The 288358-nt window shown below is 46.5% G+C and overlaps 3 protein-coding genes and 1 pseudogene across 8 annotated transcripts; 2 read left to right on the forward strand and 2 right to left on the reverse strand.

Annotated features, from left to right (window-relative positions):
* Positions 1 to 26554: 26554 nt before the first annotated feature.
* On the forward strand, positions 26555 to 47528 carry LOC139275915 (palmitoyl-protein thioesterase ABHD10, mitochondrial-like). 3 transcript variants are annotated; one of them, XM_070893133.1, is made up of 5 exons: positions 26555 to 26583; positions 28092 to 28268; positions 39865 to 39976; positions 45312 to 45449; positions 46956 to 47528. In XM_070893133.1, the coding sequence occupies exons 2-5, from the start codon at positions 28096 to 28098 to the stop codon at positions 47301 to 47303; spliced, it is 771 nt and encodes a 256-aa protein (XP_070749234.1). In that variant the 5' UTR covers positions 26555 to 26583; positions 28092 to 28095; the 3' UTR covers positions 47304 to 47528. The 3 variants fall into 3 exon arrangements, with proteins under 3 accessions (XP_070749234.1, XP_070749232.1, XP_070749233.1); XM_070893131.1 differs by lacking the exon at positions 26555 to 26583 and adding an exon at positions 26726 to 26782; XM_070893132.1 differs by lacking the exon at positions 26555 to 26583 and adding an exon at positions 26802 to 26972.
* Positions 47529 to 63485: 15957 nt separating this feature from the next.
* sidt2 (SID1 transmembrane family, member 2) lies at positions 63486 to 158334 on the reverse strand. 3 transcript variants are annotated; one of them, XM_070894466.1, is made up of 26 exons: positions 157703 to 158334; positions 148784 to 148905; positions 139256 to 139387; positions 137530 to 137575; positions 136789 to 136890; positions 135308 to 135391; positions 131954 to 132053; positions 129591 to 129656; positions 127647 to 127740; positions 118976 to 119031; positions 107803 to 107874; positions 104949 to 105020; positions 97551 to 97666; positions 95211 to 95284; positions 92249 to 92315; positions 90373 to 90446; positions 86970 to 87093; positions 85307 to 85424; positions 83809 to 83945; positions 81198 to 81306; positions 76769 to 76845; positions 75781 to 75827; positions 71686 to 71791; positions 67507 to 67617; positions 66372 to 66485; positions 63486 to 64058 (listed from the first exon to the last, which is right to left on the reverse strand). In XM_070894466.1, exons 1-26 carry the CDS (start codon positions 157922 to 157924, stop codon positions 63996 to 63998), a joined length of 2505 nt encoding a protein of 834 aa, XP_070750567.1. In that variant the 5' UTR covers positions 157925 to 158334; the 3' UTR covers positions 63486 to 63995. The 3 variants fall into 3 exon arrangements, with proteins under 3 accessions (XP_070750567.1, XP_070750566.1, XP_070750568.1); XM_070894465.1 differs by having other exon boundaries at positions 139223 to 139387; XM_070894467.1 differs by lacking the exons at positions 104949 to 105020; positions 107803 to 107874 and having other exon boundaries at positions 139223 to 139387.
* Positions 158335 to 185963: 27629 nt separating this feature from the next.
* Positions 185964 to 209678, reverse strand: pafah1b2 (platelet-activating factor acetylhydrolase 1b, catalytic subunit 2). 2 transcript variants are annotated; one of them, XM_070893134.1, is made up of 7 exons: positions 209544 to 209678; positions 207602 to 207685; positions 196258 to 196457; positions 192701 to 192790; positions 189620 to 189736; positions 189237 to 189359; positions 185964 to 187699 (listed from the first exon to the last, which is right to left on the reverse strand). In XM_070893134.1, the coding sequence occupies exons 3-7, from the start codon at positions 196336 to 196338 to the stop codon at positions 187421 to 187423; spliced, it is 690 nt and encodes a 229-aa protein (XP_070749235.1). In that variant the 5' UTR covers positions 196339 to 196457; positions 207602 to 207685; positions 209544 to 209678; the 3' UTR covers positions 185964 to 187420. The 2 variants fall into 2 exon arrangements, with proteins under 2 accessions (XP_070749235.1, XP_070749236.1); XM_070893135.1 differs by lacking the exon at positions 209544 to 209678 and adding an exon at positions 209166 to 209484.
* Positions 209679 to 268894: 59216 nt separating this feature from the next.
* LOC139276654 (5S ribosomal RNA) lies at positions 268895 to 269013 on the forward strand (annotated as a pseudogene).
* Positions 269014 to 288358: the final 19345 nt, after the last annotated feature.

The raw sequence follows: 288358 nt of genomic DNA on the forward strand, positions 1-288358 counted from the left end.
TTATTGAAGAAAAACAAACCTGGAGGAGCCGCCCGTTATGAACACATTGCTTGGCCATCCTAATCTTGCTGCAGTCAAAGGCTTTGTACTGGTAATTTATTGCTTAGGGTATCAGCTGTGGTTCAGTGGGCAGCACCCTCGCCTCTGAGTCAGCAGGATGTGCATTAAAGTCCCACTCCAGGGACTTGAGCACAAAATTCTAGGCTGACACTCCAGTGCAGTGCTGAGGGAGTGCCGCACTGTCGGAGGTGCCGTCTTTCGGATGAGACGTTAAACCGAGGCCCCGTCTACTCTCTTAGGTGGACATAAAAGATCCCGTGACACTATTTTGAAGAAGAGCAGGGGAGTTATCCCTGGTGTCCTGGCCAATGTTTATTCCTCAATCAACATAACAAAAAAACAGATTATCTGCTCATTATCACATTGCTGTTTGTGGGAGCTTGCTGTGCACAAACTGGCTACTACGTTTCCCACATTCCAAAAGTGACTACATTCCAAAAAGTACTTCAGTGGCTGTAAAGTGCTTTGGGACGCCCTGAGGTTGTGAAAGGCGCTATATAAATGTAAGTCTTTCTTTCTTTCTAAAGATAAACCCGAGTCTCACTTACTTTTTCTAATTATTAGATTATAAATCTGCTGGAGTTTGCTGTTTATATGTAGAGCCAGGGTCCAAATGCATGGGACCAGTTCCCCACATTAACTTAAATTAAACTGCAGCCAGTAACCCGGTGGCATTTTGGGAGGCCCACAGTTGCATTGGTTTAAAGTAGGATGGATGGTTAATACTCTGGAGTGCAGTTAACTGAGGAAGAGCTGTGTGTCTCTGGCTTTTAGTGCATGCTCCACTTCCTTCGCCCCACCATTGGTGGCCGTGCCTTCAGCTGCCAAGATCCTAATCTCTGGAATTCCCTCCTTAAACTTCTCTGCCCTTCTCCTCTTTTACGACACTCCTTAAACTTCCCCCCACCCTCTTTCCATGATGTCTCCTTTTATGGCTCGGTGTTAATTATTGTCTGATTACACTCCTGTGGCCTTGGGACATTTTACTACTTTATATATCATCATCATAGGCTGTCCCTCAAAGCGAGGATGACTTGCTTCCACGCCAAAAAGGGATGAGTTCTCAGGTGTTTCAATGAAGGACCTAATAATATTCCAGGTCCCGAACTACATGTCGAAGGGTGGAAGATGCTGGTGAATTTTTTTTAACATGTGGTGGCCGTTGCACACCAGCCACCACACAGGCTTGACAGAGCTAGGTCTTGGTCCAGTGGCAAGGATTACCCAAGACTAACTGGAGACCAGCCCTGCTGCACGGACCTAGTGCGCGCACACATCGCAGTGTGGGCTGGCCCGTGCTGCCCATGGGCCCCAGATTCACGCCTCCCCTGGGCCCCGGTCACTTCCCTCTACGGACTCTTGCCGCTCCTTCGCCCCTCCTACTGTGCCTGACCGCACTGCAAACAGCGACCTGGCTTCGTAGCCGTCACCCTCCTGCAGCAACACGGGCTGCTCCCTGCAGTGGTATGCCAAAGCACGGCTTTATATAAAAACAACAACAGCTGCAGTGTGATAATGACCAGATAATCTGTTTTTAGTGATGGTAATTGAGGGATAAATATTGGCCAGGACACCGGGGATAATTCCCCTGCTCTTCTTCAAAATAGTGCCATGGGATCTTTTACGCCCACCCGAGAGAGCAGACGGGGCCTCGGTTTAATGTCTCATCCAAAAGACAGCACCTCAGACAATGCGGCACTCCCTCAGTACAGTGTCAGCCTAGATTTTTGTGCTCACGTCCCTGGAGCACTTGTGCTGATTAAATTCGCATTAGTACCAAAATAAGCATAGAAAACAATATTACAATATTTTTAAATTCTTGAGAGTATGTCCTAAGTTATAGCAGGTTTTTTTTTTCAGATTCCAGACTGCAGAAAATGTTTAAGCCTCATGAAGTATAAGATATGGACCCTTGAAGTGTGTTACAGCTTATGCTATGCTTCGTCATTTTCTGCAGTATTGGAATGTAAATGACTGCAGACAACAACAGCGACTCCCTGCCTAAACCTCTCCGCCTCTCTACCTCTCTTTCCTCTTCATTACGCCCCTTAAAACCTACCTCTTTGACCAAGCTTTTGTTCACCTGCGCTAATTTCTACTTATGAGGCTCGGTGGGGTGTCGCATTTTTAGCCCATAATACTCCTGTGAAGCACCTTGGGTCATTTCAGTACATAAACTGGCTGATGCATTTCGTACATTACAATAGTGACTACACTTCAAAAAATATTTCATTGGCTGTAAAGCGCTTTAGGATGTACGGCGGTCAGAAAGGCGCTATACAAATGCAAGTCTTTTTTTTTCTTTACAACAGCATGTGAGAGAGATAACAGCAGTGGTATAGATATCTTTCACTACTGGATTCAGAGTTCAAATCCAGTCCATACTGACGGTATGAAAATCTCCTCGATCTGTTAGCTGTAAGGGTCCTACATGAAATGAAAAAAAAACATATCTACGCCGAATGTTTGTGGCGGAGGTGCGGCGAATGAGGGTACGGGGTCCAGAAGAGGCAAGGGCCCAGGGGCAGCACGGGCCAGCCCACACTGCGATATATGCACGCACTAGGTCCGTGAAGCAGAGCAAGTCTCCAGTCATCCTAGTTAACCCTTGCCATTGGATAAAGGCCTAGCTCTGTCAAGCCCGTGTGGTGGCTGGTGTGCAACGGTCACCACACGTTAAAAAAATCCACGCACAGGCATCTTCCAACCCCTCAACTGGAGTTCAGGACTGGAACATCGGGTCCTTCATTGAAATATCTGTGAACTCTTGTGGAAGCAAGTTATCCTCGTTCGAGGGACCACCTATGATTGTAATGACTCAAGAGTGTGGTTACTGTAAACTCACTCAGGTGCAACCTGATCCATCTTTATTCCAGCCCAAGAGTGCCAGCTTGATAAAGACACACAGCTTATATACAGGTGACCAAGCACACATGCCACATGCATACATCCCAATGACCTCCGACCGCGGCGCCCTCTGGTGTCTGGTGACTCCCAAGCATTAATACATAACAATGATGATGACATGAAATTAGTTTGGCTGTCTAAATCCAGATTCCGGGTGGGCAATTTCTATTTCACCATTCAGTGAAGTGTAATGGAGCTGTAACCTACATTCCTCTACTCCAACATCACTGTGTTAGAGCCTTGAACACAGTCCCAGCCATCATTTATATGAAACTGGATTTCCTGTAGAATCCACCATAATAATCCTTTAAAGACAGTGGATTTTTGGTCACATTTTTTGGAAGAGAGGTTACAACAGTAGGTACGATATTATGTGGCTAAAAGGGACAGGTACAATCCAGCCATGATCTCATTGAATGGAGGAGAAGGCTAGAGGGGCCGAATAGCCTGTTTCTGTTCCCATGTGCTTCTGACAGTGATACAGGAATAGCTTTCAAATAAAATTACAGAAAATGGCAGGTGTTATATAAATTGCAGAAAGAGAAATGGTTACATGGGAGTGTGTTAAGCCACGATTTCGACCAAGAGGTTCAGATGAAGTCATTACCGACAAGAGCCAAGCTTTTACTGGTTTATGACTGACATCTGAACTCTGAGATTAAAGACTCGAAATCATTGTCTGGTATCTGTTCTTGCCTGTGATGTACAGCTTCAACGTTATGCATGGGTTTTATTCCAGCTTGGGTCTGTTGTTGTGCCAACAACTGTCAGTATAGAAGCCAGCTTCACATTTCAGTGCTCAATGGTGACCCTGAAGAGCATTTACTCTTGTGACATCATTGGCATAGGTTTATTGAGAGCGGTCTTCCAGCAGATTAGGTCCAGAGTACATTCGAGCAAGATAATCTTTTTATTTCTATGGAATGTAATATCTTTACAGAACTAAATGTGGGATTGAAATGTTTCCAATATTTTGCATGCCAGACAGAGTAGGTTAAAATTGCAGAGAGTGTCAAACACTGAGCTCCTGAAGTGAAAAAGAAAGAAACGGGAAAGATTTATATCGCGCCTTTCATGATCACCGGATGTCCCAAAGAGCTTTACAACCAATGAAGTACTTTTGGAGTGTAGTGACTGTTGTAATGTAGGAAACGCGGCAGCCAATTTGCGCACAGCAAGCTCCCACAAACAGCAATGTGATAATGACCAGATAATCTGTTTTAGTGATGTTGATTGAGGGATAAATATTGTCCAGGACACCGGGGATAACTCCCCTGCTCTTCTTCGAAATAGTGCCTCGAGATCTTTTACCTCCACCTGAGAGGGCAGACGGGGCCTCAGTTTAACGTCTCAACCAAAAGACGGCAGCTCCAACAGTGCGGCACTCCCTCAGACTGCACTGCAGTGTCAGCTTAGGTTTTTGTGCTTAAGTCTCTGGAGTGGGACTTGAACCCCCAACCTTCTGACTCATAGGCGAGAGTGCTGCCCACTGAGCCACGACACAGAGGAAGAGAATTGGTGAGATGAGGCAACAGAAAGAGATTACAGCCAAATAAACTGCCTCAAAGTTACTTGTCTGTATTATAAGTCTTCAGATTGTTTGTCTGAGAGGTTTTCTGAGAATAAGCAGAAGTGTACTTAGTGACCAGACCAAATGAAGGACAGAGCAAGAGGGCAGCCCTGGATTTAAACAGCCCCCTTTCAAGTTCAGTATTGGAAGGACGCAGGTCTGCTTAAGCAAGGCATCAAGAGACTGGGAGCACTTTATATGTTCTGTCAGGAGCGACTGCTGGGAATTAGGTGGTCTTTGTCCGCAACACCGAGGTAACAATGACAGATAGACGTGAGAAGATTGAAGTCGTTAATCGTTGCTGATGGGCGCTCATTGGTCACGACGACCAACTTGGAGACAAAGTTCCCATAAACTGGGCACTGACAATCGGAATAGAGGTCAGGAAGGAACACCGCCCAACATGGAGGCAACCACAGGGTCATACTGGCTACATCAGATCAGCAACGATTCAGTGGAACTCTCTGCTGGAATAGCAGCATACAGCTCTGTCACGGACAGTCCAACTATAGGCCAAATTGTCTCATAATTCTCCTGTGAAGTGCTTGGGACATTTCAGTACGTTAAAGGCGCTATATAAACACACGCTGTTGTTGTTGTTGTTGAATGATATGAACTTGCTAATGAAAGAGTAATTCTTGGAGGAGATTGCGTTGTCACATGACTGGAATTCAAATCAAAACTGAGTCTGGATCACCTATCCCCAAGATTGATATTATAGATCAACATTCTAAATGAATACAAAAGCAAAATACAGCGGCTGCTGGAATCTGAAAAACCCCCAGAAAATGCTGGAAATCTCAGCAGATCAGGCAGCATCTGTGGAGAGAAACAGAGTTAACGTTTCAGGCCGATGACCCTTCATCAGAACTGGAAAAAGTTAGAGATGTAGTAGTTTTTTAAGCAAGTGTAGGGGCAGGGAAAGGGGGAGGGGAGGAAAGATCAAAAGGGAAGGTCTGTGATAGGGTGGAAGGCAGGAGAGATTAGAGAGACAAAAGGGATGATGGTGCACGGCAAAAGGAGATGGTAATGGGACAAGTTAAGAAACAAAAGATGAGTCTAGATAGGGTGTAAATGGAGATGGCAGAATCATCAACAGCAGCCTTTCAAAATGATTTTAGATTCATTCTCCTGCAGTACTTCGTTACCAAATGATCAGTATACAGGCCACAATATGTTATTACAGTTGTAATGAACATTACACTTTTTTATTTTGGTTTCTAGCTTGATAGCAGTTGGCGAATTTCCAACCCAACTTCAAATGTTAGAGGCAGCATAGTAGATCTCCTGGTTTTGGACTGACCCGGGACTATTCATTCTATCCAGAGTTGAGCGACATTAATAGTGGCGAGATGTGCTTGATTAGTGTGGCATTCATCATGGATTATTTGTAATACTAGCAACCTTCAATCAGCATCTTTAATTGCCTCTAAAACAAATGGAAACCATATCCCTTCAAGCTGTTCCCAAGCCCTATCAGCAATTGAACCAATCCCCTGGGATTCCTACTCCTATAGTAAACACACGACACCTTCACAAATAGGAATATCTGCCTCCAGGTATCTAGTAGCATTGTTGCATTAGGAACATCAATAGGCCATTCAGCCTGCTCCAATTCAATTAGAACAAGGTCGATCTACACCTCCGTTCCATTTTCCTGCCGTTGCTCCATTTCTCTTGTCTCTCACAAGTGACATGGATTCTTCCTCTGTCGTGAGCTATAATGAAAGATTTCAGTTAAGTTATCCAAAAACTTTACTGTCAATTCTCCATGTCTGCCGTAGACTGCACTCTCACCTCAGAAGGTCGTGGGTTCAAGTCTCACTCCCAACCTCGGTGGATCCGGTGCGGCCAGGGGTCGGTGGTGGGTCACGACCCCGCTCCTGGCTCCATCCGGCTTCTGACATGACTTTCCCCTGATTGGGCACGTTAAGCCCGCCCAGCGAGTCTCCTGGCCAATTAAAGGAAGCGGGTCTGATGATATCATTTGATGACACGTCAGCAGCCAGTTTCCTTAAAGGGAGCATGCGCAAATTTAGTTTGACAGTTGTGCTGTCAGTGTTCTACAGCATTGAGGTGCACGGCTGCACCCAGACTCTCCCATTACTCCCTCCATATGCTTATGGAAGGAGTCACAGCATACAGGGAGGTCCTCTTCCTTCCCAATGGGCAGAAGAGACCTCCCCAGGAGATCAACACAGCCTGGATGCACATTGCATAGGAGGACACAAGCAGGGATGTGGTCAGGAGGACCTGGGTGCAGTGTTGCAAATGTTCACTGATCTCAGTAGATCACGAAATGTTAGTACAAAGCCACACTCCACCTCATCCTGCTGTGCCACTCATCACATCCCCATCACTCTGCCTTCCCTACCCTACTTCTGTACACTATCTTACTTACACCAACTTTACCTTGCATCTCCACCCATACCTCTCTTATCTACATTATCACATCCCCATTTCATTAGCCATCCCTCACACTCACCCTCACCCGGGTCCAATCATATCAACTAATGACTCACAAGGGTAGGCACTTGTGTGTTTTAGCCAATATTCATGTGAAGTTTCTGTTAATGTGCTGTCAAACGTTGACATCTTTATTTCGAACACTTTCTTGGACACATTTGAGTGCACCTTTGGAAGTGGCTTAGTGCGTTGCAGTGAATGGTGAGACATAACGGTACCTCCCGCAATGGTGGTGAGTGTGAAAGGAATGGCTTGGGCATTATAGGGATGCTTTATGGTGTTGGTGTGGGGTGGTGCCAATCTGGCGCATCATGCGGCAGCCAAGGTGTGCAGCGTCAAGTGAAATAAATCTGGTCATGGTGAGGCCATCCCCTGGCATCCTGGGCAGCAATCTGGTTGGGTGCTGATGCCCTCTTTCCTGTGCAGCATCAGGTGATTGCGGAGAAGGTTGGTGTGGTTGTTGGTGCTGCTGGTGTGCCTAGTGATGCTGGTGTTGGGGATGATCATGGTCAGTTTCTGAAGACCAAGGTGACAGAGTGTAAATGGTTCCTATGCTGATGGAGTACATAGCAGTTGAAGTTGAGATGACAGAAGCGATCTGTCACAGGTGAGAGGGGTTGCTGCAATGAGGTGACCCTGGCTGGAGAGTTTGCTCCAAAGACTTGCAGCCTGCAGAAAGCGCATTCTGTCTTCCAAAGGGAGAAACCAAGAGTCTCTGGATCTTGGAAAGTGAAGCAGCTGTAAAGCAGGAGCTTTTATACTAGTTTTCAAGCTGTCAGCAAACAGCTGCTTCAATGGCCACTCAACCTCCAGCTCAGATGAACAAACAGGGTCTAGAAGCATTGAATTTAATGGGCGACCTGTTAAAAGAACATAAGAAATAGGAGCAGAAGTAGGCCATTCGGACCCTCGAGCCTGCTCCGCCATTCAATAAGATCATGGCTGATCTTCTACCTCAACTCCACTTTCCTGCACTATCCCCATTTCCCTTGATTCCCTTAATATCTAAAAATCTATCGATCTCTGTTTTGAATAGACTCAATGACTCAGTATGCACAGCTCTCAGGGGTAGAGAATTCCAAAGATTCACCACCCTCTGAGTGAAGAAGTTTCTCCTCACCTCAGTCCTAAATGGCTGACCCCTTATTCTGAGACTGTGACCCTTGGTTCTAGATTCCCCCATGAGGGGAAACATCCTCTCTGCATAGAAACATAGAAACATAGAAAATAGGTGCAGGAGTAGGCCATTCGGCCCTTCTAGCCTGCACCGCCATTCAATGAGTTCATGGCTGAACATGCAACTTCAGTACCCCATTCCTGCTTTCTCGCCATAACCCTTGATCCCCCTAGTAGTAAGGACTTCATCTAACTCCTTCTTGAGTATATTTAGTGAATTGGCCTCAACAACTTTCTGTGGTAGAGAATTCCACAGGTTCACCACTCTCTGGGTGAAGAAGTTTCTCCTCATCTCGGTCCTAAATGGCTTACCCCTTATCCTTAGACTGTGTCCCCTGGTTCTGGACTTCCCCAACATTGGGAACATTCTTCCTGTATCTAACCTGTCTAAACCCATCAGAATTTTAAACGTTTCTATGAGGTCCCCTCTCACTCTTCTGAAGTCCAGTGAATACAAGCCCAGTTGATCCAGTTTTTCTTGATAGGTCAGTCCCGCCATCCCGGGAATCAGTCTGGTGAACCTTCGCTGCACTCCCTCAATAGCAAGAATGTCCTTCCTCATGTTAGGAGACCAAAACTGTACACAATACTCCAGGTGTGGCCTCACCAAGGCCCTGTACAACTGTAGCAACACCTCCCTGCCCCTGTACTCAAATCAACCCCATCGACCCTGATATTTAGCCCCTCGAGCCTGTTTTTCCATTCAATGAGATCATGGCTGATCTGCGACTTAACTCCATAAACCCGTCTTTGCCCCATAATCCCTTAATATATTAACAATTGATCTCGCATCAATTGCCGCTTGCAGAAGAGAGTTCCAAACTTCTACCACCCTTTGTGTGTAGAAGTGTTTCCTAACTTCACTCCTGAAAGGTCTGGCTTTAATTTTTACACTATGTCCCCTCGTCCTTGACTCCCCAACCAGCGGGAATACTTTCTCCCTTTCTACCCAATCAGTGCCCCTTAATATTGTGAAAACTTTGATCTAAATTCCAGAGAATACAACCCTAGTTTGTTTCTTCTCATAATTTAACCCTTGGTGAAACGGATGAGATGTTAAGCTGAGGCATCATCTGCCTGTTAAGGTGGACATAAGAGATCCTGTGGCACTATTTGAAGAAGCACAGAAGACATTTCCTGGTGTCCTGGCCAATATTTATTCGTCATCCAACACTGGCAAAAAAGACTAACTGCTAGCCATTTATCACTGCTGTTTGTGGAACCTTGCCGTGCATAAATTTTCTACCATGTGACTACACTTCAAAAGCAATCCATTGGCTGTAAAGTGCTTTGGGACATCTTGAGAATTTGAATGGCACTATATAAATGCAAGTTATTTCTTTGCTTAATACAAATTTTCTTCTCGGACCCTTGTGGTGCGCATTCTTTCCTCACAAACAAGTGGTGAGAATGAACCCCAACGAGAGTCTTAATTCAGGTTGTTATACCTCTTATATAGTTTGTACTGACTCTACTTTATCAACAAAGCGATATGACTCCTCCTACATGCCATGTTTCATTACACAGAGTATTCAGTATTAATTAATCCCAAAATCGAACATTACATAAGAAATAGGAGCAGGAGTAGGCCATTGGCTCATCGAGCCTGCTCCGCCATTTAATAAGATCATGGCTGATCTGATCTTGGGCCCACTTCCATTTCCCTGCCCGCTCCCCACAACCCTTCGCTCACTTATCGTTCAAAATTTGGAACCAAACTACACTATTCACAATGATGCCTTCTCCATAATAATTTGGGATATTTCATGGAGATGACATTATTATATCACATTTTCATTGTTAGATGAATCTTTTCCTTTGAAACATATTTGGTTTGCTTTGGAATTGCCTCAGAATGGACAGCATTCGGGGAAAAATGCTGTTGTATAGAGACTTAGTCAGACCCCATCTGGAGGACTGCATTCAGCTTTGGGCACCGTACCTCGGGAAAGATATCTTGGCCTTGACGGTGATGCAGTGCAGATGCACCAGAATTATACTGAGATTTAGAGGGTCAAATTAAGAGAACAGGTTGCATAAACCTGGTTTGTATTTCCTCAGATATAGAAGATTAAGGGGTGAAATGATTGAGGTGTTTAAGATGTTAAAAGGATGATAGTGTAGATACAGAGACATGATTTCCTCTCCCTCAGAAGACTGTGGATGCTGAGACAATGGGCGCTTTCAAGATTGCGATTGATACATTTTTGTTGGGTAACGGTAACAAGGGATATGGAGCAAATACAGGAACATGGAGTTGAGGTGCAGATCAGCACGGATCTCATTGAATGGCGGAGCAGGTCCGAGGAGCTGAACGGCCTCCTCCTGCTCCTAATGTTACTGTTACTGAAAAACACAAGTCACTGTGACATCACTAGAACCTATTCACAAAGCACAATGTGTAATAATTAATCTATGCGTCTCTCAACATGGTTTTATGTTTATAATGAATTTATTTTGACAGTATAATCAAACACATTATGAAGAAGTCATGGAATATGATTTATATCTCATTTTTCTAACAATAGTTCACTCATGATTAGATCACTTGTGAGTTTCGGGCCAGTACACTCATGTGATGCATGTCAATTCCTTTTACTCCTCAATCAGTGTAAGATGCTAGCCTGGGATATCTAGAATGGAAACAATTTTTGGAATCAGGAAATGCCCAGCAAATGCGTTCCTTTTTCATCCATCAGCCCTCACCTTCTAACCATCAATCCCTCCTCTCTCTGCCAATTTATCGAATTGCCTTTTGAACCCATTTATACTGTCTGCTTCACTGGGCTCTTCTGGTAAATTACTCCAATATTCTGTTACCCTTTGGGTGAAAACATTCAACTGTTTCACTTCTAACTTTGCCATAGTGAACTGTTTATTGCGTGAACTCATGAATCCTGAGAGGTTATTCCGATATGGAGGGCTGATGATTGGGAAGCTATGTTTTTCATTGTTATAACAGCTGTGGTAAACATTTGATGATGTTAATTAGATTTTGTTGTTGTTGATTTATTCACAGTGCCATAGATTGCAGCTCCCATTAGTCCCTGATGTTGTTGAATGAACTGGAACTCTGTAGATGGGTGGCAGCAACACAGACTGGCTCTTTTCTCAACTTTGACCCCAACGCACACTCTTAGGCATGGCATGCTTTGGGGCCGAAATTGTCCCTTTTCATAGCGTCTGTGGTGTACACTAACTATGGCCTGCGAGGGGGCGCTAACTATGGCCTGCGGGGGGCGCTAACTATGGCCTGTGGTGTACACTAACTATGGCCTGCGAGGGGGCGCTAACTATGGCCTGCGGGAGGGGGCTAACTATGGCCTGTGGTGTACGCTAACTATGGCCTGCGAGGGGGCGCTAGCTATAGCCTGCGGGGGGCGCTAACTATGGCCTGCGGGGGAGGGGGGCTAACTATGGCCTGCGAGGGGGCGCTAACTATGGCCTGCGGGGGGCGCTAACTATGGCCTGTGGTGTACACTAACTATGGCCTGCGAGGGGGCGCTAACTATGGTCTGCGGAGGGGGGGCTAACTATGGCCTGCGGGGGGGCGCTAACTATGGCCTGTGGTGTACGCTAACTATGGCCTGCGGGGGGGGCGCTAACTATGGCCTGCGGGGGGCGCTAACTATGGCCTGCAGGTGGCGCTAACTATGGCATGCGAGGAGGCGCTAACTATGGCCTGCGGGGGGCGCTAACTATGGCCTGCGGGGGGCACTAACTATGGCCTATGGGGGGGGGGCACTAACTATGGCCTGCGGGGGGCACTAACCATGACCTGCGGGGGTGGCTAACTATGGCCCGCGGGGGCACTAACTATGACCTGCGGGGAGCACTAACTATGACCTGCAGGGGGTGCTATGATCTCCGGGGGGGCACTAACTATGACCTGTGGGGGGCACTAACTATGACCTGCGGGGGGGGCACTAACTATGACCTGCGGGGGGGGCTAACTATGGCCTGCGGGGGGCACTAACTATGGCCTGCGGGGGGGGGCACCTTGACCTGCGGGGGGGCTAACTATGGCCTGTGGGGGGCACTAACTATGACCTGCGGGGGGGGCTAACTATGGCCCGCGGGGGCACTAACTATGACCTGCGGGGGGCACTAACTATGACCTGCAGGTGGCGCTATCATCTCCGGGGGGGCACTAACTATGACCTGTGGGGGGCACTAACTATGACCTGCGGGGGGGCTAACTATGGCCTGCGGGGGGGGGCACTAACTATGGCCTGCGGGGGGCACTATGGCCTGCGGGGGGGGCACTATGACCTGCGGGGGGGCTAACTATGGCCTGCGGGGGGCACTAACTATGACCTGCGGGGGGGCGCACTAACTATGACCTGTGGGGGGCACTAACTATGACCTGCGGGGGGGGGCTAACTATAGCCTGCAGGGGGGCACTAACTATGGCCTGCGGGGGGCACTAACTATGACCTGCCGGGGGGCGCTATGATCAGCGGGGGGGCACTAACTATGACCTGTGGGGGGGCACTAACTATGACCTGCGAGGCGGGCTAACTATGGCCAGCAGGGGGGCACTAACTATGGCCTGCGGGGGGCACTAACTATGACCTGCGGGGGGCACTAACTATGGCCTGCGGGGGGGCTAACTATGACCTGCGGGGGGGCGCTAACTATAGCCTGCTGGGGGCTAACTATGGCCTGCGGGGGGCTAACTATGATCTGCGGAGGGCACTAACTATGGCCTGCGGGGGGCACTAACTATGGCCTGCGGGGGGCGCTAACTATGGCCTGCAGGGGGCACTAACTATGACCTGCGGGGGGGCTAACTATGATCTGCGGGGGGTGCTAACTATGATCTGCGGGGGACGCTAACTATGGCCTGCGGGGGGCACTAACTATGACCTGTGGGGTGCACTAACTATGACCTGCGGGGGGGCACTAACTATGGCCTGCGGGGGACGCTAACTATGATCTGCAGGGGGGCACTAACTATGGCCTGTGGGGGGCACTAACTATGACCTGCGGGGGGGACTAACTATGGCCTGCAGGGGGGCACTAACTATGGCCTGCGGGGGGCACTAACTATGGCCTGCGGGGGGCACTAACTATGGCCTGCGGGGGGTGCTAACTATGATCTACGGGGGGATGCTAATGGGGAACAATGGCGTTTTTTCCCCGGGAGAGGGGGGTGCTACGGGAAAATTGCTCCGGAGGTTTGGGGGGTGGGTCGCAGTGCCAGTAGCACCGCATCCCGCGATTAGTGCCCCGGGCCGGCGCACAACCAACAATAATGTCAATGCCGTGTGCGCCGATCCCTCACCGCCCCCACGCCGACCCCTTTGCGCCCTGTGGGGGAAATTGCCCACTGGCCGCGAGGTTGGCACAGGCGGGCCCCCCTTAAAGGGGAGGCCTTTAGCGCCTCAGGCCACCATTTTAATTTGTCAGCCGACAATGGTGGTCCTCCCTATCTCTGTAATCTCCTCCAGCCCCATAAGCCCTCCCCACCCCCCACCCCCCCCCCCCCCGAGATGTCTGCGCTCCTCTAATTCTTCCCTCTTGAGCATCCCTGATTATAATTGCTCAACCATTGGTGGCCGTGCCTTCTGTTGCCTAAGCCTTAAGCTCTGGAATTCCCTGCCTAAACCTCTCTTTCCTCCTTCAGAGTCAGCTGTGGCTCAGTGGGTAGCACACTTGCCTTGGAGTCAGAAGGTTGTGGGACTTGAGCATAAAAATAAATCTAGGCTGACGCTGCAGTGCTGAGGGAGTGTTGCATTGTCGGATGTGCCATTTTTCTGATGAGACGTTAAACTGAGGCCCTGTCTACTCTCTCGAGTGGATGTAAAAGATCCCATGGAAGTGTTTTGAAGAAGAGCAGGTGAGTTATCCCTGGTGTCCTGCCCAATCAACATTTATCCCTCAATCAACATAACAAAAAACCCCCCAGATTATCTGGTCATTATCACATTGCTGTTTGTGGGAGTTTGCTGTGGGAAAATTGGCTGCCGCTTTTCCTACAATACAACAGTAACTACACCCCAAAAGTACTTAATTGCAAAGTGCTTTGAAACATCCTGTGTTCTCGAAAGGCGTTATATAAATCCAAGTCTTTGTTTTTTTCAAGACACCTACCTCTTTGGCCAAGCTTTTGGTCACCTGCCATAACTTCTCCTGATACGGCTCGGTGTCAATTTTTAAAATCTCCTAATACTCCTGTGAAGTGCCATGGGATGGTTCACTACGTTAAAGGCGCTATATAAATACAAGTTGTTGTTGTTGTTGTTGTTGTTGCTGCAGTCCGTGTGGTGAAGGTGCTCCCACAGTGCTGTTAGGGAGGGAGTTCCAGGATTTTGACCCAGCGACGATGAAGGAATGGCGATATATTTCCAAGTCAGGATGGTGTGTGACTTGGAGGGGAACGTGGAGGTGGTGGTGTTCCCACGCGCCTGCTGTCCTTGTCCTTCTGGGCGGTAGAGATGGCGTGTTTGGGAGGTGCTGTCGAAGAAGCCTTGGCGAGTTGCTGCAGTTCATCTTGTAGACAGTGCACAGTAACTGTAATGCCAGTCATTTTATTGTACCCATCTCTAACTTCAAACATGGTGAAGTGTCTTCAGAGGCGCCTTATAAGTTGGCACTGTACCTTTAAACAGCCACAATGGTAGCAATATCAAAATAATCTAGGCTGCCGCCCTTTGGTGGTCAGTTTACTGCGTCCTAACCACAGTTAAGCGCTGTCAAAAAGATTACGATTTTCACACATACATGCTTTTTATATATGAACACAAGCTGTGAAAACAGATAGATTTGTAAATGGAACTGTTTCCGTCCTATTTCCTCCCCTCACCTCCTGAAGGCAGCTACACTTACCGGGGTTTGACAGCCCTTGTTGGTGCCAACCTTTCTCAAGAGCCTGGATGGTGAATGTTACACAGGATTACATAGGATGTATGACACAGAAACAGACCATTCGGCCCATCCAGTCTATGCCGGCGTTTATGCTCCACTCGAGCCCCCTGCTGTCGCTCCTCATCTAAATCTATCAGCATAACCCTCCTATTCCTTTCTCCCCTTAAATGCATCGATACTATTCACTTCCTGCACTCCTGGTGATAGCGAGTTCCACATTCTCACCACTCTCTGGGTAAAGAAGTTTCTTCTGAATTCCCTATTGGATTTCTTGGTGACTATCTTATATTGATGGCCTCTAGTTATGCTCTTCCCCACAAATGGAAACATTCTCTCTGTATCCTCTCTATTAAAACATTTCATAATTTTAAAGACCTCTATTAGGTCACCCCTCAGCCTTCTTTTTTCAAGAGAAAAGAGACCCAGCCTGTTCATCCTTTCCTGATATGTATACCCTCACATTTCTGGTATCATCCTTGTAAATCTTCTCTGCACCCTCTCCAGTGCCTCTATAACCTTTGGATAACATGGTGACCAGAACTGTACGCAGTACTCCAAGTGTGGTCTAACCGAGGTTCGATACTGGTTTAGCATAACTTCCCTATTTTCCCATTCTATAGCTCTAGAAATAAACCCGAGTGTTTGGTTTTCTTTTTTTAATGACCTTGCTAACCTGTGTCGCAACCTTTAGTAATTGGTGTATGTGTACTCCGAGATCCCGTTGTTCCTCTACCCCACCTAGACTCACACCCTCCAAGTAATGTGACCTCCCTATTCTTTCTACCAAAATATAATACCGCACATTTATCTGTGTTGATCATCATCATCATCATCATAGGCAGTCCCTCGAAATCGAGGAAGATTTGCTTTCACTCTTAAAATGAGTCCTTCAGTGGCTGAACAGTCCCTGTCACAGGTGGGACAGATAGTTGTTGAGGGAAGGGGTGGGTGGGACTGGTTTGCCACACGTTCTTTCCGCTGCCTGCGCTTGATTTCTGCATGCTCTCGGCGACAATACTCAAGGTGCTCAGAGCCCTCCCGGATGCACTTCCTCCACTTAGGGCGGTCTTTGGCCAGGGACTTCCAGGTGTCAGTGGGGATGTTGCACTTTATCAGGGAAGCTGTGTTGAACTTAATTTGCAAATGGCAGACTATTTTACCATGGAGCCCAATGCTGTCCCGATCTGATATCCACACATAGACACTTTCCAGCATGAGTCACTGGATAGCAATGAACGGACTGGATACTTTTTTCTCCCAGGGGAGTAATTGCAGTATCCAAATGCTACCCCAACTGAAGTCAGCTAACCCCCCGCACAGCCTGTGGTTAGAACCTGCCACTTTTCTGCTCCTCATAGCTCAATACCACACCAGATGGTAATGATTTATCCACTAAACTAGATAATAAGTAAGTACATAAGAAATAGGAACAGAAGTAGGCCATCTAGCCCCTCGAGCCTGCTCCGCCATTCAACAAGATCATGGCTGATCTGGCCGTGGACTCAGCTCCACTTACCCGCCCTCTCCCCGTAACCCTTAATTCCCTTATTGGTTAAAAATCTATCTATCTGTGACTTGAATACATTCAATGAGCTAGCCTCAACTGTTTTTTTAACACCAGATAGAGTGGATAAGAAGAGCCTTAGCAACAACCTGCATTTATATAGCATCTTTAGCATAGTAAAACATCCCAAGATGCTTCCAGGAGTTTTCTAAGACAAAAAATTTGACACCGAGCCATATAAGGAGAAATTAGGGCAGATGACCAAAAGCTTGGTCAAAGAGCTAGGTTTTAAGAGCATATTAAAGGAGGAGAGAGAGGCAGAGAGGTTTAAGGAGGGAATTCCAGAGCTTAGGGCCTAGCAACAGAAGGCAGAGAGGTCAATAACCAGGGCTTATAGATTTAAAGTAACTGGCGGAAGGATTAGAGGGGAGTTGAGGAGAACTTTTATCACCCAGAGGGTGGTGTGGGTCTGGAACTCACTGCCTGAAAGGGTGGTAGAGGCAGAAACCCTCATCAAATTTTAAAAGTACTTGGATATGCACTTGAAGTGCCATAACCTACAGGGCTACGGACCAAGAGCTGGAAAGTGGGATTAGGCTGGATAGCTTTTTTTCGGCCAGCATGGACACGATGGGCCGAATGGCCTCCTTCAGTACCGTGAATTTCTATGATTCTAAACCACTGGGGAGCATGGAGGTTGAGAGCTTGTCAGCATAAACCCAGCTCTGTGCTGGAAGATAAATAAACCACATGATTATTATTAACTGTAATGTTATCAGAGCATATTCCAGAATCACGTCTTAACAGCAGCCTATATATCTAGTGAAAGAAAAACTCTGAACAATTTAGAATTCACAAAGCTAAGTTTAAACTACAAACGCCTGCGATCGCTTTTGTTTAACAGAACTATTGCAACTGAGTCCTTTCTCCTTTCTCTCAAAATTCCTGGCATTTTTCCCCCCTGAAGTACATTTTCATCAGCCTGTGAATAAAGCCGCTGCTGAGAATGTTTTCATGACCATGGTCAGAAGAATGTGAAAAAGTGCATATTTCTGGCAGGCTAATTGCATTTCTGTCAAGGGTGAGCAGCCCTCAACTTATCCAATATCCATAATGTCAAACTTGCTCTGCATTTTATTACTGTGCGGTTCACTGCCTCATCCTTGCTGGAATGTTTCCCAACGAAAGATCCCTGGGCCGTACCTGCATTCCTATAGAAACATAGAAAATAGGTGCAGGAGCAGGCCATTCAGCCCTTCTAGCCTGCACCGCCATTCAATGAGTTCATGGCTGAACTCACTGACGGAACTGAAGGGCGACACCTGAAAAATATCCCACTCCCAGGCAACCACATTTATTCTGACATCCTTTGTGACTGTGACAAAGGTAAACTATCCCTTCTTGTCCTTCTGGACCTGTCTGCAGCCTTTGACACGGTTGACCACTCCATCCTCCTTCAACGCCTCTCCAGCATCGTCCAGCTGGGTGGGAGTGCACTCGCCTGGTTCCATTCTTATCTATCGAATCGTAGCCAGAAAATCTCCAGCAATGGCTTCTCTTCCCACTCCCACATCGTTACCTCTGGTGTTCCCCCAAGGATCTATCCGTGACCCCCCCTCCTATTTCTCATCTACATGTTGCCCCTTGGCGACGTCATCCGAAAAAAGTGTCCGTTTCCAAATGTACGCTGATGACAACCAGCCCTACCTCACCATCACTTCTCTTGACCCCTCCACGGTCTCTAAATTGTCAGACTGCTTGTCCGACATCCAGTACTGCCTCAGCTCATCTGCTGCTGAAACCCCCATCCATACCTTTGTTAGCTCTAGACTTGACTATTCCAACGCACTCCTGGCTGGCCTCCCACATTCTACCCTATGTGAACTTGAGGTCATCCAAAACTTGGCAGTCCATGTCCTAACTCGCACCAAGTCCTGCTCACCCATCACACCTATGCTCGCCTACCTTCATTGGCTTCCAGTTAAACAGTGCCTTGATTTTAAAACTTTCATCCTTGTTTACAATTCTCTTCATGGCCTCGCCCCTCCCTAGCTCTGTAATCTCCTCCAGCCCCACAACCCCCCGAGATGTCTGCGCTCACATTCTGTCCCCTTGAGCATCCCTGATTATAATCACTCAATCATCGGTGGCCGTGCCTTCAGCTGCCTCAGCCCCAAACTCTGGAACTCCCTCTCTAAACCTCTCCACCTCTTTCCTCTTTTAAAACGCTCCTTAAAACTTACCTCTTTGACCAAGCTTTTGGTCATCTGCCGTAATTTCTTTTTATGTGGCTCAGTGTCAAATTTATTTGTTTTGTCTTAAAACACTCCTGTGAAGTGCCTTTGGACGTTTTACTACGTTAAAGGCACTATATAAACACAAGTTGTTGTTGTTGTTATTTTCAATATTTTTTAGGATTAGGCTTTAGCTACAAGAAACCTGCCCCCCCCCCTTTATGCCTCGACCCCCATCTATCTGCATTCTCTTCATAGTCTCCAATCTCTACTTTCTCCAGTAACTGACTTTGAATCCATTTATACTCTCCACTACTATAGACTTCACTGGTCACTTATTCCGGACACTAGTGTTAGCTGTGGTTCAGTGGGTCGCACACTCGCCTCTGAGTCAGTTGTGGGTTCGTAGTCCCACTCCAGGGAATTGAGCAAAAAAATCTAGGCTGACACTCCAGTGCAGTGCTGAGGGCGTGCTGCACTGTCGGAGGTGCTGTCTTTTGGATGAAACGTTAAACCGAGGCCCAGTCTGCTCTCTCAGGTGAGACATAAGAGATCCCACAGCACTATTTCGAGAGAATTATCCCTGGTGTCCTGGTCAATATTTCTTCTCTTCTTCTTAGGCAGTCCCCTGGAGTCAAGGAATACTTGCTTCCACACTAAAATGTTCGAAGGTGACTGATGAGACCAATGCGGGATCTACAGTCTCTGTCACAGGTGGGGCAAATGGTGGTTGGAGGGACGGGTGGGTGGGGTACTTGATTTGTCATGAGCTGCTTCTGCTGTTGGTACTTGGTTTCCACCTGCTCCCGATGAAGAGACTCGAGGTGTTCGCTGCCTTCTCAGATGCTGCTCCTCCACTTTGAGCGGTCTTGGGCCAGGAATTTCCAAGAGTCGGCGGGGATGTCACATTTTTTCAAGGGGCCTTTGAGGGTGTCCTTGAAGCATTTTCTCTGCCCTCCTGGGACTCGATAGCCGTGGCATAGCTCGGAGAAGAGTGCTTGTTTCGGGAGTCTTGTATCGGGCATGTGGACAATGTGGCCTGTCCAGCGGAGCTGATCGAGCGCGGTCAGTGCTTCAATGCTGGGGATGTTGGCCTGAGCGAGAACGCTGACATTGGTGCATCTGTCCTGCCAATGGATTTGCAGGATTTTGAGGAGGCAGCGATGGTGGTATTTCTCCAGTGCTTTGAGGTGCCTGCTGTACATTGTCCATGTCTCTGAAGCATATAGGAGGGCGGGTATCATTGCTGCTCTGTAGACCATGAGCTTGGTGCTGGGTTTGAGATCCTGGTCTTCAAACACTCTTTTCCTCAAGCGGCCGAAGGATGCACTGGCGCACTGAATGCGGTGTTGGACTTCATGATCGACATCTGTCCTTGCTGACAGTATGCTCCCAAGGTATGGGACGTGGTCCACATTGTTCAAGGTCTCGTCATGGATCTTGATAATCAGGGAGCAGTACTGTGTGGCGGGGGCAGGTTGGTAGAGAATCTTTGTCTTAAGGATGTTTGTTGTAAGACCCAGACTCTCATACGCTTCAGTGCAGATGTCAACGATGGTTTGGAGTTCGGACTCCGAGTAAGCACAAAAGCAAGCGTCGTCTGAATACTGTAATTCAATAACAGAGGTTGGAGCAACTTTGGATCTGGACTGGAGGCAACAGAGGATGAACAATTTCCCGCTTGACCTGTAGATTAACTCCACTCCAGCAGGGAGCTTATTGAGGGTGAAATGAAGCATTGCAGCGAGGAAGATTGAGAAGAGCGTTGGTGTGATGACACAGCCTTGCGTGACCCCGGTCTTTCCTTGTATTGGGTCCGTGGTAGATCTATTGATAAGAATCACGGCTTGCATGTCATCATGAAGCAGGCAGTGGATGGTGACAAATTTTTGAGGCCAGTCAAATTTGAGAAGGACACTCCAGAGTGTCCCTCAAAAATATTTATCCCTCAATCAACATAAGAAAAAAAACATTACCAAGAAATTATTTTCACATTGCTGTTTGTGGCAACTTGCTGTGTGCAAATTGGCTGCCGTGTTTCCCACATTACAACAGTGACTACACTTCAAAAAGTACTTAATAAGAACGTAAGAACAAGGAGCAGGAGCAGGTCATTTGGCCCCTCAAGCCTGCTCTGCCATTTAATATCATGGCTGATCTGATCATGGACTCAGCTCCACCTCCCTGCCCGCTCCCCATAACACTTTATTCCCTTCTCGCTTAAAAATCTGTCTATCTCCACCTTAAATATATTCAATGACCCAGCCTCCACAGCTCTCTGGGGCAGAGAATTCCAAAGATTTACGACCCTCTGAGAGAAGAAATTCCTCCTCAATTCAGTTTTAAATGGGCGGCCCCTTATTCTGAGACTATGCCCCCTAGTTCTAGTTTCCCCTATGTGAAATGATCTATCTTCATAAGACAACCCCCTCATCTCCGGAATCAACCGAATGAACCTTCTTTGAACTGCCTCCAATGCAAGTATATCCTTTCTTAAGTACGGAGGCCAAAACTGTACGCAGTACGCAGTACTCTAGGTGTGGCCTCACCAATACCCTGTAGAGTTGTAGCAGGACTTCTCTGCTTTTATACTCCATCCCCCTTGCAATAAAGGCCAACACTCTATTTGCCTTCTTGATTACTTGCTGTACCTGCATACTAACTTTTTGTGTTTCACGCACAAGGATCCCCAGGTCCCTCTGTACTGAAGCACTTTTCAATTTTTCTCCATTTAAAAAAATAATTTGCTTTTCTATTCTTTCTGCCAAAGTGGATAACTTCACATTTTCCCACATTATATTCCATCTGCCAATTTTTGCCCACTCACTCAACCTGTCTATATCCCATTGCAAATGTTTTGTGTCCTCCTCACAGTTTGCTTTCCCACCCATCTTTGTCTCATCAGCAAACTTGGCTACATTACACTCGATCCTTCATCCAAGTCATTAATGTAGATTGTAAATAGTTGGGATCCCAGCACTGATCCCTGTGGCACCCTACTAGTTACTGGTTGCCAACCAGAGAATGAACCATTTATCCCGACTCTCTGTTTTCTGTTAGTTAGCCAATCCTCTATCCATGCTAATATATTACCCCCAACCCCGTGAACTTTTATCTTGTGCAGTAACCTTTTATGTGGCACTTTTTCAAATGCCTTCTAGAAGTCCAAATACACCACATCCACTGGTTCCCCTTTATCCACCCTGTTACATCCTCAAAGATGTGTAATTTTCCGGTTGGCAAACAGTAACTAGTGGAGTGCTGCAGGGATCGGTGCTGGGGCCTCAACTATTTACAATCTATATTAATGACTTGGAAGAAGGGACTGAGTGTAACGTAGCCAAATTTGCTGACGATAAAAAGATGGGAGGGAAAGCAAGGTGTGAGGAGGACACAAAAAATCTGCAAAAGGACATAGACAGGTTAAGTGAGTGGGCAAAAATTTAGCAGATGGAGTATAGTGTTGGAAAGTGTGAGGTCATGCACTTCGGCAGAAAAAAATCAAAGAGCAAGTTATTATTTAAATGGAGAAAGATTGCAAAGTGCTTCAGTACAGCGGGATCTGGGGGTACTTGTGCATGAAACACAAAAGGATAGTATGCAGGTACAGCAAGTGATCAGGAAGGCCAATGGTATCTTGGCCTTTATTGCAAAGGGGATGGAATATAAAAGCAGGGAAGTCTTGCTACAGCTCTACAGGGTATTGGTGAGGCCACACCTGGAATACTGCGTGCAGTTTACTTTCCATATTTACGAAAGGATATACTTGCCTTGGAGGCAGTTCAGAGAAGGCTCACTCGGTTGATTCCGGGGATGAGGGGGTTGACTTATGAGGAAAGCTTGAGTAGGTTGGGCCTCTACTCATTAGAATTCAGGTAATCTTATTGAAACGTATAAGATTATGAGGGGACTTGACAAGGTGGATGCAGCGAGGATGTTTCCACTGATGAGGGAGACTAGAACTAGGGCATGATCTTAGAATAAGGGATCGCCCATTTAAAACTGAGATGAGGAGAAATTTCTTCTCTCAGAGGGTTGTAAATCTGTGGAATTCGCTGCCTGAGAGAGCTGTGGAAGCTGGGACATTGAATAAATATAGACAGAAATAGACAGTTTCTTAAACGATAAGGGGTTAAGGGATTATGGGGAGCGGGCAGCGAAGTGGAGCTGAGTCCATGATCAGATCAGCCATGATCTTATTGAATGATGGAGCAGGCTCGAGGGGCCGTATGGCCTACTCCTGTTCCTATTTCTTATGTTGTTATGTACATCCACTGGTTCTCCTTTATCCACCCTGCTCGTTACGTCCTCAAAGAATTTCAGCAAATTTGTCAAACATGATTTCCCTTTCATAAAACGCTGTAAAGCACCTTGCGACGTCCAGTGGTCGTGAAAGGCGCTATATAAATGCAAGTCTTTCTTTCTATTGCCCTTTGGGTGAGAAAGTTACTTTCGTATTACAACTTGTTCAGTTATGATGAAATTGTCTTTCTAATTAGGACTGAACTCAACATTGTGCTTCAACAAATGGACCTTGAAACTTACATAAGTAACGATGGAAATTCGTGAGGAGGCAGCTGCACCATGTTTAAAGAGATGTATTGCTGTTTCCTTTTAAAGAAAGGAAGAACTTGCGTTTATATAGCACCTTTCGCAACCTAAGCTCATGATGTCCCAAAGCGCTTTACAGCCAATGAAGTACTTTTGAAGCGTAGTCAATGTTGTAGTGTGGCAGCCAAATTGTGCACAGCAAGCTCCCACAAACAGCAGTGAAATAAATGACCAGATCGTTCCCTTTTCCTTCAACCGCCCATGGTGTCAACTTCAGTCAGTCACTAAGTTTAATAGTGCATTTCACAGCCTCACTATCCTGTGTGTAAAATGTTCTCCTGCTCTGTCCTAAATCTCTTACAGTTAACCTTATATTTATGGGTGCGTTTATTTGTACTAACTGAATGGCAGCCGTTTCTCTGATTGGCTCTCCATTATCACATGACCTGATTGTTCCCCTTGGAGGATAAGCCACACCCTGAAGTTTCTCTGGAATGTGTAAACGGAATCACTCAGCCTAGCTTTGCACGTTGTCACATGATCTATTTTGACTTCACAAGTCAGAAAGGACACATCCCTCCCCCAGCCGAAGTCACTTACCCAAGCGCAAGTGCATGTCCTTAGTCCCCCCGCTGCCAATAGAAGGGGCATTGTGTGCAGATTGTTAACAGGTTTATTGGGTATATGAAGTGAATAGTGAGTGTCATGATTTCTGAACATGATTCATCTTCCCTGAGTTCCAGCTCTCCTCCCATCCCCACCATCTGTGTCTCTTTCCCCCCCTCCCCAAAGGCTCTCTTTCTCTCTCCCCCCTCCGCCGAGGCCAGGGGCCTGGTCGGACAAGGTGGTGTTTGGGGCCACACTTCCGGTTTTGGGAGGGGGAGGGGGTTGGAGGGAGGGCGCATGCGCAGAAGCATGCAGTCACACTGTATATTTATACCCCTTTGTTCTGGACCACTCAATTATCTACTCTGTCCCATCCTTCCATAATTATAAACACCTCTATCAAGTCACACCTTAACCTTCTTTGTTCTAACAAAAACAGCCCCAACTTTTTTAATTATTTAATTCAAAGATTTAAACAATCCTGGAATTACATTAAAGAATCAGTGTACAGCATGCAGTTTTTGCCATCTAGTTTGTGCTGTACAAATGACTTTTGCTGTGGGATGTTTTGTTAAAATTTAGCACTAACGGAATGGGAGGCAGTGACTAGTGGAGTGCCGCAGGGCTCAGTGCTGGGACCCCAGCTCTTTGCAATATATATTAATGATTTGGATGAAGGAATTGAGTGTAATATCTCCAAGTTTGCAGATGACACTAAACTGGGTGGCGGTGTGAGCTGTGAGGAGGATGCCAAGAGGCTGTAGGGTGATTTGGACAGGTTAGGTGAATGAGCAAATGCATGGCAGATGCAGTATAATGTGGATAAATGTGAGGTTATCCACTTTGGGGGCAAAAACACGAAGACAGAATATTATCTGAATGGCGGCAGATTAGGAAAAGGTGCAACGAGACCTGGGTGTCATGGTACATCAGTCATTGAAGTTTGGCATGCAGGTACAGCAGGCAGTGAAGAAGGCAAATGGCACGTTGGCCTTCATAGCTAGGGGATTTGAGTATCGGAGTAGAGAGGTCTTACTGCAATTGTACAGGGCCTTGGTGAGGCCTCACCTGGAATATTGTGTTCAGTTTTGGTCTCCTAGTCTGAGAAAGGACGTTCTTGCTATAGAGGGAGTGCAGCGAAGGTTCACCAGACTGATTCCAGGGATGGCTGGACTGACATATGAGGAGAGACTGGATCAACTGGGCCTTTATACACTGGAGTTTAGAAGGATGAGAGGGGATCTCATAGAAACGTATAATATTCTGACGGGAAGGGACAGGTTAGATGCGGGAAGAATGTTCCCGATGTTGGGGAAGTCCAGAACCAGGGGACATAGTCTTAGGATAAGAGGTAGGCCATTTAGGACCGAGATGAGAAGAAACTTCTTCACGCAGAGTTATTAACCTGTGGAATTCCTTGCCGCAGAGAGTTGTTGATGCCAGTTCATTGGATATTCAAGAGGGAGTTAGATATGGCCCTTACGGCTAAAGGGATCAAGGGGTATGGAGAGAAAGCAGAAAAGGGGTACTGAGGTGAATGATCAGCCATGATCTTATTGAATGGCGGTGCAGGCTCGAAAGGCCGAATGGCCTACTCCTGCACCTATTTTCTATGTTTCTAACTAACTAACTTTCAGGATTGAGAAATGGAACAATATTTCCTTGCATCCCACAGTGCAAATGTTCCCCAGCTCAAAAGCTTTGAAAAAAATATTTTCTATTCAAAAACAATTCCATGCATCCTTTACACAGCGTATTTTAATCTAGTACATGTCAGCCTGACCCAGAAGTTTAAGGCAGGCACTAGTGCTGTGATGAGGGATTGCTATATTGTTGATAGTGCTGTCTTTCAGTTATATATGAAACTGAGGCAGTTTGAGTGGAGCTTAAATATCCTGTAACATGATGTCGCTGGTGGAAAATGGCAGCTGCAGTTGCCTACACAACAATGAATTGTATGAAATGTTTGCACTTGATAAAACACTATACAAATACAAGTATTATTTTTCTTACAGTATTGTATGTCACTGCCATAACCACGTTGCTGTTGCAATATCATTTGATCTTGTTTTATTTATCTTCAGCTTAACTAGAAGCAAATCTCTGTTGAACTTTAAAAAAATACTTTGAAGAGTTAATTAAACAACACAGAATAAATCAATTACATGCTAAAATAAAATACCAATTGTTTCAGAACCAATAAAGGATAAAATGTACATCAAATTAACTGAAAGGCTAAACCTCAGCAAGACATTATTAAATACCATTCAATGGTGTTATATAAATACTTGCATTTTCTTTATATTCATTAACTGACTGGGAGCAATTTACTCATAGTCATTAAATATGCTAATATTGGACGAAAGGCTGAATGAATTAACATACTAGCGAGTGAATAGCTTAATCCAATACTTTATCTAAGCCGACTTTAAAAGGCTCAATAAACAAATGTTTGTCTTAATACATCACCAACAACAAATGAGAAATAGAATTAATGAGTGAGCGATAGAGAAAGTTTAGAATACAGGATAGCTACATCCAAAATAAAATAAATGAGACGCCCGATTGAGAGTGACTGAAATGAACGCATGAAACTTGTTAATGAGGAAATGGGTGAGCAACGGAAGGTGAAGCGAAAGGTAGGGAAGGAGCGAACGAGGAAAGGAAGAATAAAAAAAAATTAAGAGAAAGGGAACCAGAGGAAATAAGGGAAATGACGTCGCTGTTGAGTGTCCGTAGCTGTTGCTGGGCTCCAATCAGGGTTAGTGAAGGGCTGGGTTTCCCTTGTGGTCCCAGTCCAGTCCGGGCTCTGCCTCTGTCCCTGTCTCGCTGCCGCAGGTAGTCCCCGGAGCGTGGGAGCGCTGAGCTGCCAGGGTTAGGGACTCCAGAGCCAGGGGCAGCAGATCAGAAAGATAGGGAAGGGCAGAAGGAGGAGAGCTGATCGATCACCAAGAAAGAGATAGAGTGAAGACTCCCCCCTTTAAAAAGACTCGCCTTGCACGACCCAAAGTGTTTTACAGCCAATTAAGTACTTTTTGTTTTGAAGTGCAGTCATTGTTAAAGAAAGAAAAGACTTGGATTTATATAGCGCCTTTCACGACCACCGGACGTCTCAAAGCGCTTTACAGCCTTAACTTAACCAATAACGGGTATAATGGGGAGTGGATCTGATTAAATGGCAGAGCAGGCTCGAGGGTCCGTATGGCTGACCTGCTCCTATTTCTTATGAAGGACTTTTTTTTAAAGTGTAGTCACTGTTGTAATGTGGGAACTGCAGCAGTCAATTTGTGCACAGCAAGCTCCCACAAACAGCAGTGGGGGAATGACTAGACAATCTGTTTGTTTTAGTCATGTTGGTTGAGGGATAATTATTAGCCCCAGGACACCAGGGATAACTCCCCTGCTCTTCTTTGAAATCATGCCACAGGATCTTTTGTGTCCACCCAAGAGGGCAGACATCTCCCCTGAGAGGCAGCACCTCCGACAGTGCGGCACTCCCTCAACACTGCACTGGACTGTGAGCCTGGATTTCTGTGCTCAAGTCCCTGTAGTGGGACTTGAACCCACAACCTTCTGACTCCAAAGCAAATGTGCTACCCACTGAGCCACAGCTGACACTGCATGTGAATGAGGCAGATTGTGCTGCTATTGGAGGAACCTCCACGAGAAGGTGGGTTTACCCGAGACTCCTTCAGAGGCAGCACTGAGTGAGAACATCTGCCAGCTGCACCACTGGAAGGCCCATGTCTGGCCAGGTGCCAATAGGCCTATGCACACCCAGTTGGAATCTTGCACATGTGCAGTTGTTTCACTGGTGACTTGAAATTCTCTTTATGTAAATACCAGTAGTGCACATTCCAGGACATATTAAAGAAAGAGAGAACTTGCATTTATACAGCGCCTTTCACGGCCTCTGGATGCCTCGGAGCCCTTTACAGCCAATGAAGTACTTTTTGTTTTGAAGATATTAGAACAGCTGTTTTGGATCATAAACGGGCATCAACTACTTTAGGCTATAGTGGAAATAGTACAAAAAAAACCCCTCCAAATTACTTCCGACTGTTGTCTTGTGCGTTGAGTTTGTCAGTAATATGTCCCGAGTTCCAGCAGCAAATGACACCCACTGTTTTCTATCGTTGTGTTACAGACAAATGTCTTCGCTTGAGTTCCTCACAAGGCTGCCCTTGCCTCGTTTGGCCTACCACAGGATTTCTGCGCAGAACCCTGGAGTGGTCTTCCTGTCAGGATTCCAGTCCAGCATGAATGGAGAGAAAGCATTGGCTTTGGAGGAGTACTGCCGCTCGGCCGGGCGCTCCTTTGTCAGGTACTGTCTCAAAGTTCTAAACACGCAAAGATCTCTTTAAACAAAGACCGCGACTTGGAATGGGCTTCTGGGTAGGGTCGTGAAGGCAAACCTGTAACCATTCAAGTGGTAGTTCGATAAAACTAAAGACTTGCATTTATATAGCGCCTTTCTCAACCTCCGGACGTCCCAAATCGCTTTACAGCCAATGAAGTATTGTTGCAATGTAGGAAACGCGGCAGCCAATTTGCGCACAGCAAGCACCCACAAACAACACTGTGATGATGACCAGATAAACTTGTTATTGTGATGTTGATTGAGGGATAACTTCCGGGGATAACTTCCCTGCTCTGCTTCAAAATAGTGTCATGGGATCTTTTGCGTCCACCTGAGAGAGCAAACAGGGCCTCAGTTTAACGTCTCATCTGAAAGACGGCACCTCCGAGAGTGCAGCACTTCCTCGGCACTGCACTGGGTGTATCAGACTAGATTTTTGTGCTGAAGTCCCTGAAGTGGGACTTGAACCCACAACCTTCTGACTCCGAGGTGAGAGTGCTACCCACTGAGGCACAGTATATATTTTAAAAAATTCATTCATGGACTGTGGGCATCGCAGGCAAGGCTGGCATTTATTGCCCATCCCTAATTAACCTTGGGAAGGTGGTGGGATTGTTGGCCAACTAGAGCAGCTCCCAACTTCATCCCATTCATTGAGCATGCAAGCTGCCATAATTGCTGTTTACATTGCTTAATGCAGCATTAAGTATACTGCAAAATTATTGAAACCTTAGATCATTTATTTACATTTTGATAATTTATTAACATGTACGAGTTTAACTTCCAAACTCGCGGATACAGCTGGTCACACCCTTCTGGTCCCAGCTTCTCCTCTCGGGTGCTGGATCACGCCCACACACACACCACACACACACGCCGACACGCGTGCGCGCGCACATACACATGCACACCACACACACACACACACCACACACGCCGACACACACACCACACACGCCGACACACGCACCACACACACGCTCACACACACACACACACACACACACACACACACACAGGAATGTGCAGCTCTGCATGATCACCAGCACTGTGAGATGGGCCGAATAGTCCCCTTTGGTGCTGCAACTTTATATCTGGGGTTGTGAGTCAGGAAAATAGGCCTCGGTGATGAAGGAATAACGAGATAGGATAGCCAAAATATTTAATTGTTAGAAGCATGCAGCGAGGAAGATAATAAATGGCTTGATTATAGTCTTGGATGATAAAACCATTGGTACAGTTAGAAACATAGAAACATAGAAAATAGGTGCAGGAGTAGGCCATTCGGCCCTTCGAGCCTGCACCGCCATTCAATGAGTTCATGGCTGAACATGCAACTTCAGTACCCCATTCCTGCTTTCTCGCCATACCCCTTGATTCCCCTAGTAGTAAGGACCTCATCTAACTCCTTTTTGAATATATTTAGTGAATTGGCCTCAACAACTTTCTGTGGTAGAGAATTCCACAGGTTCACCATTCTCTGGGTGAAGAACTTCCTCCGCATCTCGGTCCTAAATGGCTTACCTCTTATCCTTAGACTGTGACCCCTGGTTCTGGACTTCCCCAACATTGGGAACATTCTTCCTGCATCTAACCTGTCTAACCCCGTCAGAATTTTAAATGTTTCTATGAGGTCCCCTCTCATTCTTCTGAACTGCAGTGAATACAAGCCCAGTTGATCCAGTCTTTCTTGATAGGTCAGTCCCGCCATCCCGGGAATCAGTCTGGTGAACCTTCGCTGCACTCCCTCAATAGCAAGAATGTCCTTCCTCAGGTTAGGAGACCAAAACTGTACACAATACTCCAGGTGTGGCCTCACCAATGCCCTGTACAACTGTAGCAACACCTCCCTGCCCCTGTACTCAAATCCCCTTGCTATGAAGGCCAACATGCCATTTGCTTTCTTAACCGCCTGCTGCACCTGCATGCCAACCTTCAATGACTGATGTACCATAACACACAGGTCTCTTTGCACCTCCCCTTTTCCTAATCTGTCACCATTCAGATAATAGTCTGTCTCTCTGTTTTTACCACCAAAGTGGATAACCTCACATTTATCCACATTATACTTCATCTGCCATGCATTTGCCCACTCACCTAACCTATCCAAGTCGCTCTGCAGCCTCACAGCATCCTCCTCGCAGCTCACACTGCCATCCAACTTAGTGTCATCCGCAAATTTGGAGATACTACATTTCATCCCCTCATCTAAATCATTAATGTACAGTGTAAACAGCTGGGGCCCCAGCACAGAACCTTGCGGTACCCCACTAGTCACTGCCTGCCATTCTGAAAAGTACCCACTCTTTGCTTCCTGTCTGACAACCAGTTCTCAATCCATGTCAGTACACTACCCCCAATCCCATGTGCTCTAACTTTACACATCAATCTCTTGTGTGGGACGTTGTCGAACGCCTTCTGAAAGTCCAAATATACCACATCAACTGGTTCTCCCTTGTCCACTCTACTGGAAACATCCTCAAAAAATTCCAGAAGATTTGTCAAGCATGATTTCCCTTTCACAAATCCATGCTGACTTGGACCTATCATGTCACCTCTTTCCAAATGCACTGCTATGACATCCTTAATAATTGATTCCATCATTTTACCCACTACCGATGTCAGGCTGACCGGTCTATAATTCCCTGTTTTCTCTCTCCCTCCTTTTTTAAAAAGTGGGGGGTTACATTGGCTACCCTCCACTCTATAGGAACTAATCTAGAGTCAATGGAATGTTGGAAAATGACTGTCAATGCATCCGCTATTTCCAAGGCCACCTCCTTAAGTACTCTGGGATGCAGTCCATCAGGCCCTGGGGATTTATCGGCCTTCAATCCCATCAATTTCCCCAACACAATTTCCCGGCTAATAAGGATTTCCCTCAGTTCCTCCTCCTTACTAGACCCCCCGACCCCTTTTATAACCGGAAGGTTGTTTGTGTCCTCCTTCGTGAATACCGAACAAAAGTACTTGTTCAATTGGTCCGCCATTTCTTTGTTCCCCGTTATGACTTCCCCTGATTCTGACTGCAGGGGACCTACGTTTGTCTTTACTAACCTTTTTCTCTTTACATATCTATAGAAACTTTTGCAATCCGCCTTAATGTTCCCTGCAAGCTTCTTCTCATACTCCATTTTCCCTGCCCTAATCAAACCCTTTGTCCTCCTCTGCTGAGTTCTAAATTTCTCCCAGTCCCCAGGTTCGCTGCTATTTCTGGCCAATTTGTATGCCACTTCCTTGGCTTTAATACTATCCCTGATTTCCCTTGATAGCCACGGTTGAGCCACCTTCCCTTTTTTATTTTTATGCCAGACAGGAATGTACAATTGATGTAGTTCATCCATGCGGTCTCTAAATGTCTGCCATTGCCCATCCATAGTCAACCCCTTAAGTATCATTCGCCAATCCATCCCAGCCAATTTACGCCTCATACCTTCAAAGTTAGCCTTCTTTAAGTTCTGGACCATGGTCTCTGAATTAACTGTTTCATTCTCCATCCCAATGCAGAATTCCACCATATTATGGTCACTCTTCCCCAAGGGGCCTCGCACAACGAGATTGCTAATTAATCCTCTCTCATTACATAACATCCAGTCTAAGATGGCCTCCCCCCTAGTTGGTTCCTCGACGTATTGGTCTAAAAAACCATCCCTTATGCACTCCAGGAAATCCTCCTCCACCGTATTGCTTCCAGTTTGGTTAGCCCAATCTATGTGCATATTAAAGTCACCCATTATAACTGCTGCACCTTTATTGCACGCACCCTTAATTTCCTGTTTGATGCCCTCCCCAACATCACTACTACTGTTTGGAGGTCTGTACACAACTCCCACTAATGTTTTTTGCCCTTTGGTGTTCTGCAGCTCTACCTATATAGATTCCACATCATCCAAGCTAATGACCTTCCTAACTATTGCCTTAATCTCCTCCTTAACCAGCAATGCTACCCCACCTCCTTTTCCTTTTATTCTATCCTTCCTGAATGTTGAATACCCCTGGATGTTGAGTTCCCAGCCCTGATCATCCTGGAGCCACGTCTCCGTAATCCCAATCACATCATATTTGTTAACATCTATTTGGTGGTTGGTGGTGTTCCCCTCCGTTAGCCATGTTGTTCAGCGCGCACATTGACATTTGGATGTTCCTGCAGCCCACTAACTCAGTGAATCAAAGTGACCAATGATGTAAATAAAATAGCAAGGAGAGAAGCAGATAGTCACCTAATGTCCTGCTGACTTAATCAACAAAATGTTCCGTGTTTAAATTTATATTTGCTATTTGATAGAAATTGTTGGAGATCTTTTCAACTGTTTTACACTCTTGCTGCTCGCCGTTTGACCATTGACTCGGTCTGCTCAGTTGAATGTGTGACTAAGCACTGGCAGAAAATATATTTGCTCTTTAAATAATCCAAACATGTGAACTTTCAAAAGTGAAATGAACTCTTGCGTATCAGATTTAATAATCGGATAATTTCTTAACATTTAAATTGGCACCCCTATTAAGCACTCTATGACATGTTTATGATTTCATCTCACTTAGTGCACAAACTTACTGCCCCCCGCCCAAAACATTCAAAAATTCGAGATCCCGAACCTCCCCCTGGCATCTATTGAGCTTGACAGTCTGTTCCGCTGATGATGTTAGAAAGAACTTGCATTTATATAGAACCTATCAAGGGCTCGGAATGCTTCACAGCCAATGTGAGCCCACAGCATTTTGAAATATAATTGCTGTAGTAGTGTAGACAAACGCCAACTTGCGCACAGCAAGATTCCGCAAATGGCAGTGAGAAAATGATGTTTTTGATGGTATTAGTCAAGGGGTAAATGTTGGCCAAGGAGAGCAAGATAACCCCCTCCTACCCTTTGTTGGAGAATGCCAGGGTATCAGTTACACCCACCTAAGGCGGCATGGTCAGGGCCTCGATTTTAACGTCTCATCCAGAAGACAGCACCTCCAACAGAATAGCATTAAAGTGCCAGCCGCGATTAGAAAGACTTGCATTTATATAGCGCCTTTCACGACCACCGGATGTCTCAAAGCGCTTTACAGCCAATGAAGTAATTTTGGAGTGTAGTCACTGTTGTAATGTGGGAAACGCAGCAGCCAATTTGCGCACAAGCAAGTTCCCACAAACAGCACTGTGATAATGACCAGATAATCTGTTTTTGTTTAGTGATGTTGATTTGAGGGATAAATATCGGCCAGGAATAACTCCCCTGCTCTTCTTCGAAATAGTGCCATGGGATCTTTTACGTCCAACTGAGAGAGCAGACGGGGCCTCGGTTTAATGTCTCATCCGAAAGACAGCACCTCCGACAGTGCAGTGCTCCCTCAGCACTGCACTGGGAGTGTCGGCCTAGATTTTTTTTTTGTGCTCAAACCCCTGGAGTGGGACTTGAATCCACAACTTTCTGATTCGGAGGTGAGAGTGCTGTCCACTGAGCCACAGCTGATTAGGTGCGCAAGTCTCTGGGATGTGGCTTGAACCTACAATCTTCTGTCCCAGAAACAAGAGCGTGGCACCGAGCCAAGGCTGACATTTTGTTACACAGAGGATGATCAATGGGTGGCAAGGAAGTGTAGTTAAGACGGCAACATTTAACTCTGATAAAGGGTTATAAAATTGATACCATGCCCAATGCCTAGACTTGTGGGATTATTGCCAAAGGGAGTATTTTTCACAGACGGAATGATTTTTTGAATTTCACTTACAAGTCTGGCCAAAGAAATTTATGAGGCTTGAAACATCTGTGAGAGGGTACAGCTTCATGAAGACCCGAAGGACTAACTAGCACTGGTGATGGGTAGGACAGGCTGCCCTTCAACTGCTCCACCAGCTAATCTGTAGCCTTCATCATGTCACGGCTTCTGAAAGATAGTAGAGACCCTGAAGGGAATGAAATTCCTCCTCAAGAAAAATGTGAGGTTGCCTCTGGTTTTTCACCCTAATTGGTGAACTGCTAACGTTCTTGTATATGGAAAAAGAACAGAAAAAGGCAGGCTAGCCAATCTCCCCGGGTCCCAGGTTATAAGAACATAAGAAATAGGAGCAGGAGTCGGCCATTTGGCCCCTCGAGCCTGCTCCGCCATTTAATAAGATCACGGCTGATCTCATCATGGCCTCAACTCCACTTCCCCGCCCGCTCCCCATAACCACTTCACTCCCTTATCGTTCAAATATATGTCCCACCAGCACCTTTTAAATTTATTCAATGACTCAGCCTCCACAGCTCTCTGGGGTAGAGAATTCCAAAGATTCACGACCCTCTGAGAGAAGAAGGTTGGCACGGTCTCTGTCTCTCCCCACCACCCCCCCCCCCCCCTCAACCATGGAAATATCCGGCTAGGTAAAGTGCAGTGTGCTGGGAATGCAAATGTGTTCATTATGGGACGAAACCTGCACCATGGTTTTTTTTTTGTTACGACAGAAATGTCATCCCCTTGCACTCGATCTGCAGACAAAGCTGATGCTTTCAATACATGTAACGTCCGCGTGCTTAAAAAAAAACTTCAAATAGCAAAAACATCTGCTAGCTTTATTGTAACCAGACTCATCTAGGGCATGTTTGTTTCCGATTGTGAATTGTACGCAATGCTACAGTTTCCATGGGAACAAATAAATCTATGCTTAATAATCGTGTAACCCCTTACCACCCCACCCCCACCCATGCACTTGACTCGTATGTCTTGTTAATTGATAAACCCTGATAGTCTGAGGGTTCGTCACATGTAAAGCGATAGTTTGACAGCCTTCCGGGCTGCATGATGGTGCAAAGTGGTAGCGCTTCACAGAGTGGTCGGACACATGTTCCTGCTCGTGATTCTTTACATAAAGAAAGACTTGCATTTATATAGCGCCTTTCACGTCCACCGGATGCCCCAAAGCACTTTACAGCCAATGAAGTACGTTTTGGAGTGTAGTCACAGATGTAATGTGGGAAACGCGACAGCCAATTTGCGCACAGCATGCTCCCACATACAACAATGTGATAATGAGCAGATAATCTGTTTTAGTGATGTTGATTGAGGGATAAATATTGGCCAGGACACCGGGGATAACTCCCCTGCTCTTCTTCGAAAGAGTGCCATGGGATCTTTTACATCCACCCGAGAGAGCAGATGGGGCCTCGGTTTAACGTCTCATCCAAAAGACAGCACCTCCGACAGTGCAGCACTCCCTCAGCACCACACTGGAGTGTTAGCCTAGATTTATGTGCTCGAGTCCCTGGAGTGGGACTTGAACCCACAACCTTCATGAAGCGTATCCAAACTTAACCAAGAAAGGGTAGCTGGTGGAGATCAAGCACTCTACCACACAAGGAGGCAAGATCAGGCAGCGAGTCTCCCTGGGCCACCTTTTTATTCCTCTTAATGGCCAATTTCAGAGAGTGTTGCACTTCAATTATTTTTTACAAGGACTGCCTTGGGGCTCACATGACTTGTCACAAAGGCCTGGATCTATCAAAGACTGAAATCTTGGACTTTTGCTTTCTACCTAGCAGCATTAACATAGTGCCGGTTGAACAGTTAATCCTGATTGCTAAGATTCCCACTACTATTTCAGTCTTTCAAAGGACTAATCAAATTTATTTGCAACTAAATAATTGACAATTACAAAAATATGAAGCAAATGTTATACAGCGCAATAAACGTATACAAGCAATAATCAGGGTGCGGTCCACAATAGGTTGATTTACACTTTTCACATTTTCTCCAGTTAAAACAGTTTAGCAGATATTTTTCCAGTGGATTCTTTCAGATCGTCCTTCATGGCATACATAATGCTACAGTTTCCTTTTGAACTATCAGGATGTCTTGCAATAAAATATTTATGGAGTTCTTGGGATAAAATTAAACATCGAGGGTGCAAACAGGTAGTAGTGAATTAGTTGCCCATCGTACACCCGGTTGGATAGTGAGGAAAATCAGGTGGAGTATATTACAGGGTATATCAAATACTGCCCATTTTGTGCCCTACCAAAGTTTAATTTGGAAAAACAGCAGTAATCCAAGCAGAATTGCTGAATTGCCAGAACGATCCTCTTTTTTTTTGATAGTCCATTCTTCAAAGGAACCAAGTGTATTAATTGAACATGATCAAAGTAACAATACTGTTTTCATATGCGACAATGGTGCTGTTTTTTTGTAATTTATTTTATTAAGCTTGTACCACATATATCATTAAGAAGATCATAATGAACAGGTAAACACACCTTGTCTCGAACTTTAGCTCGTTCAACACTTCAGTGTCTCCAGATCCTGGGAATCATAACATTAATTGCTCACAACAATGCAAAGCACGTAATCTAATTCAGACATACAGGTGAAAGAGTTCTGTGCCTGTACGACAGAGTGTCTCCGAGCAACCATTTTAGATTGTAGTAAAATGAGTGGTGCCCATTTTAGATCTGGAATTCCATAGTTCTTTAGCACCTTCACAACCCCAGCAGTGCGTTATTTAAAAATACAGTGGTGTGGCTGAACATTTTAAGCAGATAAAGATGCACCGTGGGTGATTTATCTATCTAGCTAGCTCAGGGTAAAAAGAAACCAGCATTAGGTTCATAAGTTGTGACAACAGGCTTTGCTGAGAGGCCTGGTAAACAGGCTCTTTGTCTGTCCAAAGATTTTCCCTGATAAAGATAAAAGGAGTGGATTAAGCTAGAGTCCAGCGCCTCCCTCCTGCATTGGAAGTCCAGTATTTTACTGCTACAGAAGTGTCAGGCCACCCACTGGCTCTAACCTTAATATCATTCCACCTCTGATGAAATAGATGAACTTAACACAATTGCACTGCAGTAACTTAGCATATTTTAACGATGGAACGTTAATACTTCTTAATTTAAAAATGCAGAGGTACCAAGGATCATGTTACGTGTAAGGTATGCACCTGTGAGTATGCTCACGGGTTTGTAGAGGAGTCTAGTGTCCCGCTCCCCTTTTATAGGGGGCACTTGTAAATTATATGATTTTAATGCCCCAAAAAAATCACAAAAGGGAAAAAAAAACCACAAAAAAAACAAAAAGAGGGCAGTTATAAGTCTCTGGAGTGTCCCCCAGATTGGGGGGGCACTCGATCTAATGTTTATTTTGTACCCTCCCCCCCCCCCCCCCCAAAAGAGTTGTAGAGGAGTCAGTGTTCCATGTATATGTGGAATGTGTGAGGTTGCAGCCCCTCTTCCAATATTTAAAGGGGCTGCTCCTCAAATTCTGGTTGAACTTCAGTCCCACACTCCTGATCCTTGGGCACCCTGTGCGGAGCGGAGCAGGCAGGTTGGAAGGCCTCCTCGATGACTGCTCCTGGGCATGGCCAAGGTGGCCATTAACCGGTCGAGGGGGTCGTTCAGCCCGACCGCCTGCCTCTCTTCCGCGGTTACATTCGAGCCAGGGTGTCCCTGGAGATGGAGCACGTGATGTCCACCGGTACGCTCACGGCCTTCCGCAAGAGGTGGGTGACTGAGGGACTGAAGTGCATTATTTCAACCGGGAACAGAATTTTGATTTGATTTGATTTGACAAAGGTTCCCTTTTATGTTTCATTGTTAATTTGTGGTTTTTGGTGCCCTCAAAAAAAAAAAAGGGACACTTGAATGAAAGTTTCTACCAAAATAGTTGTAAGCTGTTGAGTTGGTAATGGCTTAGCCAGTCATGTGACATTCACAAGGCTCAATAAAACCCCAGCCATTGGGTTCAGGGGATCCACGATGAGGCACTATCACTAAAGAAGTAGTACTAGGTTAAAATCATGGGAATAAAGGTGGACAAGTCCCCTGGACCTAATGGCTTGCATCCTAAGGTCTTAAAAGAAGTGGCTGCAGAGATAGTGGATGCATTGGTTGTAATCTACCAAAATTCCCTGGATTATGGGGGAGGGTACTAGCAGATTGGAAAACCGCAAATGTAACGGCCCTATTTTTTAAAAAAAAGGAAGCATACAGAAAGCAGGAAACTGTAGACCAGTTAGGATAAGATCTGTCGTTGGGAAAATGCTGGAGTCCATTATTAAGGAAGCAGTAGCAGGACATTGAATTATGCTTTTCCAAATCAAGCAGAGTTAGCATGGTTTTATGAAAGGGAAATTATGTTTGACAAATCGGCTGGAGTTCTTTTAGGATGAAATGAGCAGGATGGATAAGAGGGAACCAGTGGATGTGGTGTATTTGGATTTCCAGAAGACATTCGATAAGGTGCCACATAAAAGGTTACTGCACAAGATAAAAGTTCACAGGGTTGGGGGTAATATATTAGCATGGATAGAGGATTGGCTAACTAACAGAACAGAGAGTCAGGATATATGGGTAATTTTCCGGTTGGCAAATAGTAACTAGTGGAGTGCCGCAGGGATCGGTGCTGGGGCCTCAACTATTTACAATCTATATTAATGACTTGGATGAAGGGACCGAGTGTAATGTAGCCAAGTTTGCTGATGATACAAAGATGGGTGGGAAAGCAAATTGTGAGGACACAAGAAATCTGCAAAGAGATATAGACAGTGAGTGGGCAAAGAATTAGCAGATGGAGTATAATGTGGGAAAATGTGAGGTTATCCACTTGGCAGAAAAAATAGAAAAGTAAATTATAATTTAAATGGAGAAAAATTGCAAAGTGCTGCAGTACAGAGGGACCTGAAGCACAAAAGGTACAGCAAGTAATCAGGATGACAAATGGAATGTTGGCCTTTATTGCAAGGGGGATGGAGTATAAAAGCAGAGAAGACCTGCTACAACTGTACAAGGTATTGGTAAGGCCACACCTAGAGTAATGCATACAGTTTTGGTCTCCGTATTTAAGGAAAGATATACTCGTATTGGGAGGCTGTTCAGAGAAGGTTCACTAGGTTGATTCCGGAGATGAGGGGATTGACTTATGAAGATAGTTTGGGCCTATACTTCTTGGAGTTCAGAGAATGAGAGGTGATCTTATCGAAACATATAAGATAATGAGGGGGCTCAGCAAGGTGGATGCAGAGAGGATATTTTCACTCTTATGGGAAACTAAAACTATGGAACATAGTCTTAGAGTGAGGGGCCGCCCATTTAAAACTCAGATGAGGAGGAATTTCCTCTGAGGGTTGTAAATCTGTGGAATTCTCTGCCCCAGAGAGCTGTGGAGGCTGGGTCTTTGAATATATTTAAGGCAGAGATAGACAGATTTTTGAGCGATAAGGGAGTAAAGGGTTATGGGGAGCAGGCAGGGAAGTGGAGCTGAGTCCATGATCAGATCAGCCATGATCCTATTAAATGGCGGAGCAGGCTCGAGGGGCCAGGTGGCCTACTCCTGCTCCTATTTCTTAATGTTCTTGTGTTCCACGGTGGTTGTGAGCTTGGTGAATGAACTGGTAATGTGTAGTGCAATTGTTAAACCTTTTGCTAATAAACCAACTGGTTCTTAATAGCAATGTGTTGCTATGAATTCTTAAGCGAGGAACCCTTAAAGCAAATGCATGACAAAACGGATCATGTCCGTGTGGAATTTTGTCCGAGTTTAATTTGACAGAATTTTTTTTTTTATCAGGCAATCATTTATTTGGACTGGTCTGTGCTTCTATGTCTAGGTTTGATTACACAGGCAGTGGCAGCTCAGATGGGAATTCCAAGAATTGCTTGTTGGGAGATTGGAAGAATGATGTGCTAATGGTTTTGGACAACCTTACCACAGGACCTCAGGTCAGCACTGAAAGCCCGTGTGTTACAGCTGCATCATTATCTTGGTTCATTTACCACGTTGTAATTAACGTCTTTTTCATTAATTGTGAAATATCAATCATTTGTTAATTTCCCCCCTGCCCCCTGCCCTCCCCTGAAGATGGTCACTAATGGTGGGGTACAGTTACACGACACTGACAGCTCGACAATGCCTTGCTAAAGCCTAAATAGTGAGCGTTAACATTCAGCTGTAGAGTGTTAAAATTCACATCCTTGTGTTCAAATCCCTCCGTGGCCTCGCCCCTCCCTTTTTCTGTAACCTCTTCCAGTCCCCTGACCCTCAACAGTAACAACAACTTAGATTTATATAGCGCCTTTAACGTAGTTAAATGTCCTAAGGCGCTCCACAGGAGTATTATATGATAATTTGACACTGAGCCACATAAGGAGAAATTAGGGCAGGTGATCAAAAGCTTGGTCAAAGAGGTAGGTTTTAAGCAGCGTCTTAAAGGAGGAAAGAGAGGTGGGAGAGGTTTAGGGAGGGAGTTCCAGAGCTTGGGGCCTAGGCAACAGAAGACACGACCACCGATGGTTGAGCGATTTTATAATCCGGGATGCTCAAGAGGGCAGAATTAGAGGAACGTAGACATCTCGGGGGGTGGGGTTGTGCGGCTGAAGAAGATTACAGAGAGAGGGAGGGGTGAAGCACGGAGGGATTTGAAAACAAGGATGAGAATTTAGAAATCGAAGCGTTGCTTAACCGGGAACCAATGTAGGTCAGCGAGCACAAGGGAGATGGGTGAATGGGACTTGGTGTAAGTTAGGACACGGGCATATATTCAATGACCCAGGCTCCACAGCTCTCTGGGTAGAAAATTCCAAAGATTAATGACCTTCTGAAAGAAGAAATTCCTCCTCATCTCTGTCCTAAATGGGCGGCCCCTTATTCTGAAACTATGCCCCCTAGTTCTAGATTCCCCCACAAGGGGACACATCCTCTCCGCATCTACCTTGTTGAGCCCCCAAAGAATCTTGTATATTTCAATAAGATCACCTCTCATTTTCTTCTAAACTCCAATGAGTAGAGGCCCAATCTCCTCAACCTATCCTCATAAGACAAAACCCTTCATTCGGGAATCAACCTCGTGAACTTTCTCTGAGCTGCCTCCAATGCAAGTATATCCTTCCTTAAATAAGGAGACTAAAACTGTACACAGTACTGCTGTATATTTACAGGGCAGGCATGCTACCTATTGTTCTTTAAAGGGAGATTGCGGCCTCTGTGAATTGTTAGCCAGAACCTGGGATGCTAAAGTTTCACTGCATTGTTGTTCTTTAATTTGCATGGTTGACAAATTCTTGTTTTCACGAAATATGCAACCACTATGCTGAAATGTCATTGTGTTACTCGAATGTGATAGTCCGGAGACAAAAGTAACACTGAACCAGCCAATTTAATATCCTGCTCAAAACAGCTATTGCTGCTGTTTTGAAGAAATACTCCAGGGAAAGGCTATGAATATCACCCTTGTAACGCTTAGCTGAGGATTTGCCAGCTTGTTTCGAGGGGGGGAAAATAAAACACCAGCTTATTTGCTCGAGCTCGCCAATGGTTACTGTAGCAGAAGTTTCGCCCAGTGTGGTATATACAGAGCAGAAGATCCCTGGTTGTATCCAGCTCATGCTGAGTTAACAGCTGGGCTTCTTGGTATTCTTGGGCGGAGAAATATCCAAGGGCTCCTACTCCCCATTGCTATTTGGTGATCTCTTCCGCAGCGTGCGCTTGTGTGGAAGTCGGATCAAGCACGGTCGCGATGCTCTCCGCTGTCGAATAGCCGGACAACACTTAACTGTTTGGGCTCTCGCGTGTAGAGTGGCCACTTGGCTGTGGTGCCGGAGAGCAGCCAGCACCTGTGGAACTATACTGCATGCACTGCAGCAACTCGCCAAGGCCTCTTCGACAGTACCTCCCAAACCCGCGACCTCTACTGCCTAAAAGGCACACGGGAGCACTGTCACCTAAAGGTTCCCCTCCAAGTCACACACACCATCCTGCTTTGGAAATATACCGGCCATTCCTTCATCGTCGCTGGGCCAAAATCCTGGAACTCCCTCACAGCACTGTGGGAATACCTTCACCACATGGACTGCAACGGTTCAAGAAGGCGGCTCACCACCACCTTCTCAAGGCAGCACATCCAGATTACAGGCTCACGCGTTTAACATCGGTAAACTTTTTTTGTAATGCAGAGAACTGGCTAATACTTGGGTAAAGCTGAAAGTGCAATTTTATTTTCTGAGGCTTCCCTGGAGTATAATAAATGCAAACCTTTGTGAGCATTAATGTTAGCGCTTCCTTTATTGTACACTAGTACTGTACCGAGGTAGTGGCAGAACACTGGTACATGTACAGAGATAGCTGTGGTCTTCTAGTTCAGTACATGATAAAGAAAGAAAGACTTGCATTTATATAGCGACTTTCAAGATCACCAGATGTCCCAAAGTGCTTTGCAGCCAATGAAAAACTTTTTTTTTGAAGTGTAGTCACTGTTACAATGAAGAAAACTCAGCAAGCTCCCACAAACAGCAATGTGATAATGACCAGATAATCTGTTTTAGTGATGTTGGTTGAGGGATAAGTATTGGCAAGGACAAAATAATGCCATTGGGATCTTTTAAGTCGACCTGAGAGAGCAGACGGGGCCTCGATTTAACGTCTCATCCGAAAGACAGCTCCTCCGACAGTGCAGCACTCCCTCAGCACAACATTGGAGTGCCGGCTTGGATTTATGTGCTCAAGTCTCTGGAGTGGGCCTTGAAACCACAACCTTCTGACTCAAGAGGCAAGAGAGCTACCCACTGAGCTATCGGTATGCTAGTACAGATTGAACCTCCCTTATCCAGAACTCCCTTATCCGGAACCACCCCTCGTCCAGAAGCATTCCTGGCCACCGGGTGGCACATGCGCAGAACTCTGACATGAACAATCGCTGGCCTGATCCCGCGATCCACCGCCACCCCACCCCCCCCCCCCAATGATCTCTCTGCCGCACTCCCAGCCCCAAGCCAGCCTGCCTCGATATCCCCTTGCTCAGTACCCGTACCATCCAATTTAACGTGACCAACCCTCGTCCGTAAAAATCCCTTATCCAGAACAGGCCAGGGATCGAGGGTTCGGGATAAGGGAGGTTCAACCTGCACTGTACATATATAGAGAGGGCTATGGTAAATAGTTGCCAACTCTCATTAGACCTATTCCTGGAGGTTTCATCAGATGACCTCCCACCTCCAACCACCCCACCCAGTCAAACAGTCTTTATTCCCATCTCCAATATTTCATAAGTCTAATGTATGCATCTGTGAGTATGCTCAAAGGTTTGTAGAGCTCCTAGAGATGGAGCACGCGGTGTCCACCGGTACGCTCGCGGCCTTCCGCGAGAGATGGGCGCCGGAAGGACTGGAGTGCATCACCACCCCCAGCAGCCAAATTTTAATTTGAACCACGTCAAAAGTTTAAGTTTGTCGGTTTTAGTGCCCCCCCCGCCGCCCCTTTTAACCAGGGGGCACTTGTATAATTTGCATTTTGGTGCTCTCAGGAAAAGGAAACTGGGGCACCTGAAAAGGTTTTGGAGTGTGACACCCACCCGCCTTTAATCAGGGGCACTTGATTGTTTTCTACAAAATAAAGCTGTTGAGTTGTGAGTGGCTCACGTGATGTTCACAAGACTCCATAAAACCCCAGCCAGTTGGGTTCAGGGGATCCATGATGAGGCAGGCGGATGAACTGGTAATGTGTAGTGTGATTGTTAAACCTTTGCTAATAAACCAACTAGTTCTTAATGCGTTGTTATGAATTCTTAAGAACATAAGAATTAGGAACAGGAGTAGGCCATCTAGCCCCTCGAGCCTGCTCCGCCATTCAACAAGATCATGACTGATCTGGCCGTGGACTCAGCTCCACTTACCCACCCGCTCCCTGTAACCCTTAATTCCCTTATTGGTTAAAAATCTATCTATCTGTGACTTGAATACATTCAATGAGCTCGCCTCATCTGCTTCCTTGGGCAGAGAATTCCACAGATTCACAACCCTCTGGAAGAAGAATTTCCTTCTCAACTCGGTTTTAAATTGGCTCCCCCGTATTTTGAGGCTATGCCCCCTAGTTCTAGTCTTCCTGTCCAGTGGAAACAACCTCTCTGCCTCTATCTTGTCTATCCCTTTCATTATTTTAAATGTTTCTATAAGATCACCCCTCATCCTTCTGAACTCCAATGAGTAAAGACCCAGTCTACTCAATCTATCATCAATCTATAAGCAAAGAACACATGAAGCAAATACATTACAATAACAAAAGTATTCAAAGAAAATGAGAGAAACCCCCATGATTTTCCTCCCTGGGTTACTTACAGCAGTGTCCATGAGCTACATCTTTAATTCCAGGAGACTCCAGGGAAATTCTGGAGGGTTGGCAACTCTATGTGGTAGATGTATAGAGATGTCTGTAATGCTCCAGTACGTATATAGAGATTAGGTTGCCAACTCTGGTTGAATATATATTCCATCAGGTTTCATCAGATGATCTCCCACTGCCCCGCCCAGTCAAACAGCTCCTGCGCCCCCCCGCCCCCCCCCCCACCAATCACCATCTCCAATATCGTTATACCTGATAAACAAAAGTGTTCAAGGAACAGAAGAAACACTCAATGCCCTTATGATTTTTCTTCTAGGTTGCGCAAAGGAGAGTAATCTTTAATTCCTGGAGACTCCGGGAGAGTTGGCAACCCGAGTAGAGATAGCAATAGTAAGCTACTACATCTATAGAGATGATTTTTATTTTTTTTATCTGTTCCGGGATGTGGGCGTCGCTGGCAAGGCCGGCATTTATTGCCCATCCCTAATTGCCCTCGAGAAGGTGGTGGTGAGCCGCCTTCTTGAACCGCTGCAGTCCGTGTGGTGAAGGTACTCCCACAGCTTTGTTAGGGAGGGAGTTCCAGGATGATGAAGGAACGGTGATATATTTCCAAGTCAGGATGGTGTGTGTAACTTGGAGGCCATCTTGGAGTTGATGGCGTTCCATGCGCCTGCTGCCCTTGCCCTTCTAGGTGGTAAGAGGTCGCGGGTTTGGGTGGTGCTGTATGCTAGTACATGTAGAGATGGTAATAGTGGCGTTGTCTCTTAAACCGCACCCCTCCCTCCACAATTGACGATGTATAATAGAACGTATAAAGATTGTATTTGCGGAAAAAAAAATGTCTAATAATTTTTTCACTGGTTCTTTAACATCTTGGGGGTGGGGAGGGTGTAATGTATTTTATAATAAATTCGTGCCTTTAGCTGACCTCCCTCAATATTTCAGATACTCGTTGGCTCCAGTATGGGAGGATGGCTCATGTTATTGGCTTCCCTTGCTCGGCCGGGGAAGGTGGCTGGACTGGTTGGCATAGCAACAGCGGCTGATCACTTTGCAAATGCTTTCGAAAAGCTCCCCCCGGAGGTAAGAGAACGCAAATGCAACAGCATTTAAAGACTTGAATAAAAGATTTTTTAAAACTGCAAATGAAGATAGAAAATGCTGAAATTACACAGGTAAAGAGACGAGATGGGTGAACCTTTTGAATGTGTGATGACTGGTACATGCCCAAAACATTTTATATCTTTTCTCTTTAAAGACTCTGTATTTGCAGCAATTTCTGTTTATCTGTTGGATAATTACATACCCGCTCTAAGTATAGATTGTCAGTGTACCGTTCCCATTCACTCCCTTGACACCTCTAAACATACAATTTCAGCATATTGAAAATTCACATTCTACACATTCAAAGTATAACATTTAATGGCCACCTACTTATTTATCGGGGCTGAACTGTGCAGAGACATTCCAGCTTTGGTCTCGGTATTACAGGGTTCATGTTCCGCATTGTGGAGCCTTGAACATTTCCAATCGTTATATATTAAAACATTGCACTTTTGGTGTAACTGTAATTTGGGGGTTTTTCAGGACAATAAAGCCGTCCTAGTCATCGGGGACTTGAGACAAGCCCACATCACATTTCCTCTCCGTTCCCTGCATGGTTGTGATTTCCATTTTATACTGGGGATTAAAAATATTAATTTGAACATGTCAAATGTCTCCCGTCCTGTCAGTCAGGCTGCCCCAGAGTTGCTGTACTGAGAGAAATGGATGTCGGGGCCTGAGTTGATCAAAGTATGTTAACGGCTGGATATTTTAAACAGAGTTGACAGCTGCCAATGAACTGGAAGCTGCACAGAATGTTGCATAAATGTTAACTTTCATAAGCTGATAGAAACACCAATTCAACTTTTAATTTTTCTTTCCTTTTCGGCCCAGCGCATAAATGTTAATTCAACTTTTAACTTTTATTTTCTTCTCCTCCTTTTGGCAGCAGCAATCTCTTATCCCGACCCCCATCCCCTCCTTTCTCTCCAATCTATGGGAGATCCGGCAAGTACATCCCAAAAACCTACTGGAACTGCGCATGCACAAGTGCTTTACTTCGTCGGCAGCAGTCATGTCCAGTTTGTCATTAAAGGTATCCCTCACCCCAGGCTTCACTTCCCCTTTAAGTCATGTTTAAGTGCCCGCACCTTTGCACGGTGCTGGTGCAGGTAAAGTGATGAAGGAGGATGTAATGTGTCACCAAGCCCTTAAAATTTGGGTTTGTGGGGTGATGTAAAAGGGGTTGCCGTAAAAGATCCCATGGCAATATTTCGAAGAGCAGCAGGGCAATTATCCCCAGTGTCCTGGCCAATATTTATCCTTCAATAACATAACAAAAACAGATTATCTGGTCATTATCACATTGCTGTTTGTGGGAGCTTGCTGTGCGTAAATTGGCTGCCGCGTTTCCCACATTTACAACAGCGACTGCACTTCAAAAGCTACTTCATTGGCTGTAAAGCGCTTTGAGACGTCCGGTGGTCGTGAAAGGCGCTATATAAACGCAATTCGTTCGTTCTTTTTCTTCTTTCATTTTCTCAGCTGAGAAGCGAGGCCAAGAGGATGGGGCAGTATCGGGTGCCATCCAAGTACAGTGCCAGCGGCTTCTATACCATCGCATATGACTTTGTAAAGGAGTCGGAGAAGCACCATGTGCTACAAAGCACCCTTGCGATCTCGTGCCCGGTACGGCTCATCCACGGCATGGCGGATGACATGGTCCCGTGGCAGATTTCTGTCAAGGTGGCGGAGCAACTCGCGAGTGACGACGTGGACATCATCCTCCACAAGAACGGCGACCACCGCATGTCGCAGGGCGATGACCTCAAGCTGCTGGTTGCCACTGTTGGTGACCTGATGCTCCGGCTAACCGAAAAAGATCTGAAATGACCAACTTGGTGTTGGAACAATTGCCGGTTAACTCCTTGGCCACAATGGGGCTTCACCTGCGTTCTTTATTTGTTGATGTAGTATAAATAATGGCGGATAAATTAAAACTACAGCAGCCAACAAACTCTAAATAATGTCCTTGGATTAAGGGGAACGCGGTTAGACAAAAATCCCTGCAGCAACTGAGCTTTGAACAACTACCAATAAATCCTCGCATTAAAACAATTTTACTATTGAATTAATTCACCAGTGAAAAGGCTACTTCAAGCAAATTAGAAATATTAGAACTGAGATGAGGAGGAATTTCTTCTCAGAGGGTTGTAAATCTGTGGAATTTGCTGCCTCGAAGAGCTGTGGAAGCTGGGACATTGAAAAAATTTAAGACAGAAATAGACAGTTTCTTAACTGATGAGGGAATAAGGGGTTCTGGGGAGTGGACAGGGAAGTGGAGCTGAGTCCATGATCGGATCAGCCATGATCGTATTAAATGGCGGGGCGGGCTCGAGGGGCCGTATGGCTTATTCCTGCTCCTATTTCTTATGTTCTTATGTACAAGGCTCTTAAAATTCCCTTATCGATGTGCTTTAGAACTTGCCTGAGGAAGGAGGCAGTTCTCCGGTGTAGTACATTACAACAGTGACTACATTTCAAAAGTACTTACTTGGCTACTTTGGGACGATCTGAGGTTCTAAAAGGCATTATGTAAATGCATGTACTCCCTTTCTTAGTGCTAAACCACAGTCTCGGGGTCAATCCCTGGATGATGCTGTTCGCAGATCTCAGCATGGGGAGAAGTTGGGGTGCTGGTGGAACCATCTCCCATGCAGACTTGGCACCTTGCAAGGGTTAAGGGGGAAAATTGGTGTGTGGGGGAACAAGCCAAAATGTTAAATAATTTCCTTATTGCCGCTTGATGTAAATCATGGTGTTAATCTGCGGTGCTCAAGCAAAAGCTGGATGTGTTTCTGACTGTGGCGGAGATTAACTCTTACAGAAGATTAGACGATAAGGGAATAAGGGGTTATGGGGAGCGGGTGGGGAAGTGGACCTGAGTCCATGATCGGATCAGCCATGATCGTGTTAAATGGTGGAGCAGGCTCGAGGGACCATATAGTCTACTCCTGCTCCTATTTCTTATGTTCTTAAGGTAGATACTGCATGGAATTTAATGGCCAGAGTGATCTCCTGGACTAGTTTCGATCAAAATTAGATTGGTCGGAGAGGAATTTCCCAGATTTTTTTTTTCCAAAATTGGCCTGGGTTTTTTTTTTAAACCTGTTTTTTTTTTTGCCTCTCCCGGAGATCACCTGGTTTGGGGTGGGGTGGAGTGTGTATGTTATGATACACAGGGTATCGCAATTGTGTGGGACAGGCTCGATGGACCAGGTGGTCTTTACCTATCCGTCATTGTTCGTATGATTTCCTCTCTCCCGCTTCACCTTTACTTCACCTCGCTTTACAGTAACCATTAATTGTCCATTTTGTTTACTTTGATGGGGAATGAGTCTAAGTCTTCCCATGAGGAAATGCAAACCTTTCCGCACATTTCCACTTGGAAAAGCTAGGCATCCTGAAAAATCTTACTGCACTGTTTAGACTCCTGTGAGCTTGTGATGTCAGTCACATTAACCCATGCGATTGGAATTTTGTCTCCCCCCCCCCCCCACCCCCTGATCGATAATCTTGCGGAGAACGCATGGAAAACCCTTTATAGAGAGGGGCGCTAACGGGCCGCGATGCACTTACCGCCCAAGCGCCGCGCTGTTAGTGCCTGCCACGAACTTCGTTGTTGATTTAGTGGCGCTGCTATCGGTTTAGCACAGCGCACTTTAGCGCCCGCCCACTTGGTGTCGTCATCAGTGTGCAACGCCACGTTAGTGCTGCAATCCCAAACTTCACTCCTGCCCTAATGCCCGGCGCAGTCACCGACGGGGAGAACGGGCGTGCCGTGGAAGCACCCGGGGCGATATATAGCCGGAGCCGGTGGGTGCTCAGTGTAAAATCTGTGAACATAAGAACATAAGAATTAGGAACAGGAGTTGCGAGAGGGATGGTGTACATAAACAGGGAGGTCCTGCTGCAACTGTACAGGGTATTGGTGAGGCCGCACCTGGAGTAACCCTTAATTCCCTTATTGGTTAAAAATCTATCTATCTGTGACTTGAATACATTCAATGAGCTAGCCTCAACTGCTTCCTTGGGCAGAGAATTCCACAGATTCACAACCCTCTGGGAGAAGAAATTCCTTCGCAACTCGGTTTTAAATTGGCTCCCCCGTATTTTGAGGCTGTGCCCCCTAGTTCTAGTCTCCCCGACCAGTGGAAACAACCGCTCTGCCTCTACCTTGTCTATCCCTTTCATTATTTTAAATGTTTCTATAAGATCACCCCTCATCCTTCTGAACTCCAACGAGTAAAGACCCAGTCTACTCAATCTATCATCATAAGGTAACCCCCTCATCTCCGGAATCAGCCTAATGAATCATCTCTGTACCCCCTCCAAAGCTAGTATATTCTTCCTTAAGCAAGGTGACCAAAACTGCACGCAGTACTCCAGGTGCGGCCTCACCAATACCCTGTACAGTTGCAGCAGGACCTCCCTGTTTATGTACACCATCCCTCTCGCAATGAAGGCCAACATTCCATTCACCTTCCTGATTACCTGCAAACTAACTTTTTGGTTTCATGCACAAGGACCCCCAGGTTCCTCTGCACCGCAGCATGTTGTAATTTCTCCCCATTCAAATAATATTCCCTTTTACTGTTTTTTTTTTCCCAAGGTGGATGACCTCACATTTTCCGACATTGTATTCCATCTGCCAAACCTTAGCCCATTCGCTTAACCTATCCAAATCTCTTTGCAGCCTCTCTGTGTCCTCTACACAACCTGCTTTCCCACTAATCTTTGTGTCATCTGCAAATTTTGTTGCACTACACTCTGTCCCCTCTTTCAGGTCATCTATGTATATTGTAAACAGTTGTGGTCCCAGCACCGATCCCTGTGGCACACCACTAACCACCGATTTCCAACCCGAAAAGGACCCATTTATCCCAACTCTCTGCTTTCTGTTAGCCAGCCAATTCTCTATCCATGCTAATACATTTCCGCTGACTCTGCGTACCTTTATCTTCTGCAGTAACCTTTTGTGTGGCACCTTATCGAATGCCTTTTGGAAATCTAAATACATCACATCCATCGGTGCACCTCTATCCACCATGCTCGTTATATCTTCAAAGAATTCCAGTAAATTAGTTAAACATGATTTCCCCTTCATGAATCCATGTTGCGTCTGCTTGATTGCACTATTCCTATCTAGATGTCCTGCTATTTCTTCCTTAATGATAGCTTCAAGCATTTTCCCCACTACAGATGTTAAACTAACTGGCCTATAGTTACCTGCCTTTTGTCTGCCCCCTTTTTTAAACAGGCGTTACATTAGCTGTTTTCCAATCCACTGGTACCTCCCCAGAGTCCAGAGAATTTTGGTAGATTATAACCAATGCATCTGCTATAACTTCTGCCATCTCTTTTGCACCCTGGGATGCATTTCATCAGGACCAGAGGACTTGTCTACCTTGAGTCCCATTAGCCTGTCCAGCACTACCTCCCTAGTGATAGTGATTGTCTCAAGGTCCACATTCCCGTAACCAGCAATTTTTGGCATGGTTTTTGTGCCTTCCACTGTGAAGACTGAAGCAAAATAATTGTTTAAGGTCTCAGCCATTTCCACATTTCCCATTATTAAATCCCCCTTCTCATCTTCTAAAGGACCAACATTTACTTTAGTCACTCTTTTTCTTTTTATATATCGGTAAAAGCTTTTACTATCTGTTTTTATGTTTTGTGCAAGTTTACTTTCGTAATCTATCTTTCCTTTCTTTATTGCTTTCTTAGTCATACTTTGCTGTCGTTTAAAATTTTCCCAATCTTCTAGTTTCCCACTAACCTTGGCCACCTTCTACGCATTGGTTTTTAATTTGATACTCTCCTTTATTTGCTTGGTTATCCACGGCTGGTTATCCCTTCTCTTACCGCCCTTCTTTTTCACTGGAATATATTTTTGTTGCGCACTATGAAAGAGCTCCTTAAAAGTCCTCCACTGTTCCTCAATTGTGCCACCGTTTAGTCTATGTTCCCAGTCTACTTTAGTTAACTCTGCCCTCATCCCACTGTAGTCCCCTTTGTTTAAGCATAGTATGCTCGTTTGAGACACTACTTCCTCACCCTCAATCTGTGTTACAAATTCAACCATACTGTGATCACTCATTCCGAGAGGATCTTTTACTGGGAGATCGTTTATTATTCCTGTCTCATTACACAGGACCAGATCTAAGATAGCTTGCTCCCTTGTAGGTTCTGTAACATACTGTTCTAAGGAACAATCCCGTATGCATTCTATGAATTCCTCCTCCAGGCTACCCCGTGCGATTTGATTTGACCAATCGATATGTAGGTTAAAATCCCCCATGATTACTGCCATTCCTTTTTCACATGCCTCTATTATTCCCTTGATTATTGTCCACCCTACCGTGAAGTTATTATTTGGGGACCTATAAACTACGGCCACCAGTGACTTTTTCCCCTTACTATCTCTAATCTCCACCCACAATGATTCAACATTTTGTTCATTAGAGCCAATATCGTCTCTCACAACTGCCCTGATATCATCCTTTATTAACAGAGCTACCCCACCTCCTTTCCCTTCTTGGCTATCTTTCCGAATTGTCAGATACCCTTGTATGTTTAATTCCCAGTCTTGGCCACCTTGCAACCACGTTTCTGTAATGGCCACCAAATCATATCCATTTGTAATGATTTGTGCCGTCAATTCATTTACTTTATTTCGAATGCTGCGTGCGTTTAGGTAGAGTGTTTTAATACTAGCTTTTAAACCATGATTTTTAGTTTTGACCCCTCCTGCAGCCCCTTTATCTTCATACATATTGTCCCTTCCTATCACCTTGTGGTTTACACTTACCCCAGTGCTACTCTGCTCTGTTGCCTCTGCCTTTTGCATTCTTTCTTGGGGTCCTGTTCATCTGCGCTCTCACCCACTCTAACTAGCTCAGAGCCCTCTCCTGGGTTCTGAATACTCCTCGCATTGAGGCACCGAGCTTTCATGCTTGCCTTTTTATTACACTTTGACCCTTTAGAATTTTGCTGTACATTTGCCCTTTTTGTTTTTTGCCATGGGTTTCTCTGCCCTCCACTTTTACTCATCTCCTTTCTGTCCTTTGCTTCTGTCTCCCATTTTGTTTCCCTCTGTCTCCCTGCATTGGTTCCCATCCCCCTGCCATATTAGTTTAACTCCTCCCCAACAGCCCTAGCAAACATTCCTCCCTAGGACTTGCTTCTGGTCCTGCCCAGGTGCAGACCATCCGGTTTGTACTGGTCCCACCTCCCCCAGAACCGGTTCCAATGCCCCAGGAATTTGAATCCCTCCCTGCTGCACCACTGCTCAAGCCACGTATTCATCTGCGCTATCCTGCGATTCCTACTCTGATTATCACGTGGCACTGGTAGCAATCGCTGTGATTCAGTGAGCTCTGACAGACTGCTGCTGCTGTTTCCAATGCTCCCTTTCTGTCAGTTTTTGGATGGTCCAGCTGACCCCGTTGGATGCTGGGATACCGGTTTCCGAGCGGCAGACCTTCATTATCCCCGCAGCGTTACCGCCCCGTAGCGCCCTGAGAGTAGCGTGGGTTGCTTCTCTTAGTGCCTCACTCTGCCCTTGGGCCGCTAACAGTGAATATACCAGTTGGAAGCGGTAAACATCGCCCGGCGCTAAAAATTAGCGCCCAGACAGGGTCACCGCCTCAAACCAGGCCATAACGAATTTTTAGTCCAATTCGATTGATCTCAGTGAGGTCTATAAAGGGAATGCGATCCTCTCCACCAGATTATCGGCCAACTGGCGAAGGTGAAGATGAACCCCATAAAATCAGGAAGTAGACTGTCTTAAAAAATCAATGTAAAAGTCTCGTGGTGGGCTTAAAGAAATGCTGTGGGGGTGAAATTCTTCCGGTCGATCGTTTGCAGGAGTACAGTATGAGATGGTCACTGCATCGCCATTAGGAACAGGGACCCTGGCCGATGTTTCTCCTTTCTTAATCAGAGACGCTTCTGCCGATTATATTGCCAGAGATCATCTTGCTCCCCATTAAACGTCTGGGATGGAAGCTGGAAAATCTGATCCGTGTTGCCTGTCACCACATAGCCTGGTGTAATCACAGTGGAGGAAGAATCCGGTTTATTAATGGTATCTATAGCATCAGCTCTCCTGCGGAGTTGCTGTTGATCTGTCGGCGAGGGAGTGATAGGAACTTGGCTGCTGAAAAAAAAAATTGCGAAGACGTTTGTAAGGGATCTGCACAGAGACAGCGAAGCAAATGTTTATTGATTGGTTCCTGGAATACCGCATGTGATGGGCACTTTGTGCAATGGATGGGCACAAAACACAACCCATGACATTACTAAAGGAAATCTCAATTTGTGTTAATATCACTGCAAAGATTGCAGCTATTTCATCTGCAACGGGCATTTAAAGGGGAGGTGGCGAGTTCCAAAACAAAATGGCCGACTTATCGGTTGCGGCCTTCTTCCTGTTTGACCGCGGGGTCCGTGTGTAATTTGCGCATGAATATCTGGAGGATCATACGCCAGTACTTTCTATGGGGGGTTTCTTCCAATCTCCCATCATAACTTCAGCGGCCTCCCTGGAGAAATGGCCCAAAGGGAATTTCTACCGAAGTTATGGAGATACCCCATGGAATTTTACAGGCCCATTGTGCCTGTGCTAGCTCACTGAAAGAACTTAGTCCCATTGCCCATGCCAATTCAGATTTTTCACTCTTAAATATTGATCACTTCCCTTTTTTAAAAGCTATAAACAGATAATTAGGGAGCACTTGCTCGTCCAGCTCCCTAAGTGCTCCAGCATGATTCTCCAGGTGCCACGCTCCCAATCGTGACACGATCCATTCTTACACTTCGCTCCTTCCCAGCGTCAGAGCCTCTAGGTTAAGGAAGACAGGAAAATAAATCAGTCTGGAGTCCCTGCTCCTGATCGCTGTCCAGGAATCAGGAAGGTTGAATCTGTCGATATTGGGGGAGGATGGGTTGTGATTTCCCCTGCCCGGATTTGCTGTATAGATTCACTCACGAAGAATGACTACCTGGGAGAGGAACCAGAAAGTAACCACTACTCGCGGACCTTTAACACCAACAATTAGGGGCCGAAATTGCGTAGCGCCCGGTTTGGGGGCGGTGACGGCCGCGAGATGGGAGTTCCTGCGTCAGGTGCGGAGGTCCCGCCCTGTGACCTATATTCGGGTTACTGCCCCCGAGGGCAAGTGTAACTCAATATATCGCGCTCCACTGTGTGGGGCGAGTGCAGGGCGGATGGGTTAGTGAGGGAAGCGCCGGTTCGCATAGTGCTGCCGCGTAGACAGGGCCTTCCCCTTCATTAAAGGGGAAGGCCATGCTGCCGACTCGGGGGGGGGATGGGAAAAACGTGGCATCACTGGACCACCAGGGAGCGAGGTGCCCGTGGCAGCAGCCTGGCACACGATGCGGAGTGCTGGGCTGCAAGATCGCGGCCATGTAAAAAAAAAAATGTTAACTCGCTACCTCCCCTTTAAATTCCGCCCCCTCAGCTGGCAATGGCCCGGCACAGCTTCCGTGGTTGCTCCAGAATTGTCGTTGCGGGTGGGAAACGGGTCGCTGCACACGGTGACGAAGTCGTCATCACCGGCGCAACGGCGCAAAACCGGTTGGAGCGGGTTGCTACCGATTACCGCCGCCGCTAAACTGCCGAATTTCGCAGGAGATGTTCTTGGTGCCGCATGTCGTCACTTGCAACCCCTGGGGGCGCTAACGGGAAGTGCAAACACCCTGAATTTCTCCCCCAAAGTGTTTCCAGAAGAGAGGTGAGAATTTGGAAAGGTAAAAATACTGAGTCTCACAGACGCAAAGTAGGTTTGGGAATTTATTGTATCGGGACGATTTTCTGTTACAACAATATATGTTTTACAGAAACAAAGCAGCACAGTAAGTAGTAAAATTAAATAACAGTAAACAAAACAAGACAATTTTTAACAAAGGCCCCGAAACTGTGAACCGCTGCGACACAAACAAAGGCAGGGTCTTCATTCTTTGCGTCTTGTAAACATAAGGTGAACCTCTCGCCCCTTCGCCTTCACAAGGCTTTCTTTGCTTTGTGTTTTAAAAAGCCCCAAAAGAATGTTGAGGACAAAGGTTAAAAGGCAGTCCTGGTCTTTGGGTGATGAGTGCACAGCAGATTACTGGCACAGTCAACACACTCGAAGCCTAAAACCAATGTGTGGACGGCTCCTTGGAAGAGTTGGACCCAACGTTCCCTTGAAGCTACGCGGCCGCGCAGCGCTCCAGGGGGTCCCGCGCAGCGCTCCAGGGGGTCCCGCGCAGCCGATAAGCCGGCTTTTAAATAGACAAAAAAAACATGCATGCGCAGAATTCTGAATGGCCCGTGCAGCTTGTTAAAGGGGCCGAGCGGGCCGAAAGAAATTATAGCGGGAACACCGGTTAGACCTACATTTTTGACCGTTCTGATTCAGAGCGTAGCAACACACTATAAAACACCTCGTTAAGAAAAGATTTCAAATGTCTCCATAATTGAGCGATCCATGTGGAAAGCACCCAGTAATCATATAATAGGTCAGCACGAACTTTTGCCTTGCTCACCCAGCCCCAATAATGCCGTTCTCCAGCCCCACCACAGATGAGCTAGGCGCGTACTCTCTGCTACAACAGACATTAGCAATAATCCACAAATTCACCCGAGGGCTCCCTACACTACTGTCGTCTGGTCGGACAACTGAATCCTACGGAAACATGCAGAATGCAAAGTACCCATACGCAGCATTGGACTTACAATTCTTCGTCTTTGCTGAGGAATACTGTGGTCTTCAAGACTGGATTCAAACTCCAATCTTCGCCAAGTGTTTTATATACAAATTCAGGGGTGGTCCTTCCTGTTGGAGAGCGACACCACAGAACAGCGTTTTCTTACTCCCAATTTTAATCAGGTTAACCCCATTGGTAAAAGCTGAACTACACTTTATCTTCAACCCAACAGAGGACCTGTAGGTCAGTAAGGTATAAAAGAAATAGAATAATAAGATACAAAAAGGTCTTCATCTTCTGGTGTCCCTTTTGGTGATCTCAAGTTATTTCTTTTTAAATGAGGCTGAGCAATGGCCATTTGGTTTAACTTTTTGCGACAAAACTCAATGAGATTGAGGGCTAAAAATCACGGGTACAATTGGCTGTGGCTTGAAGATGTTACCTCAGGACTAAAAAGCTACAGGACTTGGGGGAGGGGGTAGTTACACTGCCACTCTCGCTTTGCCGCGGAGAGGTTGTGGGCCCATGCCAAGGCGGCAGTATACAACTCGTCGTGTCCCAGCCTACACACCCGAGCCCGCTAAAGACTCACCTAGGTCTGAGTTGGCACAGGCTGCAGTGAAATTTTAAACCTGCCTGACCGCTTGGTATCTCCAAAACATTGCACCGAGTCTTTTTAATGTGAGGACAACGTAAGCACGCCCGCCCGCACGCTCCCTCAGCTCCTCACGTGAGAAGGGTATCTGACAGACTGAAGTTCGGTTGATGAGCCTACGCTACACTGCAGACTGAACGCAGTTTGATTGGCACCAAGGTGCAGCCAGTATACCCTTCAACACAGACCCTTTCCACGTCTTACGTCAGGACTCAATAATGCAGAAGGCTTCAGGTGGAATTTGACAAGTGGACTTTTAATTGGCTCGCATATTTTGTTCACAAGTAACTGGCAAAAAAAACCCAAATTTTGCTTAAAGGCTCAAAAATGAATCGATTCCTGTTAGTGCCTTTCAAAATACTCGTCCAAAATAGGAATCACTCAGTGCCCTTTGCTGGTCATCTGGGCCAAGTCATAAATGTTGAAGTAACTGAAAATGAATGCTAAGTGTAGAGGTTATGTGTACGCACGCCTGGCGTGGTACCATGTCCTCTGGGAGCGCACACTGAGAAATCTGGGGCCCATGGCCCACCATTTTCTCTCCATCAGGAAAGCGGCCCCTTCTCCCATGTACTCCCTGCAGATTAAGCTTCGTGTCAATAGAATGCATCATAAGAGTTAGCCGCTAGTCTAATTTTCGCTTGAAAGGCTGCGTTCGTCAACCACCAAACTCATTTGAAGGGATGCGCCAATAACTATAACATGCAAAACGGGTTAAAGAGCACGCTAAGTACAGTGAGGGAGCTAAAGGGCCAGAACACACATTAGTCCAACGGGATGACATGTTAATGCCACTTAAGGTTAGATTGGTTGTGTATCTTTGGTTCTAAAATTGAGCGGACGTCTCCATAAGCGAACACATCCTGCCGTGACCGTGAGCATTTGATGAGATTTTACTTCTTATTAATTTCTAGAATGCCCAACCCTTCAAAAAGTACTTTTATTTTTACATTGAATAAACAGCACAGAAACAGGCCATTCGGCCCAACCAGTCCATGCCGGTGTTTATGCTCCACTCGAGCCTCCTCCTGTCTTTCCTCATCTAAATCTATCAGCATAACCCTCTATTCCCTTCTCCCCCATATACTTGTCGAGCCTCCCTTTAAATGCATCGATACTATTCGCTTCAACCACTCCCTGTGGCAACAAGTTCCACATTCTCACCACTCTTTGGGTAAAGACGTTTCTTCTGAATTCCCTGTTGGATTTCTTGGAGACTATCTTATATTGATGGCCTCTAGTTTTGCTCTTCTCCACAAGTGGAAACATTCTCTCAGTGTCTACTCGTATCAAAATCTTTCATCATTTTAAAGACCTCTATCAGGTCACTCCACAGCCTTTTCTTTTCAAGAGAAAAGAGACCCAGCCTCTTCATCCTTTCCTGATGGGTATAACCTCGCAGTTCTGGTATCATCCTTGTAAATCTTTTTTGCACCCTCTCCAGTGCCTCTATATCCTTTTTATAACATGGCGACCAGAACTGTCCACTCTACTCCAAGTATATTCGTGAATGAGATTTGACTGCACCATGGAATCTAAATCTGTAAACAGTGGTCTCCAAAATTGGAATCTGTAATGTATTTGCTTCATGGGTTCTTTGCTTAAGAATTCATAGCAACACATTGCTATTAAGAACTAGTTGGTTTATTAACAACGGTTTAACAATCACGCTACACATTACCAGTTCATCCACTAGGCTTATAACTGCAAACCGCATCGTGGATGACCTAGACCCAACTGGCTGGGGTTTTATGGAGTCTTGTGAACATCATGTGACTGGCTAAGCCACTCACCATGCAATAGCTCTACAACTATTTTAGTTGATAATCATAAATCAGGTGCCCCCTTATTAACGGGGGGGGGGGCACTAAAACAGACAATTAAACCAATTAACGTTTTACAATTTGGTTGCCGGGGTGATGATGCATTCCAGTCCCTCCAGTGCCCACGCAACAGCTCTACAACTATTTTTGTAGAAAACAATCAAGTGCCCCCTGATTAAAGGGGGGTCACACTCCAAAATCTTTTCAGGTGCCCCTGTTTTTTTTTCCTGAGGGCACCAAAACACAAATTATACAAGTGCCCCCTGGCTAAAACTGGCAAATTAAACAAATTAAACTTTAGACATTTAAAATCAAATTAAAATTTGGTTGCCAGGGGTGATGATGCACTCCAGTCCCTCCGGTGCCCACGGAGCAGCTCTACAAACCTGTGAGCATACTCACTGGTGCATACATTGCAGAGTCCAAGGGGTGAGAGACGGTGCAGCAATTACCACTGGTTCCAAGGTCACAAGTAGTTAAAAGCAGGGAACAATCCACAAGGGCTCACGTACAGTTTGTACTCGAGTTTTACTGATGGATGGCAGTATTTGGCCTTCGATAAAACGCATGAAGGCAGGGATGATCTTCACCTACCAGCTAAATATTAAACCATGGAGTCTGCTGGGAGTGTTCAGAGGTCCCCAGCACTGAAAGGGACTGGAACACGCACAATCTTAGGAAAGTGACCATTTCCAATGCTAACAAATCAATACATTTTTGCAGGTTCGAAGTTGCTCAGAGCAGGTTCCTCAGCTGACCAACAAAGAAAAAGAAAGACGTGTATTTATATAGCGCCTTTCACGGCCAAAGCGCTTTACAACCAATGGAGTACTTTTGGAGTGTAGTCATTGTTGTAAAGAGGGAAAGAAGTTCCGTAGTCAACCTTGCTGCAGTTAAATGCTTCAAAGGGCTGAAGAGTTTTAGAGAGAATCACTTGGAAAATATTGCAATTCTGTGATTACCAGAAGAATATTGGGTGAGAGTTAGTACTTCACTGGGTCAGCTCATGGGAATTGGCGGGAAAGGGTTTGCCAAATGTAGCCTAAAGCCAAGCGGGTGCTGTATCAGCACTGTTATTCGGTTACTATTACTGCAGCACAACAAATAAGGTGATCAGGTGGCAAAGTCCAGCATATCAAACTAATACTCCAACATTCGCTGTACAACCCCAACTGCATTCCATGGATGGCAGTCCCACAGTCTTGGGTCAAATCCCAGTTGGCTTCACTCCACCTTTCCTCCCTTGAGTTGGATAAAGTCAGCCCCCACACTTTAGGATGTGGGGAGTGAGCAGGAGATGGGGTCCCGTACTTGTCTCATTGGCACAGCATCTGGCCTCGGATAGATCTGGATGTTCCAACCAGCAGTGGAGATCGGGACCACACAGCCCCAATGACAACCTTAGAAGGGAAAATCTTTCATTACCACGAATGTTGCTCTGGGCAAATTCGATTGCTGCTTGCCGCAGGTGATTAGGACAGCAATGTGCTGTTCTGATATACAGAGACTCGAGGAAGCACAAACTCGCATTCGAGTCACCATCACCAATGTTGCTCAGCAACTCATCATCATCATCAATCCTTCGAAATCGAGGAAGACTTGCTTCCACTCTAAAAGTGAGTTCTCAGGTGGCTGAACAGTCCAATGCAGGAATTACAGTCTCTGTCACAGGTGGGGCAGACAGTGGTTGAAGGAGAGGGTGGCTGGGGAGTCTGGTTTGCCGCACGCTCCTTCCGTTGCCTGCGCTCGGTTTCTGCATGCTCTCGGCGACGAGACTCGAGGTGCACAGCACCCTCCCGGATGCTCTTCCTCCACTTTGGGCGGTCTTGGGCCGGGGACTCCCAGGTGGCGGTGGGGATGTTGCACTTTATCAAGGAGGCTTTGAGGGTGTCCTTGAAACGTTTCCTCTGCCCACCTGGGGCTCGCTTGCCATGTGGGAGTTCCGAGTCGAGCTCTGGTGGAGCGGAGTTTTGAGTAGAACCGTTCAATCTGGTCAATGTGACTGCTCTAATCATGGAAAGGTCACTTTTCTCAACTGCATTTTGTAAATCACATTTCAACCGTTTTAAAAGCAAACTCCAGGTTAATAACCGTTTTCCCACCCACAATTGTACAGCTCCAATGTACTCCTAGCACTGAGCTTGTTTCGTTGTAAACATCAGAAATATTATGTCTCACACTCTGGCTTTCCCTCCATGCTGGGACTATCAGGTGACTGGAGCTGCCATACCTGCACCTCAAGAGACATTGCCTTAATCCAACCCGTACCCTGTAAGCCGTAGACACGCCCTCCCCCGCACCGACCCTCCCCTCCCCCGCCCCAACGAGGTAAGACCCTTATACATAAGCAAAACACTGCGGATGCTGGGAATCTGAAATAAAAACAGAAAATGCTGGAAATACTCAGCAGGTCAGGCAGCATCTGTGGAGAGAGAAACAGAGTTAACGTTTCAGGTCGCTGACCCTTGGTCAGAACTGGAAAAGTTCGAGATGCAACAGATTCTTAAGGAGGTGCAAAGGGGCGGGGAAAGGGGGAGGGGAGGAAAGAACAAAAGGGAAGGTCTGCGATAGGGTGGAAGGCAGGAGAGATTAGAGAGACAAAAGAGATGATGGGCAAAATGATAATGGCACATTTTGAGGAACAAAAGGTGAGTTTAGATGGGGTGTGAATGGTAGAATCATCATCAGCTGCCATGGGAAAGAGAGAGAAAGGGGGCAGGGGAGGGGTTTATAAGACCCTTGCCCTGTAAACTGTCTGCATGCAATGCTAATGAAACAAAGAACTCTCTCAGATCCTCAATATGTTTCTCTGCGCGTATCATGGAATATAATCTATACAGTACCAGAATCCAAGGAAGTGTTTACATTTTACCGAACTCAAAAAGAAAACTTAAAAACAAACTTACAAAAACCTTTTCTTAAGCCAGCCGAGAGTAGAATTTCCATTGCCGAGCATTTAGGCACTTTGCAACCTATAACCACAGCAGGCCGGGGCATTAACTGCAGCACCATTCCATTTACAGCATCATTTACTATTCATTTTGTTAAAAAGGCAAAATCTGGCTTTCCGATCAACGATGGGTTTAACCTTATTCTTCCTGTTCTGATAAACAAGGCAGTAACTTTGTAAGGATCATTCACTAGCACCCTGTACCTATATATTCCGCGTATTATGAGTGTAATGCATGACGAGGCGTTGTAACTAGAGCAAGTAAGTTGTTGTGGCAAGAGATCCGAAGAAGACACACTGGCGTTTGCACTCGATCGGGGGCACTTGATGCAAACCTGCATCCTCGGGCAGTAAATTATACAGCACTCGTTAAGTGTAGAAATTTGTGAGATCTTGTGTCAAGCCAGATCACTTGCCCTACTTAGAACCAAAGAACAGTTGCAATATTAAAAGGAAAAAGTACGCCAAAAACATCACTGGAGCCCTTAGTCACATTTCCTTAAAGGGGCGGCACTCACATTTTCTTAAAGGGGCGTCAGTCACATTTCCTTAAAGGGGTATTGTCATTACCGCCAGTGCCTCTATTTCAAGTAGGTATCATCACCAAGCTGATTTTAAGCTCCTTGGTGCGGACGCGTTTTATGTCATTCTAGAAGCTGGACCCTGTGAGTTATCAATGTGCCCATGCATATAGCATACGGCACATTCTGACGCTATACCTGCCATTACGGAGCTTTGTGGGCAAAAGGCAGCTTGCAGAGAGCAGCCAATATATATGGATGCCCAGATATTAGGTGTTGTAGGTCTAACGTGTGGTGTGCATTTGACATATCCACAGTGTTTAATCATCGGAGACCGCCAGCATCGCCCGGGCAGGGTTCGGGCAGCTCTACCTCTCCGCGACAATCAATCTGAGGACATTAAAGAGTTTCCCAGTGACAAATTATGGCTGACCGACACGCTTGCTACAATGCAGACTGCGCCCCAGCACCAATCATGATGGAGCTTACAGTGCAGAACATACTGACCCTCTGAGGGAAATTCCCCAACTAGACTACAGAATAAAATTAAGATGAGTGAGGGGAATATTTTCACATGTTACATCCAGCGGAAGCCCCAAGTATTCTCGCATCGCACACACATCAAATATAATGTAAGGGTGTCCTTACAGCGCCTGCCGACTGTACATGGGGTTCCCACTGCAGTGTACCCCAATTTCAGACTTAACCGTCACAGCAAAACAGCACCAACAAAAGGTTTTATTTATTACAGATCAGAGTTTCATTATTCCTATTGGCAAGATTCAGGATTTAGTACCGGATTTGTGCTGGGAGCTGGACTGAGATGATTCATTTGATTTCTAACCCTTCAACAATCAACAGAGAAGTTTCTCATCACCTCTGCCCCATCTCGTGAAATGGCAGGGTTAATTTTTTTCCAATTTACTTTTTCTGACCTATAGATTCCACCGCCCCACCCCACCCCACCCCACCCTCCCCTTCCCACCCCACATCTGTACCTAAGCTAAACCTCCGGGCCAACCCACTGGACACAGATTCCTCCACGGTTTCTAAAGCCAAAGCTTCCCCACAGATGGGTCAGCTGGAGTTCAATGGCGACCGAGTTACGCTGAGCAAGGCCGTCAATCTACCACCCGATGGATCCACCCGACACAACGAGCAGAGCGTAGGGGCAATCCACCATCAACGCCGACACCTCCTCCCCACACACAGCAACAACAATTCACTTTTACTTTGCAACTTCCTGTTACCGATGGTGTGACAAAGCACAAAAAAACCCAAGTTTGCTTTTGAAGCCAGGGATGTCTTCTTTTCTCAGTGCCGTACTCTTTCCCCGCTCCCCCACCCTCCCTTAATACAGTTTTAGTCAGAACTGGCAAAATGAAACAAATGCAGATAAACGTTTTGCCACTGAAGAATATTCGTTTCCACTTCTGCCGCCAAGACGAGATTTGATTCCAAAACTTGTGCGTAAAGTGGATGTCTTCAAACGCCAAGAGCCGCCTCTTAAAAGTAAAGCTGGCAAAGGAGATAGTGACGATGTGATGTCTTGTAGGGTAAGGGACTGGTCCAATGCAGGAGAAGCCGACAGCCTCTCATCATTTCAGCGGCAAGGTGTCTTATGCTGAAGGCCAATGCTGTGGCACAAAGACCTCCAACAAAAAAACATCGCTTTAAATGCAAGAGCTGGCAACTCGAGGGCTGGCGCAATGTGACTGGCTTTCGAGGCCCCCGTCGCCTCCGAAACCCGCTCGCCGCTGCTCTGCCAGTCCCCTTCCTCGTCTTGTTGCTCCAGAGGGGCAGGGCCACAGGAAAGTTTGCTGCACAGTCGACGTGTCTGACCGTTTGTTGCGTCAGGGATTAGAAGACGTAGATTTTGTCTCTTTGCACGTTGTCGAGGTCTTCATCCAGGGTCAGCAAGATCTGAAGGAGGAAGTGAGAGCCACGCGTTAAGATTTACAAGGATCATACCACACCTGGGCCGTTATAACTATCATTGGAGTCTGAACAGGCTGGGCCGCTTTAGTCTAGAAAAGAGAAGGCTGAGGATTGAACTGATGGAGGTGTTTAAGATTATGAAAGGGTTTGATAGGGTAGACGCAGGGAAGATATTTCCAGTTACGTGTGAGACCAGAACTAGGGGCCATCAATATACGATAGTCACTAATAAATCCAATTGGGAATTCAGGAGAAACTTCTTTACCCAGTGAGTGGTGAGAATGTGGAACTCGCTGCCACAGGGAGTGGGTTGAGGCAAATAGCAGAGATACATTTAAGAGGAAGCTGATAAACACATGAGAGAGAAAGGCATAGGAGGTTATTCTGATTAGTAGACGGCTACACTAATGGGGTGAGATGAAGTGGGGTTGGAGGAGACAGTGTGGAGCGTAAACATCGGCACAAAGGCCTGTTTCTGTGCTGTAAATACTGTGCTATGTAATACTGTGTAATTAAAAGAGGAATTAAAGGCTAACTGATGAAAGTGCAGGTCTAAATTCACCGATCCCAACACTCTCACACGAGAACCTGTGCGAGTGTTATAGCCCTACCTCTGATCTGCACTGCCTGTGAACACAGCTCCCCACTGGGAACGGGTGAGTAATCAATTTATTCTACAATTCCAAACACGTCACACAACAGAGCGAGCAGGTTACAAAGGGTCAGAGCCGGGCAGTCTCAGTCAAATACCGCCTCTGCTCCAGCTCTAATTGGCAATCTCACTCAGACAGAAGGCAGGGCGGCTGATGTGGAAAATGGAAAATAGCACACTTGGTGCAGCAGAGGGCGCTCTTCTGGATGAAGGAAGAATAGAAGGACGTTGCAGTGAAACCAACCCGTGCTGGGAGTAGTTGATACTGACACTGGTGCGGGAGGTGAGAGGAGTTCCACGTACCGGCACTATCACCTGTTACCTTGACAGCCACGAAATTAGCAGCAATTAAACCCAGTGTCAGCCGTGGCCCAGTGGGTAGCACTCTTGCCTCTGAGGCAGAAGATTGTGGGTTCAAGTCCCACTCCAGAGACTTGAGCACAAAATCTAGGCTGACACTCCAGTACTGTGCTGAGGGAGTGCTGCACTGTCAGAGGTGCTGTCTTTTAGATGAAACGTTAAACCAAGGCCCCCTCGGGTGGATGTAAAAGATCCCGTGGCACTATCTCGAAGAAGAGCAAGGGAGTTTATCCCTGGTGTCCTGGCCAATATTTATCTCTCAACCAATAAAACAGATGATCTGGGTTCACTATCTCATTGCTGCCTGTGGGAGCTTGCTGTGCGCAAACTGGCGACCACGTTTCCTACATTACAACAGTGAGTACACTTCAAAAGTACTTCATTGGCTGTAAACGGGTAAGACGTCCCGCGATCGTGAAAGGCGCTATATAAATGCAAGTCATTCTTTTATCGAGATAGAGAACTCAGGGTGTGGGAAATCAGAAACCCATGACGAAGTCCTGTCACTGAGTGGCAGAGTATTGGTGATACAGTACTGAGGATTGCTGGTGAAACCAGGCACTCTCAATATCTGGGTCACCGTCACTGCATTGCTTCAATGCGGCTGTTTCCCGACTATTCCCTCCTCTGTAATCGAGGTCGAGAATCAGCTTTGCTGCATTACAGAAGCTGCTTGGCTTGGCACTGCTACCCAAACTCAACAGTGACTGCAAAAGCAAGGCACTGGTTGGGAAACACTCAATCCTGAGGCATGCTGCAAAGAGGGAAAAAAATGAATCTTTTAAAAAGGGTAAGAAACGGCTGTGGAACAGGTTATAGCAAATGGGCGTAGAACTCTGTGCAGTCCCAGGAAGTCCACTTTTGGCTATTTTGGGGGAATTTCTCTGTTTGGGTAGTTAGGCACATTGCAACAACAACTTGCAATTATATAGCACCTTTGACGAAGTAAAACGTCCCGCAGGAGTGTTATCAAACACCATTTGACACTGTGCTACATAAGGAGGTGTTACAAAAGCAAAACACTGCGGATGCTGGAAATCTCAGCGGGTCAGGCAGCGTCTGTGGAGAAAGAAACAGAGTTCATGTTTCAGGTTCAGACCAGTTCTGACTAAAGGTCATGGACCTGAAACGTTAACTCGGTTTCTCTCTCCACAGATGCTGTTGAGTATTTTCAGTGTTTTCTGTTTCTGTTTAAGGAGATATTAGCTCAGGTGACCAAAAGTTTGGTCAAAGAGGTAGACCTTAAAGGAAGAGAGAGAGGTGGAGAGGCGGAGGAGCTTACTCACCAGGAAAGAGCCAAACAGTGCGATGGAGGACAAAAAATGCCAAATGTCATGATCATCAAAGAAGTCGAGCAGGATGCATTCTCTGTTGTGCTCCCTGGACTCGGCTGGAGTTTTCTGTAAAATGGTGAAGCAAACAGATATTTGTTTCAGAATGTTAAATAATTTGCTATTGCACGTAGTCCGAGCTGCTAAAAATGGGTCATGTTATATTATTGTTCAGATAAAATGGGCCATTATCATCATCACAGGCAGTCCCACGGAATCGAGGAAGACTTGCTTCCGCTCTTAAAAATGAGTCCTTAGGTGGCTGAACAGTCCAATACGAGAGCCACAGACTCTGTCACAGGTGGGACAGACAGTCATCGAGGGAAGGGGTGGGTGGGACTGGTTTGCCGCACGCTCCTTCCGCTGCCTGCGCTTGCTTTCTGCATGCTCTCGGCAATGAGACTCGAGGTGCTCAGCGCCCTCCCAGATGCACTTCCTCCACTTAGGGTGGTCTTTGGCCAGGGACTCCCAGGTGTCGGTGGGGATGTTGCACTTTTTCAGGGAGGCTTTCAGGGTGTCCTTGTAACGTTTCCTCTGCCCACCTTTGGCTCATTTGCCGTGAAGGAGTTCCGAGTAGAGCGCTTGCTTTGGGAGTCTCGGGTCTGGCATTCGAACTATGTGGCCTGCGGAGCTGATCAAGTGTGGTCAGCACTTTGATGCTGGGGATGTTGGCCTGGTCGAGGACGCTAATGTTGGTGCGTCTGTCCTCCCAGGGGATTTGTAGGATCTTGCGGAGGCATCGCTGGTGATATTTCTCCAGCGACTTGAGGCGTCTACTGTACGTGGTCCATGTCTCTGATGGGCCATATTATGCAGCTAGATGGGCTGTTAAATAGTGAGCCATATGGTGCAGATTGATAACCTGCTAAATAATGAGCAATTCAAACAGAAATTGCTGGAGATGCACAGCAGGTCCAGTAGCTTTTGTGGGGAGAGGAAGGCAAGGATAATGAGTCGGGTCGATGAACTTTCGTTAGAATCGGGTTCTGACAACGAATGTAAGAAAGAAGGATTCCAGAGCAGTGTTGAAAAAAAACAAGTCACAGGTTGAGTCTGGACCTGCTGGGCCAATAATGAAGGCTGCACTTACCTGCCACGTGCTGAGGCCCTGAAAGAAGAAAAAGAGCGCAAAGCCCCAGACTACAGCTGTACAGACGATGCAGATCAGAGGGATGGGTCTGATTCTCTCACCGCTCCGTAACTGGGGACAGAGAAAACAGCAGGCAGCTATAAAATGGCCACTAGCTCGGAAATAGAACAGTCAATGAAATTTATTCTCACGCAACTCCACTTCAATAAAATAAACGCGCCGCAGTATTGTTTTCCGATGTGCCTCAAACGCCACCAAACACATTTGATACTCAATTAATGGAAGGCATAAATAAAACACTGGGGGCTGAAGCCCCCGCTGAGATTGAAAATCACCACCATTTTGTTTTAAATATATATACCTTCCCCCCAATCTTTAGGTTTTCCTGGCTCATGGACCATTCCAATTGGCTCCTTGGCCCATGTCAAAGCCTGCTCTTTGCATCCCACTGGTGCACAAAGGCAGCCGAGGGTGTCGCATGCGCTGAGTGTCAGCCGTGGCTCAGTGGGCAGCACCCTCGCCTCTGAGTCAGAAGGTTGTGGGTTCAAGCCCCACTCCAGGGACTTGAGCACAAACATCTAGGCTGACACTCCAGTGCAGTGCTGAGGTGCCGTCTTTCGGATGAGACGTTAAACCGAGGCCCCGTCTGCTCTCTCAGGTGCACATAACAGATCCCCCATGGCACTATTTTGAAGAAGAGCGGGAGAGTTATCCTCGGTGTCCTGGCCAATATTTATCCCTCAATCAACATCAGCAAAACAGATTATCTGGTCACATTATCACATTGCTGTTTGGGAGCTTGCTGTTGGCAAATTGGCTGCCGCGTTTCCTACATTACAACAGTGACTACACGCCGAAAGTACTTCATTGGTTGTAAATCACTTTTGAGATGTTCGTGAAAGGTGCTATAAAGATCACATGGATGAAATTCAAAAATTTTACATCACTGTCTGGAGTAAAAATAAAATGGGGAAGCTGGCTCAACCGTGGCTAACAAGGGAAATTAAGCATAGTGTTAAATCCAAGGAAGAGGCATATTAATTGGCCAGAAAAAGCAGCAAACCTGAGGACTGGGAGAAATTTAGAATTCAGCCGAGGAGGACAAAGGGTTTAATTAGGAGGGGGAAAATAGAGTATGAGAGGAAGCTTGCCGGGAACATAAAAACTGACTGCAAAAGCTTCTATAGATATGTGAAGAGAAAAAGATTAGTGAAGACAAACGTAGGTCCCTTGCAGTCAGATTCAGGTGAATTTATAATGGGGAACAATGAAATGGCAGACCAGTTGAACAAATACTTTGGTTCTGTCTTCACGAAGGAAGACACAAATAACCTTCCGGAAGTACCAGGGGACCGAGGGTCGAGTGAGAAGGAGGAACTGAAGGATATCCTTATTAGGTGGGAAATTGTGTTAGGGAAATTGATGGGATTGAAGGCCGATAAATCCCCGGGGCCTGATAGTCTGCATCCCAGAGTATTTAAGGAAGTAGCCCTAGAAATAGTGGATGCATTGGTGATCATTTTCCAACAGTCTATCAACTCTGGATCAGTTCCTATGGACTGGAGGGTTGCTAATCTAACAGCACTTTTTAAAAAAGGAGGGAGAGAGAAAACGGGGAATTATAGGTCGGTTAGACTGACATCAGTCGTGGGGAAAATGTTGGAATCAATTATTAAAGATGAAATAACTGCGCATTTGGAAAGCAGTGACAGGATCGGTCCAAGTCAACATGGATTTATGAAAGGGAAATTGTGCTTGACAAATCTTCTGGAATTTTTTGAGGGGATGTAACTAGTAGAGTGGACAAGTGAGAACCAGTGGGTGTGGTGTATTTGGACTTTCAAAAGGCTTTTGACAAGGTCCCACACAAGAGATTGGTGTACAAAATCAAAGCACATGGTATTGGGGGTAATGTATTGATGTGGATAGAGAACTGGTTGACAGACAGGAAGCAGAGAGTCGGGATAAATGGGTCCTTTTCAGAATGGCAGGCAGTGACTAGTGGAATGCCGCAGGGCTCAGTGCTGGGACCCCAGCTCTTTACAATATACATTAATGATTTGGATGAAGAAATTGAGTGTAATATCTCTAAGTTTGCAGATGACACTAAACTAGGTGGCGGTGTGAGCTGTGAGGAGGACGCTAACAGGCTGCAGGGTGACTTGGACAGGTTAGGTGAGTAGGCAAATGCATGGCAGATGCAGTATAATGTGGATAAATGTGAGGTTACCCACTTTGGGGACAAAAACATGAAGGCAGAATATTATCTGAATGGCGGCAGGTTAAGAAAAGGGGTGCAACGAGACCTGGGTGTCATGGTACATCAGTCATTGAATGTTGGCATGCAGGTACAGCAGGCGGTGAAGAAGGCAAATGGTATGTTGGCCTTCGTGGCTAGGGGATTTGAGTATAGGAGCAGGGAAGTCTTACTGCAGTTGTACAGGGCCTTGGTGAGGCCTCACCTGGAATATTGTGTTCAGTTCTGGTCTCCTAATCTGAGGAAGGACGTTCTTGCTATTGAGCGAATGCAGCGAAGGTTCATCGGACTGATTGCCGGGATGGCTGGACTGACATATGAGGAGAGACTGGATCGACTGGGCCTGTATTCACTGGAGTTTAGAAAGATGAGAGGGGATCTCATAGAAACATATAAAATTCGGATGGGATTGGACAGGTTAGATGCAGGAAGAATGTTCCCGATGTTGGGGAAGTCCAGAACAGGGGACACAGTCTAAGGATAAGGGGTAAGCCAGTTAGGACCGAGATGAGGAGAAACTTCTTCACTCAGAGAATTGTGAACCTGTGGAATTCTCTACCACAGAAAGTTATTGAGGCCAGTTCCTTAGATATATTCAAAAGTGAGTTAGATATGGCCCTTACGGCTAAAGGGATCAAGGGGTATAGAGAGAAAGCAGGAATGGGGTACTAAGGTTGCAAAAATGATCAGCCATGATCTTATTGAATGGTGGTACAGGCTCAAAGGGTCGAATGGCCTACTCCTGCACCTATTTTCTATGTTTCTGTGTTTCTATACATTCAGTACAGGTGCTGGACACATAATGGGACAACGCACCATCCCCCAACAGTGCTCAAGGTGAACAACCAATAAGCCAACTGGCTTTATAACCCAAGAGGTTATACCTATCGGGAAAGATGGAGCAGGATGGGGCTCTTTTCTCTAGAAAATAGAAGGCTGAGGGGTGACCTGATAGAGGTCTTTAAGATTATGAGGGATTTTGATAGAGTAGATGTAGAGAGATAATCAGATTATCACTAATAAATCCAATCGGGAATTCAGGAGCAATTTCTTTACCCAGAGCGTGGTGAGAATGTGGAACTCACTACTGTCATGTATTCAACCAGCATTGTAACCCATGTATAATCTGACCTAAGTTGTACACTGTGAGAACACTGACCACTAGGTGGTGAACTTGTGGGAGACACTCCTAACCTAGACCTTCAGATATAAAAGGGGAAGCTCCACCCACTTCCTGCACTTGAGTGCTAAGGAATAAAGGACAGGTCACAGACTGACCACCTCTCAAGCATGGGTCTCGTGTGCATTTATACTGTGTAGTAAGGACGTATCAACTACCACAGGTGCCTTTAAGGGGAAGCTAGATAAACATATGAGGGAGAAAGGAATAGAGGGTTGTGGTGATGGAATGAGATGAAGAAGGGTGAAACATAAACATGCTGGGATAAATGGCCTGTTTCTGTGCTGTAAATACGTTGTAAGACTGGGTAAGATTATGGGAACGATAATATTGTGGCTATGTTACTGGACTAGTAATGCAAAGGCCTGGACTGATAATCCAGCACCGTGAGTTCAAATCCCAGCATGGCAGCTGGGGAATTTATAATTCTGTTAATTAAATGAACCTGGAATTTAAAAAGCTAGTATCAGTAATGGTGACCATGTAACTACTGGATTGTCGGAAAAATCCAACTGCTTCACTAATATCCTTTCGGGAAGGAAATCTGCCGCCCTTACCCGGTCTGGCCGATATGTGACTCCAGATCCACAGCAATGTGGTTGACCCTTAACTGCCCTCCGAAATGGCCCAGGGAGACACTCAGTTAAGGGAAATTAGGAGTGGGCAATTAAAGCTGGCCTTACCAGCGGTGCGCACATCCCGTGAATGTGAATAAAGGAAAACAAATCGAGCATTCTCTTACCTTCATGATGATGTAAAAAGCAAAGTACAGCAGCAAGTTGCAGATTCCTATTGCCAACAGGTAGGATGCAAAATCTTTGGGTCTCAGAATAAGTCCGTAAGCAGCTCTGAAAAATAATACACAACTCAATCCAACTCGTACAACAGCAAAATAGTGTAGATGCAGAGGTCATTAACGTTTCAGGTCATTTTTGTCCATCATCCCTTTTGTCTCTTAATCTCTTCTGCATTTCCACCCAATCAAGGGTACTTCCCTTGCGTTCTTTCCTCCCCTCTCCCTGTCCTCTGCCCCTGCACTTCCTGGAGAATCTGTTATATCTCAAACTTATCCTGTTCTGACGAAGGGTCACCTTTACCTGAAACATGAACTCTGAGTATTTCCAGCATTTTCTGTTTCAATTCAACTCAGTCCGGTTTCAGCTGATGAGACCAGGCGCCACCACACTCAAGTATCAGCACCACAGAGTTTGCGTAGTTTACCCACACGGTCACTTTCCCGGGCTCAGCATGAAGACAGGAGCACTGTCTGGAGGCCACAAGTCAACCATGAGACACTGTCCGCTATTGCCTCCCAGCAGGTGGCCACAGCTCCGGACTGGCACAGGTCTGCAGAGCAGCACTTTATTTTCATGCTTCCATTTTAGGCACCAACCACGCCTCTCTCGCCTCTGAGTGAGTAGCTCATTGGTTGAGGCCGCATGCCAGAGACGTGAGCACTAAATCTAGGCGGCAGTACTGAAGGAGTGCCGCACTTTTGGACGTTGGACTGAGGTCCCGTCGGGCGGATGTAAAAGATCCCATGGCACTATTTCGAGAAAGAGCAGGAGAGTTCTCCCTGGTATCCGGGTCAGTTTTTATTCCCTCAACCAACATCACTAAAATAGATTATCTGATTTTCTCAATACTGTTTGTGGGATCTTGCTGTGCGAAAAACTGCCCGCCGCGTTTCCTACAGTTACTACACTTCAAGAGAACTTAATTGGCTGTGAAGTGCAATGGGACATCCTGAGGTTGTGAAAGGCGCTATATAAATGCAATTCTTTATTTTCTTAAAGTAATATCCACCCCTACTACAGATAACCTGTCCCGCGCTCACAAATCGCCTTCAAGCCAACAGCTATAGGGGAGGCGAGCTGCCCAAGAGGCTACTGTCAATCATGCTTTCTAACCAGTTCCAGGATAGCAACTCATTAGCATCCTCGACCAGGCCAACATCCCCAGCATCGAAGCACTGACCACACTTGATCAGCTCCGCTGGGCAGGGCCACATTGTTCGCATGCCAGACACAAGACTCCCAAAGCAAGCGCTCTACTTGGAACTCCTTCACGGCAAACGAGCCAAAGATGGGCAGAGGAAACGTTACAAGGACACCCTCAAAGCCCCCCTGATAAAGTGCGACATCCCCACTGACACCTGGGAGTCCCTGGCCAAAGACCGCCCTAAGTGGAGGAAGTGCATCCGGGAGGGCGCTGAGCACCTCGAGTCTCGTCGCCGAGAGCATGCAGAAATCAAGCACAGGCAGCGGAAAGAGCGTGCGGCAAACCAGTCCCACCCTCCCCTTCCCTTAACGATTATCTGTCCCACCTGTGACAGGGACTGTGGTTCTCGTATTGGACTGTTCAGCCACCTAAGGACTCATTTTAAGAGTGGAAGCAAGTCTTCCTCGATTCCAAGGGACTGCCTATGATGATGATGGTGATGATGATGGATAGCAACTCATTTGCCCTCTGTATCTCCCTGACCTCGATCACCTTGAGATTATAAACAGGACGTGTAGTAAACCCCGTGTGCAAGACTCCCTCCTACCAGCAAGAGCTCAAAAAGATTCCTGATTTAAGCGAAACATCACAGCGTTTGCATGTAAACTCTCCCAGCTTATGAATACCACATTAATCGCTGCAATTAAGATCACAGGAAGGATATAGCATCTGCAAATTTAACAGCTGGGCAATTAGATTAGACTAAAGATGATTAATGTGGTATTCGTAAGCTGGGAGATTTTACATGCAAATGCTGTGTTGTTTCGCTTAAACTGGGAATCTTTTTGAGTTATTGTTGGTAGGAGGGAGTCTTGCACATGAGGTTTTTCTACACGTTCAGTTTATAATCTCAAGGTGATCAAGGTCGGGGAGATGCAGAGGGCAAATGAGTTGCTATTCTGGAGCTGGTAAGGTGAGCAGCTCACCTCCCTTATAGCTGTTGGCTTGAAGGCGATTTGCGAACTCGGGACTGGTGTACCGTAGTTGGGGTGGATATTACTTTAAGAAAAGAAAGAATTGCATTTATATAGCGTCTTTCACAACCTCAGGACGTCCCGTTGCGCTTCACAGCCAATTGAAGTGTAGTAACTGTAGGAAACGCGGCGAGCAGTATTGTGCACAACAAGGTCCCACAAACAGCTTTGAGAAAATCAGATAATATATTTTAGTGATGTTGGTTGAGGGAATAAATACTGGCCCGGACACCAGGGAGAACTCTCCTGCTCTTTCTCGATGCAGTATTGATTTTCTGCCAGTGGTTGTCACGTGTACATTGAGAAAACAGGACAGACTAAATTTTAGAATTTAGTGCTCCCAGCACAGATCCTTGTGCGATTTCGGACACAGGTGGCAGGGAGCACGATACATCGCCTGCAAGATTTTATTAATTTATTTCATTGCTGTTTGTGGGAGCTTGCTGTGCGCAAATTGGCTGCCATGTTTCCTACATTACACCAGTAATTACACTTCAAACGTGCTTAATTGGCTGTTTGCAGTGACTACACTCCAAAAGTACTTCATTGGCTGTAAAGTGCTTTGGGGCATCCGGTGGTTGTGAATATAAATGCAAGTCTTTCTTTTATTGCCTGCTCAAGATAGAGAACTCAAGGTGTAGGAAATCAGAAACCCATGAAGATGTCCTGTCACTCAGTAGCAGAGTGTTGGTAAAACCAGGCACTCTCTGGGTCACCATCACTGCACTGCTTCAGTACGCCTATTTCCTGACTATTCCATCCTCGGTAATCGATGAGCTACCTCACTCACTCACACTTGGCTTTCAACGTCTTTCTAGTTCTAGAATCAGCTTTATAAATGCAATTTCCTTCCTTCTTTTACCACTGAATACCAATAGCTTAATGCTTCCCACTTCCTCCCCAGCACCATCAGCCGAATTAGCACAATGCATTTATTTAAATGTCAAACTAACGTAATTCCTACAAAAACTGATAATGATTCCACTGAAATAAAATGCCAGAAGGCAAATTAATAATAGCCCCATCCCCAAAACACTCTGACTCAATCTGATGCCCACAGTCTCAATTAAATGTTAAACTAAATCTTAATGTTTACAGCCTAGAAACAGGCCATTCGGTTTAACTGCCCCATGTCGGGGTTTATGCTCCACACGAGCCTCCTCCCACCCCTCTTCATCTAACCCCATCAACATATCCCTCTATTCCTTTCTACCTCATGTGTTTATCTAGCTTCTTCTTAAATGCATCTATGCTTTTCGCCTTAAATACTCCCTGTGGTAACGAGTTCCATATTCTAGCCACTCTGTGGTTTCCCCTGAATTCCCGATTGGATTCATTAGCGACTATCTTATATTTATGGCCCCTAATTCTGTCTCGTCCGTCAGCAGAAACATCTTCTCTACATCGACCCTATCAAAACCTTTCATAATTTTAAAGACCTCCATCAGCTCACCCCTGAGCCTTCGCTTTGTTAGAGAAAAGCGTTCAGCCTGCTCATTCTTTCCTGATAGGTATTGTTATGTATGAATAAAGAGTCTGACCAGATACTGTGAGCTCAAAGTAAAGTGTGACCGTAGTCTTTTATTACAGGTCTCCAGAGTGCCTCTCCAGCCTGTGAGGCCTCCTTAAGTACAGGTGCTCCCAAGGGATTGTGGGATCCCTTGGGACTCCAGAGGATGAGCCCTCTGGTGGTTACACAAGTATTTACAGGTTTACATATATAACAGGTATAACCTCTCAGTTCTGGTATAATTCTAGTAAATCTTTTTAGCTGTACATCTTCAACTCCAAAAGAACATATTAGCGGCTCCGTGATTTCTGTGATAATGCGCAAGATGGACAATCGGCAGTCTAATACTCACAGCGACCAGTTCACGATATTCCCCATAATTAGCAATACCATCCGATCCTGAGAACAGAAGATGAAAGATTTTAACAGAACATACATGAGATGGAGACTGAGAATCCAAGCCTTTATGGCTGAAGTGGCTCAGTGATACAGACACATAAAATCCACCTCCTGCCATCCATTGCGATCAGCAATGGCGACTGTACTTCATCGTTTCCTTTTTCCATTTGCTTCTGTTTCACAGAAGTGACCTCCTAATGGAATAGCACAGCACAGAAGGACTCTCCCCTTTCACTTTGTCCCTGGCCAAAGGCCGCCCTAAGTGGAGGAAGAGCATCCGGGAGGGCGCTGAGCACCTCGAGTCTCATCGCCGAGAGCGTGCAGAAAACAAGCGCAGGCAGCGGAAGGAGTGTGCGGCAAACCAGACTCCCCACCCACCCTTTCCTTCGACCACTGTCTGTCCCACCTGTGACAGAGACTGTAATTCCCGTACTGGACTGTTCAGTGGCCTGGGAACTCACTTTTAGAGTGGAAGCAAGTCTTCCTCGATTTCGAGGGATCGCCTATGATGATGAGTGATGTTGAGGGGTGCAGGGCAGCAAAAGTGGGGGCGGGGAATTTTGGTTTTGGAGTAGACCAGTGGAAATGAGAGGGGAACTGGTTCTGGAGTAAAGCTGACTCATGCTGAGGTCCAGCTCCAAGGGCGTCTCACCCAAGTGGCTGTGTGTTTCCCCACAGTTGCCATCACAGCCGAGCCTAGTCACGCTCTCACCCTGACTGCTGCTTGAGAGGCCTTACTGAACACAGAACTCTGCCTCATTGGCTGAAAGAGGGAACTGGAGGTTGGGTGGCAGATACGAAAACAGAAGGAACACGCCCGTGAATAAAAAGGCGTGGGTGAGTACATTAAAACCTGAAAGTTGTTTCCAGCTGCCGGTGAAAAGAAAAAGAGATATCTCCTTGTCTGCCACTGTGAGTATAGAACACGTAAGGGCACTTACTATATAGGCAGGTCCACTGCACTGTCTGATGTGGTCCGTGTAAATTACATGAATTATCCTTCTGCACATCCCAGTGTCTGAAAAAGCAAATATTCAACATTTAATATGTTCTTTGATAGATAAATAGAGAATGCACATCGGGACATGGTCAATCATTGTGGGCCACGATAGCGACATCCTTTGGGGGGAGTTACACCCATCCCATTGCATCTGGTTAACTTTTGCAACTCAACAATTTGCGTCTATAGGAGTAAATGTCCCCAAGGAGTCTGACAGAGGTGGAATAGACACTGAGCAATTGAAGAATGCGGAGAGGCGACTGACTGGACGAGGTTGTTTTTGAGAGGGTTTGGAAGAGGGATTTAGGGAGGAGAGATTCGGAATCTCAGTGTATCCAGGGGGTGAATTTGCTCTGGCACTGCAAGTTCGGCAGCAATCCCGCTTACGTGAGTAAATGGGGTTTTCACCGCTTTACGTCAGCAGAATGGGGAAAACCACACGGAAATTCACCCCTGTGGTGTGTTCAAAATTCTCATCCTGGTTTTCAATTCACTCCAGGGCCCCGCCCCTCCCTATCTCTGTAATCTCCTCCAGCCCCACAACCCTCCCGAGATATCTACACTCCTAATTCTGCCCTCTTGAGCATCCCTGATTATACTCGCTCAACCATCGGGGGCCCGTGGCTTCTGTTGTCTAGGCCCCAAGCTCTGGAACTCCCTGCCTAAACCTCTCCGCCGCTCTACCTCTTTCTTCCTTTAAGACGGTCCTTAAAACCAACCTCTTTAACCGAGATTTTGGTTCTCCTTATTCGGCTCGGTGTGGTATTTTTTGTCTCATAATACTCCTGTGAAGCGCCTTGGGATGTTTCACTACGTTAAAGGCGCTATATAAATACACGTTGTTGTTCTGTTTATATACCACGTGTTATCCTTTCTGAGTGCTAGTTAGATCATTTCAAGAGGTACTTTCTGGCCCATTACTGAGCAGTGATCTACGAATTGTCACGCCCTTAAGCATGGCCCACATCTATGAACCAGACATATCTCATCCAAAGTCCATTTAATGCTGCACCTGTACCTGTCAGGGTGGTCAGCCTGCACATGATCCAATCGCTGCCATGATCTTGGAATCAGAGATTACCAAAAGTCCACAGTTCACAGCCGCCTAGATTTAGCGGTACTCATGTCAGCTTGGCTCAGTTGGTAGTACTCTCGCCTCTGGCAATACTGTACAGGGTATTGGTGAGGGCACACCTGGAGTACTGCGTACAGTTCTGGTCTCCATATTTAAGGAGGGATATACTTGCATTGGAAGCTGCTCAGAGAAGGTTCACTAGGTTGATTCCGGAGATGAGAGGGTTGATAATGAAGATAGGTTAAACAGGTTGGGCCTATACCCACTGGAGTTCAGAAAAATGAGAGGTGATCTTATCGAAACATATAAGATAATGGCGGGGAAGTGGAGCTGAGTCCATGATCAGATCAGCCATGATTTTATTAATTGGCGGAGCAGGCTCGAGGGGCTAGGTGGCCTATTCCTGCTCCTATTCCTTATGTTCTTACGTTCTTATGGCTCAGAGGGGCAGGGAGTTTGAGCCCCAACAACAAGACACCAATCCAGGCTGGCATTCTAGTGCAATACTGAGGAGGTACCATGCTCAGGATGGGATGTTAAAATGAGGTCCATGTTTTCCTGATCAGGCGGCTCAAGTGAACGCTAAAGATTTGAGAGAATTATTTGCAGGGAAGTTCTTCCGATGTCCTGGCCAATATTCCTCCCTCAACCAACACCATCTGGGCAGTTCATTCTGTGGCACGCTAGAAGACATTTCAGGTTAAGAATTTGGAAGGTTAAGGGGTGATCTGATTGAAGTTTTCAGGATATTAAGGGAAACAGATAGGGTAGATAGAGAGAAACTATTTCTGCTGGTTGGGGAGTCTAGGACTAGGGGGCATAGTCTAAAAATTATCTTTCAGGAGTGAAATTAGGAAACACTTCTACACACAAAGGGTGGTAGAAGTTTGGAACTCTCTTCCGCAAACGGCAATGGATGCTGGATCTAGCATCGGAGATTGATGGCTTTGTGTTAACCAAAGATATTAAGGGAAATGGGCCAGAGGTGGGTATACGGAGTTAGGTTACAGATCAGCCGTGATCTCATGAATGGTGGAACAGGCTCAAGGGGTTCAATGGCCTCCTCCTGTTCCTAGGTGACAACAGCTTTTGCATTTGTTTACGTAACAAAAATTACTGCACTTCAAAAGTGATTCCTTGCATGTTGGAAGAGTTTTGACAATGTGATAAGGTGTTAAATAAATAGCATTATTTATTTCTGTCTCAAATAATCTTGTGTGCGTAAACGGCGGTGTCCAAGTAAAGTGCTCTGCCCGGGCACACTCGGACTCAGCTGGAGCCTGTGATTCCCAATCCCGAGCCGTGCCAATCATGGTAACTAAGGGGTATAAATTTGTCTTGGGCTGTAGCGCTGAATGGGTTAATAGCAACCTGGCACTTCGTTTTACACTTTGCCCGATAATCTTTTCCGTCGGAGTCCATAGAGCAAAATATCGGGTAGCGTGTAAATAAGAACATGAGAACGTAAGAAATAGGAGCAGGATTAGGCTACCAGGCCCCTCGAGCCTGCTCCACCATTCAATAAGATCTGATCATGGACTCAGCTCCACTTTCCTGCCCGCTCCCCATAACCCTTTACTCCCTTATTGCTCAAAAATCTGTCTATCTCCGCCTTAAATATATTCAATGACCCAGCCTCCACATCTATCTAGGGCAGAAAATTCCATAGATTTACAACCCTCTGAGAGAAGAAATTCATCCTCATCTCATTTTTAAATTTGTGGCCCCTTATTCTGAGACTATGTCCCGTAGTTTTAGTTTCCCCGATGAGTGGAAATATCCTCTCTGCATCCACCTTGTCGAGCCCCCACATTATCTCATATGTTTCGATAAGATCATCTCTCATTCTTCTGAATTCCAATGAGTAGAGGCCCAACCTCCTCAACCTATCTTCATAAGTCAACCCCCTCATCTCCGGAATCAGCCTAGTGAACCTTCTCTGGACAGCCTCCAATGCGAGTATACCCTTCCTTAAATAGGGAGACCAAAACTGCACGCAGTACTCCAGGTGTGGCCTCACCAATACCCTGTACAGTTGTAGCAGGACCTCTCTGCTTCACTATCGCCTGCTTTGCGCCACCACCAATGTTCCCGCGAAGGTTCCTGGCTGTGCTGCCACCCGCTGGTCGCGCTGTCCGGGGAAGAGATGGGGCACAAGCGGGCCACTACACGTGCCGCATCAGCGGGAACATTGGCTACCAGCCTAAGTAAAAGATGCTTGCTCAGGTTGCACCAGCCTGTCCTCTGGGTTGGAGAAACGACACGTGGCCCAGGGGACCAATTAAGAGGCAGCGAGAACGGACAGGGAGCGAAAAGCTGCTTTTTTTTCCCCCCCAGTACATTCCGAGCAAATCCCCAGTGCTGAGGAGCTGATAAGGATGGACTGGTGGAGGACACTTGTCTTACAGACGTTTAGCATAAGGCCATGCTTTCGTACGCCTCAGTAAGTACGATGACTATGACTTGGAGTTTGAGCCTGTGTATGTGCGCATACGCAGGCTTCATCCGCGTACTGTAGCTCAATGACAGAGGTTGGGGTGGTCTTGGACCTGGCCCAGAGATGAAGAAGGTTGAACAGGTTGCCACTGGTTCTGTAGTTTAGTTCCATTCCAGCAGGGAGCTTGTTTACTGTGAGGTGGAGCATGGCAGCGAGGAAGTTTGAGAAGAGGGTTGGAGCGATGACGCAGCCCTGCTTGACCTCAGTCCGGACGTGGATTGGGTCTGTAATGGATCCGTTGGTAAGGATCACGGGGAGCAGGCGGAGGATGTTGACGAACTTTTGGGGGCATCCGAAATGGAGGAGGACGCTCCATAGACCCTCACGGTGGACAGTGTCAAAGGCCTTTGTAAGGCCTTTATAGCCCCTTGACTATCCACTGTTGGGATATTGTTTGTGTCCTCTACCATCAAGACTGATACAAACGTATGGACCAAAATCTTCCAGCAACACTGAACAAGCGGAAGTGATAAGTTACAATTAAAATTCTTAACAGTCAGGATGGCCGAGCGGTGTAAGGGGAGGAGAATAAACCTAAAATAGTATATTAAATATTATCTAAAAGTTCATTATAAGGCTCTGTGAGTTTTTTTATTCAGAAAATAATTTAAAGGTAGTATTTCTTCAAACCACAACCCAGGTTCTCCTGAATTCCAAGGTTTCGAGGGGTATGGAGAGAAAGCAGGAAAGGGGTACTGAGGTGAATGATCAGCCATGATCTTATTGAATGGTGGTGCAGGCTCGAAGGGCCGAATGGCCTACTCCTGCACCTATTTTCTATGTTTCTATGATAATTACCAAGTTTCCAGCGGCCCATGTAGTAGAGCTGGATACTGAGCAGAAGTGTCGCGAGGATGTGAATGAAGGAGAAAACCGCCCAGAATACGATGTAATCCTTCCCAAAGACCTGCACGGAGAGAAGCAAAATAAAGAGAATATCTTAACATAAAAAAAACAAAACTCACGACTTTTCCTTCTTCAGCTAGGAGTGACCCCACTCCTCTGCCCCTCCTCCCCTCACCCAACCTGTCCCCACTCGGTTACTGTTAGCCCGGCCAAATCAAAGGTCCTTCCATACTCTGAAGCTGGGTGACCACATTGGTCATTGACACGCTTAGATTGGGAAACCTAGTGCAACATGGAGTTAGCCCTGGAGGAGAGGAACTGGCTTGTTTGATCCACTTTCAGTGCACCACCCCTGCGGCAATCAGTAACAGAAGCTGTCCCCTGTCGTGTCACCGGGCTCCAATGTACGATACAGAGATCCAGTGTGTAAATGCATGAGGTCATATGGCCGGACATACTTTATTGAAATCAGTGGCCATAATGTAACAGCACACTTGTGCTTTATCGAGGCAGTTGGTTCCTTGAACATCTGGGGATTTATAGTTTGGTGTGCAGCCCACAAGCCTGCTCCGCCATTCAATAAGATTATGGCTGATCTGATCTTGGCCTCAACTCCATTTCCCTGCCTGCTCCCCAAAACCCTTGACTCCCTTATCGTTCAAAAATCTGTCCCTCTCCACCTTAAATATATTCAATGCCCTCATGGAGCGCAAAGCAATTGTCTGCAGTGTAAAAAGCACCAAATACTGATTTACTCATGAAGAAAAAGTGCAGGAAAGGACATAAATGAGCACATCTGAAGGCTAATGATCAACTGGCAAGGTTAAGACTTTTAAATGGATCTACCCTATTACAGAAATGATTAATCATCTGGGATCTCTTCCAGCATTGCTGCTGATAAACAGAAAGCACATCTTCGACTTGGACATATTCCAGTTTTGTTTCCGAGACAGCACGAGTTAACCTCCAGCCCTAACACACTCTGAGAACTCTGCGTTCCTCCAACTCTAGCCTCTTGTGCGGCCGTGCCTTCAGCTGTCCAGGTCCTCCTCCTCCTTGTCCGATAAGATGCTCCTTAAAACCTACCTCTTTGACCAAGCTTTTGGTCACCTGTCCCAATATCTCGATGTGGCTGGGTGTCAAATTTGGTCTGATTACGCTCCTGTGAAGCACTTTTGGGACGTGTTACTATGTTAAATCTGCTATATAAATGCAAGTTGTTGTTGTTCAATAGTGGCAACACTTAAAGCTGTAGCGTCCCAGAACAGTGGTAGCTGCTGATATGACATTAAAAGCAAATACACAAGCCGTCCCATCTTCCTGAACTGATTACCCCCCCCGCTCCCAAAATACTGATAACCTTCACCATCCATGAGCTGCGTACCAAATAATTGTGTTATATGTAAGATTCTACAGCATGAAGCCTTCATAACTCTTTTTCCATTCACAGGATGTGGGCATCACTGGCAAGGCCAGCATTTATTGACCATCCCAAATTGCTGGTGAGCCACCTTCTTGAATGGCTTGCTAGGCCATTTCAGAGTCAACCACTGTGGGTCTGGAGTCATATATAGGCCAGACCAGGTAAGGACAGCAGATTTCCTTCCCTAAAGGACATTAGTGAACTAAATGGGTTTTACGACAATCCCGTGGTTTCATGGTCACCATAACTATGCTAGCTTTTTCATTCCAAAATTATTTAATTGACTGTGGTGGGATTTGAACTCATGTCTCCAGATCATTAGTCCAGGCCTCTGGATTACTAGTTCAGTAACATTACCACTATGTTACCATTCCCCCTGCACCACTGGTTGGCCAACATCGCCCAATGGCTACATGTGGTCCATGAGAATTCAAGGAATCACTGCCAGTGCCATCACATCAATCTCATTGTGTCCGAGTTGACGAAAGAATACTTGTATCTACTCTTCCAAGAGTACACCAGACATTCCAACAAAGAGACATACTTGCCCTGCTTGTCTTTATTAAGAACTTTGTGTTCAACTGAACCCAACAGATCTTAACTGCGTAATGCTGGATATATTATTCAGGATACTTTACCCAATTTTTTGGTTGATCCATCATTCCTCCTGATGTCTCTCCTCTCCTCTCCTCTCTCCAGTACCACACATCCACAACTTACTCACAAGCCTCTGCCAACGCTGCATTGTAACAGGCCCCCTGGGGTTATCTGGTGAGATTCCTCCCTCCAGTTTACTGCTCCAGTTTCCTACATTACAACAGTGACTACACTTCAAAAAAGTACTTAGTTGACTGTAAAACACTTTGGGTCGTCCCAAGGTTGGGAAACGTGCTATATAAATGCAAGTATTTCTTTCTATGAGGGAAATCCTTGCCCTTTGATTGGTGCCAATCCCGAGATGGGGATTAAAAACCTCGTTTTGATAAGGAATGGCAGCGATAACCCACATGCTACTCTGTCACCATGGAGCTTCATACAGTAAGACCTCTTGAACAAACGTAGATGGTTCCCCGCAGTGTTGTGCAGCGGATATTGTTAAGCAAATACCTGCGCAATAAGGAGGAACAACAATGTACTCACCACTCCCAACACGGAGAAGAATATGACCAAGGCAAGGCTGGCATAAGCAGAGTAGGCACTGGCGTTGATGTCCGGATGACGCTTCTGATACAGCTTCAGCATACAGAGGCCAGCTATCATGTACATGAAAGATGTGTCTGTGCAGTGAATGGAAACAGACATCAGGACACAACAGGTAACACATTCTGACCTCAATACTTACACACAGTAAAATGGGCTTGTAGTGGCCACGTAAAAGGATCTTCCAGGATAAGGTCCTTTCCTGAGTGGTCTCCATCTTGACAGTCTCTGAGGATTGGGATGTTGCAAAAATTCCTACAGTGGGATAGTGGGAGCGTTGGTTGAGGCAGGAGCCAAAATATTGGACGTGCTTACTCAACAGAGTGCCCTGCCTTGGAAATAGCACATAGATGGTGGCCTCAATGAGTAGGCCTGTCACTGTGGGGAAAGATCTTAAAATACTTTGACAGACCTTTCCCCAGTTATCCAGTTTTGTCCAAATATGTGCAGCCGGGATAGATCAGCTGTTGTGTGGAGGCAGTCTTGTTGCATTTTGTACATTATTGCTGTGTTTTAATATCTTCTCCCTCCTCTTGTCAGTGTCAGCTGTGGCTCAGTGGGTGGCAGTCTCACCTCCAAATCAGAAGGTTGTGGGTTTAAGTCCCACTCCAGGGACATGAGAACAAAAAAATCTAGGCTGACACTCCAGTGCAGTGCCGAGGGAGTGCTGCACTGTCGAAGGTGCCGTCTTTTGGAAAAGACATTAAACCGAGGCCCCGTCTGCTCTCTCAGGTGGACGTAAAGGATCCCATGGCAATATTTCGAAGAAGAGCAGGAGAGTTATCCCTGGTGTCCTGGCCAATATTTATCCCTCAATCAACATAACAAAAAAAAACCAGATTAACTGGTCATTACCACATTGCTGTTTGTGGGAGCTTGCTGTGCGCAAATTGGCTGCCACGTTTCCGACATTACAACAGTTCAAAAGTACTTCATTGGCTGTAAAGTGCTTTGAGACATCCGGTGATTGTGAAAGGTGCTATATAAATGCAAGTGTTTCTTTCTCACTTATTTCTCCCTGAGATCCCCTTAGGACCAAATTAGTGTTGTTAGATCTTACAGTCAGCACCAGAGAGAGAGAGATTAACATGATAGGTGGGGCCCTTCCCTTCATAAGCGTCACACCCGAGACATTAACCATCATCATCATCATCATAGGCAGTCCCTCGGAATCGAGGAAGACTTGCATCCACTCTTGAAATGAGTCCTTAGGTGGCTGAACAGTCCAATACGAGAGCCACAGTCCCTGTCACAGGTGGGGCAGATAGTCGTTGAGGGACAGGGTGGGTCGGACAGGTTTGCCGCACACTCTTTCCGTTGCCTGCACTTATCATCAGCAAAGCAATCGCCTAAACACAAGCTTGCATTCTGCCTCCCGCCCTCGGACTCGATATGACGTGGTGAACCTTGGCTACATTCGAGATATTGGCGTACTCACCAAACTGGAAGTTAGTGTAGTTTGGGCACACGTGGTAACAGGCACTGAGCAATCCTTCCATCATGAGAGCAGTCCCCATCGCATAAAATAACCCAAAATGTTTAGGGATTCCACACTCCTGCAAAGACAGACAGGTTGAGAGACAGACGGATCAAATCTTGCTCAGTGTCTAATAAAGTGCTGCCACTGGATGCTTTTCCTTTTACTGTTACACTGCTTGGACCAAGTGTTTCCTAGACTCTCAGCGATAAGTGCCCAGCCGCCCCAGAGATCAGCTCAATTTGCTTAGCTTCGATCCCCTCAGGCCCAAATTAGTGTTGTTAGATCTTACAGTCAGCACCAGAGACAGAGACAGAGAGAGAGAGAGATAGGTCAACATGATAGGTGGGGCCCTTCACTTCATAAGGGTCACACCAGAGACATTAACCTGTCTTTCCACAGTGTCAGCCGTGCCTCTCTGGTGACACTCTCGCCTCATAGTCAGCCGCTCTCTCAGATAGATGTGAAAGATCCCATTGTAGGTGTAATGTATGCACCTGTGAGTATGCTCACAGGGTGTCTTTGGAGATGGAGCACGCCATGTCCACCGGTACACTCGCGGCCTTCCGCGAGAAGTGGGCCTGGAGTGCATCATCACCCCCGGCAACCAAATTTTAGTTTAAGTTTCCCTAAAAGTTTATTTGGAAATTTGTGGGTTCTAGTGCCCTTGCCAAAAGGGGGCACTTGATTTAATGTTCTGCTTTAAAATAGTTGTAGAGCTGTTACATTGAGAGTGGCTTAGCCAGTCATGTGATGTTCACAAGACTCAATAAAACCTCAGTCAGTTGGATCTAGGTCATTCACGATGAGGTATGCAGTTGTGAGCCTAATGGTAATGTGTAGTGCGATTGTTAAACCCATGTTAATAAACCAACTAGTTCTTAATAACAATGTGTTGCTATGAATTCTTAAGCAAAGAATCCATGAAGCAAATAAATTCAAGGATGAGATAGATAGATTTTTGGAGGCTAGGGTAATCAAGGGATATGGGGATAGTGCAGGAAAGTGGAGTTGAGGTCGATGATCAGCCGTGATCTCATTGAAAGGCGGATCAGGCCTGAGGGGCCATATGGCCTACTCCTGCTCCTATTTCTTATGTTCTTATTACAGTAGGGAAGCTCCTCCAGTGTCCTGGTCAATAGCTATCACTAGAACAAACTATCTGGTCATACAAGTCAGTGCTGTTTGTGGAAGCTTACTGTGAGCCAGTTGGTTGCCGTGTTCCTCTATATTACAAGAGTGACTACAATTCGAAAGTAATTCACTGGCTGTGAAGCACTTTGGGACATCCCGAGGTGTAATAGGTGCTTCGTAAATGCAAGTTCTTTCAATCGTATTAAATCGTAACATCGCCATGCAAAATTCCTGTATCTGTTATTTTAACACATGTGCTAACCTGTCGATTTTAAGATGGCGGACAAAATAGTTTCATAGAAATACGTCAAGCCTTCGCATGGTAATATCACACGGCATCATTTCATTGATTAAAGGTGGATGAATGTCCATGTGATGGCCCTCCTCCTGCCCCATCCCAGCAGGTTACCAACACTGTTAGCCATCTCCAACATCATTAAAGCAAAACTGATAGTTACAGCAAACAGGAAGCAGTTGATTGGATTTGTACCAGTGCACAGATGTCGTTCCGCATCAGGGCCCGTTTGTGTAGAATCTCACGCTGCAAGACAATGAGCAGGAACAGCAGACCCAGCATCAGGTATCCAAGGTTACTCAGGATGTTGTTAAATGCACTGTCAGAGGAAGAGCACACAAGTTAACTCCGAACACACAAGTGGAAGAAAGTGATTAACAAACAGTACAGGGTTTTATAACAGCCAGCCACCAGATTGCATCAGATTAGAAACATAGACATAGAAACATAGAAAATAGGTGCAGGAGTAGGCCATTCGGCCCTTCGAGCCTGCACCGCCATTCAATGAGTTCATGGCTGAAAATGCAACCTCAGTACCCCCATTCCTGCTTTCTCGCCATACCCCTTGATCCCCCTCGTAGTAAGCACTACATCTAACTCCTTTTTGAATATATTTAGTGAATTGGCCTCAACAACTTTCTGTGGTAGAGAATTCCACAGGTTCACCACTCTCTGGGTGAAGAAGTTTCTTCCTCAATAGCAAGAATGTCCTTTCTCAAGTTAGGAGACCAAAACTGTACACAATACTCCAGGTGTGGCCTCACCAAGGCCCTGTACACCTGTAGCAACACCTCTCTGCCCCTGTACTCAAATCTCCTCGCTATGAAGGCCAACATGCCATTTGCTTTCTTAACCGCCTGCTGTACCTGCATGCCAACCTTCAATGACTGATGTACCATGACACCCAGGTCTCGTTGCACCTCCCCTTTTCCTAATCTGTCACCATTCAGATAATAGTCTGTCTCTCTGTTTTTACCAGATTATGTTGTGGATAGTAGTTTACATTTCTTCAGCAGCATCTCCCAAACCCGTGACCTCCACCACCGAGAAGGACGAGAGCAGCAGGCGCATGGGAACACCATCACCTCCATGTTCCCCTCCAAGTCACACATCATCCTGACTTGGAAATATATTCCTTCATCGTCGCTGGGTCAAAATCCTGAAACTCCCTCCCTAACAGCACTGTGGGAGCACCTTCACCACACGGACTGCAGCGGCTCAAGAAGACAGCTCACCACCACCTTCTCAAGGGTAATTGGGGATGGGCAATAAATGCTGGCCTTGTCTTGGCTAAGATCATGCGTAACTGACCTGACAGGGGAGTAACCATGACCCCAAAGTGGTTCTCCCTGGATCAGGAAGGTGGTTCTCCTATGCTTTTTGGAAATAGGAGGTGGGTGGGGTGGATTGACCCATCCACCTCCACGGAGGTGTGTGGGGGGCCTGACCCATCCACCTCCATGGCACGAACCTGGTATTGCAGTACTTCCAGGAACGGTGCAGTGGCTCTCGGCCTTTTGGCTAAGAGCATTGGCGCAGAGTGATCCTTGATGTGTACAAGGTGACCTCTGGCGTTTGTGATTTGACAAAGAATTGGAAAGATTGGCTACGAATTAAAAAAAAAATGCTGGCCTTGCCAGTGATGCCCATAGCACGAGAATGAACAAAAATATTTTAATCTATACAGGCTGTATTATTCCCCGTAACATTCACCCAGAACAAAGCCCAGGACAACAGATTCAATCAGGAGAGCTACCCCGACAAACGTCTCCCGTGCCTCGGTACCATTGTGTCAGCTCGTGTCCTGTCAGCCGTGGCTCAGTGGGCAGCACTCTTGCCCCTGAGTCAGAAGATTGTGGGTTCGAGCCCTACTCCAGAGGTTTGAGCACAAAATCCAGGCTGACACTCTAGTTGCAGTACGGCAGGGAGTGCTGCACTGTCAGAGGTGCTGTCTTTCGGATGAGACATTAAACCGAGGCCCCGTCTGCTCTCTCAGGTGGACATAAAAGATCCCGTGGTATTACGAAGAGCAGGGGAGTTATCACCGGTGCCCTGGCCAATATATATCCCTCAATCAGCATCACTAAAAACAGATTAATTCACTTTGCATCCAATTTCCACCTTTCCATCACCTTCACATGGTCCATCTCCGGTTCTTCCCTTCCTTTCCTCGACTTCTCCATCTCCGGGGATAGGCTTTCGGCCAGTATCCACTATAAGCCCACTGACTCCCACAGCTACCTGGACTACATGTCCTCCCACCCCACATCCTGTAAGGACTCCATTCCATTCTCCCAGTTCCTCCGTCTCCGTCGCATCTGCTCTGACGACGCCACCTTTCACACTAGTGCCTCTGACATGTCTTCCTTTTTCCTCAATAGAGGATTCCCCTCCGCCGTGGTTAACATGGCCCTCGACCGTGTCCGTTCTATTTCCCGCACCTCTGCTCTCACCTCTTCCCCTCCCTCTCAGAGTCACGACAGGGTTCCCCCTTGTCCTCACCTTTCACCCCACCAGCCTCCTCGTTAAACAGATCATCATCTGCCATTTCCGCCACCTCCAGAGTGATCCCACCACCAATCACATCTTCCCCTCCCCTCCCCTATCAGCATTCTGAAGGGGCCACTCCCTCCGCGACAACCTGCTCCATTCCACAGTCACCCCCAGCACCCCCTCCCCTTCCCACGGCACCTTCCCGTGCAAGCGCAGGAGATGCAACACCTGCCCTTTTACCCCCTCCCTTCCCACTATCCAGGGCCCCAAACACTCCTTCCAGGTGAAACAGCGATTTACTTGTACTTCTTTCAATTCAGTATAGTGTATTCGCTGCTCACGATGTGGTCTCCTCTACATTGGGGAGACCGAACGTAGATTGGGTGACCGCTTTGCGGAGCACCTCCGTTCAGTTCGCAAGCGTGACCCCGAGCTTCCGGTCGCCTGTCCCTTTAATTCCCCGCTCCATTCCCACTCTGACCTCTCCGTCCTCGGCCTCCTACACTGTTCCAATGAAGCTCAACACAAGCTCGAGGAACAGCACCTCATCTTTCGTTTAGGCACTTTACAGCCTTCTGGACTCAACATCGAGCTCAAAATTTTCAGAGCGTAACCTCTGTCAATCTTTGGCTCCTTTCACACCCGCCTCCGCACCCCCCCACCCCACCCGAGTCAGTTTCTTTCTTTTTTAAATTTTTTTCTCCGTGTCGCTAATGGCTCCAGTTCTGATGAAGGGTCATCGACCGAAACATTAACTCTGTTTCTCTCTCCACAGATGCTGCCTGACCCGCTGAGTATTTCCAGCATTTTCTGTTTTTATTCCAGATTCCAGCATCCGCAGTATTTTGCTTTGTACTAAAAACAGATTATCTGGTCATTGTCACAGTGCTGTTTGTGGGAGCATGCTGTGCACAAATTGGCTGCTGCATTTCCCACAATACAGCAGTGACCACACTCCAAAAGTGCTTCATTGGCTGTAAAGCGCTTTGGGACATCCTGAGATTGTGAAAGGCGCCATATAAATGCAAGTCTTTCATTCATTATTTCAGCATGGACACCACATCAAATTATCACTGCACAGCAGACAGGGCCGGTGATCACTGACCTTAGGACCCCCAGGGGGTGGGCACACAGGAAGTTGTAGTAACAGATATCCTGATTCCCTGTGATATTGAACACCTGTTGGAGGAGAATGATGAATGAATCTGTCAGCAAACTCCTGTTGTCTTGGACATCGGGCCAGCTGATCACGCGGGACATAGAAGACACCAACGCTTCGGCTTCCCGATAGGCACGACATTAATGTCGTAAAATAACTGGGATCGCAAAATTCCAGGCTCAAAACTAACAGATCGCGGGATAAATTTTGCATGGCTCCACTCCTGGCATGAAACCTTCTCAACGGGAGCCCGGATTGGACAGTCAGGGGCGGAGGATGATGCGTCTGCCTCACAGAGTTCCTGATTTTCCAGTCATTAAAATTATTCAGCGGAAAACCAGGCCTTAGCGAATGCCTTCTGGAAATCCAAATACACCACATCTACTGGTTCCCCCTTATCCACCCTGCTCGTTACATCTTCAAAGAACTCCAGCAAATTTGTCAAACATGATTTCCCTTTCATAAAACCATGCTGACTCTGCTTGATTGAATTATGCTTTTCCAAATGTCCTGCAACTGCTTCCTTAATAATGGACTCCGGCATTTTCCCAACGACAGATGTTAGGCTAACTGGTCTATAGTTTCCTGCTTTCTGTCTGCCACCTTTTTTAAATAGGGGCGTTACATTTGCGGTTTTCCAATCCGCTGGGACCTCCCCAGAATCCAGGGCATTTTGGTAGATTACAACCAATGCATCCACTATCTCTGCAGCCACTTCTCTTAAGACCCTAGGATGCAAGCCATCAGGTCCAGGGGACCTGTCCGCCTTTAGTCCCATTATTTTACCTAGTACTACTTCTTTAGTGATACTGATTGTATTAAGTTCATCCCGCCTTGTAGCCCCTTGATTATCCACTATTGGGTTGTTTTTGTGTCTTCAACCGTGAAGACCGATACAAAATATGTGTTCAAAGTGTCTACCATTTCCCTGTACCCTAGTCTTATCCTCGAGGGGATCAACATTTACTTTAGCCACTCTTTTCCTTTTTATGTACCTGTAGAAACTCTTACTGTTTTTATATTTCGTGCTAATTTACTTTCATAATCTATCTTCCCTCTCTTAATCAGTTTTTTAGTCGTTCTCTGCTGGCTTTTAAAAGTTTCCCAATCCTCTGGCCTCCCACTAGTCTTGGCCACATTGTATGCCCTTGTTTTCAATTTCATACCATCCCTTATTTCCTTCGTTAAACCACGGATGGTTATCCCTTCTCTTACAGTTTTTCCTTCTCATTGGGATATATTTTTGGTAAAATTTATGAAACATCTCCTTAAATGTCTGCCACTGCTCATCAACTGTCTCATACTTTAACCTATTTTCCCGGTCCGCTTTAGCCAACTCTGCCTTCAATACTTTGTAGTCTCCTTTATTTAAGCTGAGGACACTGGTTTGAGATCCAACTTTCTCACCCTCCAACTGAATTTGAAATTCAACCATGTTCTGGTAACTCATTCCTAGAGGATCCTTTACTGGGAGATCATTTATTAATCCTGTCTCCTAGCACTGGGGACTCGCAAATCCAGGGCCAAAAGGTCAAGAACTTTTTGTACTGCACTCCCAGTTTGATGACATCAGAGAGAGCACTTTCAGTGCTATCATGTCCATGGTGTCACCAGGACTTCCTCCGTCAGTTGAGTGCTGGACTTGGGATCAGAATACCTGACCTTTGCCAATTGGAAAATACATTACTGAACAGTCCTGGCACAGAGCTGTGTTCAGACCCTTCAATGGCCCACACCCCAACGATTCACACCCCCGGCCCCTTCCCCAAGTGTATGGGTGTCATGGGAGTGTGGAATGGTGTGAATTCATTCAGCTCCTTACCGTCTGATATGTGATAACCAGTTGAATCACCGGCAATGCGTAGAAAACTGCTATCGTCGCGATATTCCTGACAAGTGAAAGATGATAAAGTCAATTCTTAATGTACTGGCACATTGCTTCAGCCTCCTGAGATTCAACTGATAAAGAAGCTTAAGTCACACGGACTGATGATATTTGCTCTCAGATGTCGATATTTATCCCTAAAATACATCCAGGGCTTGCAATCTCCCTTGAAATATTCTGTGAAAGCAACCCCAACAGAATCACAGCGAGTCACATAGAATCATAGAACGATCATCGTCATAGGCAGTCCCTCGGAATCGAGGAAGACTTGCTTCCACTCTAAAAATGAGTCCTTACGTGGCTGAACAGTCCAATACGAGAACCACAGTCCCTGTCACAGGTGGGACAGATAGTCGTTGAGGGAAGGGGTGGGTGGGACTGGTTTGCCGCACGCTCTTTCCGCTGCCTGCGCTTGGTTTCTGCACGCTCTCGGCGATATAGCACAGAAGGAGGCCATTCGGCCCATGGAGCCTATGCCACCTCTTTGGAAGAGCGATCCAGTTAATCCCATTCCCCTGCTCTTTCCTCGTAGCACTGTCATTCGTTTTCCCTTCAAGGATTTATCCAACTCCCTTTTAAATGTTAGTATTTTATCTGCCTCCATTACCCTTTCAGGCAGTGCATTTCAGATCCCAACAACTCGCTGTGATTAAAAAAGGTTTTCTCATGTTGCCTCTTGTTTATTTGGCAATTATCTTAAATCTGTGCCCTCTGGTTATCGACCCTTGTGCCACAGTTTCTCCTTATTTACTCCATCAAACCCGTTCATGATTTTGAACACCTCTATTAAATCTTCTCTTAACCTTCTCTGCATTAAGGAGAACAATCCCAGCTTCTCTCCACAGAACTGAAATCCCTCATCCCTGGTCCCACTCCAGCAACATGGTCACTGGAGTGAATCACATGGTACAGGATCCCGCGAGTGAGTCACATGATAGAGAATCGCTACAGTGTGAGTCACAAGGTGCTGGCATAAGCCTCCTGCTACTCTGACATTGAGTTCCTAGAATCATAGAATGGTTGCAGCACGGAAGGCAGCCATTCGGCCCATCGAACCCATGCCGACTCTCAACAGGTCCCACTTCCCCGCCCTTTCCCCGTAGCCCTGCAAATTTTTTTCCTTCAGATACTTATCCAAAACCCTTTTGAAAGATAAGATTGAGTCTGCCTCCCCCACCCTTTCAGGCAGTGCATTCCAGATCCTAACCGCTCGCTGCGTAAAAAAGTATTTTCTTACATCACCTTTGGTTCATCTGTCAATCACCTTAAACCTGTGTCCTCTGTTCCTCGACCCTTCGGCCAATGGGAACAGTTTCTCTCTATCTACTCCGTCCAGACCCCTCATGATTTGGAACTTCTCTATCAAATGGCCTCCGAATCTTCTCTGCTCCAAGGAGAACAACCCCAGCTTCTCTAGTATATCAATGTAACCGAAGTCCCTCACTCCTGGAATTGAATGGTGATATCTCTCTCTACCATTTTGTAATATCAGAAACCCTTTTGTGTGACAACAGAAAAGAGCGCACAAGATGACAGAGCTCCCTCTCATGAAGAGATGGTTGGAACAACCCTTCCTCCCCACTCACACTGTTCATTTAAAGTTCCCGCTATCAGCTAATGAATGCTGCACCCATCTCAGAAGCAATTCTCCCGTGTCCCATTAGCTGTACGCCTTAAATAGCCAGCCTGCCTTTCCTCAACTACGATGAAGCCACGAGTAACACAAGTCCCACATCTGTGGTGCCCTTTCACCAGGTTACATACATGTCTGTCTCACGGGCTACTGGTTTTATTAACTCTCTGCTCAACGGCTGTCCCGGTGGCCTCGTTGGTAAATTCGCCACACGGTGAAAATCCTAGATCTGATCTGCAGTCTGTACTAAGTTTGCTGATCCCAGCCACAGCTGTACTGCAGCATAATTGGGGCTCTTGAGCAAGGAAGGCATGAAAAATCTGCCAGAGTTCTTAACCCTCATCACTGTACTGGAAATGACACATGTTGGATGCAAGAACATAAGAAGTAAGAGTTGGAGTAGGCCATTCGGCCCCTCGAGCCTGCTCCGCCATTCAATAAGATCATGGCTGATCATCTACATCAACTCCATCTTCCCGCACTATCCACATATCCCTTGAGTCCCTTAATATCCAAAATCTATCGATCTCTGTCTTGAATATACTCAACTATTGAGCATCCACAGCCCTCTGGGGTAGAGAATTCCAAAGATTCACCACCCTCTGAATGAAGAAATTTCTCCTCATCTCAGTCCTAAATGGCTGACCCGTTATTCTGAGACTGTGACCCCTGGTTCTAGACGGAGAAACATCCTCTCTGCATCTACCCTGTCAAGCCCTGTAAGAATGTTATATATGTTTCAATGAGATCCTACATTACAACAGTGTCTACACTCTAAAAGTACTTCATTGGCTGTAAAGTGCTTTGAAATGTCCGGTGGTCATGAAAGGCACTATATAAATCCAAGTCTTTTTTCTCATTCTTAAACTCTAGGGAACATAAGCCTAGTCTCCTCAATCTTTACCCGTAGGACAATTCACCATCCCAGGAATCAGTCTGATGAACCTAAGTTACTCTCTCTCTAAGGCAAGTATATCCATCATTAGGTAAGGAGACCAAATCTGTGCACACTACTCCAGGTGTGGTCTCACCAAGGCCCTGTACAATTACAGTAAGCCTTCCCAGTGAAGAAAGGCTGTGATGGCCCTCCGTGGTTAAATAGCCTGCCCAAGCTCATGAACAGCGGCTACTTGGGCAAACACTTCAGGGCGGACGGTGCTCCCGAAACAATATCCCAGCTGGAATTAGTCTTCAGGGGTGGGACAAGGAAAATGAACAACAACCAAAACAACTCAGCGAATTCCCGACGTTAGAAAAGGAACTAACCAGAAGTAGATTTTGTATTTTTTACTGAGGACTCGCTTGTCCTTCCGAGCAAGATCGGAGACGTACAGAAACTTCTGCAAAGACACAAAGAAAGAAACAATTTTTCAGAAAAAGGTTTGCTGCTCTTTTCCAGCGTGTGGTCTGGTCCTGGGAATGTCGAGCGACGTGCAGACTGCAAAACGTAACACAAGCATTGTGGGTCACAGTGCCCGCTTTCAGCAAATTAGAAGCAGATTCAACATCTCACCACCGACCTTTCTGGTTCACGCACAGTTAGGTTCTGAACGTGTGTTGTATCTCAGCAACAACCTGTAACTGAAATACATTTGGGGGGGGGGGCGGGGGAATGTGGGATATTACCGTGACAATCAGCAGGAACCCTGGAGAAGTGGCATAAATGGACGCTATGAATTATGGAACTATTCATTCCAGACAATAGAATTGAAGAACTTAAATTACACCAGCCCTGACTCACTGCGTAGCATTCTCACGCCTGAGTCGGAAGGTCATGGGTTCAATCCCTAATCCAGGGGTTTAAGCACATAATTTCAGCTGCCACTCCAGTGCAGTACTGAGGGAGTGCTGCACTGTTGGAAGAGCCGTCTTTCAGATGAGACGTTAAACCGAGGCCCTGTCTGCTCTCTCAGGTGGACATAAAAGACCCCACGGCACTTTTTGAAATAGAGTAAATGAGTTCTCCCGGTGTCCTAGCCAACATTTATCGCTCAACCAGCAAACAGATCATCCGGTCATTATCATATTGCTGTTTGTGGGAGCTTGCTGTGCGCAAATTGACTGCCGCGTTGCCTACATTACAACAGTGACTACACTTCAAAAAGTACTTCATTGGCTGTGAAGCACTTTAGGTCGCCCTGAGGTCGTGAAAGTCGCTATATGAATACAAATCTTTCTTTCACCAAGTTGCTCCAAGTTCTAAAGTGTTTTTAAAATCAGTTGTATAGCACTTTATTTTAAATGGGTTAGAGCCTCAATCAAAATAGTGAAGGAGTTTCGAAGGAACGCATTGTGCCCTGCTACACTGGTTTCTCTGCGTCTAATCTCACGGGACTGAGAGTACTAATAAACAAAGTTAATGTTTGGCAGTATTTTGCTACTGGCAGAACACAGCTGTTAGAGGATCTTGGCTCTAAAGCAAAGGAAGACAGATAAGGAAACCAATAGCACAATAACAGGGGATACATAACCGCATAAGAACATAAGAATTAGGAGCAGGAGTAGGCCATTCGTCCCCTGGAGCCTGCTCCGTCATTCAATGAGATCATGGCTGATCTTCTACCTCAACTCCACTTTCCTGCACTATATCCATATCCCTTGATTCCCTTAATATCCAAAAATCTAGCGATGTCTGTCTTGAATATACTCAACGACTGAGCCTCCACAGCCCTCTGGGGTAGAGAATTCCAAAGATTCCCAACCCTGAGTGAAGAAGTTTCTCCTCATCTCAGTCCGAAATGGCTGACCCCTTATTCTGAGACTGTGACCCCGTGTTCTAGACTCTCCGGCCAGAATGGTGGTAGTTATGTTACTGGACTAGTAATCCAGAAGTCTGGGCTGGTAATTCAGCAGAGAACGTGAGCTCAAATGCCACAATGGTAGTTGGAGAATGTAAAAGAAATCTCAAAACAAAAAGCCGGTGCCGGTAAAAGTGTCAGATTGTCATAAAAACACCAACTGGCTCACAAATGCCCTTAGGGAAGGATACTTGCTATCAGCCCCATACCAATGTGGTTGACTCTGAACTGCCCTCTGAAGTGGCCTGGCAAGCGAATCCATTGTATCCGTGTCAGCCGTGACTCAGTGAGTAGCACCCTCGTCTCGGAGTCAGAAGATTGTGGGTTCAAATTGCACTCCAGGGACTTGAGCACAAAAATCTAGGCAGATGCTCCAGCGGAGCGCTGCACTGTCAGAGGTGCCATCTTTTGGATGAGACATTAAACCGAGACCATGTCTGCTCTCTCAGGTGGATGTAAAAGATCCCATGTCACTATTTCAAAGAGGAGCAGGGGAGTTATCCCTAGTGTCCAGGGGCCAATATTTATCCCTCAATTGACATAACAAAAACAGATGATCTGGTCATTATCACATTGCTGTTTGTGGGAGCTTGCTGTGCGTAAATTGGCTGCTACATTTCCTACATTACAACAGTGACTACACTCCAAAAGTACTTCATTGGCTGTAAAGTGCTTTTGGACGTCCGGTGGTTGTTAAAGGCGCTATATAAATGTCTTTCTTTTTAAATGCCAGCCCTTCCAACGATGCCCACATCCCGTGAATGAACATTTTTTAAAGAAGCTGTACGGTGAATTTAAGCACACACACCTTGGTTCTGATGACATTTTTATCGGAGTCGATGTCTGCCAGCGTGTCGTACTCATCTTCCTCGATGGAGCTGAGGGAATCGAGGCGTGGTCGGATCACGTTCTCTAGTGGCCGTTCTGTGAAGGGGCAGGAAAGGTTAACGAAAGGTCCGCGTGCACAAAGCATTGGGGCCGCAAAGTACTCTGTTCACAGGAGGAGACAGAACAAATATCCTTGACAAAAGCATCACCACTGCTCACACTGTCCAGAGGCGCAATGGGCTGGACGCGGCAATGCCGTGGAAAAGTACCAACTCTTGTCTGGGGTACTGCTCCAGGGGGTGCTATCTAATCTCTAAACTCTCACCGTTACAGCCAATCTTCAGGTCTGATACTGGGCAGTGAACACTGGGGCAGGCTGTTTCACTGTGGTGGCATCTCAATCAAGCAGATTTAGTCCTCACCTCCCCCCCACATCATCATAGGCGATGCCTCGACCGAGGATGACTTGCTTCCACACCAAAAGGGATGAGTTTGCAGATGTTTCAATGAAGAACCCGATATTCCAGTCCTGAACTCCAAGGGTGGAAGATGTCTGTGCGTGGATCTTTTTTAACCTGGGGTGGCCGTTGCACACCAGCCACCACACGGGCTTGACAGAGCTGGGTCTTTGTCCAGTGGCAAGGGTTAACCAAGACGACTGGAGACCTGCTCTGCTGCACGGACCTAGTGCGTGCACATATCGCAGTGTGGGCTGGGCCCGTGCTGCCCCTGGGCCCTCGCCTCTTCTGGGTCCAATACGCACTTATCCAGCACAATCGGGAACAGACTGATTTCCACCGCTTTGTACGCCAGGGGTCAAAGGCCAAATGCAGCTCACTTACTGCCATAGATCAGCGAGCTCGGCACAGATCTAGGATTGAACCTTGGATCATCCTGGTCTGGCTGGATGTTACGCTTCTTTTTCCTGAAGGTAGCCCTAAATAACACATAGCTTGCACACTAATATTCAGGAGTGTGTAGAGCATGCATTAACATTCATGAACTCAATGCTGTGCACGTGTATGGATTAATATTCACGTGTTTGTCTTAATTTCTCATGTACATCTGAGACTCTCCCAACAGTTCAAATCCAATGCTGTTCAGGGTTTTAACTTGCTCTAATTGACTTGCGTTGATTAATGAGTCATTTCTTTATGTTCTATTTTTATACAGCTGTTAGCCCAGTTAATTAAATGGGATAACAGAATATTGCATTTAATCTGGTTTGATTTCCACTAATATGATGCTACCTTATGTCCTACACTGCACTGAGCTCCTCGTTCAGATTTATTGCCGAATTGTCTACAAACAGCTTGAATCAACATGTCAGTCAGTGGCTCAGTGGGTAACACCCTTGCCTCGGAGTCAGAAGGTTGTGGGTTCAAGTCCCACTCCAGAGACTCGAGCACAAAAATCTAGGCTAAAACTCCAGTGCAGTGCTGAGAGAGTGCTGCGCTGTCAGAGGTGCCATCTTTCTGATGAAATGTTAAACCGAGGCCCTGTCTGCTCTCTCAGGATGATGTAATAGATCCCATGGCACTACTTCGAAGAAGAGCAGGGTCCTGGCCAATATTTATCCCTCAATCAATATCAATAAAACAGATTATCTGGTCATTATCACATTGCTGTCTGTGGGAGCTTGCTGTGCGCATATTGGCTGTTGCGTTTCCTACATTACAGTAGTGATTATACTTCAAAAAGTACTTCACTGTTGTAAAGCACTTTAGGATGTCTAATGATTGTGAAAGGTGCTATATAAATGCAAGTCTTTCTTTTAAAATATTTGCTCTTAGCCAAATCATAAGAAGGTTATTTTGTGTTGTAGTCAAATGGTTCTTAAGTGTGAACTACAGGCAGTTTGTGTAACACATGTCACATGTGCCTCATGGGTTGGACTGAGGTTACCCCATTCCGTCACCTGACTCTACCAATGAAGGACCTCTGGAGACAAGTGTTGAGAAAGCTACATAACTAGTCCTTTGAAGAAATTTGTTTTCACGTTTGTATTTTGACTCCCAACATCCGCAGAGATTAGATCACCATGGATACAGGGCATGCAGGGAGTGGCCTCAACACTTGATTTGAGGTGAATTTAAGAACCCAATTGAACATATCCTTGGAAAGGCAGCAGACATTCACTCTGTAGTATTCTCGGGTAGACTGTGACCTCTAGTACAATGCACCTGATTTTACGACCTGTAACATAAGAGCCCATGGATGTTTAGGAACAGGAAAAGCCCATTAGTCCCAACAAGCCACTCCCTTTTTGGAAAGATCAGACCCAACGACCCAACTTCTTCACACAAAGGGTTCTCAGAATGTAGAACACCACAAGGCAATAGCTGCCGAATCAGTTGCTAGGTTTAAAAGAGAGATAGATGCTTACAAGAGTATTAAGGGAGAGGGAGAGAGAGTAGGAAACGATAGAGTTGCCATGGCCAACAAAATGAAGGTGCATCCTCAATGGTCGGACAGCCCTGCTCCTGTTCTTATATTCTCACCATCTTCTTCAACTCCTCCCCTCTCCAGGAATCCAGTTGTCTCTTGAAACCTGCTTACAGCATCCATTACAATGGTCGTCCCCAGTAACTTATCCCACACTATTACCCATTGGTGAAAAGGTTCCAACTGACTGTCCTTCTGACTGACTGCCTTGGATGGAATATAAGAACAGAAGAAATAGGAGCAGGAGTAGGCCATACGGCCCCTCGAGCCTGCTCCGCCATTTAATACGATCATGGCTGATCCGATCTTGGACTCAGGTCCACTTCCCTGCCTGCTCCCCATAACCTCTTATTCCCTTATCGGTTAATGTTGGAGAGAAATTTCTTAACCTATAACCTTTGTAACTTTTATAATGTGTAGCCAGCTCCTCTGTCTTTCTCTGATGAATTATGGGACAAGGAGAGTAGTCAAGTAAAAAAAATGTATACATAAGCAAAAAGCAAGTATAGTCTCAAGTCCGGTGACCCTGAGTCATGAAGATAGGGGAAGTAGGGAAACGGACGGTTGGAAAGGCAACAGATGTATCCTTGTTTTGCTGCTGATGCGAGGAAAATAACTCCACTTATGTGTGCGTATGCTAGTTAACCTTTGACTTACCACAATGTAAAGATAGATTGTCATAGCATTACCATATAGGGTAAGACGTTACAAAAATGTTAGATAATTGGACAATGGTGTAAGGGGGCGGGACCGCCCCCAAAGGTATAATTGTAACTTGGAAACTTCGCTCGGGGAGAAGGTGTGGTGAAGCTGCGGAGTTTCCCCACTTCTCCCAGAGCACTCTGTACGAATAAACTGTGACGTTTTCCTTCACTGTACTCGGACTTGGTGTGGAATTTATTTCCCTTACAGTTAAGAAACTGTCTATCTCTGTTTTAAATTTATTCAATGTCCCAGCTTCCACAGGGAGTACAGCGTAGGTTTACCAGAATGAAACCCGGACTTCAAGGGTTACGAAGAGAGATTACACAAATTAAGATTGTATTCCCTAGAATTTAGAAGTTTAAGGCCAATATTCCTCCCTCAACCAACACCATCAAATATACATCATCTGCTCAGTTCATACTGTGGCACGCTAGAAGACATTCCAGATTAAGAATTTAGAAAGTTAAAGGATGATCTGATTGAAGTTTCCAGGATATTAAGGGGAACAGATAGGGTAGATAGAGAGAGACTATTTTCACTGGTTGGGGAGTCTAGGACTCGGGGCCATAGTCTGCAAATTAGAGCCAGACCTTTCAGGAGTGAAATTAGGAAACACTTCTACACACAAAAGATGGCAGAAGTTTGGAACTCTCTTCCGCAAACGGCAATGGATGCTAGATCTATTGTTAATTTTAATTTGGAGATTGATAGAAAGGTATTAAGGGATATGGGCCAAAGGCGTGTATGTGGAGTTAGGTCACCAATCAGCCAGGATCTCATTGAATGGCGGAACAGGCTCGAAGGGCTGAATGGCCCCCTCCTGTTCCTATGTTCTTCTTACAACTAACTTCCTCATTTTTAACATGTGTATCCTGGGATTTGATCCCTTCAGCAACTTTGTGAATTCGCTTCATAACCTTGAAATTATTAAAAACATAACCTGTGAACGTACCCTCTGTCTAAACACACCCCTCACCAATTTAGAGTCAGTTCCCAACGAGAGTACTACACAGAGGGTCTGCTGCGTTTACACTGTGCCGTATTTCTGCGCTAGGATATTTTGAAATCACAGCGATCCATATTTAGCACACAGACTTAGCAGGTTCAATCTTGTACGCATCAGCAAAATCCCAACTCAGCGGGTACCCCACGGGCCGATGCACGCAGCAGGCTAAGTTCATATAGCATTTATTTTAGTTTCTTTACCCCCTCCCCCCCCCCACTTCCCCCCTCCCCCGCCCTAATTTCCTCCCCTCCTCCCTTCAAGACACTGAGTTTTACTGGGTAAGGTTCCAGTCGCAGGCAAAGCCAGCGTCCGTAAGCAGACAAGTAAGCGTCAGCAGGCTATTCCACCACAGGGACCATCATATTTTAGCCCTTGACTAATGTCCACGCATACTTGCTGGAGAGGTAGATGGGGGTGACAACCAAGAGTTGGAGCCCTGGCTGATTTTAGCCCTCCCTAGCCCAGAGGTTAGGAGCCCAACTGCGATCAGATAACTCGGCACAAACCTATTTCAGTTTTCAATCCAACCTTTAAAAACACAGAGCAAAAGGTGGCTGGAGACAAAAATGTATTTTGACATAAATCCCCAATCTCGTATTACTTTAAAATAATAGGTACTTAACCCTTGAAGTGCTGCTCAATGTTTCCACTAATGTTGTTTGGCTCCTTGTGGCCCCTTTAAGGTGCCGCGTGGCCCTTTTAAGGGGCTGCACGGTCCATTTAAAATATCGCGCATGCGCAGTTGATACATTGAAAGGCCGGCTGCGTGGGACCCCTGGAGCGCTGTGCAGCCGTGCAGCTTGAAGGGAATGTTGGGGCTGATAGCATGAACATTCCTCACATGAAACTGCTAAGTCTGTGCTTCAATAGGGAGCAGTGGCCAGGAGCGATTGGAGAATCTGGGGCATGCCGATCAGATAGTGTCCACATCATCTCACAGTGATTCTGTCGTGATTTTGCGGAAAATAAGTTTTTCAACTATTACAAAAGGCACTACCGATATCGAAACCCCTCAGACGAATAGAGAAGCTCTGTCGTGTGAACTGTTCTTGACCTATTGAGTAAAAAGCAATTTTATGGAACTTTAAATGAGTCACTTGGTGGAGGGGGAGAAAAAAAAGTGACTTTGGTTAGTTTGAAATGTTGTTGGCACATTCTTGGAACCGGGCAAATCAATCGCTTTAGCGCAGATCTCCGTATCATCACCGCATAGATCCTGAACAATAATGCTCGAATGGCCTTGGTGTGGTTGCCAAATCCGTTTCTTACTTTCTCTGCCGCTCTGCCTCGTTAGCTAACCTGTCTTTTGAAAACCCATGCTTGGAATATCCCCCCCTCTGTCCCCACCCGCCCCCTCATCACCTCTTCCTGGTTTAATTCATCTTGTCCCGCCCTTTGCCCCTCGAGTTTGGTTCCTCAATCATGAACAAGGGAAGTGAGTGAGGACACGCATCTCATTTACACAGAGACTAGTGCTGCAGTGAGGAAAGGAACGCATCACATGGCTGACCCAACAGTCACAGATCATCATCATCATAGGCAGTCCCTCGAAGCGAGGATGACTTGCTTCCATGCCGAAAAGTAATGAGTTCACAGGTGTTTCAATGAAGGACCCAATATTCCAGGTCCCGAACTACATGTTGAAGGGTGGAAGATGCCTGTGCGTGGATTGTTTTAACGTGTGGTGGCCGTTGCACACTAGCCACCACACGGGCTTGACAGAGCGAGGTCTTGGTCCAGTGGCAAGGGTTTAACCAAGCCGACTGGAGACCAGCTCTGCTGCACGGGCCTAGTGCGCAGACATATCGCAGTGTGGGCTGGCCCGTGCTGCCCCTGGGCCCTCGCCTCTTCTGGGCCCTGAACCCGCGCCTCTCCTGGGCCCCGATCACATCCCTCTACGAACTCTCGCTGCACCTGCCCGCGCTGCAGTCAGCTGTCGCCGGATACAGACCAGATAGCTCCCACACCCCACAATGTTTTCTCTTCAGTGAATAATCTGGTGGTGAAAAACCTTTGTTCAAAATAATAAAAAGAAATTCCTACAACAGACTGGGATCAAGCCTGGAACCCTCCTGGTCTCTGCGGTTGGTGTGAGGGGATCTTTATTGGTCAAAGTGGTCAGCCGTCTGTAACAACTTAACCTGCCAACAGGTGTATAATCTGGGGCTGCCACTCTGGTTGGACGTCTTCCCAGAGGATTCATCACATGACCTCCTGGCTCCAACAACCCTACACAATCACTATCATCATGGGCAGTCCCTCGGAATCGAGGAAGACTTGCTTCCACTCTAAAAGTGAGTTCTCAGGTGACTGTACAGTCCAATACGGGAATTACAGTCTCTGTCACAGGTGGGACAGACAGTGGTTGAAGGAGAGGGGTGGGTGGGGAGTCTGGTTTGCCGCACGCCTGTTTTCTGCACGCTCTCGGAGACGAGGCTCGAGTTGCTCAGCGCCCTCCCGGATGCTCTTCCTCCACTTTAGGCAGTCTTGGGCCCGACACAATCAAACAGTCCTTTTACCCCATTCCCAATATTTCCCTCAGCAGAGCGGTCAATAACCAGGGGGCATACATTTCAAGACATTGATAGAAGGATTAGAGGTGAGTTGAGGAGAATGTTTCTCACCCAGAGGGTGGTGGGGATTTGGAACTCACTGCCTGAAAGGGTGGTAGAGGCAGAAACCCTCACCACATTTAAAAAGTACTTGGATGTGCACCTGAAGTGCCGTAACCGATAGGGGTACTGACCAAGAGCTGGAAAGTGGGATTAGGCTGGATTGCTCTTGGTATGGACACGATGAGACAAATGGCCTCCTTCTGTGCCGTAAATTTCTATGATTTTATGATTTCTATAACTAATAAATAAGTGTTCAAAGAATAGGAACAAAAACATTTTTTTATGTCCCTGGGATTTTCCCACTGGTTTGCTCACAGACGTGCCCGGGAAATTAAGAGCATAAGAAATAGGAGCAGGTGTAGGCCACTCAGCCTCTCTAGCCTGCTCCGCCATTCAATACGAGATCATGGCTGATCTCCGACCTCAACTCCACTTTCCCGCCTAATCCCTTGATTCCCTAAGTGCCCCCAAAAAATGAATTAATCTTTCGTCCCTGGAGAGTTGGCAACCCTACTGATTTGACTGATTAGAATGCTCAATGAAATAATCTGAAGCAAACTCTGGATTGTGCATTGCGATGCTGTAATGATGTGAGTTGCCACCTTACCCATGTAACCGTAGGTTGAATCTGATTCCATGCTGTCTGTGATCGCCTCAGATCCAAGAATGGAGCCATTCTCTGCAACAACCAATGAAGATAAGTCTCTTAGATTTACAAAGTACTTACAGCACGGAAACAGGCCATTCAGCCCAACAGGTCCGTGCCGGTGTTTATGCTCCACTCGAGCCTCCTCGCCCCCCTTCTCCATCTAATCCCATCAACACGTTCTTTTCTCCCTCATGTAATTAACCTCAGTACTTGCCCCCACTCCTCCCGACCTTAGCCCCAGTGAGTGCCACAGTTTAAAAAAAATTATTTATTCCCGGGATGTGGGTGTCGCCGGCAAGACCAACATTTATTGCCCATCCCTAACTGCCCTCGAGAAGTTGCTGGTGAGCCGCCTTATATAACTGAGTGGCTTTCTAGGCCACTTCAAAAGGGCCATTCTCCATGAGTGAGCCTATACGGTGAATGGCATTTGGCTATTCAACCATACTGGCATCGCGGGCAAACCCTGTACTCATCGAATGTCCACACACACACACACACACACACACACACACACACACAAAGCTTCCACAAGGAGCTACCAGACATTGATCAGGAACGGGAACCTGAACTGATTTTCACCTCCCCCCCCCGCCCCCGCTAGCAATTGCAGAGCCAGTACTGATGCCCCAACTGAGATCACCAATGCGACACTATCTGGGAGAAGAACCTGGAACCTTCCTTGTCTGTGGATCGATCCGTACCAGCTCAGCTGGTGCAATTACCCCAAAATAACCATTTTTAAATTCATTCACAGGATGTGGGCGTTGCTGGCAAGACCAGAATTTATTGCCCATCCCTAGTTGCCCTGGAGAAAGTGCTGGTGAGCCGCCTTATACAACTGAGTGGCCATTTCCGAGGGCAGTTCAGAGTCAACTACATTGCTGTGGGTCTGGAGTCACAAAAATGCGCAGACTGGGTAAGGACATTAGTGAACAGATGGGTTTTATACGTAGTTCCATGGTCACCATTACTGACACTGGCGATTTATTCCAGATTTATTTAATTGACTGATTTAAATTCCTCAGCTGCCATCGTGGCATTTGAACTCAGGTTTCCGGAGTGTTAGTCCCGGTTAATTAGTCCATGGATTACTAGTCCAGTGCCTGATGGAGTGCTCGGTGAAAGTAAGCAGCTTCCTACCTCTCTGGGGAGGTAGTACAGGTGGGGCCTAACCAGGGAACAGGAATTCGGCTAAACCCAAAACTGATCCAAATAATCCCAATCCCAGGATTGGAATTCAAGGTGCCATTGATACTTTTATAGAAACCAGGAACAAATCAGATTTCTCGGGAAATCTATCGTGCGTTGATCCAGAGTAAGCCGTGTTCATGCCCAGAGCGTTAACCGTGCTTCCTCTTCAAGATTCGATAGAAAGGTGCTCACATAGGGGGAGAAAGTCGGAGCGTTTGCCCCTCCCGTTAGCGCCTTCCGGGGGGGGGGGGGGCGCTATCGGGGCGTAAACGACTTTTCACCCGGGTACAGCGTGCCGCAAACGACTCCCGCGAAGTTTAGCGGCGGCGGTAACCGGCAGCGCCCCGTTTCGTTGCGCCTGCGATGACGCCGAGACCCGTTTTCGCCCCGGTGGGAAAATTCGGTTGCGCCCCCTGAAGCTCGCAGGGTACCCAAAATTTAAAGGGGGAGGTGGCGAATTGAAAAATAATGGCCGACTTAACGGTCGCGGCCTGCTGGATCGCGGGGTGCGTGCTGCGATCTTCCAGCCCCGGTCCTCTGCTTGTGTATCAGGCTGAGGCCACGGCACCCCCACTCCCTGCTGGTCCAGGGATGGCTCCGTTTCTCCCCCGCGGAGTCGGCAGCTTGGTCCTCCCCTTGAATGAAGGGGAGGGCCCGGTTTGTGCGGTAGCGCTACGCGTCCCGCTGTACCCTTCGCGGAGTCCTTCCGTCCAGCTCACGCCCCACAGAGCGAGTGCAGCACGCTATTTTGCGCTCCACTTGCTCTGTGGGGGGGGGGGGGGGGGGTGGCGGGAACCCGAATTTAGATCGCGGGGCAGGACTTCTGCGCCCGACGACGGAAATCCCGCCTCGCGGCTGTTACCGCCCCCAATCGGGGCGCTACGCAATTTCGGCCCCAGAGACTTTTGCAGTTATTGTACAATATTACAGTAAAATACACTGGCAAACATGAAGGTGCTTTTGGATAACTCTTGGATTTTATAAACCTGCACTAGTAATCCAGAAGCCTCGGCTAATAAGAACCACGGCTGGTCGGGAATTTGAATTCAGTTTGAAAAATTTGGAAATAAAAAGCTAGCATCGGTAAAAGTGACCATGAAGCTGCCGGATTGTCATAAAAACCCACCCGGTTCACTAATGCCCTTTAGGGAAGGAAATCTGCCGTCCTTACCCGGTCTGGGCCTATATGTGACTCCAGTCCCACACATCAACTTGGCTGCCCCGTGAAGTTGTGTCACTCAGTTGTGTCCAACCACTACAAAGAATACGGGTCGAGCAGAAGGCCGACCGCCACCAACTTCTCACGACATGTAGGGCCGTGCAATAAAAGCCGGCCTTGCCAGCAGCGCCTTCATTCCCAGAATGAACTTTTAAAAATGGTCCATTATTGGAGACTCCACTCCAGTGTTGCTCGATGGGAGCGTGGGTTAGAAAATCGGGCACGGAAATCGCTGGTCTTAGTGATCGGAAAACTGGAAGCGTCTCAAATCAGGCATGCTGAGCGCCATACCCGATTCACTGCTCCGCACTGGCGTTAAGCGAGACACAGCGGTGAGAGCAGAGCTTGCCCCGATACACTTAGCATTAGCCTTAATACGTCATTAATAGTTGGTCTTACCAAAGGAACCGTAACTTTGACACGCTGAACTTCCGGTGTAGAGATCAGAGCTCTGCGGAGTGTAGCTACCAGCTGAAATGGAACAAACCACTGGGTTTTAAGTAATGCATGAAAGGAAACATATAATTCACCTCTGGGACCAGGGTTCTAATCCAGTCCAGACTGTTAACGTGAAGGGCTCTGCTGTCTACCAGCTGAAAACTTGACGGAGGTGAAATTGGTCCTCGCCAGTAACACCAACCAGCAATTACGAATCGACAGCCCGTTCTACCATCACTTCAAAGGAAAACAAAATCAGTAGCGGTGTGCATGAGCTGCCATTCCAGGGACTTGAGCAGATCAATCTAGGCTGTCACTCCCAGTGCAGTGCTGAGGGAGTGCTGCACTGTCAGAGGTACTGTCTTTCGGATAAGGTTTTAAACCGAGGCCCCATCTGCTCTCTCAGGGGGATGTAAAAGATCCCATGGCCCTATTTTGAAGAAGAGCAGGGGAGTTATCCCCGGTGTCCTGGCTAATATTTATCCCTCAATCAACCGAACAAAAAAAACAGATGATCTGGTCATTATCACATTGCCGTTTGTTGGGAGCTTGCTGTGCGCACATTGGCTGCCGCGTTTCCCACATTGCAACAGTGACTACATTCCAAAAGTGCTTCATTGGTTGTAAAGCGCTTTGAGATGTCTGGTGGTCGTGAAAGGTGCTATATAAATGCAAACCGTTCTTTCTTTCAATTTGCTATCGTCCATTTTGCGGAGACAAATTTTACTATGTGAAATGAGCTTGGGGCAGCCTTAGCCCAATTCCTAGCAGGCATGGACCTACAGCACAAAACTGCCCCTTAATGAGGTGCCAAATTGGCAACTGCATTTAGAGGCCACATTGTGGCTGGTGCAGAAACTGGAAACATCTCTCACTTGTGCAGTAGGAATGCGCTCCTAAGGTTGTGGCCAAGGCCCATCATTACGGCAGGGTATAAGGAGCTTTCCTCTGCATTTAACTTGACCTGGAAGTGCTTGATGCTGACATTGAGGGTCCAAAATGGAAAGTTCTCCATTCCCTGGTATTAACATTGCTCACCCTACTGTACGCAAAAAAACAGTTGGACCAAAAATGGCATAAATCTTGTGCATTTATTAAAAAAATTCCAATTACTAATTTCTAGATTAACCATTAGCGCATGATCTGCGTTGGCTATGCACTGAAACAATGAATGTCCTATCTTGTGGTCTAATTGGCCCGTGAATGGGCCAGGAACCATCAGATGAAGGGACATGTGCCAGGTCCACATGGAGTCAATCAGGGCCTTCACAAAAATGTAATTGACCCCCCCAATAAATTAATTACCAAGGCACAGCACCAACGTATACAGCTTCAGACTCAAGACATAGAAACATTTAAAATAATGAAAGGGATAGACAAGATAGAGGCAGAGAGGTTGTTTCCACTGGTCGGGGAGACTAGAACTAGGGGGCACAGCCTCAAAATACGGGGGAGCCAATTTAAAACCGAGTTGAGAAGGAATTTCTTCTCCCAGAGGGTTGTGAATCTGTGGAATTCTCTGCCCAAGGAAGCAGTTGAGGCTAGCTCATTGAATGTATTCAAATCACAGATAGATTTTTAACCAATAAGGGAATTAAGGGTTATGGGGAGCGGGCGGGTAAGTGGAGCTGAGTCCACGGCCAGATCAGCCATGATCTTGTTGAGTGGCGGAGCAGGATCGAGGGGCTGGACGGCCTACTCCTGTTCCTAATTCTTATGTTCTTATGACACGCAACAAAATTAACTGACCGTGCGTGACTGCAAGGTTGGGAAATCAAAATGGGCTTCTGACCAGAACAATCTGGATTGTCACTTAAAAAAAAACACGTTGCCAATTGTTCTCAACTGAGGTCTAGAAACATAAGGCGAGCATTTTTCCCCAAAATGTTTGGGGAAGGAGGAGCGCCATAAATGACCCAGTGACACCTCGTTCAAATTACCCATTAATACATTTTGACGTAAGCCAAGTCAAGGTAAATTGTTTCTCAGCAAGGAGACTGAGGGCTGACAAGAGGCCTTTGCGATTATGCAAGTGTTTGATAGGGTAGATGTAGAGAAGATGCTTCCACTTGTGGGGAGAATAGAACTAGGGGCCATAAATATAAGATAGTTACCAATAAATCCAAGGGAATCTCTCCCTTGCCTTTGCACCATGATTGGTGGTAGTGCCTTTGGCTGCCTGGGCCCCATACTCTGGAAGCCCTTCCCTAAATCACTCCACCTCAATCTCCTCCTTCAAAACTCTACATAAAACCAAGCTTTAACCAAGTTTTTGGACACCCTTCCGATTATTTCCTTCTCTGGCTCAGCATCCATTTTTGTCTGATTATTCTTCTGTGAAACGACATTTTTCAACGTTTCCACGGACAGAGTGTAGTGTAACAAAATTTGCAGATGACACAAAGATTAGTGGGAAAGCGGGTTGTGTAGAGGACACAGAGAGGCCGCAAAGAGATTTGGATAGGTTAAGCGAATGGGCTAAGGTTTGGCAGATGGAATACAATGTCGGAAAATGTGAGGTCATCCACCTTGGAAAAAAAAACAGTAAAAGGGAATATTATTTGAATGGGGAGAAATTACAACATGCTGCGGTGCAGAGGGACCTGGGGGTCCTTGTGCATGAATCCCAAAAAGTTAGTTTGCAGGTGCAGCAGGTAATCAGGAAGGCAAATGGAATGTTGGCCTTCATTGCGAGAGGGATGGAGTACAAAAGCAGGGAGGTCCTGCTGCAACTGTACAGGGTATTGGTGAGGCCGCACCTGGAGTACTGCGTGCAGTTTTGGTCACCTTACTTAAGGAAGGATATACTAGCTTTGGAGGGGGTACAGAGACGATTCACTAGGCTGATTCCGGAGATGAGAGGGTTACCTTATGATGATAGATTGAGTAGACTGGGTCTTTACTCATTGGAGTTCAGAAGAATGAGGGGTGATCTTATAGAAATATTTAAAATAATGAAAGGGATAGACAAGATAGAGGCAGAGAGGTTGTTTCCACTGGTCGGGGAGACTAGAACTAGGGGGCACAGCCTCAAAATACGGGGGAGCCAATTTAAAACCGAGTTAAGAAGGAATTTCTTCTCCCAGAGGGTTGTGAATCTGTGGAATTCTCTGCCCAAGGAAGCAGTTGAGGTTAGCTCACTGAATGTATTCAAGTCACAGATAGATAGATTTTTAACCAATAAGGGAATTAAGGGTTACGGGGAGCGGGCGGGTAAGTGGAGCTGAGTCCACGGCCAGATCAGCCATGATCTTGTTGAATGGCGGAGCAGGCTCGAGGGGCTAGATGGCCTACTCCTGTTCCAAATTTTTATGTTCTTATGTAAAGACTCTATATAAATACAAGTTGTTGATACAGGTTGAGTGTCTGAAATCCGGAGTTCCAAAATTCGGAATGTTCCGGAATCTGTACACCGGGCCGATCCGTGGCGGGGCCGTCCGAAATCCGGAAAATGTTCCGAAATCCGGACATTTTTTAAAAACTGAATACCGCCGCGAGTTGGGCCGAGGGAAGGGTAAACCACCCCACCCCCCTCCAAAAATACCAAAAAACAAAAAATAAAAATTCACAAAACATTCTCAAAACCCTCACCTACTAAATGGCTGAAAAAGAATAAAAAAATAAAATCTTTAACTTATCTTTTTTGCGGGTCTTCGACGCAAGTTTTTCCCGGCCGCTGACCCCTAATCTGGAACGGCCGACCCCCTAACCCGCAGCCGACCCCTGACCCGGAACCACCAACCCCGGAGCTACAGCCGATGCTGCCGAACCCGGACCCGCCGACCCTACCCCTCCGTGACCCCCACCCCTCCCCATCAGCCTCCGCCGGTCCCCCACTCCCGTCCACGCCACACCTCGGCCCAGGCGTTTCCGGATTCGGGATGTCGGAACAATATTCCGAATACCGGTAATCCTGAATGGCCTCGGTCCTGAGGTTTCCGGATTTCGGACGCTCTACCTGTACTGTCATTTAAGCAGATGTTAGAAAATAATGTGTTTCACTAATTTGCTGAACTTAGCAATGATCCTGTCCTCATTTGTTCCATGAAGCCTACTGAGGTTTAAAAGCTACATTGTACATTATATTTCCATCACCTTCGCAATGAAGACTAGAAATGAAACGCATGAATAGGAATTTAAATGTCTACCAGCAGATTTTATTAATGTTCCCAAACTCTGTTGACATAATTGGAGGCAGGCTGCAAGGTATACTGCACTCACTACACCTGCACCAGGCATTATGCCCCGATTTTAACCCCAGGTGGATTCCCCAGTCAGGCCTGAGTTAAAATGGCAGTTGGGCCACGACATGCCTATGTAAAGAAGGACCCTGTTGTCTCCTTGCGCGGATCCTGGCTGCCCGGACAGCAGGTTAAAATTGCAAATCATGGCGGCTTTCGGACAGGTAAGCGCCAGGGCAATTTTAACTGCCCACCCGGCAGGTTTCTGCTCAGCAAGTTGGGTTAAAATTGCCCCCTTGAGTTCATTAACAAACAGAACAGAGTACCTGCTTTTGCTTCTCCGTATATCCAACTTTGAAAAAAATAACAGCTGCTGAGCTTCTAAGTCCAACTTTCTGCAGCAGGAGGGGGGAAACAGAGCGAACACTACTGATCGATACCCGCATTTGATACCTGCAAGGTTCACAATCTCACTCGGCAGCAATGAATGAGAAGACAAGCTAAAGCCAGTTGGGTGCAGTCTGTCAATTGCCCTCTTGCCCTTCGTTTAAAGCCAGTTCTAGCTACCTTCGTAACATCTCAGCCCTTGCCTCAGCTCATCTGCTCAGCCCTCATCCGTGCCTTTGTTACCTCTAGTCTTGACTATTCCACTGGCTGACCTCCCACGTTCTACCCTACGTAAACTAGAGGTGAGCCAAACCTCAGCTTCCCGTATCCCAACTCGCACCAAGTCCCACTCATCCCTGTGGGACCTACAATGGCTCCTGGTTAAGCAACGTCTCAATTTCAAAATTCTCATCCTTGTTTTTAAAACCCTCCATGGCCTCGCCCCCTCCCTATCTCTGCAATCTCCTTCAGCCCCACAAACCCCCCCCCCCCCCCGCCTCAAGATGTCTGCATTCCTCTAATTCTGCCCTCTTGAGCATCCCTGATTATAATTGCTCAATCATTCTGAAGCATTGACCCTAAGCTCTGGAACTCCCTGCCTAAACCTCTCCGCCTCTCTACCTCTCTTTCCTCCTTCAAGGCGCTCCTTAAAACCTACCTCTTTGACCAAGCTTTTGGTCATCTGCCCTAATTTCTCCTTATGTATCAAAGTTTTTGTCTTATAATACTCCTGTGAAGGACCTTGGGACGTTTCACTACGTTAAAGGCGCTATATAAATACAAGTTGTTGTTGTTGTAGTAGTGAGTGGAACATTTTTTTTTCTCTTTTGCCATCAAAAGTGAGCATCAACTGTCCCAACTATAAGTCAAGCTCCTTCCGCATTATCTGAACAACACATCTTAACCCCAACCTCATGAGAGCACTTACAGTGCATCAGTGTGAATTGTTCCATTTCCTGCACTGGTCGTTCTGGCTTTCCTCTTCAGCAGTTTTGCTTCAATTAGCGATGAATTATGGGCAATTCGACTGAACTGGACTGAGACCGGCCTACGTCATTCCACTTAAACCCCTTACAGTCAACAGAGAAACAGAGAAGGAAAGCGTTCATTCTGCTCTTGGCTGTTCTAACGTGATCAGAATTACTTAATTTACTTATTTCTATTTGCTGGGACAACAGGGAATGCACAGAGAATGTCCTGAAATAGACTGCTGAATGTGAAATAACAGCTTGTGACCAAAACTCTGGAAATACTTGAGTAATTTCTCGTCCAGCAACGATTGCTTCCAGTATTGGCAAACATCTGCTTTACACATTCCCCTGATTTCCCTTTCTCACTTATCTTGGTGGTGTCGTAAAATAAATGGGTCAATGCCTGCGTTAAAGAAGGAAAGACTTGCATTTATGTAGCGCCTTTCACGACCACCGGACATCTTAAAGCACTTTACAGCCAATGAAGTACTTTTTGGAGTGTTGCCACTGTTGTAATGTGGGAAACGCGGCAGCTGATTTGCGCACAGCAAGCTCCCACAAACACATTTGCTATCTAAACGCAAGTCTTTCTTTCTTTAATGCAGACATCAACCCATTTATTTTGACCCTAAAATAGAAGGCAGAGAGAAGTCATTGGAACGCTTTCAGTGCTCATCCACTAATATCCTCGGTGGTCATTTCTAGGCTTTCATTTCACTTAACATTGGCGTGGTGGTTTGCTATCCAATAATATAACAACTTGCATTTACACAATACCTTCAAAACATACCGAGGCGTTTCACAGGAGCAAATATCAAACAAAATTTCGACACCGAACCACAAAAGGAGATATTAGCGCAGGTGACCAACAGCTTGGCCAAAGAGGTAGGTTTTAAGGAGTGCCTTAAAAGGAGGAAGGAGAGGGAGAGAGGCGGAGCGGTTTAGGGAAGGAGTTCCAGAGCTTGGGGCCTGGGCAGCTGAAGGCACGGCCAATGGCGGAACGATTAAAATCAGGAATTTGCAAGAGGCTAGAATTGGAGGAGCGCAGATATAATATCTATATATAAATAATATAGATATCCATATTACAGGCACATATCTATATCTATATATATATAGTATCTGTAGCTTTAAATGCATTAAAGAGTTCTAAAGACTGAAAATTATATACGAGGGAGGCATTAAGGTCACAATATAATAGAAACATAGAAAATAGGTTCAGGAGCAGGCCATTCGGCCCTTCCGAGCCTGCACCACCATTCAATATGATCATGCAACTTCAGTACCCCACTCCTGCCTTCTCTCCATACCCCCTGAACCCTTTAGCCGTAATGGCCACATCTAACTCCCTTACGAATATATCCAACGAACTGGACTCAACAACTTTCTGTGGATGAGAATTCCACAGGTTCACAATTCTCTGGGTGAAAAAGTTTCTCCTCATCTCGGTCCTAGATGGCTTACCCCTTATCCTTAGACTGTGATTCCTGGTTTTGGACTTTCCCAACATCGGGAACATTCTTCCTGCATCTAACCTGTCCAATCCCGTCAGAATTTTATATGCTTCTCTGAGATCCCCTCTCATTCTGCTAAATTCCAGTGAATATAAGCCGAGTCGATCCAGTCTTTCTTCATAGGTCAGTCCTGCCATCTCGGGAATCAGTCTGGTGAACCTTTGCTGCACTCCCTCAATAGCAAGAACGTCCTTCCTCAGATTAGGAGACCAAAACTGCACACAATACTCCAGGTGTGGTCTCACCAAGACCCTGTCCAACTGCAGTAAGACCTCCCTGCTCCTATACTCAAATCCTCTCGTTCACACTACAAGCAGTTCTTCAACCAGTGATAGAATCTCCATTAGAGACAGTGGAGGCGGTTAGACCTCAGCAAGAGAAACAGTAACACAGAGTGGAATGTAGTTTCAGTGATGATCATTGGCTTGCAATGATCGATTCGTCCTTACCCAGTCTGTAAGCTGAACGCAGCTGTGCAGTTGCATTCATTTTTAATGATCACTGGGGTTGGGAAACAGTGATCAGATTAGCAGCCGCGGCACGTCTAATCATTCTGTTTCAGCATTGGACAGGATTTCACGTCTCGTTGACAATCCATTCACCTGCAATCTAAGATAAGTATAAGAAATAGGAGCAGGAGTCGGCCATTTGGCCCCTCGAGCCTGCTCCGCCATTCAATAAGATCATGGCTGATCTGATCCTGGTTTCAACTCCACTTCCCTGCCCGTTCCTCATAACCCTCGACTCCCTTATCATTCAAAAGTCTGGATCCACCTTAAATATATTCAATGACCCAGCCTCCACAGCTCTCTGAGGTAGAGAATTCCAAAGATTCACGACCCTCTGAGAGAAGAAATTCCTCTTTATTTCCGTTTTAAATGGGCGGCCCCTTATTCTGCACTGCAAGCATTACTTGCATTCCCTTCCTGCTCTTTGGGGAGCGGGGGCTGGTTGAAGCTAAAGGGACAGGTTTTAAGGTTATGGCCACTGGTCACCATTTCCCTATTGTCGCTACACAAATATGTCTCTCACTTTGTGCTACAACGACCCTTGTGCCTCAGTGAGCAGGGAGGCACCAGTTTGAAATTCGCGCACCTCCAAGGTGATGATCGGATGTGAGCCTGCCCGTGTCTGTAACCAAAGTCCACCGTGCATTACCATCAAGCTACTGAGAATGGAATCTTACCTATTAACGGATCTGGATTTATATCAACCGTAAGAGACCGGCGGCCAGCAAGTAAAATGAAAAGAAGCAAAGGATTACTGTTGAGAATCACCAGCGCAGAGAGTGTAGGTTTACAATGCAGCCACACACAGGAGCATTTGGTCATCAGTCAGTTCAAAATCAGATGAGAAGAAAACAGATCACAAATAAACTGAAAGTGTGTTATGCGAAGTACATTCAGGAGGGGAAATTTATGTCTTTGAAATAATGGCCCTGAAATTCCGGTTTGGCCTTCCCGCAGGAATTTTAGATAAAAAATACACACCAATCTTAAGCTGGTGCCCACGTTGGACTTTCCGATGCTGTGGCCTCCTTCGACTGTGATTCACAGCGCCTGCATGTCGACGCATGTGCAGGCCTCGAGCTGGAGTCACATGGCTCTGGGCAGCCAATCAGGTAAGGTATCATAGTAATAGGAGTTCCGCATGTTCCTAAACTCCTATTACTATGATTGTGATAGAGCCCGAAACATCCAAAACACAGCCCCCAACACACAAAACACTAACAAAAAATAGAAAATATTTACACTACATTAATTTAAATTAAAGTTTTTAATGTCTTTAAAGAAAAAATAATTTCCCAATTTTTAAAAAAGTTTTAAAAAATAAACTTACCGTTGTGGGGAGGGTTTTTAAATGATAAAATATGTTTTAATAACTTTATTTGTATATGTTTTTGTGTTTTTTAAAACACTTGTGCCTGTAAATGTAGGCGCAAGATTTTTGAGGACATTTGTAAGCATAAATATCGAAAATTTCCACTTACAAATGTCCTCGCTCCTGAGATGCGGCCATCTGCCAAGCCAGAAACTTGACAGATCGGAAATGCTGGTTTCCAGCTCATGCGCATTGCGCGCTGGAAACCAACATTTCCGATGCCTTTCCAGGTCCATAGAAACTCCGTACGGACCAGGGGAAGCCGGAATTTCAGGGCCATGATGTCAACTTATCCCAGCAAGTTGCCGCTGGGAGGAGGGGGGCTTTGGCAAGAGCTTTCCCCGCTGCTGCTGGGATTATCTCTTCGCTCCCAATATTCCCAACGTTACGATTCACGTCTGTTCATAGAATGATACAGCACAGAATTGGGCCCATGGTGCCAAATTAGTCCCTCTCTCCGGCTCTTTCCCCATAGCCCTGTAATTGTTTTCCTTTAAATTATTTATTCAATTCTCTATTGTTAATGACTCTGCTTCATCCGCCCTTTCAGGCAGTGCAGTCCAGGTCACAACTCATTGCATAAAAAAAATATTACTTCATGTGTCTCTGATTCTTTCACCATTCACCGTAAATCTGTGTCGTCTAGTTACTGATCCTTCTGCCACTGGGAACAGTTTTTCCTCATTTACCCTACCAAAACCCTTCATGATTTTGAACAACTTTATCAAATCTCCTCTTAACCTTATCTGCTCTGAAGAGTACAACCCCAACTTCTCCAGTCTCTCCACATAATTTAAGTTGAATTATTTTTCTCTCCAATTCCTCACCATGCTCAGTAAGGTCTGTTCAAACCAATCATCCTGTTTAGTGTATCCCTGATGTCAAAGCCAATGGCGACTGAGAATCGCCAGACCTTCAGTCTCCGGTGGACATTACACTGGAGGCAACTATGGGATTTTCCTTGGGGTCCTTCCGCTCAGCGCAATGCAACTTCGGCAGAAGATCAGCGAAAATCTTGCATACATGTCTATCCGGGGTGTCTGCCGATCTCCCTTTATTGCAAGGGGCTTGGAGTATGAGAGTAAGGAAGTCTAGCTGCAAATAGATAGGGCTTTGGTGAGATCACATCTGGAGTACTGTGTACAGGCGTGGTCTCCTCACCTAAGGAAGGATATACTTGTTTTAGAGGGGGTGCAATGAAGGTTCACGCCTGCTGCCATATTGTGCCAGTGTTGGATTTTTAAAAACTAAAACTACTTGCCTTCACTTTTCCAACTAATTGCAGTCACTCCTTCTTCTGAATTTGAAGTGATGAGAAGGCTGTCCTACGAGGAGAGATTGGGCCTATATTCACTGGCGTTTAGAAGAATGGGAGGTGATCTCACTGAAACGTAGAAAATTCTTAAAGGGCTTGACAGGGTAGATGGTGAGAGGCCGTTTCCCCTGGCTGGAGAGTCCAGAACTAGGGATCATAGTCTCAGGATAAGGGGTCGGCAATCTAGGACTGAGCCGAGAAGAAATAACTTCACTCAAAGGATTGTGAATCTTTGGAATTCTCAACACCACAGGCTTTGGATGCTGAGTCGTTGAGTATATTCAAGGCTGAGATCGATAGATTTTTGAACACTAAGGGAATCAAGGGATATGGGGATGGAATGGAGTTGAGGTAGAAGATCAGCCATGATCTTACTGAATGGCGGAGAAGGCTCGAGGGGCCGTATGGTCTACTCCTGTTCCTAATTCTTATGTTCTGCCGAAGTCACAATGTGCCGATCAGGAGAACCCAAGGAAAATCATTGGGAAAATCTTCAAGACTGCCAAAGTTTCACTGCCTCTAAGATAACTCCAGCTCAGGATGAATCAGACCTGTAGGCCGGGTTTGGCCCATTGTACACACTCAAAACCCACTGAAGCCCTCAACCAATCCCGGGCCAACAATGTACTTGCACACGTGTAATTCACCCCTGCGCATGGAGTAGACTACAGGCTGTTAAAGCAGTAACATCTAGAGGCATCAGCTCATTAATATTTGAAGCAATGGGCATGTGAGAGACCATGAGGTAGAAGAAAATGACAATAGGTGTGTAAAATGACCAAAAGTCTCATCTACTAATGATTGCAGAATGGAAATATGCAGAAAATACCAGGAGGTAAAGTGCCAAGTGTCACTTTGCAAACATAGTAACAGTAGTTCCATTACCACACTGATCTGGAGAGATGTTTTTCCCCAAGAGTCTTTCTCTTTTCCTTTGCTGCCTGAAGGGAGGGAAAAGAGCACAATCAGTAACCACATCCATTAGGCAGGTAAAGCCCTTGTTTTAAGGCAGTGCGGACGATGTTCACTATTGTAATGAATGTAATGACTCAAAAGACTTGTTACTGTAAACTGCCTCAGGTGTAAACCTGATCCAACTTTATTCGCGCCCAAAGTAACTCGCGTGACATGGTACCCGCGCTTATATACCAGTGACCGCGCACGCGTGCGTACAGCCCGATGACCTCAGACAGTGGCGTCCCCTGGTGTCTGGTGACCCCAAGCATAAATACAGAACAACTATGGTCACAGATCTGTACAGCACTTTTATGGCACAAGACACCAGTATGCTGAAGATGTTCCATTCTCCCACCACTCTCTACCTGTTAACGGATTAATAATATTATGATATATTCACAGAGCACAGCACACACAGCTTCCTAACATGGCAGGCAGCTCTCTCGGAAGTCTCCGGAAATCTGCCTAGTTCCGTTTATTATTAACCCTGCACTTGCAGTACACAATACATCCACATCCACAGTGTGGAGCTACAAACATTACAAGCTTACAGACATTACACTTCTCCCTCCTTAATGAAGAAGCCATCATAACAAACATCATACATAACTTTCATGTTTATACAACACAGGATATAAACTTATTTTTTTTTCCATATTTACAAATTTAACTTTACCACTTGTTTTCTGTTTCGAAGAGGATACCTTCGCTCTCGAACAGAACCTTCCAAACATGGTGTCGAATCTAAACTCATTTGAGGCTCATCCTGAGGAACGTTTTCCTCCACGGAATTTCATTTGAACGCACTCTATCTTCAGGCTCTTTGTTTTCCTGACTCGGACTCAGACTTTCATTCTGATTCTCTCCTGGATTTGTTTCCAGTACATTGGATTTAGGATTTGCTACTGGCATATCAAAACTATCTGATGAGTCAGAAATAGTTGAATCATTCCCACCTTCAACTCCTCCATGTCTCTAGGTAAAATATGATCAATATGAACAAACCTAACCTGTCCATTATCAAACATCTTTACCAAATATGTGCGAGGACCACATATCTTCACCACTCTTGGTAACCACTTTAACCATTTATGGTGATGGTTCTTCACTCTCACCTTCTGGTTTAATTTCACACTTCTCTCTTTTACTCTACCTTTATCATGATTCTCGTTCTGTCTTAATTGTGTCTCTTCTACGGACTGTGCCAAATTTGGCTTTAACAACGAGAATCTGGTTCATGGCTGTCGTTTGAGAAACAACTCTGCTGGTGTTCTACCAGTAGTTGTATGAGGAGTATTTCGATATGTACCGTATATACTCGCGTATCATGCGACTTTTGAAGACCTAAATTGTAACCAAAATTTGGGGGGGTAGCATGATACGCGAGATACAAAATTTGCGGGTGTGAAGTGCTGGCCAAGATTAGGCTGTTGGGCTGTTAAGCAGACCGTATCCACGCTGAATCTCGGCAGGTATCTCCTGGGCTGGATTGCAGCCTCTATTGTCACTTGTACTGTATCTTTGCTGTGGTCTAGAGATCGCCACCCACAACTCCCTCTGAAGTTTGCTGCATTATTAGAGGCTTTAACAATCAAATCTCCATCTATCTCAGCCCATGCTTCTTTTACCCGCAAACACAGTAGAGGCAAATCCGGAGCCTTCCTGTTCCCTCCCTTCGTAAATGATTTCTCTCCTTCCATCATCCAGTCATTCCATTTCTTTCTTATATTGTCTTTAAATGGCTTATTAATGGATACGTCAAGTGGCTGAACGACGCTAGTCAAAGCCAGCTGGAATGATTGCTAAATCGGTGTTCGATTCGCGAACAGCTTTCACAACAGAATCCACTCGATGTTTCATGATTCGGTTGTTAAGGTCTGTATTCGATCGTTGTTATGTGTTAGGGTACTTGTTACGTGTTGGGTACTTGTTAAACTTGTTTGAAAGCCTAGCCTAGTGGCATCTGGTATCTCAAAAAAGTGACTCGCATGATACATGAGATATATGATAAAATCATGTTTTGGGGACGAAAATTTAGGGGTCGCATGATACGCGAGATCGTAGGATACGCGAGTATATACGGTAATCAAAAAATGAGCCAATTTGTGATCCAATGACAACTGTCGTTTCCTTGGATTTGGATCTAACATTTGTTTTATGAGGGCACGTTTTACAATTTGTACAGTGCGCTCTGCTGCACCATTCGAAGCAAGGTGGTATGGTGGAACCTTAGTATGTTTCACATCATTTTTGCTCGTGAATTGTGCAAATTCTCTGAACGAAATTGTGGTCCATTATCCGAAACAATTTCTTCAGAGAGGCCAAATGCAGAAAAGAATTTTCGTAAAATGTCCAATGTTTTACTTGTTATTTTCCACATTGGAAACACTTCAACCCACTTCGAATGGCTATCAATTACAATGAACAATTGTTGTCCATCTAACTCAGCAAAATCAATATGTAGCCTTTGCCACACCCTGGGAGGCCATTTCTATGGCTGTAATGGTACTGGTGGTGGTTGCTTGCTTACCGATTGACATGTCGTACACTGACTCACGATGTACTCTATATCTTTCTCAAGACCTGGCCACCATAAATAACTGCGTGCAAAACTCTTGGTCAAACACATTCCCAGGTGCTGGTCATGGAGGTCTCCTAATAATTTGAACCTGAATTTATTTGGTATAACCACTCTTGCACCCCACATGATACAATCTTTATCGACTGATAATTCATTCCTACGAATGAAGATTGGATGTGTATCTTTGTCTGTTACCTAGTTTGGCCATCCATTTGCAATATACTCATACACCTTTGACATCACTGGATCATGTTTGGTTGCTCTATCAATCTCTTCAGCTGTGACTGGCAGTTCATCAATGTATGAAAAATAAAACACTTCTTCCCGATCGGGTGTAACTTGTGATGGGGAAGACAATCTAGACATTGCATCAGCATTACTGTGATCAGCTGATTGTCTGTATTCAATATCATATGTATATGCTGATAAAATCAAAGCCCATCTCTGCATTCGGACTGCAGCTAATGTTGGAACTGGGGACTTTGGATGGAGGATTGCTGTTAGGGGCTTATCGTGCGTAACAATGGTAAACTTACGACCATACAAGTATTTGTGAAACTTCTTGACCCCAAAAATTAATGCCAAAGCTTCCCTTTCAATTTGCGCATAGTTACTCTCACTGGCACTGAGAGTGCGTGAAGCAAAAGCAATTGGTCTCTCCTCCCCACTACTTAATACATGAGAGATTACTGCCCCAACTACATACAGAGAGGCATCACATGCTAGCTTAATCTCCTTAGGTGTGTCATAGTGAACTAACATGGTGCTCTCTACCAATTTGCTTTTACACTCCATGAATGCTGTTTGACTACTTCCAATGGACCTGTTTTTTCAAAAGTTCATTCAGTGGATGTAATACTGTAGCCAAGTTTGGTAGTTCAAAAGACCCAAGAATGAACGAAGTTCAGTGACATTCCTGGGAGTGGGTGTATTTCTGATTGCATCCAGTTTTTCCTTGGACGGATGTAAACCATCTTTGTCTACTCTGTACCCCAAGTACTCCACTGAGTTTTTAAATAACTCACACTTACGAGCAGACACTCGTACTCTGTACTTCTCTAGCCGTTTGAGGACTTCATTCAATATGTTGTTATGAATTTGCCTATTTGGTGCTGAAATTAGTATGTCATCCAAATAACATTCTACCCCTTCAGTACCTTGCAAAATCTGGTTCATCACCCCTTGGAATATGGCAGGGGTGGAAGACACTCCAAACGGTAGCCTATTAAATTGATATAGGCCTAGATGAGTATTTATAGTCAAACATGACTTGGACTCCTCATCTAGTTCAAGCTGTAAGTAGGCATTCATAAGATCCAGTTTTGAGACGATCTGACCACCTGCCAGTGTTGTGAACAAATCTTCTATATTCGGCAATGTATTGGGGACATTACCCTCTAGAACCTGGTTTACGGTTACTTTATAATCACCACACAATCTTACCTTACCATTGGACTTAGGTACTGGATCTTATGAATGCCTACTTACAGCTTGAACTAGATGAGGAGTCCAAGTCATGTTTGACTATAAACACTCATCTAGTCCCATATCAATTTAATAGGCTACCGTTTGGAGTGTCTTCCACCCCTGCCATATTCCAAGGGGTGATGAACCAGATTTTGCAAGGTACTGAAGGGGTAGTATTTTATTTGGATGACATACCAATTTCAGCACCAAATAGTAGTGAAAGGAGACAAGCCGGCCTTACTAGGAAGAAATTGGTTGAGCTCACTGAAGCTGGGTTGGAGTAAGATTTTCTGTGTGGAAGCAAGATTTTCATCAACGGATGAGGTTATCAAACAGTATCCGAAGGTGTTCTGCGAAACGGGCAGTCGGATCCAAGGCTTCAAGATGAGTGTCAGGGTACAGAAGGACGCTAGATCGGTTTACTACAAGCCACGTTCCGTACCATATGCACTCAAGGAGAAAGTTGAGCAAGAACTCAAAAGACTAGAGACTGAGAACATTATTTGTAAGATAGATCGATGTAATTGGGCTACACTCATTGTTGATGCACCCGTGTCGATTTCCATTGGTATCTTGAATCCCGCAACATCTATGTGGATTTTGATGCTTTCCGCATCGCTGTCCGTTAACCTCGTGCTCCTGATGACGTGTAACTCTAATATCTCGTTCTGTTGTTGTTCTTCCATGCTATGTAGTCTCTTGGGATTTCTACTCATAGCTTTGAACGCTGGACTCATAGCTTTGAAAGCTGATTTACCCTTCAGTTGGCATGCCTTCGCAAGATGTCCAATCTTTCTGCAGAAGAGACACTCTGTTGTCACGTATGGACAACTTTGAGCAATGTGTTGTCCCAGGCACCTATAGCACGACTTCGATGCTCTGGTAGAATTTCTAGTTTCTGAGACTTTCGGCCATGCCCCGTCTTTTACTTTGAACCTGCAGGTGATTTACCTCGGTTAACTGATGACCGTAATCATTATTTAATTCTCGGGAATATTGTTCGGCCATGCCCATCGACCTCGCTGTCTGACAAGCAATCTCAAAAATCAAGTAATCCATCGTCAATAACTTCCTTCTGATCGCATCATTTTTCACCCCACAAACAAAACGATCCCGTAATGCTCGGTTTTGAAAGTTTCCAAAATTACAGTGCATTGATAGTTTCTTTAATGCAACGATGTAATCACTGATACCTTCATCAGCCTTTTGATTCCGAATCCCGAAATGATAGCTTTCAGCAATTTCTAACGGTTTGGGGTTATAGTGCTGCTCCAGCTTCGTTAAAATCTCTTTAAGCGTTGTGTCCTTTGGCTCGTCAGGCACAAGCAGATTTACAAGAGTGTCATATAATGCCAGACTTGCCTCTGATAAGAAGATCGCTTTCTTACGTTCCAACACAGCCCGGTTCTGGACTGCATTGTCTGGAACTTCGATTATGTTATTTGCAATGAAATACAATTCTAGCCGATCAACATACGCTTTAAAACGTTCCTGGTCGTGTTTATATTCACCCAAATGTCCCAATACACCTGCCATTTTAATCTCTAGCTGTTCACACCGTGTGCTGTATTTTACCTTGGATTTTTGTAGCTTTTTCCAAAGACAGAAACTTCCAAAATCCCTCTGTCGGCTGGCTGAATCCTTCACCAACAAAATTTAAGCTTTAAATCATCTGAAAAATCCCATCTCAGTCGCCAAATGTGATATATTCACAGAGCACAGCACACACAGCTTCCTAACATGGCAGGCAGCTCTCTCGGAAGTCTCCGGAAATCTGCCTAGTTCTGTTTATTATTAACCCTGTACTTGCAGTACACAATACGTCCACAGTGTGGAGCTACAAACATTACAAGCTTACAGACATTACAAATATATATATATATTAGCTAACAGTCACTTAGTAAACCGCCCGGTCAGGTCAATAAACTGATTGGGGCAGACTTGCTCTTCAACGCCCGGACATTAAGAGTCTGGCAGGGCGGAGGTACGTATTGTAAATTTAGGCAGAACTTGCTTGTGATTTTCCGTGCATTAAAACTAGCAGTTGGACTTTTGCCCTGGCCAAACTCTTACCCGCAGGTGCTGAAGAGGAAATTCTGCCTAAATATCTATTGGAACACGGGGGACATGTTGAAACAACAACAATTTGTATTTATATAGTGCCTTTAACATAGTAAAACATCCCAAGGCGTTTCACAGGAGTATTATGAAACAAAAAATTTGACACCGAGCCACATAAGGAGAAATTAAGACAGGTGACCAAAAGCTTGGTCAAAGAGGTAGGCTTTAAGGAGCGTCTTAAAAGGAGGAAAGAGAGGTAGAGAGGCGGAGAGGTTTAGGGAGGGAGTTCCAGAGACTGGGGCCTAGGCAACAGAAAGCATGGCCACCAATGGTTGAGCGATTATAATCAGAGATGCTCAAGAGGGCAGAATTAGAGGAGTACAGACATCTCGGGGGGTTGTGGGGCTGGAGGAGACAACAGAGATAGGGAGGGGCGAGGCCATGGAGGGATTTGAAAACAAGGATGAGAATTTTGAAATCGAGGCATTGCTTAACTGGGAGCCAATGTCGGTCAGCGAGCACAGGAGTCATGGATGAGCGGGACTTGGTGTGAGTTAGGACACGGGCAACCGAGTTTTGGATCACCTCAAGTTTACGTAGGGTAGAATTGGGAGGCCAGCCAGGAGTGCATTGGAATAGTCTAGAGGTACCATGAGAAAGAAAGAGGTAGAGAGCATGATGGAATATGAAGGCTAGCTTAGCATATAGTACAGGGAACAAACACGACAAGATGGTGCACATTTGTTTATTAACATGTATTTCCTTTATATATTCGCTTGGTAATTACAATAAACTTGTGAACCAAATGAACTAACTTGGCAGAGAGCTTGCTGGGAAATTAAAAGTCAGCTTAGTGTACAAAGTAAAAATCAGGTAAACGAGACGTTAAGAAATTATGCTAATAGAAAGCTAGGTGGGAAAGCTAACGCTAATTTAGCATAGTGAATAGGAAACATTATTGCAGGATAGTGTGTCTGTGAGCGTCATTGATTAACATATAGCTTTGTGCCTGGACCCTGAAAGCCTGCCAGATGGCGATTTTTTTTGATCCTCTTGCAAATGATTTGAGACAGTGCCATCCGTTCAGACTTCACAATGCCATTTTGGGGGTTGGGGAAGCCACTATTATTCACCCCTTCCTCTGCTGAAGGCACTGACTCCTTGGCGTAGTGTACAAGTGGCCATTCTTCATGTCTGAGCCTAGTCAGTGGACTATTCCACCTCAGAGAACTGGGGGGGGTGTTCGGTCGTAGACTTACTGGGCATCCCCAGGCAGATCGACAGCGAAGAGGCTTCCAATATCGGGCCGGCGGCAATTTTACCTCTGGCAAGAGCTTAAAGGGTGAGGCGATCGGGAGAAAAGGGCCGATCGGGACTGGGTTGGAGGCAGCGATGTGGTGGGGTGGGGCAGAGGGATCAAACACGGCACTCCTGCTCCCCCCCCGGATCCACATTCAGTTAAGTATATTTTAAAAACGTACCTTTTTGCCGGCAGCCTGCTGGCAAAAAGGTTCCTTTAAGGACCGCCGGTTAGGCCGCAAGTAGATCTGGTTTTCCTGAACGCCAGTAGTCAGGGCAACCCAAATTTGCACAGGGGCCCTCAAAAAAGTGTGAGGCCCTTTATTTAGATATGCAAAGGACCTAAAGCCTATTTCAGGCATGGCCCTGGACTCCTACTGTTTTGCCTATACCAATATGGCAGACGGCGTACTTGCAGCTTGTAATGAGCGGGGACTTGCTGCCTGCTGTATTGCAGGCTTAGGTGGCCACTTAGTGCCTGATAAACAGGCATGGTTCATCGAATTTCTAGATCAGGGAATCACAGCCAAGTCCAATGCTGCCTTCACCCGGGGAGATAGCATACACACACTTTCCAATAGGGTGTCACTGCTGGAGCCAAGAGCAGCTTTCCTCTCTGGACTCCCACCTAAAGGCGGCGCAGGGAGACTGAGGCAGCAGAAAGGAAGAGAAAATATCTTGAATGGATGCAGTGTTATCCTCATTGATTAAAAAAGTGTCGGCTCTCGGGCCTGGAGTAAAAGAAAAATCTAAGCTGACACTCCAGTGCAGTGCTGAGGGAATGCTGCACTGTCGGAGATGCCGTCTTTCAAATGAGACGTTAAACCGAGGCCCCGTCTGCCCTCTCAGGTGAACGTAAAAGATCCCATGGCACTATTTCGAAGAAGAGCAGGAGAGTTATCCCCGGTGTCCTGGCCAATATTTACCCCTCAATCAACACAACAAAAAAAAACTGATTATCTGGTCATTATCACATTGCTGTTTGTGGGAGCTTGCTGTGCGCAAATTGGCTGCCGCGTTTTCCACATTACAACAGTGACTACACTTCAAAAGTACTTCATTGGCTGTAAAGCGCTTTGGGACGTCATGAAAGGTGCTATATAAATGCAAGCATTTCTTTATTTGCTTTTTCTTTGAGTGGCTGAGTGAAAAATGCACGTTTGAAGAAGTGCTGTAGCCAAACATCCTTACCTACTGTGCTCCCAACACGCGATCAGCAGTGTGAGCAGGTAAAACGTCAGGAAAATCCCCAGGCTGAACAGTACCCCTTTAACATAGGCCACAGCTGGCGAAGAGGAAACAGAAAAGAGAAAGACTCATTAACAAGAGCCCTGCTATTACACATTCCCTAAGAATGTTGTACAACATAATTCTGATGAATATACATAACATTCACAGTTAAAGGGTATCCGTTCAATCGTCTGAAAGACGTATGGCTATGTATTTAAGAGGGACAGGAGCCTGCTATTCCTGTAGACTCGAGTCTACTCACTAACTTTTTAATGAAGGCCACATCCAAACCAATATTTCCTGAACGGCAAGCTCCAACATGCGGTTGTGTCCGGTGTTGGACGAAGGTCTGTGAGTCCCCACACAGCGAGCTCCTGGTCTTAACAGTTACCAACTGGAGGGGCCCAGTCCCTTCCCCACAGGAAGAGTGTGGGACCAATGGTTCTATTCAATAATTCTATCTTCACTCGCTGTCATCATCATCCTAGGCAGTCCCTCGGAATCGAGGAAGACTTGCTTCCACTCTTAAAATGAGTCCTTAGGTGGCTGAACAGTCTAATACGAGAACCACAGTCCCTGCCACAGGTGGGACAGATAGTTGTTGAGGGAAAGGGTGGGTGAGACAGCTTTGCCGCATGGTCTTTCTGCTGCCTGCGCTTGATTTCTGCAATGCTCTCGGCGATGAGACTCGAGGTGCTCAGCCCCCTCCCGGATGCACTTCCTCCACTTAGGGCGGTCTTTGGCCAGGGATTCCCAGGTGTCGGTGGGGATGTTGCACTTTATCAGGGAGGCTTTGAGGGTGCCCTTGTAACCTTTCCTCTGTCCACCTTTGGCTCGTTTGCCGTGAAGGAGTTCCGTGTAGAGCGCTTGCTTTGGGAGTCTCGTGTCTGGCACGCGGACAATGTGACCTGCCCAGCGGAGCTGATCAAATGTGGTCAGTGCTTCAATGCTGGGGATGTTGGCCTGGTCAAGGACGCTAATGTTGGTGCGTCTGTCCTCCCGGGGGATTTGTAGGATCTTGCGGAGATATCGTTGGTGGTATTTCTCCAGTAACTTGAGGTGTCTACTGTACGGTAGCTAGAGTGACCCTGTCTGCCCAACAATACTCCCTCGCCTCCACCCGCTGGTCAGTGAGAACGAAGAGGGCACAGCACTGAATCTCACCGTGCTAAACTTCCCACAGTCAGACAGGCAATGAACGGCAGCTCGGAGACACCGAAGCAGCAAGGACGACAGCCAAAGGGGAATCCAGCTGCAAGATGCTACCAGGCCGTGTTGTGATGACCACTGCTTTGTGCTGACAGTAAGAGTTCAAACTATTAAAGAGCTAGTCCAATACATAGTCCGCTGACACTTACATCATTCTTAGGAAACGTTCATAGAAACTTTCTACCCCAGAGTCACAACTCATAAGAATACAAGAAATAGGAGCAGGAGTAGGCCATTCGGTCCCTCGAGCCTGCTCCGCCATTCAATAAGATCATGGCTGATCTCCTACCTCACTTTCCTGCACTGTCCCCATTTCCCTTGATTCCCTTAATATTCAAACATCTAGCAATCTCTGTCTTGAATATACTCAACAACTGAGCCTCCGCAGCCCTGTGGGGTAGAGAATTCCAAAGATTCACCACCCTCTGAGTGAAGAAGTTTCTCCTCATCTCAGTCCTAAATGGCCGATCCCTTATTCTGAGACTGTGACCCCTGATTCTAGACTTCCCAGCCAGAGGAAACATCCTCCTTGCATCCACCCTGTCTAGCCCTGTAAGAATTTTGTATGTTTCAATGAGATCACCTCTCATTCTTCTAAACTCTAAAGAATATAGGCCTAGTCTACTCAATCTCTCCTCATAGGACAATCCCCCCATCCCAGGAATCAGTCTGGTAGCTCTGAGCTGAACTGCTTACAATTCACAGCAGGCACCACTGTCACATTCAGGAGTTTAGTCCGGTTCCCCCGATCCACAGGCTCATCTGAAGAGAGAGAGAGAGAGAGAGAGAAATAAAACACACACCTGTCAGATCAAAGCATCCACAAGAGCTGCAACAGGAGCAAAGTTTGGGAATTCTTGCAGTAATTCGACAGTAGAAATCTGCTCGGTTCTAATTTAAGAATAAACACCAAATACTTCACCAGGTGACGGGCGTCTCGAGACCATAAGGTGCACGATATCAGACATCATTTCAAGTAAGGAAATAATAGAATGACATGTTCACTATATAGCTCCCCCAAAGTTTGTACTCCAGACTTGTAGAGAGAATATACACAGGTTTTGCGCGCTTGGTCTGTGTATGTCCTCCTCAAATGGGTTTGCTACCGTTTTATTACCCTAAAACTAAAGCTACATTTTATAACCTAGACTTATTTCCTTACACAAGCACTTTGCATATCAGAAGACAGGTAATGCATTCCTTTTACAACACTTCAAAGTCAGCTTGTTTATATTGGAAAGCCTGTGGCTTTAAGATACAAAGAAGTTCGAACAGTCCGTTCATGTTAATATTAAAGCCTAATTTACTGAGAAAAACAAGAACTAATAATTGCTCCCTGCAGGACTAGCTGGTGACTGAACCGACAAACATGTCCATTCCAAACCAACTGCTTGTTGAAGCAGAGAAAGGGGAGGAGAGACAACTTAATAACTTTTTTAATGTGACAGTGCAATCTGTTAGAAACGTCACTCAGACAACCTATTGTTTGTGGTTTGTGTCTTGGATCTGAAGAAATTCAAGGAGGTCGAATATCACACTCAGAATCCGATCGTTGTTATAGAAACATAGGAGTAGACCATTTAGCCACTCGAGCCTGTCTGCCATTTAATGAGATCATGGCTGATTAGCGACCTAACTCCCGATACCAGCCTTTGCTCCATATCCCTGAATACCATATGAAATATTGCTTTGGGGGTTTCTTTTATCGAAAATTTAAAAACTGATATTGATAGATTTTTGTTAAGCAAGGGTATTAAAGGTTACGGAACCAAGGCGGATAGGCGGAGTTCAGATACAGATCAGCCGTAATATAACTGAATGGCAGAACAGGCTTGAGGGGCTGAATGGCCTACTGATATTCCTATGTTGGACATCCTGGAGAGATGTATGTTGGATGTGTATATTGGACATCTTGTGGAGTTAGGTGTTAACCGTCAAACGTCTTTGTATCTTAAAGCAACAGACTTTCTAGGCTTTCCAATATAAACAAGATAACTTTGAAGTGTCGTAAAAGGAATGTATTGCCCGTCTTCTGATATGTAAAGGGCGTGTGCAAGGAAATAAGTCTAGATTATAAAATGTAGCTTTAGTTTTAGGGTAATAAAATGGGTAGCAAATCTATCTGAGAAGGTCTTGTTTAAGGGAAGTAGTTTTGACGTAAACAAACTACAACTATTTACATGAATAGACTGTTTTCAAAGGAGTTGGGTGCCATCTACAAGATGCACTGCAGCAACTCGCCAAGGCTTCTTCGGCAGCACCTCCCAAACCCGCAACCTTTGCCACCAAGGATAAGAGCAGCAGGAGCATGGGAACACCACCACCACTTTCAAGCTCCCCTCTAAGTCACACACCAGCCTGACTTGGAAATACATTGCCGTTTTTTCATCATCGCTGGGTCAAAATCCTGGAACTCCCTCCCTAACAGCACTGTGGGAGCACCTTGACCACACGGACTGCAGCGGTTCAAGAAGGCGGCTCACCACCACCTTCTCAAGGGCAATTAGTAATGGCCAATAACTGCTGGGCCTTGCCAGCGACGCCCACATCCCATGAGCGAGTTAAAAAAATAGATATGTCACACAGTCTTATCGATGACATTTTCCTTTGATGTAGTCAAAATATGGTGCATAGAGGATCATGGTTATCAACAGTATTCCAGGGTGCTTGGAAGGTACAGAAACCGATGATCCATTCTCTGTATACAGTTAAAGGCTGATCAGCTTTACTGGGTATCAATAAAGTCTGTTCCGTATACTCCACTACGAAGCCTTGTGTTTACTCGAAACGTATTGTTGTGAACCAGTGGAGAAAGGAGGTTGACTGCTAACGCTATGGTTCAAAGAGTCCTGGGGAGTGAGCTCTCCTCACATGGACAGAGCCTTGTTCTATCTGTAGGCCCCTCTCATAGCTTATCTTGCTGGGCAGCAGTACTCCTCTGCCTACTGTTCGAAGGGCAGTATGCCCCCTTGCTGTTACTGGGTACAAGCCCCCCCGCCCCCACGTTCCTTATTTTGACAGGGGAAAGGCACTGTGCTCCCGGATCCCTTTGTCCGTACCTTGTTTCAATGGGTAAAAGGGCAATGCACCCCCACAGGCCTCATCCTCAGTCTTCACCACCACCACCACGTAAAAACTGCTGTTTGGGAAGTCCTTTTTCTGTCAGGGAATGAAAAGCAGAACAATAAGTGCCCCAGTTCCAGGAAAGCAGCTGCCCTTTACATGTTCAGACAATATCAAATTAGTTCTTCCTCATATCATTTTTTTTCTTTCTTCTTCCCACTTTCAGTATTGCACCGACTCCCAGCCGGTTTGGTGACCACCTCAGATCTCTCACCCTCTCTCCCTGTCCCCGCGCCCCTCTCTAAAGGACTGGTGGGAGGGGTGGTGAGCAACAGCAGCCCACAATCCCCGACTCCCTGTCTGTAATTTATTTGCTTCATGGGTTCTTTGCTTAAGAATTCATAGCAACACATTGCTATTAAGAACTAGTTGGTTTATTAGCAAAAGGTTGAGCAATCACACTACACATTACCAGTTCATCCACCAGGCTCACAATCATCTGCCTCGTCGTGGACACCCCGAACCCAACTGGCTGGGGTTTTATTGAGTCTTGTGAACATCACGTGACTGGCTAAGCTGCTCCCAACTCAACAGCTCTACAACTATTTTGAATTAACTTTAAATCAAGTGCCCCTTTTTGTAAGAGCACAAAAAAACACAAATTAACCAATAAACATTAAAGGGTCAACAGCTCGACAACTATTTTGTGTAGGAGCATTAATACATATGCCCCTTGATTAAACGGGGGGGAGGATCTCACTCCATAAACTTTCAATCAAGTGCACCCCTTTTTTTTTGAGGGCACCAAAAACATAAATTAACAATTCAACATAAAGGGAAATCAAATCAAATCAAATTAAGTCAAATTAAAATTCTGTTCCCAGTTGAAATGATGCACTCCAGTCCCTCCGACGCCCATCTATTCAACAGCTCTACATCTATTTTAGTTGTGCACATTAAACAAATGCCCCCTTCAAGGGGGGGTCACACTCCAAAATACATTTTTTTCTAGTGCCCCTTTTTTTTGAGGGCATCAACACACAAATTATCGAAGTGCCCCCTGGCTAAAAGTGGGGTGGGGGCACTAAATCCGGCAAATTAAACAAATTAAACTTTAAACTTAAATGATCAAATTAGAATTTGGTTGCCGTGGGTGATGATGCACTCCAGTCCCTCCGGTGCCCACCTCTTCAACAGCTCTACAACTCTTTTTGTTGTTAACAAAAAATAAACATTAAATCAAGTGTCCCCTAATTAAAGGGGGGGGGGAAGAACACTCCAAACACTTTTCAAGTGCCCTTTTTTGGGTTTTTTGGGCACTAAAACTACAAATTGTACAAGTGCCCCCGAGCTAAAAGAGAAGGGGGACACTAAAACCAATAAACCAATTAAACTTAAAACATATAAAATCAAATTAAAATTTGGTTGCCGGGGGTGATGGTGCACTCCAGTCCCTCCGGTGCCCATCTATTCAACAGCACTACAAATCTGTGAACATACTTACAGGTGCATCCCTTCCTGCTCTGCTCACTCCCTGTGGGTAAGTGTTCAGTCTCCACTCACTACACTCCTTGTTGACTGAACCCCGATCAGGAACTTGGCATGTGGAGAATTGGAGGTGGATGGTGATACCCTGCGGAGTATCATGCAGCCCACCATACACTGACCCGCCCATACGTTATTGATTGTTGAAGTACAATTGGGTGATTCCGATGGAAAGTGCAGGATTTTCCTCTCGGCCTGTTGAACGGGCGGAAGCTGGTTGGTGTTCGGCTTGAGAAACCAACGCTTTATTGCTGGGGCAGCCGATTAAGACTGAACAGGTGAGATATGTTGCAGAACTGTGGCTCAGTGGGTAGCGCACTCGCCTCTGAGTCAGAAGGTTGTGGAATCAAGTCCCACTCCAGGAACTTGAATACATAAATCTAGGCTGGCATTCCAGTGCAGTACTGTCGGAGGTGCCGTCTTTTGGACGCGACGTTAAACCGAGGCCCCGTCTGCTCTCTCAGGTGGACGTAAAAGATCCCATGACACTATTTCAAAGAAGAGCAGGGGAGTTATCCCCGGTGTCCTGGCCAATATTTATCCCTCAATCAACATCAGTAAAACAGATTATCTGATCATTATTTGATGTTTGTGGGAGCTTGCTGTGCGCAAGTTGGCTGCCGTGTTTCCCACATTCCAACAGTGACTACACTCCAAAAGTACTTCATCGACTGTAAAGCACTTTGAGACGTCCAGTGGTCATGAAAGGCACTATATAAATGAAATGCAAGTCTTTCTTTATCTTTTTAGAACTGGGGATTATCAAATACCAATAACATGGAGCCTCGAACACAGTTCTATCAATGGCTGCGAGTGCAAGTCTTCAATAAACCACACATACTCTCACACTCATTGCTTCTGCATATGAAAAGAGTAAAAATGAAATTACATTTACATAGTTACCCACACAAACTCAGGACTCCCAAAGAACTTCACAGCTTTGAAGTATAGTCACTGTATATAGGCAAAGGCAGCAGCAAGGTAACACATACTCAACAAGGTAACACATACAGCAAACGAGATGATCGGCCTGTTGTGAAATGAATTAACCTGTTTTTGGAGGTGTTGGTTGAGGGAGCACTGTTGGTCAGGACACTAGGAGAACTCTCTGCTCTTCATTGAAATTGCGATGGAATCTTTTATGTCCACCCCAACAGGCAGATAGTTCACATCCAAAAGATCCTACACTCTCTGGAGTTTAGAAGAATGAGAGGTGATCTAATTGAAACGTACAAGATTTTGAAGGGGATTTACAGGGTAGATGCAGAGAGGCTGTTATTCCCAGTGTCTAGAACTAGGGGGCATAGTCTCAGGATAAGGGGAAGGCCATTTAAGACAGAAAGACAGAGATAAGGAGGAATTTCTTCACTCAGAGGGTTGTGAATCTTTAGAATTCTCTGCCCCAGAGGGCTGTGGATGCTGAGTCTTTGAATATATTCAAGGCTGATATAGATAGATTTTTAGAGTCATGGGGAATTAAGGGATATGGAGATTAGGCGGGAAAGTGGAGTTAAGGTCGATGATCAGCCATGATCTTATTGAATGGCGGAGCAGGCTCGAGGGGCCGTAGGACCTACTCCTCCTCCTAGTTCTTATGTTCTTATGGCACACTTGACAGTGCAGCAATCCCTTCAGTTAAAGTTATGTATTCAAGGCCTTCAGATCACAACGTTCTGACTCAGAGGCAAGAGAGCTACCAACTGAGCCTAGCTGACATAGACACTAATGGAAGACACACAACAAACACAGTAGTTATCCAAACAAACAGAACACACCTGTTCTCACACATGCAATGCGTAGCTTACCTGTACAGTAATGGCTGCTTTCTTGGTCATAGTTTGATATGTGCCGATAAACGCAACATTATTGTCCAAATCATTGACTGGACACTGAAAGAAATTGTAAAATAAGAAAGATTAGTAAATAAACTCCCAGCGCAAATGAGGTTCAGGTTTCTACAGAAGGCCTCTGGCAATCTCCTGTTTACACCGGTTCCTTGCTTCCTCCATATTTTCCAATGTTTACTCTCCATAAAGGATCTCCATTTGTTCAAAATGGTTGCGACCATGATATAGGATGGACCAGCCGCCCACCAACAGAGCATTCATTTCGAGTGTGGGCGAATGGTCAACATACATTTGGGTGAGGGAGCTAGGCAGCCCAACATATAATTGTGTTTTTTTTATTCGTTCTGGGTTGTGGGTGTCGCTGGCAAGGCCAGCATTTATTGCCCATCCCTAATTGCCCTCGAGAAGGTGGTGGCGAGCCACTTTCTTGGACCGCTGCAGTCCGTGTGGTGAAGGTGCTGTTAGGGAGGGGGTTCCAGGATTTTGACCCAGCAATGATAAAGGAATGGCCAAATTATTTCCAAGTCAGGATGCTATGTAACTTGCAGGGGAACTTTCAGGTGATGGTGTTCCCATGCGCCTGCTGCCCTTGTCCTTCTAGGGGGTAAAGGTCGCGGGTTTGGGAGGTGCGGCTGAAGAAGCCTTGGCGAGTTGCTGCAGTGCATCTTGTAGATGGTACACACTGCAGCCACGGTGCGCCGGTGGTGGAGGGAGTGAATCTTTAAGGTGGTGGATGGGGTGCCAATCAAGCGGGTTGCTTTGTCCTGGATGGTGTCGAGCTTCTTGAGTGTTGTTGGAGCTGCACTCATGCAGGCAAGTGGTGAGAATTCCATCACACTCCTGACTTGTGCCTTGTAGATGGTGGAAAGGCTTTGGGGAGTCAGGAGGTGAGACACTCGCCGCAGAATACCCAGCCTCTGGCCTGCTCTTGTTGCCATGGTATTTATAACAGTGATCAGCTCCATCTTAAGCAGGTAAACAAAAGTGACTCAATTCTCCCTGGCTGCTGCCTCCTTCTGGCTGACTTTACACAAGATTCAAGAAAGTTGACCATGGTGGCCATCACAGCTCAGAGTGTCTCAATTATCCAGATGTGGAGATTGGAGGACAAACGTGAAAGGCATGGGAAATTAATGGCAACAAGAACAGACATAGCGAATAGTTTATTGGCATAGTTACCTGCACATTAGCTACTGCCTCTTACCCAAGAAATCTCTTTGTTCACATGGAGCCACAAGTGCCTGAGAAAGGTCACTTGCTCCGTTGTAACCCACCGCTCAAGCATCCTAACTTGCACATTATATCATTCCGTTGCATCTTGAAGGTCCAAAATGTTTTTTTGCCTCAATTCCAAAATAAAAGCTGTTGTTGGGAGCCACACACCGAGCCCTAAACATACAAAAATAGCAAGAGCTCTCTAATCTGTACTCCTCACTTACCAGGACATCCTGTATCGAGAGTACAGAACAGGGAAACGCTGAATCGGATGTCACCTTTACTATTACAGAGTCCTCACCATCAGGGAACCTGTATCTAAAGTACTACAAACAACAGGAAGAGAGTGAGTCAACAGGGCTTCACAGTGGTAGATCATAAATAAATAAGACAAGTATTTATATAGGCCCTTTCATGACTTTGATCCCAAAGCGCTTTACAGCCAATGTACTTTTATAGTGTAGTCACTGTTGTAATGTAGGAAACGTGGCAGCCAATTTGCACACAGCAAGCTCCCACAAACAGCAATGTGACAATGACCAGAAAATGTTTCAGGTGTTGGTTGAGGGATAAATATTGGCCAGGACACCGGGGATAACTCCCCTGCTCTTCTTCAAAAGAGTGCCACGGGATCTTTTAAGTCCACCTGAGTGTCAGCTTAGATTATATGCTCAAGTCTCTGGAGTGGGACTTGAACCAACAACCTTCTGACTCAGAGGCAAGGGTGCTACCCACTGAGCCACACAGTCCAGTAATAGATTGGACAGGCTCCTCTGAGCTTAGCCTGGGCAATATTGAACCTCTGTCCTATCTTCCCCACCTTATAGAATGAAGACTCAAGTGTCTCCTGATACTTTATTCTACCCATCCCACTGAAAGAAGAAACAAGCTGAAAAGATGGTGGAATCTCAGTGCTGAGAGAAACTTCCTTCGTCCGAGCAGAAATTTTAAGTCTCAGTCCTTACCTGAGGTTGAGATGGTGTTGCATTGAATCTGAATGGTTCCGCAGTTCTGTAATATAAATAAAACATTTCAAATGAGTGGCGCACAGTTAAAACTCAAGAGCCTCCACTTCTGTTAGAAAGAAAATGTGAATAAGATTCTAGGTTGTTTCTGCCTTCTCTGGCCATTTGGGCCTGAGATTAAGCTTCTTCTGACTGAGCAAGTTGCTGGAAGGGCAGAAGCAGTGAATCAGGAATATCAGAGAGTCAGGAGTCGAGTCCTTGACTCTGTCCCGGACAGTGGCTGTGTTACGGCTCAAGTGCTTCTGGTCACCACATCCTGTACTACACGAGTTTGCCTCTCAAAACACCAAGTTATTATTTTCTGGTGTTTCCACAGAGTGTTAATTAGAAGTAGAATTCTAATGTCTGTATCAAAGAACGGGACAGAGAGACAAAATCAGAAGAAGAAAGCCATTCGGCCCATTCCATCTTATTCTACTGACAAGGTCATTCCTCCTCATTCACCACAATCTATCGCCACTAGAGGCACAGTGAACACAGGGAGCCACAATTGCATCTCCTTGCTCCAAAGAACAATTTCGTATATATATATATATTAATCAGATAAGAACAGATGCTACACCCGGAGGAAAGGCCAAGAGATCTTTAGTGACTAAAGGGGGAGAAGGGGCCTGCTGGCAGCACCCAATGCTGAGTAGGAAATTACCTCCCAGGAACACCGCCTCCCCACTGACCACAATCTCATCCAAACATCCTCCCATCATCGCTGCCTCTTTCCCTCACCCTCTCGTCCTCCCCCCTTTTCCTCCCCTCTGCCATTCATGTTCTCTTCACCATCCTCGCCCCCCCGCTCCCCGTTATTTCCTCATGCTCCTCCTTCCCACGTGCTCCTCCCTTTCTCCCCCGTCCCTTTCCTTCTGCAGCCTTCCTGTTCATCTCCCGTTCTCACTCGCCCCCCTCTCTTCCTCATTTCTCCGGCTTCTTTTCATCTCCACATCCACCTGCCCTTCTCTTGCCCCTTCCCCTCCCCTCTCACCTCATCTCCCTCTTCAATCTCTCTCCCTCCCATCCCCTCTCCCTCCCCTCCCATGTGCCTCATCACCTCTCTTCCTCCCCTCTTCTCTCCCTCCCCTCCCCTCCCATGTGCCTCATCACCCCTCTTCTCTCCCTCCCCTCCCCTCCCATGTGCCTCATCACCCCGCTCCCTCCCCTCTTCTCTCCCTCCCCTCCCCTCCCATGTGCCTCATCACCCCGCTCCCTCCCCTCTTCTCTCCCTCCCCTCCCATGTGCCTCATCACCCCGCTCCCTCCCCTCTTCTCTCCCTCCCCTCCCATGTGCCTCATCACCCCTCTCCCTCCCCTCTTCTCTCCCTCCCCTCCCCTCCCATGTGCCTCATCACCCCGCTCCCTCCCCTCTCCCACCCCTCCCATGTGCCTCCCCTCTCCCTCCCCTCCCTTCTCCCTCCCCTCCCATGTGCCTCATCTCCCCTCTTCCACCTCAGTTGAATTATCTCCCCAACCTCTAACTCTGCTTGGTCTTAACATTCAACGGTTGAGTCAAAACCCCTTTATGCTGTATGGGGACCATTTGCGCGATAGAAACCTGCTGGTGAAAGGGCCTGAGAACCTTACTTGGGGAAGCAGAAAGCAGTGAGGGTGAAGGGGTTGACTGTATCACTGCCATTCTCACCCACCTTAGGACGAAGTGCTCAATGCGCTTCACGTACAGTTGGACTGAGGCATTTTTTTCTGACAGTGTCGAGACATCCACATAGAAGTATTGCATCTGCGATTCGCTCTTAACTTCCGGTTGGCAAAGTGTGCGACTCACACCCTGGTAGATGTATTTCCTCTGATAACTACAGAAAGAGGAACGAGATCATATTGAGTTTTAACAGCACAGTAAAAGCTTCAGTGAGCAGGACAGTAATCCTGGAGAAAGGTTCAATCGCTGAGCTTCTTTAATCAATCAAGCGAAGAGAATACAGTCAACCTTTCCCCTTTCCTGGATGTGCTTAGGGACATTTCAAAAGGCTCTGGACACATTCTGTTATCTCACCCAAGTGGCCATTCTTTATGTGTGAGTCCATATAATGACCGTCTGAAACTGTGGGGCATATCACAACTGTGTCCAATCCTGAACTCACCCAGATATACTTCCCAGCAGGGATTAATGGATATTTTTTTTTTATTCGTTCCTAGGCCAGCATTTATTGCCCATCCCTAACTGCCCTCGAGAAGGTGGTGGTGAGCCGCCTTCTTGAACTGCTGCAGTCCGTGTGGTGAAGGTGCTCCCACAGTGCTGTTAGGGAGGGAGTTCCAGGAATTTGACCCAGCAACGATGAAGGCCAATATATTTCCAAGTCAGGACATGAGGGGAACTTGGAGGTGGTGGTGTTCCCATGCGCCTGCTGCCCTTGTCCTTCTAGGTGGTAGAGGTCGCGGGTTTGGGAGGTGCTGCCAAAGAAGCCTTGGCGAGTTGGATAGCAATCAAGAGATAGAGCACTGGCTGATTTCCGCCCCCTCATTAACTCGGGGATTTAACGCCAAATCTAGAACTCTGTCGATTGAACAGGCGGGGCACTTTTGGATAGAAAACAGAAGGCTGGCGAGTGGCCTGATAGAGATCTTTAAGGGTTTGATAATGGTAGACACAAGGATGATGTATCCATTTGTGGGCGAGACCAAAACTAGGGGTCATAAATATAAGATAGTCATTAATAAATCCAATCGGGAATTCAGGAGAAACTTCTTTATCCAGAGAGTGGTGAGAATGTGGAACTCGCTACCACAGGGAGTGGTTGAGGCGAATAGTATCGATGCATTTAAGGGGAAGCGAGATAAACACATGTGGGAGAAAGGAATAGAAGGATATGTTAATGTGTTGGATGAAGAGGGGCGGGAGGAGGCTTGTATGGAACATAAACCCCGGCATGGACCAGCTGGGCCACGTGTTTCTGTTTTTGTTTCTGTGCTGCTCATTCTCTGCAATTACACGTCACCCCTGAGACTGGCTGACTGAACACAAACTTGGAACCGAACCCTGGACTTTCATGACCTATATGACGCTCTTGCCAAATGAGCTGTTGCAGGAGCATTTTGATTATGGTTACGCACTACGTGTGAGGCGAAGATTTACACTGCTCAGAATCTTATTGAACTTTGCTGAATATATTCACCCCCACACGATCCTCTTGACAGGACTGGACAAACTGCACTTTAGTGAAGCAATAGCCTGCAGCACACACACAGGTTATTTATAAACTCTCAGCATGCAGCACCAACAGGACCAGCAACAAGTAATTCCTGCTGAATGTGTTTAGGTGGCGACTGAGGGGACGGAAAGGCCCATTAATCTTTTAATGGATGGTATACCCATAACATTCTATAGCAAGAAAACACAACTCCTGCCAGCATTATACAGAGAAATAAAAGGGAATTGAATGAAAGACATTTAAACACAATGGAGAGGCTCAGCTGGAGGCAATGCTGGTAAAACTGATTGTACAGGTTTTCAAATAGGGCTCCCAGGATACTTGGGGGTCCGTGAAAGGATCCTAGGAGTCCGTGAGGTCCATCGGATTTCTCAATTGGATGAGTTGACAGTACAGGGTATTTCCGCTTCCTGCAATGGAGTTGTGGTCAAAGATCAGCTATGAGTGTCAGTCTCAGCTGTGGCTCAGTGGGCAGCACACTCGCCTCTGAGTCAGAAGGTTGTGGGTTCAGAGACCCACTCCAGGAGCTTGAGCACATAAACCTAAGCTGACAATCCCAGTGCAGTGCTGAGGGAGCGCTGCACTGTCAGAGCTGCAGTCTTTCAGATGAGATGTGAAACCAAGGCCCCATCTACTCTCTCAGGTGGATGTAAAAGATACCAGGGCACTATTTTGAAGAAGAGCAGGGGAGTTGTCCCTGGTGTCCTGGCCAATATTTATCCCTCAATCAAAAAAAACAGGTTATATGGTCATTATCACATTGCTGTTTGTGGGAACTTGTTGCTGCATTTCCCACATTACAACAGTGACTACCTCCAAAAAAGTACTTCATTGGCTGTAACGTGCTTTGCAGATGTCCGGTGGTCGTGAAAGGTGCTATATAAATCCAAGTCTTTCTTACTTATTGGCGGAGTGGGGCCGTATGGCTGACTCCTGCTCCTATTTCTTATAGCACTGCTTTCTTTTTTTGGTAGCTGACACAAACCAAAAACGGCAGCAATGTCTCGGTGTAAAGTCTGCTCCTGCTCTAACAGTGGGGTAGTGGGGGGTTGGTTTGCCATGAGTGGACTCACTTGTGGATCAAACTTGAGGTTGTCCTACTTATTGGTTAACACATATGACTGAGAATTTATGCACCTATTGAAAAGTGATGTCTGGACAATGCGACACAGGTTCAAACCACAAAGAGATCCATTCAGGACTACTGTCGGGGGAGGGGGGGTGGTGAACTTCACATTAAGAATAATCAACACCTAGAATAAACATCTGGGTTGGATAATGGAGGGATGGGGCGATCGGGAGTGGGGGGGAAGTGATCGGGAGAGGGAGGGGCTGATCGAGAAAGTGGAGGGGGAAGTGATCAGGACAGGGCGGGGCTGATCGAGAAAGGGAGGAAGTGATCTGAGGGAAGGGGAATCAGGAGGGGGTGCAATTGGGTGGGAGCCAAGTGGGAACCGGCAATGAAGCTGCAATAGAGCTGGGAGGAATACTCCTGCTCCTGCGGCTCCACATTCTGGTAAGTATTTTGTCAACAAACTTACCTTTTTGGTGGCAATTCCTGTAAGGACTCCTGGTGAGGCCAACCTGGACCTGGCCAGCTGCCATTTAGAGCAGGTCAATTTTGCAAAGGAGACCTCAAACAGTGGTTGGGACCCTTCTTCGCATAAGCAAAGGGCCCAACGCGTGTTTCAGGCTCGGGCCATGGACACCTCCTTTTCTACCTTTACCAATATGGCGGGTGGTGCAGTTCCAGTGTGGAATGTAGTGTGCAGGCTGCCTGCCATATTGGGCGCTAAGGTGCCCGTTTTGCGCCTGAAAATTAGCATTATTGCTGCATAGGCAAATAACTCCAGATCAAAAGGACCATTAACTCGGTGTTTTCCAGTTAAGAGAGCTGCACGATCACTGATTTGATTTTCACAGAAAAATGGACTTAACTGCCGAATGTGATCCCTAAAACGCTGTAAAAACCCAGTACCCATGTATATGGATTTGACTTATTTGGCCACTGTAAACCAGTGATCCCGAGAATCAGTTAACCAGGTATTACGACATCTTGTGCTTACAAAGTGGCCCTTACATCGAAAGCTGCTTAACCATGAGGAGAATAACACGGAAGGAGAGACTGGAAATGTTAAGGGGTTAGACCCAAAGCGATTAGGTACAACTAAAGTTATAACAGCATATTGACTGCTAAACAAAGGTTAAGGGCCTGGAAAACTCATTTTTAATTTTGTGCAGTGTTTAAAAAACAATTTACATTTTTAAGAAACTTTTCAAAAACATTTTAAACAAAATTTTCAGATAACACAAAGATTAGTGGGAAAGCGGGTTGTGTAGAGGACACAGAGAGGCTGCAAAGAGATTTGGATAGGTTAAGCGAATGGGCGAAGGTTTGGCAGATGGAATACAATGTCGGAAAGTGTGAGGTCATCCACCTTGGGAAAAAAAACAGTAAAAGGGAATATTATTTGAATGGGGAGAAATTACAACATTCTGAGGTGCAGAGGGACCTGGGGATCCTTGTGCATGAATCCCAAAAAGTTAGTTTGCAGGTGCAGCAGGTAATCAGGAAGGCGAATGGAATGTTGGCCTTCATTGCGAGAGGGATGGAGTACAAAAGCAGGGAGGTCCTGCTGCAACTGTATAGGGTATTGGTGAGGCCGCACCTGGAGTACTGCGTGCAGTTTTGGTCACCTTACTTAAGAAAGGATATACTGGCTTTGGAGGGGGTACAGAGACGATTCACTAGGCTGATTCCGGAAGTGAGGGGGTTACCTTATGATGATAGATAGATGTAGATTGGGTCTTTATTCGTTGGAGTTCAGAAGGATGAGGGGTGATCTTATAGAAACATTTAAAATAATGAAAGGGATAGACAAGAGAGAGGCAGAGAGGTTGTTTCAACTGGTAGGGGAGACTAGAACTAGGGGGCACAGCCTCAAAATACGGGGGAGCCAATTTAAAACCGAGTTGAGAAGGAATTTCTTCTCACAGAGGGTTGTGAATCTGTGGAATTCTCTGCCCAAGGAAGCAGTTGAGGCTAGCTCACTGAATGTATTTCAAGTCACAGATAGATAGATTTTTAACCAATAAGGGAATTAAGGGTTATGGGGAGCGGGCGGGTAAGTGGAGCTGAGTCCATGGCCAGATCAGCCATGATCTTATTGAATGGCGGAGCAGGCTCGAGGGGCTAGATGGCCTACTCCTGTTCCTAATTCTTATGTTCTTATGTTCTTATATATTTTTTTAAGTTTGTGGGGTGAGTTGAGAGAATAGACTTTAAAGAGGTTTCTGAAAGAAGTGGTAAGACAAAGTGGTTTCGGCAGAGTTTCAGAGAAAAAGACGTGGTGACTGAGGTGCCTGATATATCTTGGACAACCAGCATCATCTACCATGAGAAGCGTAGGTCTAGTTTTCTGAGTCCACGCTTTGTCTGCCAGGAAAAGATTAGTCGGAAAACTGTAGACAGCGAGTGCCCAAATTTCTGCCCAAATTTCTGATATTTGCTCCCAGCTGGGAGCATCAACTCATAAATTAACCCCTGGAATTTATGGCCCAGGATTTACGGTCAATGGCGATCTGAACGCGTTCCTTGCTAGCCCCGAATTACGCTCCGCACAGGCGGATCCCTGTGTTTTATGACCTACAACTTAATTCAACTGAACTTAGTAGGGATTCCCTTGTGCGAACTGCTGTGATGTCAACAGGCTGTCTAAGCAGCCAATCACAAGGCAGAATTCTCACAGACAGCGAACAAGGACGTAAGCTCTTAAAATTCTAACATTTTTTAAACAGTTAGAGGAAGCCAAACAAAGATTTGGGTGTCGCTCACGTGGTGAAAAGGCAAATAAAGATGGACAAACTTAAAAAAAAATGTTTTAAATGTTTTTGAAAACTTTCTTTAGTTTTTATTTCACACTGCAGAAAATGAGTTTTCCAGGCCCTTAACCTTTGTTTAGCAATCATTACGCTGTTAAAACCCCAGTTACACCCAATCCCTTTGGGTCTAATTTTTAGTGGGGAATTTACCAGCGGTATTACTGCGGAAGCGCCGAAGTTTTCGTCAGTTTTACTGATTTACGAGATTTTACTAATTGCCGACTCTGTTTGCGGGCACAGAGCTGTGATTGACAGAATGCAACTTCGGGATATCCGCACATGCCTGCACACGGCCCAATTCCAGAAGCTGCAGTCAGTCTCAAAGGCGGAATGACGGTGAACCTTGCCAGTTCGCTGTCATGCCAACCGCGAATTCCGCCCCCATTGTAAATTTAGTTTTAATTCCAGATAAAAACGAACCATGTTAAAGCAGACTGCTTGATCAGCACCCCATCCGTTGGCTTAAACCTTCACTCCCTCCACCATCGGCGTACCGTGGCTGCAGTGTGCACTATTTACAGCATGCACTGCAGCAACTCGCCAAGACTCCTTCGGTAGAACTACCCAAACCAGCAACTAACACCATTTAGAAGGACAAGGGCAGCAGGCGTATGGAATACCATCACCTCTAAGTTCCCCTCCAAGCCACACACCATCCTGACGTGGATGTATATTGGCCGTTACTTCATCGTCACTGGGTCAAATTCCCTGCCTAACAGCACTGTGGGAGTACCTTCACCTCAGTTCAAGGCGGCGGCTCACCACCACCTTCTCAAGGGCAATTAGGGATGGGCAATAAATGCTGGCCTTGCCAGCGACGCCCACATCCTGTGAATGAATAATTTTAAAAAACACGACAGGACTGTGTGACGAAAATAGCCTGGCTGAGAGCCAATTGTCAAAAACCTGCAGTAAGAAATTCGACCCAACTGCTGGTTCTCAGATCTTCACCACAAGCATCAAGCTGCTACACAAAACTGCACTGAGCAGCTTCATGTATCTTGGAACCATTTCATTCCCTGCCAGCTTTGGCTGATTTCGTTTCTTTTTTAGATTGGCTATTTTTGGGTTTCTATTTGTGAGTCAAATGAATAACTCAAACCGACCTGTGTTTAAAGAACCAGGATTATTGTATCATAATTTTCGTCTAAAACAGCATCTAAAAAAATGTGTAATACATGAATATTATGTCTCTCTGTACATTTAGGGTGGGGATTTTTTGTCATTTGTGGCAAAATCCCAAGTTCCCCTCCAAACCACACACCATCCCGACTTGGAAATATATCGGCCGTTCCTTCATCGTTGCTGGGTCAAAATCCTGGAACTCCCTCCCGAACAGCGCTGTGGGACAATGTTCCCCTTGCACTGTATGGCCGCTCCGTGCTCTAAGAGCACTCACGCAGCTGGCTCACCGGCGTTTAAATGCAAAAAATGCGCATGCGCGGATTTTTGAGTGCGCCGCGCAGCCCGTTAAATTTATAGTGAACATTGCTGTGGGAGCACAAACAAACAGACAGTGGCCGTTCAAGTCGTCGAATTTTATTTCTCAGTCGCCCCCAGCCCTTCCCACGGCACCTTCCCGTGCAAGCGCAGAAGATGCAACACCTGCCCTTTTACCACCTCGCTTCCCACTATCCAGGGCTCCAAATACTCCTTCCAGGTGAAACAACAATTTACTTGTCCTTCTCTCAATTTAGTATACTGTATTCACTGCTCACGATGCCGTGTCCTCTACATTGGGGAGACCAAACGCAGATTGGGTGACCGCTTTGCGGAGCACCTCCGTTCAGTCCGTAAGCGTGACCCCGAGCTTCTAATTTTTGCCCACCATCCCTTTTGTCCCTTAATCTCTTCCGCCTTCCACCCTATCACCTTCCCTTTTGTTCTTTCCTCCCCTCCCCCTTTTACTGCCTCTGCACTTCCTTAAGAATCTGTTACATCTCGAACTTTTCCAGTTCTGACCAAGGGTCACAGACCCGAAACGTTAACTCTGTTTCTCTCTCCACAGATGCTGCCTGACCCGCTGAGATTTCCAGCATTTTCTGTTTTTATTTCAGATTCCGGTATCCGCAGTGTTTTGCTCTCGTCTTTTCTTTCTGTATGTGTTCAGGATAATATTCAGAGCAAATCTCCTCTATTAGTGTTTCAAAGTGGCAAATCTCTATTGACTGAACAAAGATCTCAAGGCCTGTTCGTGCTCTTTGCTCTCAGAGCACAGCACTTCATATCCAACACCTGCTCTATGTACGGCGTCACCCTAACACACGGCATAAACTGATCATCCGCAAAGGGCAGCAGCTGATCGTGATATTTCACAGACACCTCCCTCCTGTGTAAACTCAGGTGGCATTGTGTAATGCCACGTATTCAACAAGCACCTGTATCCGTGGCTTCACAACTACTGCAAACATTGCACTGTCTCAGTCCTGGTGCAAATGTGCAGAATACGCGGCATGATGCACGTTATCAGCAGGACACATCCGGGGTTGCTAGGTATTGCCCCGTAACACTGACATCCACTGCAAGCTCAGTTAGAACAATACTTGTTATTTTCCCCCCAGGTCAATTTCTCAATCAGTTTCATAATCAATAAAATCAAAAAGAATCTATCAGCTTTACAGCCGATCATTAACTCTTGAAGTGTTGTTCTGTAAAGCAAAGTCTTGGGACGTTTTATTCCGTTAAAGGTGCTATATAAATATAAGTTGTTGTTGTTGTAACTTGCAACAGCAAGGTTGCAGAAATAGCACTGAGATAACAACCAGTCAATCTACTTTGGTGCTGTTGATTGAGGGATAGGCATTGGCCAGGACAACTCTTCGTTCAATGCTGCCCAGGTAATGGTTTACATCTAAACAGGCAAATGTGGCCTTGGTTTCACATTTCAATAGAAAGACCACATGTCCGTTAATGCAACACTTCCTCAGCACGACACTGAAGCGTCAGCCTAGATTAAGTGCTAGTGCTGGAGTAGGGGTTGAATGGACAGCCTTCTGATAGAGGTAACAGTACGACCAACAAGCCAAGCTGACAGCTATAAACGTCTTAACATTTCTAAAGACAGATGATAGAAACATAGAAACATAGAAAATAGGTGCAGGAGTAGGCTATCCAACCCTTTGAGCCTGCACCGCCATTCAATAAGATCATAGCTGATCATTCCTTCAGTACCCCTTTCCTGCTTTCTCTCCATACCCCTTGATCCCTTTAGCCGCAAGGGCCATATCTAACCCCCTCTTGAATATATCCAATGAACTGGCATCAACAACTCTCTGCGGCAGGGAATTCCACAGATTAACAACTCTCGGAGTGAAGAGGTTTCTCCTCATCCAGATGATGTGTACATGTTCATCTTTCTTCAACCCTCCTTCCTTTACTCTTGAACGTGTTGATTCATGCTGGAGTACGTTTCCATGGGCCCGCCAGCCCCTCATCCAAGGGGCCAGCCTTCATGCGTGACCCTGGACAATAATTACCTGCATGCTATTTAACCAGAGAGAGCATCACCTACCACTCATTATGCAACGTTCAATAGTGTCAGCTGTGGCTCAGTGGGTAGCCCCCTCGCCTCTGAATCAGAAGGTTGTGGGTTCAAGTCCCACGCCAGAGATTTGCGCACAAAAATCTAGACTGACTCTCCAGTTACAGTGCTGAGGAAGTGCTGCACTGTCAGAGGTGCCATCTTTTGGATGAGACGTTAAACTGAGGCTCCGTCTGCTCTCTCAGGTGGATGTAAAAGATCCCATGGGACTATTTTGAAGAAGAGCAAGGGAATTATCCCCGGTGTCCTGGCCAATATTCATCCCTCAGTCAACATCACAAAAACAGATTATCTGGTCATTATCACATTGCTTTTTGTGGGAGCTTGCTGTGTGCAAAATGGCTGCTGCGTCTCTTACATTGCAACCGTGACGACACTCCAAAAAGTACTTCATTGGCTGTAAAGCGCTTTAGAATGTCATGAGGTCGTGAAAGGCGCTATATAAATGCAAGTCTTTCTTTCTTTCAAGTATTATTTTTCTGACTGGGAGGCGAGAGTGCCACTAACTGAGCCAAAGCTGGCACTTAGGAGACAACAAGGAGATACTGGGATTTCAAGCACCAAAGGGCTCCCACTACAGGGATGGGGTGAAGATCAGAAGCTCCAGCGATACTCACAGCCCCCTGAGGATCAATGGCACCTGGAAGGAGACTACTGCTTTCTGTTGTCGGATCACAAAAAGCACCGGGTTTTTGGCTTGCTCGGAGACAACATTCACATGGACACGGACACCCTCCGACTGCAGAAAGAAGAGAGAACAGTTAATTCAGATAGACCGGAAAGAATCGTTGAGTACATTCAAGACTGAGATCGCTAGATTTTTGGACTCTAGGGGAAATCAAGAGATATGGAGATCGGGCGGGAAAGTGGAGTTGAGGTCGAAGATCAGCCACGATCTTATGAATGGCGGAGCAGGCTCGAGGGGCCGTGTGGCCTACTCCAGCTCCTGTTTCTTACGTTCTTATGTAATACTGCATCAACTAGACGGAGGCTAGAATATTTTCTCCAACACACAGCACACCATTCTGCCTTTACCTCCTTCACCAGAATCGAAGACCTGTGATTGAGGAAGGGCAAAGCACTGATCCATTAGAACAACAGAAAACCCAAAAGGTACGTGACATTTTTCCCGATACTAATCCTGATCAATCACACAGTTAAACATTCAAATGGATTTCTTCAGCTGCATTCAGACCACTAAGAGCTTGTAGTCAGCTGGATCCCCTCAAACAATCAATGGCATTGGGACTGCCCTCTGTCCTCAAAGCAGCTTGTGGGAGTTTGGAAAAAAAGTTTCAAATCAAGTTAAGCAGAAATCAAAGCTCTCACTTTGAAGACTCCTGAAATTTTAAATGGAAATACCATGTGTATAATAAGACAACTCACATCTAAGATGATTCTCTTCCACTTTCCAGCTAAAAACATCTATGGTCCACATTTTTTGTGGTATATATCAACGATTTAGATTTGAATATAAGGAAGTGTGATTAATAAGTTTGCAGATGACACTAAAATTGGCTGAGTGGTTGATAATGAAGAGGAAAGTCATGGGCTGCAGGAGGATATCAATCTACTGGTCAGGTGGGCAGAGCAGTGACAAATGGAATTTAATTCAGAGAAGTGTGAGGCGATGCACTTTGGGAAGGCAAATAAGGAAAGGTATACACATTAAATGGTAGGCCACTTAATAGTGTAAATGAACAAAGGGACCTTGGAGTCCACAGATTCCTGAAAGTAGCAGGCCAGGTAGATAAGGTAGTTAAGAAGGCATACGGAATGCTTGTCTTTATTGGCCGAGGCACAGAATATAAGAGCAGGGAGGTTATGCTTAAATTGTATAATACTTTGGTTAGGCCACAGCTGGAGTATTGCGTGCAGTTCTGGTCGCCGTATTATAGGAAGGACGTGATTGCACTAGAGAGGGTGCAGAGGAGATTTACTCGGATGCTGCCTGGAATGGAGAATCTTAGTTATGAGGACAGATTGGATAGGCTGGGTTTGTTCTCATTGGAACAGAGGAGGTTGAGAGGAGACCTCATTGAGGTGTACAAAACATTGAGGGGCCTGGACATAATGGATAGTAAGGGTCTATTTCCATTGGTGGAGGGGTCTATTACGAGGGAGGCATAGTTTTAAGGTGGTTGGTGGATGGTTTAGAGGGGATTTGAGGGGGGGGCTTCTTTACGCAGAGGGTTGTGGGAATCTGGAACTTGCTGCCTGGAAGAGTGGTGGATGCAGAAACCCTCACCACTTTTAAGAGCTGGTTGGACGGGCACTTAAAGTGCAGTAACCTGCAGGGTTACGGAACTAAAGCTCGTAATTGGGATTAGACTGGATGACTTTTTGTTGGATGGTGCAGTAAGTACTGCAGGGAATAGAATACGTCCAGGGTGAACTCCTGGACTAGTTTCGGTCATCTGGATGGGTCAGAGAGGAATTTTCCCAGATTTTTTCTCCCTAAATTGGCCTGGGTTTTTATCTGGTTTTTGCCTCTCCCAGGAGATCACATGGCTCCGGTTGGGGAGGATTGTAGAATGTTTCAGTATAAGGGATGCCGCAGTTGTGTGAGACGGACTGGTTGGGCTAGGTGCTCTTTGCCTTTCCGTCATTGTTCTTAGATTTATATGTAACCTTTAGGGCTGCTGACCAAGGGCCGTGTGGCTCTTTGTCGGCCGGCGCGGACACAATGGGCCGAAATGGCCTCCTTCTGCGCTGTAAATTTCTATGTTTCTATATAGGATCTCCCTATCAGTTAACTCTGCTCCCTGGAGAGCAGGAACTTTGAATTTGATGTGTGCTGACTGTTCTATGTGGTACTGATAGATCAGTAACAGGAGAAAGGGAGAGCAGAAGACCAAGAGTTGGAGACAGAAGGGGTTTCAGACTGGAAATTGGGAAGAGAAAACGGATAGAGAGGGAGTCGGAGCAGGAATCTACAGATCAGGAGTTGGGGAAAGAGGGAGCTGGAGGGAGTCTTGGAGAGAGGAGCTGGAGGTATGGAACAATACGTGAACCACAAACCAGAAGTCACTGGCTAGAACAGAAGAGAGTCAAATGATGCTGTAAAGTCCAGGATGGATAGAAAGGGGGGACCGAGCCAGCAGCAATTGTATGCTCTCCCCAGGGTCCCATCCACCATTACTCACAGGTAAAGTGACCCCTACTTGGAACCTCAGTCAGTGACCTACATTTCTGGCTTTATACACTATGTACACATGAGCTTAAATGCAATTTAAAAAAAACTTCTGTCAAATGGACTTGCAAATATATGCAACTTTTAAAAAATGACTAAAACATGTAATTTGATCAACTAAGCTTTTTTTTTAAGCTTAGGTTTAAGTTCTCTTTACTGTTCACTCCCCTGCCTCATGACTCATGCACAAGCTTTGACCGAGAGATTGACTAGTTGACCAGTTGGTAGGCCCCAACATACCACTTCATCACCAGCCTGCAGTGTTCCAGTTCCCCCACTCCCCCAGTTAGTGAAGTGTCCGTTTAACTTGGTGTCTCCATTAGTGAGTTAAAAGAAAGGCTTCTTTTCTATAGCATCTTTCACCAGCACCGGACATCCCAAAGAACTTTACAGCCAAAGAAGCGCTTTTTGAAGTGTAGTCACTTTTGGAATGTAGGAAAAACGGCAGCCATATTGCGCACAGAAAGCTCCAACAAACAACGATGTGATATTGACCAGATAATCTGTTTTTTTGTGATGTTGATTGAGGGATAAATATTAGCCAGGACACCGGAGATAACTCCTCTGCTCTTCGTCGAATAATGCCATGGGATCTTTTACATCCACCTGAGAGAGCAGACGGGGCCTCAGTTTAACGTCTCATTTGAAAGACTAAGAATAGTAGCTTAAAATAAAGGAATTGTTGGCAAAAACCCCAATTCCCAACACTGTACGACATGCCAACGCACACATTCCAGAACTTAACATCAGATATATGAGAAGTTTCATGGGCTAGCAGCAAGATTTGATCAGTTCCTCCACAGATCAAACTGACTGTAACACCCACAGACTCATAAGTATATTTTCCAAATAATTTTCATTTTTTTGAGATCACTAGCTTGGAGATTTGCATAGATCCCTATAGTTCTCAGCCCAAATGAATTGATATTTAAATATAATGTAATTCAGTCTTGAAAAGGACAAAAAAGTTTAAATGTAAACAAATAAAACAATGTAGTTCGAGGCACCTGGTATGCAAGATTTTAGAGTGCGTTGAACTGTGGTTTGACAGGACGTTAAAACTACGGTTTTAGGGTGGTTTGCTCTGTGGTTTCAGGGAGCATTATATTGCAGTTTCAGGGAGCATTATATTGCAGCCAAATGGATAGCACAGCACAACTATGTCCCTGACGAGTATATATCTTACTAAATGGTTTACCCTGTTCGAATGTTGTGGACCTGAATGTTTGGAAAGGGCTGTTGTCAGCACTGTTGTCTCATTAGGAGGCAAATCCTAAGTAAATACTGTTACACTCATAATAAATGGTAAGACTGAGTACTGTGTGTAATGAGCAAGTGTGACCTTAGCTTCTTTATTAACACTCCAGAGTGCAGGTACCTCGTGGGTGGCCTGCTTATATACCGTGGCCAGGTGTGATGCAAATTACAAAGAGTTAAATACATAAGAAATACCAAGCTCCATTAGTACTTATATGTAAATCAATGGGAACAGTTAAACTCTATGTGGCCATGACATTTACCAAAGTGGCTCATGGAAAAAAAAACTTGAGATTTTCCTCTGTATTCCACTCGAGTGCTGCTATCACCCGCTATTACAGATTTAAATATATGCTCTTTGCTTTGTGAAACTGTGACCATCCACTTCAACCAGTCTGGCACACTTGCCTCTATTATCCCCTTAAGTATCGAATGCAACTTTCAAAATGCAAGATTTTAATTTCAACTTAAAAAAAAAATCCATTAAACCTACAATCCCAAATTAGTGAGTCGCGGGGAAAAAAATATTTCTTAGTTCACAGTTTAAGTTTATTTTTTACTGAAAAGGCAGCTCACCAAGGATTAAGGCAGTAACCATAGGGGGGGGACAGGAATTTGGAGAGAGGCAGCAATTTAATTCAACAGGGTTTGCAAATCAATTGAGCGAAACAATGAAGGCCAGCAATGAGAAGGGACCAATCCAGTGTTCATGATACTAGCTTGCAGGTGATTGGCCCCTGACTGTCTCTGGGCCGTGTCTATTGATCTCTGCGGGGAGGGATTCATTCTGCTTTTAAATGAAAAATAGGAGGATTATTCCCTTTTTTCCATTTTTAACGACCCAATAACAAAGCGGGCTTTGAAACGTCCAATTTCTGAGAATGTAACTTTATTTAGCGGGACTAATGTCTCCACATCATGTCTGGAATATGCTGGCTGAAAGGGTGGTGGAAGCAGATTGAATAGCAACATTTAAAAGAGAATTGGGTATATACTTGAATGAAAACAAATTACAGGGCGATGGGGAAAGGGGAGCGGAGTGGGACTAAGTGGATAACTCGACCAAAGAGCTGGCATAGGCACGATGGGTCGAATGGCCTCCTCCTGTGTTGTATGATTCTATAATTCAGAATGATGTGGGGGGGAAAACAGGACTTTTATTTTTTAAATCACAGGACTTGGTATTGGCTTATATTTTGCAATATTCCAGTTATATGAAGCCTTGTCCACATTTGTATTCTTCTCATCATGTCTCTGCTCAGGAAGCAAACTGAATTCAGAATAGCTGAACCCGAAAGTGGCAAGCCCCCTTTCCATCCTTTTTTTTCTCATGTGGGCGTCGCTGGCAGGTCCAGCATTTATTGCCCGTCCCTAACTGCCCTCGAGAACCATGTGCTCGCCCATTTCAAAGGGCAGTTAAGAATCACCACATTGCTGTAGGTCTGGAGTCACAGGGTAAGGGTGGCAGATTTACGTCCCTAAAAGGACTTTAGTGAACCAGATGAGTTTTTGTGACAATCCGGTAATTTCATGGTCACCATGAATTTAAATTCCCCAGCTGCCGTGGTGGGATCTGAACTCAGATCATTAGTCCAGGCCTCTAGATCTAGTCCAGGCCTCACCATCATCATCATAGGCAGTCCCTCGGAATCGAGGAAGACTTGCTTCCACTCTAAAAATGAGTCCTTAGGTGGCTGAACAGTCCAATATGGGAACCACAGTCCCTGTCACAGGTGGGACAGACAGTCGTTGAGGGTAAGGAGTGGGTGGGACTGGTTTGCCGCACGCTCTTTCCGCTGCCTGCGCTTGGTTTCTGCATGCTCTCGGCGATGAGACACGAGGTGCTCAGCGCCTTCCCGGATGCACTTCCTCCACTTAGGGCGGTCTTTGGCCAGGGAGGCTTTGAGGGTGTGTTTGTGACGTTTCCTTTTCCCACCTGTTGGCTCGTTTGCCGTGAAGGAGTTCCGAGTAGAGCGCTTGCTTTGGGAGTCTCGTGTCTGGCATGCGAACAATGTGGCTCGCCCAGCGGAGCTGATCAAGTGTGGTCAGTGCTTCAATGCTAAGGATGTTGGCCTGGTCGAGGACACTAATGTTGGTGCGTCTGTCCTCCCAGGGGATTTGCAGGATCTTGCGGAGACATCGTTACTATTACCAGTAACATAACCACTATGCTACCATACTCCTAGAATACTTCCATCACCAGGGTTCAAAATAAGGGTGTTACATGGAATCACATAATTGGATAGAATCAACAGCACAAAAATAGACTGTTCGACCGAACTTGTCTATGCCAGTGCTTAAGAAGACTCCATACGACCCTCCTCCCACTCAAATTAACTCTTTCCATTCCATATCCCTCAAGGTCCTGCTCCCTTGCGTGTGCATCAAGCATCCCTTTAATTGCATCAATGCTTGGAAGAGAGGGGAGGAGATGATCAACAGATAATGTGCCAATGTGTTGTGATGCACACCAGATCCTAACATAGGAACACGAGTTGACTATTTAGCTCCTCAAGCCTGCTCCTGCATTCAATGAGATCATGGCTGATCAATCGCCTTGTCCCTGAACAGCCTTGGCTCGCCTGCCTTTCTCTTCCAGGTACCCATCAACCTGCCGTGCACGTCCAGCATTCACTACTTTTAGTTCAGATTCCCAAGATTCACTCTTTTTATTCTTTTACCTCTTCAACTGTTCCCTTGCTTCATTCCCATTGAATTCCCAGTCCTGTATCGCTGTGGCTCAGTGGGCAGCACTCTCACCTCTGACTCAGAAGATTGTGGGCTCAAGTCCCACTCCAGGGACTTGAGCACAAAAAAAAAATCTAGGCTAATACTCCAGCGCAGGGCTGAGAGAGCACTGCACTGTTGGAGGTGCTGTCATTCAGATGAGACATTAAACCGAGGCCCCATCTGCTCTCTCACATAGACGTAAAAGATCCCATGGCAATATTTCGAAGAAGAGCAGGGGAGTTATTCCTGGTGTCCTGGCCAATATTTATACCGCAATCAACCAGAACAAAAAAACAGATTATCTGGTCATTATCATTATCACATTGCTGTTTGTGGGACCTTGCTTGTGCGCAAATTGACTGCCGTGTTCCCACATTACAACAGTGACTACACTCCAAAAAAAAAGTACTTAATTGGCTGTAAAGCGTTTAGCGACGTCCGGTGCTTGTGAAAGGCGCTATATAAGTCAAAGTCTTTCTTTCTTTCTGAACAACATGACTGTTTTATTCTGCACTGCGTCCTGGCAGGTTTGTTGAATCAGTAAGTAATCACTTTACAATGCTGCAGGTGAGCCGGTAGTACAGAGGGTTGGCCTTTCCTCCGTGGCCCAGATGTTGCACCTGAAACTGTGACCAAAGATGCGCCAATTATGCTGATGTCAAGTTACACCCAAACAAACTTAAACGGCTGAAAATCAGAGTAAATAATCAAGGCCCAAGGAAGAATCCAACAACAACTTATATTTATATCGCTCCTTTACAGAGTAAAACATTCCAAGGCACTTCACCGGAACGTTATCAAACAACATTTTGACACCGAACCACGTAAGGAGATATTGAGACAGGTGACCAAAAAACTGGCCAAAGAGGTGACCCACAACAGCCTACTCTTTCACCGTCATCATTCATTCACATCAGGCACAGCAGGTTTAAGGTCCTGCAATGGGGAAACGTTTCAAATGTTCACATTAATTATCCTTTGCCGTAAAAATACATTCAAAGAAACAAATACAGAGCAGGTCTCAGTAAGGATAATTATTTATTAAAAGCGCAACAAATTATTAAAAGACCTGGAAAATGACTTTGTTTCCGCTACCCCTGAAAACTTGGTTGCATTGTTGAGACCCCCAAACAAGTGCAATTGGGGGATACTCGCATTTGAGAGTAGGGGCCGCGGCCAGTTTGGTGGGCGGAGATTCATTCGGCCGGAAGGTTTGATAGATCAGGAGACTTGCAGCTACCTGTATATGTGCAACTCATTTATGCCCAAAATTCCACAATCTTTTAAGCGGCGCCATTGGTTTGTGCCCAGGTTGTACGGGTGTCTCTGGGTGCAAATGCAGAGGAGCCTCCAGACCCAAGTGTGGTCAAGATTGGAGTTATACTGTATGGTGTGAGCGCAGACTCCTGGAAAGGGGTCTCTCACCTCATGGCTTCAGTGCGCTCACTGGTCTCCTAAATTACATGGCTGCTTTCACATTAGGTGCACTGGGCACCCACACAACCACCTTGTTGACATAAAGTGGCACCCTAAAAAAATACTTGCATGTATATAGCATCTTTCACGACCACCAGATGTCCCAAAGCGCTTTACAGCCAATTAAGTACTTTTGTCGTCACTTGTAATATAGGAAACGCAGCAGCCAATTTGCACAATGCAAACTCCCACAAACAGCAATGTGATCATGACCAGATAATGGTTTGTTACTTTGATTGAAGGAGAAATATTGGTCAAGACACCAGGGATAACCCCCCCGCTCGTCTCCGAAATAGTGCTATGGGATCTTTCGCATCCACCTGAGCAGACGGGGCCTCGGTTTAACGCCTCATCCGAAAGACGGCACCTCCAACAGTGCAGCACGCCTTCAGTACTGCACTGGAGCCTCAGCCTAGTTTTTGTTGTGCTCAAGAGGTTGCATTAGGAAATTAGCAGCACCCCACGTGGAAAATATCAAAATTATAACCGTAGCAAGCACTTCCAAAACACAGCATGAGTGCAGCTTTGATTTAATATTTCAAACATTTGGAGGGCCTGAATATTTTCAGTGGGGCTGCTTAAACAGCACTTCCCCTTCAAAAAAAACCCCTGAGAATATCAACGGTTGCAGAGGAATTATTTTGCAATGGTCTGCAGCTGACTCGGCCCGGACTTTGCAGGATCCGGGTTGACAGAGTGTGTGTGCAGGGGCCTGATTCTTCAGCTGTTTCCTGCCACTGTCACAATGTAACATCGGGCCACGTCTTGTGACTTCATCAGTTGGGGGGGGATGGGTCGCACAAACTTTCTCACAAATGACATTAGCAATTGCAATTACTAAAACATTCATATATATTTTTGTTTTAATGTTTTTTTTTACCTTGTTCCGTGAAACGGTGTGATTGAAAGCGAATATGTTCTGGACATTGTTGTTGACCACCACTGGATACACATAGTCGAATAGACCTTTCACCTGGATAATATCTTGGCCCAAAGCTCCCCTTCCATGATCCAAAGGCACCAAGGAGCCCAGGAGACAGACATGCATCAAAAAGGTCCGCTGTGACCAGATCCGCCGCATAGTCCTGCCTGCCGAAGGCATTGCGAGCCAGCGCACTTGTGTTTGAAGCGATTTCCTTTCCCCTCCCCAATCTGCAGAGAGAGAGATGTCCTAACCTTCCGGGCTGTCATCAAAGATCAGGAGTGGTAAACGCCTGGGCGAAGGGGAACAAATTGTAGCGATGTTGTCGGCGGCTGCAGAGATCTGCTACAGCGGCTGAAAGAATGTAACATTTTTATCCTGCTCTGATCTGAGACAATGGTTCTAACCAGGAAGTGAATCAATCCCATTCAGTTTCATCATTTGCCTTGTCGATTGCAGCCTTGCTTGCTTCTTTATTTCTTCTTATCTCCCTCCCTCTCTCTTCCTCTCTCTCTAGAGCTTTTCTTTTCCTCTGGCTCTCTCTCTCGGTATAAATGGAGTCTTGTTGATCACAAGCCGGATCTCTGGGCTGCAGCAACAAGCGGCCCTCTGTAAACAAATACTGGCTGGGATGGCTTGACGTCACCCATCAGCCAGCCTGCCCTCCTTGCTCAGTTCCAACCATCAGTAGAAAGGGGCATTTTTATTTTCTATCATCATTGAATCATTTTACAGCAAGTTTTTGCAGGAGTTTATGGGCAATTTAATTTTTTAGCAGCGTAGCACAAGGATTATTCCCAGGACAGACATGCAGGTGGAGTTTTATTTTGGAAGGAAAGATTTATATAGCAGCTTTCACGACCACCGAATGTCCAAAACGCTTTACAGACAATTAAGTACTTTTTGGACTGCCGTCACAGCAAGCTCCCACAAACAGCAATATGACAATGACCAGATAATCTGTTTTAGTGATGTTGATTGAGGGATAAATATTGGCCAGGACACAGGGGGATAACTCCCCTGCTCCTCTTTGAAATAGTGCCATGAGATTTTTTACGTCCATCTGAGAGAGCAGATGGGGCTTCGGTTTAACATCTCATCTGAAAATCGTTACCTCCGACAGTACAGCACTCCCTCAGCTCTGGAGTGTTAGCCTAGATTTTGGTGCTCAAATCCCTGGAGTAGGACTTGAACCAACAACCTTCTGACTGAGAGGCGAGAGAGTGCTACCTGTTTGTTATGTATGTATAATATAAGTATACTCACTGTACACTCATTGTACAGTTACATAAGACTACTGGATGTACCTTCGCACTGTATATCCTAAGCTTGTACCACCAGAGGGTGCAACTGGTGGAGACCTAGGGGTCATCTGTACACGGTATAAAAGAGAGCTCACCATACTGTACCCTCACTCAGGAGCTGCAATAAATGGACTAAAGTCACAACAGTTCAAGTACAATACCTTACCTCGTGGAGTCATTACTAGAGTGCTTACAGACACAATACACCAACTGAGGCACAGCTGACAAAAGGAGGATGTTCCCCTGGAAAAATGTTTCAACTTTTACAACAAATAATAATAATAAAGGGAAAAAGTCGCTGGTGGGCATAGTCCATAGGCCCCCTAACAGTAGCTACATGGCTGGACGGAGTATAAATCAAGAAATAATGAAGGCTTGTAAAAAAGGAACGGTAATAATCATGGGCGATTTTAACCTTCATGTTGATTGGACAAAGCAAATTGGCCAGGGTAGCCTTGAGGAGGAGTTCGTAGAGTGTATCCAAGATAGTTTCCTTGACTAAAAAAATGATTAAGAAAGGGAAGATAGACTATGAAAGTTATTGTGTTCCTAACACAGATGAGGCTGCACATAGGGAGGTTAAAGTAACAGTGACCTCAGTCTTTAATAAGACACTCCAGAGTGAGGAAGAGGCCTTAGGGGCCGGCTTATATACAGTGCTCCCAAGGGACTTCAGGGGATGAGCTCCCTGGTGGCGGAACATGGGAGTGCATGCTTTACAGATACACAACATCACTCCTCCCCAAAGTCAAAGTGAAAACTATTTACAAGGTGAGACGGTCGGGAGCCTTTCTTTCCCTGGTGGACCGCCTCGGTACAAATGTCTGTTCTGGTGTGTTGGCTGTGCCCTCGCTGGGCTGGCGTGTTGTTTGCCCCGCAGGGCTGCTAGGTGAGCCTGGCCTTGCTGGGCTGTTGGGCGTGATGGGTTCGATTTCCTGGTCCGACGTGGTGTCGTTGATCCTTTGGGTGTGTGTTGTGGGCTCGAAAAAGGTGGTGTCTGCTGTGGGTTGTTCAGGGCAGTCTGTGAACTGCAGCCTCGTTTGGTCCAGGTGCTTTCTGCAAATTTGTCCATTGTCTAGTTTGACTAAAAACACGCTATTCCCTTCTTCAGCTATCACGGCGCCCGCGATCCACTTGGGACCATGTCCATAGTTTAGCATATACACAGGGTCATTCAGATCAATTTCCCGTGACACAGTGCCGCCTGCTCTGTACCTGATCATGCAGGTTGGGGTGAACCAGCGAGAGTCTGGTTTTAAGTGTCCTTTTCATGAGTAACTCAGCCGGGGGCACCCCTGTGAGTGAGTAGGGTCTCGAGCGGTAGCTGAGCAGTACTTGGGACAGGCGGGTTTGGAGTGAGCCTTCTGTGACTCGTTTAAGGCTCTGTTTGATGGTTTGTACTGCCCGCTCTGCCTGCCCATTGGAGGCTGGTTTAAACGGGGCCGAGGTGACATGTTTGATCCCATTGCGGGTCATGAATTCTTTAAATTCGGCACTGGTGAAACATGGCCCGTTGTCACTGACCAGTATGTCAGGCAGGCCATGGGGGGCAAACATGGCCCTCAGGCTTTCAATGGTGGCGGTGGCGGTGCTTCCCAACATTATTTCACATTCAATGCATTTTGAAAAAGCATCCATCACCACCAGGATCATTTTACCGAGAAACGGGCCCACATAGTCGACATGGATCCTCGACCATGGTCTGGAGGGCCAGGACCACAAACTTAGTGGTGCCTCTCTGGGCGCATTGCTCAACTGAGCACATACGCTGCATTGCCGTGCACAGGACTCTAAGTCAGAGTCGATACCGGGCCACCACACATGGGATCTGGCTATCGCTTTCATTATTACTATACCCGGGTGTGTGCTGTGGAGATCCGAGATGAACGTCTCCCTGCCCTTTTTTGGTAGCACTACGCGGTTACTCCACAACAGGCAGTCTGCCTGAATGGACAACTCGTGCTTTCACCGCTGGAACGGCTTGATTGGCTCTTGCATTTCAACGGGGATGCTGGCCCAGCTCCCATACAATACACAGTTTTTTACCAGGGACAGCAGAGGATCTTGGTTGGTCCAAGTCCTAATCTGGCGGGCCGTGACAAGTGAGTTATCATTTTCAAACGCTTCCATGACCATCAACAAGTCTGCGGGCTGCGCCACCATCAACAAGTTTGCAGGCTGCACCATTTCCACCCCCGTGGTGGGCAATGGTAGCCGACTGAGAGCATCCGCACAGTTCGGTGCGTGGCCTGTGGCAGATGGTATAGTTATACGCTGATAGCGTGAGTGCCCAACTTTGTATGCGGGCTGAGGCATTAGTATTTATCCCCTTGTTTTCAGCGAACAGGGATGTGAGGGGCTTGTGATCGGTTTCCAGTTCAAATTTGAGGCCAAACAGGTACTGATGCATTTTCTTTACCCCGAACACACACGCTAATGCCTCTTTCTCAATCATGCTTTAGGCCCTCTTGGCCTTAGACAAGCTCCTGGAAGCATAGGCGACAGGTTGCAACTTCCCCGCAACATTAGCTTGTTGTAATACACACCCGACTCCGTATGATGACGCTTCACATGCTAGCACAAGTCTTTTACACGGGTTATACAATACAAGCAGCTTGTTGGAGCATAAAATGTTTCTGGCTTTCTCAAAAGCAATTACTTGGTTTTTTTTTCCCGTACCCAGTTCTCACCTTTACGCAATAACACATGTAGGGGCTCTAAGAGGGTGCTTAACCCCGGTAGGAAGTTACCAAAATAGTTGAGGAGTCCCAGGAAAGACCGCAGCTCTGTGACGTTCTGTGGCCTGGGCGCATTCCTGATAGCCTCTGTCTTGGCGTCTGTGGGCCGAATGCCGTCTGCCACGATCTTTCTCCCCAAAAACTCCACTTCTGTTTCCATGAAGACGCTTTTCGACCTCTTCAGCCGCAGCCCTACGCGATCCAGTCACAGGAGGACCTCCTCCAGATTTTGTAGGTACTCAGGAAAGTCCCGACCCGTGCCCAATATGTCATCCTGAAAGACCACCGTGTGTGGTACGGACTTGAGTAGGCTCTCCATGTTTCTCTGGAAGATCACTGCAGCCGACCGAATTCCAAACAGGCATCTGTTGTAGCTGAACAGTCTCTTGTGCTTGTTGATGCAGGTGAGGCCCTTCGAAGACGCCTCCAACTCCTGCGTCATGTAGGCCGAAGTCAGGTCAAGCTTGGTGAACGTCTTGCCTCCTGCCAGCGTCGCAAATAGGTCATCTGCCTTAGGTAACGGGTATTGGTCCTGTAGTGAGAAACGATTAATAGTTACTTTATATTCGCCACAAATCCTGACCGTGCCGTCACTTTTGAGTACTGGAATAATTGGGCTGCCCCACTCGCTGAATTCCACTGGGGAGATGATGCCCTCGCGTTGCAGCCTGTCCAGCTTGATTTCCACTCTCTCCCTCATCATGTGAGGTACCGCTCGCGCCTTGTGATGAATGGGTCGTGCCCCTGGGACCAAGTGAATTCGCACCTTCGCCCCGGAAAAGTTTCCAACGCCTGGCTCAAAAAGGGAATGAAATTTGTTAAGAACCTGGGTACATGAGGCCTCATCGACATGTGATAGCGCTCGGATGTCATCCCAGTTCCAGCGGATTTTGCCCAGTCAACTCCTTCCAAGCAGTGTGGGGCCATCGCCCGGGACAATCCAGAGTGGCAGTTCGTGCACCGTGCCCTGGTAGGTGACCTTGACCATTGCGCTGCCCAGGACAGTGATAAGCTCTTTGGTGTATGTTCTCAGTTTCGTGTGGATGGGGCTCAGGGCTGGTCTGAATGCCTTATTGCACCACAGTCTCTCAAATATCTTTTTACTCATGATGGATTGGCTAGCGCCAGTGTCCAGTTCCATGGCTACAGGTAAGCCATTCAATTTTACTTTTAGCATTATAGGTGGACATTTCGACGAAAATGTGTGCACCCCGTGTACTTCAGCATCTGCCTCCTTTCTCTGGGGCTCGAAATTGCTTTTATCCACCATGGACCGATCTTCCTCTGCCACGTGGTGGTTAGCAGGTTTTGCAGAGCTTGCAGCTCATTTGCAAGCTCGTTGGAATTGTCCCATTGTTCCACAGCTCTTGTAAACATACCCTTTGAAGCGCCATGACTAGGCTGAATGGAAGCCTCCACAACGCTAACAAGGTGTGAATTGCTTTGCATTCATCCTTTGTTGGGGACTCTTAGTCATTTGGGTCACCTGAGGCCTGCTGGCAGTTGCAGACTCGTGGTTTCTGTCCTGAACATTTCTGCTCGCAAACACAATTCCAGTTAATTTATGAACATTGCTAGCAGTTGTGTGCTGAGAGATTTGTTTGGTGTTATCACTGGTGGACATAAACGCCTGTGCTATCGCAATGGCCTTACTGAGGGTCGGTATCTCTACAGTCAAAAGTTTTCATAGGATGGTCTCATGGCCAATGCCCAGTACATAAAAGTCTCTGAGCATTTGATCCAGGTAGCCATCAAACTCACATTGTCCTGCAAGTCGCCTTAGCTCGGCGACATAGCTCGCCACTTCCTGATCTTCAGATCGCTGGCACGTGTAGAACCGATACCTCGCTATCAGCACGCTCTCCCTCGGGTTAAGATGCTCCCGAACCAGTGTACACAGCTCCTCATATAACTTATCTGTGGGTTTCACCGGAGCCAGAAGATTCTTCATGAGGCTGTAGGTCGGTGCCCCACAGACCGTGAGGAGGACCCCTCCCCTTTTTGCAGCGCTTCCTTCTCCGTCCAGCTCGTTGGCTACAAAGTACTGGTCTAGCCGTTCGACATAAGTTTCCCAGTCCTCACCTTCCGAGAACTTCTCCAGGATGCCCACAGTTTGCTGCTTCTTTGCGTTGGATTCATATACTCGTCGCCAGTTATTGTGTTCCTAACACAGATGAGGCTGCACACTGGGAGGTTAAAGTAACAGTGACCTCAGTCTTTAATAAGACACTCCAGAGTGGGGAACAGGCCTTAGGGGCCGGCTTATATACAGTGCTCCCAAGGGATGCTGGGATCCCTTGGGACTTCAGGGGATGCGCTCCCTGGTGGCGGAACATGGGAGTGCATGCTTTACAGATACACAACAAAAGTAAACTATCACAAAATATAAAAACAGATAGCAAGAGTTTCTATAAGTATATAAAAAGTAAAGAGTGGCTGAAGTAAATGTTGGTCCCTTAGAGGACGAGACCGGGGAATTAGTGATGGGGAACATGGAGATGGCAGAAATTCTGAACAAATATTTTGTATCAGTCTTTACATCCTTACGGTAGAAGACACATATTCTAACAATATTCTAACAGTGGTTAGTCAAGGGGCTATCCGAGGGGGCGGGGGGGTGGGTGGGGGGGAACTTAACACAATCACTAAGGAGGTGGTACTCAGTAAGATAATGGGGCTAAAGGCAGATAAATCCCCTGGACCTGATGGCTTGCCTCCTAGGATCTTAAGAGAAGTAGCGACAGGGATTGTGGATGCATTGGTTGCAATTTACCAAAATCCCCTGGATTCTGGGGAGGTCCCAGCAGATTGGAAAACTGCAAATGTAACGCCCCTATTTTAAAAAGGAGGCAGACAAAAAGCAGGAAACTATAGACCAGTTAGTCTAACATCTGAGGTTGGGAAAATGTTGGAGTTCATTATTAAAGAAGCAGTAGCAGGACATTTGGAAAAGCAAAAACAGAGTCAGCGTGGATTTATGAAGGGGAAGTCATGTTTGACAAATTTACTGGAATTCTTTGAGGATGTAGCGAACAAGTTGGATAAAGGGGAACTAGTGGATGTGATGTATTTGGACTTCCAGAAGGCATTTGACAAGGTGCCACATAAAAGGTTACTGCACAAGATAAAAGTTCAAGGGGTTGGGGTAATATATTAGCATGGATAGAGGATTGGTTAACTAACAGAAAACAGAGAGTCTGGATAAATGGTTCACTCTCTGGTTAGCAACTAGTAACTAGTGGGGTGCCGCAGGGATCAATGCTGGGACCCCAACTATTTACAATCTGTTATGTCTCAAATGTGAATGAGTACTGTAGACTTGAGTAAGTGTGACCTTAGTCTCTTTATTCTGACTCCAGAGTGCTGGCACAGCATGGGAGGCCTTATATACAGTGCTCCCATCGGAGGCCTAATTATATACAATGCTGGGATCCCTTGGGACTCCAACAGATGCGCCCTCTGGTGGCGGTAGAATGCTGATTACAAGGTGTTGCATACATAACATCACTCCCCCCCAAAGTCAATAGCACACTTATTTACATGGTGAGATGATCTGGAGCTTTCCGCTCCCTAGTCGATCGTCTCAGTGCAAACACAGGTGCAGGTGAGTTGGTTGGGCCTTCACTGGGCTGCTGTGCAGCTGGCCTTGTTGGGCTGCTGGGGATGATGAGTTCAGCTTTGTGGTCAACCGTGATGTCGGTTGCCCCTTGTGTGTGTATCGGAGGGTTGAAGTTGGTGGTGTCCTCTTCAGGTTGCTCAGGGCTGTCTGTGAATCGCAATTTGGTTTGGTCCAAATGCTTTCTGCAAGTTCGTCCATTTGCACATTTTGACCTCAAACACCCTACTCCCTTCTTTGGCTACGATAGTGCCAGTAAGCCCTTTGGGACCATGTCCACAGTTGAGTACAAATACAGGGTAATTGACTTCAATATCGCGTCACAAATTTGTGCGCTCATGGTACATGCTTTGTTGATGCTGCCTGCCCTCGACATGATCATGGAGAGCCTTGTTTTCAGTGCCCTTTTCAAGAGCAGTTTGGCAGGGGGAACCCCGGTGAGCGAGTGGGGTCTTGTGCGGTGGCTGATCAGGACTCGGGTCAGGCGGGTCTGCAGGGAGCCTTCCGACACGCATTCCAAGCTTTGCTTGATGGTTTGGACTGCCGGTTCTGCCTGGCCGTTAGATCCGGGCTTGAATGGGGCAGATGTGTCGTGCTTGATCCCATTGCAGGTCATGAATTCCTTGAATTCAGCGCTGGTGAAGCATGGCCCATTGTCGCTGACAAGGACATCAGGCAGGCCGTGCATGGCAAACATGGCTCATAGGCTTTCGATGGTGGCAGTGGACGTGCTTACAGACATTATAACACACTCAATTCATTTTGAATAAGCATCCACAACAACCAAAAACATTTTGCCTAGAAACGGGCCAGCGAAGTCAACGTGGATCTTAGACCACGGTTTGGAGTGCCATGACCACAAACTTAGCGGTGCCTCCCTGAGTGCATTGCTCAGTTGAGAGCAAGTGTTGCATTGGCGCACCGAAGACTCCAAATCTGAGTCGATGCCGGGCCACCACACGTGGGACCTGGCTATAGCTTCCATCATAACTATGCCTGTGTAGGTCGAGTATGAACCTTTCCCTGCCTTTCTTAGGCAAAACCATGCGATTACCCCACAAAAGAAAGTCCACCCTTATGGACATTACGTCTTTACGCCGCTGGAATGGTTTGATCTCTTCATGCATCTCCACTGCGACGCTGGACCAGCTCCCATGGAGGACACAGTTTTTTTTACAAGGGACAGTAGAGGATCCTGGCTAGTCCAGGTCTTGATCTGGCGGGTCGTAACGGGCGACTTTTCGTTTTCAAATGCATCCATCACCAAGAGCTGTGATGGCCGATGGTGGGCGATGGTAGCCGACTGAGAGCATCAGCGCAGTTCTCTGTGCCTGACCTGTGGTGAATTACATAGTTATATGTAGACAGCGTGAGTGCCCATCTTTGGATGCGAGCAGAGGCATTGGTATTAATACCTTTGCTCTCTGAGAATAGCGATATGAGCAGCTTATGGTCAGTTTCCAACTCGAACTTAAGCCCAAACAGATACTGGTGCATTTTTTTCACCCCGTAAACGCATGCCAGAGCTTCTTTTTCAAACATGCTGTAGGCCCTTTCAGCCTTGGACAAACTCCTGGACGCATAAGCGACCGGTTGCAATGTTCCCGATTCGTTTGCTTGTTGTAACACACACCCGACCCCGTACGAAGATGCATCGCAAGCTAGCACTAAACGTTTACATGGGTCATGCAGAACAAGTAGTTTGTTGGAACATAACAGATTTCTGGCTTTCTCAAAAGCAGCCTCTTGTGATTTCCCCCATACCCAGTCATCTCCCTTGCGTAGCAACACATGTAGAGGTTCTAGCAAGGTGCTTCACCCGGGTAGGAAATTACTAAAATAATTGAGGAGTCCCAGGAACGACCGCAGCTCCGTCACGTTCTGTGGTCTCGGCGCGTTCTTGATGGCCTCCATCTTGGCGTCGGTGGGTCTGATGCCGTCTGCCGCGATTCTTCTCCCTAAGAACTCGACCTCTGGCGCCAGGAAAACACACTTCGAGCGTTTCAACCTGAGTCCCACACGATCGAGCCGACTTAGAACCTCTTCCAGGTTCTGCAAGTGTTCAATGGTGTCCCGACCTGTGATCAATATGTCGTCTTGGAAAACCACGGTGCATGGAACCAACTTTAGCAAACTCTCCATGTTCCTTTGAAAAATAGCCGCAGCCGATCCAATCCCAAATGGGCATCTATTGTAGATGACAGACCTTTGTGCGTGTTGATGCAGGTGAGGCCTTTCGAAGATTCCGCCAGCTCCTGCGTCATGTAGGCCGAGGTCAGGTCCAACTTGGTGAATGACTTTCCTCTTGCCAGTGTCGCAAATAGGTCATCTGCCTTGGGTAGCGGGTACTGGTCCTGCAGCAAAAAACAGTTAATCGTTACTTTATAATCTCCACAAATTCTGACCGTGCCATTGCCCTTGAGAACCGGAACAATCGGACTGGCCCACTCGTTGAACTCAACCGGCACGATGATGCCCTCTTGTTGCAGCCTGTCCAACTCGATCACCACTTTCTCTCGCATCATGTATGGCACCGCACGTGCCTTGTGGTGGATGGGGCGTGTACCGGGAACCAAGTGGATCTGCACCTTCGCCCCAGAGAATTTTCCGATACCTGGCTCAAACAACAACGGGAACTTGCTCAAAACCTGGGTACATGAGGCGTCATCGACGGACGAAAGCGCTCGGATGTCGTCCCAGTTCCAGTGGATTTTTCCCAGCCAGCTTCTGCTGAACAGTGTGGGGCCATCTGGTACAATCCATAGTGGTAGTTCGTGCACCGTTCCATCATAGGAGACTTTTACTGCTGCACTGCCAATTACAGGGATCAGTTCTTTAGTGTAAGTTCTCAGCTTGGTATGAATAGGGCTCAGCTTGGGCCTTTGTGCTTTGTTGCACCACAGCCACTCAGAGGCCTTTTTGCTCATGATAGACTGACTTGCACCCGTGTCCAATTCCATGGATACTGGAATTCCGTTCAGTTCAACTTTTAACATGATAGGTGGACATTTCGTGGTGAAGGTGTGTATCCCGTACACCTCTGCCTCCTTGGTTCGAGTCTCTAGTTCAGTTTGATCCACCATGGATCGGTCTTCCTCTGCGACGTGGTGATTTGCAGGGTTTGCAGCTCGTCTGCACATTCGCTGGAGATGTCCCATTGTTCCACAGCCTTTGCATGCATAGTGTTTGAAGCGGCATTGATGGGTTTGATGATCACCTCCACAGCACCAACAAGGTGTTAATTGCCTCGCATTCACACTTGATGGTGGACTCTGAGTCATCTGAGGCCGTACAGGTGCAGGCGTGTACGTTCTGCCATATGCATTGCTGCCTGAAAACGACATTACTTTGTGTACAGTACTTGCCGATGCAACTTTATGCTGCGAAATTTGTTTGGTGTTATCGCTGGTGGACATAAATGCCTGGGCTATCATTATGGCTTTGCTCAGGTTCAGTGTTTCAGCAGTCAATAGTTTGTGAAGGATAACCTCATGGCTAATGCCAAGCACAAAAAAAGTCTCTTAGCATTTGCTCCAGGAATCCACCGAATCCGCAATGTCCTGCAAGGCGCCTTAGTTCGGCGACGTAGCTCGCCACTTCCTGGCCTTCAGACCGTTGACATGTATAAAATCAATACCTTGCCATCAGAACGCTCTCCTTCGGATTTAGGTGCTCCCGGACCAGCGTACACAGTTCTTCATATGATTTGGTTGTTGGTTTCACCGGAGCAAGAAGATTCTTTATGAGGCCGTAGGTTGTTGCCCCGCAGACGGTGAGGAGGACCGCCGTTCATTTGGCAGCGTTCTCATTCCCTTCCAGCTCGTTGGCCACGAGGTATTGGTCGAGTCGCTCCACGAAGGCTTCCCATTCGTCACCTTCTGAGAATTTCTCCAGGATACCAACAGTTCTCTGCATTTTTGCGTGATGGTTCGTTATCTATTACTCATCGCCAGTTGTTATGTCTCAAATAAAGCAATGTGGCTGAGTACTGTAGACTTAAGAAAGTGTGACCTTAGTCTCTTTATTCTGACTCCAAAGTGCTGGCACAGCATGCAAGGCCTGCTTATATACAGTGATTCCAAGGGATGCTGGGATCCCTTGGGACTCCAACAGATGCGCCCTCTGGTGGCGGTAGAATGCTAGTTACAAGGTGTTACATAATCTATGTTAACGACTTGGAAGAAGGGACTGAATGTAACGTAGGCAAGTTTGCTGATGATACAAAGATGGGAGGAAAAGCAATGTGTGAGGAGGACACAAAAAATCTGCAAAAGGACATACAGGCTAAGTGAGTGGGCAAAATTTGGCAGATGGAGTATAATGTTGGAAGGTGTGAGGTCATGCACTTTGACAGAAAAAAATCAAAGAGCAAGTTATTATTTAAATGGAGAAAGATTGAAAAGTGCGGCAGTACAGCGGGACCTGGGGGTACTTGTGCATGAAACACAAAAGGATAGTATGCAGGTACAGCAAGTGATCAGGAAGACCAATGGAATCTTGGCCTTTATTGCAAAGGGGATGGAGTATAAAAGCAGGGAAGTCTTGCTACAACTATACAGGGTATTGGTGAGGCCACACCTGGAATCCTGGGTGCAGTTTTGGTTTCCATATTTACGAAAGGATATAGTTTCTTGGGAGGCAGTTCAGAGAAGGTTCACTAGGTTGATTCTGGAGATGAGGGGATCGACTTATGAGGAAAGGTTGAGTAGGTTGGGCCTCTACTCATTGGAATTCAGAGGAATGAGAGGTGATCTTATCAAAAAGTATAAGATTATGAAGGGGCTTGACAAGGTGGATGCAGAGAGGATGTTTCCACTGATGGGGGAGACTAGAACTAGAGGGCATGATTTTAGAATACGGGCCGCACATTTAAAACTGAGATGACGAGAAATTTCTTCTCTCAGAGGGTTGTAAATCTGTGGAAATTGCTGTCTCAGAGAGCTGTGGAAGCTGGGATATTGAATAAATTTAAGACAGAAATAGACAGTTTCTTGAACGATAAGGGGATAAAAGGTTATGGGGAATGGGCAGGGAAGTGGAGCTGAGTCTATGATCAGATCAGCCATGATCTTATTGAATGGCGGAACAGACTCGAGGGGTTGTATGGTGTAGGGGAGGACGAAAACCCCCTCATTTTACCCAGAAGGAAAAGGGCTGTGGGATCAGTCTGTGCTGTGAATTGAAACCGATGGAAGGAAAACTTTGGGACACAAATGGAGACCCCCCCCTCCCAGTGTTTGGACTCATAGGAAAGGGAATTTAATTTGGAACTATCTACCAGAAAGTTTGAAATCCTAAAGTGCACATGGAAGAAACTACGAACTTTAATCGAATTTGGGATTTTTTTAAAGGTCTGCAAGAAAAGGGGTGGAGTCAATATCAAAAGGGCCAGTTTGGACATTGGAACTAATCAAATTGTCTGGGAACTGTATACCCTCGAAACTTGCCCCTTGAAAACATTAGCATTTAAACAACGCCACATACATATTCCAACACCTTTTTCATCAGGCATAGAAATATCTGGCTCAGGCCAGACTAGCACAATGGCTACAGGAGGCCAATGCAATCAACACCCACTCAAACCTTGAGTAGGTTAAGATCAGTGGGAAAAAAACCTAAAAACCTCAAACTGCTGCATTTTTCAAAATCAAAAGTCCACCAATGAGAAGAATCGACTTCAGCAGGAGAGGCAGACTGGATAATCTGGCTATAAAAAAGGGGTTTCTGACGTAGTGGTGTAGAGGAGTGATGATTTTCCCTGTCCTCGTGATTCAACAACCACAACCACAGGCCTCTCGACACTGAAGGAAAACCAGTGTCCGAAGACACCAAAGATAGAAGAAACAAACCACCAGACTGCGGAAGGCACAGTAGTGAGTATAACCTCTGGTCCCCAGAACTCCCAATTCAGTTAGGCCAGGAAAGGTGGGAGGTTGGGCATTGTACTGTTAAACTGGTGTAAAGATTTTCGTTGTGTCCGTTTAGTGGGATTTAGGGGGATTGTTTTGTTGGTGTATTGCTGTTTGTTGAGTTACACCTTGCCAAATAAATTGGAAGCCTAAAGTTCCTCTTGGAATCACCTTGTCTCAGTTCTATTGTATTACATCTCCTGATCGTGAGTCTTATGTCAGAACCGTGTAAGGAAGCTAGGAGCGCCTCAAAAATGCTCAACTGTGTGTCACAGGCTAGGGAAGAAGGGGTTAGGAGTGTTTGACACTCACAGGTGCCTCACAGGCTAGGCATAAGCTGTGGGGACGCACGAGTCTCAAAACCCCCTTCATAAGCTGTGGACACAGTCTCTCCAGGGGTGCTCTTGCAGCACTCAGGGTACCTCACAGGCCAGGCATAAGCTGTGAGGGCAGAAGCCCAGAGAGAGACACCCAAGGCACAACTACAACCCTGTGAAAACCCCTTACAGAACATGGCGACCACGAAGGGACATAAGCAAACAGGAGATGTTAATATAACAGATGAGGTGATAAGAGAGGAAACTAAAATGGAGGAGAGAATTTCCTCATACATTTTTGGCAAGGTGAACCTCACCAAACCTTGGGTACAAGCCCTCACTCGGGCAGAGCGCCCAGTGGATGCTGCTGCTCAGTGGACAGCAGGGAAGGACCACAACCACAGGGTGGAAAAGGCCATCTGGCTTATCTGCTTCACCCACCAAGTCCGAAAGCTCGACCAGCGGGTGATGGACTTGGAACAGAGTCTTCAGAAATCAGAGGAGCTCTCTGCTATCCGGGCTGCGGTTGGGGACAACCTGCTGACCGAATTAGCTGGGGAGCAGCAAAGGAACCGGCAGTTGGAGGAGACCTTCCGAAATAGCCGGGACTATCTTCAGTGTCAGGTCACTGAGGCCAAGGGTAGTGAGGGGTCCCTCCGGGAACAGAATTCTCGGCACACCCAGAAAATTTGGGAACTGGAGAATAAATTAAAAGACATACAGGCAGCCTATAAAGTGGCCAGTATCAGTGAGTTTGCAGATCACGGTCCCTGCCAGGAGAGGATTAAAACTCTCACCCACGCTCTATCCCAGGCAAAGGGGATGGTCGCCCTGATAGGACCTGGAGGGTCCACAGGGGACAAAGGAGAGTATTGGGGGGTAGAGGAGAATCCAAAGGCAAGAGGCGCCCGACCACCTCCTGAGGCACCGGTGGTTTGTCCGGTGGGGTACCAGGAGCGGCGGGGCACGCAGGTAGTAGCATTCCCAGGGCTGGGGGCAGGACCAATGTGTCCCGCTCGGCAGCAGGGATGTGAGGCTCCAGCCGAGGGTCCAATCCAAAAAGGTGTTTCAATGAAGGACCTAATATTCCAGGTCCCGAACTACATCGTGAAGGATGGAAGATGCCTGTGCTGGATTTTTTTAATGTGTGGGGGCCATTGCACACCAGCCACCACACGGGCTTGACAGAGCTAGGACTTGGTCCAGTGGCAAGGATTACCCAAGACTAACTGGAGACCAGCCCTGCTACACAGACCGAGCGCGCACATATCGCAGTGTGGGCAATGGAGAACAAGGAAATGGCAGAGACATTGAACAAATATTTTGTATCGGTCTTCACGGTACAAGACACTAAAAATATCCCAATAGTGTATAATCAAGGGGCTATAGGGAGGGAAGAACGTAATATAATCACTATCACTAAAGAAGTAGTACGAGGTAAAATAATGGGACTAAGTCAGACAAGTCCCCTGGACCCGATGGCTTACATCCTAGGGTCTTAAGAGAAATGGCAGCAGAAATAGCGGATGCATTGGTTGTAATCTACCAAAATTCCCTGAATTCTGGGGCGGTCCCAGCGGATTGGAAAACCACAAATGTAACGCCCCTATTTAAAAAAGGAGGCAGACAAAAAATTGGAAACTATACATCCAGTTAGCCTAACATCTGTCATTGGGAAAATGCTGGAGTCCATTATTAAGGAAGCAGTAGCAGGACATTTGGAAAAACATGATTCAATCAAGCAGAGTCAGCATGGTTTTATGAAAAGGAAATCATGTTTGACAAATTTGCTGGAGTTCTTTGAGGATGTAACGAGCAGGGTGGATAAGGGGGAACCGGTGGATGTGGTGTATTTGGATTTCCAGAAGATATTCGATAAGGTGCCACATAATAGGTTACTGCACAAGATAAAAGCTCACAGGGTTGGGGGTAATATATTAGCATGGATAGAGGATTGGCTAACTAACAGAAAACAGAGAGTCGGGATAAATTGGTCATTTTCCGGTTGGCAAACAGTGACTAGTGGGGTGCCACAGGGATTGGTGCTGGGTCCTCAACTATTTACGATCTATATTAATGACTTGGATGAAGGGACTGAGTGTAATGTAGCCAAGTTTGCTGATGATACTAAAGATGGGTGGGAAAGCAAATTGTGAGGACACAAAAAATCTGCAAAGGGATATAGACAGGCTAAGTGAGTGGGAAAAATTTGGCAGATGGAGTATAATATGGGAAAATGTGAGGTTATCCACTTTGGCAGAAAGAATAGAAAAGCAAATTATAATTTAAATGGAGAAAAATTGCAAAGTGCTGCAGTACAGAGACCTGTGGGTCCTTGTGCATGAAACACAAAAAGTTAGTAAGCAGGTACAGCAAGTAATCAGGAAAGCAAATGGCATGTTGGCCTTTATTGCAAGGGGGATGGAGTATAAAAGCAGAGAAGTCCTTCTACAACTGTACAGGATATTGGTGAGGCCACACCTAGAGTAATGCATACAGTTTTGGTCTCCGTATTTAAGGAAGGATATACTCGCATTGGAGGCTGTTCAGAGAAAGTTCACTAGGTTTATTCTGGGGATGAGCAATGACTTCTGAGGATAGGTTGAGTAGGTTGGGCCTGTACTCATTGGAGTTCAGAAGATTGAGAGGTGATCTTATTCAAACATATAAGATAATGAGGAGGCTCGATAAGGTGGATGCAGAGAGGATATTTCTACTCATAGGGGAAACTAAAACTAGGGGACATAATCTCAGAATAAGAGGCCGTCCATTTAAAACTGAGATGAGGAGAAATTTCTTCTCTCAAGGGTTGTAAGTCTATGGAATTCTCTGCTCCAGAGAGCTGTGGAGGTTGGGTCATTGAATATATGTAAGGCGGAGATAGACAGGTTTTTGAGTGATAAGGGAGTAAAGGGTTATGGGGAGCGGGCGGGGAAGTGGAGCTGAGTCCATGATCAGATCAGCCATGATCTTATTGAATAGCGGAGCAGGCCAGGTGAAGTACTCCTGCTCCTATTTCTTATGTTCTTCTAAAAAAAGTTGATTTATGGTTAATTCTATACATTTAATTTTTCTATAATACTTTGTGGATTAAAAATCTATCAATCATGAAGTAAAAACAAAGGGGGGATATTTGGGTTTCTCTATGTTCAACAGAGCTCAAACCAACTTTAGCACTCACTCTCCCCTTTTTACGAAGGGAATCCCTTAACCCTTCACCAAGAGATCTTCGATTCCAACCTTCCCCAGTTCACAGAAGCACGACCTCCCTCGCTCCCCCTCCCCAGGTTCATGGAAGGCACTCTACCTGCTGGATGTGCTCCTTACTGTTGGTCCCGGGTGCAGAGCCTATCTCAAGCTGCTGCTTGCGTTCCGGGATCAGACTCTGTGCTACTCACAGGAATTCCTCCTTTGTTGCAATACCAGGCCTCTGGCAATCGTCTCTTGCAGCTCAGAGTCAGACCCTGAAACCTTCAGGTATGGGACTGGCAGTCAGGAGAATATTACTAAATGGAGTTCTCTTCCTGTGAATGCTGGGTCTCTGAGTGTGTTCAAGGCCAAGATAGGTAGATTTTGGAGTCTAGGGGAATTGAGAAATATGGGGAAGGTGCGGGAGGGTGGAATTGAGGTCCATGATCAGCTATGGTCTTGTTGGGTGGCGGAGCAGGCTCGAGGAGTCGTATGGCCTACTCCTGCTCCTATTTCTTATGTTCTTAAACCCTTCCACCTTCCTTAAAACCCACCTCTTTGACTAAGCTTTGGGTTCCCCTCTTCACATTTCCTTCATTGTCTCAGTATTCATTCTTTGTGTTATGCTGCTGTGTAACACCTTGGGGTGTTTTTCTATGTTAAAGGCACCATATAAATGCGTTGTTTTTTTTAGTTCCACATCAAGTACATAAAAACCGACTTGAAGGCAATTGTATCTGGGAATGCAAGTCACGAAGTGCATTCAAAACTATTAATATGTATTTGAGCTATTAATTGACAATCTACTCTTATGTGGGGCCACTCCGACCTGCGAGAAGACACCACCGCAGGTCGGGAGGATAAAAGAGCATACTACTACAGCTCCCAGCACGAGCTGTTACAAGTGTGCGACAATTTCCAGGTGGGCGACTGGATGACGTCATCAAAACCCAGGTCGCCATTTGGAGCGTGGGCAGGAGCATCGTCGGGGCCCAGGTGCGGCGGAGGAGTGGGAAGGTTGGGACGGGTGAGCAGCGAAAGATGGTGGCAGAGGAACGCTGAGAGATCGTGGCGGAGGAGAGGTGAGAGCTCGTGGCGGAGAAACGGTGAGAGATCGTGGCGGAGGTGCGGCGAATGTTTGTGGCGGAGGAGCGGCGAGAAATCATGGCGGAGGTGCGGCAAATAAAGGTACGAGGCCCAGAAGAGCCAAAGGCCCAGGGGCAGCACGGGCCCAGCCCACACTGCGATATGTGCGCGCACTAGGTCCGTGCAGCAGAGCTGGTCTCCAGTCGTCCTGGTTAACCCTTGTCACTGGATAAAGGACGAGCTCTGTCAAGCCCGTGTGGTGGCTGGTGTGCAACGGTCACCACACATTAAAACAATCCACGCACAGGCATCTTCCACCCCTTCAATTGGAGTTCAGGACTGGAATATCGGGTCCTTCATTGAAACATCTGTGAACTCATGTGGAAGCAAGTCATCCTCGTTCGAGGGACTGCCTATGATGATGATAACTAAATGGAGCTTCCCAGCTAGATCCCTTGGAGCAGTAGGTCAGCTGCTGCAGGGCTAACTCATGCTTCACTAACTGATTTGCAGTCTTTCGCAATAAAGAGTGTTGCCAGTTAGCTGTGGAACGCAATAGCTACAGGATTGAACAACAGAGATTCAAGTGCACAGAGATGTTGCTGAGGTTTAATTGACCCTCTTTGTGAGCAAGAGGGCAATTTTCAAAAACATTCTCTTAGGAGATAAGTAGGGTAGAGTTCATAATAGGGTTGTGCCTGACCACACTTGATCAGCTCCGCTGGGCAGGCCACATTGTCCGCATGCCAGACACGAGACTCCCAAAGCAAGTGCTCTACTCGGAACTCCTTCACGGCAAACGAGCCAAAGGTGGGCAGAGGAAACGTTACAAAGACCCTCAAAGCCTCCCTGATAAAGTGCGACATCCCCACTGACACCTGGAAGTCCCTGGCCAAAGACTGCCCTAAGTGGAGGAAGTGCATCCGGGAGGGCACTGAGCACCTCGAGTCTCGTCGCCAAGAGCATGCAGAAATCAAGCGCAGTCAGCGGAAAGAGCGTGCGGCAAACCAGATTCCCCACCCACCCTTTCCCTCAACGACTATCTGTCCCACCTGTGACAGAGACTGTGGTTCTCGTATTGGACTGTTCAGCCACCAAAGAACTCACTTTAAGAGTGGAAGCAAGTCTTCCTCGATTCCGAGGGACTGCCTACGATGATGATGATGATGAGATGTTACATGGTTACTCAAAAAATATTTGCCACCTTGGTGTTTGTAATGTATGCCGCTGTGAGTACGCTCACAGGTTTACAGAGCTGTTGCATTGTGAGTGGCTTAGCCAGTCACATGATATTCACAAAACTCAATAAAACCCCAGCCAGTTGGATTTAGGGAATCCACGATGAGGCAGGTGGTTGTGAGCCTGGTGGATGAACTGGTAATGTGTAGTGTGATTGTTAAACCTTTGCTAATAAACCAACTAGTTCTTAATAGCAATGTGTTGCTATGAATTCTTAAGCAAAGAACCCATGGAGCAAATATATTAGTGTTGGAAATCTTTTGATCTCTATGGAGGCTGTGAGAAAGGATTTAAAAATCAGAACATAGATACCAAGAGGCAGAGGAACCCTCATCCATACCTTTGTTACCTTTAGACTTGACTATTCTAACACATTCCTGGCCAGCCTCCCACTTTTTACCCTCTGTAAACTTGAGGTCATCCAAAACTGTGCTGCCTGTGACCTAACTCGCACCAAGTCCCGCTCACCCATCACCTCAATGCTGATCTACATTGGCTCCCAGTTAAGCAACACTTGATTTGAAAATTCTCATCCTTGTTTTCAAATCCTTCCATGGCCCCGCCCCTCCCTATCTCTGTAATCTCCTCCAGCCCCACAATCCTCCAAAATAGTTGCACTCCTCTAATTTTGGCTTTTTAAGCATCCCCAATTTTAATCGCTGTATCATTGGTGGCCGAGCCTTCAGCTGCCAAGACCCTAAGCTTTGGAATTCCCTCCCTAAACTTCTCCATCTCTCTACTTCTCTACCTCTCTTTTCTCCTTTATGACACTTCTTAAAACCTAACTCTCTGCCCTAATATCTCCTTATGTGGCTCGATCTCAAAATCTTTTTGATAATGCTCCTTTGATGCTACTTGGGACGTTTTACTATGTTACTACGTTAAAGGTGCTATATAAATCCAACTTTTTGTTGTTGAAGTGAGGGTTCGGAAACCAAGACAGGTAGATGAAATTAAGATACAGATCAGCCGTGATCTAATTGAATCAGGCTCGAGTGGCTGAAATGCCAACTCCTGCTTCTATGTTCCTATGAGGGAACCGCTGTGCTGGGTGCTGGAACAAGGTAGAGAGAGATTGTGAATTTTAAGTTGTGTTAGATAACCCACTGGAGCAGACTCGTGCTCGCATGCTCTTTACAATTGTGATGGAATGTGGACAGAAGTTACTCCGACTGCACCAAGTTTGTCTCATCTTGCTCTGTGTGATTTGGTATCTGTGGAATAAAGCAACTTACAAATCAGACAATACCTGGTGCAGACTTGGTCCACCATCGGAGAGATTGAAGGAGTACATGTGCGTAAGACACAGATTCTGTCCAGAACATAAGTCCTGCTACCACACTGGTAGATATTGGCCAGCGGGAGTGATTGTAAGAAGGTGACTAGACTGCTTAAGGTAATGGCTGATGCCATGGGATTTGACTAGATATCTGCGGCAGACCCAAACTCATAATTGCGTTGCCTACGCAAATAATTAATTCTACATAAAGTGCTCTGAGACAGTTCTGAGAGACGTGAAAAGGCACTAGACACAGAAAAGTCTTTTATTGTTTTATTTTTTGTAGTCATCTGTACACAGCAGCCAATTTGTGTACAGCAAGGTCCCACAAACAGGAATGTGATAATGACCAGATCATCTATTTTAGTGATTTTGATTGATGGATAAATATTGACCCCAGGATACCGGGGATAACTCCCCTGCTCTTCTTCAAAATAGTGCCATCGGATCTTTTACGTCCACCTGAGAGGGCAGACGGGGCCTCGGTTTAACGTCTCATCCGAAAGACGGCACCTCCGACAGTGCTGCACTCCCTCAGGACTGCACAGCATTGCTTCATTTTGAAATGCTTACAATTTACGTCACCTGAACTTATGTCCGCTGCAACTTGGTGCAGGTTGGGGTGTGACTCTGTGCCACAATTTTCTACCATCTCCCAGCAGCAAAAATGCTCCTGTATCTCAGCTCGCCCTGTCACATGATCTGCTGTTGTCAGACTGGTTGTGATGGAAAGTCACACTGTGACTAGTTTGGGGTAGGAAAACAATCCAATTATATAAAGTAACAGCTGAGTTACAGGCTGTATTGCAATCTCTTGTTTACACTGTCTGAATCCCTCAGGTGTTACAGCTCCAATTCAGCTCCTCAAAAGTGTCTTTATAACGAGGCATTAATTAAATCTGTACAGGTTCCCAATCTGCAGTGTGAACAGGTGTAGCACAGGTACGCTGGTGTAGTGGTTATATTACTGGACTAGTAATCTAGAGGCCCAGACTAATGATCTAGCAGGAAGCGAGTTCAAATTCCACTTCAGCATTTGAATTCAGTTTAAACAAAAAAAATCTGGTTTAAGTGAAAATGTAGCTGTCAGATTGTTGTAAAACCCCAACGGATTTACTCATGAAAACCTGCTGGCCTAGAAAGAAAAACATTTACAGGGCTACGGGGAAAGGGCGGGGGAGTGGGACTAGCTGAGGTGCTCTTGCAGAGAGCCGGCACGGGCTCGAGAGGCTGAATGACCTCCTTCTGTGCTGTAACCATTCTATGATTGGCTCCAGACCCACGGCAATGTGGTTGATGCTTATCTGCCTTCTGAAATGGCCTTGCAAGCTTCTAAGTTGTATTCAATTGCAACAGAGCACCATGCTGACTGCACCAGTTCTCACCACCTCAGGCAATGAGTGCCACCCTTGCCAGCGATGCCCAGATCTGGAAAATGAATAAAAAGCACGTAGAATGCTCATGACAAAACTGAGTTTTCCCGTCCAAAGAGAGCGTTTAGCGATCGTTCTGGGGAAAGAGCAGGGTGAATGGGATGAGAGTAGGTAAGCTCCTTCGGCAGCTACACAGGACAGGCACGATGCAAAGAATGTCCATCTCCTGCGCTGGAAGTTCTACAATTCATTTTTTACTATTTACTCCAGTCTTCTCCAGAGGGTAGTCGCCCTCTGTGTAACATGGCTGCCAGCTTATCTCTGCATCAAACACCGAGGCCTCAAATGTGAGGGTGTGGTCAGTGTGGAAATCTATATAACCATGTATGGATGTACAATCCTGGTCTCCATACCTAAAGCCTTAGAAGGAGTGCAACAAAGGCTCACCAGGCTGGTCCCAGGGATGAGAGGATTGCCCTATGAGGAAAGATTGAGTAGACTTGGTCTATATTCCCTAGAATTTAGAAGAATGAGAGGTAATCTCATTGAAACATATAACATTCTTAAGGGGCCTGAGCGGGTTAATGCTGGGAAAATGTTTCCCCGGGCTGGGGAATCTAGAACACGGGGGTCACAGTCTCAGAATAAGGAGTCGCCATTTAGGACTGAGATGAGGAGGAATTTCTTCACTTAGAGGGTTGTGAATCTTGGGAATTCTCTATCCCAGAGAGCTGTGGATGCTCAGTTGAGTATATTCAAGACACAGGTCGATACATTTTTTGGGAATGAAGGGATATGGGGATAGCGCGGGAAGATGGAGTTGAGGGAGAAGATCACTCATGATCTTGTTGAATGGTGGAGCAGGCTGGAAGGGCCAAATGGCCTACTCCAGCTCCTATTCTTATGTTGTGATGTACAGGGGCAATCACAGCTAAGTCCCATCCTAGCCACGAGTGCACTTTCTCCTCGAGGTCACTGAATAGCGAACAGCATCAGGAACCCTGGTCCACTTTTCTCCGATCAAGGACGCTATGATCATGTGTGGCATCTTTCCATCTTTACACTGGCTGAGAGTAACCAACTCCGCACACACCGGGAATCACCCTGGGATACCTCAGTAGCGCCATGTGTCCTGCACTCACTCAAGAATCCAGTAAGAAACCACACTTTAAAAAAAAGTTTCATGCAATTACAGTGTATTTATTTAAAGAAGGGTTTTGTACCAATGGGCTGGGAGAAAAGTGTAAGTTTCATTATTTTTTTTAGTCCCTTGGCTACTCGTGAGACTAAAATACCAGGAGAGCTGCTCCCAATTCTCCACCTTTCATCACAACTCAAATGTTCCTCGCTCCACAGATGCTGTCTGATCCACTGAGCGTTTCCAGCATTTTGTTTTTATTTCTCGTGAACAAGTTGCCTGTCATGTGATACAGAAATGGGGATGGAGAAGCCGGGGCAAAGGTTGGGGGTCGTGGAATCATTGAATAGTACAGCACAGGAGACCATTCGGCCCATCGAGTCTGCACCGGCTCTTTCGAAGAGCAATCGAGTTAGTCCCACCCCCGTATCCCTGAAACTTTTCCTCCTTCTGCTACTGAATTATCCACCGGCCTACGAGGCAGCGTATTCCAAATCCTGGCAGCAGGATCCAGGGTATGACCTTTCCTAGTTCTATGTTGGAAAGGGTTTGGTCCCATCAGTGTGGTTATCAGCAACTGAGGCTGCGGAGCTTCAGGAGACAGCATTACCAAAACTTTAGATTTCAAGGAACTTATTAAAAAAAAAAATTCTTGCACTTCATGCAAGTCATTGGCCAACTTTCCTTTCTTTTTACTCCAAACCTTTAACTCGAGGCTGCTGCTATTTGAAGCCTTCATTCTAGCCAACAAAAGCGAAATACTGCGGGCTCTGGAGATCTGGAATAATAACAGAAAATGCTGGAAATACTCAGCAAGTCAGGTAACATCTGAGGCGAGAGAGAGAGAGAGAGAGAGAGAGTTAACGTTTCAGGTTGATGACCTTCCATCACAGTACGAGTGCTAACCCCGTTTCTCGCTCCACAGATGCTGTCTGACCTGCTGAATGAACAAGTTGCCTGCATTAATTTTGTTAGTTCCCTTTATTATCGTTGAACACTTCAATTCAGTGACCTCAAAAGAAAAGCTCATTTAACAAGTCTCATCACTTGTATAAATTTTAACGGTGTACATTAATGAAGCATTCTGGTTCTGCTGGTGACTGTGCTGCCGTGCTCGGTCACGCTTCCGTGCTGTAAATTTCTACGACTGCACAGTATTGAACGTGGATGGTGTTAAGCCCAATGCAACATTATTCATCACCACTACAAAATGCAGAGAAAGAAGAATGTGTCAGTGCCTTGTCTCCGAGTCAGAAGGTTGTGGGTTCAACACCCGCTCCAGAGACTTGAGCAAAAAAAAAAAATCTAGGCTGACACTCCCAGTGCAGTGCTGAGGGAGTGCTGCACTGTCGAGGGAGTGCTGCACTGTCGGAGGTGCCCCTTCTGCTCTCAGGTGAAAAGATCCCACAGCACGAAGAAGAGCAGGGCAGTTATCCCCGGTGTCTTGGCTAATATTTATCCCACAATCAACTTCACTAAAAACAGATTAGTAGGAGCTTGCTGTGTGCAAATTGGCTGCCGCATTTAAACAACGACTACACTTCAAAAGTACTTAATTGGCTGTAAAGCCCTTTTGGGACGTCCTGAGTTTGTGAAAGGCACTATATAAATGCAAGTCTTTCTGTACTACAAACTGGAGTTACCTATCCCAAAAAATGCAAAGTTTTAATCTTTCTTATTTTTATTACAGTACATTAAAGCATAAATTACAGAACATTTCAGCACGACACACCACTGCTGTCAGATATCTGATAACAGTTACACATTCTTGTTTTTCTTAAATAGCATATATACTACCAGTGAGTTATCCAAACAACAGGTAAATAGTACTGTATGCTTTCTTCAACCTTACATGTAACAGACAAGTGTTTGGCTACTGCACAGAGTTTTATCAAGCGTTACTATACAATGTGTTTCTGGAAGCATAATCGTGCACAGAGACCATACATGCCAATATCTGAATAGTAAAATACGACAATGGAGGAAACATTTTCTTAAAAGCCTTTGTGATTTTTTCCCCCCAGTACATGTAGTGTGCCTATAGTGAACACATCATGGTCCCATGTTCCAGAAACGCCTCTATAGCCATATATATTTAAAAAAAATGTATAACGTGAAACATTGATACGGAAAGGAAGGGGGGGTTGGGGGAAGGAGGAGGATAACTTTTGGAATACAGCACGGATTAATGAAATGAGCAGAGTGGAAACATAGCCTTTACACAATAGTTTTTTTAAAAAAAAACTGAGAATCATACTTCAATCCATATCTTGAGCATAGGGTTATATTCTACATCATCTTAACCTGGCAGAACAGGGCAGGCATTTCACTCGCAATATCTCAGGTACTATTCCACTGTACTAAAAAGAAGACAAAATGTTGAATCAGCCACTTGGGGCTAGAAAGCACAGGTGGGAAGCTCCAATAATTGGATTGGAGAATTTAAGTATTCAATAAGGTAGATCTGAAAACAGAATTTCAGCTGTGACTGTCATGTCTCGGGATGTTTCCCATTGCTAGTTTAACCTGTTACACGGGAAGCAAAGCAGGATATATATATTTTAAAATCAAGAGTGTTTTCAGGTACATTCGATGCTGGAGATGTGCAGTAATAAGATACAGGCAGCCACTGTGTTAAACCCTCAACTTTCACACACAAGAACTGACTCAATGCTTACATTAATCTGGGTCTTCACCATTTAAAGCAAGAACATAGCTCCTTTCACTGAAATAACCCTCTCCGCTTAAACTGCTCAGGTGGAATACTCGGAGCGTACTTATTTAGGTCAAGCAAGTTGGTACGTAATTTTTATCCTTTGAATTCTGGGTTATATGTCACTGCAGACCACAATTCTCTGCAAAGCTCTCACCAGACCTGCTCTTAAAGTAATGCAAGATAGGTCGCAGTGCGTAGATTTTACATACTGAAGAAAAGAGCACACGGTGGCATACTTCACCAGAATAAAGTTAAAAGATGTCCCAGCAATTCCAACATGAAGCACAATTATTGGGCCCAAGGAATTCACAGGGCCTATTCCCCAGTCACAGCAGAAGTCATTTATTGAAAGGAATTGTTTAGTTAACGAGGCCTATTGTTTAAGTAGAGCACTAACTCACCTCACCATTATGGAACTAGAGTGCATCAGTGTGTAGGTCCCTTACCATACTTGTCCCAACTGCAGAATCTGAATGTATTGTTCCCATCCAATCCTATCCTGTATAAGTTGTGATCCACCCAAAATCATTTTAGGCAAATTGTGTTTGGACTCGACTGGTATTATCTTTTCTCGCAGACTGTAAAAAGGAAACGGGATTGGCCTGCGACCATAATCAGGTACATAGCCTGGTTTGCACTGTAGCCAGCCACCAGCCTGTTGTCGCTGTGTTGTTGAGTTCAGTCCTGTAACATTCTCCCTCTGCCAGTCTGTAAACATCTCGAGCGGTGCTGGGGACACAGACGCGAGATTAACTCCACGCAGTGACTGCCCACTGACCTACTTAATTGCACCATCTTCAGTATTGTAACTCACACAATGTACGCTGAAGTCAACCTGCGAGATGATGAGAGCACTGGAAATTCCAAAAACATAAAAGGATAAAAAAGCTCCTTCCTGTGCAGTGTGTCAGGTCCAGGTGGCAGGGTTAACAGATTACATCAGCACATCACCACTGCAGGCAGGGTATCTATTTGCACAGCATTAATGGAGTGAACAGCCAGTGCCAATACTTGAGGATGTGCACACTTCAAAATGGAATGATGTAGCGAGATAGCGTCACTGCAGTACCATATAGAATCCTGCAATTCGCTCCGCACCATACAAGGTTGCTCAGTCCAGTTGAAAGGACAATATCCAAATCAGGATTTAAATGGAGAATTTAACATTCAAAAAATAATAATTGTTAAGCAAGAAAGAAATTACTGGTGTGAAACATAATTTTTTTAACCCAACTTCAGCCAGAATGTGGGTTCCGTCCTGCTTTGACAAGATAACTTCAAGGGCAAACTAATACGGCTCGCGGGACTGGTCCAAATCCCTTTGTGAGCCACGTTGTTCAATGGTACTGAATTAGCAGCTGATGGCAAATCGGTAGCTCACAGGTCAATGAAGGTTCAGCGCAGGGAAGAGCAGTACAAGAGTGACTGCTGGTTTGGGATTTTACTCTTCAGGTGTGTGTGTGCGTGTGCGTGTAGTCCAATGTTCACTAAAGGCACGATCCAGGGAAGTAGTTTCAAACAGGAGAAAGTCAGCTGTACAGCACGATGAAGTTCTTGCGATTTTAACTCGGGTGCAGCGAGAATCCTATGCGTTGGGGGCACCAGCATGGAGAGCCTCCCCAACCAATGTGCCCTGTCATTTTGCTTGGCACTGCGTGACCCCTTTAAGAGGTGGCACGGACCATTCAGAAAAGCTGGCAAGCTGGCTGTGGGGAGGGGGGTGTACTCGAGAGCTTCCAGGGAACATCGCCAACCACGTTTACTCCATTGCCGATCTGTGCAGGGACTCATTTCTATCTCTCTCTACTCTCCCTTCCCTTCCCTTCTCTCTACTCTCCCTTCCCTTCCCTTCCCTTCTCTCTACTCTCTCTCTCTCTCTCTCTCTCTTCCCTTTCTCTTCCCTTCTGCCCCCCCCCCTCTCGCTCCGCCCCCTCCCGTCCTGCCATTCCTTGTCCTTTGCCCAATGGTCAACAGTACGGTACAGCCGGTGATCTGGGAATAGGGCGCCTCCACCCGCTTTCACAGCTCGTTCCCTGGTGGGAGCAGCAATATAGATAAATAGGGTTAATTTATTAACAGGAAAAAAACCCTTCGAGATTGGTACAGATGGGATTAGCTGCTTCTGACAAGTAAGCTAGTTCTGGAAGCAGGTTTGATATATTTATTAAACCAGACTATAATGCAAAGAACAGAATCTTCCCCTCAAATGACTCTCGAACCCCCCTCAGCGGTGAAAGTTACATCAATAATCCCATACACACTCTGGGCGGGAGTTGATTTCCAGCAGGGTGTTACATAAACAATGCCCCCCGCCCCCCCCAGCCCCCCCGCCCCTCCTCCTGACACAAGTTTCACAGCGAACCTGATCCAGAGCCAGTGAGGCCGGTCAGCCTGCAGCAGGCCTTGTTCAGCGTCAGGTACCATGGCACTCAGCCCAGGCTCAGGACATGACACAAATGTTTCCGTCCCGAGGGAACGGAAACTCCAATGGGTCAAGTCCTACCTTTCTCTGCGCTACCCAAACCTTTCTCCCGTTTAATTACAAGGGAACGTTTCTCGTTTCTTTGGCGTGGGGCGCAGTCGCTTATTTATTGAGTGGCCGTGACAACCGCTTTACTATTCTCTGAAGGGCAGGTGGGTGTTATCAGGAACCTTTGCACTGTGTGAAGCCAGGTATCTGTGATGTGGCGATTAAAAGGAAATGTCACAGGAGGGGAGTGGCAGGTTTTACGCCAGTAACGGGAGCCCCTCAACTGCGTTGCTGCACCCACAATCCTGGTTCTGTGGTCAATCACTTTGCGGAGGTTTAGCCACATCGTAAAGGCGTCAAAGACAGAGGGCGGCTCACTCACTCCAAACAGGACGAGTTCAGAGAAACAAAACACAGAAAACGGTGGGGAGAGCACAGTTAAAACAACAATTAAAACTGAATAAAGATTCCCTTTGTGTTCCATTCTCGAAGCACTTACTGTGCCAGGTTACTGACTCGTCAAAGAAAATATATCGCAAAAAACAGGATTTTGTGTTATATGGTGGTGGACAACCATGCAAACGCGTGGTTCAAATATGACAAGCTGTATTAAAAAATTTCGAATCAAAAACATAAAGCCACCCAGCGTCATATAACATTATATGATGTAGGCAACACTGTCGACCATATTCACCAGGTGAACCCAAAATGGTGAAACTACAGCACGCAGTACACTCTCACTACCACTAGAGGTCGCCACAGCTCTCTAATGCCATATTTACAAAGTACTTTTATTAACATCTAGTGGTGGGGGGCGGGGGGGAGAACTGTACATGGGTCATTTTGTGTAAGAAGAATATCTGCACCATACAACTAGCAATACGCTTAACTTCTGTGGCCGCTATGTTTAAAAGAGAGTTGGCTGTAAATAGGGATTTTATGCCCATTACTTCAAATCAGCTATAAATATCAATGGGAGCCAAGACCCATTGGCTAATTACCGCAGACACATACTACTATGCTAAATATGAATGACCTTATTATGCTCAATGACAGTAAAAGAACAGCGTATATGTTAGCCGCACTGTGTATTTCGGATGTTGCCTAACACTCGGACTGCTTGGCAATGGAACATACAGGATCCACTTCACAGGTAAACCCTGCACTTCAAATATTGAAACAAATCAAAGTGCCTTTACTCAAACTCTCCAGGCAGGGAGTGTTGCAGGATTCTATATGCAGCGCTGGTCAGATCCCAGTTTAAAGAGGTGGCGATGAGGATGTTAAGGATCTGGATTACGATCACGCCAGGGTGGCTTGCTTCTCCTCGGGTGTCTCCTCCAAGAGTTGAAGGAGCAGTTCGTAGACAGGCTTGCAGACTTTGGCGTAGCCGATTTGGGTGAGGTGCAAGTAATCGAACATGTCATGGTGGGAGATGGTGCCATCGGAATGCACAAACTCAGCATCGACGTTTAGGAACTGCATGTTGGGGAACTTCAGGAGGGACCTCTTCAAGAGTAGGTTTACCTGCGCGTTCTTCTCTCGTAAAGGATTGGGCTTCTCGCCCCGAGGCAGCAGACCCTGAGAGAGAAGCATCACCAGTAAAGCACAAGGCAGCAAACAGAAATTTCCCCCCCTCCCATTTTAAGACCAAGGCTCCCCTCCTCGATCTAAGGCGATGGGCAGAAGGTCCAAAGGCAACATGAGGGGGAACCTTTTTTTACGCAGTGAGTGGTTAGGATCTGGAATGCGCTGCCTGAAAGGACAGTAGCAGCAGATTCAATCGTGGCTTTCACAAGGGAGTTGGATAAGTAGCTGAAGGAAAACAAACAGTAGGGCTATGGGGAGAGGGCGGGGGAGTGGGACTGGCTGAAGTGCTCCTGCAGAGAGCCGGCACAGGCTCGACGGGCCGAATGGCCTCCTACTGTGCTGTAACCGTTCTATATTTTTGCAAATTTGTGTTCAAGGGTTGGGACGCTTGTGCTGAGGAATGGCCCATTGAGGTCAGAATTAGAGTAAAGCTCAGTCTATTCTACCTTAATTCTCCCCTTGGTGGCGGTGGGGTGGGAGGTGAATTCATTCTCTGCTTATGGGTTCATGCTTGCTAGGAACAGGCTGGAGACGACCCTCATTTTAGTGGCTTATTCGCATTCTTGGGTCTCGCTCTGTGCCACACATCATCTCAGTCAACAGAGCAGGCAACAAATTGCTCTCGGGCCTCAATTGACACTGCTCTGGAGCCAGCCAGGCTGGTGCTTCGCCTTCCCTGTGAGTAGGCGGCGGGCATCGCACGGCACAGCCAAGATTGCATGGATGCCTGTGGAGGCCCCATACCCTTCAGGAGGCAATACACTGGCAGTTCTACAACATGCCATCCCATGTCCCTTATTTGATTCCCTGGACACTACAAGCCATTACCAAGCAGAGTGAACCAAAGATTAAACTGCTCCCAAGTCACCGGTTCTATAACCAGCTGCCAGGAGATGTAGGACACTGGTCCAAGATGATTTGCCCACCTAGTTTCTCCAAGACAGAAGCAGTCATTTTTTGCTCAGTGCCTTCCCCAGGTGATTCCCAAATTTGCTTTATGAGGAAATACTAAAGTCGCAAACTCCAAGTCCTACCATTCTATTGGTTGGTTAACCAACAATCGTCCTGCCACCGTGTGGAACAGCCCATTAACTGACCAACCCACTGTCCCATCACCCTGTGGACCAACCCATTGATGGACCAACCCACTGTCCCATCACCCTGTGGACTAGCCCATTAATGGACCAACCCACTGTCCCATCACCCTTGGACTAACCCGTTAACGGACCAAACCACTGTCCCATCATCCTGTGGACTAACACATTGATGGACCAAACCACTGTCCCATCACCCTGTGGACCAACCCATTGACGGACCAAACCACTGTCCCATCACCCTGTGGACCAACCCATTGACGGACCAAACCACTGTCCCATCACCCTGTGGACCAACCCATTCCCCTACCACCTTATGGAGCAAGACGGTAATACAGCAAACAAATGTGTTACCATCCCACTAGGAGAGAGAGGAAACTAAAAGATAAAAGGCCAAGTTATTTACAGAAAGAAAATAAGTAATGCGCTCTTACCAGGACCACCACTTTGGCCTGAGGCTGTCGTGTGTTCACAAGCTGTACGATGGCCTCGATCCCACCAACTACTTCCTCAGCCGTGTGTTCATGATTGTTGGTCCCCACCCAGAGCACAATCACCTGGAACCAGTTTGGAATTTTACTAAACCCGCACATTTAACTTTGTTATTGTTAACATATATATTAAAATAATCTCACTAACCAAAAAGTCAAACTTAACATCCATTAATTATTTCAATCTGATAGTTTAAGCAGATGAACAGCTCAAGTAATATAATTTGTATGGATAAATACATTTCAAAGGGATCTAAATTCATAAATACAATTCCTTGGCCATGCAGATGGCTTTGAATTGGTAGGACCCATTTCTCTGTCTCTACCTTGGGTTTGATGTTTTCCAGTTCTCCATTCTCGAGCCTCCATAAGACATGTCTTGTGGTATCGCCTCCAATTCCAAAGTTAAGCGCATGCAGTGGTGAGAACAGGTCCCTCCAGAGCTAGCCAAACAAAACAAACAAGCAAGATCGCTCACGGTTACTTCGCTCGACTTTAGATCAACCTAAAGCTATGTCAGATTACACAAGACCAGTCCAGAGTGAGATTAAGCTTGACTTTGATATGGTCTTCCATGAAATGAATGGGGTCGGGTCATTAAATGGATAAAAAAATGAAAGTGTTCAAATGTTAAAATGATATCAATCATTTGGGTCTCCTTCGCTCAATGGGCAATGAGGAAAATACATTGCTCCCAATGTTTTAACTGTGATGCTACAAGTACATGGAAATTCTGGAGCTAGTTTGGGAAGGGGGTAAAATATACAAATATCCCTCTGCCAGATCATTCTTCAGTACCCATTGAGAGAAATATTTCCTCTGGCTTTAAAAATAAAGCTTAAATCTCCCCTCCCCAGGTCCCCCTCACTCAGACCGTGGTCACCGCTTTGTACCAATCTCCAGCTGTTGCCCGGTGCATGAGAGAGTGGCCCAATGGGAGAGCCGTCAGAGAAGGGTGAATGAAACACTCTTTGTTTCTACCTGGCATCAGCAACGAACAATCCTGTTCAGGCACACCACAGGCAAAGAAAGATCCATCGACACCTTCCAACAACCAAAGAACTTCTGGAAGTCTTAACCTCCAAGGTCAGAACATCACCACTTTAGTCCCCATTCCTACCATCTCGGAGTCAGTCTCTCCAATCTAGCGAACAAACTATTGGCAGCTTTGAACGGTGGTTTAGGAAATGATTGCCGAAACTCAAAGCACTTACAACTATCAAAGAAGAAAGATTTTCATCCAATTAATTGGGCTGGATTTCAGCCCAGGTCCCAGAAGTTAAAGAACAGCCTTCTAATCCTCTGAGTCATTTGGTCCCATAGGGATTTTTTCAAGAAATCTTTGGGTTCGTGTCCAGCTGTTCTGCCGGTCCAGTATATTAAGGATTAAAATTTGCTTGAATGAGCAAACCTCTCCAGTCCCCTTTGAACGAGGAGTACTCCTTTTTTGATCATGTTAAACATATGCCTCTTCTAATCTATGGTCCGTTCCAATATATAGGCCCTCCCACTTGCTTTGCTTCGACTCATCAAATTCCATAAAAGCTTTTCCAAACAATATCATTTGCTTTTAGACTCTTCTCAAGTTTCCAGCCTGAACATCTGGAATCCCTTGTCTGAATAATGACCATCTTCCCCGCCCCCACACCTGCCCCAGATATTTGGGAACTTCTCTGATAAAGTCATATTTCCAATACAAAGTTACAACATGACTGTGACACTGATGGACAGTATAACAACATGTATTTATATAGCGCCTTTAACATAATGAAACGTCCGAAGGCACTTCACAGGAGTATTATGAGATTTAAAAAATTTGACACCGAGCCACACAAGGAGAAATTAGGTAGGTGACCAAAAGCTTGGTCAAAGAGGTAGGTTTTAAGGAGCGTCTGTTTGGAGGAGAGAGGTAGAGGGACGGAGAGGTTTAGGCAACAAATTCAATAACTTAGGGCTTTGGCAGCTGAAGGCATGGCCACCAATGGCTGAGCGATTATAATCAGGGATGCTACAGAGATCAGAATTAGAGGAGCGCAGATATCTCGGGGGGGGGGGGGGGAATGGAGGAGGTTACAGAGATAGGGAGGGATGAGGGCCACGGAAGGATTTGAAAACAAGGATGCGAATTTTGAAATTGAGGCATTGCTTAATGTAGGTCAGCGAGCAGAGGGTGAGCAGGACTTGGTGAGAGTTAGGACACGGGCAGCCGAGTTTTGGATCACCTTTAGTTTACATAGGGTAGAATGTGGGTAGGTGAGAGAGACAGAAGTGCACAGCAACATTGGCTTTGAACGGAGGTCACGATGGTCGCTGTGCACAGAAGGACTTGCACAATGCTCAGTAATGAGCTCGATTCACATGTTGAGGACAGGCAAGTTCATCCTAGACCCCGATCATAACAGGAACAGCAGTGGTTACGTGGGTGCAGCAAGGAGTTACGTTACTAGTCTAGTAATCCAGAGGCTGGGGCTAATAGAAATTTATAGTACAGAAGGAGGCCATTCGACCCATCGTGTCCACGCCGGCTGACCAAGAGCGATCCACCTTACTCCCACCTTCCAGCTCTTGCAGCCCTGCACATTACGGCACTTCAAGTACTTTTTAAATGTGGTGAGGGTTTCTGTCTCTACCACCCTTTCAGGCAGTGAGTTCCAGACCCCCACCACCCTCTGGGTGAAAAGAATTCTCCTCAAATCTTCTACCAATTACTTTAAATCTATGTCCACTGGTTGTTGGCCCCTCTGCTAAGGGAAGCAGGTCCTTCCTATCCATTCTATCTAGGCCCCTCATAATTTTATACACCTCAATAAAGTCTCCCCTCAGCCTCCTCTGGTCCAAAGAAAACAACCCCAGCCTATCCAATCTTTCCTCATAGCTAAAATTCTCCAGTCCTGGCAACATCCTCGTAAATCTCCTCTGTACCCTCTCTAGTGCAATCACATCTTTCCTGTAATGTGGTGACCAGAACTGTACGCTGTACTCTAGCTGTGGCCTAACTCGTGTTTTATATAGTTCAAGCACAACCTCCCTGCCCTTGTCCAGCGAACTCAAGTTAAATTCCCACCGTGGCAGTTCGAGAATTTGAACTCAGTTTAAAAAAACAAACAAATCTGGAAATAAAAAATCTAGTACCAGTAAAAGTGCCCATGAAGCAGTCAGATAGTCATAAAAACCCAACTGGGCCACCAATACCCTTTAGGGAATGTCCTGCCGCCTATACAAGGTTGACTCTCAACTGCCCTCTGAAGTGGCCGAGCGAAACACTCAATTATACAACTACCTTCTCGGGAGAGCCGCGGAAAAGCAACAAATGACGGCCTTGCCACATCCCGAGAACTAAACGGAAGCAAAAAAAGGCAGCGTTGCTGCCATTTTGAGCGGTAAAGGACATTGGAGAGCTCGCTTACCTCGTACTGCTGCAGAAGCTGCACCATGGAATCCCCAACAAAAAGGACATCAGGTTCTTTGTCCTTGCAATCCAAGACAAATCGGTTGTGCTGCAAGTGTAAAAATCTCATTGAAACCTGCACTCATCCCGCTCAACACAGCATCAAGAGGACTTCAGATAAACGCGCTGGACACTGTGGGGTAGCCTGCTTTTATCTCTTCAAAAGCAATCTATCCCAGGTCAGTTTTGGGTGTTCCCATTTGTAGGGGGTGGAGGGAGGTTCTCCGGTGTGTTCAAGAGAATGACTGACTTTTGGAGAAAGGGATGGATTTGTACATCCCACACGACATCCTATAAACCTCTGTATTACGGTTGGCATGAAGGGCAATTTTATCTTACATTGGTGCCCAAAGAAAACTGAATCACGGCAAGCCACGTTCATCTCACTGTAAACCAGTGTCAACTGTGGCTCAGTGGGCAGCACCCTCGCCTCGGAGTCAGAAAGTTGTGGGTTCAAGTCCCACTCCAGAGCACTAAAAAAAAATCTAGGCTGACACTCCAGTGCAGTGCTGAGGGAGCGCTGCACTGTCGGAGGTGCCGTCTTTCGGATGAGATGTTTAACCGAGGTCCCGTCTGCTCTCTCAGGTGGATGTAAAAGATCACTATTTCAAAGAAGAGCAGGAGAGTTATCTCCGGTGTCCTGGGGCCAACATTTATCCCTCAATCAACATAACTAGATCAGATTATCTGGTCATCATCATATCGCTGTTTGTGGGAGCTTGCTGTGCGCAAATTGGCTGCCGCATTTTCCACATTACAACAGTGACTACACTCCAAACGTACTTCACTGGCTGCAAAGCACTTTGAGAAATCCGGTGGTCGTGAAAGGCGCTATATAAATGCAAGTCTCTTTCTTTCTTTCTGAACCCTCCGAGGCCAAGGGTGAAGGTATAAGTGTTGCGATTCATTGCAATTAGCTCTGCTGGCCAATGTTCCCGCCGAGCAGTCACCTGCAAGGTCCCACGTAGGATGCCCGCCGGCTTTTCCATCGCAGGCACCACGCACGTGCACAAGTTTGAATGGGCATTGGGGGAAGGCAGGCCACGCAGAAGGCAGCGCAGTTTGTGGGAGGGGGTTTGGGGATAGAGGGCGGGTTTAATCAGCAACCCTCAACGGTGTAGGTGGTGCTATAATTCCTCACTAGGTGGGGAGGTCGGAGGGTGCAGCTTCACAATCACTACTCCTGGCTGCTTACTCAATCATAGAAACTTACAGCACGGAAGGAGACCATTTCGGCTCATGGCTGACCAAGAGCTACCCAGCCTGATCCCACCTTCCAGCTCCTGTAGGTTACGGCACTTCAAGTGCGCATTCAAGTACTTTTTAAATGTGGTGAGGGTTTCTGCCTCTACCACCCTTTCAGGCAGAGAGTTCCAGACCCCCACCACCCTCTGGGTGAAGAAATTTCCCCTCATATCCTCTAAACCTCTTCCCCCCCCCCTGGTTGTTGACTCCTCTGCCAAGGCAACCAGGTCCTTCCTATCCACTCTATCTAGGCCCCTCATAATTTTATACACCTCAATAAAGGTCTTCCCTCAGCCTCCTCTGTTCCAGAGAAAACAGACCCAGCTTCTCCAATCTTTCCTCATAGCCAAAATTCTCCAGTCCAGGCAACATTCTTGTAAATCTCCTCTGTACTCTTTCTAGTGCAAGCACATCTTTCCTGTAATGTGGTGACCAGAACTGCACGCAGTACTCCAGCCGGGTGTCCCAAGAACAACACGCTCAGTCATCACCCAACTGAGGAGCTTCACTTGATAGAACATGAAAATGGTGAAGAATTACTCTCGGAGATCAGGTATATGGCTGCACTTCTGAGTAGCCCCTACATGGAGATCTGATCCCAGTCACAAATACTATATAGAGGCACTGGAGAGGGTGCAGAGAAGATTTACAAGGATGATACCAGAAATGCGAGAGTATATATATATATATATATCAGGAAAGAATTAACAGGCTGGGTCTCTTTTCTCTTGAAAGGAGAAGGCTGTGGGGTGACCTAATAGAGTTCTTTAAAATTACATAATGTTTTGATAGTGGATACAGAGAGAGTGTTTCCACTTGTGGGGAAGAGCATAACTAGAGGCCATCAATATAAGACAGTCAACAAGAAATCCAATGGGGAATTCAGAAGAAATATCTTTACCCAAGGAGTGGTGAGAATTTGGAACCTGCTACCACGGGGAGTGGTTAAAGCGATAGTATTGATGCATTTAAGGGACAGCTAGACAAACATATGAGGGAGAAGGGAATAGAGGGTTACGCTGATAGATTTAGATGAGGAAAGAGGGGAGCATAAACGTCGGCATGGACTGGTTGGGCCGAATGGCCTGTTTCTGTGCCGTATATCCTGGGTAATCCTTTATGGAATTTACTTATTAGACGGGCACCAAAAATTGCATTCTACCATGGGGAATGATGTTACATCAGAAAGAATGAACTCGGATTTATATAGCGCCTTTCACAACCAATCAAGCTTTAACTGCTGCTCTTTGGTTTTTCAAAAAAAATAAACAAATTACTTTATTTTAAAACATCTACAACTCTGAAGTGTGGTATTGTGCTGCATGTTGATACTTGGGAGAGATTGATGGGGCTCAAAGTTCAAACTACCAATGTCTCACTTCCTGACTCCCCAAAGCCTTTCTACCATCTACAAGGCACAAGTCAGGAGTGTGATGGAATACTCTCCACTTGCCTGGATGAGTGTAGCTCCAACAATACTCGAGGAGCTCGACATCAACCACGACAAAGCAGCCCGCTTGATCTGCACCCCATCCATCACCTTCAACACTCACTCCCTCCACCACCGGCGCCCCCTGGCTGCAGTGTGCACCATCGACAAGATGCACTGCAGCAACTCGCCAAGGCTTCTTCGACAGCACCTCCCAAACCAGCGACCCCTACCGCCTAGAAGGACATGGGCAGCAGACGCATGGGAACACCGCCACCTCCAAGTCTCACATCACTCTGACTTGGAAATATATCGGCCGTTCCTTCATCGTCGCTGGGTCACAATCCTGGAACTCCCTCCCTAACAGCACTGTGGGAGCACCTTCACCACACGGACTGCAGCGGCTCAAGAAGGCAGCTCACCACCACCTTCTCGAGGGGCAATTAGGGATGGACAATAAATACCAGCCTTGCCAGCGATGCCCACATCCCGTGAATGAATTTTTTAAAAAGTTGCTTAGTTTGCAGGTCTCAGCTGTGCAAAGGCACTGAGCAAAGACTCAGCATCGTTGCATAGGGAGGGGCGGGAATGGAAGAGTCAAACGAGGCTACTTTGACTCACCTCCGAATGGACAGATGCCTGGAGACAGATCAGTTGCAAGAGCTGCTTTTAAATTAGTCACTGTTGCTGTTTTGGAAGTTGGGGTGGGGGATGAATTTAATACTGCCAGGAATCCAGCGGTCGAAAGCATGTGAAAGTCTTGTAACTGCTAATGTGTGGCGGACAGACCTGGCGGTGTGCAGGGACCAGCTATCCCGACAGCCTGCTGTGGCCATCCTTACCTGCGCCTTCCAGCGATTGTCTCCCTGGACGTCCTCTGCGCAGAGTGGGACCGCGGCGGAGTTAAAACCCTCTTGGCTCATCGTCGCCCCAGAGCTGGTTTCCAAAGGTGAACGCCGGGAATGAAGTAGGGAAGAGAGGCTCGGATGTGGAACCAGCACTCAAAGCCGGTGTGGTTCGCGCTCCTCGGGTGAAAACGGGTCTTGAAAAGGAGACAAGAAATAAAATGACAAAAAGCAGCTTTCCCTCTTCAACAATCGAGTTCAACAGCTTCAGATCATAAACATTGCCCCCATTCTCTCGGACAACAACTGCTGGCAATGATTCGGCTGATTCCATTTACACCTCCGCTGGACCCATCTTTCATTTCTTTATTGTCCTATTACCAACCCCCTTGCATCATCATCCCTTTTGTCATTTAATCACTCCTGGGTCATTTAAAGTGGTGAGAGACAAATTCTTGAACGATAAGGGAGTCAAGGGTTATGGGGAGCGGGCGGGGAAGTGGAGTTGAGGCCAGGATCAGATCAGATATGACCTTATTGAATGGCGGAGCAGGCTCAAGGAGCCAGATGGCCTACTCCTGCTCCTATTAAGTTCTGCCCTCCACCCTATCACAGACCTTCCCCATTTGTTCTCTCCTTCCCCTCCCCACTCCTCTTTTTCCTGCCGCTGCACTTGCTTATAAACTGTTAGATCTCGAACTTCTTCCAGTTCTGACGAAGGGTCATCGACCGGGAACGTTAACTCTCTCTCACTCTCCACAGATGCTGCCCGACCCGCTGAGTAACTCCAGCATTTTCTGCTTTCATTTGAGAGTTTCAGCGTCCGCAGTATTTTGCTTTTGTGTGTACGTCATCCCGTCAAACCTCCTGCTCTCGGATCATCAGAAAATTCCAAAATTGTGCTTCACCGAAGTGCAGATCATTTATACACACGCACCATCATCATCATAGGCAGTCCCTCGAAACGGGGATGACTTGCTTCCACGCCAAAAAAGGATGAGTTCAAAGGTGTTTCAATGAAGGACCCAATATTCCAGGTCCTGAACTACATCCTGAAGGGTGGAAGATGCCTGTGAGCACACCAGCCACCACACGGGCTTGACAGAGCTTGGCCTTTATCCAGTGGCAAGGATTACCCAAGACGACTAGAGACCAGCTTTGCTGCACGGACCGAGTGCGCGCACACATATTGCAGTGTGGGCTGGGCCCGTGCTGCACCTGGGCCCCTGGCCCCGAACTTACGCCTCTCCTGGGCCCCGATCACTTCCCTCCAGAGTCTCTCGCCGATACGTACACACCGAGAACAGAATCACGGACTCTGCCACCAGTCGGAGCAGCGCCCCCATGCCCCAACTCTTGGGTCAACCACCTTTCCCCATCCGCCCTGCTACACTCCCTCTGACACCACATTCCAGAAATGTTCCAACAAGCATTTGGTGAAAGACATCACCAATCGCAGATGTGAAAAACATTTTTTTTTTTTTTTAAAAACCCCTGCAGAATTTCAAAAAGGCCATCGTTGGAAAAGTCCAACTTAGCAGGGAGATCCTCTCTAGGTGCCCTGCAGTTGACACCTTCAACAAGGCTACCAATTATCCCGCCTCCTTGCACTTTTATTGAACAGCACCGGACACTAGGACCCCGGGGACGCTCCAGCAGATTTACCGCCATTGGGCGTCGGCCTCCGTCAAAGTCTTAGATTTTCCTGGCGGAAGAGGCAAGGTCTGCAATAAACTCCGGCCAGAAAAACGTCAAGGTGCAGCAAAGAGGAAAAATGAAAACGAGGGCTAGAGGGAGGTGGGGCAGAGAGAGGGGAAATTACAAAGAATAATTGAAGAGAAAATATTGGGGGCAGAGGAAAGAGAAAAAAACCCAAAAATGCTGAAACCAGTCAAGAAAAAAGAAAGTCACGTTCAGTCCCTCCGCCTCACCTCCACCATGAGGCACGTTATTTGGGCGCACTGGGTTATGACAGGTTAGTCAAACTCAGGTACTCACTGCCCCTCAAATGCACTCCAGCACGGAGGAATGGCAGAGACCATAAATCAGCAAGGGGGTCATCAGCATCATAGGCAGCCCCTCGGAGTCGAGGAAGACTTGCTTCCGCTCTTAAAGTGAGTCCTTAGGTGGCTAAACAGTCCAATACGGGAACCACAGTCCCTGTCACAGGTGGGACAGACAGTCGTTGAGGGAAGGGGTGGGTGGGGAGTCTGGTTTGCCGCACGCACTTTCCGCTGCCTGCGCTTGATTTCTGCATGCTCTCGACGATGAGACTCGAGGAGCTCAGCGCCCTCCCGGATGCACTTCCTCCACTTAGGGTGGTCTTTGGCCGGGGACTCCCAGGTGTCTGTGGTGATGTCGCACTTTATAAGGGAGGCTTTAAGGGTGTCCCTGCAGCGTTTCCTCTGCCCACCCTTGGCTTGTTTGCCGTGTAGGAGTACCAAAGAGAGCGCTTGCTTTGGGATCTCGTGTATGGCATGCAGACAATGTGGCCTGCCCAGCGGAGTTGATCAAGTGTGGTCAGTGCTTCAATGATGGGGATGTTGGCCTGGTCGAGGACGCTAACGTTGGTGCGTCTGTCCTTCCAGAGGGTGGTGGGGGTCTGGAACTCACTGCCTGAAAGGGTGGTAGAGGCAGAAACCCTCATCGCATTTAAAAAGTACTTGGATGTGCCCCTCAAGTGCTGTAACCTACAGGGCTACGGACCAAGAGCTGGAAAGTGGGATTAAGCTGGATAGCTCTTTGTCGGCCGGCGATGGGCCACATGGCCTCCTTCTGTGCCATAAACATCTATGATTCAATGTCTGCCTCCGTTACAGACGATACCGTCTATCGTGGCGATTGTGATAAGCTGCCACAAAGTTGTGTGTGGACCAGCTGACTATTCGCACTTACGTCAATACACTTTAACGATGAATATGTTGGTGCGAATGTTGTTGCTGGGAAATGAAACACTCCCATTTTAGGTACGTGGGTGTGGTCAGCGTCATAGACTCCCAGGTCAGCTACGTGAGTGAACATGGAGTAAAATTCTACACTGCCCCAACAATGCACGACTCAGAGCAGAGTCCATTACTGCACCCGGGTGATGTTTCCCATTTGTGGCGTCTGCAGCGAGAACCTCAAATTCGGGACCGCTAGAACTGGGCGCCTAAAAAAAAAGACTTGCATTTATATAGCGCTTTTCATGCCCACCGGACGTCTGAAAGCACTGTACAGCCAATGAAGTACTTTGAGTATAGTCGCTGTTGTAATGTAGGAAACATGGCAGCCAATTTGCGCACAGCAAGCTCCCACAAACAGCAATGTGATAATGACCAGATAATCTGTTTTTTGTGTTATGTTGATGGAGGGGATAAATATTGGCCATGACACCGGGGATAACTCACCCGCGAGAGCAGACGGGACCTCGGTTTAACGTCTCATCCCAAAGACGGCACCTCCGACAGTGCAGCGCTCCCTCAGCACTGACTCAGAGGCGAGAGTGCTACCCACTGAGCCACGCATTGCAGCCCGAGAGTGTCGAAACTCACTTTACACAGGGCCCTCACAGCCAACAAGCAAAGTGGCCTTCCATCCCATCAACCCGGGCCAGATTTCAACCCAAGTCCCAGTCCCATTGAGGCATCCAGCCCAGTCTGGTTCTTGTGCACCACACGCAATTCGTCGCCTGAAATTGCTCTTCCCACCACAAGGGAGTGCTGCAACCTCCAGTCACCACCCACAGACACAGCCCAAATTTAGAAAGGCAAATTCTATACTGTTGTGCTTATCACAAGTTCCAGTGGCCAATTTCAGACAACCAATGTGGTTTTAGCAAAGTCCCAGTGCCAACTATGCACTTAAACAAACATCCCATGAGCTTTGGTCTCCGTATTTAAGGAAGGGTATACTCGCATTGGAAGCAGTTCAAAGAAGGTTCACTAGGTTGATTCCGGAGATGAGGGGGTTGACTTATGAAGGTAGGTTGGGCCTATACACATTGGAGTTCAGAAGAATGAGGGGTAATCTTATTGAAACGTATGAGATAATGAGGGGGCTCGACAAGGTGGATGCAGAGAGAATATTTCAACTCATAGGGGAAACTAAAACTAGGGGACATAGCCTCAGAATAAGGGGCCGCCCATTTAAAACTGAGATATTTCTCCTCTCTGAGGGTTGTAAATCTATGGAATTCTCTGCCCCAGAGAGCTGTGGAGGCTGGGCCATTGAATATATTTAAGGCGAAGATAGACAAATTTTTGAGCGACATGGGAATAAAGGGTTACGGGGAGCGGGCAGGGAAGTGGAGCTGAGTCCATGATCGGATCAGCCATGATCGTACTGGCCTACACCTGCTTCTATTTTGTATGTTCTTATGAGGAGGGTTGTTTATGGCTTAATGATATTCTGCATTGAATTTAAAGCTTTCCTAACAAAATGTTTCAGTTTATACAAATATCAGCAAGATGCTCGGTCTTGTATCCGCCTCTTGCTTTGGTCTGACAATTGACTTATTGTTGAAACAATGCACTCATTCTTGGGCTATTTAACCCGCAGGAATCACTGAAACTTTACACGGGCGAATTGCATTAGTTCTGCAGCAGAGAGATAGGATGAAGGACACAAGCAACTCTCCCACAGTGAGCTTACACTGTGACGAAGCTACCTGGAGGCGTCACCTCCTACAAATAGAGGAGAAAGTGGAAGAAAAATAAAACATGGAACAGGCATGGCTCTCAGACACCTCCTTGTGGGCAGTTCGAGCGCTGCATGCGCCTCCTATAAGAACATAAGAAATAGGAGCAGGAGTAGGCCATACTGCCCCTCGAGCCTGCTCCGCCATTTAATACGATTATGGCTGATCTGATCATGGACTCAGGTCCACTTCCCTTTCCGCTCCCCATAACCCCTTATTCCCTTATCAGTTAAGAAACTGTCTATCTGTGTCTTAAATTTATTCAATGTCCCGGCTTCCACAGATCTCTGAGGCAGCGAATTCCACAGATTTACAACCCTCAGAGAGAAGAAATTTCTCCTCATCTCGGTTTTAAATGTGCGGCCCCTTATTCTAAGATCGTGCCCTCTAGTTCTAGTCTCCCCCATCAGTGGAAACATCCTCTCTGCATCCACCTTGTCAAGCCCCCTCATAATCTTATACATTTTGATAAGATCACCTCTCATTCTTCTGAATTCCAATGAGTAGAGGCCCAACCTCCTCAACCTTTCCTCATAAGTCAAGTCCCTCATCTCCTCTCACCACCCACCCCACCCCCTGAATTTGCCCCACACCAACAAGGACACACATTAAAAATTGGGAACTTGATGATAGCGGGTGACGGAGTGTACTACTGCCCGCGAGAAAATGGGGGAAATAATTACCTTAAAAAAGACCTAGATTAGGGGGCCATGATCGAGCTGCTCGAAGGCGCTATGAGGGGTGACTCCATACAATATTTTAAGTGGCACACACAGCGCACGCACCTGCACACCCGGGCACACCCACACCACTCAGCACCTCCCTCCTGGTGGCATCGCCACAGCTTTCAATCAATTACGGAGGAGATCAGGAGCTTGAATCAGCATCCTCTCTCAGCCCAAGACTTTATCGCACGCTGATTTCATACCTTTTAAATTGCATAATCATTGGAAAATTCATCGCATCCCCATCAAATGTTTCACTCAATATACACGCACATTTAAAATCAGGCAATGCTAATAACAACAGGTTTTGGTTGGTGCTTTTTACAGAGTGTGGATTCTCAATTTTCAAGAGCTACAAGACATTGAGAGAGGCAGTTTATTGCTAGGGGGTTAGAATACAAGAGTAAGGAAGTATATAAAAGAATATTACAATTGTACAAGGCCACGCCTGCAGTACTGTGTATAGTTTTGGTCTCTGTACCCAAGGACACACTTGCCTTCGAGGCGGTGCAACAAAGGTTCAGTGGATTGATTCCTGGGACAAGAGGGTTGTCCTATGAGGAGAGACTGAGTACTCGGGCCTATGTTCTCTGGGGTTTAGATGAATGAGAGGTGATCTCACTGAAATATACAAGTTTCTGAGGGGGATTGACAGGGTAGATGCTGAGAAGTCGTTTCCCCCCGGGCTGGGGAGCCTAGAACTAGGGGGCACAGTCGCAGGATAAGGGGTCGGCCATTTAAGACTGAGATGAGGAGGAATTTCTTCACTCAAAGGGTTGTGAATCTTTGGAATTCTCTGCCCCAGAGGGCTGTGGATGCTGAGTTGTTGGGTATATTCAAGGCTGAGATAGATAGATAGATTTTTGGACTGTAGGGAAAATCAAGGGATATGGAGATCGGGCAGGAAAGTGGAGTTGAGGTCAAAGTTCGGCTATGATCTTATTGAATGGCGGAGCAGGCTCGAGGGACCGAATGGCCGACTCCTGCTCCTATTTCTTATGTTCACTTCAATGAGCTGTACTGTGCAGTGGCCTACAACCCTGAACACCATCCAAGCACGCTGGATTCATCCATCTCGCAACCCCTCCCTTGCTGCAGCATCTGCACTGATGCACAAATCGCTGCTGCAGCCAAGGATTTAAAATTAAAATGCTAAACTGGAAAAGCTACCATCTGTTCACCTGCACTAACAAATTCATGCACTCTTATTTTTGCACCTTCAGTCTTGAACAATGAGTGGGATGTGTGCTAATGTGATTCTTTCAGGAAAAGTGTTAATACACTGGGCATACCAACATCACACTTGGAGTACTGTGCACAGTCCTGGTCTCCAAAAAAAGATATAGAGCTGGACTTTCCATTAGTTTCGCCTCGCTACCGCCCATTTAACCATTGAGATGAAGCACAACGCCCATTTATCACCCATTTTCCCCAAAAATGGAAAATAACGTCCATTTATCACTCATTTTCCCCAAAAATGGAAAATAACGCCCATTTATCACTCATTTTCCCCAAAAATGGAAAATAACGTCCATTTATCACTCATTTTCCCCAAAAATGGAAAATAACGTCCATTTATCACTCATTTTCCCCAAAAATGGAAAATAACGCCCATTTATCACTCATTTTCCCCAAAAATGGAAAATAACGTCCATTTATCACTCATTTTCCCCAAAAATGGAAAATAACGCCCATTTATCACTCATTTTCCCCAAAAATGGAAAATAACGTCCATTTATCACTCATTTTCCCCAAAAATGGAAAATAACGCCCATTTATCACTCATTTTCCCCAAAAATGGAAAATAACGCCCATTTATCACTAGCGTTAGTTTCGGCATCAAGTTAGCGCCGAGATTTAGTTAAACCGCCCACACATATATAGGATGATACCAGAACTGAGAGCTTACAACGATCAGGAAAAACTGAACTGGCTCCCCTAGATATATATATATAAAAAAAAAAGAGAAGGCTCAGGGGTGACCTGATAGAGGTCTCTAAAATGATGGAGTTTGACAGGGTAAACATAGAAACATAGAAAATAGGTGCAGGAGTAGGTGCCCTTCGAGCCTGCACCACCATTCAATATGATCATGGCTGATCATGCAACCTCAGTACTCCATTCCTGCTTTCTCTCCATACCCCTTGATCCCTTTAGCCATAAGGGCCACATCCAACTCCCTTTTGAATACATCTAACGAACTGGCCTCAACAACTTTCTGTGGTAGAGAATTCCACAGGTTCACAATTCTCGGAGTGAAGAACTTTCTCCTCATCTCGGTCCTAAATGGCTTACCCCTTATCCGTAGACTGTGACCCCTGGTTCTGGGCTTCCCCAACATCGGGAACATTCTTCCTGCATCTAACCTGTCTGAACCCCGTCAGAATTTTATATGTTTCTATGAGATTCCCTCTCATTCTCTTAAATACCAGTGAATATAAGCCTAGTCGATGCCGTCTTTCGTCATATCTCAGTCCTGCCACCCCGGGAATCAGTCTGGTGAACCTTCGCTGAACTCCCTCAAATCGCAAGAATGTCCTTCCTCAGATTAGGAGACCAGAACTGTACACAATATTCACGGGAAGACATAGAGAAGATGTTTCCACTTGTGTGCGAGTCCAGAGTTCGGGGTCATTAATACAAGATAATCACAAATAAATCCAAGTGGGAATTCAGGAGAAACTCCGTTACCCAGAGAGTGGGGAGAATGTGGCACTCGCTGCCACAGGGAGTGGTTGAGGCGAATAGCACAGATGCATTCAAGGGGAAGCCAGATAAACACATGAGGAAGAAAGGAATAGAAGGATATAAAAGGGGTCAGAGGGTCTAGTAAGGAAGAGGAACTGAGGGAAATCTTTATTAGTCGGGAAATTGTGTTGGGGAAATTGATGGGATTGAAGGCCGATAAATCCCCAGGGCCTGATGGACTGCATCCTAGAGTACTTAAGGAGGTGGCCTTGGAAATAGCGGATGCATTGACAGTCATTTTCCAACATTCCATTGACTCTGGATCAGTTCCTATGGAGTGGAGGGTAGCCAATGTAACCCCACTTTTTAAAAAAGGAGGGAGAGAGAAAACAGGGAATTATAGACCGGTCAGCCTGACCTCAGTAGTGGGTAAAATGATGGAATCAATTATTAAGGATGTCATAGCAGTGTATCTGGAAAATGGTGACATGATAGGTCCAAGTCAGCATGGATTTGTGAAAGGGAAATCATGCTTGACAAATCTTCTGGAATTTTTTGAGGATGTTTCCAGTAAAGTGGACAAAGGAGAACCAGTTGATGTGGTATATTTGGACTTTCAGAAGGCTTTCGACAAGGTCCCACACAAGAGATTAATGTGCAAAGTTAAAGCACATGGGATTGGGGGTAGTGTGCTGACGTGGATTGAGAACTGGTTGTCAGACAGGAAGCAAAGAGTAGGAGTAAACGGGTACTTTTCAGAATGGCAGGCAGTGACTAGTGGAGTGCCGCAAGGTTCTGTGCTGGGGCCCCAGCTGTTTACATTGTACATTAATGATTTAGACGAGGGGATTAAATGCAGTATCTCCAAATTTGCGGATGATACTAAGTTGGGTGGCAGTGTGAGCTGCGAGGAGGATGCTATTAGGCTGCAGAGTGACTTGGATAGGTTAGGTGAGTGGGCAAATGCATGGCAGATGAAGTATAATGTGGATAAATGTGAGGTTATCCACTTTGGTGGTAAAAACAGAGAGACAGACTATTATCTGAATGGTGACAGATTAGGAAAAGGGAAGGTGCAACGAGACCTGGGTGTCATGGTACATCAGTCATTGAAGGTTGGCATGCAGGTACAGCAGGCGGTTAAGAAAGCAAATGGCATGTTGGCCTTCATAGCGAGGGGATTTGAATACAGGGGCAGGGAGGTGTTGCTACAGTTGTACAGGGCCTTGGTGAGGCCACACCTGGAGTATTGTGTACAGTTTTGGTCTCCTAACTTGAGGAAGGACATTCTTGCTATTGAGGGAGTGCAGCGAAGGTTCACCAGACTGATTCCCGGGATGGCGGGACTGACCTATCAAGAAAGATTGGATCAATTGGGATTGTATTCACTGGAGTTCAGAAGAATGAGAGGGGACCTCATAGAAACGTTTAAAATTCTGACGGGTTTAGACAGGTTAGATGCAGAAAGAATGTTCCCAATGTTGGGGAAGTCCAGAACCAGGGGTCACAGTCTGAGGATAAGGGGTAAGCCATTTAGGACCGAGATGAGGAGAAACTTCTTCACCCAGAGAGTGGTGAACCTGTGGAATTCTCTACCACAGAAAGTAGTTGAGGCCAATTCACTAAATATATTCAAAAGGGAGTTAGATGAAGTCCTTACTACTCGGGGGATCAAGGGTTATGGCGAAAAAGCAGGAAGGGGGTACTGAAGTTTCATGTTCAGCCATGAACTCATTGAATGGCGGTGCAGGCTAGAAGGGCTGAATGGCCTGCTCCTGCACCTATTTTCTATGTTTCTATGTTTCTATAAGCTGATAGGATGAGATGGGGTAAGGTGGGGGGAGGCTCGCGTGGAGCATGAACCAGTTGAGCTGAATGGCCTGTTTCTGTGCTGTACATTCTATTAAACGCCTGATTTTTGCCAAATTCAGTCACTCTCACACCTAAGAATAGAAATTATGAAGAGGAGATATAGGGGGTCATATTCAGCACCATAGTTTAGGTGGTCGACTGGCAGAGATGATTGCTTTCAAGTATACAACAAACCAATTCTCAGTTCTATTTAAAATCATTAAAAGTGAAAATTGGGCAGGTTCTAAAAAGGACGAGCGACCCACACCATGCTTTAGTGTCCAGAGAGTGAAGTTGGAAATTAGCCCCACGATCGCCATCCTCACTGCATTGAAATGAAAACTCCTCAGATGGTCTCTTCCTCTAACGGGATCTCTCGGGACCTCAAACCCGTGGACTACCGTGCCTCCTCTCAGTCCTTCCACATAGTCTTCAGGGCTTCTCAAAACCATGCTCGGCTTGGATTGACTCGGGTTTTCTCGCTGACTCTCTTCGACCTGAGAGCTGCCCTGCACCGCGGGTCTTGGGCCTTCCCCAAGGGCTCTCAATTAAAGACTAAAGCAGATGACGAGAGTTGTCAGCATACCCGCACAAGCGTGACAGACCTGAATCTCCGAGTCCTCGAGCGGGACATTCGATTTATTCTAATGGTCCATAGAATTAAACCAGGACCTTTACAAAAAAATGTATTTCATTTATCTTTACCCCATACCCCGTCTTTCGGATGAGATGTTAAACCGAGGTCATTAAAGCAGAAAATGCTGGAAATCTCAGCGGGTCAGGCAGCATGTGTGGAGAGAGAAACAGAGTTAACGTTTCAGGTCGATGTCCCTTCGTCAGAACTCACGAAAGGTCATGGACCTGAAACGTTAACTCTGTTTCTCTCCACAGATTTCCTGCATTTTCTGTTTTTATTTCAGATTCCAGCATCCGCAGTATATTGCTTTTGTATTAGTTGTTAAACCGAGGCCCCGTCTGCTCTCTCAGGGGCATGTAAAAGATCCCATGGTACCATTTCGAAGAAGAGCAGGGGAATTATCCCTGGTGTCCTGGGCCAATATTTATCCCTCAATCAACATAACAAAAAAAAAAAAGAGATTATCTGATCATTATCACATTGCTGTTTGTGGGAGCTTGCTTGTGTAAACTGGCTACCGCGTTTCCCACATTACAACAGCGACTACACTCCAAAAATTATTTATTTGGCTGTAAAGCGCTTTGAGATGTCCGGTAGTTGTGAAAGGTGCTTTATAAATTCAAAGTCTTTCTTTTTTTTATTTTATGAAAATTTTAGACGCTTAATGTTTCTGATCTCACGGGACCTGCCTGAGGGAAGGTACACTGCCTGCCAATGCATAGAAGCCGAGTAGAGTTGAAATGACACAGATTGTTGAATTACCCCAGGGTTAATGATGATCTGTGTTGATGTTAATCCAGCTCCGTCACCCTGATCAGGCTCACCAGCCCCCTCCTGATGATCCCACTGTTTAAACAAAGTACAGAAAGAGAAAAAAAATAGTCACTATTAAAAGTTTCATATTTAATTGGAGTCTTAATCATAGAAATTTACAGCACGGAAGGCGGCTATTTCGGCCCATCGTGTCCGTGCCGCCCGACAAGAGCTACCCAGCCTAATCGCACTTTCCAGCTCTTGGTCCGTAGCTCTGTAGGTTACGGCACTTCAAGTGCACATCCAAGCACTTTTTAAATGTGGTGAGGGTTTCTGCCTCTACCACCCTTTCAGGCAGTGAGTTCCAGACCCCCAACACCCTCTGGGTGAATTTTTATCCCCCTCAAATCCCCTCTAAACCTCCGACCAATTACTTTAAATCTATGCCCCCTGGTTGTTGACCCCTCTGCTAAGGGGAATAGGTCCTTCCTATCCACTCTATCTAGGCCCCTCATAATGTTATACACTTCAATAAGGTCTCCCCTCAGCCTCCTCTGTTCCAAAGAGGATGAAACAAATGGAGAGACAAATTTCAAGAGCACTCATCCACATTAACAGTACCAGTGAGCACACGATCCAATCTTACATTAGATTCCATCAGACCTTGAAACAGGTAGCATAAATATAATTTATTCCCAAACAAAAGCAATAATACAGAAATTAAAACATACACCATTTTGAACTTTCACCTATAAAATTAATATTTTTTATTTTAAATTCTCACCTTTGTTTACAAATTCTTTCATGGTCTCGCCCCTATCTGTAATCTCCTCCAGCCCCACAACCCCAAGATATCTGTGCTCCTCTAATTCTGCCCTCTTGAGCATCCCCAATGATAATCGCTCAATCATCGGTGGCCGTGCCTTCCATTGCTTAGGCCCCAAGCTCTGGAACTCCCTCCTGAAATATTTATCCCTCAATCATAACAAAATTACAGATTATCTGGTCATTATCACATTGCTATTTGTGGGAGCTTGCTGTGCGCAAGTTGGCTGCCGCATTTCTACATTACAACAGTGACTACACTCCGAAAGTACTTCAATGGCTGTAAAGTGCTTTGAGACGTCCAGTGGTCCTGAAAGGCTTTTGGTCATCTGCCCTAATATCTCCTTATGCAGCTCAGTGTTAAATATTGTTTTACAACACTGCTGCAAAAAGTCTTGGGAAATTTAACTACGTTAAAAAGGCATTATATAAATACAAGTTGGCCTCATGAACATAAAGAATGTCATTGCTGGGGGAATGAATACTTCCCCACTGTAACCAGTTAGAATCGCTATCAAGCACACTCAGATCAGGTGCGGCACAGATGCAAAGTTCCCCGCACTCTGGCCCAACAATATGCCCAAGACCCAGCCTCAGTGCTGCTCCAGTGTGACGTTTTCCAATGCTCCACACCTACCATGCTGTGGTCACACTTGGGCAAGACAGATTATTTCCCAAAATACACACACACACACAGTTCCAGCAATCATCATTTCAGAATTTAGAACAAAAACGAAGGCTTCCTCACCAAAGAAAACAATAAGAGACACAAAATGTGTAATTTCGGTGGCTGCTCCTTTGCTAACTGTACCTGCAGACATGCATTCTTTGCATCCAGCATCAGTTTTTATTTCTGAAATGGGTTTGCTCACAAGCCAGCCACAGTCTGCACCAGAGGCAGGGATGCTGATGAGGAAATGTCGACAGGTTTTTTTTTTGGGGGGGGGGAAAGAGGAGAGACTGAGAAACAGGGGAGAGGTGGGAACCCTTACAATGCCACAAAAATTGGAATGTGCATCCTGTATTTACAGGCCATTGGCAGCAGGTATTTGCCAGAATTGCAAAGACATATTTGGGAAAGGGTGTGAGAAAGCCCTGCAAGAATCAGAGATGCATGGATAGGTACCTGCACTGGGCCAGTTGCAAAGGCTGGTCCCCCTCTGTGTCCACTCCAAGCTCCTATTTTCCTGGGGCTTTTCCTGCTCTTGCAACAAATGTATCCAATCTCCCTTTGCAACTCCAGCATTCCACCAACTTCCGCCTGCCCCTGTCAATCAGCCAGCAGAAGTCCCGCCCCCTCCACCCTCTCCCTATTGGCTGCAGGCGGGGGCCCCCACTCCTCCGCCAGTCAGCTCACCGGTTGCTTTGCATCCGACTTCCGGGTTGGTCCAGGCCGGCTGTCAATCACAGCAGGACCTGTCAATGTCAGCGACTGAACACTTGTGCCTTGTTTCAGGAAAGCGGAAAGCAAAAGGGTTTATCTGCAACCGACTGTTACTGTGTCCAGCTGTGATTATGTATCCTGCGAATTGGAAATTTTGTGAAGTTATATGTAAATAAGAGCTTATTTTGTAGAAAGTTTCCCCCCCCCCCCATTTTTGCTCAGTGGCATTGCCCAGGATCTCTGCGCATGCCTTGTGTCCAGCGCCCTCTGGCGGTGGTCCCGTGCACTGCGTCCATTCCTCAGTGACTGGGGATTGGCTGGTGATTGGAGAGGGGCAAGGAGCCAAAGTAGCTGGTTGCAACCAGAGCCTTTAAAATTCTCAGTCATTTTTATTTTTAAAAAAAATGCATTTTAAAAATAAAATACAGATTTGCCTGCTAAAGCAGAGGTTTAAAAACTGTGAATGTCGCTAGAACGTCAGCCAGTGGCTCAGTGGCCTTTGAGTCAGAAGGTTGTGAGAACAATAATCTAGTGTAGTGCTGAGGGAGTGCCGCACTGTCGGAGGTGCCGTCTTTCGGATGAGATGTTAAACCGAGGCCCCGTCTGCCCTCTCAGGTGGATGTAAAAGATCCCATGGCACTATTTTGAAGAAGAGCAGAAGAGTTCTCCCTGGTGTCCTGGCCAATACTTATCCCTCAATCAACATAACAAAAACAGGTAATTATCTGGTCATTTTCACCTTGCTGTTTGTGGGAGCTTGCTGTGCGCAAATCGGCTGCCACTTTTCCAGCAGTGACTGCACTCCAAAGGTACTTCATTGGCTGTAAAGCGCTTTGGGACGTCCAATACAAATCTCTTTCCTCTTTTTATAAACTGGAAAAAGACAGAGTGACATTGTGAACGATTTAAACCCTCCTCCATTGGCGACCGTGCCTTCTGCTGCCTCAGCTCTGGAATTCGCTCCCTAAACTTCTCCGGCACTCTGCTCCTTTGAAACACTCTTTACAACTTATTTATTTGACCAAGCCTGTCTTAATATCTACTTTTCTGGCTCGGTGTCAAACTTTGTTTGATCACGCTCCTGTGAAGCGCCTTGGGACATTTGGTTCATTCCGGAGATGAGGGGGTTGACTTATGAAGATAGGTTGAGTAAGTTGGGCCTCTACTCATTGGAGTTCAGAAGAATGAGAGGTGATCTTATCGAAACGTATAAGATAATGAGGGTGCTCGACAAGGTGGATGCAGAGAGGATATTTCCACTCATAGGGGAAACTAAAACTAGGGGGCATAGTCTTAGAATAAGGGGCCACCCATTTAAAACTGAGATGAGGAGGAATTTCTTCTCTCAGAGGGTTGTAAATCTGTGGAATTCTCTGCCCCAGAGAGCTGTGGAGGCTGGGTCATTGAATATATTTAAGGCGGAGATAGACCGATTTTTGAGCAATAAGGGGTTATGGGGAGCGGGCAGGGAAGTGGAGCTGAGTCCATGATCAGATTAGCCAGGATCTTATTGAATGGCGGAGCAGGCTCAAGGGGCCGTATGGCCTACTCCTGCTCCTATTTCTTATGTTCTTGTGTTAAAGGCGCAGTATAAATGCAAGATGTTGTTGTGAGACCTTTCATCAGAATCCAGAGTTCTCACAAAGCCAAACGACCCCATTTGTTTGTCATGCTTTGCGATCATATCTAAATCTCACTCCTAACATTCCTTCAACTTTGATCAGCCTATTGTTGGAGGTCTCTCTAGTCTCAGCTGAAATGATGATGACTTAACCTCGTTTCAAAAACAGTGATACACCTCAATCTAACTATAATGCATACATAATGCCCTAAGCTCTGGAATTCCCTCGCTAAACCTCTCCGTCTCTCTACCTCTCTTTCCTCCTTTTAAGACGCTCCTTAAAACCTACCTCTTTGACCAAGGTTTTGATCACCTACCTTAATTTCTCCTTATGTGGCTCGGTGTCAAATTTTGAATAATAACACTCCTGTTAAGTGCCTTGGGATGTTTTTACTATGTTAAAGGCACTATATATATTGTGCTGTTGTAGAAACATAGAAACATAGACAATAGGTGCAGGAGTCGGCCATTCGGCCCTTTGAGCCTGCACCACCATTCAATATGATCATGGCTGATCATTTTTGCAACTTTAGTACCCCATTCCTGCTTTCTCACCATACCCCTTGATCCCTTTAGCCGTAAGGGCCACATCTAACTCCGTTTTGAATATATCTAAAGAACTGGCCTCAACAACTTTCTGTGGTAGAGAATTCCACAGGTTCACCACTCTCTGGGTGAAGAAGTTTCTCCTCATCTCGGTCCTAAATGGCTTACCCCTTATCCTTAGACTGTGACCCCTGGTTCTGGACTGTCCCAACATCAGGAACTTTCTTTCTGCGTCTAACCTATCCAATCCCGTAGAACTTTATATGTTTCTATGAGATCCCCTCTCATTCTTCTAAATTTCAGTGAATATAAGCCTAGTTGATCCAGTCTTTCTTCATATGTTAGTCCTGCCATCCCGGGGATCAGTCTGGTGAACCTTCGCTGCACTCCCTCAATAGCATGAATGTCCTTCCTCAGATTAGGAGACCAAAACTGAACACAAGGCTCTGTCCAACTGCAGTAAGACCTCCCTGCTCCTATACTCAAATCCTCTCGCTATGAAGGCCAACATGCCATTTGCATTCTTCACTGCTCACCATTCTGTCGTGCCTCTAGGTGGCACCTTGATAGAATTTTCCCATGATAAATCTACCTGTTGTGCAACCATATCAGGAGCGGCACACCTCTACTGCTGGATGAAGCTTCTTCAGCACCAGCAGCTGCCTATTCCTACAGCTCTCCCTCCTGAGGGAAATTCACTCTGTGCTAACTTTCCATGGCCAATGTCACGGGAGATCCATTAGTTTGGAGAAAAAAACGACAGCTGCATATGGTTCTTCAATCTCATTTTGATCATAAATCTCCTGCTGCTGTCCCACTGATATTGACAGTTCTAATGCTAGAGAGATCAGATGGTGCTGTGAATGTCACCTGCATACCTTTCATACAGGGTACTAAATTCAGTTCAAGTCCCACTCTAGAGACTTCAGCACATAATATAAGCTAACTCTCCAGTGCAGTACTGAGGGAGTGCGACAGTAAACCGAGACCCTATCTTCCCTCTCAGATGGATGTAAAAGATCCCATGGCATTATTTGAAGAAGGGAGTTTGCCCGGTGTCCTGGCAAATATATTATCTCTCAACCAACATCGCTGAAAGAGATTATTCAGTCATTTATCTCATTGCTGTTGTCACGTTGCTGTGTGCAAACTGATTTCTACATTTCCCTATTTTATCACGGTGACTACACTTGGAAAAGTACTTCAAATGGCTGTGACATCCTGAGGTCATGAACGGCACTCTCTCAATACAAGTTCATTCTTTTGTCAATTTCAAAATGTGACCCACTTTGCTGTACCTGTTTAAATAGGTTGGCAGTCTGTGCTATTCCTGCCAATCATCACGGTCACGTTTAATATTTTCTCTCTGTTGCCAATAAGGAACCTCACCGAGCAACCACTTCAGTCCCTTGCAGCAACCCGTGGAGCCTGACCTCCCAGTATTCTGCTCATGAAGCTCCGGCTCAGTTACTTTCTATTTCCGTTCTTGTACATTATAAACTCTAGACTTTCGGCACGTCATCGCCCATCTATCGCCCATATAAGTGCTGAGATTCATGCTGTCGCCTATATTTGATGAAAAGTGGAAACTAGCGCCCGATTATAGCCCATTTATCGCCGGACCAACTTTCGGCACTTCTGAATGAGCTGCATCGCCCGGCCTACTTTGAAAAAAAAATTGACGTCACCCTCGTGCAAGGCCGAGAATAGTGCTCATAATGGAAACTTGCGCCCGATTATCGCCCAGATTATTGCTGACTGCTACTTTCAGCATTTCACCAAAATGATCACTGGCTGAAAAAGACGCTGAAGAAAAGCTGCACTCACCTGACCTTAACTCGGCAGTACTTGGCACTACGGACACCATTTGCTAACTCGGAGGATCTGTAGTAAAAGGCTGCTTCAAGTGCCTGTGAGGAGAATAGAAACATAGAAGAAACATAGAAACTAGGTGCAGGAGCAGGCCATTCAGCCCTTCTAGCCTGCACCGCCATTCAATGAGTTCATGGCTGAACATGAAACTTCAGTACCCCCTTCCTGCTTTCTCGCCATAAATAGAAACATAGAAAATAGGTGAATGGTTTTAAGGGCCTTTTTGACTCTTGCCAATAATCTAATCACATTTGTATCTGTTGAGGACACATTAAGGGCATTTATAGTCATGGGGCCTGTAATTTTTCAACCAGTATTGATGACTACTCACATGAAGCAGAAAAGAGATGGGAGAAGGTTTATTGAAGAGCATTATGTGCCCAATCAAAGAGGTGGCAAACTGCTGCTGCGGAGGTGGAGACATTACACCCAATACATTTACAGGGATAAGCGATCATACCTGGACTTGTCCGATAACACGTGCCTTAGGAAGTTGCGCTCCCGAAAGGAGGTCATCGCTGAGATATGCCAGCTAATTTAGGGAGATCTGCAGCCTACCAGCACCATCAGGACCGCACTGCCGTTGAGGTTAAGGTTACTGCGGCACTTTCCTTCTACGCATCGGGCTCCTTTCAGGCCTCAGTATCTCTCAGCACGCCACACATTGCTGCATTCGACAGGTGACTGAAGCCCTTTACGCACATAAACTGCGGATGGACTTTATAAACTTCCCTATGACCAGAGAGGCTCAGACTGAAAGGGCTTTGGGTTTCTCACAAATAGCAAACCTCCCCAAGGTGCAGGGAGCAATAGACTGTACGCACATCGCCCTGCGAGCACCTTTACAGGATGCAGAGGTGTTTCGGAACCAAAAGGGATTCTACTCCCTGAATATGCAGCTCGTTGTCGACCACAAGCAAATAATCATGGCAGGAAATGCAAATTTTCCAGGGAATATCCATGATGCGCACATTTTGCGTGAGAGCACCGTCTCTGACCTGTTTGAGTCAGTCACAAGGTCATGGTTGGATGCTGGAGATAAAGGATATGGCCTAGCCAGCTGGCTCATGACCCTTCCTGCGTAATTCCTGCTGAGAAGCCCTACAATAAAAGCCACATAGCCACACGCAATATCATCGAAAAGACAATTGGAGCGCTTAAGCAGCACTTCAGATGCCTGGACCACTCAAGAGACAACCTACAATACCACACTGAGCAGATCGCTGAGTTCATTGTGGTGTGCTGCATGTTGCATAACTTAGCTATCAGGAGAGGACAACAATTACCAGACGGGACTGCCGGTCCACCTCAGGAGAGAGGGGAGGCGGAAGAGGAGAACGAGGTCCTTGGGGAGGACAATCAGCCTGGTGATGAACCCATGCCCCCACATCCCCCGCAACACTGGAAAAGCCCCGTGGTAGTTACGCAGCCGCAAAACTCTTGCGTCAGCAGCTCATAAATGATCGCTTCGCGTGAACTTACATTGGTGACAGTTACAGATGCGTTACGTTTCATCCTTGCCTGGCCTGGCCTGCCCATAGCCATTGTTTCCAACCCTTGTATTGATGTTTTACCTTGCGTTATTAGAAGACACTTCAGGACAATTGTAAAGTTAAATAAAAATATTTAAAAATTTGAAATTTTTTTGAACAAACATATATAACACCCCCTCCCCCCCCCCCAACAGTTAACAACATTTATAACACAACAATAATATAACACCCTTCCACCATCCCAAACAGTGAACATTCAACAAAATATTATTTTTGACTACAACTATGACTATATCCAGCAGCTCCCCGCCCACCCCTACCTATGGCCACACTTCTCTCCTGCACCTTGACCCCCACCCCTTGTATTAACCCCCCGTTTCCTAGTAACTCCCCGAGTAATGGGACCAAGACATCTTGCAGCAGGGGTTCCCAAGGCCTGCTGCAGTGTGGGGGGGGGGGGAGAGGGTGACGTCGACAGAATCTCCTCAGTGGCTGGAGCAGAAGACGTTTCCAAAGAAACGTCCTCCGAGTCAGAAGGAAGTTCTTCCTCCTGTCTCGCACCTGCCCTGGTGCTTGGTGGGACGGCACCTTGGGGCGCAGTGAGCTCTCCCGACACTATCGCGTGCCGCGAGGCATGGACAGCGTTGGTCGTGTGGCCCATTGCCACAACTATCCGATCCACGTCCTCCCTTCTTCGTGCGGACAGTGTGGCGATGTTGCAGGTCAACCCACCAAGTGCCTGGAGGTTTCGGCCTATGTCGACGCTCGCCCTCGACAGTGACACCATGTTCTCGTTGACACCTACCCGTCGCAGCGCGTGCCTACCTCGCCGACTCAACCTCCGCTGGGTGGGCGTGGGCACTTGGAGTGGCCTGCCGCAAGCCGCTTGGCCCCGCTACTTCATCTGTGGATGAAGACGTGGCCGCAGGTACCACAGATGACAGCCTGCTCATCTTCCTCCTCCTCGGTTTCGTCTTCTGCGCCCGTGATGATGACCACACACAGCGGCAAAGGGGTTTGCGCCTCGGGAGTCTGGGCAGCTGCAAAACATAATTGAGGTTATTGGAAGGGAAGGGGAGACATGGGAATGCTTGCGCTGTGCAGGCATATGTACGAGGAGCAACACTACTGCAATAACTGTGAACGAGAGACGTTACATATGATTAACCTGGGAGTACAGAAGCTGCATGCATAACATTGCATCATTCATATATTATAATGAAATGCCATTAAATTAGTTTAAATTACCACTGGTTTATCGCTGCTTTACACATTACTCACATGGTGCAACAACGGGATCTGCATCACCACGGGTGGCAGAACGACTGTGGGTGCCCACTAATGCCACGGCACCTTCTTCCAAATCAGTCAGTGGGTGCAGCTCAGCAGGGCCTCCTCCGGTCCACCCCTGCTCCACATGATTCTTGGATATCGTCCTCTGCAAACGTGACAAGAGCATGGCATAAGCTAATTGACCAGGTACTATTACGGAAACACAACAGATACTGTAATCCACAATTAGTCACCCCACCACATTCTATTCTTAACGTTATATGCCAATACAGTTTGTATCCACAATGGATGCATGGTTATAACATCTACATTCAAAGAAAATATTTAATAAGATCGTGTTTAAGAACTAATGCTTGACACCAAGCATCTCGCGTACAATCGCCAGGAAAGGCCCCATCCACGGGACATGCCTTTCGGCGCCTGAGGGGAGGTAGACAGTTTATTTGAATCAATGGGAGGTCCTCCGGAGGGGGTGGAGGGGGAGGAAATCAGGACCACTGGTGAGCTCGGCAATGACAGGAGTGTAATGGGAGGGGGCACCGTGTCCATGGGCTGTGCCCGGAGACCTCCGTGTGGCCGGAGCTAATGTCCCAAAGTATCCCAGGGCAGCTCTCCCCCAGTCCAGGCTGGGTCACTGTGTGAGTGACAGCAGCCGGAGAGACTCACACAGTCTGGGCAAAGCTGACCGGACCCCTCAGTGCTAAGTCGTGCCCCATTCACCAACCTAACCAAAAAGGAGACGGTGCCCAAGTTAAAGACTTCCTCACAGCACACAAAAATTCTCCCTCTAAACTAACGTGGAACAAATGCCGTATGTTTGCAGTCTGTCTGTTTCCAGTCATTCCTTTAAATAATAATAATTAATACTGTTGATTAAATGTAAGGCATCTGAGCAAAATTAGACTTAAAGGGCGGAGGTTCCGACCCCAGTCCAAATCTTGGCAGGGAAGCTACCCAAGATTACCCAGCTTAATTACAATCCAGCACATTTACATTCTAATTAATTTGGTGCATCGTTAAAATTTTAAATGTAATAATTTTATACTTGCTCTTGCCGAAGCAACCAGGCTGTTCCACTTCTTCCGGCACTGGTCTGCCTCACGCCTATCGTGGGCCACTGAGGATACAATCACTGCAATATCGCCCCATATTTTCTGATAAAAAACATAGAAACATAGAAAATAGGTGCAGGAGTAGGCCATTCGGCCCTTCGAGCCTGCACCACCATTCAATAAGATCATGGCTGATCATTCCCTCAGTACCCCTTTCCTGTTTTCTCTCCATACCCCTTGATCCCTTTAGCCGTAAGGGCCATATCTAACTCCCTCTTGAATATATCCAATGAACTGCCATCAACAACTCTCTGCGGTAGGGAATTCCACAGGTTAACAACTCTCTGAGTGAAGAAGTTTCTCCTCATCTCAGTCCTAAATGGCCTATCCCTTATCCTTAGACTGTGTCCCCTGATTCTGGACTTCCCCAACATCGGGAACATTCTTCCCGCTTCTAACCTGTCCAGTCCTGTCAGAATCTTATTATTTCCATGAGATCCCCTCTCATCCTTCTAAACTCCAATGTATAAAGGCCCAGTCGATCCAGTCTCTCCTCATATGTCAGTCCAGCCATCCTGGGAATCAGTCTGGTGAACCTTCGCTGCACTCCCTCAATAGCAAGAACATCTTTCCTCAGACTAGGAGACCAAAACTGTACACAATATTCCATGTGAGGCCTCACCAAGGCCCTGTACAACTGCAGTAAGGCCTCCCTGCTCCTATACTCAAATCCCCTAGCTATGAAGGCCAACATACTATTTGCCTTCTTCACCGCCTGCTGTACCTGCATGCCAAATTTCAATAACGGATGAACCATGACACCCAGGTCTCGTTGCATCTCCCCTTTTCCTAATCTGCCGCCAGTCAGATAATATTCTGCCTTCCTGTTTTTGCACCCAAAGTGGATAACCTCACATTTATCCACATTATACTGCATCTGCCCACTCACCTAACTTGTCCAAGTCACCCTGCAGCCTCTTAGCGTCCTCCTCACAGCTCACACCGCCACCCAGCTTAGTGTCATCTGCAAACTTGGAGATATTACACTCAATTCCTTCATCTAAATCATTAATGTATATTGTAAAGAGCTGGGGTCCCAGCACTGAGCCCTGCGGCACCACACTAGTCACTGCCTGCCATTCTGAAAAAGACCCGTTTATCACGACTCTCTGCTTCCTGTCTGCCAACCAGTTCTCTATCTACGTTTCCCACACACACCCTGGGTTAACTGTCCTCACCGACTTTCCACCTCATTTATGAAGGCCTCATTAGCTCTCCTCCCTGACAGCTCCTCCTCGTGGACGCTTATATCGGACGACATGGCTCCAAGATTTAAGAATAAACACTCCAATTACAACTATCCTACACAATACTCAAATTACAGCTCACCAACTCTGATCACTGCTCCTCTTTCTCTCTCCTTTTCTCTCTCTCTCTCTTTGACTGTTCTGAGCATGCGCAGATGACCCCTGAACTCCCGAATCGCGGGAAAACTTCTTTGCTAAAAAAAAACCACGCATGCGCAGAACGGCCGTTGCTATGGACACCAGCCTTGCATGACTGAATACATCGCTAAGGCCCATTTCACATCGCTAAGGCTATCACCCAAAATAAAAAGCCAAAACTAGCTGTCTTTGAAATCAGCGATATTCCAGCGATCCTGAAAAATAAAAAAACACGAAGGCCGGAAATATCGCCTGTTTTTGGGCAATATCGATCATAGTGGAAAGTCTAGCCCTAAGTCTTTTCTTCTGTTGCTTGCAGATTTCTTAACCGTGGGTCTGGAGGATTGGCCCATTGATTGGTAGATTTAGACCAATGAGGAAGTAGCTTTTTTCCACCAATCAAGGAGAAGTTAATGGGGTTCGATGAAGAGGGATGGGAGGAGGCTCGAGTGGAGCATGGACCATTTGGGCCGAATGGCTTGTTTTGGTACTGTAAATACCATGTACATTTTTTTAAAGCATTTCAGCCGTGGCACAGTGGGTAGCACTCTCGTCTCTGTGTCGGAAGTGTTGTGTATGGATAAAGAGTCAGACTGAACACTGTGAGCTCAAAGTAAAGTGTGACCTTAGTCTTTTATTGCAGGTCTCCAGAGTGCCTCACCAACCTGTGAAGTCTCCTTAAATACCTGTGCTCCCAGGGGATTATGGGATCCCTTGGGTCTCCAGGGGATGAGCCCTCTGGTGGCTGTACGGAGTAAATACAAGTCCACATATATAACAACACCCCCCCCCCCCCCGCCCCCCTGCCAAAGACAATAGTGTAACTATTTACAATGTGAGTCGATCTGGGGCCCTTCTTGCCCTGGTTGATCATCTCGGTGTGAAAGCTGGTATTGTTGAATCATTTGTTGGGCCCTCGCTGGGCTGCTGTGCAGCTGGCCTTGCTGGGCTGCCTGGTGTGTTGGGCCCTGCTGGGCTGCTGTGGATGATGGGTTCTGCTTCGTGGTCAACCGTGGTGCCGGTTGTCATTGGTGTGTGTGTTGGGGGATCGGATAGTGAACCCAAAGATGCAGAGAACAGTGGGCATCCTGGAGAAATATTTGGAGGGAGATGATTGGGAAACTTTTTTGTGGAGCGACTCGACCAATACTTCGTGGCCAACGAGCTAGATGGGGAAGAGAGCGCTGCCAAACAAAGGGCGATCCTCCTCACCGTCTGTGGGGCCTCATGAAGAATCTGCTCACTCCAGTGAAACCCACAGAGAAATCATACCACGATTTGTGCACACTGGTCTGAGAGCATTTGAACCTGAAGGAAAGCGTTCTGATGGCGAGGTACCGGTTCTACACCACCAAAAGGTCTGAAGGCCAGGAAGTGGCAAGTTATGTCGCTGAGCTAAGACACCTTGCAGGACATTGCGAATTTGAAGAATATTTGGAGCACATGCTCAGAGGCGTTTTCGTACTTGGCATTGGCCATGAAGCCATACTTTGCAAACTTTTGACTGTAGAGACCCCAACCTTGAGTAAGGCCATAGCGATAGCCCAGGCGTTCATTGCCACCAGTGACAATACGAAGCAAATCTCTCAGCACACAAGTGCTGCTACAAGTACTGTGAACAAAGTGATGTTGTTTTTGAATCGTAACGTACAGGGCAGGTCACACATACCTACAGCTGCACGTCCGCAGATGACTCAGAGTCCACCATCAAGGGTGATGAATGCAAGGCCATTAACACCTTGTTGGCGTTGCGGGGGTGATCATTGTTTCCATTCAGGCAGATTCAAAGAGTACGTTTGCAAGGGCTGCGGAACAATGGGACACCTCCAACGAGTGTGCAGGCGAGCTGCAAAGCCTGTTAAACCTGCAAACCACCATGTTGCAGAGGAGGACAGATCCACGGAGGATCGCGCCAAACCAGAGCCTCGGATCGAGGAGGCAGAGACATATGGGGTGCACACATTCACTATGAATTGTCCCCTGATAATGCTGAATGTTGAACTAAATGGCCACTAAATGGTCAATGGAGCTGGACACGAGTGCGAGCAGTCCATCATGGGCAGAAAGACTTTCGAAAGGTTGTGGTGCAACAAGGCCTCAAGGCCAGTCTTAACTCCAGTTCGCACAAAACTAAGAACTTACACAAAAGAACTGATTCCTGTCATCGGCAGTTTTACCGTAAAGGTCTCCTACGATGGAGCGGTGCACAAGCTACCACTCTGGGTGGTACCGGGCGATGGTCCCACGCTGCTCGGCAGGAGCTGACTGGGAAAGATATGCTGGAACTGGGACGACGTCCGAGCGCTATCGCCCACTGACGACACTTCGTGTGCCCAGGTCTTAAACAAATTTTCTTCGCTGTTCGAACCAGACATCGGGAAATTCCAAGGAGCAAAAGTGCAGATCCACCTAATTCCGGGGGCGCGACCCATCCATCGCAAGGTGAGAGCAGTACAGTACATGATGAGAGAAAGGGTAGAGATCGAGCTAGACCGACTGCAAAGAGAGGGCATCATTCCCTCGATCAAGTTCAGTGAGTGGGCCAGTCCTATTGTCCCAGTCCTCAAGGAAGATGGCACCGTCAGAATCTGTGGCGATTACAAAGTAACTATCAATTGTTTCTCCCTGCAGGACCAATACCCACTACCAAAGGCCGACGACCTCTTTGCAATGCTGGTGGGAGGAAAAACATTCACGAAGCTGGATCTGACTTCAGCCTACATGACGCAGGAACTGGAGGAATCATCGAAGGCCCTCACCTGCATCAACACACACAAAGGCCTTTTTATTTATAACAGATGCCCATTTGGAATCCGATCAGCGGCGGCGATATTCCAGAGAAACATGGAAAGTTTACTGAAGTCGGTCCCGCACACCATGGTCTTCCAGGACGACATCTTGGTCACAGGTCGGAACACAGTCGAGCACCTGCAGAACCTGGAGAAGGTTCTTAGTTGACTCAACTGCGTGGGGCTCAGGTTAAAACACTCAAAGTGTAGTTCCTGGCGCCTGAAGTGGAGTTCCTGGGAAGGAGGATTGCTGAGAATGGCATCAGGCCCACCAACGCGAAGACGGAGGCAATCAAGAACACACCGAGTCCACAGAACGTGACGGAGCTGCAGTCGTTTTTGGGAGTCTTACATACAAGTCCACATATATAACAGGACGGTTGTAGGTTCAAGTCCCACTCCAGGAACTTGAGCACGTAAATCTAGACCGACACTCCAGTGCAGTGCTGAGGGAGCGCTGCACTGTCGGAGGTGCCGTCTTTTGGATCAGACGTTAAACCGAGGCCCCGTCTGTCCTCTCAGGTGGACATAAAAGATCCCATGGCACTATTTCGAAGAAGAGCAGGGGAGTAATCCCCGGTGTCCTGGCCAATATTTATCCCCCAATCAACATAACAAAAACAGATTATCAGGTCATTATCACATTGCTGTTTGTGGGAGCTTGCTGTGTGCAAATTGGCTGCCGCGTTTCCCATATTATAGTGACTGCACACCAAAAGTACTTCATTGGTTGTAAAGCGCTTTGAGATGTTCGGTGGTCGTGAATGGCGCTATATAAATGCAAGTCTTTCTTTAACCAATTCTCCACAAGCTCAAAGCACTGCAATTGATAGGAGAAGAGACAGTGATGTCGGAGCACAGGAGGCAGAGAGGGACGCGGAGGCAACGGTATCGAGTGGAGCAGAAAGTGGGTGAGCACCATCCCGCCAATGTTAGCTTATGGGGGTCTGCGTGTGAATCATCGAATGTTACATCCCAGAAGGAAGCCATTCGGCCCACTATGCCTGTGCAAGCTCTTTGAGAGAGCTGTCCAATTAGTCCCACTCCCCCTGCCCTTTCCCCATACCCTTTTCAAATTTTCTCTTTCAAATACCATATCCAATTCCCTTTTAAAAGCCATTATGGATTCTACTTCCACTTCTGGCATTTCATGTCCTTAATATCCACTCCATAAAAAAACAAAGCTGAATTGTTCCTTGGTGGCCATCTTAAATTTATGGGCGTTGGAATTTTAATGTGAGCAGCCTCACACATTGAGACTGGGCACTGGGGTAAGATACAGGAGGCCGCCAGACGAACACATATACGCCCTAGCTACAGTTGTGTCAGCTATGGCTCAGTGGGCAGCACCCTCGCCGCTGAGTCAGAAGGTTGTGGGTTCAAGTCCCACTCCAGAGACCTGAGTATAAAATCTAGGCCGACACCCCAGTGCCAGTACTGAGCGAGTGCTGCACTGTCGGAGGTGCCGTCTTTTGGCTGAGCCATTACACTGAGCCCCCTTCTGCTCTCTCGGGTGGATGTGAACAATCCCATAACACTATTTTGAAGAAGAGCGGGCTAGATCTGTGCTCAAGTCCCAGCCAATATTTATCCCTCAAACAACATCACTAAAAAACATTCATTATGTCATCTCAGTGCACAAATTAACAGCCATGTTTCCTACTTTAAAGAAAGACTTGGATTTATTTAGCGCATTCATGACCACCGGACGTCTCAAAGCGCTTTACGGCAAATGAAGTACGTACGGAGTGTAGTCTCTGTTGTAATGTAGGAAACACGGCAGCCAATTTATACACAGCCAGCTCCCACAAACAGCAATGTGATAATGACCAGATAATCTGTTTTAGTAGTGTTCACTGAGGGATAAATATTGGTCAGGACACCGGGATTAACTCCCCTGCTCTTCTAAATACTGCCATGGGATCTTTTACGTTCACTTGAGAGAGCGGTCGGGGTCTTGGTTTAACGTCTCATGACTGCACTTCAAAAATACTTCACTGGCTGTGAGATGTTAAACTGAGGTCTTATCTGATCTCTCAGGTGGATGGAAATGATCCCATGGCACTATTTTGAAGAAGAGCAGGGGAGTTCTTCCCCAGTGTCCCTCAACAAACACCACTAAAACAGATTATCTGGTCATTCATCATCGGCGGTCCCTCGAGGATGACTTGCCTCCAGAAGAGTTCACAGATATGTCAATGAAGGACCCGATGTTCCAGTCCAGTTGAGGGGGTGGAAGATGCCTGTGCGTGGATTTTTTTAACGTGTGGTGACCGTTGCACATCAACCACCACACGGGCTCGACAGAGCTAGGCCTTTATCCAATGGCAAGGGTTAACCAGGACGACTGAAGACCAGCTCTGCTGCATGGACCTAGTGCGCGCACATAGCGCAGTGTGGGCTGGCCCGTGCTGCCCCAGGGCCCTCGGCTCTTCTGGGCCCCGTACCCTCATTCGCCGCACCTCCGCCCACGATGTTTCAGGGCCCGGCGCTCCAGCTGTATTTATAGCCCCGACCTGCGGTGGTGATCTCACACAGGTCGGGACGGCACACGATATTTTGGTCATTATCACAATGCTGTTTGCGGGAGCTTGCTGTGCGCAAATTCGCCCTGCACTTCCCACATTACGACAGTGGCTAGACTGCAACAGTACTGTAAGTGGCTGTAAAGTGCTTTGGGATGTCCTGAGGTAGCAGTAGGTGCTATATAAATGCGAATTAGCATCTTTGGGTGAGGAGGGAAGAAGTTGGAATGAAAAACAAAAATAGCACAATTTTGAAGACGGGCTGGCTTGCTCTGTGCTCAAGTCCTGGTCAATATTTATGCCTCAAACAACATCACGAAAAACAGAGTGTCTAGTCATTATGCCATTGCAGTGCGCAAGTTGATGGCCACATCTTCTACATTACAACAGTGGACTGCTAAGCACAACAACTCCGATTTATAAAGTTCCTTTAGCATAGCAAATGCTCTTCACAGGGGGGGAAATGGACCAAATGTTAATGGGACAGGAGTTCAATTTCTATAAACCAGCAAATATTAAAAGGGTAGCAGTTTAGCTTGCAAATTTATCGAGGGCACATTATTGGGTTTAATTTCCATCACCCCCATGCTCACTGACCGACATTGGCTCCCGGTTAAGCAACAGGCCGATCACAAAATTCTCATCCTTGTTTTCAAATCCCTCCATGGCCTCGCCCCTCCCTATCTCTACAATCTCCTCCAGCCCCACAACTCCCCGAGATGTTTTCGCTCCTCAAATTCTGCCCTCTTGAGCATCCCTGATTATAATCGCTCGACCATCGGTGGCCGTGCCTTTAGCTGCCTGGGCCCTAAGCTCTGGAACTCCCTGCCTAAACCTCTCCACCTCTCTTTCCTCCTTTAAGACGTTCCTTAAAAGCTACCTCTTTGACTAAGCTTTTGGTCACCTGCCCTAATGTCTCCTTATGTGTCTCGGTGTCAATTTTTTGTCTTGTAATACCTCTGTAAAGCGCCTTGGAATGTTTCACTACGTTAAAGGCACCATATAAATACAAGTTGTTGTTGTAATTTGCTCTGGTAACTCACTGATTAACAAGCTTGTGTGAAATTCATTTTGGGGGCTTTCTAAAAGCAGCCAGTAACCTGTTTAAAGCAGGGTTCAAGTGAATTTTGTGTGAATTGGTTAACTAATGTCCCTCAACAGAAGTTAAACTATTTGTGTTGGAACTGAAGTGGAATCTTTCCTTGCTCACACATCCGATGCTGCTGGGCTGAATGTTGGGGGACGACAATGGAACTGGAACATCCGCCAAGTTAATACGGGGCAAAGTCTTGGGATGCATGTTCCCAATGTGGAATCATTTAAACTTCACAATACGATATTTTTTCTATTTAAACCAAATGTTCAACCAATTGCTTGCATTGTATCAGTTCAAATCACACAGCATTCTTTGGGGGCAGGGAGTTTCCAAGTATCCGAATTTCATGTTCGTTTGTGTGTTCAAGTTGTTAAAAATATTTATACAGGATATCCTAGAAGCGCATCAAAGTACATTTCGAGTGGGTTCCCATGGCAGCTTGCAGATTCCTCACTGTTGTGACATTGAGCAACGACACCAAGTGGATTAAACACAAATACAAGGTGTGGTGTATGTAGCACACCAATCACTGACTCCACACGGTCTGGTGTAAGTCTAACTGCTGTGACCTTCGTCCTTTATTGTTCAGCTCCAGAGTGCCTCCCAGGTGTGGTGGTCAGCCTTATATCGTCCTTCTTACAGGTACTACCAGAGTTTCCCACCGCAGCGCCCTCTGTGGTGTGGCATAGTACTTACATTACATTTAAGGTACTGGGACGATACACACATCATTACATAACACAAGGGATACGTAGACATGCCACTGTACCATCTTCTAGTAAATAATAGGGCTAGAAATTCTGTATCGCCCGCTTTGAGGCGGTAACGGTGCTGGAGCACTACCTTTAGTTGTATCGCCCCAAGAGGAGAGAGGAGCACTAAGGGAAGCGTGGCACACTCCTCCTCGGGCACTAACATAGAAACATAGAAAATAGGTGCAGGAGTGGGCCATTCGGCCCTTCGAGCCTGCACCACCGTTCAATAAGACCATGGCTGATCATTCCCTCAGTACCCCTTTCCTGCTTTCTCTCCATACCCCTTGATCCCTTTAGCCGTAAGAGCCACATCTAACTACCTCTTGAATATATCCAATGACCTGGCATCAACAACGGAGCGACAGCGCAGGAGGCCCACTCAATATTTTTGGGGCGAGAGGATGCCTGCACCCTGGAGCCTGAAGCTGCCAGAAAATCTTTGTGAAAATGTCAACAAAACTCACCCACACTTTCCCCACTGTTGCAATAAAACAAATAGAAGCTTAACAACGAACATTTCAGCCCTTACCGTGCACTGCGGACAATATCGGCCCGGGATCGTGGCTGGACCGGCCGCTTACCCCGGCCGGCCCTCGGCGCCGGGCGCTACGGCAGGCCAAAAAGTGAATTTTGTAAATGCGGCGCTGCGGGGGCGTTGCACACTCTGTGGCATCATCAAGTGGGCAGGGCTAGCGAGCGCAGCGCAAACTGTCAGTACCGCTGCTAAACCTTCACTGAGGTTTGCGGCAGGCGCTGACAGCATGGCGCTCGGGTGGGAGATGTTTAGCGGCCCCTCAGCGCCCCTTTCCGGTGCTAATGGTGGCACTAAGCAGCCGAATTTCTCCCCCCATACCTTTGCTTCAGTTGCGTGAGGCTGCTGTATATTAGCTGGCAGAAAGCTTCATGAAGTGGGGAAGCAAGTTGTGAAGAGGACACAAAGGGGCCAAAATTGCCCCTTTCACTGAGGCCTGTTACCACCGCAAATCCCCTGGGAGGACAGGCGCACCAACATTAGCGTCCTCTACCACGCCAACATCCCCAGCATCGAAGCGCTGACCACACTCGACCAGCTCCGCTGGGCAGGGCCACATTGCCCGCATGCCAGACACGAGACTCCCAAAGCAAGCGCTCGACTCGGAGCTCCTTCACTGCAAACGAGCCAAAGGTGGACAGAGGAAACGCTACAAGGACACCCTCAAAGCCTCCCTGATAAAGTGCGACATCCCCACCGACACCTGGGAGTCCCTGGCCAAAGACCGCCCTAAGTGGAGGAAGTGCATCCGGGAGGGCGCTGAGCACCTCGAGTCTCGTCGCCGAGAGCGTGCAGAAATCAAGCACAGACAGCGGAAAGAGCGTGCGGCAAACCAGTCCCACCCACCCTTTCCCTCAACGACTATCCGTCCCACCTGTGACAGAGCCTGGCTCTCATATTGGACTGTTCAGCCACTAAAGAACTCACTTCAGGAGTGGAAGCAAGTCTTCCTCGATTCCGAGGGTCTGCCTATGATGATGATGATCTGCTCCATCAAAACCCTTCATAATTTTGAACATCCCTATTTCATCTCCCCGTAACATTCACTGCTCTAAGAACAACCCCAGCCTCTCCAGTCTCTCCAACATAACTGAAGCCCCTCATCCCTGGTGCCATTCCAGTAAATCTCCTCTGCACCCTCTCTAAGGCTTTGACATCCTTCGTAACGTGCTGTGCCCAGAATTGAACACAATACTCCAGCTGAGGTCCAACCAATAAAGGTTCAGCATAAGTTCCTTGTTTTTTGTACTGTATGGCCCCGGTTTTCATGATCTGCAAGGCCCGCCCATTTGCCACCCAAAAAGGACCGCTGATGGCCGCCAAGAGACCGGGCGGCACTTTGCCTGAAAGATTCCTCTAAAAGTAGTGGCAGTACCACCCGACAGCCAAACAACGGCTTACGCCGTTAACCTGGGCGGCAGCGGGCGGGAGCTCTCAATCTCGGCGGCAGAGGCGCTTGCCGCCCAAGTGCCGCCGAGGATGGAGTCGGGCCCGCGGAGGGTGGAAGACTGGAAGAGTAAAATATGTTACCAAGAGAAAAAAAAAAACCCCCACCAGAACACCTTCAGGGGACCCCGTCCAGGTAAGTCGCTGTAAAAAAAAAAAATATTCACTCACCTTTTCTTGCAGGTCTTCATACTTACCGTCCGCGTAGCGGTCCTTCCCCCCCGCTGCCGCCGATTCCCGCCGACTGCCGCCCGCACCAATCTGGCATCTCAGCGGGCGGGAGGCCGCTTACGCTTCTCAGCCGCGAGAGGACGTCAGCGGGCGGTTCCCGGCAGTTCCCGGCGGTGCTCCCCTCCCACCCGCTCCAGCCCAAGTGGAGAGGAAAACGGCAGCAAAACTCGGCGGCAGCCGGCGGCACTGGGCAGTAAGGCCACCTATATCGGGGCCTACACCTCTATTTATAAAGCCCAGGATCCTTTACCTTTCCTGTGTGATGCTGTTGTATAGAGGAGGGAGATAGAAATAAATAAGGAAGAACTTGCATTGACATAGCACCTTTCACATCCTCAGGACATCCCAAAGTGCTTCACAACCAATGGATTTACTCTTGAAGTGTAGTCACCCCTGTAACGTAGGGAAAAACATCAGCCAGTTTGAACATCAAAGTTCTGGTGTCATGGTACATCAGTCATTGAAGGTTAGCATGCAGGTACAGCAGGCGGTTAAGAAAGCAAATGGCATGTTGGCCTTCATAGCGAGGGGATTTGAGTTCAGGGGCAGGGAGGTGTTGCTACAGTTGTACAGGGCCTTGGTGAGGCCACACCTGGAGTATTGTGTGCAGTTTTGGTCTCCTAACTTGAGGAAGGACATTCTTGCTATTGAGGGAGTGCAGCGAAGATTCACCAGACTGATTCCCAGGATGGCGGGACTGACCTATCAAGAAAGACTGGATCAACTGGGCTTGTATTCACTGGAGTTCAGAAGAATGAGAGGGGATCTCATAGAAACGTTTAAAATTCTGACGGGTTTAGACAGGTTAGATGCAGGAAGAATATTCCCACTGTTGGGGAAGTCCAGCACCAGGGGTCACAGTCTAAGGATAAGGGGTAAGTCATTTAGGACCGAGATGAAGAGAAACTTCTTCACCCAGAGAGTGGTGAACCTGTGGAATTCTCTACCACAGAAAGTTGTTGAGGCCAATTCACTAAATATATTCAAAAAGGAGTTAGATGTAGTCCTTACTACTAGGGGGATCAAGGGGTATGGCGAGAAAGCAAGAATGGGGTACTGAAGTTGCATGTTCAGCCATGAACTCATTGAATGGCGGTGCAGACTCGAAGGGCCGAATGGCCTACTCCTGCACCTATTTTCTATGTTTCTATGTTTCTATGTTTCTATGTCCCGCAAACAGTAAACGGGACGAATGACCAGATGACTTAGATATTATATATGTAGGCACCTTGTTAATGACTCCACAAGGCAGGGTATGGTACTTAAACTGTGTAGACTGTAGTCCTTTATTGCAACTCCTAGAGTGAGGACACCAAGCTGTGAGCTCCCTTTTATATTGGGTTACCTGCCGTGTGCAGGTAACCCTTAGGTCTCCAGCAGCAGCACCCTCTAGTGTACAGGTAAAGTGTGTACAGGGTGAAGGTACATTCAGTGTTGCAGACATCATATAACAATACAAGCATGCATACATAACATCAGAAGTGTTGGCTGAGGGATAAATGCTGGCCAGGACACCGGCGAGAACTCTTTGAATAGTGCCGTGGAATCTTTTGTGGCGATCTGAGAGGGCAGGCGGGGCCTCAGTTTAACATCTCATTTAAAAGACGGCACCTCCGACAGCGCAGCACTCCCTCAGCACCGCACTGGAGTGTCAGCCGACATTTTGTGCTCATGTTCCGGAGTGAAGTCGCGATCTTCTGACTCAGAGGCAAGAGTGTCACAAGTGAATAAGGCTGGAACCAATGGGATATTTTTTAAAAGGAGATTGCAAAGTTGCAGAATAAATATAGAAATACCATTAAAAAAATGTAAGCTACTCAACGTTTTCGAATGCTATCGATAAATACAGAGGTCAGAAAAAAACTCGTAATCCAGAGGCCTGGACTAATGATCCGGAGACATGAGTTCAAATCCCACCACGGCAGCTGGGGAATTTAAATTCAGTTAATTAAATAAATCTGGGATTAAAAAGCTAATATCAGTAATGGTGACCATGGAACTACCGGATTGTCGGAAAAACCCATCTGGTTCACTAATGTCCTTTAGGGAAGGAAATCTGCCGCCCTTACCCGGTCTGGCCTATAGGTGACTCCAGACCCACAGCATTGTGGTTAACTTTTAACTGCCCTCTGAAATGGCCCAGCGAGACACTCAATTGTACAGAACCGCTACGACAAAGTCAGCACTGCGGGAGCACCTTCACCACACGGACTGCAGCGGTTCAAGAAGGCGGCTCACCACCACCTTCTCGAGGGCAATTAGGGATGGGCAATAAATGCCGGCCTTGCCAGCGATGCCCACATCCTATGAACGAATAAATAAAAAAAAAAAAATTGAAGAAGGGAGCATACGGGCATCTAGGTATGATTATGATTTTCAAAAAAGAGAGCACACGAGAACATTCTTCTCTCAGAGGGTTGTAAATCTGTGGAATTCTCTGCCCCAGAGAGCTGAGGAGGCTGGGTCACTGAATATATTTAAGGTGGAGATAGACGGATTTTTGAATGATAAGGGAATAAAGGGTTATGGGGAGCGGGCAGGGAAGTGGAGCTGAGTCCATGATCAGATCAGCCATGATCTTATTAAATGGCAGAGCAGGCTTGAGGGGCCAAATGGCCTACTCCTGCTCCTATTTCTTATGTTCTTATGTAAAATAAGGAAATAAGTTAAGAGAGGGATAAGGAAAGCAAGGTGGGAGTATGAAGAGAAAAGCTCATATAAATATAAATAAAGAACAGTAAATATTCTACAAGTATACCAGGAAAAAGAAAAGTCAAATATGAGGTAAGAGCCTTGAGAGGAGAGGATAATGAGTGAGTGGAAGATAAGTGGGAATTGGCAGGGAACCTCACTTCAGTGTTTACAAAACCGAAGGATCTTGGCGAGAAGCTAGATCCTGAATCAGCTGAAAGCGAGATGAGATGTTACAATAAATAAAAGGAGAGCATTAGAGATGTTAATTAAGCTAAGGAAGGACAAGTCAGTACCTGGCAGGATGCATCCCAGGATCCTGAGGGAAATGGGGAATGCAGTAGGAGGGTTCTATTGTGAGTGGTTGTGAGCCAGAGGACTGGAGAATGGCTAACGCAATTCCTGCTTTCAAAAAGGGAGGCAGAACCAATCCAGATAATTACAGCTCAGTTGCTTTGACATCCGTGGTAGGGATCATCTTGGAATCTTTGATTGAAGATGAAATGTCTAAAAATCTAGGTCAAGAGCAAGTCATTAGAAGCAGCCAACACGGATTTCAGAAATAAAGATAGTGCTTCAGAAACCTGATGGAGTTCTTTAAAGAGGTGACAGATACGATGGATGGAGGAAATGCAGTAGATGTGGTTTACATGGACTTCCAGAAAGCCTTTGACTATGTGCCGCATGGAAAACTATTGAAGAAGATTAAGGTGTAAGACACTAGGGGGAAGTTGGAAATTAGATTAGATAGAAGGGAGGAAACAGAGAGGTTCTTTTTATTCGTTCATGGGTTATGGGCATCACTGGCAGAGCTGTATTTATTGCCTTTCCCTAATTGCTCTTGAGAAGGTGATGGTGAGCTGCTTTCTTGAACCGCTGTTGTCCGTGTGGTGAAGGTGCTCCCTGTTAGGGAGGGAGTTCCAGGAATTTGACCCAGTGACAATGAAGGAATGGCAATATATTTCCAAGTCGGGATGGTGTGTGACTTGGAGAGGAACGTGGGGGTTGGTGATCCCATGTGCCTGTTGCCCTTGCCCTTCTACATAAGAACATAAGAAATAGGAGCATGAGTAGGCCATTTGGCCCCTCGAGCCTGCTCCACCATTCAATAAGATCATGGCTGATCTGATCGGGGCCTCAGCTCCATTTCCCTGCCCACTCCCCTAACCCTTTACTCCCTTATCGCTCAAAAATCTGTCTATCTCCGCCTTAAATATATTCAATGACCCAGCTCTCTGGGTCAGAGAATTCCATAGATTTATAACCCTCTGAGAAGAAATTCCTCCTCGCCTCCGTTTTAAATGGGCGGCCTCTTATTCTGAGACTATGTCCCCTAGTTTTAGTTTCCGCTATGAGTGGAAAAATCCTCCCTGCATCCACCTTGTCGAGCCTCCTCATTATCTTATATGTTTCAATAAGATCACCTCTCAATTCTTCTGAACTCCAATGAGTATAGGCCCAACCTACTCAACCTATCTTCATAAGACAACCCCCTCATCTCCGGAATCAACCTAGTGAACCTTCTCTGAACAGCGTCCAATGCAAGTATATCCTTCCTTAAATACGGAAGAGTTCTCATTATCATAGGCAGTCCCTCAGAATCGAGGAAGACTTGCTTCCACTCCTGAAGTGAGGTCTTTGGTGGCTGAACAGTCCAATATGAGAGCCACAGACTCTGTCACAGGTGGGAGAGATAATCATTGAGGGAAAGGGTGGGTGGGGCTGGTTTGCCGCACACTCCTTCCGCTGCCTGCGCTTGATTTCTGCACGCGCTCGGTGTTGAGACTCGAGGTGCTCAGCGCCCTCCCGGATGCACTTCCTCCACTTAGGGCGGTCTTGGGCCAGGGACTTCCAGGTGTCAGTGGTGATGTTGCACTTTTTCAGGGAGGCTTTGAGGATGTCCTTGTAGCGTTTCCGCTGCCCACCTTTGGCTCGTTTGCCGTGAAGTGTTCTAGGTGGTAGAGGATGTAGATTTGGGAGGTGCTGCCGAAGAAGCTTTGGCGAGTTGCTGCAGTGCAGGAAGTGAATGTTTAAGGTGGTGGATGGTAGGGACTAAGAGTGATTGGAAGTGGCTAGCTATCTCCCACAAAGTTTCATTCATCAGAGTAACATTGCAGGTACAAGTTGTGAAGCTGTTTCATTGACTGATATTGGGTCATATCACCCAACAGTTGTCAAAAAAACATAGAAAATCTGGGCAAACACATCGTGTTGAAAGTTGCGCCCCTTTAAGTATTTAAGTCATGGGATCATCTCAACCTCAAGGACAGCTTGTTTATCGCAGGAATATTCAGCCCTGTGCCTCAATATAAAGCACACACACCACAAAATCTATTGCCAAATCGGGTACAACTATGTCAATAGTGTGATATTTACAGCCTCCAGTGTGGAACAGGAATTGGGAGTTTTATTTCTGTACAGAGTTTTATGATAAATTTAAGCCTTTTTTATTATATGTGCATGTGTTAGCATTGAGTCACTAATGATTAATAGTGGTTCGTGACTCACTGCAGAGACGGATCAAAACTGTGAATGAGACAATCCCATCTGTTATAGCTGACCAAGGAGGAGGAGGTGGAGTAGTTACAGACTGCAGGGCCAGTAAAGTGACTTCAGGCCCCTTGCCAGCTGAAGAAGAGTATATCTGGGCAGCGAGACAGTTTTCAGATATAATCCATCCATAACCTTACATCTCAACAAAAATAAAACCAGACAACCTCAAAAATGATGGAATATGGAATCAGAACCTCCCTTAGTCCCCTCACAGTTCAATCTTCTTTATCGACTTTAGGTTGTTATGTGGGACAAGCAGCAGGCCTTGCAGTTCTACGTTGCACCATTAGGTGGCGGGTGAGTTCACAAATTTTGCACAAAGTCACCCGTCGGTTGCAGTGTTTTGCTGCAAAGCAATGTTTGGTTTTATATTATCAGTGGCATGCTATATTATTTTAAAGAAAAGAAAGACTTGCATTTATATAGCGCCTTTCACGACCTCAGGTGCTCACAAAGCACTTTCCAACCAATTACTTTTGAATGCTATTTAGCCTATTTTTGCTCCTCTGCCCAGAAAGAATCTATAGTTTCCTCATCACAGGATCCAGCTGTTTTTTAAAAATAATTCCATTGGTTTTGCCTCCATTACATTGTGTTGTTCCCTCTTTGTGTGACGAAAAATTTACCAACACCAGTCTTAAATTTGCTAGTTTGAACCTTTGACTTCCTTGTCCGATTGACACATCTTCATTTGAAATAATCCAAATTTCCTTTCCTCAACAGTACCCCAACATAAGCCAGCACTCAGGGGAGACTTGATTGAGGTGTATAAAATTATCAGGGGCCTAGACCGAGTGGATCGGAAGGACCTGTTTCCTTGAGCAGAGGGGTCAATAACCAGGGGACATAGATTTAAAGTAATTGATAGGAGCTTTAGAGGGGAGTTGAGGAGAACCTTTTCACCCAGAGGGTGGTGGGGGTCTGGAACTCACTGCCTGAAAGGATGGTAGAGGCAGAAACCCTCACCACATTTAAAAAATACTTGGAGGATGCACTTGAAGTGCCATAACCTACAGGGCTACGGACCTAGTGCCGGAAAGTGGGATTAGGCTGGATAGCTCTTTGTCGGCCGGCACGGACACGATGGGCCGAATGGACTCCTTCTGTGCCTTAAATTTCTGTGATTCTATGAACACCTCCCAGGTAATCAGTGCAAGGTTTTATAGTATTGGTGTGAATCCTCTTTGTTAAGTTGCCTTTAGACATAAAGAAGAAAGATTGAACTTGCATTTATATAGCGCCTTTCACGATCTCAGGGCATCCCAAAGCACTTTACAGCCAATGAAGTACTTTTGAAGTGTAGTCACTGTTGTAACGTAGGAAACGTGGCCATCAATTTGCCCACAGCAATGACGTAATGACCAGATCATATCATAGGCAGTCCCTCGAAATCAAGAAAGACTTGCTTCCACTCTTAAAAATGAGTCGGTAGGTGGCTGAACAGTCCAATACGAGAACCACGGATTCTGTCACAGGTGGGACAGATAGACGTTGAGGGTAAGGGAGGGTGGGACAGGTTTGCCGCACGCTCTTTCCGTTGCCTGCGCTTGATTTCTGCACGTTCTCGGCGACGAGGCTCGAGGTGATCAGCGCCCTCCCAGATGCACTTCCTCCACTTAGGACGGTCTTTGGCCAGGGATTCCCAGGTGTTGGTGGGGGTGTTCCACTTTTTCAGGGAGGCTTTGAGGGTCTCCCCGTAACGTTTCCTCTGCCCACCTTTGGCTCGTTTGCCGTGAAGGAGCTCCAAGTAGAGCGCTTGCTTTGATAATCTGTTTTTTTACTGACGTTGGTTGAGGGATAAATATTGGCTAGGACTTGAGTATAGAACTAGCCTGCTCTTCTTCCAAGCAGTGCCATGGGAACTTTCACATCCACCTGAGAAGGTTGACAAGGGCGCAGAGTAACATCTAATCTAAAAGATGGCACCTCCGACAGTGCAGCACTCCCACAGCACTGCATTGGTGTGTCAGCCTAGATTTTGCACTCAAAGTCTCTGGAGTGGGACTTGAACCCACAGCATTCAGGGGTGCTACCAATGGGCCAAAGCTGGCACTTCAAGGGCACTGGTGCCAGCGCCAGTCGTCCCGGGTGTGCGGTGGGTTCGGGGTGGGCGACTGGGTGGCGTCACGGGGCCCAGGTTGCCAGTTAGAGCGTGGGCAGGAGCATCGGCAGTGCCCAGGCACGGCAGAGGAGTGAGAAGGCTGGGGAGGATGAGTGGCAAGAGATTGTGGCGGAGATGCGGTGAATGATTGAGGCAGAGCGATGAGAGATCGTGGGGTGAAGGTGCGGCAAATGAGGGTACGGGGCCCAGAAGAGCCGAGGGCCCAGGGGCAGCACGGGGCCAGCCCACACTGCGATATGTGTGCACACTAGGTCCGTGCAGCAGAACAGGTCGCCAGTCGTCCTGGTTAACCCTTGCCATTGGATAAAGACCTAGCTCTCTCAAGCCCGTGTGGTGGCTGGTGTGCAACGGCCACCCCACGTTAAAAAAAATCCACGCACAGTCATCTTCCACCCACTCAACTGGAGGAGTTCAGGACTTGAAACATCGGGTCCTTCATTGAAACCTCCATGAACTCAACCCTTTTGGTGTGGAAGCAAGTCATCCTCGTTCAAGGGACTGCCTATGATGATGATGATGGCTGCTGGTGCTCGGGGGGAACAGCGCTTGTATCCTCCAAATATTGCTCCATTTTTGCCATCACCCCTCTGTACATCCAGCCCCCAAAAGATGGCCAATCAAAAGGGACGCTTGTTTCTGTGCCTTTAAATTCCTTCTTTTGACGGACAAAAAATTTAGGTCACAGCTACCAATACAAAAGCAAAATACTGCAGGGGCTGGAATCTGAAATAAAAGCAGAAAATGCTGGAAATCTCAGCGGGTCAGGCAGCGTCTGTGGAGAGAAACAGAGTTAACGTTAACTCTGTTTCTCTCCATAGATGCTGTCTGACCCGCTGAGATTTCTGATTTTATATCAGGTCACAGGTACTGTTGGGCAAGTGGAGTTCAGCCACTTTATATTATGGTCAGCTCGCTGAAGCAGGAATAGCATGGTCTTCCTGTAGGTGGTACTAACAATGTTAATTGTGTATAGTTTTGGTCTCCTAATCTGAGGAAGGACATTCTTGCAATTGAGGGAGTGCAGCGAAGGTTCACCAGACTGATTCCCGGGATGACAGGACTGACAAATGAAGAAAGACTGGATCGACTAGGCTTGTATTCACTGGGAGGGGTCCTCATAGAAACATATAAAATTCTGACGGGATTGGACAGGTTAGATGCAAGAAGAATATTCCCGATGTTGGGGAAGCCCAGAACCAGGGGTCACAGTCGAAGGATAAGGGGTAAGCCATTTAGGACCGAGATGAGGAGAAACTTCTTCACTCAGAGAGTTGTGGGCATGTGGAATTCTCTACCCCAGAAAGTTGTTGGGGCCAGTTCGTTAGGTATATTCAAAAGGGAGTTAGATGTGGCCCTCACGGCTAAAGGGATCAAGGGGTATGGAGAGAAAGCAGGAAAGCAGAAATGCATGATCAGCCATTATCATATTGAATGGTGGTGCAGGCTCGAAGGGCCGAATGGCCTACTCCTGCACCTATTTTCTATGTTTCTATGTTAAAGTGTCTATGGAGCGTAGTGGTATCTACACTGCTAGCACAAGCATTGACGATAAAAGCGGACAACGTAAATAACAACAGATGCAAGTGAGTGATGCCAAGACAATAATCTAATCTGAAGGGTAAAATGACAGTTATAAACCACACAACATTTTTTCCTGTGGTTTATTACATCACTGGTACTCCTTGATGAGATTATTGACTTGCAATCACCACAGCGTCGATGTCATTTTAGTTCACTGCATTTTTCAGCGTGAATTTTTACATAAGAACATAAGAAATAGGAGCAGGAGTAGGCCATTTCGCCCCTCGAGCCTGCTCCGCCATTTAATAAGATCACGGCTGATCTGATCATGACCTCAATCCACTTCCCTGCCCGCTCCCCATAACCTTCGACTCCCTTATCGTTCAAAAAGCTGTCTATCACCACCTTAAATATATTCAATGACCCAGCCTCCACAGCTCTCTGGGGATGAGAATTCCAAAGATTCACGGCCCTCTGAGAAAAGAAATTCCTCCTCTTTTCTGTTTTAAATGGGCGGCCCCTTATTCTGAAACTATGCCCTCTAGTTCCCATTGAGGTGAAGGATGTTGCTGCTGGGATCAATTGTCTCATTTTGAGCCAGAAGAATCCATAATTCCTGTCTTGTGGTGTGGTGTAGCAATAATGGGCTATCCCTCCATGCTGGCACTTAGGACTAGAATACAAGGGGGTAGAGGTTATGCTGCAGCTGTACAAAGCCCTGGTTAGACCACACCTGGAGCACTTGGGCACCACACCAGAGGAAGGATATATTGGCCTTGGAGGGAGTGCAGCGTAGGTTTACCAGAATGATACCTGGACTCCAAGGGTTAAATTATGAGGAGAAATTAGGGTTGTATTCCATAGAACTTAGAAGGCTAAGGGGTGATCTGATTGAAGTTTTCAAGGGGAACAGATGGGGTAGATAGAGAGAAACTATTTTTGCTGGTTGGGGATTCTAGGACTAAGGGCATAGTCTAAAAATCAGAGCCAGACCTTTCAGGAGTGAACTTACGGGAACGGGAGCATAGTGGTTAGGTTACTGGACTAGTAATCCACAGGCCTGGACTAATGAATGTGGAATAAAAAGCTAGTGTCAGTAATGGTGACCATGAAACTATCAGATTGTCGTAAAAACCCATCTGGTTCACTAATGACCTTTAGGGAAGGAAATCTGCCGTCCTTACCCGGTCTGGCCTATAGGTGACTCCAGACCCACAGCAATGTGGTTGACTCTTATCTGCCCTCTGAAATGGCCTCGCAAGACACTCAGTTTTATTCAAGAAGGAGAAGAGTCACAACTTGTCGAGGGCAATTAGGGATGGGCAATAAATGCTGCCCTTGCCAGCGATGCATGAATCGTGAATGAATTTTTTAAAAAACTGACATTGACAGCGTGCTCTAAACCAAAGGTATTAAGGGATATGGGCCAAAGGTGGGTATGTGGTGTTAGATCGCAGATCAGCCATGATCTCATTCAATGCTGGAACAGGCTCGAGGGGCTGAATAGCCCCCTCCTGCTGCTATATTCCTATGTTTAATTCAGGGACCGTTCCTGTCCCTGCAAAATCAGTGAGAAGTGAGCAGTCTTAAGATATGTAATCTCAAGATATTAGGGCAGGTGACCAAAAGCTTGTACAAAGAAGTAGGTTTTAAACAGCATCTTAAAGGGTCGAGATAGAGAGGCAGAGAGGTTATGGGGTATAAATTCCTATTATTAAGTGGAATGGGGTGTCGTTTTCTCTCCCCACCGACGCCCAATTTATTTTCTCCCTTCCGTCTCCTCTCCTGAACACATTGAAACCTTGGGATAACATTCCATCCAAGTGAGCATGATTCACGTCTGGGCCTAGACGCTAAGGAGTGGATTTTCAACCGGCCACCCAGTCATAAAGCCAGCTTCGCAGATCTATCGGCCATTATGGAAACTGCCCGATTTTCATTTCCAGGTCAGGTGGCAAGTTGAAAATCTGCTCAGTAAGTGTCAGCAGGCCACGCGGTTGTGGGGAGTCTCATAGCCAACCAAGGATCTCACCCAAGATCCAATTCTAACAAGGGGTCACCATGTCATAATCAACAACAACAACTTGTATTTATATAGAACTTAAAGAAGGGTAACTTTGAAGGTATGAGGCGTGAATTGGCTAGGATAGATTGGCGAATGATACTGAAGGGGTTGACTGTGGATGGGCAATGGCAGACATTTAGAGACCACATGGAGGAACTACAACAATTGTACATTCCTGTCTGGCGTAAAAATAAAAAAGGGAAGGTGGCTCAACCGTGGCTATCAAGGGAAATCAGGGATAGTATTAAAGCCAAGGAAGTGGCATACAAATTGGCCAGAAATAACAGCGAACCTGGGGACTGGGAGAAATTTAGAACTCAGCAGAGGAGGACAAAGGGTTTGATTAGGGCAGGGAAAATGGAGTACGAGAAGAAGCTTGCAGGGAACATTAAGACGGATTGCAAAAGTTTCTATAGATATGTAAAGAGAAAAAGGTTAGTAAAGACAAACGTAGGTCCCCTGCAGTCAGAATCAGGGGAAGTCATAACGGGGAACAAAGAAATGGCGGACCAATTGAATAAGTACTTTGGTTCGGTATTCACTGAGGAGGACACAAACAACCTTCCGGATATAAAAGGGGTCGGAGGGTCTAGTAAGGAGGAGGAACTGAGGGAAATCCTTATTAGTCGAGAAATTGTGTTGGGGAAATTGATGGGATTGAAGGCTGATAAATCCCCAGGGCCTGATGGACTGCATCCCAGAGTACTTAAGGAGGTGGCCTTGGAAATAGTGGATGCATTGACAGTCATTTTCCAACATTCCATTGACTCTGGATCAGTTCCTATGGAGTGGAGGGTAGCCAATGTAACCCCACTTTTTAAAAAAGGAGGGAGAGAGATAACAGGGAATTATAGACCGGTCAGCCTGACATCGGTAGTGGGTAAAATGATGGAATCAATTATTAAGGATGTCATAGCAGTGCATTTGGAAAGAGGTGATATGATAGGTCCAAGTCAGCATGGATTTGTGAAAGGGAAATCATGCTTGACAAATCTTCTGGAATTTTTTGAGGATGTTTCCAGTAGAGTGGACAAGGGCGAACCAGTTGATGTGGTATATTTGGACTTTCAGAAGGCTTTCGACAAGGTCCCACACAAGAGATTAATGTGCAAAGTTAAAGCACATGGGATTGGGGGTAGTGTGCTGACATGGATTGAGAACTGGTTGTCAGACAGGAAGCAAAGAGTAGGAGTAAATGGGGACTTTTCAGAATGGCAGGCAGTGACTAGTGGGGTGAGCTGCGAGGAGGATGCTACGAGGCTGCAGAGCGACTTGGATAGGTTAGGTGAGTGGGCAAATGCATGGCAGATGAAGTATAATGTGGATAAATGTGAGGTTATCCACTTTGGTGGTAAAAACAGAGAGACAGACTATTATCTGAATGGTGACAGATTAGGAAAAGGGGAGGTGCAACGAGACCTGGGTGTCATGGTACATCAGTCATTGAAGGTTGGCATGCAGGTATAGCAGGCGGTTAAGAAAGCAAATGGCATGTTGGCCTTCATAGCGAGGGGATTTGAGTACAGGGGCAGGGAGGTGTTGCTACAGTTGTACAGGGCCTTGGTGAGGCCACACCTGGAGTATTGTGTACAGTTTTGGTCTCCTAACCTGAGGAAGGACATTCTTGCTATTGAGGGAGTGCAGCGAAGGTTCACCAGACTGATTCCCGGGATGGCGGGACTGACCTATCAAGAAAGACTGGATCAACTGGGCTTGTATTCACTGGAGTTCAGAAGAATGAGAGGGGACCTCATAGAAACGTTTAAAATTCTGACGGGGTTAGACAGGTTAGATGCAGGAAGAATGTTCCCAATGTTGGGGAAGTCCAGAACCAGGGGACACAGTCTAAGGATAAGGGGTAAGCCATTTAGGACCAAGATGAGGAGGAATTTCTTCACCCAGAGAGTGGTGAACCTGTGGAATTCTCTACCACAGAAAGTTGTTGAGGCCAATTCACTAAATATATTCAAAAAGGAGTTAGATGTAGTCCTTACTACTAGGGGGATCAAGGGGTATGGTGAGAAAGCAGGAATGGGGTACTGAAGTTGCATGTTCAGCCATGAACTCATTGAATGGCGGTGCAGGCTAGAAGGGCCGAATGGCCTACTCCTGCACCTATTTTCTATGTTTCTATGTTTCTATAGCGCCTTTAACGTAGTGAAGCATCCCAAGGTGCTTCACAGGAGTGTCATGAGACAAAACAATTTGACACCGAGCCACATAAGGAGAAATTAGGGCAGGTGACCAAAAGCTTGATCAAAGAGGTAGGTTTTAAGGAGTAAAGAGATGGAGAGGTTTAGGGAGGGAGTTCCAGAGCTTGGGCCGAGGCAACAGAAGGCATTGAGTGATTATAATCAGGGATACTCAAGAGGGCAGAATTAGAGGAGCGCAGATAACTTGGGGGTGGGGGGGCGGTTTGAAGTTGAAATTGGGGCCATGGGTGATTTTTTGCCCCCCTCCTGACCAACTGTGAGCTAACTCTGCACTGTCACTGGTGAGCGTATTATATAGGCCCCCAAATAATAACTTCACGGTGGGGCGGGCAATAATCAAGGGAATAATGGAGGCATGTGACAAAGGAACGGCAGTAATCATGGGGGATTTTAACCTACATATCGATTGGTCAAATCAAATCGCACGGGGTAGCCTGGAGGAGGAATTCATAGAATGCATACGGGATTGTTTCTTAGAACAGTATGTTACAGAACCTACAAGGGAGCAAGCTATCTTAGATCTGGTCCTCTGTAATGAGACAGGAATAATAAACGATCTCCTAGTAAAAGATCCTCTCGGAATGAGTGATCACAGTATGGTTGAATTTGTAATACAGATTGAGGGTGAGGAAGTAGTGTCTCAAACGAGCGTACTATGCTTAAACAAAGGGGACTACAGTGGGATGAGGGCAGAGTTGGCTAAAGTAGACTGGAAACACAGACTAAACAGTGGCACAATTGAGGAACAGTGGAGGACTTTTAAGGAGCTCTTTCATCGTGCTCAACAAAAATATATTCCAATGAAAAAGAAGGGTGGTAAGAGAAGGGATAACCAGCCGTGGATAACCAAGGAAATAAAGGAGAGTATCAAATTAAAAACCAATGCGTATAAGGTGGCCAAGGTTAGTGGGAAACTAGAAGATTGGGAAAATTTTAAACGACAGCAAAGAATGACTAAGAAAGCAATAAAGAAAGGAAAGATAGATTACAAAGGTAAATTTGCGCAAAACATAAAAACGGATAGTAAAAGCTTTTACAGATATATAAAACGGAAAAGAGTCACTAAAGTAAATGTTGGTCCCTTAGAAGATGAGAAGGGGGATTTAATAATGGGAAATGTGGAAATGGCTGAGACCTTAAACAATTATTTTGCTTCGGTCTTCACAGTGGAAGACACAAAAACCATGCTGGTCACAGGAATATGGGAAGGGAGGACCTGGAGACAATCACTATCACTAGGGGGTTAGTGCTGGACAGGCTAATGGGACTCAAGGTAGACAAGTCTCCTGGTCCTGATGAAATGCATCCCAGGAAATTAAAAGAGATGGTGGAAGTTATAGCAGATGCATTCGTTATAATCTACCAAAATTCTCTGGACTCTGGGGAGGTACCATCGGATTGGAAAGCAGCTAATGTAACGCCTCTGTTTAAAAAAGGGGGCAGACAAAAGGCAGGTAACTATAGGCCGGTTAGTTTAACATCTGTAGTGGGGAAAATGCTTGAAACTATCATTGAGGAAGAAATAGCGGGACATCTAGATGGGAATAGTGCAATCAAGCAGACGCAGCATGGATTCATGAAGGGGAAATCATGTTTAACTAATTTACTGGAATTCTTTGAGGATATAACGAGCATGGTGGATAGAGGTGTACCGATGGATGTGGTGTATTTAGATTTCCAAAAGGCATTCGATAAGGTGCCACACAAAAGGTTACTGCAGAAGATAAAGGTACGCGGGGTCAGTGGAAATGTTTTAGCATGGATAGAGAATTGGCTGGCTAACAGAAAGCAGAGAGTCGGGATAAATGGGTCCTTTTGGGGTTGGAAATCGGTGGTTAGTGGTGTGCCACATGGATCGGTGCTGGGACCACAACTGTTTACAATATACATAGATGACCTGGAAGAGGGAACAGAGTGTAGTGTAACAAAATTTGCAGATGACACAAAGATTAGTGGGAAAGCGGGTTGTGTAGAGGACACAGAGAGGCTGCAAAGAGATTTGGATAGGTTAAGCGAATGGGCTAAGGTTTGGCAGATGGAATACAATGTCGGAAAGTGTGAGGTCATCCACCTTGGGGAAAAAAAACAGAAAAAGGGAATATTATTTGAATGGGGAGAAATTACAACATGCTGCAGTGCAGAGGGACTTGGGGGTCCTTGTGCATGAATCCCAAAAAGTTAGTTTGCAGGTGCAGCAGATAATCAGGAAGGCGAATGGAATGTTGGCCTTCATTGCGAGAGGGATGGAGTACAAAAGCAGGGAGGTCCTTCTGCAACTGTATAGGGTATTGGTGAGGCCGCACCTGGAGTACTGCGTGCAGTTTTGGTCACCTTACTTAAGGAAGGATATACTAGCTTTGGAGGGGTTACAGAGACGATTCACTAGGCTGATTCCGGAGATGAGGAGGTTATCTTATGATGATAGATTGAGTAGACTGGGTCTTTACATAGAAACATTTAAAATAATGAAAGGGATAGACAAGATAGAGGCAGAGAGGTTGTTTCCACTGGTCGGGGAGACTGGAACTAGGGGGCACAGCCTCAAAATACGGGGGAGCCAATTTAAAACCGAGTTGAGAAGGAATTTCTTCTCCCAGAGGGTTGTGAATCTGTGGAATTCTCTGCCCAAGGAAGCAGTTGAGGCTAGCTCATTGAATGTATTCAAGTCACAGATAGATAGATTTTTAACCAATAAGGGAATTAAGGGTTACGGGGAGCGGGTGGGTAAGTGGAGCTGAGTCCACGGCCAGATCAGCCATGATCTTGTTGAATGGCGGAGCAGGCTCGAGGGGCTAGATGGCCTACTCCTGTTCCTAATTCTTATTACAGACCTGTAATCACACCCAGGACCCTCTGCTGTGTGTCGGTTCCTGCGACACTGGCTCACCTCCTGCGCCAAGGGTTCTCCGGTGGGTGAATAGGAGTAGGAGTGGATTCTTGTGGGATCGGGGAAAGTGACAATCCATATTGTCACCGGCGGAGGACGAGGATCAAACCTGGGACCTCGCTCGTCTATAAACGCTCAAACCAGCTGAGCCAACAGGGAGTCTTTGATTTGCCTTTGTCGTAATGTTAGAGAAAGAAGAAAGACTTCCATTCATATAGCATCTTTCACAACCACCGGACGTCTCAAAGCGCTTTACAGTCACTGTTGTAATGTGGGAAACGCGGCAGCCAATTTGCACACAGCGAGCTCCCACAAACAGCAATGTGGTAATGACCAGATAATCTGTTTTTGTTATGGTGATTGAGGGATAAATATTGGCCAAGGCACCAAGGATAACTGCCCTGCTCTTTCTCGAAATAGTGCCGTGGGATCTTTTAAGTCTACCTGAGAGAGCAGACAGGGCCTCAGTTTAACGTCTCATCCGAAAGACAGCACCTCTGACAGTCCAGCATTCCCTCAGCACTGCACCAGAGTGTCAGCCTGGATTTATGTGCTCAAGTCTCTGGAGTGGGACTTGAACCCACAACCTTCTGATTCAGAGGCGAGGGTGTTACCCACTGAGCCACAGCTGACACCCAGTGAGTGCTTAGATAGCTGCACAGTGATTATGATCAGGATTGCTCAAGAGGCAGAATTAGAGGAGCGCAGATATCTCGGGGAGGTTGTTGGAGCTTAGATAGTTGCACAGTGTGCTGTGGTGTTAACATGTTGCAGCATAGACTGCGGGAGGAGAGGCTGGTTCAAATTGCCCGCTCTGCTGTGTTCCCAGCCAATACTGGTGGGAGGCACGGTGGGGAGACTGAGCCACTACCCGCAGGAGGGAGGAAAACAGGAGGGCCAGCTGTAAAGTCCTTACTCTACAGCATGAAACCACACGAGGCACATTCTGGGGACAAGGTCACTCTGTGACCGTGACTCTTTATTCACAGCACTCCACAAGTGATGACCCTGTGTGGGACCTCCCTTTATATACCTGGGTGATCAGGTAAGGGATGTCTCCCACAAGTTCACCCCTTGTGGTCAAGGTGTGCATCTAGATTGTGTGTATACAGTAATACAGTGGTGTTACATTGTGGTTACATACATGACATCACCTTCCCCCCCCCCCCCCCAAAATCTTATTAGAATCATAGGTTTATTCTTTCAGGTGGTCTATGCTCCCTCGTGGGGCGCCGCAGTTGGGGCTCTGGTTGTTGGACACTGACGTGAGTGTCTGTCACCTGTGGTGATTCCGGCCTGTCCAGGCTGACCGCAGGGACTGTACATTCTTCTGATTGCTCATGTTGCTCGTTCACTGGCGGTAGTGTGAGCTCCATCTCATGGTCTTCTTCAGATTCCTGAGCCTTTTTTTTTACTTGGTCCAGATGCTTACGGCATATCTGACCATTGTTGAGTTTGACCACGATGACCCTATTTCCCTCTTTGTCAATTACAGTGCCCTCAAGCCATTTGGGCCCCATGGCGTGATTGAGGATGAATACAGGATCATTTATTTCTATACATCTCCCCCTCGAATTACGATCATGGTACTCGTTTTGTGACTTGCGCTTGCCCTCAACTATGTCGATCAGGACTGGCTGAATGAGGGACAACCAGGTTTTGAGTGTCCGTTTCATTAGTAGCTCTGCGGGCGGGACCCCCGTAAGCAAGTGCGGTCAGGATCTATAGGCCAGCAGGAGATGCGATAGGCGGCATTGCAGGGAGGGTCCTTGAATCCTGAGCATACCTTGCTTAATGATTTGGACCGCACGTTGCACCTGGCCATTGGAGGCCAGCTTGAACGATGCAGTCCTGACGTGGTTGATGCCATTGCCCAACATAAACTCCCGGAATTTGTAGCTGGTGAAGCATGGGCCATTATCACTAACCAAGATGTCCGTCAAGCCATGGGTTGCAAAGATCGCATGTAGGCTTTCCATGGTGGTGGATGACTTGCATGAATTCAGAATGATGCACTCGATCCATTTCGAGTACGCAACCACCACAATAAGCAACATCTTTCCCATGAATGGGCCCGCGTAGTCAACATGAATGCGTGACCATGGCCTGGTGGGCCAGGGCCACGGGCTGAGCGGGGCCTCCCTGGGGGCATTACACAGCTGGGCACACGTTGTGCACCTGCGAACACAGTGTTCCAGGTCTGAATCAATTCCAGGCCAGCAAACGTGTGACCAGGCAATGACCTTCATCAGCACAATGCCTGGGTGCTCACTGTGGAGTTCCCTGATGAATGCCTCCCTGCCCCTCTGGGGCATGACTACCCAACTGCCCCATAGTAGACAGTCGGTTTGGATGGAGAGCTCATCCATCCGTCTGTGGAACGGTCTGACCTCCTCAGGGCATGCTCCATGTGCGGGCGCCCAGTCCCCAGTCAGGACACATTTCTTAATCAGGGATAGGATGGGATCTCTGTTTGTCCAGACAACCATGACCATCTCAGCGCTTTTCTCCGCTGCCCCCTCGGTGGTGGCCAGTGGAAGCCTGCTGAGCGCGTCAGCGTAATTTTCAGTGCCCAGCTGGTGCCGGATGGAGTAGTCATAAGCAGCCAGCGTGAGAGCCCATCGCTATATGCGAGCTGATGCGTTGGCATTGATAGCCTTGCTGTCTGACAAAGGGGATGTTAATGGCTTCTGGTCCGTCTCTAATTCAAACTTCCTACCAAAGAGGTACTGATGCATTTTTTTTACACCATAGACACATGTGAGCGCTTCTTTCTCGATATCCCATATCCCCGTTCTGCTTGAGAGAGAGACCTGGAGGCATAAGCCACAGGTTGTAGTTGACCCTCAGCATTGCCCTGCTGCAACACGCACCCAACCCCATAGGACGATGCATCACATGTCAGAACCAATTTTTTTTTAGGGGTCGTACAGGGTCAACAACTTGTTTGAACAAAGTAGGTTTCTCGCCCAATCAAAAGCCCGTTCCTGACAGTCCCCCCAAAACCAATCGCAACCCTTACGCAGAAGCACGTGTAGCGGCTCCAACAACGTGCTCAAGTTCGGCAGAAAGTTCCCGAAATAGTTCAACAGTCCCAGAAATAAACGCAACTCCGATGTGTTGCAGGGCCTGGGTGCTCGTCGAATTGCCCCTGTTTTGGATTCGGTGGGCCGAATCCCATCTGCAGCAACCCTCCTGCTCAGAAATTCAACCTCAGGAGCCAAAAACACACATTTAGACTTCTTGAGTCACAGGCCTACCCGGTCCAGTCGGCGTAGCACCTCCTCCAGGTTGTGGAGGTGTTCCTCGGTGTCTCGACCCGTGATGAGGATGTCGTCCTGGAATACGATCATTCCAGGAATGGATTTAAGTAGGCTTTCCATGTTTCGTTGAAAAATCGCGGCCGCTGATCGAATGCCGAATGAGCACCTGTTATAAACGAACAGTCTCTTGTGCGTGATGATGGTGGTCGGTAGTTTAGATTCGTCGGCCAGTTCCTGGGTCATATAGGCTGAAGTGAGGTCCAACTTGGTGAACAACTTGCTGCCTGCCAGCATGGCGAAGAGGTCCTCCATTCTCGGGAGTGGGTATTGATCGTGTAGGGACACCCGATTGATGGTGGCCTTATAGTCGCCACAGATCCTGACAGAGCCATCCGCTTTTTGGAAGGGAACGATGGGGCGAGATGATGTCCTCTCTCAACAGCTGGTCCAATTCACTCTCGATTTTTTCCCGCCTCACATACGGCACCGCTCTGGCTTTGTGGTGCACTGGCCTGGCGTCCGGGGTGATGTGTATTACTACTTTGGTGCCTTTGAAAGTCCCAACGCCAGGTTGGAATAGTGAATCGAATTGTTGTAGGACTTGTGAGCACGAACTTCGCTCCATAGATGACATTGCGTGAACATCCCCCCATTTCCAGTTCATCTCGGCTAACCAGCTCCTCCCCAACAGTGCAGGACCATTACCTGGGACAATCCAGAACAGCAGCCGATTCACTAACCCATTGTGTGTGACAGCCAACATTGCACTGCCTAGCACCAGAATGATTTCTTTAGTGTAAGTCCGTAATTGTGTCTCAATACGTGCTAATTTGGGTCTACTGGCTTTAAGTGGCCATAGCTTCTCAAATTGCTGAATGCCCTTGAGTGACTGGCTGGCCCCAGTGTCCAGCTCCATGCGTACTGGGATATCGTTTACTAAAACCCTCATCATCATTGGTGGCGTTTTGGTGTATGAACTGTGAATATTCGCCTCATGGACCCACTGAACCTCGGCATCTGTCGATTTGCCCCAAAATTCATCCTGCCTCAAAGAACCCTCTTCTGGTCCCTCCACCTCATATATTAGTCTGGTTGCAGGCTTCCTGCACATTCGAGCTAAATGGCCACTGAGATTGCAGTTCCTGCAGACAAACTGTTGAAATCTGCAAGATCTGGCTGAGTGTTTTCCCCCACACCTCCAGCATGAATTAAAGTTTCCATTGTTGGGGACAAAGGGACTATGGCCAGGCATTCCACGCTGACTGTCCCTTTGACTGCTCTTAAGTACCCTATTAGTGGTTGTCAATGGCCCCATCCCGGGCCGCATTGTCCACTGTGATGGCGTGAATGTCCGTTCAGCCTGCCATTGGCTCTGTTGAAGTCCTATTCTGGGGTCTATTGCTGCCTGGGGAGTGTCGGACTGCCCCTGACTGCCTGCGAGGCTCTGAGTCGCATTGATGATGTTGACTCCCTGATCCATCACTGCGTTAGAGGCAGAATTGCGCGCGTATATTATTTTCGTCTCTTCCTCCCCCGCCATGAAAGTTTGAGCTAACAACGCCGCCGCTTCCAAGGTCAAATCCTTGGTCTCAATTAATTTGCGGAAAATTCCCACATGACCGATGCCCTCAATAAAGAAGTCCCTTAGCATCTCCCCGCTGCAGGCGCCTGTAAACTTACAGAGGCTGGCCAAACGCCGGAGGTCCGCTACGAAGTCCGGTATGCTCTGTCCTTCACGACGTCGGTGGCTGTAGAATATGTGTCGGGCCATATGTATGCTACTCACCGGTTTGAGGTGCTCCCCGATCAGTTTGCTAAGTTCTTCAAAGGTTTTGTCCGCCGGCTTTTCGGGTGCTACTAAGTCCTTCATGAGCGCGTAAGTCTTTGGTCCGCAGCTGGTCAAAAGATGAGCCCTTCGCTTGTCGGCCGCTGCATCCCCCGGCCATTCTTTCGTAACGAAGCTTTGCTGAAGCCTCTCGACAAAATCGTCCCAGTCTTCCCCAACACAGTACAGTTCCTCTGCGCTACCGGTGGCCATTCTCGTGGGTCGTGAATTCCCGTTTCTCGTCGCCAATGTAAAGTCCTTACTCTACAGCATGAAACCACACGAGGCACATTCTGGGGATCTGTGACCTTGACTCTTTATTCACAGCACTCCACAAGTGATGACCCTGCGTGGGACCTCCCTTTATATACCTGGGTGATCAGGTAAGGGGTGTCTCCCACAAGTTCACCCCTTGTGGTCAAGGTGTGCATCTAGGTTGTGTGTATACAGTAATACAGTGGTGTTACATTGTGGTTACATACATGACACCAGCTGTCCTCGTACCCTTCCGAGTGCCTGCTAACGTTCAGAGCCAGACGCACAAGGCTCAGGGGAAACCAAAAGAAAAGAGACAATCAACATTTTAAGATGAATATTTTATGAGTAAGAAAAATTGTGGGGGTTTCACAGCTTTTGGCATTAATTGTCTGGGTGATCAGAATGCGTTTGGGAACTGGGCTGAAACCCACGGTAAATACCCAGCTTGTTCAGTCAATTGGCACGATGTGGTGTGAATCAGAGAGGTTCCCATAAGCTAAGAATAATAACCACTTGAAAGGTGGGCGTCTGTTTCTGATTGTCGCCCAGAAACTGGCTGAGCCTGCCTGTGAGCTAATAACCACTGTGAAAACTCACTTCCTCTTCCTTTACTGGTTTATTTCACTGGTGCCATTGCTGGGAACACCATCCATTCTGAAGCTTTTTATAAACTGCCCTTATTTAAGCTTTATGGGAATTTTCTCTTGCGGTAGAAATGGTTGATACCATTCTTGTTCTGATGAAAGTGAAATGCCTACTTTTCCTCCCCTTCCCCTTATCTTGGGCCTTTCGGTGTCCTCTGCCAAGAAGCTCAGCATGAAGCCATATTCCCCATATCACTGAATCTTAGAAATTAATGCACAGAAGGAGGCCATTTGGCCCATCGTATGTGCCCCATCTTCTACTAATCCTGCCCTGAAGCCATTTAACCCAAATAACTCTATTATGGGAGAAAAAAACTAAGGGGCCGAAATTGCCCCTTTTTATAGCCCCGTTAGCGCCTCAGTGGGGCGCAATGACCTTTTCGTTCAGGGGAGGGGGGGCACTAGCGCTTCCGGGGAAATTTCCCGGAGGTTTGGGGGAGCGCTGTACAGGTAGCGCCGCTCCCCGCGATTAGCGGCCCTGGCTGGCGCGCAACAGGCGATGAAGTCGTCGCCGTGTGCGCCAACCGTTTACCGCCCCACGTCGACCCGAGGGGGAAATTGTCCCGCGTCCCGCGAGGCTGGCGGACACCCGCCGCTGGGGCGCCCCGTAAAGGGGGAGGCCTTTATCGCCCCGGGCCGCCATTTTATTTTGTCGGCCGATTCCTGGGTCGGCCCGGCAATGACAGCCCTTGCGTCGACCAGGCCGCCATCATGCAGTCCGGCTCTCCGGTTTGGGTGCTGGGCTGCTGGCCCGGTCGATCGTGTCCGTGGTGGCCCAGGGCCGGCAGAGTGCGCAGCGGCCTTTAACTGGAGGGGAGGGGCATGGAGGTACACGGATGTTCCGTTTAGTGCTGGCTTTCTCAGCGCCGCCCTTCCGCCCCTCCAACAAGGCGGAGCGCCAGAGACAGCGATGCGCCTCGTTTCAGGGGCACACGGCCCAATTCGGCGTCGGGAGCTGGACTTCGGGGCCGGGCGATAAAAGTTCCGGCCCCGGAAGGTTACCGCCCCAAGGCGAGGCGAGGGGCAATTTCACCCCCTGAGCCTCTGCACTTTGGTAATTCATTCCAACAGGAAACACTGGCACAAACCGGCACTCTGTTAACTGGTAATCCAGAGTCCTGGGCTGATGATCTGTGAGAGGCAAGTACAAACCCCACCATGGCAATTCAAATAAAAATCAATCTGGAGTTAAGAAGCTAGTCTCAGTAATGCTAACTGCAACTACCGGATTGTTGTAAAAACCCATCGGGTTCACTAATGTGCTTTCGGGAAAGAAATCTGCCGCCCTTACCCGGCCTGGTCTATATGTGACTCCAGATCCACAGCAATGTGGTTGACTCTTAACTTTCCTCTGAAATGGCCAGCGAGCCACTTGTTTGTACCAAACCAATAGGGTGGGGTGGCTTGACCCATCCACCTCCACGGAGGTGTGTGGGGGGCCTGACCCATCCACCTCCATGGCACGAACCTATTGGTATTGCAGTACTTCCAGGAACAGTGCAGTGGCTCTAGGCCTTTTGGCTAAGAGCATTGGCGCAGAGTGATCCTTGATGTGTGCAAGGTGACCTCTGGCGTTTGTGATTTGACAAAGAATTGGAAAGATTGGCAACGAATAAAAATTTTAAAAAAAGAACATTGGTTCAAGAAGGCGGCTCACCACCAGCTTCTCAAGGGGCAATTAGGGATGGGCAATAAATGCCGGCTTTGCCAACGGCGCCCACATCCCATGACCAAATGATTGGCTGTGAATGAAGCACAGAGTAGAATTTCCCTCCCACTCTGAGGTGAAGTGTTCAGTAGCTCCCCCTAATGACCAGGTCATGTCCTGGGCAACCCCTCTTCCCTTCCCCACGTCCCATGGTGAGGGGGAGGTGTGGGCCAGGGGTGGGTGGGGAACTTACGCTCCAACATAAAACACTTTCTTAAGGATACATTTTGTGAGGCTCTGTTGCTTGCACGGGGCTGTGGCTCCGTGGGTAGCACTTCTCGTCTCTGAGTCAGATAGTCGTGAGTTCAATTCCCACTCCAGAGACTTTATTGCGAGATCTCAGCTGAAACTCTGAGGGAGCACTGCATTGTCGGCAGTGCCATCTTTTAGAAAAGATATAAATCCGAGAGCCTCGCAGGAAGATGTAAAAGGTCCCATGGCACTATTTGAAGAAGAACGGAGGTGTTCTCCCTGGTGAGCTGGCCAATATTTATCCCTCAACTAATACCTAAAGCAGATTATCTGCTCATTTTATCATTGCTGTTTGTGGGAGTTTGCAGTGTGCAAATTGACTGCTGAGTTCCTATAGTGGTGATACTTCATTGACTATAAAGTGCTTTGGCGTGTCCTTAGGTTGTGAAATACACTGTATAAAGTCAAATCTGTCTTTCTTTGTCTTTCAAATGTACCCGTATATCCACTAAGTGCTACACTGGGGCATGAATTCTCCCCCCTCCCTACACCACACTCCAATCATGGTGTTTACTTACTAGAAAATGAGGACCATCATGAATCAGGTTCGCCAACCTTTGATCTTGACAAGCCATCCATGGCAAAGCTTACCCTGTAATTTACAATGCACGGCAAGAACAAATCATACTTACGAGACAGTAGGGAACTGAAACAATCAGAGTAGATCCTGTCAATGGACCTAAATCAAAAGGTTGAGCTGGGCGAATACAGGTTCTGATTTCTAGGTTTAAAATGAGCCCATCAATGCAATGTTTTTTTTTAAGCAAACATCCAATTGTAGAAATGCATCATCTTTGTGCGACATCATCATGATCAAAATAACACGAGGTCTTAAGGCCCCTCTAATATGATTATTTGCATTTATACAATGACTTGAACAATAGTTTCTTGAACGATAAGGGGATAAGGGGTTATGGGGAGCGGGCGGGGAAGTGGAGCTGAGTCCACGATCAGATCAGCCATGATCTTACTGAATGGCGGAGCAGACTCGAGGGGCCGTATGGCCTACTCCTGTTCCTATTTCTTACGTTCTTATGACTTATCAGCTCAAAATGCTTCACACAATGACAATAAAAACAGAAAATGCTGGAAATACTCAGCAGGTCAGGCAGCATCTGTGGAGAGAGAAACAGAGTTAACGATTCTGGTCGATGACCCTTTGTCAGAACTGGAAAAAGTTAGAGATGTAACAGGTTTTTAAGCAAGTTTGGGGCAGGGAAAGGTGGGGGAGGGGAGGAAAGAACAAAAGGGAAGGTCTATGATAGGGTGGAAGTCAGGAGTGATAAAGAGACAAAAGGGATGATGGTGCACGGCAAAAGGAGATGGTAATGGGACAAGTTAAGAAACAAAAGATGGGTCTAGATAGGGTGTAAATGGGAATGGCAGAATCATCAACAGCTGCCGTGGGAAAGGGGGGGGTGTGGGGCAGGGGGCCGGGGCACGGGAAGTTCTTGGTAAAAACAGGCCACTCAGTTGCTGTTCTTGATGAACTTCAACAAATTCAATTCTGGAGTTTGCTCAGAGCTGGACACCATCTTGTGCAACTAACACAGCAGGATTGGAAAAAGGCAACAATGTGAAATCCATTCACTGAGTTTTGTCACAAGAAATGAAAGAGGCAAACATTGGGTTTCCAAAATTATTCTTTGTTTTATTTGTATCCCTCTGTCGTGATTACCCCGGCTTCAGGTTATGGTGGTTGGAGCTCCTTCGATGACTATAATGGGCTTCAATCAGCCCCAGGGAAGAGGACATGTTATAGTGAGAGGATTCGAATGACACAGACCCTGAGATTGTGCCACGGGGCGCTAACATAGGAACACGCGGGGTCCATCCCTCTGCTATTTTAATGGTGGTGCTGACACAAGATCTACCCCGTGCGAAATCTGAACTTCAGGAACCTGCAGTGCAAGCATGCACTTACACCAATGTGAAAGGAGCTTGGGGATCAGTGAGCTGGTTGATCAGGTCAACATGGGCACTTCCAGTTGAGGCGTTAAACCAAAGCCCCGTCTACCCTCTCAGGTGGATGTAAAAGATCCCATTGCACTATTTCGAAGAAGAGCAGGGGAATTATCCCCGGAGTCCTGGCCAATTTTTATCCCCCAACCAACATTACTAAAAACAGACTATCTGGTCATTGTCACATTGCTGTTTCTGGGAGCTTGCAAATTGGCTGCCGCATTTCCCCACATAACAACAGTGACTGCACTTCAAAAAAAAAGTACTTCATTTTCTGTAAAGTGCTCAGGGAAGTCTGGATAAAAAATCTTCAGGAGCGAGTGGAGGTGGAAGCGACTGTTACACTTATTGCAGGGTTTTTCCTTTTGTTCAGATAAAACAAATAAATGAACGTGAGGCTCCCTAAAGGAGCATTTTGAGACTTGAACATCCTTGTCATTTCCTGTACGCCTGTTGCTACTTTGACACTCGGGATAATGCGGTCAAACAGAAGTGGGCACATTACAGTAGTCGTAGTTTGTACAGAAGCTGCCACAGTCTTATAATAACAGGACGGAAAGGCAGTATGTAAGTAAAAGTTAGCCCTTCTTCTTTATTGGGAGTGTGAAGCATGGCTGGTTTTATCAGCCCGCCCTTGGCCAAGGCGAGTAGTTGGCAGAAACACGCGCTGCCATTCGGCCATGTGCGAGACCAGCTGACTCAGCACAAACTCAAATACTCTCAGTCTGCCTAGTGCTCGTCACCATGACTCTCCGTGCACTTATCCATCGAGCTGTCAGGAGAGCTCATGCGTGCTTTGCTTAAATGTAAATGTAAGCTTGTGCTGATGAAAGGCTTGAGGTCACCGAGGTTTGTTCTTTTCCTCCTGAAGTCATTAGTCACCGTACACCTTTCCGAGGTAATTTTAATGATGATTCATTCTGCACAGCATGAATTTGAATTTTGTATTCATAGAGGTCTATCATATTTCAAATGCATTCAAAAGGCTACCTTGATGAGCGCCTTGGGGCCTCGGTTTATACAGGGTTTGGAGGGGGGGGGGGGGGGCGGAGGTGCAATGTGGACACGGTGCACTCAATCCCAGCAATGTACGGCACACCCGGCAGGGTTTGGGCAACCGGAGGCCCAGCTGCTACTAACAGCCGCATTTAGTGTAACATTCCCGGAGTTACGCTTAACACCCAGACAGATTCACTAACCGGCCAATGGGAGGGAGCAGACATATGCGCTGCAGGAGGCCGCTACTGGGACACGTTAATATTATGGCAGCCCGCGGGTTGGAGGCGGGATTGCGGTTTTGAAGGTTTTAACCCCCCCCCCCCCCCCCATCCCAATGACCGTCAAAGTGGGTTAAAATCCTGGGGTTGGAAATTCGTAGGGATAACTCCCCTCCCGAGGGTCGCAACAGGTGCGGTGAAGGATTGGCAGCCGCGAGCGCCGGCATTCACGCCGCTCGGCAATTTCAGTGTGCCGGAACCGGCGGCGCTGAGGAGTATCGACCGGGAGTATCACGCCGGTGTGCGACGCCTCCCGGCATCGATCCGCTTTCAAAATTTGGTTTGCGCTGCAGCTGTAAAGTCCCGTAGTCATCCCGCCGGAGAAAGCTGATGGCAGAGCTGTCCCGGCAGTGTTGAGGGAAGGCCCAAATGGAAAAAAACATGTTTTACTTCCAAAGACTCACGTGACTCTCCTTGATGAACATAATCGTCAAAAAAAGATAAACTAAGAAAATAACAAACGTCATGAGGTTCCAAATCAACTTCAAAACGATCTCTGGTTGGATAGGAGGAAAGGTACAGCTGGACTGAAGAGCTGGCCCCATCATTGAACTATAATCTGAAATAAATTGATCTAACCCATTATAAATCCCAGTTATAAAGTCAATCAGAGCACCAACAATGTCAGTGTCAGCTGTGGCTCAGTGGGTAGCCCAGTCGCCTCTGAGTCCGAAGGTTGTCAGTTCAAATCCCACTCCAGAGACTTGAAGCATGTAAAAAAAAAAGTAAATAAATAACTTCTAGGCTGACACTCCAGTGCAGTGCTGAGGGAGTGCTACACTGTTGGAGGTGCTGTCTTTCCTCTCAGGTGGATGTGAAAGATCCCATGGCACTATTTTGAAGAAGAGCAGGGGAGGTATCCCTGCTATCCTGGCCAATATTTGTCCCTCAATCAACACAGCCAAAAAAAAACAGATTATCTGGTCATTAGCACATTGCTGTTTGTGGGAGCTTGCTGTGCGCAAATTGGCTGCCGCGTTTCTTACATTACAACAGTGACTACGCTACGCTCCAAAAAATACTTCATTGGCTGTAAAGCTTTGGGATGTCTGGTGGTTGTGAAAGGTGCTATATAAATGCGAGTCTTTCTTTCTCTCGAATTCAGCTCTTACAAACCTTGTGCCTCTTCCTGAAAATCGAAAGGCTACTGGTTTAGTGGTGGAGGGAAGGTCACCAATCATTTGTGTTAATGCGCTAACCTCCTAACCGCTTTACCTCAGCTGAAATGCTCACTCTCGCTCATGCTACTCACGGTGGACACACTGATGTTCACCAACAGATAATTGGGAAGGAACCTACAATTTTAAAAGCTAGTTCCCTGTGGGACATTGGTGAGTAAAAATTGATCACCTTTAAACGATGGTCTTTTTCATATCAGCAGCCCATAACAATACCATCTAATGTTTTTTAAATTATTAAACCAATCTTGGTGTCATGACTAAAAAGTAAACTGAACTTTACCGAAAGCAGAACCCTAGCTTTATCTTAGAGGTTCCCTTTAATGCAGGAGAAAGATACAGCATCAAATCATCCACAGTCCTTGTGAACTCTCGTAGCTCATGCAAAGTATTGAAGATAATTGGCAGCATCTCCCTGTTTCAGTAACAGGAAGAGCTTGTGTCAAAGATATAACTGCCCTGTCCCAGCTCCTATACTGTCTCTTCCAGTCTGAATCCTGCCACTTCAAGCTCGAAGTAGATTAATTTCTCACTCTATATAAGAACATAAGAAATAGGAGCAGGAGTAGGCCATTTGGCCCCTCAAGCCTGCTCTGCCATTTAATAAGATCATGGACTCAGCTCCACTTCCCCGCCCGGCTCCTCATAACCCTTATCGCTCAAATATGGCATGGAGAGTAGTCTTGTTTCAGATGAGGTAACTGCAGCGACTGAGGAGGTATGTGAATGATGTCGAAACAGCGAAAGATGAATGAAATTTGGGGGTTAACAGACTTAGGGAGCAAAATTCAGTATCACCCCGTTTGAGGCAGTAACCGAGGCGAGGCGGGACTTCCTGTGCCCAGTGCAGAAGTCCCGCCCCCGCCGCGAAATTGGGGTTACTGCCCCCCAGAGGAAGTGGAGCGCAATGTCGGACGTTCCACTTCCTCTTGGGGGCGGGACCGGGCGGTAAGCCTGCATATTTCCCAGCACTACGCAGCCTCGTCGCGGAGCGCTGGCGTGAGCACAGGACCCTACCCTTCCGTTAAAGGGGAGGGCACGCTGCGAGCTCCGCAGTGGGGCGAGGGGCCACCACGACACCACGGGGGATGCAGGGTGCCGTGGCCACAGCCCGGCACAGAAGCAGAGTGCCGGGCTGCACCATCGCGGCACGGTTACCGCACGAAATCGACTGCGAAAGACCGAACCGGTAAGTCGGCCATGGAAAAAAAAGGCGTTGTGCACCTCCGCGTTACTCTCCATCCCGCGAGCGGAGTGCGGCCTGGAGTGTGCAAACGGGAGGCGCAAACAATGCGAATTTTTCCCCCTTAATGTGCTTTATGTCCAAACACTTCAGAGCAGCAGTCGACAAAGCAAATGGAGTGCTAAACTACATGGCCAGAACAGTAGAGTGCGGGTCAGAGGAAGCTCTGCTCAAACTGCTTGGTGCTCTGGTTAGATCGCACCATGAGTATTGTGTCCAGATATGAACACCACAAGGGAGCTATTCAAGCCCAAGATTAATGTGCTCACCAACAGTGCAACCTCTGAAAACCAGGGAGCGAGAACCTAAGGGAGGGAAGGAGGGGGTCAGTAGGAACAGGTGTGTGTGTGTGTGTGTGTGTGTGAGAGTGTGTGTGTGAGTGTGTGTGTGTGTGTGTGAGAGTGTGTGTGTGTGTGAGAGTGTGTGTGTGTGTGAGTGCGTGTGTGCTAGGCCCATTATGCAGAAGGCGCCAAACACTTCGAGTCTCTTCGCCGGGAGCACGCGGAAACCAAGTACAAACAACGGAAGCAGCGTACGACAAATCAAGTACCCCACCCACCCATCCCACTAACCACCATCTGCCCCACTTGTGACAGAGACTGTAGATCCCGAATTGGTCTCATTAGTCACCTTAGAACTCATTTTAATATGGAAGCAAGTCATCCTTGATTCCTTGATCCTTGATTGCCTAAGAAGAAGGGAGAACATTCATGCCCTAGAAATGGTGCAGAGAAGAACCACAAGACTGATCTCAAGTGTCAGATGACCGAATTATGAGGAAGGCTGTAGAAAGGTGGCTTTTTCAGCCTTGAAAGGAGCCAGTTGACAGGTGACCTTATCAGGTAAACAACATAGCACAACAGGATAGAAACTGTAGCTCTGGAGCACCACTTCTGTAAACTCTGACTGTAGGACAAGGAGCCATAGTAAAAAGCAAATTTAAGGCGATGCCAGGAAATTCTTCCCACAAAAAGTGATCAACACATGGAACTGGCTTCTGATTAGAGCAGTGGAGGTGAAAATCCTGTAACCATTGAGGAGCAGTTGGCTGCTGTGATGGAGTGAACCACAGGGTCTTTATCGACAGATGGAGTATGACGGGACGAATGGCCTCTCTCATCTGTACCTATCCTGTGATCCTGCGCTTTCTGTACTCTGTGCAGTTTATAGATTGCCATCAATGGCAAGTGCGAAGGGAGCAAATCCCTTCCGAACCTCTCTTGTTCCAGCATGCCTATGTCTACATTACAGGATCTCTCACAGTGCAGACCTGTTCAAACAGCGTTGCTGTATCTAGAGGAATTCCTGCACTTTACAGGTAAAATACCAAATGCAGCTTTCAGGGAGGAAAATAAAGTGATTAATCTGTTGTGAAAAGAGAGAGACAAAGGTCTCTTGTCCTTACACAGTTTTTGAAACTACATTACAGGGTGCACGGAACAGAATGGATAGTACGCGTGCATCAACCTTGTAAAGTAACCAGGCAACCTGGTCATGCCTGACAACTGGCTGTGGAGAGAGAATGAATCTGTATCCTACAACCATGCAGCTCTGCGCATTGATAACCCATTGTCCTCCCCCCACAGCTAATGCCCAAATACCATATTCCGCTCTTGCCACCTTAATGAGATTGGACCCAACCATGAAAGAAAAGGCCGACTAAATAAGGGCTTGATCATTTTTGATGAAGGCAATTTTTCATCAAAAAAAAAAGAAAAAAGTCATACATTTATATAGCGTCCTTCACAACCTCAGGACGTGAGCAGCTGTTGATCCAACAGAATGAAGTGGAATTTTTTATGAATTGTGATCTTAAAACGGCATTACCTTTTTAAAAAGCTTTTCGCAAAATTCTTTCCTTATTTACAACGACTCAATGTAAGGATATGACAATAACAATGAAGCCATTTGGTTGCCGGATGTGAGCGTTCCCGATCCTGAGCACTAACCAGCGACCTCTGCCCCTGTGTGTAGCTTGTTGGATGAGAACTGCATTCAGGCTCAGCCGCGATGACTTCCAAAGCTGAATAGCACTGCAATCCCAGTACATATCAGCAGGGGAGCAGGGAAGAAATGTTTGGACCAAAAAGGCTGTGAACTGTCTGAAAGTCGTCTCATTGTGTAATGATGACTATTAGAAACATAGAAACATAGAAAATAGGTGCAGGAGTAGGCCATTCGGCCCTTCTAGCCTGCACCGCCATTCAATGAGTTCATGGCTGAACATGCAACTTCAGTACCCCATTCCTGCTTTCTCACCATACCCCTTGATCCCCCTAGTAGTAAGGACTTCATCTAACTCCTTTTTGAATATATTTAGTGAATTGGCCTCAACAACTTTCTGTGGTAGAGAATTCCACAGGCTCACCACTCTCTGGGTGAAGAAGTTTCTCCTCATCTTGGTCCTAAATGACTTACCCCTTATCCTTAGACTGTGATCCCTGGTTCTGGACTTCCCCAACATTGGGAACATTCTGCCTGCATCTAACCTGTCTAAACCCATCAGAATTTTAAACGTTTCTATGGGGTCCCCTCTCATTCTTCTGAACTCCAGTGAATACAAGCCCAGTTGATCCAGTCTTTCTTGATAGGTCAGTCCCGCCATCCCGGGAATCAGTCTGGTGAACCTTCGCTGCACTCCCTCAATAGCAAGAATGTCCTTCCTCAAGTTAGGAGGCCAAAACTGTACACAATACTCCAGGTGTGGCCTCACCAAGGCCCTGTACAACTGTAGTAACACTTCCCTGCCTCTGTACTCAAATCCCCTCGCTATGAAGGCCAACATGCCATTTGCTTTCTTAACCGCCTGTTGTACCTGCATGCCAACCTTCAATGGCTGATGTACCATGACACCCAGGTATCATTGCACCTCCCCTTTTCCTAATCTGTCACCATTCAGATAATAGTCTGTCTCTCTGTTTTTACCACCAAAGTGGATAACCTCACATTTATCCACATTATACTTCATCTGCCATGCATTTGCCCACTCACCTAACCTATCCAAGTCGCTCTGCAGCCTCATAGCATCCTCCTCGCAGCTCGCACTTCCATCCAACTTAGTGTCATCCGCAAATTTGGAGATACTACATTTAATCCCCTCGTCTAAATCATTAATGTACAATGTAAACAGCTGGGGCCCCAGCACAGAACCTTGCGGTACCTCACTAGTCACTGCCTGCCATTCTGAAAAGTACCCATTTACTCCTACTCTTTGCTTCCTGTCTGACAACCAGTTCTCAATCCACGTCAGCACACTACCCCCAATCCCATGTGCTTTAACTTTGCACATTAATCTCTTGTGTGGGACCTTGTCAAAAGCCTTCTGAAAGTCCAAATACACCACATCAACTGGTTCCCCCTTGTCCACTCTACTGGAAACATCCTCAAAAAATTCCAGAAGATTTGTCAAGCATGATTTCCCTTTCACAAATCCATGCTGACTTGGACCAATACATGTCACCGCTTTCCAAATGCGCTGCTATGGCATCCTTAGTAATTGATTCCATCATTTACCCACTACCGATGTCAGGCTGACCGGTCTATAATTCCCTGTTTTCTCTCTCCCTCCTTTTTTAAAAAATTGGTGTTACATTGGCTACCCTCCACTCCATAGGAACTGATCCAGAGTCTATGGAATGTTGGAAAATGACTGTCAATGCATCCGCTATTTCCAAGGCCACCTCCTTAAGTATTCTGGGATGCAGTCCATCAGGCCCTGGGGATTTATCGGCCTTCAATCCCATCAATTTCCCCAACACAATTTCCAGACTAATAAGGATTTCCCTCAGTTCCTCCTTCTTACTAGACCCTCTGAGCCCTTTTATATCTGGAAGGTTATTTGTGTCCTCCTTAGTGAATACCGAACCAAAGTACTTGTTCAATTGGTCTGCCATTTCTTTGTTCCCAGTTATGATTCCCCTGATTCTGACTGCAGGGGACCTACAGTTGTCTTTACTAACCTTTTTCTCTTTACATATCTATAGAAGCTTTTGCAGTCCGTCTTAATGTTCCCTGCAAACTTCCTCTTGTACTCTATTTTCCCTGCCCGAATCAAACCCTTTGTCCTCCTCTGCTGAGATCTAAATTTCTCCCAGTCCCCGGGTCCGCTGCTATTTCTGGCCAATTTGTATGCCACTTCCTTGGCTTTAATACTATCCCTGATTTCCCTTGATAGCCACGGTTGAGTCACCTTCCCTTTTTTATTTTTACGCCAGAAAGGGATGTACAATTGTTGTAGTTCATCCATGCGGTCTCTAAATGTCTGCCATTGCCCATCCACTGTCAACCCCTTAAGTATCATTCGCCAATCTATCCTAGCCAATTCACGCCTCATACCTTCAAAGTTACCCTTCTTTAAGTTCTGGACCATGGTCTCTGAATTAACTATTTCATTCTCCATCCTAATGTAGAATTCCACCATATTATGGTCACTCTTCCCCAAAGGGCCTCGCACAATGAGATTGCTAATTAACCCTCTTTCATTACACAACACCTAGTCTAAGATGGCCTCCTAGTTGGTTCCCCGACATATTGGTCTAGAAAACCATCCCTTATGCACTCCAGGAAATCCTCCTCCACTGTATTGTTTCCAGTTTGGTTAGCCCAATCTATATGCATATTAAAGTCACCCATGATAACTGCTGCATCTTTATTGCATGCACCCCTAATTTCCTGTTTGATGCCCTCCCCAACATCACTACTACTGTTTGAAGGTCTGTACACAACTCCCACTAGCGTTTTCTGCTCCTTGGTATTCCGTAGCTCCACCCATACCGATTCCATATCATCCAAGCTAATGTCTTTCCTTACAATTGCATTAATTTTCTCTTTAATCAGTAACGCCACCCCACCTCATTTTCCTTTCTGGGGAGCAAAGAAATGGCGGACCAATTGAACAAGTACTTTGGTTCGGTATTCACTAAGGAGGACACAAACAACCTTCCGGATATAAAAGGGGTCAGAGGGTCTAGTAAGGAGGAGGAACTGAGGGAAATCCTTATTAGTTGGGGAAATTGATGGGATTGAAGGCCGATAAATCCCCAGGGCCTGATGGACTGCATCCCAGAGTACTTAAGGAGGTGGCCTTGGATATAGCGGATGCATCGACAGTCATTTTCCAACATTCCATTGACTCTGGATCAGTTCCTATGGAGTGGAAGGTAGCCAATTTAACCCTACTTTTTAAAAAATGAGGGAGAGAGAAAACAGGGAATTATAGACCGGTCAGCCTGACATCGGTAGTGGGTAAAATGATGGAATCAATTATTAAGGATGTCATAGCAGCGCATTTGGAAAGAGGTGACATGATAGGTCCAAGTCAGCATGGATTTGTGAAAGGGAAGTCATGCTTGACAAATTTTCTGGAATTTTTTGAGGATGTTTCCAGTAGAGTGGACAAGGGAGAACCAGTTGATGTGGTATATTTGGACTTTCAGAAGGCTTTCGACAAGGTCCCACACAAGAGATTAATGTGCAAAGTTAAAGCACATGGGATTGGGGGTAGGGTGCTGACATGGATTGAGAACTGGTTGTCAGACAGGAAGCAAAGAGTAGGAGTAAATGGGGACTTTTCAGAATGGCAGGCAGTGACTAGTGGGGTACCGCAAGGTTCTGTGCTGGGGCCCCAGCTGTTTACACTGTACATTAATGATTTAGACGAGGGGATTAAATGTAGTATCTCCAAATTTGCAGATGACACTAAGTTAGGTGGCAGTGTGAGCTGCGAGGAGGATGCTATGAGGCTGCAGAGCGACTTGGATAGGTTAGGTGAGTGAGCAAATGCATGGCAGATGAAGTATAATGTGGATAAATGTGAGGTTATCCACTTTAGTGGTAAAAACAGAGAGACAGACTATTATCTGAATGATGACAGATTAGGAAAAGGGGAGGTGCAACGAGACCTGGGTGTCACGTTACATCAGTCATTGAAGGTTGGCATGCAGGTACAGCAGGCGGCTAAGAAAGCAAATGGCATGTTGGCCTTCATAGCGAGGGGATTTGAGTACAGAGGAAGGGAGGTGTTGCTACAGTTGTACAGGACCTTGGTGAGGCCACACCTGGAGTATTGTGTATTTTTTTGATCTCCTAACCTGAGGAAGGACATTCTTGCTATTGAGGGAGTGCAGCGAAGGTTCACCAGACTGATTCCCGGGATGGCGGGACTGACCTATCAAGAAAGACTGGATCAACTGGGCTTGTATTCACTGGAGTTCAGAAGAATGAGAGGGGACCCCATAGAAACGTTTAAAATTCTGATGGGTTTAGACAGGTTAGATGCAGGCAGAATGTTCCCAATGTTGGGGAAGTCCAGAACCAGGGATCACAGTCTAAGGATAAGGGGTAAGTCATTTAGGACCAAGATGAGGAGAAACTTCTTCACCCAGAGAGTGGTGAGCCTGTGGAATTCTCTACCACAGAAAGTTGTTGAGGCCAATTCACTAAATATATTCAAAAAGGAGTTAGATGAAGTCCTTACTACTAGGGGGATCAAGGGGTATGGTGAGAAAGCAGGAATGGGGTACTGAAGTTGCATGTTCAGCCATGAACTCATTGAATGGCGGTGCAGGCTAGAAGGGCCGAATGGCCTACTCCTGCACCTATTTTCTATGTTTCTATGTTTCTATGTTTCTATGTCTATCCTTCCTAAATGCTGAATACCCCTGGATGTTGAGTTCACTGCCTTGGTCACCCTGGAGCCATGTTTCCATGATGCCAACCACATCGTATCCGTTAACTGCTATCTGCACAGTTAATTTGTCCACCTTATTCTGAATACTCCTCGCATTGAGGCACAGAGCCTTCAGACTTGCCTTTTTAACGCACTTAGACCCTTTAGAATTTTGCTGCAAAGTGGCCCTTTTTGTTTTTTGCCTTGGGTTTCTCTGCCCTCCACTTTTACTCATCTCCTTTCTGTCTTTTGCTTCTGTCTCAATTTTGTTCCCTCTGTCTCCCTGCGTTGGTTCCCATCCCCCTGCCATATTAGTTTAATTCCTCCCCAACAGCACTAGCAAACACTCTTCCTAGGACATTGGTTCTGGTCCTGCCTAGGTGAAGACCGTCCGGTTTGTACTGGTCCCATCTCCCCCAGAACCGGTTCCAATGCCCCAGGAATTTGAATCCCTCCCTGCTACACCATTGCTCAAGCCACGTATTCATCTGAGCTATCCTGCGATTCCTACTCTGACTAGCACGTGGTGGTCCCGAGATTACTACTTTTAAGGTCCTACTTTTTAATTTAGCTCCTAGCTCCTTAAATTCGTCTCATAGGACCTCATCCCAATTTTTTACCTATATCGTTGGTACCAATGTGCACCACGACAACTGGCTGTTCACCCTCCCTTTTTAGAATGTCCTGCACCTGCTCCGTGACATCCTTGACCCTTGCACCAGGGAGGCAACATACCATCCTGGAGTCTCGGTTACGGCCGCAGAAACGCCTATCTATTCCCCTTACAATTGAATCCCCTATCACTATTGCTCTCCCACTCTTTTTCCTGCCCTCCTGTGCAGCAGAGCCACCCACGGTGCCATGAACTTGGCTGCTGCTGCCCTCCCCTGATGAGTCATCCCCCTCAACAGTACTCAAAGCAGTGTATCTGTTTTGCAGGGGGATGACCGCCGGGGATCCCTGCACTACCTTCCTTGCACTGCTGTTCCTGTTGGTCTTCCATTCCCTATCTGGCTGTGGACCCTTTACCTGCGGTAAGACCAACTCACTGAACGTGCTACTCATGTCATTCTCAGCATCGTGGATGCTCCAGAGTGAATCCACCTTCAGCTCAAATTCCGCAACGCGGTCCGTCAGGAGCTGGAGGCGGATACACTTCCCGCGCACGTAGTCGTCAGGGACACCGGAGGCGTCCCTGATTTCCCACATAGTACAGGAGGAGCATAACACGTGACCGAGCTCTCCTGCCATGACTTAACCCTTAGATTAACTTGAATTGGCAACAACAGTGCTACGAGTTACTCATTGATATGGAAGAGAAAAAAAGAAAAACTACTTACCAGTCACCAGCCTATCACTTACCCCCTTGGCTGTGACGTGACCTTTTTATTTCTTTCTACTTTTTTGCCTTCTCCCTGTAGCTGCACAAGCACGCCTCAGCTACGCACCTCCCGACTCTCTCCACGTACCTGCAACTCCCAGCTGTAATCAGCTGTAATCAACGAGAATGCAATCTAATAGCACACATTTACAATGACAATTTCATGTTCAAACAGTGATGTGATCTCGTATCAGGCTGTGGTAGTGCTACTGCGTCAGCTGCAAGGATTTAGCGTGCAGCAGTGTTGTTTACCATCCTCCTTATTTACCAGGCAATATGCATTAGAGCTTTAATTTAAAGATCCACATCAGACTTTACATATTACATTGAATTATTTAGTAACCTCAACACCCCCACTTATTACAAAAACTTGAAGCTGATCTCTTATTAATCCAACGGCTAGATAATGAAACTCAGCTCTTGAGAGGTTGTGTAGATTGGGCCTCTACTCTCTGGAGTTTAGAAGAATGAGGTGATCTCATTGAAACATACCAGATTCTAAAGGGGGATTGACAGGGTAGATGCTGAGGGGATGTACCCCCTGGCTGGAGAGTCTAGAACCAGGGGGCACAGTCTCAGGATAAGGGGGCGGCCATTTAAGACTGAGATGAGGAGGAATTTCTTTACTCAGAAGGTTGTGAATCTTTGGAATTCTCTGCCCCAGTGGATGCTGAGTCTCTGAATATATGCAAGGCTGAGATCGATGGATTTTTGGAGTTTAGGGGAATCAAGCGATGTGGAGATCGGGCGGGAAAGTGAAGTTGAGGTCGATGATGTCATGTATCCAGACATGTTTACTGCTTGTACTATTACATATGATGATGCCACCATAGGGAAACACTATGGGAAACTTGTACACCAGCTGTATGGTCACTAAGGTGTGCCACCAGAGGGCATTGCAGTGGGAGACTTGTAGGTTACCTGTATAGATGTGCCAAGCCTGGTATAAAAGGCAGGCCACCAATGTGTGATCCTCACTCTGGAGTTACATTAAATGGACTAAGGTCACAACAGTTCAAGTGCAGTACACTGTCTCGTGGAGTCATTATCAGAGCATCTAAAGACATATCAGATGATCAGCCATGATCTTATTGAATGGTGGAGCAGGCTCGATGGGCCATATGGCCCACTCCGCTTCCTATATCTTATGTTCTTACGTTCTTAAAACAGGGGTGTCAAGAGTTCTCCTTGTGATGCAGAGGTTAATGCGACATAGAGCAGTACTACTTGAAAGGCCTCATGTTATTTTTCTCAGTGCTATTTGTACAAAGCATAGCAACACCCCAGGCCCTGACTGCTGCCACAACCCCCCCTCCCCCCCCCACTAGCGGAATCAATATTTGGAGTGGCCATTTAGTGGTTTACGGTCATAAGTAAATGACGATCTTGCTGACCAATCCATTAATGATTCAAACATTTTCTGTGTTGAATAGAATGGAATCATAGACATTTACAGCACAGAAGGAGGCCAACTCGGAGTGATGTGGGCATGTGCCTGTGGCCCATCGACACCGTGAGCTCCGGCTCTCAGCTGTGTTGGCAAGGCCAAGGGGTGTAGGGGTGGAGCGTAGGCCAAGCACTTAAACATAGGCTCCGGAACGGTGATCAATGGCAGAGACCCGAATTCATGGCATTCCATCGGGCCAAGGAATGCCGCATAATGCAGGAAGTGAGACTTAAAGACAAGAGTAAAAAAACATTTAAAAACAGGGGAGGAACAAAAGACAATAAGAATTAGGAGCAGAAGTAGACCATACAGCCTCTCGGGCCTGCTCCGCCATTCAATAAGATCCTGGCTGATCTTCTATCTCAAATCCTCTTCACCGCCCAATCTCCATATCCCTTGATTCCCCTAGAGTCCAAAAATCCATCTATCTCAGCATTGAATATGCTCAATGATTCAGCATCCACAGTCCTTTGGGGCAGAGAATTCCAAAGATTCACAAACCTGTGAGTGAAGAAATTCCTCCTCATCTCAGTCCTAAATGCCCTACCTCTTATCCTGAGTGTGTGACCCCTGGTTCTAGACCTTTCAGCCAGGAGAAATAACCTCTCAGCATCTACCCTGTCAATCCCCCTTCAGAATCTCGTATGTTTCAATGAGATCACCTCTCATTCTTCTAAACTTCAGAGAGTATAGGTCCAATCTACTCAATCTTTCTTCATAGGACAGCCCTCTCATCCCATGAATCAATCTAGTGAACCTGCGCTGCATCCCCTCTAAGGCATGTATGTCCTTACTCAGATAAAGAGACCAAAACTGAACAAAAAAAATCTCTTTACTGCATCCTTTTGTTGCTACGATTAAAATGATTTAAAGGAGCTGTGACTAGGAATGATACGGTTTGCCGAGCCGAATCCTGAACAGAGGGAGGTTAGTGGAGGGGCAGAGTATGGAGCCATGACTTGAGTTCGGACGTTTGATTTGCAGGCGATGAAAATATTAACACCCCACATCATAAAACACCAAAATAAATGGGAAAGATCAGCTTTTGTTTTTAGAACAGATTTGTCGATCTAGTTTACATTTTAGAAATTTCTGGACAACCCACTTAAAATGTTGACTGCCCGGTTCAAAACCAGACAGGTCGGTGCTCCTTGTGTTTTTATTTGCTCAGTTGGATGTCAGAAATGTTTGGAAACCTGTTGTATTGTGTGCACCTGTGAGCATGCTTGTAGAGCTGTTGACCTATAGTCACACTAGTCTGAAAACACCTGATCTTGTCTGATTTCAGAAGCTAAGCAGAATCAGCCCTGGTTAGTACTTGGGTGGGAGATTGCCTGGGAATACCAGGTGCTGTCGGCTTCCCCCTTTAATCAGGGGGGCCCTTGTCTTATTTGATCACAACCAAATCACTCAATAAAACCCCAGTCAGTTGGGTTTAGGGAATTTCATGGTGGTTGTGAGCCTCGTGAATGAACTGGTAATGTGTAGTGTGATTGTTAAACCTTTGTTAATAAACTGACTAGTTCCGAGTAGCAATGTGTTGTTATGAATTCTGAAGCAAAGAACCCTTGAAGCAAATACATTACACCCATCAGGCTTAAGAGTCTCCAAACTGAACTACTGAGAAATCCATATAAGCAGAGTTACTATTTTCCCAATGTGACATGCACACCCTCTCCCCAGAGGAACATATTGCATGTACTTAAGTCGACAGAGCTTTGGCACAATTGACAAGTAGCAGGGTGAAAGAATCCCCAAGCCCAAGTGTGTGCAGGAGTAGCACCAGCTGAAACCTCACAGATTACCAGCAGAGAGCAAGGTACATGTCTTGCTATTTGCCCACTCAGGACCACGTTAACTGATGGGGCACTGACTTGCACGGAGTCAAGTGAGAAGAATTCCAGCGCTCAGATCTACTCCTTCAGCTGCCATCAATAAAAAGAAAGAAAGACTTGCATTTATATAGTGCCTTTCATGACCACTGGACGCCCCAAAGCGCTTTACAGCCAATTAAGCACTTTTCACTTATTTGATGACCATGACTTATGTAGTCACTGTTGTAATGTAGGAAACGCGGCAGCCAATTGCGCACAGCAAGCTCCCACAAACAGCAATGTGAAAATGACCAGATAATCTGTTTTAGTGATGTTGATTGAGGGATAAATATTGGCCAGGACACCGGGGATAACTCCCCTGCTCATCTTTGAAATAGTGCCAGGGGATCTTTTATGTACACCTAAGAGAGCAGATGGGACCTTGGTTTAACGCCTCATCTGAAAGACGGCACCTCCGCCAGTGCAGCGCTCCTTCAGCACTGCACTAGAGTGTCAGCCTAGATTTTTGTGCTGGCTGGTTAATCATTAACAGTTTGATGAACTACTGCAGCCTTGCTGGCTCAGGCATCAGATTACCGAGATGTCTATGAAGGATGAATTGGTTGCATTTTGTAATCTTGGAGCCAAACTTGGCCTCAGAGGGTCTCTGCTTACCTCTGCTTCAAGATAGTCCTTAGTTGGCGGTCAAATAAGTGCCAAGTGCAGATGTCAGCTCTCTCGAAACGCACAACAGATACAAGACCTCCTCACGAACAGCAAGATGAATAGTAAAACTCGCCATTAAACAAGTGCATGTATCGCCACCATCCCCCTGGCCACAGCAGAGACACAGCTTGCAACCACATCGCATGGTGGTTCCAGCAGTTGAAGGCATGGTGTTCCAGCAGCAGTTGCTTGTCTCCCTGCAGCCCAGTCAAAGGAGGAACCGAATCCTGAAAATACCAATATGTATTCTTATATTTGCCATTCAGGTAACCCCTTTCCAGCAACTATGATTCCAACAAGCCAATGTTCATGTTCGCCGGTGGTGGAACTCTGGAGGTAACAGATCAGCAGCCCGTTGAAGTGAATGGAAAGGAAAATGGGGGGTGGGGGGGGCGGTGGGGGTGAATATAACAGGTGGTCAATCCACAATTGCTAATTTGCTGCAAATTACCCACTCCCCAAGCCTCAGAGTTTCCACGTCAGCTGCACGATGGCCATTTGACTTCAGCATGGTGAAAGGATCTACACAGGACAGCCGTAACAGTTGCGAGTTGAATCCGAAACTCCCCCAATAGTTGGGGAAAACATGATATCCAGATGTCAGGTAAAAGCTACCATTCCCCGCGCCCCCCCCCCCCCCCAGAATTTTGCATGCGTGCATATACTTTGTGAGGCCAGTGTATGTTTTGCTTGCAGGTCTTTGTGGAAGAGTACATTGCGGCATTGAAGGACCTCCTGAAGGCCCATGTCACCACCTTCACTGCTGGTAAGACATGAGGGAGACCTGCAGTCACAGAGAGAATGGGAACAAAGGATGCTCCAAACTATATAAGATGCTATGATCTTCATTTTAACCTTTCTTTTTATTCATTCACGGGATGCGGACGTCGCTGGCAAAGCCAGCATTTATTGCCCATTCCTAATTGCCCGTGAGGAGGTGCTGGTGAGCCGCCACCTTGAACCGTGTGCTCCCACAGTGCTGTTAGGGAGGGAGTTCCAGGATTTTGACCCAGCGACGATGAAGGAATCATGATATATTTCTAAGTCAGGAAGCTGTGTGACTTGGAGGGTGTAGTGTGTTTGCTTCATGGTTTCTTTGCTTAAGAATCCACAGCTACACATTTGCTGTAAGAAATGAGCTGGTTTATTAGCAAAGGTTTAACAAACAAACTGCATCCACCAGGCGCACAACTGCGTGCTCCATCGTGGAGAAACTGCACTCAATTAGCTGGGGTTTTATTGAGTCTTGTGCACATCACATGACTGGCTAAGCCACTCACAGTGCAACAGCTCCACAAACCTGTGAGCATACTCACACGTGCATACATTACAGAGGGGAACTTGGAGGTGGTGGTGTTCCTATGCACCTGCTTGTCCTTCTAGGTGGTAGAGGTCGGGGGTCTGGGAAGGGCTGCCGGAAAAGCCGCGGCGAGGAGCTGCAGCGCATCTTGTAGATGGTTGATTGTTAACTTGCAGGTGTGGGAGAAATAAAAATGAAAAATATTTTATTCTATTGCTAAGTGTTTTGCAGTTTATGTAATCTAAAAAAAAGTTGAAACCTGTTCTCGGAGCATTTGGCAGAGAAAAAAGGGGGCAGAGACCTGTAACGTCAAATCACCACCTTGTTTGCATTGGACGCTAGCTCCTGAAGGAAGCAAAAGATTTTAAATTTACATAGAAATGACATTGGAATTCTAGTTTCAATGCCTCCCACATCATTTTACTTCCTTAATGTCTACAGCAATTAAAATGAATATCCATTGTACCAGGGAGTCCAGGGTTGCTGAATGCTGAGCATGATATTTAAAGGGCCAATTGCTTTCTTTCATTTTTTTTTCACTGCACTATTATAGTCATCAGTGGGTTTTCCAATGGGAATTTACCCATACAGGTGGAAAGCAGTGGAACCACCAAATGGATAGCATGTGGCTTGGGATGTATGCGAGGTTCTCCACGCCCACCCAGATCTATCCACACACCTGTACCTGCAGACCGAGGTGACCAGACCTCATTTTGGCAAACGAGTAGCGCAGGTGAAGACTCCAATTCTCAAGGTAGGCTATGACAGCAAGCTTGACATGTCTAAAGATCTGAATAGTATTTCCACGAAGGTAACACCTTAATTTGTTACTTTTTCACCAACAGCTGACATTGTTAAACAATCAATTGGAGAATCTATGAAAAAATCTCTAGGTCAGTGAATTTAAGGCAGTTTTCAAACTCTTCTGTGTAGGAGGCCTTTGCAAATGTTGACACGATCCCGGGGGCCACTGTAAGTAAAGACAGACGCCCGGTGACCCCTGACCCAGTGCGTGGTGACCTCTGACCTAAACCCCTGAAAACAACAATGCCAGCTATCCAGTGTCCAGCAGAAATAATGCACGAGGAGATCATCAAATACAACAAAAAGACTGGCTTTTGGCAACAGATAGACAATAATTTGGAACTCATAGATGCCTTAGGATCCACAACTTGAAATCTAATTACCTCTGGTTCCCCCATGGGGTACCCAGTTTGAAACCCATGGTTAAGGGACAATCTCGTGAAGCTGCTGCTGTTCGGCAACCACCATAAACCATTATTTACGAATGAATCACTGCCCCATAATATGTCAGGCAGCGTTATTTACCGGAATCCACTCCAGAATAGATTCCTGTTACCTTGCACCGGTGATGCGACAGATTTAAATGCGGAATATTAGTGTCAGAATTAACATATGAATATCAAAAACGGTGATAGATTATAAAACATAATGAGTGGGTTTGAGTGGGTACAAGAAAGTAATCTTATCTCGAGGTCTATGGTTTTCCCGGAATCCCTTGCGTGGTGCGTTTTCTGTAAACCCTCCCACCCATCCATTTCTACCTATATGACTCACTGCCAGCCCTCTTAGCACCTTATTTTACTTTGCAAGTGTCAGCTGTGGCACTGTCTCGCCGCTGAGGCAGACGGCTGTGGGTTCAAGCCCCTCTCAAGACTTGAGCACAAAATCTAAGCTGACCGCTCCAGTTACAGTACTGAGTGAGCGCTGCACTGTCGGAGGCAGGGGCGGATTAACCACGGGGCGGATTAACCACGGGGCGGAGGGGCCTGCAGCCTCAGGCCCACCGAAGAACACAGGTCCACCAAATAAATGTAGGAAAAAATATATAAGGCCTCCCAAATAGGCTGAATAGAATAGACAATAACAGAGGAAAAACAAGACTGAGGAAAATAGGTTCGCTTGTTTATATCTATATCATCATCATCGGCAGTCCCTCGAAGCAAGGATGACTTGCTTCCACGCCAAAAAGGGATGAGTTCACGGGTGTTTCAATGAAGGACCTAATGTTCGGGTCCTGAACTACATCTTGAAGGGTGGAAGATGCCTGTGGGTGGATTTTTTTAACATGTGGTGGCCATTGCACACCAGCCACCACGCGGGCTTGACAGAGCTCGGTCTTGGTCCAGTGGCATAGATTACTCAAGACGACTGGAGACCAGCTCTGCTGCACGGACCTAGTGCGCACACATATCGCAGTGTGGGCTGGGCCCGTGCTGCCCCTGGACCCTCGCCTCTTCTGGCCCCGAACTCGCGCCTCCCCTGGGCCCCGATCACATCCCTCTGTGATATTTTGCCGCTCCTCCGCCCCGACCTCGCCGCTCCTGCTGTACCTGCCCACGCTGCAGTCACCGTCATGGACCTTGATGATGTCCCTCCTCGCTGCCGTCACCCTCCTGCACCAGCTCGTGCTATACCTTGGTGGTACGCCGCCAAGCTGTCCAGGGGCCTCCGCTCACCGCTCCTTTTATGGCCCTGACCTGCCGCTAATGGTCTCTCGAAGATCGGGGTCGCCACGCTGTATACCTATATTCAGAAAAACTGATATACACTAATGTACCTATATACAGAACAGAATATACAAAACAGCCTGTTTTAGTTCACATGTTATTGAGAGAAATTTGCATATATGTATAGGAATCTAGGATTGCAATGTTACCAGAACCCAGAATATATATCTACTTGATACAGAATATATGCTTTCATTGTTGAATATACTGGTCTATGTTTTCATACTCAGAATCAGAATCATATACGTAATGTAATGAACATGAACAAATGTAACTATCAGTCCATTTGGATCAGTTCGCCCCAGGCCCATCAGGCCCTTAACCCGGCCCTGGTCGGAGGTGCCATCTTTCGGATGAGACGTTAAACCGAGGCCCCATTTGTTTCCTCAGGTGGACATAAAAGATCCCACGGCACTGTCTTGAAGAGGAGCAGTGGAATTAAATCTGCCATGTCCTGGCCAATATTTATCCCTCAATCAATATCACAAAACCAGATTATCTGCTCATTTCTCTCTTGGTGTTTGTGGGAGCTTTGCTGCGCGCAAATTGGCTGCCGTGTTTTCTACATTACAACAGCGAGTACACTTCAATAATACTTAATTAGCTGTAAAGCGCTTTGGGACATCCCGAGGCCATGAAAGACACTATATAAATGCAAGTCGTTCTTTTATTTCCGCTGGTATTTCTTCTCATGTGTGTGAACCTTGTGCTATGTCCGTGATGTACTTATGAATGACTCCACGAGGCAATGTGTTGTACTCAAACTGTAGTGACCTTGGTCCTTTATTCCAAACTCCAGAGTGAGGCACAAGCACGGTGGGCAGCCTTTTATACAGGGCCCTGCCACCAGGGCAGGAAACCCCCGGTCTCCACCAGTTGTACCCTCTTGTGGTGCCAGCATGTATGTACACAGTGCAAAGCTTATTGATAGCACATCAGATAAAGGCACCATCTTGTGCAAGCACACAGCGACTGCACAGAGAATACATCCAGAGTCTGCATATATAACAACTTGTAAATCTCCTGTTCTAACCAGGTGTAGCTAAGTGAACCTGCACCAACACTTTGGCTCTCAAATGTTGCTGGCAAATCTTCCAACTGCTGTGCTCTGTTGCCCTAGCTGGAGCCGTGCACTGGGGAGTTAGCAGCTGGTGATCTGGAATACCCTTGATGGCCTGTAAGGTACATAACTGTACCAATCCAAGCCTGGGTAGGTTTTGTTTTGCAGACTCCCTCCAAGGAGGAAGGAATGGAAGCCCACCAAACCATTTACTAAAATTAATTTTTCGGTAAAATACTAGTGAAAAAAAGTAATATATAATGGTGAAACCGTGCAAATCTACTGTTCCGTAGCCATGGTAACAAACCCAATAGGCCTTCCTGTAGAAACTTAGAATTAAATGATAGCTTCACACAATATGGCCCTGAAACTCCGGTTTAAAGGCTTCTTTCGGACGAACGCCTCCGACCGGTGACTTTCTGCGAATTTACCTGATGGTCCCGGAGGAGCGTGGGATTCCGGTGGGGAGGCCTTCTCTTCCCGTGCTGCTCCCGTCCTCAAGGTTCGGATGCAGGAAGTGCAGTCACGTGTGACTGCTCAGCCAATCAGGTACAGTATTCCACAGATTTCTCATTAATAGCAAATGAGAACTCCGTATCTATGAGTTTTCATTGCTATTAATGAGAAAAAAACCAGATATACTAAACACCATAATAAAAAATAAAAAACACACCTCACATAATTATAATTAATTGAAATTAAAGTTAGAAAAAAAATTCTGATTAACATTTTTTTTAAATTATGGTTTAAAACTTACTGTAGTGGGCAGGGTTTTTAACAATAAAATGTGATTTTTAAATTTAATTTAATCATGTTTTTGTGTGTTTTAAAACTCCTACGCCTGTTAAAGTAGGCGATGCGCCTGCTTTTATCAGGCGCAAGAGTTTTCAGGACATCCGCTGGGCAAGTATGGGTAAATACTGCAATCTTGCCCTTGTGAATGTCCTGGCTGTGGAGATACGGAGGATCGGAAAAGCCGGTTTTCAGCGCATGCGCATTGCGCGCTGAAAACCGGCTTTTGCGATGTCTTCCCGGGTCCGTACACACCCCGTACGGACCTGGGGAGACCGGGATTTCTGGGCCAACCTCTGGATTAGAAGGCTGTGGGTTCAAGTCCCAGTCCAGGGACTTGAGCACAAAAATCTAGGCTGATGCTCTAGTGCAGTGCTGAGGGAGTGCTGCACTGTTGGAGATGCTGTCTTTCGGATGAGATGTTAAACTGTGCTCTCTCAGGTGGGCATAAAATATCCTGTGGTGCTATTTTGAAGAAGAGCAGGCAGGGGAGTTATCCCCGGTGTGCTATGCAATATTTATCCCTCAATCAACATAACAAAAGCAGATTATCTGGTCATTATCACATTGCTGTTGTTGGGAGCTTGTTGTGCGTTTCCCACATTACAACAGTGACTACACTTCCATAAAAATACCTCATTGGCTGTAAAGCGCTTTGGGGATGTCCGGTGGTCATGAAAGGCGCTTTATAAACGCAAGTCTTTTTTTCCACTCAAACTTCGAACATGATTTTATTAATTGTTCTGTCGAATCCCTGCCACTAGATGGCTGCATCTGACTACTCCCACCCACCCAAACAAGCAGAAAAGTAGATTAATAATTTATAATTCACTTGGTTACCTGGCAAAATGCATTGAATATTTAAAATTTAAACGTGCTGTTTTACTTATCAGAAATATTGGAATCTAAATGATTAAACATGAAAAATGTAGTTTTGCTGGTAGCTGCACTGTAATATATATGCACCTGGAATAATATTCATTCCGACACCGACACGTGTGGGTTGAGTTAGGATCATGAGAACAGAGGGAAAAAGGAAAATATTCATTTTGGAACGTTATGTCTCACTTTACCATGTAACAAATGGTACTGTTTTGTTGCTGATTTTTTTTCTTAAAATGACTGAAACAGTGGCTGTGGCATGTTGGCTGTTGGATTTGAAAAAAAAATCTTTTCCCAATTAAATTGAAGCAGTTTGTTGCTATGAGTAACGACTAGATTATTCGGGTTAATTTCACAGTTACCCGGGGCAACCTACGTCACGTCAGCGCAAGTGACAAATATTTTATTGCCAAATGGGCAGGTAGAGGTAAAGTACTCAGAAAAGGAAAGTTGGGGGGTGGGGGGGCGAACAGTTTTGCTGTGAGCAAATGGAAAATATCATTATCAGATGTTTAAGCACATGCATTTGATTTTGTGGAGCATGCTGCAATATTATATTCAGAAATAATATTCAGCAAAATTGAAACCATAATTGTGTGGTTCACCAATAAATAACTGATGCTTGAATTCAATTAACTTTTGACATTATTATTCAAAGAATGGTTTTTCTGCACCCTCTTAACCCTTTCAATGCAGCACAATGTTTATTCTTGCTGAATGTAATCCTTTGTGTTCTATTTATTTAATTATTTTGTTTGTTTGTTCAAGTGTCAGCTGTGGCTCAGTGGGCAGCACTCTCGCCTTGGAGTCTGAAGGTTGTGGGATTTGAACACTCCAGGGACTTGAGCACAAAAATCTAGGCTGACACTCCAGTGCAGTGCTGAGGGAGCGCTGCCCTGTCGGAGGTACCGTCTTTTCGGATGAGGCGTTAAACGTCTGCTCTCTCAGGTGGACGTAAACATAGAAGCATAGAAACATAGAAAATAGGTGCAGGAGTAGGCCATTCGGCCCTTCGAGCCTGCACCGCCATTCAATGAGTTCATGGCTGAACATGCAACTTCAGTACCCCATTCCTGCTTTCTCGCCATACCCCTTGATCCTCCTAGTAGTAAGGACTACATCTAACTCCTTTTTGAATATATTTAGTGAATTGGCCTCAACAACTTTCTGTGGTAGAGAATTCCACAGGTTCACCACTCTCTGGGTGAAGAAGTTTCTCCTCATCTCGGTCCTAAATGGCTTACCCCTTATCCTTAGACTGTGACCCCTGGTTCTGGACTTCCCCAACATTGGGAACATTCTTCCTGCATCTAACCTGTCTAAACCCATCAGAATTTTAAACGTTTCTATGAGATCCCCTCTCATTCTTCTGAACTCCAGTGAATACAAGCCTAGTCGATCCAGTCTTTCTTGATATGTCAGTCCCGCCATCCCGGGAATCAGTCTGGTGAACCTTCGCTCCACTCCCTCAATAGCAAGAATGTCCTTCCTCAAGTTAGGAGACCAAAACTGTACACAATACTCCAGGTGTGGCCGCCCCAAGGCCTTGTATAACTGAAAGATCCCATGGCACTATTTAAAAGAAGAGCAGGGGAGTTATCCAATCTATATCCCTCAATCCCTCATATCCCTCAATCAACATGACAAAAAACAAATGATCTGATCGCTATCACATTGCTGTTTGTGGGAGCTTGCTGTATGCAAATTGGTTGCCGTGTTTCCTACATTACAACAGTGACTACACTTCAAAAAAAGTACATCATTGTCGGTAAAGCGCTTTGGGACATCCGGCGATCGTGTACGGTGCTATGCAAATCTTTCTTTTTTATTTCCTCACCAAATGCTGGAAATGTGAGACAAAAGCAGAAAATGCTGGAAATGCAGAGTGAGGTTGGTCAGCTTTGATGAAGAGTAAAGGCAGGTTAATGTTCCAAGTGCAGAATTGGATATGGACTTGAAAAGAAAAAAATTGCAGGGCTATGGGGAAAGAGCAGGGGATGGATAATTCTTTCAAAGTGTCGACACAGGCACAATGGGCTGAATGTGACCCTTCAGTGCTGTAAGATACTATGAAGTTCTCACTATGCTGAGTTATTTTATTTGCTTTGCTGCAACCATACGAAAGAAGAAGATTTACATTAATTAATTCAAATTATTGAATAATTCTTTAATGCAAAATTACTTTGATTCATCAGAAGCAGACTGAATTGTAGGCATTCTATTGTAAGTGGCCCAACTGGATGTTAGTAACAGAATGTCAGTTTTATCCATATTTAAAGCATGATTTTAGTATACATCCCGAACTTTGCCAGCTCTGACGAAGGGTCACCGACCCAAAATGTTAACTCTGTTTCTCTCCACAGACGCTGCCTGACCTGCTGAGATTTTCAGCAATTTCTGTTTTTATTACAGGAGTTAGCCTTTCCTGTTTATTTATACAGGTCGTACAACCTTTAGACAGAGTTACATGTCACTACATATAACGGTGGTCTGTACCAATTCCAAACCTTAAAATCTATTAGCTTTACTATTAATGAAGTGCAGAGGCAGTGAGAGGGGGTGGGGAGGAAAGAACAAAAGGGAAGGCCTGTGATAGGGTGGAAGGCTAACTCCAGTTCTGACTAAAGTCATTTGCGGAACAAAAGCTTTGCTTTTACAGAGGGAAGCACCACCTGGAAACTTGCAAAGTACTAATCCTTCACCTGGGTATATAAGGTAATTACGGAGGTGGTTGCCTTGGTTACAATGTTACTTACAGCCACGCAAAAGGATTTTTTTTTTGCAGCAATACAAGAATTCATTTTTTTCTAGAATTATTTTCTGCAAAAGTGTCACCACCGGGAGGAAGCTGCATTGTTTCTGGAAATCAAAAACCTTTGTAATGAAACGCTCGATAACAAGTCAGGATTTGCTAAGATTTATTTCTGCTATCAAAGCCTGGTTAAGTTGGATTGTTCACATTATAAATTCCCAGCCCATCTGGCTAATTGCAGGCAAAATTGATGAGGTCAGGCCTTTGCTTCCCATCAGAATGTCATCCTGTCTCACTGATGTGGTCTTACTGAGTGTTCATTATAACAGCAACTTATGTCACTGCATACAAGCCGATTTAACTGAACTTTCATAATCTGATAATGCGATCATATTTGTTGAAGGAAATTGTATTGAATTCATTAATCTAATGAGTGCACAGGTTACGTATTCGAACAGAAATTAATATAAGGCTAATGAAGCTGTGGACTTGTGCATCAATGTTTTGTGCCACAAAGTGACGGAACATATTTATAATAAGAATGCGACATAGCTGGGCAGTGTCTTCTAACTTACCTTGCACTCTTGGACAGGTTAGAAGAAAAGGCATAGGGAACAAGAAGTCTTTCTCTAACCTCTAGCCCCCAACCTGCCTCTTCATCACATTATCATCTTTTTGTGTCTCAGTCAATATTCCTCCTGAATTTTTCTCTCTTGTTCCCGCTAAACTTCAAATGTATCCCATACATTCTTCCTTCTCCCTGTGTCCACATTGTGTTCAAATGGAGTCATCATACCATCTCCTAGTTGAACAAGTTCTTTCCCTAGTTTTCAAAACTGTGGAACTTCCTACTTCCCTCAATAGTGAGTTACACTTATAATCGAGATCGGTGTCACTACATCTTGATTAACCTCATCTTCCCTCTGAATCAGTTCAATCCTTAGGATTTTGGGGTTTTTGGGCGAAAACGAAAGCGATATGTGAACATTACCGTTTTCGCTGCGCTAATGATTTAAGCCCTAACTTTCACCACTAGGGGTCTGTGGGAGGTGTTGCACAAGTGTTCTCGGCAATCTCACCAACTTTAGTGTGGCACTGGGAGCGCTGCGAGAGAGGCCTTGGGAGGAAAGGGAGAAAAATACCAAAAAACATACCAAACACATTACCAAGATCCTTAACTAACTAATCGCTGCAAAAAAAGTTAAAAAATATAAACTTGACATTACCTTTTTTTGGCAGGTTTTCTAACTTACCGCTGTCGGCAGGGCTGCTCCAACAGGTTTGACCTGTCGGTGTTCGGGGCGCGGTGTATGGGTCGGGTGAGAGCCGAAACTCGGTCGCAAATGTAATCCGAGTCGTTCCACGTCGGCGCACCTCTCCCCGGCGGTACGTCCCATCGCCGCTGCAAACAGGTACCCGAGGATCCCGCCCGGGCTTTGCGACCTGGTTTTCGCCACGGAGGGTCAAATCGTGGTGAAAACCCGGTCACAAACCTCTCGAAAATCCAGCCCTTATGGTGCCTTGCGCTATTGGCCTCAGCCTTTCAAAATGTATATTTCTTAGAGATTAGTTCGTGCCCATTTTCAAATGGGTTGCGTAGGGACCGACCTAAACATAAGAACGTAAGGGGGGAGAGATTCGGTTGGATAGCACCCGTGGTGAGGGGCACTTCCGGGGCACTAAAGGGTTTGCGGCCGCGAACGTCGACATTAGCGCCACTCGGCAAATTCAGTGTGCTGGTACCGGCGATGCTGAGGAGTATCGCCCAGGGGCATCGCACCGGTGTGCGACGCCCCCGGTATTGACACGGATGCAAAATTTGGTTTGCGCTGCACCCGTAACGCCCCCTAGTGACCCCGCCAGAGAAAGCTGCCATGCAGAGCTGTCCGGGGCGCTAAGGGAAGAAACGACTGCATGAGGTAAGTGTGAGTGCTAGTTTTTTTTTTGCGATTTAATTTTATTTGGGGTGAGTAATGTACAGGGATTGTTTTTTGTTCCGATTCTTTATTTTGCAGAGAGGCCTCTCTTAGGGCGCTACGAAGCTGGCTCTTTAGATCGAGATATTACCCGGCCCAGTGCCCTGAGTGAAGTGTGAAACGCTTCCCTTAACACTCCACTCCACTCTCAGGGCGCAACTACTGAATCTTGTGGCTCCCGTCGCTAACCATTTTCCGACACTAAATTTAGCGACCACCCAACATTAGAAACATAGAAAATAGGTGCAGGAGTAGGCCAGTCGGCCCTTCGAGCCTGCACCACTATTCAATAAGATCATGGCTGATCATTCCCTCAGTACCCCTTTCCTGCTTTCTCTCCATACCCCTTGATCTCTTTAGCCATAAGGACCATATCTAACTCCCTCTTGAATACATCCAATGAACTGGCATCAACAACTCTCTGCGGTAGAGAATTCCACAGGTTAACAACTCTCTGAGTGAAAAAGTTTCTCCTCATCTCAGTCCTAAATGGTTATCCCCTTATCCTTAGACTGTGTCCCCTGGTTCTGGACTTCCCCAACATCGGGAACATTCTTCCTGCATCTAACCTGTCCAGTCCCGTCAGAATTTTATATGTTTCTATGAGATCCCCTCTCATCCTTCTAAACTCCAGTCAATACAGGCCCTGTTGATCCAGTCTCTCCTCATATGTCAGTCCTGCCATCCCGGGAATCAGTCTGGTGAACCTTCGCTGCACTCCCTCAATAGCAAGAACGTCCTTCCTCAGACTAGGAGACCAAAACTGAACACAATATTCCAAGTGAGGCCTCACCAAGGCCCTGTACAACTGCAGTAAGACCTCCCTGGTCCTATTCTCAAATCCCCTAGCTATGAAGGCCAACATACCATTTGCCTTCTTCACCGCCTGCTGTACCTGCATGCCAACTTTCAATGACTGATGTACCATGACACCCAGGTCTCGTTGCACCTCCCCTTTTCCTAATCTGCCACCATTAAGATAATATTCTGCCTTCGTGTTTTTGCCACCAAAATGGATAACCTCACATTTACCCACATTATACTACATCTGCCATGCATTTACCCACTCACTTAACCTGCCCAAGTCACCCTGTAGCCTCTTAGCACCTCCCCTCACAGCTCACACCGCCACCCAGTTTAGTGTCATCTGCAAACTTGGAGATATTACACTCAAATCCTTCATCCAAATCATTGATGTAATTGACCCCCTTAAGAACCCCCCAACTGAATTTCCAACCCAAGAAATAGTAGCAGGAGTAGGCCATTTGGCCTCTCGCGCCTGCTCTGAAATTCATGGCTGATCACCTACCCCAATTCCACTTTCCTGCACTATCCCCATATCCCTTAATTCCCTTAATATCCAAAAACATGGCGGCATCAGCAGTAGACCCTCCCCTTTAAGAGGAGCAGTGCCGCCATTGCCGAAGGCCTCGGCCTCACTGGACCGCCGTGAAAAAACTTGTTTTGGCACCGCCCCGGCCGGCCGAAGATTTTCACGGCGGATTTCCGCCATCGGTGGGGTAGATCGGCGGTGCACACTGTGATGACACACTGAGGACGGATCGGCAGCAGTGGAGCAGTGTTGGGGGCGAACGGGGCACCACCGGGACAACACAGGTGCGGAATTTTGATGATAATGGCGACCATTACACAAAAAGTCGGCGGCCATTGCACTCCGCAGCATGGCCGCCTCTTTGCGGTGTTAAGAGGCTTTAAGGAAAGGGGGAATTTTGGCCCCAAAGTATTGGTTTAATTTCTTTGCGATTTCCTTATTCCCCATTATAATTTCTCCTGTCTTTGACATGTTTTCTATTTTTCCCTGATGTCACCTTAGTCACTGATGCCCTATTACCTTTGTTAATCTCTGTCCCTTCCTGACCCACTCTGCTTATTTTTACCCAAATGTCTTGCTGCTTTTAAATTTATTCTTCCTCTTTCCTGAATCCTCCTCTCCCCCCCCCCCCCCCCGCCCCCCATGCTGTCTACTGCCCTAGTTATTCGATTCGTCAGGACACTGGCTTCAGCTCGGTTTAATTGGATGGAGCCCGTCCCTGTGGAACAGCTCTCTCTTTTCCCAGTACTGTGCCAGTGCCCCACAAAACAAAATCCCTGCTCCCTCACCACTCTTTGAGCCACGCATTTAATCTTCTAATCTGCTTATCCCTATGCCTGTTGGCGCGTGGCTCAGGTAACAATCCAGAGATTATTATCTTTGAGGTTCTGCTTTTTACTTTGGACCCCAACTCCTCAAACTCTCTCAGTAGAATCTCATTCCTAGTTCTACCTAGGTCGTTGGTTCCCAATAGGACCATGACAACTGGATCCTCACCATCCCACTCCAAGTTCTTCTCCAGCCACGAGGAGATGTCTTTAACCCTGGCACCGGGCAGGCAACACAATCTTCGGAACTCCCGATCACGGCTGCAGTATCTATCCCTCTGACTACACTGTCCCCTACCACAACAACATTCCCTTTCACTCCCCCCACTTGAATGGCCTCCTGCACCATGGTGCCATGGTCATACTGGTCGTCTATCCTGCAGGTTTTTCCCCTCATCCACACAGGCAGCAAGAATCTCGTACCTTTTTGGATAAGGGCAAAGGCCGAGGCTCCTCCAACACTACATCTAAGGTCCCCTTACCTGCCTGAGTTGCAGTCACACCCTCCTGGGGGAGAAAAGCAATTTAAAAAAGCGGGTGGAAATCCAAAGAAAAATAGCTTCAGTGAATCTTTAATTACATAATTTTCCTGAGGTTGACTCCTGGAATTCAATATTAGACTCCTGAAAATTGGACATTAAAGTCGAAATTGATTTTCCAGTTTCAGAAACTTTGACATGGCAATACCACTCACAGAAACCATAAAAGGATTGTTTCTGTCTCTGTGCTGTTTGTTATTGCTCATGGGATCTGACATCATAACAATAGCTTTTCCCTGATAAAAACGTTTTTTTTAAAGTTATTATGGGACGAAGGCCATCACACTTGAACAATCTCCAGCAAAATCCTCAGATCTTTCAGACAATTAATTTTGCTGTAATTTAACTTTCTCTCTTTGAAAATTTGTACACATATGGCTTCACTCCAAAAAAAAAGTTTTCCATAAAAGAAGATACTGAGATCTGGGTGGGAGAAAATGAACATTAGCTTTTATTATTGGATCTAGAATTATGCATTTTCCAGCTGTGATCGTGGGATAGCAATTACTGGAGAATGCTGGCTGGCTTTTCCCCATGTTAGCCTGGGGTCACGGAAGCCAAGCTCAGCCCCTTCCCCCATTGCCACCTTGCCCAAGGTCAGACAGCTTGACACAAACCAATTACTGAACTTGGGACCTTCTGGTTTGTGTCGCTCGGTGCATCCCAGTGTGTGTAACCACTGCAAGGTTAACCACTAAAAGGTTGGCTTTGGATGACATCTCCACAAAGGACTGACGACTTGCAGTAATCTTGAAAAACAACGTGTGTCACCAATGAAAACGTGTAAGGGAGTAAAGAGTTATGGGGAGCGGGCAGGGAAGTGGAGCTGAGCCCAAGATCAGATCAGCCACGATCTTATTAAATGGCGGGGCAGGCTCGAGGGGCCAAATGGCCGACTCCTGCTCCTATTTTTTATGTCAAATGCTGGAAGCAAAGCTTGTTCCATGTCAGGTCACACGAAACACAGATATCTCCAAATTTACAGATAAAACTTCTTTCAGGATCTTTATTTGCCTTTTGCTTTGAGAAAACATAAAGAATCGCGCTTGTAAATTATTTTTAGATGCATGAAGAGGTTTTGTATGAAGCAAAAATGAGATCTGTGGTCTTATCCCAGCAGGGAGCAGCAGCGCTGGCTGTGTACGTCACTGGGGACAGATGGAGATGGTGTGAATGACTTGCGTTAACGAGTGTAACACAGGGAATAAAACTATAGGAAAAAACTTAGTGAAAACAGTCGGCAGAATAATCAATGTTTTATTTGGGACAAAGCGGCATAAAGTGACAAACTCGACACTAAAGTGTAACAATATGCAATTGGAAAAGCACGTTTCTATTTACAATATGTCGGCAAACAGCCTGCATTACATGTATTTGCTCCATGGGTTCTTTGCTTAAGAATTCATAGCAGCACATTGCTATTAAGAACGAGTTGGTTTATAAGCAAAAGGTTTAACAATCACACTACACATTACCAGTTCATCCATCAGGCTCACAACCACCTACCTCATTGTGGATCCCCCGAACCCAACTGGCTGGGGTTTTATTGAGTCTTGTGAGCGTCACGTGACTGGCTAAGTCACTCACAACTCAACAGCTCTACCAACCTGTGATACTCTCAGGTGCACACATTACAAATTGTACTGATGGTGCATTATCAATATAAAAGGAGTGAAGCCACAGCTCCAAGGTATCCAATACCCAAATATTTTACGTGTCCCAAGAGCTCCCATCTGAGGCAGTGGGAAACACAGACCTCCTTCCCTTTACTCTCCAACAGACCCAAGAGTCTCTGATAGCACACGAGTAGAGAAAAAGGTGAAAGCAATACAGTACATGTCGGTCAGGAATCTTTGTCTATTCACCGGTCTCTGATGTTTTATCAATCTTTGGGATGCGGGCATCACTGGCAAGGCGAGCATTTACCATCCCTAGTTTCCCCTAGTGGTCAACCTCCTTCTTGAACCGCTGCAGTCCATGTGGTTAATGTACTCCCATTATGCTATTCAGTAGGATTTTGGCCCAGTGTAACTATCATATATGTCCAAGTCAGAATGCTGTGTGACTTGGAGGATAATTTAAGAGGTGACTTAGAGGTGCTCCCATGCACCTGCTGCCCTTGTCCTTCTAGGTGACAGAGGCTGAGGGTTTGGGAGGTGCTGTCGAAGAATCCTTGGTGATGTGCTGCAGTGCATTCTGTAACTACAGTAGTACACACTGCAGCCACAGTACGTCACTGATGGAGGAAGTGGATGTTTAAGCTTGTGGTTAGGGTGCCGGTCACATGGACTGACATGGACTAGATAATGTCAAGCTTCTTGAGTATTGTTGCAGCTTAAAAAAAAAAGAGCATCACAAAAGTGCAGCCAGCCAGGCAAGTGGAGAGTATTCCATTGCACTTCTGGCTAGTGCCTTGTAGGTAGTGGAGGGGCTTTGGGGAGTCAGGAGGTGAGTTCATCAAGACAGAATAACCAGCCTCTGACCTGCTGTAGTAGCCACGGCATTTATGTGGCTAGTCTAATTTGGTTTCTGGTCAATAGTGACTTCCCCAGGATGTTGAGGGTGGAAAAACGTTATTAAATGTCAAGGGGAGGTGGTTAAGTTCTCTCTTGTTAGAGATGGTCATTGCCTAGCAATTTGTGTGGCACAAATGTTATCCAGGTCTTGCTGCATGCAGGCACAGGCTGCTTTCGTTAGTTGAGGTGTTGCGAATGAACTGAACACTACAATTCCCAGCGAACATCCCCACTTCTGACCCTATGATGGAGAAACGGTCATGTTTGAAACAGCTAAAGATAGTTGGGCCTTGGAAGCTGCCCTGAGGAACTTCTGCAGCAATGTCCCAAGGCTGAGATGATTGGCCTCCAACAAACACAAATGTATGACTCCAGCCATTGAGGAGTTTCCCCATGAAACCCACTGAATTCAGCTTTACTTGGCCTCCTTGTGCCACATGCTGACTTGATGCTCCAGCATTAAAAGTCAAACAAGTCACATTTGTTGTGACAATGATGCGTGATTGGAGTTCAGAAAGGACACATAGTATACTAGGCTAATTAAACAGCCAGCTCTGACTGTTGCTCATTAGATAAGAGACAGTTAAAGGTCTATAATAAAGCAGGGAGATAGTGAAGCAACGTCTTTCTAATAAAGCATTTGAAGTTGCTTGTAAGCCTATGTGGAATTATAAATATAGTAGGGATTCTGATCTTATATGCTTTCTAAGTATTTAGCAGAAATATACTGACAAAAAATCTTGTAAAGGTTGAACCTCTCTTATCCAGAATTCCCTTATCCAGAACCGCCCCTCGTCCAGAACCATTCCCGGCCACCAGGTGGCGCATGCACAGAACTCCGACATTGAACAAATTGAAGTCCTTCCTCACTGCCGACTCCCGCAATCGCTGGCCTGACCCCGCGATCCACCGCCTCTTCCCCCATGATCTCTCTGCCGCACTCCCAGCCCCAAGCCAGCCAGCCCCAATATCCCCTTGCTCAGTACCTATACCATCCAATTTAACGCGACTACCCCTCGTCCGGAAAAATCACTTATCCAGAACAGGCCAGGTCCCGAGGGTTCCCGATAAGGGAGGTTCAACTTGTAGTACCTTAGTAGCAGTCAGATGGTGCCTCAACCTGCAGGTCTTTGCACCCATCACATAATAAAAAAAGTTAACGGAATATTATGTCAAAAATATACTGCATGTTATAAAGAATAACAAATAGCTAACCATGTATTTAAGGCAGCAATACTAAGCTTGCTATTTATCAGAACTGTTTCGTTGAAGTTCTGCCTTGCAATTCATTGTCTGCCTTCAGTATTCAATGTTTGCTCAGTAAAGAGAAAATCCCAATGTAATGACAATGCAGCTTACAAACTAGCCAAGTCAATTGCTGTAATTGTTGCAGCAAAGGTGTGTTTGCAGATTGGCAATCCTGGCTCTGAAACCTGTAAAACATGTGAAAGGTCCCGGCAAGCATGAGCTGTCTGCACCCATCTTTGATATTACTGCGGTATAGTGGCTGTGAGCGCTGCCACAACTGTGATTCTTGTAAACAGGAAGTTCTTGACAATACAATCCCCTTTAAATATCCTCATGTCAATGTAGCAAAATGGCCCTGTACGTCAGCCCCTATTGTTCCAGCTGTTTCAGCACAAGAACGTCCAACTT

The sequence above is a fragment of the Pristiophorus japonicus genome, chromosome 11 (genome assembly GCF_044704955.1).
Source record: "Pristiophorus japonicus isolate sPriJap1 chromosome 11, sPriJap1.hap1, whole genome shotgun sequence".
Taxonomy (NCBI): Eukaryota; Metazoa; Chordata; class Chondrichthyes; family Pristiophoridae; genus Pristiophorus; species Pristiophorus japonicus.

What these genes read in the sequence shown, in the direction of transcription:
- LOC139275915 (XM_070893133.1), top strand. Translation starts at nt 28,096, where the DNA reads ATGTCTTCGCTTGAGTTCCTCACAAGGCTGCCCTTGCCTCGTTTGGCC. An exon ending in GCCGGGCGCTCCTTTGTCAG is followed by an intron (nt 28,269 to 39,864) that starts GTACTGTCTCAA and finishes TTCTATGTCTAG; the next exon opens with GTTTGATTACACAGGCAGTG. An exon ending in TCGAAAAGCTCCCCCCGGAG is followed by an intron (nt 45,450 to 46,955) that starts GTAAGAGAACGC and finishes TCATTTTCTCAG; the next exon opens with CTGAGAAGCGAGGCCAAGAG.
- sidt2 (XM_070894465.1), bottom strand. Translation starts at nt 157,924, where the DNA reads ATGCCTTCGGCAGGCAGGACTATGCGGCGGATCTGGTCACAGCGGACC. An exon ending in CAACACCATCTCAACCTCAG is followed by an intron (nt 136,891 to 137,529) that starts GTAAGGACTGAG and finishes TGTTGTTTGTAG; the next exon opens with TACTTTAGATACAGGTTCCC. An exon ending in CATGGGCCGCTGGAAACTTG is followed by an intron (nt 76,846 to 81,197) that starts GTAATTATCATA and finishes TTGCTTTTTCAG; the next exon opens with ACACTGGGATGTGCAGAAGG.
- pafah1b2 (XM_070893134.1), bottom strand. Translation starts at nt 196,338, where the DNA reads ATGAGCCAAGAGGGTTTTAACTCCGCCGCGGTCCCACTCTGCGCAGAG. An exon ending in TGGAAAACATCAAACCCAAG is followed by an intron (nt 189,360 to 189,619) that starts GTAGAGACAGAG and finishes AACTGGTTCCAG; the next exon opens with GTGATTGTGCTCTGGGTGGG. An exon ending in AGGCCAAAGTGGTGGTCCTG is followed by an intron (nt 187,700 to 189,236) that starts GTAAGAGCGCAT and finishes CTTCTCTCTCAG; the next exon opens with GGTCTGCTGCCTCGGGGCGA.